This window comes from Pongo abelii, chromosome 13, assembly GCF_028885655.2.
Source record: "Pongo abelii isolate AG06213 chromosome 13, NHGRI_mPonAbe1-v2.0_pri, whole genome shotgun sequence".
Taxonomy (NCBI): domain Eukaryota; kingdom Metazoa; phylum Chordata; class Mammalia; order Primates; family Hominidae; genus Pongo; species Pongo abelii.
Genome location: NC_071998.2, coordinates 69,924,003 through 70,186,800, shown reverse-complemented (window position 1 = coordinate 70,186,800; position 262,798 = coordinate 69,924,003). Strand labels below are relative to the sequence as shown.

Genomic DNA, 262,798 nt, shown 5'->3' with positions numbered 1-262,798 from the left:
ATTTGGGAGGGGCCAGGAGCGAATGATATGATTTGGTTCTGTCACCACCCAAATCTCACCTTGAATTGTAATAATCACCATGTGTCGAGGGTGGGGCCAGGTGGAGATAATTGAATCATGGGGATGGTTTTCCCAATACGGTTCTCATGGTAGCAAATAAGTCTCATGAGATAGATGGTTTTATAAATGGAAGTTCCCTTGAACACACTTTCTTGCCTGACACCATGTAAGACATGACTTTGCTCCTCATTCACCTTCCACCATGATTGTGAGGCATCCCGAACCATGTGGAACTGTAAATCAATTAAACCTGTTTCCTTTATAAATTACCCAGCTTCGGGTATGTTTTTTATTAGCACTGTGAAAACAGACTAATTCAGTCACATATATAATGTTAATTTTTTTAAAGTAAAAAGAAGTGAAACTGATTTCAATATTTTAAATTTTAACCCAATATATCCAAAATATATCATTTCAACATATCATCAATGTAAACATTATTAGTGATATATTTTACATTCTTTTTTTCACAATAAGTCTCAAAATGTGTTTATTTTACATGTAAGACACATTATGGTTTAGATGCTAAGTTTTCATTAGAAATACTTGATGAGAGGCTGGATGCAGTGGACTCATGCCTAAACTCAGCATTTTGGCCAAAGTAGGAGGATCCCTGGAACTCAGGAATTCAAGACCATCTTGAGCAATGTAGTGAGACCTTATCTCTATTTAAAAAAAAATTTACCTGGGTGTGGTGTCATGTACCTGGAGTCCCAGCTACTTGGGAGGCTGAGGCAGGAGAATTGCTTGAGCCTGGGAGGCCAAGGCTGCAGTAAGCTATGGTCACACCTCTGCACTCCAGTTTGGGCAACAAAGTGAGACCCTGTGTCAAAAGAAAATTTTTTTTTTAAGAAGTACTTGATGAGGCTAGGTGCAGTGGTTCACACCTGTAATCCCAGCACTTTGGGAGGCTGAGGATAGAGGATACTTTGAGCCCAGGAGTTTGAGACCAGCCTGGGCAACAAAGTGAGAACTTGTCTTACAAAAAAATTTTTTTAAATTAGCCAGGCTTGGTGGCATACTCCTGTGGTCCCAGCTACACAGATGGCTGAGGCAGGAGAATTGCTTGAACCCAAGAGGTTGAGGCTGCAGTGAGCCAAGATCATGCCATTGCACTCCAGACTGGGCAACAGAGCAAGGCCCTGTATCAAAAAAAAATATTTAATGAGTACTTAGATTTCATAAAATTTACCATTGAAAATGTAGATTCACTTATCCAAGTTGTTGCAAACATACTTGAAATTTTGCAGTAACTAAATTGAGTTTTCCAATAACTGAATCGAACATTGGTTTTCTAATTATATTAAATTAAATTATAAATTCAGTCAAACTAGCCACATAAAAGTGCTCAAGAGCAACATGTGGCTGTGGGTACCATATTAGATAGCACGGGTGCAAACTTTGCAAACAGATAGGCTTGCCATTGAATCATATGGTCTTGGACATGTTAGTTGAATTGTCTTAGCCCCAATTTCCTAATTTACAATTTACAAATTTACTAATCCACAAAAAATATATATCCGCCATGAATTACTCTCTTCAGTATGTGAGGTAATGTATCAACCTTGCATAGCACAATAACTAACAAATTTTAGTAAGTCCTCAATAAATAGTGACTACTTTTTATTAATATTTTAAGAACAAAACTGAAACACCAGCAAAGCTAAAGAATTATACAATGAATGCCCGTACACTAATTTTCTAGCTTCTATAATTGTTAACGTTTGGTTATATTTGCCTTATTATTTATGTATCTAAATATCCATTCATCAGTTCTTCTTTCTTTTTAATGTATTTCAGAGTAAATTGCAGACATCAGTACACTTCACCTCTAAAACTCCAGCATGTATATCATTAGCTAAAGTTTAATATTTGGTTTTGGTTCTTTCTCTTCCCTTCTTCTTTCCTTCCTTCCTTTTGTTTATCCTTTCTTTTCTTTTCTTTTTTTCTTCCTTGTTTTCTTCTTTTCTTCTCCCCCTTTGCTTCCTTCCTTCCCTCCTTCATGTTTTCCTTATTTACTTTTAGATCAAATGTGTGTCTAGTGAAATGCAAATATATTAAATGAACCACTGGCTAAGTACTGCCAATGTGCGTATCTGTGTGAGCCAAATCTCTATCAAGGTATAGAACATGCCCATTATCTAGAAAGTTCCCTCACACACCTTCCTTGTTAATTCCAGCCCCACTGCACTGCCCCCCGCCCCCCGGCAATGATTGTCCCAGTTATCCTCCATAGATTAATTAAGCCTAATGTAGAGTTTCAAGTAAATGGAATCATACAATATGTAGCCTTTTGTGTAAGGCATCTTTCACTCAGCATTATGTTTTTGAGACTCATTCATGTTATATATTTACATCTTTTTACTACTGAGCAGTAATTGTGTCTATTTTTAATCAAGGGAACTGATGACCTGACCCCCCTGAACAGCTCATTCCATTCTTTCACAACAAAAAAAGTTCTTCATCCAGTCAACCCAACATGGATCTCCCTAAAACTTGCAGGTTTTGATGCTAGCTCAACTCCTTAGTATTAATGAAATAAAAGTACTTTTTTCATGTGACATCCTCTAAAATTTACATAGCGGTAAGAACTTCTTCTGAGCCTTCTATGAAAAAGACAACTATCTTCCTAATTCCTTTAGTTTTTCTGTACACAGTTGTGTTTTAGTTTCTTTCAGTTTCCTTATTCTCTCTATTCACTCTCTTAGCACAATTTGTAATTTATATTAATTGTTTTCTTGTTTATTAGATATCTTCCCCACTAGACTGTAAATTCCAAAGGAAAACACTGTGTCTATTTTATGCACCACTGTACACCCAGCACCTAGTACAGTGCCTGGCACTCAACAAATATTTGTTGAATGAATAAGTGAATATATGAAGGAAGGAAGAAACTCACCTGTGAGCATGTTTAATTTTTGTCAATATGTTAAGTGTGTCTGGAGCAGCAAGCAGATCTTCCAGGGGCCAAAGGCTGGAGTTTGTAGGAAACACTAATTGCCAAGAGATACACCTTAGGGAATGTACCAACCAAATGCACTGACTTCATTCTTGGCCAGAAGAAGAACCTTGAGTCGCTATCTCCATTGCTTTTTTACTGAGCTGCATGAATAGCCTGAACCAAAACCTGAAATTTCACTTAAAATCTAAAATCAATCATAATTATCTGGGCCCTTACTTTTATGTTCCATCCCCCTCAGATCTCCAGAATTAAGCAGACACTGTTCAAGAGGGTTTTGCCCACATGCCCAAAGTCCAAATGTATGAGATCATTTTCTAAAACATCGATTTGTTTTGCCCTTCTTATATTTTTCTTTCCCCTCTTCCAAGAACATAGTCAGACCTTTGTGTTCACTTTCTTGTTTGTGATCCATAAAAGCAGAAATTGTGTTTAGATAATTTGACTCTGGCTTGTTTTTCCAGAATCATAGGACTCCCGAAGGAATTATCCTAGGGATGGGGAGGAAGGAGGGATTTGAAGGTCGTAATGGAAGTAGAGATATTGCCCCCAGACTGGGAAGGGGTTGGGGTTGTCAGATTCCTCAAACAGTGTGACCCACACTCACCTCCCCCCTGCACCATAGAGGGTGGCAGGACCTCTGGAGGCTATGGATGTGGGGTCTGGGAGAATCTGGACTCCCACCACCAGGTTCTCAATAGCAACAATGACAGACAGAGTCCCAGCTTCACAAAAAAGCTGGAGAACTGCCCACCTTCAGTGAGTTACCTAGCTTGGGACCCAGGATTTCAGTGTTCAGTCTAATGTCCTGAGTGAAAGAGACTTCTCCTGATTTCAGTGTAAGCTTTCAGATTTCTTATATGGCCCTAGAGAAAGAGAAAGAGGAAGAGAATCCCATTCTTATGCCCTCTTCCATAATGACTGAAATGGGCATATTTTTGCCATTTGAGAGAGATGGAGACTCTGAGATTAATTTAATTTGATTTTTAAAAATAAAAAATTAATTAAGCACTTGAGATTGTGGAGTAAGATTTATAAGCACAAAGAGGAGAGAAGAGATGAATACAAGGGAGAAATAGAGCCACATCTGAAGGAAAAGAAAAGAAAAGAAGGGAAAATGAGGGAAGAAAGATGGTGGAATGTGGCAAGGATATGAATGGATGCTGCGTACCACAGAGCTAAATAATTATGAGCTAACAAACTGCCAAATAATGGCTATTCTATCCTTTTCTTGGACAAACACATATTCATAATGATAAAATGAAAAAAAATTTTAAAGCTATGGTTTTTGTATGACTGAAAGTCAACAAACTCTCAAATATGACTGGGTTTAATTACATTGTGTGTCTGGGTGTTTTCTTGATAGTCCAGTAGTGTTTGATAAGTAATAAAATAGGTGTCATTAATTCACAAATACAGTTCACAAAGTTGGTTTTTCTTGCCATTGTTTCAGCAGAACACTAATTATGTTGTAATCAACACTTTCACTTATTTTGTATTCTAGTGACAGCAATGCCAAAATCGATGCTTTTCTTAAAATTTTATTGTCCTAAGGTAGTTTTTTTATTACTAATTTCTATTTGGAGAACATTTACTCTGCTAACACAGTAGCAACTGGAGTTGTCAATAAAATTCCTTTGTATATCATGTTCAAACATTGTATTTGGATTGTCCGTCATAGATTATTTTTACCACAGACAATATTACCAAATATTTTCATTTTAATATATAGTCATATCACAATTTTCACCATCTCTTAAAGCAACATCTAGAGCCGTATACGAAAAATGACTACTTCTCACAAAATGTCTAGATGTGCAGCTATAAAGATGTAGGAGTAATTTGGATGATTTCATTTCAGAATATGCTCCTCAAACTCCATATGCTAGTGTTCTGAATGCCGCTCTAATTTGCAAATACCTGTGGAACCACGAAGAGAAGTAAGAAAGTAGATGCTCAGCACAACTGGGAAATGATACTCGATCACACGAGGCTCTATTGCATTCATGCTATCGGAGAAAAATGATTTGACAAGTTAATTAATTTGTCTTTTCTCTTACCTAAGCGCTTCTGCCACTCAAAATCTTTTCACAGACTCTAAAGTAGTGTTCATCTCTTATGTGAGTAGCAGCAGGACAGCCCATATGTCTTTAAGGCATTTGGATAGAGGACAAGGATAGAGAAGTATTTGCCTAGGGCCTGAATGGTGTTAGTCATGAGGGTGGGTATTTAGGGTCACACTGTCTCAGCACTGAACACTGGATCCCAAGTGACAGAGGTGCCCACATATTCTTTAATTAATCTGTGTCTCTATGTGATGTGTAAGGCTCTCTAAACTATGGGGCAAGGGCTGGGCTGCTTCTTGCCTGGTCTAGCTGAGTACTCAGAAGGAGAAGTGAGAAGGAAAGAGGGAAAGAGGAGAGAGAAAAAAGGAAAGTGGATGAGAAAGAACCTGAAGTTACCTCCCACACCTCCAAGAAATTAAAACCTCTAACCTTAATGATCTCATTTAAAAAAAAAAAAAAAAACTTCAGCACTGGTGCACCCATGAAACAGATTCAGCTTGCCTGCATTCAAAGAGTGTCTACAAATATACTTAAATATGTAAATATGAAATATATATTTACTGAAATTCTTTAATAAAATATATTGGTTAAATGTATCTATGTCCCCTTCTGTTTTTTTCTATTGCAAATGAGATCATTTTCTTCTTTCCAATTCCTTTTGCTTTACTCTTCTTAGACTGTCTCCACAGATGAGTTTGGGGGCAGCAGGTGTAGGATGGTAGGGACAATAAACATCATATTTCACATTATGGGTTGCCACATTTAGAATTTCAGGGAACAGTGGACATTTTTTGATAATTTTGGGTATCCATGTGGAATTGACCATTTGCAGAAGGGAGAAGGCAAAATAGGTCATTGAAAACAAACATCAACCATCTGAAATCTCCATCAATTCTTGAAAAAGACATTTCTAATGCACATACAGACAATCATGAAAATATATACTTAGACTAAAGACTATTTGAATGGGTAGTTTTTTTTAAAGAAAACTTACTTATTACACTTACTATTCATTTGTTTGTTTGTTCATGCATTTGTTGCCACAATCTGTTGAAAGTTTTATGAAAAACATGACCCTGTCTTTGGTTTATCTTTTGGGATCTGGTGCCTAGGTGTGTCCACCCAAGCAGAACCAGTGAAGCTCTTACAAGTTCTCCACTGAATGACATGGCAAGAGTTTTGATACTGCAGAACACATTGTGCGTGTGTGTGTCTCTGTGTGTGTGTGTGAGCAGTTGGTGAGGACTTTGTTTCCAAAATTGATAGAAGTCTAGCAATAATTGAGTATCACTCATTGCATTGACTTTAAAACATCCCTAAGATAGTGGCCCCAAACACATCAAGCCATCAAGATATTTTTTGTTTATTTAGACATTAAGCATAAGAAAAACAGCAGTGTATACCACTAAATTGAACCAGAGTCTGGGAAAGAAGAGAGGGAGAAACATAGACATCACTGTGAGAAATATGGCCAGATGAACGGCACAAACTCTTGCTCTCTAAATGCCCAAATGACAGCTGGATGACAACAATCCCCGGAGGAATGAATAAGGACTTTTTGCTTGCCCGGAAAATTGAAGGGCTTACAGGGCGCTGACAAATGGCTGATAATCCCCGCTGTAAAGCAGGCCTGGTGCTGAACTATCACATATAGACTCTCAACAGAACTGCCCGAGAGTGGCTGGCCACTGCTGCTCCCTCCCCTCCTCAGTAGAAGTTCAAGGACATAAGTGACACCCAGGCCACAGGACAAGGACTCATTTTCCCCCTTGGATAATCAGGCTTTGGTGCAATTCACAGGTGGGCTTTTCCTCATAGGAGGAGAAGGTGGAGTGGCTGATGATGGGCGGTGAAGGTCCAGTTGAGTAAACTGATCACACCACTTACTAGTTATGAACTCTGGGCCCACCACTTTGCTTCCCGGAGCCTCCATTTCCATGCATTTAAGCAGGGCTAGCACCACCTACATAATTGTGTTACTGTGGGCCTTTGATAAAATGTTGTAAAGGCATAACCTACTCAGCAGATAGTTATCACTTTCCTTTTTTTCTTTTCTTAAAATTTATTTTTCAAATTGACAAAAATTTTATCTATTTATAGTGTACAACATGTATTGTAGAATGATTAAATTGAGCTCATAATATACATATTGCCTCATACACTTATCTTTTTTTGTGGTGAGAACACTTAAAATCTGTTCTCTTAGCAATTTTCAAGTGTACAATATTGTTATTAACTATAGTCAGAATGTTGCATAATAGATCTCTTGAACTTCTCCTTTCTAATTGAAATTTTGTACCCTTTGGCCAACATCTCTCAATCCCAGTATCACCCCCAGGGCCTGGTAGCCATCATTCCACTATCTGCTTCTATGAGTTCAACTGTTTTATATTCCCTACAAGTGAGATCATGCAGTATTTGCCTTTCTGTGCCTGGATTATTTCATTTAGCATAATGTCCTCCAGGTTCATCCATGTTGTTGGAAATGACAGGATTTCCTTTTTTTTAGAGCTGAATAATACTATTCAGCTGAATAGCTGAATAGTATTATATAATATATAATAAATATATATAATATATAATATATATAATTTATTATATATGCCACATTTTCTTTATTCATTCATCATTCATGGGCACATAGATTGGTACCATTTCCTGATGATTGTGAATTACGTTGCAATGAATACAGGAGTGCCAATATGTCTTTGACATACTGATTTCATTTCCTTTGGATGGATACCCAGCAGTGGGATTCCTGAATCCTATGGTAGTTCTATTTTTATTTTTTTAAGGATTTTTTTTTTTTTAGAGACAAGATTTGGCTATGTTGTCCAGGCTGGTCTTGAACTTCGTAGGCTCAAGTGATCCTGCCACCTCAGCCTCCTAATCAGCTCAGACTAGAGGCACACACTACCACGTGTTATATTAAAAATTTTAAGGAAACTTTACACTGTTTTTCATAGTGGTTGTACTGTTAATTCTTTTCAAATATTATTTTCCTATCTGAATATGAATATCCCATGAGCCTTTCAAATTTTCCATAGGCTTATCATCTTATACAATGACTACCGCCATCAAAAAGAGAGGAAGAGGAAGAGAATGCTTGTCACTGGGGAGGATGCGTCATCGCGGAATAGCTATGGGCGTTACAGAACTCCCTAGGCCTTCCTGATAGAACCCTGAGCCACTTGCCAGCCCCCAAGTCCTGACCCAGGCATGAGGATTCCTGCTACAGGAACTATCCCAACTCCTCAAGGAGCACATTCAGAGAATGGCTATTTGCTGGGCCCCCTTCTTCTGTCACTACTTGCTGGCTCATGAGAGCTGAGCCGTCCTGTCAAATATACACTAGCTTCCTTCACACACATGCAAAAACTCCAATGGAAGCTCCGCCTCTATGGTATGAACCAGATTCCTTCTATTTATAAGCAGCAGCCCAACAGGCAGGCTTCGTTCTGTAACTTGCAGTTCTCAGCAAGCTGCACCAGAATAGAGATGTGTTCATACTTTCCAGTCACCCAGATTGCCACTTCAAAAAGAGAGTGATAGACAAATACGCTGCAACCCGTTTATAACATTTTCCCATGTTTAACTTCCAAATTGGAGAGTCTTAAGCACGGTTGCCAAAAGCAATTTTTTTTTTGAAATGCAATACTTTTTTTTTTGTCTTGGTCTCTTAGTAAATGGTAACTGAATCTTCCCCCCTACTGTTTCTTTTCAGAGGCCAAGAGTTTTTCACTCTCAGTCTGCAATACCCTGCCTGGGCTATCACCCAAATGGCTTTCACACTTAAAGTGAGAAAGAATTAAGTGCTTCTGCAATTGAAAAATGGTTCTGTCTGCCTTGGAGCCACAAAGCTCTCTTTACTGAACTATTGCTTTTAAGATTCCAAAGCTAAGTGTACCAATGAGCCTATGATGGTGCCAAGAAAGAAACTAGAGAATGAAGAAAATCCCATCAGTTCTCTGTCTGGAGCACATCTGGGTATATTCACCTAGTTTTTACTCCCAGATGTTTTGGAGGAGGGAATTTCACAGCTGTTCTCTGGTTTTCATACAGTGAGCCTAGTACAACCTCAAAGGTTGTCGTCTTGACACAATTTCCACACAATAACAGTCTAAATTGGTTGCGGACTACGTTTTCAAATTCAGTTGGTTAGAAGGAGATTTTTCACCTATGTTTCTAGTACAATACAATATTGAACTTACTCAAATGGCAGGAAAAAGCAAGTAAGCTATCTCCATCGATGATTATCCTCTTCAGAGGACTAAAGAAATCTCTTTACATCTCGAAAGTATGTATTATCCTGTTATCTGTATATGTTTTTACAAAGCAGGCTTGCCAAGGGGAAGACATATTTGAATTAATTTGCTTTAAACACCTTTAAGCACTTCACTAAACATTTACTTATTGTTATGCCCCTAAACAGAAGGGCAATCTTCCACCTTCTAGCTAGCATTTAAGGCCAGCCTTAGCTCTGTGAACAGTGGCCTAGCAAATCCTCTGGGAGTTTGCCAGTTTGTAAGAAGCTCTGTATTACAATGCTTATTATCATGTTTTCTTTTCTAAAATGGACTGTAGATGTTCAAGTCATCGTTTCCTTTAAGTGTTTTCTCTTACCGAACTTTGAAGCAAGGCTAACAGTGTTTTTCAAAAGCAATTTAAAAAATTCGACAGGGATCAGCAAGGACACTAAAAACCAATAAAAAGTATAGAGATCTGTATTTGAAAAAGAGAAAGGGACAGCCCTGAAAATCATAGAGCAGTCAGTTTAGTTTTCATACTTGGAAAATACTAGAACAAATCATCAAAAAATCAATTTGCAAACACCCATAAGATCACAGAATACTAGGTAATAATCAACATTGCTTTGTGAAGAACAGTCTTGTCAGAACCATCTAATTTCCTTCTAAAACAGAGTGACAGGCCTAGTAGATCAGAGGGATTAAATAGATGTAACAGAGCTTGAATTTTACAAAGCTCTTGATTCTCTCTTCCATGATATGCTCATCAACAGATGGCTTCAGACCAGAAGAAATTTGCTGTAAAGGTTTACTAAAAAGCAGAGCTCTCAGTGTTTCGGCATTAAATTGGCAGGTGGGGATTTGGATAGGAGGATATTTGGTGTGATACTACTTGGCACAGGAATGAGTGGCTCCTGGACACTTTAACATGCCCATCAGCCCCAAATAAAGTCTTAGCACATGCTATGTCCTCAATCAACACTCGTTCAATGAAAGAATGATTGATCAGATAGCAGCTGCTTGCTGAACTATCATGGCTCTAAAATGAATGGTGCGGTGGCTCACGCCTGTAATCCCACCACTTTGGGAGGCCAAGGCAGGTGGATCACTCAAGGTCAGGAGTTTGAGACCAACCTGGCCAGCATAGTGAAACCCTGTCTCTATTAAAAATACAAAAATTAGCCAGGCATGGTGGCGGACGCCTATAATTCCAGCTACTCAGGAGGCTGAGGCAGGAGAATCACTTGAATCCGGGAGGTGGAGGTGGCAATGAGCCAAGATTGCACCACTGCATTCCAGCCTGGGCAACAGAGGGAGGCTCTGTCTCCAAAAAATAAATAAATAAATAAATAAATAAATAAATAAATAAATAAAAAATAATAAAATAAAATAAAATGAATGGATAGACCAGCATTTTGTGGAGGAGTATTTGTCTTTCCTCTATGAAGAGCCAGCTCACTACAGGCACTGGAGACTCTATTGAGTATGGGATTTACATCGTTTGGGATAGGTTTAGTTACAGATTACTTTGACAGGTTTTACAAATATGCAGAAATGATGTGAAGTTCATATTGGAGAAAATCAAACAACTTAAACTCAAACTTTATAAAATGCAAAATGAATGTTATATGAAATGCTGGTTAAGTGAAAGGTATGCCGTATCTTTAAGACATCTTGGAGTGAAAATTTTGAGAAAGGTCAGGGGATACAAGGAGCCAGCACATCAAAGGCAGAATCTCAAAGGCTTGGCCACTTACCAGTTGTGTGACTTTGGAAAAGTTATTTAACTTTTCTCAGGCTTCTGTGTCCTTGTATGTACAACGGGCCTCCAAAGTCTTGTAGACTTGAAGTCAGAAATATATGAAATATATATATTTAGGTAACTAGTTAGATAGGTACCTCCCTCAGAGTCAGACATACTGGAGGCATATAATAAATATCAGATTCTTCACTTCCATTCACACCCACATGTGAATTGGGTGATATTTATTACATGCCTCCAGTATGCCAACTGAATTTGGCTAAATCTTCCTCAAGAAAGTGACCTATCAGTAGATTCAGTGACGCAGCTACCAAGTTCCTATCTTCTGCCATCATTCTGAAGTCACAGATGGCTCTCTGCTGTTCACCATGTTTCTCATCCCCCATCCCAGTTTCCATAATTTAAACACCATGCCGCATCTAGCTTATGGCTTATCATGTGAAAAAGCAAACTTTTCCTGTGGGTATCTAGGGGGTTGCCTGCCCAGTTGCTAGACCCATCCCCTCCTCCCAGATGCATGGCTATGCATTTTCTGGTATCTTCAACATCTGGGCCACAGTCATCTGCAGAGGGCACCTGAGACAATCTAGGCTAATCATCAGCATCACAATCGACTGTTCCATGGGTGGCCATCTGATCCTCCAGACTCGGCCTTCAGAGTCTCTTCATAGAATTGTTTTTGAACTAGAACTCAGAGAATTTAAGAGGAGTCAGCCTTTCCTTTGTTGATACAGTCCGTTAGACCAATGGTGATGTTTCCCACCATGAGGAAAAGGCAGTCTGTAGTAAATATAAAAGTGCTCAAAGAGCAGCAGATGAGCGTGAAGGGTATGGCCTGGAAACCTTGGAACCCCAATTCCAATTGTTCCTGAGGCCCAGCTGCATTCCTGCTCTTCTGTAGCTCAGTTCTTCAAATCTTTCAATTACCCTAGCCAATCAACTCTTTGTTTTTGTTTAAGCCTTTTCATGTTGGGTTTCTGTTATTTGTAATTATATTTAAAAAAAAAAAAGAATTCAATTAAAATCCTTTTTTTAAAAAAAATCTTTGAACATACCCTGAAATATTTAGAGTAAAATGATAGAAACTGCATTGAGTCAAAGCTTATGTGTATTAAGATGACTGAAACACATTTTCAAAAAGTCTTTCAGGCCAGGCAGTGGCTCTTGTCTGTAATCCCAGCACTTTGGGAGGTTGAGGCGGGTGGATCACTTGAGGCTGGGAGTTAGAGACCAGCCTGGCCAACATGGCGAAAGCCCATCTCCACTGGAAAAAAAAAATACAAAAATTAGGCAGGTGTGGTGGTGCACACCTGCAACCCTAGCTACTGGGGAGGCTTAGGCACACACAAGAATTGCTTGAACCCAGGAGGCGGAGGTTGCAGATTGCACCACTGCACTCCAGCCTGGGCAATAAGGTGTGATTCTGTTTAAAAAAAAAAAAAAAAAAAGGCTTTCAGGAAAGTTTTATCAATTTCAACTTTCGTTTACAATATATGAGAATTGAGAATGTCTGTTATCCACTCTTTCCTAACACTGGAATAAAAACAATTGTTGTGGCTAGTTTGATAGGTGAAAAATGCTATCTTGAATTTGTACTCATTCAGTTATAAATTCTAATAACATTTTTCATCTTTGTTGAATAGTCCAGTTGTGTCATTTGGTACACTTTACTATTAGTTTGTAAAAGCCACTTACACATAAAAATATTAAAACTTTGCTTGTCATATATGCCGCAAATATTTCATGCAGTTTTGTTATCTGCATGGTTGCTGTGCTCTTCTACATAACAGTCAGTCGAAGGTCAAATAAAGAACTATAATTCCCATACCTTTTTCCAGAAATATTACTACAGTTGCTTTTTTAGTGAATTCTCCAAACCAATAATACCCACTGATTCTTAAGTATCATTGAATTATTTGAATATAATCAGAACATAATCAACACTTTAAAGTTTTCTTAACTATTCAAAACCTTAGATTTTATTTAACTTTCCACCCTTCCAGGGAAAAATGTTGCAGTTATCCTTAAAGAGTTGACCATTTTTGCAAGGAGGAAAAGCTCAAGTACTATTAGCAGCTCTGCTCAATCTTGACATCTTGACATCTCTCCATCTTGTCAACTTTTATTCCTTCTTTCTGGCAGGTCAATTTCCCTGGTCCTTTCTTTTCTCTACTATAACTTAAGAAAGTCTTCTTCATATAGTTTACTCCTTAGATGTTAAAAAATCTAGCTGGGCACAGTGGCTCACATCTGTATTCCCAGCACATTGGGAGGCCAAAACAGGTGGATCAATTGAGCCCAAGAGTTCAAGACCACCCTGGGGAAAATGGCAAAATCCTGTCTCTACAAAAAATACAAAAATTAGCCAGGTGTAGTGGTGCACACCTGTAGTCCTAACTGCTTGGGAGGCTGAGATGAGAGGCTTGATTGAGCCCAGGAGGTCAAGGCTGCAGTGAGCTGAGATTGCACCAGTGCACTCCAGCTTTGATGACAGAGTGAGACCCTGTCTCAAAAAAAACCCAAAAAACAAAAAACGATTTAATCAATCCCAAGAAGTTACAGTTACAAGACTACTAAAGTAACAGAAAAAATAATCTAAAATTTCTGCATATGGCTAGAAATGATTTTAAGTGACCCTGAAAGTCATTGTCGGTTTAATAACAACTTGGAGGGAGATCAGAACCAGACATGTGACGAAAAGAGCTCTAGATGATGGATTTCTCTTTTAGTGTTGGGGAAGAAATGTCAACTAGACCTGAATTACAGGTAAGCTGTGTATTAGTTATCTATCGCTGTAAAACAAATTACCTCAACACTTAGTGGTTTAAAACAGCAAAAATTATCTCAGAATGTGAGTCAGAAATCCAGGAACAGTTTAGCCAGGTGGTTGTGTTTCAGGGTTTCCAAGAAACGTGCAGTGTGTGAGCTGGGGCTGGAGGCACCACTTCCAAGCTCGTTCACAGGGCAGTTGGCCAAGCCCAAGATCCTCATCACAAGAGACTCTCCCCAGGATGCTCACAACATGGCAGGTGGCTTCCCTAAAGTGAGTGATGGGAGGGGTAAGAGACAGCAAAGCCCAAACTGCAGTGTCTTTTATAATCTGGTATAACCTAATACGCCATCACTTTTGCCACATCCCGCTGGTGACACAGCTCAATCCTGGTACAATGGAGGAGGGCTGCACACAGAGGTGAGTCCCGAGGCGGGGTCTTTGGTAGCCATCTTTTTTTTTTTTTTTTTTTGAGACTGAGTTTCGCTCTTGTCGCACAGGCTGGAGTGCAGTAGCCTGATGGCAGCTCACTGCAACCTCCGCCTCCTGGGTTCAAGTGATTCTGCTGCCTCAGCCTCCCAAGTAGCTGGGATTACAGGCATGCACCACCATGCCCAGCTAATTTTTGTATTTTTAGTAGAGACGGGTTTTCGCCATGTTGGCCAGGCTGGCCTCAAACTCCTGCCCTCAGGTGATTCAGCCGCCTCGGCCTCCCAAAAAGTGCTAGGATTACAGGCGTGAGCCACCGCACCCGGCCTAGCAGCCATCTTATAGGCTGGTGACTACAGCCCGTGGCCCACTTATTTTAGCTCTGTTTTCTCTTCTCTTAGATACGCCTATCTTAATTCTCAGGATTCTGTCCAAGCCTTTCTTCCCGTCACTACATACTGTGAGGCCATCTCCTTCATCCCCACGGCAGTATTTCTATGGGGATACTGACAACTATCACCTCTGCCTAGACGTTCTTCTCATGGCTCCAGACTTAATTTTCACTTTCCTCCGAGACCTTTCATGTGTATGTCTCATGGTAAATGCCATTCCCCACACCTCACTTATCTCAGAGGATGACACTGCCAGCCATTCAGCTGCCCAAGCCAGACACCTGGACCTAATGCTTGACTTTAATACGGGTGGCCATACACATCTGATGGTTTGTGTATTTACTTAGACATTAAAATACGGTCTTTCTTAGAAAGCATTACAGTAAAAACAGAATTTGCCTTTTAAAAAAGTTTATCTGCCCCCAATCTGCATTGTAAAAAGTTGTGCAACTTTTCTAACCAACCTGTTTGATCATTATCACATTTTATATGACAACTTTTATACATATTAGTCAAGTAATAGTTCCAAGAACAAATATTCACTAAGAATTCAGTCTTAGCTTGAGAGGAATGAATCGAGGGAAGACCTCATGTTTATTACTGCCTCTGAGCCCGCCACTGGCATTGCATGCTGTTATGTTCAAAGCAAGGGTGGAGGGAGCAAGGGGTCAACTTTCCATTCTTATATCAATCATACCTCCCTGGACAGTGGAGGTTTCAGGGAAGATTTTTCAGGAACTACAGATGAATAGGATTATAGTTTTGCAATGTCCCGAAAAGATGATCTCACTTAAAACACATAGCTGCCCAATTCTCCTCTAGGGAGCCAATTATGCACTCATCTAAATAGCTATGAATCCTGCAGTGGCTCTGGCAGCCCTTGTTTTTCACAGGAAAGCAATTCAGACAGTAACTTAACTGGTCCAAGTTCTGTGATGAGATCTTAATTAAAACTCTACAGTCATCTCTCTGAATTCCCTAAGTTCTTGGCAATGGAGAGAGAGTCAGCCTTCTTTAATACATGTATGTGACACTGAGCCCTCAGGCCATAGAATCAGACTGCCCTCCGACTTGAGCACAGATTAATATGCCTTTGTGCACCCAGAATTGTGGCAATCAAGATTTCAAGCAACCTGTGTCCTTTGCCTTGAAGCCCATCAATCTATCCTGTGAACAGGGCCTCCTGTTATCTTAGTGTAATTTTAACATGACTGTAAACGATTGTTTAACCACCATGATTGGGCCTTTATGAGCTCGTGAATAAAAACACACAAAAGTAATCAAGGAAAAGCTTCCCTTGTGACCCATCTATCATACAAGAATGTTGTACATGTTACAAAGTATTGTTTTTAAGAAAAAAAAAAAAAAAGAAAGAAAAGGAAAGGAAAGAAACCAGGCCAGAACAAAATGCACCATGTTTCTAAAAAAAAAAAAAATATATATATATATATATATATATATATATATAAACACAAAGTTGTGTATGTTTTAAAAAGCTAACTACATTTTATTGAGGATTTTCACATCAATGTTCATCAGGGATATTGGCCTCAAATTTTCTTTTTTTTTGTTGTCTCTGCCAGGTTTTGGTATCAGGAAGATGCTGGCCTCATAAAATGAGTTAGGGAGGAGTCCCTCTTTTTCTATCGTTTGGAATAGTTTCAGAAGGAATGGTACCAGCTCCTCTTTGTATCTCTGGTAGAATTCAGCTGTGAATCCATCTTGTCCTAGCCTCAATTTCAGAACTTGTTATTGGTCTATTCAGGGATTCGACTTCTTCCTGGTTTGTCTTGGGAGGGTGTATGTGTCCAGGAGTTTATCCATTTCTTCTAGATTTTCTAGTTTATTTGCGTAGAGGTGTTTATAGTATTCTCTGATGGCAGTTTTTATTTCTGTGGGATCAGTGGTGACATCCCCTTTATCATTTTTTATTGTGTCTATTTGATTCTTCTCTCTTTTCTTCTTTATTAGTCTGGCTAGCGGTCTATCTATTTTGTTGATCTTTTCAAGAAACCAGCTCCTGGATTTATTACTTTTTTGAAGGGTTTTTTGTGTTTCTATCTCCTTCAGTTCTGCTCTGATCTTAGTTATTTCTTGTCTTCTGCTAGCTTTTGAATTTGTTTGCTCTTGCTTCTCTAGTTCTTTTAAGTGTGATGTTATGGTATCGATTTTAGATCTTTGCTGCTTTCTCCTGTGGGCATTTAGTGCTATAAATTTCCCTTCAAACACTGCTTTAGCTGTGTCCCCAAGATTCTGGTATGTTGTCTTTGTTCTCATTGGTTTTGAAGAACTTATTTATTTCTGCCTTAATTTCATTATTTACCCAGTAGTCATTCAGGAGCAGGTTGTTCAGTTTCCATGTAGTTGTGTGCTTTTGAGTGAGTTTCTTAATCCTGAGTTCTAATTTGATTGCACTGTGGTCTGAGAGACTGTTTATGATTTCTGTTCTTTTGCATTTGCCGAGGAGTGTTTTACTTCCAATTATGTGGTCAATTTTAGAATAAGTGTGATGTGGTGCTGAGAAGAATGTATATTCTGTTGATTTGGGGTGGAGAGTTCTGTAGATGTCTATTAGGTCTGCTTGGTCCAGAGCTGAGTTCAAGTCCTGAATATCATTGTTAATTTTCTGTCTCATGGATCTAAGTTTGGAGGAGAAAAAAAATAAAACATGGATTGAGACATCTCCAATCAGAAAATTTTAAAGATATTTTTGATGCTGCATATTTTTTGTTGATGTTTCCATTACCATTGAAATATACAGTTGCTGGGTGCAGTGGCTCATGCCTGTAATTCCAGCACTTTGGGAGGCCAAGGCAGGCATATCACCTGAGGTCAGGAGTTCGAGACCAGTCTGGCCAATGTGGCAAAACCTCGTCTCTACTAATAGTACAAAAATTAGCTGGCCGTGGTAGTGCCTGTCTGTAGTCCCAGCTACTTGGGAGGCTGAGGCAGGAGAATCGCTTGAACCCGGGAGTTGGAGGTTGCAGTGAGCCGAGATGGCACCACTGTACTCCAGCAGAGGCAAGAGAGAGAGACTGCATCTCAAATAATAAAAATAAAATAAAATAATATCTATATATCTACATACACACACGCACACAGCTTTTTTTTTTTTTTTTTTTTTTTGAGACAGAGTCTTGCTCTTGTTGCCCAGGCTGGAGTGCAATGGCGCAATCTTGGCTCACTGCAACCTCCATCTCCCGGGTTCAAGTGATTCTCCTGCCTCAGCACCGCAAGTAGCTGGGATTACAGACACCCGCCACCATTCCTGGCTAATTTTTTGTATTTTTAGTAGAGATGGGGTTTCACCATGTTGGCCAGGCTGGTCTTGAACTCTTGACCTCAGGTGATCCACCCACCTTGGCCTCCCAAAGTGATGGGATTACAGGCGTGAGCCACCGTGCCCAGCCAGCTTGCCAGCTTTTAACAATGCCTCTCATCTAAAGATTAGATGAGTCATATATAGCATCAAATTAAAAACCAAGTTTCGCAGGGCCAAGGACACACTGTCTGTGACAAAGCCCATGCCTTACTTTGTTTTTTTTTTTTTTAAAGAAGTATGGATTTTTTATTGGGTATAGTGAAAAAGTAATTTTCAGTGACTGATTAGAAAAGATGCAGAGAACATATGGAAGTAGTATGTGGGAGACAATACAAAACAGGGAACCAAAAGAATATTCTAGATAGTGTTGTCATCCCAGTCCCTGAGGATGAGAGCACATACTGACAGTGGACAGATGCTGAGACACCAGCTCTGGCATCAGAGCAAGCTTCTGTCATTGTCCCTTGATCAAGTCACTTAACCTCTGTGAATCTGATTCCTCATCTTCAAAATGAGAACAAAAACATAGATCCACAAACTCCTTTTCAATTCCAAAATAAAAAATTCAAAGGAAGCTAGAAGTTTTTTCATGATGCATTTGGGGACAAAGCCAACCTAAATGGAGTTGTATATGTTTATAGTCATTACCTACTCCACTGAACATGAACATTCAGACGCTTTGCCCCGGAAAGATGAATGTGCTTCATTATGGGGTGCTACTAAATGGGACATAATGTTTGGTGCACACACAATCTGCATTGCTCGGCTGGGCGCGGTGGCTCAGGCCTATAATCCCAGCACTTTGGGAGGCCAAGGTGGGCAGATCACTTGAGGCCAGGAGCTCAAGACCAGTCTGGCCAACACAGTGAAACCCTGTCTCTATTAAAAATAGAAAATATTAGCTGGGTGTGGTGGCAGGCGCCTGTAATCCCAGCTATTTGGGATTAAATGTAGAAGAGCGTTCAAGACATCTGAACATTTTTCAATCAAAAAGCTTGTTTCAGTTTTTCAAGGAGTAAATACCAATTTTCTAAAAAATTAACATGCAATTTTTCACTTCCTGAAAATGTTGGATGACAGAGGTAAATTATGATGCGACAATTGTCACTATGAAAATAAGAAAATTTTTTAACAACTTAAATAGATGAAACTTTGTAAGCTTGGACAACACCAGATTGCCTTATCTTATTCTCTCCTGCAGGTGTGTGGTCAGATTATAAATTTAATGAGTTCTAGAAACCTAGTGGTATGAAATATGAAAAAGACACCATAACGCTGTACTCTGTAATTTGTGCACAAGCAAATCTTTGGCAAGAAAAGTGCACATTCACACACACACACACACACACTGCAAATGCTGTGTGCTGAAGTTGGAAGAGCTGAGCTGGAAGTCTGGTTGCTAAGTCTCCTGCTCAAAGTCTATGCTGCATACAAAGCAGGATGTCTGCAAAGCACAAGCCAAGCACCTCACGCAGAGCCTCTCAAGGTAAATGCAAAGGTGACTCAAAAATGTGTAAGTCTACCCCTCAGGGATCGCAGTTAAATCCTTTCACTTTTTGTCAGCTTGAGTCACCACTAACCTTCTTATTAGGGGCACTTTATGCTTTGTTTTTAAGACCATCACTCAGGAACAAGTGTCTGCAAATCAAGGCCTTTGTTCTCAAAGTAACCTTTACAACCTTCTTGTGCCCAGGAGGCTGTTCTTGCCCATACTAAAACCTGGATGCCTACAGCTGCACAGGTGGTGGTGGGATAACCATCAGCATGGAAACCATAACTTTGAATTTCCTGACTCAGCCATAAAACCTGAAATCACATTTCATTAACACTGATTGCCTACTCAGAGGAGACATGAAAGGGGCTATGAATCTGACGGAGATTTAAGAGCAAGGTTTAACAGTTGATTTCTTCAATTACTCCAGAAACAAAGTCTTGTTTTCACGTATCTGGGAAGGACCAGCTGACTTCTGAGAAGGATGCTTTATTCTCGGCAGTAACAGGCTTCTTTGCATTTGGTACGTTATCCAAAGTTGACCCCTAACAGGTGTTTAAGTGAATAGGTATTTGTTTAAACTCAACTCTTCTAGGGCAAAGAGGCGTCCAACTGAAGTTCTTCAAACAATGGGAAGTCATCTTAAGGAACACTGCTTGCAGCACAGTGGTCCTGGAGTCTCACTCCTGCCCTTGTGGTGTATCCTGCTAGTTTCTCTCCCAGTCCCTGTGCTGCTGGGACGAGGAGGAAGGACACAAGCTTGGTCTGACAGTCTTCCTTCATGGAGCCCTCATGGTCACAATGCCTGCATTTCACCCTTGACTCAGTTCCCACCACTCATTCATTCTCCTGCAACTTCCCAGCCTCCTGGGAATAAAAAGTTCCCTAGCTCATCTCATACTTTCTGCCACATAAGATACAGCCAGGGTACCAAGTATGGTAGTTCCTCTTGGAAGAGGCGGGGGGGTGTCTAGTGAAGACTGAGTAATGGTCAACTGCTCCTTAAGTCTAGGGAGAAATGCAGGGCCATCCAGAAACACTAGGGCATGAGTTTCGTTAGACCCTACCTAAACAGAGTCCCAAAATTCTGCTGCCTAAATTTTCAAAAACTTAACTACTTCACAAGTACCTTTGTGTGTGTATTTTGCTAGACCCAAGTCAAATATGACATTTATGTGAGTTTAAATCTTCTTCCAAAATGACCTTCCCAATGTTCTCATCACCCTGCAGGGTAAAGTTAATGGGCTCCCTGCAGCAGTCAGATGCCAAGGGTCGCACATACAGGGGACATCTACTCACACGCAAGTGGGTATCTGCATTGTACCTACCACATTCAGTCCACAGTGGGAACACACAGCACATGAACAAAGAAGACAATTTGTGATTGATTTCAAGAGTTGTCAAAAGGTTCTGTGATGCTGAAACCAGAAGCCAGTTAATTTGTGTGAAACTGAGGGACAAAGAGCAATGAAGTGTCTTGAACCCTTCATTTCGTGTTCCAACCTGCCATGCTGGACAGACAGTACAGAATTCTGGACCACAAGTCAGGAGCCTTGAGCTTGTACCCCCAGGAGATAACGGATTTGGGTAAACACCTTTCTTCTCCGACCCTTGGTGCTCTTGTGTGTAAATTCAGGATTCTAGTGTCCACCCTGGCTAGGCCTGCAGTGAGATCAAATGGGACAACTTTCATGAAAACACTTGTGCTCATCATTTTCCTCTGGACTAAAGGCAACCCTGTGGGAACTCTCTGCAGGCCAAATATCTGAAGTCTTAGCTGAGAATTTTCTTTCCCTGAGGACAGGTAAACTAGAGTCTCCTGTGAATTCCTTTCTGGGACCCACAAGATTCTATCACAGGCTGCCAAAAATGCAAACTAAACTGCTTGTAAGGTAAGAGTTCTATCTTGATAGCATTACTCTTAAAATGTTCTAATACATGAGAGGTTTTCTAATATGCTCAGGTCATCAAAAATAAGCCATTTTCATTGTTAGTTCTGAATGTAAGTTTCAACCGAAAGGCAGATAAATGCAATTAGCTCAAAAGAACAGGGGTGGTTATGAGCTGCTGCCTCAGTGAGAAACTGTTGGGCGCAGGACCTTGGATCTTGTTGAATACCTCTTTGCAAGTTGCAGCAGCTAGGTGGTTTTGGATATGAGCATCCAAGAATATCAAATAAATAATTTTTTTGGCACTGACATCTTCATAATTTTGTAATTGCTTACTCAACGCTGGACACGGAACCTCAGAACAAATTTCCATAAAACTGTCAAAAATATCAATCAACAAATACCTTAAGTTGGACATTTTGCTTCTAGGACAGCACAACTGTAAAACTGTCCAGATTGAGGCATGTCTAGAAGTAGATGAGGTGACAGTTGAGGATATGTTCATAAGGCTAGCATGCACACAGCACCTCTATCCAGAATACTACTTCTGGCTGAAGAACATCAATTTCCCCTGCTTTTGGCTGCAGGAACCCAGAATTACATGGCTGTGTGTGATGGTTTGAAACCAAGTTTTTGGATATCCCAAGGCTGTGTAATTTCTAACCACTTGCGGGTATTCTGAGGCTGCAGCTAAGGTTCCAATATACACTGTTTTAGGACAAGGCTGGATCTCTTGCACCTCAGACTATGAAGCCATATTGCTAAAGAGTGGCCCAAAGCGAGGTGTGTATCCATAAATACCCTAAGGACTTAGGGTCTGTCACTCTCCATTTGACCCGCCAATCTTACGAAGGTCATGATGCCTTCTTTACTCTGGGTTTCCTTGTAGTGTCCTGAGAGTTCTGCTCTCTTCTCTCACTGAAACTAAGCTTTCCCTGATTCAGGGAGATTCCTATCTTTGTTGTTATTCAGACTCTGCAAGACTACATCTGAAGCAAAAACTATGGTAAATCTAAAAACCAAGTTTAAGCAATTACTTTTAACATTATAATTACAACATCAAGAACATCAAGACTGTGCACATCAAGCCAGGGCTGAGATTTATATATAGACATAAAAATTTAATTTGGTAATACATTAGCAATAAGAGGAAATAGATGCCCACTTGTCTAAAAAAGTTAAATCTATGCATTCATCTGTTTTTTATTCCATTCAACAGCCAATGTTTTGGATTTCTCTAAAGGTAACTAAAGGCATCACAGACTTCACCCATCAGATACCCAAAAGGAATTCCAACCCCTTGAGGCAGGCACATTCCACCTTCTAGAGGTGCACACTGTGCATGTGTCATACTTTTTGTGTCAAACCGATTTTACTCCAAAGCTCTCTCATCTTTTAAATATTTTTAATAAGGTTACACAAGAATTAATGGAGGAATACTTTAAAAGTGGGAAGAACTTACATTTCTATGCTCACTACCCTCCAAATCTGCCCTGAATTCAGCAAAGATTACTACTATATATATATGCTACTACTATATATAGCTGGGCACTAGAGGAGAAAGCTCACACAATCCCTGCTGTGGGGAAGGGGATGCAGTGTCTCATGTGGGGAGGGGATCCAGCTCTCGGAGGCCAGGTGATGCTGCAGTCCAGACCCTGGGATTGCCACTCTATGAGGGATCATCAGCTCTTCCTCTCCAAAGCCACCCAGAGCTCAGATGTCATTAGGACAATGTGTGGTCCACTGTGTCGGTCCACATGGACAACTCTGCTCTGTGCCTTACCGAGATAATCACCTCCCTCTTACTCCAGATGCCCCCAGTCTTCCAGTGTGTACAGATATACTCGATGCATTAGTACTTTCCTCAGACTTGCTTTTCCCTTAGGGTTTCTAAATCTTTGGACCATATAGGTACACAAGCTGTGAAAAACCTGAGATAATGGGCAGGTGGCTAATACTGTATGTATATATTATATATACATTATACATATATATATATAAAAAATATGTAATATAAGCCAGTACGGTGCTCTGTACGTAGCAGATATTGAAGATTATTCCTTCCCAGTCCAACATAAACTCCATCATCCTGCCTAGGGACACATCTTTGAAGATGATCACTTACCCCCATGTTTTTTATGGTTTTTAATTTTTCAGCCAGCCTTGAATGCCTTGTGTGTCATCATTTGATGTAACAACGCACATGGTATCACAATGCAAGTGCGGCTTCCAGTCCAATTGATGAATACTGTACTTAACTCAGCAACCGAAGTATCTCTTACAGATGATCCCTCCAGACCACTGTGGGGCTTCCAATCCTCCTACTTAGTAGAACCTTAAAATGTCAGATTTTTGAGTCCCAGCACTTTAGAATTCTTAATTTAAACTCCTCCTTATACTGAATCTTCATACACCCAACCAGTAGCAGCCCAAGAAGCCTGGTGTAAAGACCTCAGTGTGTTATGCTAGAAATGCTTCCCAAATCCAAATGGCTGGCAATGGTTTACATGGGCTAACTTAAAGGCTGTGTTCATGTGTCCAGTCCAATATGGTAGCCATTAGCCACATGTGGCTACTTGACACTTGCAATGTAGTTTGTGTGACTGGTAAATTAGATTTCTAGTTTTATTTAACTTTAATAAATATAAAGAGCCACAAATGCCTAGGGTAACCATATTGAACAGCATAGCTCTAAAGCATCAAGGGTTTGAGGGACATGATAACCTTTTGGTAGGCAGTATTTTTACAAATCAAAGAGGTACTCAATAAATATTTAGCACCAACTGGTCACTGTTAACTTCTATCACCTACCTTTTCTAGCTCCTCTCAAGTAAAGACAAAACCAAAACAAAAATAGCAACAATGAAAAAAACCCACATTACTTTAACAACAAAAAAAACCACTTTACTTTAACAACAATCTCCCTCGAAAAAACTAGGCATTTTTAATATATAGGAGTGGCACAGCCAAAGATAAAAAATGAACTAATGTCATCAAGACAAAGAATTAGAAAAATAAGCATACTAGAAGTTATTTATGTTTAATGCTTAAAAGTCTGAATGCACAAACAATCTACCATTATAGAAGTACTGGTGGTCAATACAATGCATTAGAACTATGTACAATGCACAGTTTAGTATCAAAATCTTTCTACACTGTAGAGTTTTACGAAACCGTTAATGACATCAAACACTAAGCACTTAAGACACCATTTTTTTTTCTGCTACCACATTAGGAACGTCAATGGACAGTCCATTTCAACTTGCAGCATCCATCCATTTCTAGTATGAAATTAAGTAATTTTCTACTTATACAATAAAGTATATCTACACGGTTCTTTTGATTTTGATCCATAGCAGCAAAGGCACTGTACATCAGCAGATCCACAGACTTAAAAGATTTTTAAAGCATTCAAACAAAAAATAATAAAAAAAGAAGTCACGTATTATAGTTTAACAGCAACAACAACAACATAAAAGATAACACAATGTTTCTGGCACAATGGCACAGCCTGTGTCCATTTCAGGGACATCCAACTAAGACATGGAAAGAACCGGAGGTAAAGAAAGCAAGTCCTCATCCCAGGAGAGAGTCCATTCTTTGTGTTTTTCAGAGGGAGGTCTCTGCAGACCCTCCTCTGCTGTCCTTGTTTTGTAAAAGACTTAACTTGCACAGCAGTGGGAGTCCTCCCCATAACTGTGCAGCTCCCAAAGAGCATGCCACAAAATAACCCATAATTTCTCATAACAACAAAACTGACTAAAGATATATATATCTCCTTTTGCAAAGAAACGTGGCAAAAATATCCAGAAGGGAGTAAGTTCTCTCTTTGAGGCCAAATTTAATTTGTTCATCTGCCTATAATACAACAAAAAAGGGAACTAAAAACATATTACAAAGACACTTGTCAACGAGTCAAAAAAAGAAAAAAAGTCCAATTACTTTTATCGAATATAATCTAAAGCTATAGATATATTGGTTAACGTTGTCTAAATAGATCCAAATGAGTATGAGTTGGCCTGTTGTGTTCTAATTGTTCAGCCAAATTTCCAAAAGTCTTTAAAAGATGTAGAAAACAAAAACAAAAAAACCTAATAACAACACAGCAACATATTGCTTCCATGTGTAATTATACATTTCACATCTCTATACAGTCATCAGTCTACACTTAGTGACATTTTAAATCAATTATTTTAAACCTTCCTTTCCCCTCCTTTGCCAAAAAAAGGGGGGGAGGGGTATCAAATACAACGCACCTTCATTATCAATGCAGGAGCAGACAGCTTTATTTAGTCAGTCATTGTTAGAAAGCCTTCTTTAAACAAAATAAATATATTACAGATATAATACATAATTAAAGATTCTGTTCACTGTTAAGTATGCTTATTCCATGTTCTTCCAAGTAGACAGCTGAAGATTTGGTATCACAGGTTTTTAATGACTATTCACAATTCAATAGCAAGTGGGAAGTGAGGTTAAGAAAGGGGATTAAACTCCACAACTGCAATGAGTATCTGAAATCCTTGGTTTTAGATGCGGGGATGGGGGGTGAACAAAAAGGATGACAGAGCAAAGTGCTACCAGGAGGAGGAGTCCAGTCTGCATGAAGATTTGTCTTTAATAAATAACTTCATAAACTGTGGCCTTCTTATCCCCAGAGCCAGTGACAATGTATTTGTCATCCACGGAGATGTCACAGCTAAGCACCGATGAGGATTCTTTGGACTAGGAAAGAAACATATAATCAAAAATGTTAAATACTGAAAGAAAATCCCATGAGTATGGAGGACTTAGAGCAAATGCAAATGTAATGTGCTCCTTGACCAAACAGAAGCCCAGTCAAGGAAAGGTCAAAGGTGGTCATGGACAGTATTGCTTTTTTTTTCTTTTAATGAGACAGGGTCTCCCTCAGTCACTCAGGCTGGAGTGCAGTGGAGTGACCATGGCTCACTGTAGCCTCGACCTTCTGAGCTCAAGCAATCCTTCCACCTCAGTCTCTGAGATGCTGGGACTACGACACTGGTGTGTCCCATCACACCTAATTTTTTAACTTTTTTTGTAGAGACAGGGACTCACTAAGTTGCCCAGGCTGGTCTCGAACTCCTGGGCTCAAGAGATCCTCTTGCCTTGGCCTCCCAAATTATGCCTGAGATTACAGGCATGAGCCACCACGTGGCACTTTCTTAAAATGGCAGAGGTGGATCGGATCCACCCTTGGCGACACCTCACCAGGTCAGTCAGGAGGCTTCTGTCCTGGGGACATCAGGTAGGCAGGCAAGCCAATGGTATGAGCACCTCTGCTGGCAAAGCAAGACCTTATTTCAAACCCTATTCTACCCATTAAGACGGGGTGTTATTGGTATGAAAAACCCTCAACTTCACACAGATGGCTTGGAGTCAGGTTGAGCTGTGGAAAACAGCACAGGTCACTTAACCTGTCTGCACCTCAGTTTCCTTACAATAGCAAACAGGTAGACATTTTACCTGTCTACCACCTCAGAGGGATGCAGCAGAGTTCAGTGAGATCAGATATGAGAAATGGCACTGAAAACACATTAAAAAAAAAAAAAAGAAGAATGTAAAAATATTCCCAGTAAAAAGCCTAATGTTCCCACTGTAAAAATGTAACACAAATTTGCGAGAGGGGAGAGGTTCAACAGTTAAAAAGAAAAACATACCACAGAATTTTGTATACCATATTCAACTGTAGTATGAAGGATTCAATGTTAATTTTTAACTAAACTGTGCTCATTTAAAATGAAAACAACACAGGATTTTAACCAGGACTCTGAATACTTTAAACACTTAAAGACATAGTACTTATGCTTACTATAAAAAATGTACTACTTTTTTTTTTAAAGCGCAGTTGGGACTATCTAACAAGTGATAATCCATGATATGAAAAATGCTGTATTAAATTCTAAGCTTCATGACTGCAACAATTGGCTTTTTTTGTCCTACTGATTATCTTGCATACTATTTTGGATTCGATGGAATTAATCTACTTTATGATAATACCACTTGGTCAAGAAAACTGCAAGTCTATTATATTGCTTCTAAAAAAGAACACTAGGAAATAACATCCTAAATATAGAAGGTTAATAAAGGCAAGTCTTTCACCTTGCCTATGAAATTCTCACATACTAGTAGGAGAGAGGAGGAGAGCGTGTGTGTGCACACATGCATATATGTGTACTATGTCTACAATTTGGTCCTTCTACAAATAATTTCACAAGCTATACAAAGTTCCACTGAGTCAATAGGAAAAATAAAAGTTTATAAAACTGATTTTTATCAAACTTTTCCATAACACTCTTCTTTGGAAAAAATAAAATAAAAAAACTGTTACTACTAACAAGAGTGTATTTAAGCAAAATGCTCAACTTTTAAAATTAAAAATTAAAAAAGACATACATGTACAAAATTCTCAGAAGACATAAAACCTCTACTCCAAAAAGGGATTGATGATGAAGCAACAGTGAGCACTGAATCAGGCACAGCACTGGCTCTGAGCTCAGAACACTGGGGACTATCTCCAGCTCCACAGCTTTGCTGTGACACTTAACCTCCCCTTGGACACAGTTTCCTTCTCTGTACAATGTGCATAATACTAGCTCTGACCTCCCAGGACACTTCTGCACATTATTAATCTGAGAGAATGCACAGAGTTTGATTAAACAAACATAAGTGGTAGTTAACAAGTACCATGTTACCTGGAATATACTGGCCCCATAAGGTGTTCTCCAGGCATTCAGAAGGTTGTCCTTTCCAGTGCTTACAAACCATTTGCCTATAGGTAAAGGGTTTTGAAAAAGGCAATGTTTGTGTTACTCTGTCAGACACCAAGATTTGCTTTATAGAACACCAAACTATTAACAGAAAACTCATCCATTTGTAAAAAATAACTTTCACTTCAAAAATAAAGCCTATCTTTCTGGATTTAATGAGTCACTAATCCTTAAGGTTAAAGTGGATTAATGCCAGAAAATTACATGGTGTTGGGGAAGCAGGCATGTATCAGGAAGTAATAGAATTCTGAAGAGGGGCATGGTAATGAACTCAAGGATTCGACTTGGAAATAAAAACACAAATGGACAAAAGGTGCTTGCTTACCACAATGGGCAAACTTGAGCGACAGCACACAGCTCTCATGAAGATGTAGTTGGTATTTGTCTGGCTTGGTGACATGCAAAACTTCCACATTGCTGTTCTCCATCCCCACTGCAAGCCACTCTCCAGTTGGGCAGTAGCCCAGAGAAAAGATCTAGAATTAAAACAGGTGACGGTGACAGCAGCCACAGTGGACACGCTTCTTTTATCTGGGAGGTACTATCTCTTCTGTAGATACTACTTAAATTATGAAGAAAATCAAGATAATTTGAATTGTACAGGGGAGAACCGAAGTCAAATGGGCGATTTCAAAGTAATAAGACCTCAAAGTGGTTAATCCAGAGTCAAAAGTGACATCATCACACGGTAAGTGAACTGCGTCTTCTTTCAGTAGGTGATATGTTTCATAAAACCGTATCTTTTTTGTTTTTTTTTTGAGACAGAGTCTTGCTCTGTCGCCAGGCTGCAGTGCAGTGGCAAAATCTCAGCTCAGTGAAACCACTGCCTCCCGCATTCAAGTGATTCTCCTGCCACAGCCTCCCAAGTAGCTGGGACTACAGGCACACGCCACCATGCCCAGCTAATTTTTGTACTGGGATTTCACCATGTTGGCCAGGATGGTCTCGATTCCCTGACCTGGTGATCCGCCCACCTCCGCCTAAAACTGTATCTTTAAAATGCCTCAGCCACAGATCATACCTGGGAGGTGAAGTCGTGCTGCTGCAGCTGCCGCCCCTCGCGCAGGTCCCAGGACCTGACCGTGTTGTCCAAACCACCTGTCCAGAGCTTGGTGCCATCATTAGAAATGTCAATACAGCTGGCTCCATCTGTGTGGCCCTGGAATTGCCTGAAAATGTCAAAATGGAGGGAAAGCCCTTGAAAAGTTAGCTTTTAGTTAAAATCAGTTTAGAATTCCTTGATGATTCAATTTCAGTGCAGGCCTTATTTGTAGATTTCATTTTGGTTTATTATGGTTTCTAATTATTCAAAGTAATAACAAAGCATATACAAAGAGATGCCACATGTCTTGTACTTTTTGCTTGGTTTTGAATACTTAGGAATTCTTCAAATTACTTTTTCATGAAAACATGACTGATGTTACTAATGGGAAAAAAATCTCTGAAATTAACAAAAGAAAACACGCCTACATGTATATGAACTAACTAAAGATATACTCTGAGACCTATTCTATCACTGTGCTATGAGGGAGAGAGAATTTAATTTTCCCTTTAAAGAAGGACTGGGGATGGCACAGGGAGCGACAGAACCAGTCCTGCCAGTGAGCAGCAATGTGTCTGTGGGTGGCTGTGCAAGACGGAAGGCGAGGCTCTCAACTAAGGCACCTGGAAAGACACTCAGTGTGAACTACTGGCCCAGGAATCACTCATGGCAAAATGTACCAAGGTCACCAGGAGAAAACAGGGTTAGAAGCAGCTTCTCATAAAAGCCTGCCTGATAAGCAATGAAAGCGATTATTTGTTTTGGAATCTATAGGTTTCAGTACTTTGAAATAACAGATAGTAAAGCCCTCTTCTTTTACACACCTGACTTGTAGCTACCTCTGGTTACAACCTTTTCACACCTGTAGCTGATCATTCTACTTGCTTGCTAATCTCTTAGGTATTGACACCTAGAAAATCATTTCAGAGCTTTTCCCATCTACCAACACCAATCTTTTATAATCTCATTTGTAAAGTTATATCTATCCAACCTCAAAGGTGGGACAACAGATAATCTAGACCATTTCAGAGTGAGTTGCACCCAATACAGTGCATAGGCCCATGGGAACTGCTAAATATCTGCTGAAGGAATGAACCTGTTAGATGTGTATGGCACTCAAGACAGTACCATACACTGTGAATCTTCTCAATGAGGCTCTATCAACAATAATTGTTTGTTAGCAAGCACAGATGGCAAATTACAGATGTCCAAGGAGCGCATGAGGTCATGGAAACTTTATATACATTAATTATGTCAAATTTGACCTCATTTTATTAAAACAAATTGGTGATGCTTTAGTATAAGTCAAGGAAGGAAAAAAGACCTCATTTTATGAAGTTCAAGTACTACAGAAAACAAGATTTTCACACTGATAATTTATTTTTAACATCTTAAAATGGACCTGTTCTGAACAATTTTTAGTAAGATAATTGTATCTCTTTACACACACACACACACACATACACACCCATACCTATATACACAGCACTTTGGCAAAATATGGTAAAATTGGCTCCTCCTCACAACCTGGTAACAGATCCTGCTAACCTACCTGACCAAGGTCTGGTTGTGCAGATCCCACACAGCGATGTTGCCATCGCTGCAGCATGAGAAGCAGACCTTGGAATCAGGGCTGATGGCCAGGGCATAGCAGGCAGGGGCCGAGGATGTCAGCTCTGCCTTGATGCGTGGGGTTGGAGCCGCCAGGTCCCAAATGGACAAAGTACTGGCTTCCCCTCCAACAATTAGGGTGCGACCATCAGGGAGCAATCTGCAGGAACGGATGTAGTTATCCCTGTTCTGTAGAGACAAAAACCATCAAGAGATTACTCATGAGGAAAGGAAAACAGCATTAACATGAGAGCAGAAATCCATAAAAGTATTGTGTTCCCTCCTGGTTTAATGAGCCATTTATACTTATGACAATGATAAAGTGGATTAATGCTAGATTACATGAAATTAGGGAAGTACTTAAACTTGATCTACAAAATGTAGTACTGAGATATTTAATCTTAATTAGCATCAAAATGCAAAGCTCTAGACCCACTCCCACCACCACCAAATTAACCAACTGCTTGCATCATTTGCACACACAGATACACACGTACACTAATGCAGGAGCTCTCACAGTCTTGGAGTATCCAAACTTGGAACCTTGGTAGACTCAGGCTCAGTTCTGCTGTTGAAAGGTCCTGCTACTGATGTCAAGAAAGTTTCAGGGGGTAGATCCCTGGCAGTCTGTTCCTTTTGCCTGGGCCTGCATTACGTGACTAAAGGGCATCATGCATTTGATGAAAGCTACACCAGAGGTAAGACTTGATCATGGAGTGTTAAGTTACAGAAAAAAAAAGTTCCTCCTAGTTCATGAGGTTACGGGAATCTTATGTATATTTAATTATATTCAACTGATGTAGCCTCATGCTATAGCAAAAATTCTACTAAACTGACATTTCCTAAGGAACTCAAGGACAAAGGCCAATGAAGCAGCTGAGGGGCTATCTAGTATTTGCCACATGAGGCAGTAAGTTACTCTTTACATGTGACAGATGATAATTAGGTGCACGCTCATAGTCACTGTATGGGCTCTTAGTTTGCTTAACCATCAGAGAGGAAAACAAGTGGTTTGACTTTCCCCATGGGAGGTAGAGTTAATGAAATCAGTATGGTGCACATGCCACACATGAAGAACTAGATCACTGTGTGTCTAGGAAGCAAAAGACACACCTCCAAGTGAAAGATCACAGTCCCCTGAAGAGCAACTACCCACCTGGGATCAATACTGTGTGGTGTTGCTCATACATACAGTTCTCTCATCAGCCCCTCCTGTTTTCTGAATGAAAGTCTAAGTCTTGTTCATCCATGTTCACTCACCAGACAGTCGAGCTGGGAGACAGGACTCTTATTGCCAGGGTGGCTGATGTCCCAGACCTTGACGCAGCCCTTCCCACCTGTGTACACGTGTCTCGTGGGGTTGCTGATGGTCACCGCACACACCACCTCCCCGTGGTTGAGAGTGTTGATCTGGCGAGCATGCCTGGGGATTCCGGGTCCGATGAGGGCGTCGGGGGGAAAAGGGACAGGCTGCATCTGACCGTCTGCGCTAACATGGAAGGAGTACGCTCTAAGGCAATGGAGAGGAAAAAAGAAAGAGGGGAATGTAAAAAATGTCACTTAACTGTTCAGTGTAATGAGATGAGAAATAAAATACCTTCAGTGCTGCTTGTGATTTACGAACAAATCAAATTTGCCCATACAGTGTAAAGAACATAATTTCCAGAATCATACAGCTAGGCTGCTACAGGGCCAGATCTCAGGCTGACTCTGTACAAGCTGCTGTGGGACATCAGTAGTTACTTAGAATCTCTAAACTGCAGTTCTAATCTCTAAAATGAAGAGAACACTACCTATACCTCACAGAATTAAATGAGATAACCAACGTCAAGTGCAGTAGCCACCTTTCAGGGATGCTCTATAAACTTGCATTGCCTTCTCCTTTGGATGAATCAGAGGCCTGTGATGAGATCTCGCCTATAGATCAATTCACTCCCGGCAAGGGACTTACTAAGGGAGATGAGTAGGCCAAAATCAGGAAGCTTTAAGGAGTTAAGAGCCTCTAGGCTTAGATGTTGAAATGACAGATGTGCCAAAAAAAAAAAAAAAAAAAAGATAAAGCCCTATTTTAAAATCTTGATCAGACTTGACAATCACAAATCCTAGTCAATCCAAATGGAATGAGAACCTAGAAAAGCGTCCTGACAGCCCCAAAGGCCCACCTGTGAGTTATCTCTTGGCAGTTCCATCTCCAGTTCATTTCCAGGGAAAGCCCTCAGGTGGTGAAAGCATTTGGTTCTAAAATGCAACTTAAGTAACAGCGTCTCCCCCAACAGACTCATTTTTATTTTTAGGGCACTGAAGTCAGGAAGGGACGAGTGAGGCTGTTGTGACGCATGTTAGGTTTCTGGAAGCAGAAGACGCCAGTGGCAGGCAGGAGGCAGCTGGGCCTATCTTGGGGACTATCATAGGCAACAGCCCATTTTGGAAAAGCTGCTACTCTACTTGGGCACGGAGCTTGGGAATCTGCTCTGCTTATGGAAAATAGTTTACAAAAGACATACCAAGGGAAAGCATTGTGGGTGCGCAAAGGACAGGAAGCTGGACCAAACTGCGGAAGTTGTAGAATTAAATTAAAACAGTTTATCGTTCCTTAATGCAAAAATTTACAGGCTGGCCATGTTCATCAAAATTCAGTCCATTATTGAATGGTCCTCAACTACCTGAATGCTCCCAGAAAAAATGAAGCATGCATTGTGGCTGTAGAAGATGAGGGCACCAGACAGTCGCGGGCTTTTACTTCCTCTGCAGACTACAGAGTGTTGTAGAAGAACATAGTATGTGAGACTTGCTGGAGGGGAAGGAGGTGGGAAGCTAGGAAGCCAATGGACAGAAGACGTTTCTTGCATCAAATCAACAGGACTTGGAGATACATTGGATGTGTGACCTGAGAGAGAGATGCTGAAGAGGACCCTAGGGCTAAGAACCTGGGTGACTAGGTAGACTGCATTGCCTAGTGAAGATGACAGGGAAGCATAACTCAAGGGTACACCTATGGGGAGGTGAAGGAATTGGTTTTCTTGAACTTCAGGGCAGAAATCCAAACAGCTGTGATTCAGGAGTGAGGTCAGGTTAGAAATCATCCATAAAGAAGTGATGGCTGAAACTAAGGGAACGGAAAGAAGAATCCCAGAGCAGATTATGCAGTGAAAAGCGCACCAGATACAGAATCCCAAAGAACGTGGACATTTAAGGAATCTCCGGCCAGAGTAGTTATGGAAGTAGATTATTAGCAGCGATAATAAAATAGAAAGGGGGAGAAGATGTTCAATCACATGACAGTTTACTACGATTCATTCACTTAACACATATTTCTTGAGTATCCAGTGTGCCAAGCATTATGGTAAGAATGGAATAAGAAAGAAATGCACATACCTTGTTCTCCTGAAATTACAGCCTGAGGGGCACATTCATTAGTGAGATATGCACATAAGTAACTATCAAAATGTCAGATGGTCAGTGCGGCGAACAATGCGTGGTAGTCTAGGAATTTGACAGAGTGAAAAGGACAGAGAAAATGGCAATGGGGCTGCAATATAAAGAATGGGTACGAATTGTCTGAAGACAGTATGATGATTAGGAATATGGCAAATTCAAAGGCCAGAGCAAGAAAGCGTGCTAATTATTCATTTATTCAGCAAATACTTCCTAAATGTCTCATATGTTCCAGTTACCATCAGGTGCTGGGGAATCAGGTGAACAATACCGACAAAGTCCCTATCCTTCCACTAGTCTACATCCTAGAGAGGAAAACAGGTAACAGATAAATATAAATAAGTAACCTCAGACGGTGGAAAATACCATTAAATATACACACACATTTTCAGAGAAAAGAGAGTAGGGGAGCACACAGTGGCAGTCAGGTGGCCCTCTCTGAAGAGGCAGCATATGCGCAGAGAGCTGAAGGAATGACACAGGCCTTACAAATAAGTAATGGGGAATATGCCAGGCAGAGGGAACAGCAAATGCAAAGACCTTGACCAGAACGAAGCAAGGAGACCAGAGTGCATTCGGTGGAGAGCATATAGGATATAAGAGTGAAGGGACAGGCAAGGCCAAACTAAAAAGGGCCATATAAGCTGTGATGAGTACAGATATGATTCTGGAGACTTGTGCAAAAAAAGTGACATGATTCAGTTAACGTCTTCAAATGATCTTCTGATTGCTGGGTGAAGAATGGAGTGTAGGTGGCAAAACGAAAGACAACTAGTCCGGGGACTACACAGTAATCTAGAGGAGAAGCAGTGGCTAAAGCCTGGGAGATAGTGGTAAGTTGGAAATAGAACGTGGAGCACTCTGGCTGACTGGAGCCACAGTAGGTTGTACTGGATGGGATACTTAGAATCTGGAGGTGACACAGGGGTGATGATAAGCTCTTCTTTGTGAACCTGTAAATACAGGTAACTGAAGGTGAGGAGGGCAGATGTTCACTAGAGATGAGGGGGTCCAAGACCACGATGAAGATACTGGGGGGTTGTCTTTGTAGATACCAGAGTCAACCAGGATTATGGCAGCCTCTGGGTAGTGGAAGACTCTCAGCCATGTATCAAGTCTTTAATACACTGGGGAAATACTCCCAACAAGGTGGAAGAGGGGGTAGTCCAATGGCACGAGCCTGAAAGGAGCAAGGTTTTCATCAACAGGTAGAAAAGTTCTGTTCATGGAGAGGCTGGAGAAGGGGTGGCAACCACAGCTGTTATTAACCCCACCGCTGGTGCTGAGGTCAGTGAATGAAATGGAAAGGTCACCCCGTATAGGGCTGCAAGTGAAGGGGTGACGTCAGGAGACGGCCAGATTTCAGTTCAGACAAGGAGAAGGTGGCAGTAACGCTCGTGAAAGGCTGAGGTTCTGAGGGATGATGACGGAGAAAAAGGCTAATTGATTTAGCAATTAGGAGGTCATGAAGACTAAATCTTAAAGGAAGAGAAAGAAAGATTATTCCAAGTTTAGATGGTGTTATACATTCTTAATGATAATTTATTAGAAAAGTCATCTCATTCTCTAGTCTAGAATCACTAAATGGTTATTAAAGAGCACTAAGATTTTAAATAGTTAAGAAACCAGGCACACAATTTCCTTCAAGGCCTTCAACAGGACAGCCTTCACCTCAACCGCACCCACTCTGTGAGCACCTACTATGTTCCTGGAAAGAGTCCTTTCAAAGAGTCCAAATGAATTCCAAGAGCCTGCTTTCATTAATGACATTAATGTGGCCCTCTGTTTGCTATTAGTATACATAGAAGGCACTCAGAACTGGAAATAATAAAGCTCTAGTACATACTTATTATCAGATTTTGATAAAATCTTTGACTGTAACTAGCAAATACTCCTGGAAGGTATGAGGGAAGTCAACATTGCTAGGAATCAGAGAAACCCAGGCGCAAAGGGCTATTCTGTTTCTAATTTAATGCACAATGTGTTAAGTACCTCCCATCCATATACTCTGACGCAAACGTCATGCTAAGAATACAAAACTAGGTAATGCACCTGGTCTTGCCCACAAGTGACTAACAATCTAGTTAGCACGATGAGAGAAAAGTACAGAAGTGACTACAATATCAGGTCACATTCTAATGGAAAGTATTCTGAAGTGTTTTGAAAAGGAAAGAGAGTTTATGTTGCGTGAGGGAGAGACATGGTAATAGAGATGGGTTTTTAAAGAATGAAAAGATACCATCAAGTAAAGAGAAAGATGGAAAAAATATTCCAGATAGCAAGAATAGCAGAGAACAAAAGTTCCAAAAGGATGAGGTAAAATGAGCTGGGAAATCCTTGAATTGGTTTGAATCCAGGAATTCATTCAATAATAACCACACAGTAGGTGGATGGAGGAACTGGCCAAGCATAGTCTGAAAAAACATACCAGATCTATATCTCTATATAATTAAATCAATGTAATGCTATAAAAGGGAAGGACCAGAATGCCAGCCTGAGACCTTCCCAGAATTGACTGAAGGGATTTTTGAGGGATAAAGGGAGTGTGCCATTACTGGGCAAAGCTATTCATAAAATAAACTTGGTAGCAAGGAGTAGGATGGACAGGAGGAATTAAAAACAATTAGTCCTGTTGGGCACGGTAGCTCAGGCCTGTAATCCCAGCACTTTGGGAGGCTGAGGGGGATGGATCACTTGAGGTCAGGAGTTTGGAGACCAGTCAGTGAAACCTCGTGTCTACTAAAAATACATAAAAATTAGCCAGGCGTGGTGGCGCATGTGCCTGTAATTCCAGCTACTTGGGAGGCTGAGGCATGTGAATCATTTGAACCCAGGAGGCAGAGGTTGCAGTGAGCTGAGATGGAGCCACTATACTCCAGCCTGGGTGACAGACCGAGACTCTCTCTCAAACAACAATGACAACAACAACAATTATTCCAACAATTTAAGTAAGAGGTACTGGGGGTCCTGAACCAGGCAAGGGCAAGGATGACAAGTTAGAAGGTACAATGGATATAAAATCCTGTAGGACTAAATTGATGAGATCTGAGGAGGAGCTAGAGTAACTGAGTTTCTGAGCTCAGGAAAAAAGAAACATGGTACTTGTAGTTACCAAAAAAAGGGCAAACTGGGAAGAGGACCTAATTTACAAAAGTGCTTTCTGAATATAATGAATTTGTGGTGCAAGTAACATACACTCAAGATCCCAACAAATAACTAGAAATACAGGGCTGGAAGGAGAGGGTGCAGGGAGTCAGAGAAATAGAGTGACCTGAACTCCTCTCAACACGAACACACACACCACAGGTTAAGCTGCTACGAGCAAAGAGTGGCTCTCCAACAAACATGGCAATGAGAATAAGAGACAGTTGAAGAAAATGCTAGGCTTGGACTCTCGGACGTAACTACACTTTGAAAAATCCAGACACATGCAATTTGCTTTTTTAAAAACATGTGCGTCAAACTTGTTATATATGGATTATCATCTTGACAAAGACCCAGCATATTTAAAGAAGGTCACTGGCTTTCCCACCTTCCCCTCATTCTCCTCTCTGAGGCCCAGTTCTGTTATGCTGTGCTCATCTCTCATGCGCACAGTACCTTCTCCACATTTCCAATGTGTCACAAGATGGGCTTCGACCTTGAGGTCACAATGAGAGGTCTGGTTATTGTATTTTACATTGACATACGACAGAAAATTAGGTTAAGTAGCATACAGACCAGTGAGTTAGCCAACAAATACTCGTTGAAGGTTTTTACTATGTATCAGGCATTATTCTCATTTGAAAATCTTGCTTTATAAAAATAAACCAATGCAAAAGAGTCAGATTTCTGAATTGTGAGCAGCCCATAATCCACTAACCTGAGATCTTTTATTTTTGCTGTGTTTACATGTCATATCTCATACAATTAGTACTGTGATTTTAATCAAATAGTTATACACTAGCCATAGAAGTCTCATTTGAGTAGCAGGTGAAGGAGAAAGGCCATTTCTGGCTTATGTTGAAATTAAACTATGCTGTTATTCCAACTACATATGAAGTAGAACCTCTGCTAATTCACCTGAACAGACTAGAGGACTCAATGTGAATTATACAATAAACACCATTTTATTAATTTGGAACATGCATTTAATTATAATTTCTGATAATATCTAGCAATTCATTGTGTGAAATAATTAGAACAGAGACGCATAACTTTTATAAGTCTTTCTGGAGAAAGGTAGTTACATTGTGGATATGTATGGTGGAGGAGGACTTTAGGTGATTTTTTATTTTATTTTCTAGCACACTTAAAAAAGTTTTGTCTTGAAAAATACGCACAAGACAACAATGCACAATTCAGTATCTTATGATCTGGAGAGCCACATAACTGTTATATTCATTTCTGCTATAAAAATCTGTAATAAAAGTATATTATCTCTATATGCATATAAGTGAGTGTAACTTTGTATGTCTTCATGCTCTGTTACATAAAGATACCCCAATGACCCATCTTCTTGGGTCACTTCTGCCCCTAAAACACAATGTATCTCCTACTACATAAGTAGCTGAAAAATGAATAATATGCTGGGACAAAGCTGAAAGGGAAATAATGCTGGGGTTGACTAAACAGCCACCATGTAACAAATGTGGCACTGAATGAACACACAACATATTATCTTACTTCCTATCTTCACATCCTTCTTGTCGAGGAGGGGCCATCCCTGATTCATGAATGAGCTGACTGAAGCTCACAAAGAAATTGTGCATGAAGCCACTCTTCTCAGTGGTTCAACTGGCAGAGTCTAAATTCAAACTTGGATCTGTCACACTCCCAAAACCATATTCTGTTGACTGTACCACATGCTTTTTGGTAGTGTCATTTTCCTGGTAAAGTGTCATTTGCCAACTGCAGTAGATGTGACTCTGTCACTCTCATAAACAAAAATTCTCAACAATCCTCCAATCCATTAACCCACCCTAAAGGATCTTAAACATTTAAACATTTTATAAAATCAAAAGTCAAAACTGATAAAAGGGAAGTCAGCTCAAGACTCAGAAGCACCATCTGAGTCAGAGCAGCTGTGATTCCACAGTGGTTTAACTGGTCCAAATCCCCTAGCCAAGGTGTTTCCTTAAAGACACTTACACCCCTTGCCCCTCAAAGCAGCAGCTGAGCCAAGAAGCATCATCTCATTTGCTCTAGTGGTTATGCTGTAGCTCTGGGTACAACTGTTGGTTACCTAAGAAGTAACCATAAAAAAGGGATAGTACTTCTTCCCTAAAGAAACCCTTCCACTTTCCCCACAAGTTCATATGGAACTTGTGGGTATCTGGGTCATTATTTGATTAATTGTATAACCTTGTTATTTAGCATTGCTTGAAATAGACCCAACTTTCACCTTCAAATACATCAGAGTTCTTGGTCAATAAGACTTCTTAGTCAGTCAACAACTATTTGCAAAACACACACAAGTACACAGAATTTTATGGTAATTGATATTTACACCTTCAACTCTTGAGGAACTCTAATTTGTCTTTTCTCCTCTATTAATCAGCCAAATATTTACCAAGCAACTTGGCTATGGAGCCAGCACTGTGTTTGATACAACAAGGAAGGTTAGGACAGAGTCTGTAGAGAAGTATTCATATGCTACAAAAGGAAGAACTGAGATTCGGATTCCTCAGATGGAAAGTAAAGAAAGGGTCTAGGTTAGGCAACACTGAAGGGATGTGGGGAGAAGAGGGCACGCAATTAACACCAGGGTGAAAACTAAGTGCCCGAGTGTGTGGGAGTGAATAAACAAGCAACGGGAGGTCCAAGAAGAAAGAGATCAGCACATATCCATTCCCTGAATAAATCCATACTGTGAGCACCACTATGAACCAGGTACCATTCTAGGCAGTGGGACTACTTCTATAACCGAATAGCAGAAAGTTCTGTTCTGTTTTCATGGAACTTATAGTCAAGAGGGAGAGGCAGATAATGGCTATAAATAAGCATTAAAAAGGTAGTAGAACAGGAAAGAATAGGGAGGAAGGGAAAGAGGGATAATAGGGTTGTCAGGGCAGAACGCTCTGACATAATGACATCTTAGATAACTAAATGAGACACTAAGCCACAGAAAGTTTTGCAGGAAGAAGGACAGTAAGAACAAAATACCTCAAGGCAGGCAAGCTACCAGGGAAGCCTCTGGGAGAAGGGGCCTTGAGCTGCTACTGAGGGTCAGATCTGGATAGTCCTGGAGACTGGGGAGGCAGCACATATACGGCATGTGTAGTGACAGAGGGGATGCCCACAGAAAGAGTGATGAGAATAAATGCACACACACAGGTGACTAACAAGGCAAGGAGGATCTGCGGGGGAGGCTTCCCAAAGGAGAGGCGAGAGAAAGCAGCCAGCTGGGATTTTAAAGAAAGAGCCAGTGCTACTTTATAGTAAAATCTTTGTTTCTGGGAAGATGAAGACAATTAGCAGAGACAACTGTGATTAGGTAGTAATAGAAAGGTGCATTAGATTAAAATAAAGTATTTGGAATGAGATCCGTTCAGAAAAGGCTAGAACAACTGGTGTGTTGTGTTTTGTCTTTCCTAACTCAAGGAATCTGTGAATACAGAGGCTCCAGATGCCCAGAGCACGGTATAAGAAGCCAACTGAGCAAGTCACCTTTTCTGAAAACAGAACTTAGCATAAGAGTGCCCTTATTTCCTTTCAGCCTTTGAAGTTTGGCATGTCTTTTCTCAACATATTCAAATTTTGAACATCCAGGTTTGCACATAATAATCAGACTTTTGGAACAAAGAATTGCCTTGAAATCTGCAACAGATATAGAGAAGACCTGACTACTGGTGATGTCTCTGCAATTTGCATTTACATATTAAAGCTCAAAATTTTACACTGCAAAACCCCACTTCATTACTTCTCTTCCTGTGCTAAGAGAAAATGAAAAATACCTTGCAAGGTAAAAAATACAAGTCATGGGAACTCCCCCAACACTGTCTAGTGGTACTCTAAGTCTACGGGGCCAGCAAGGGACCTGAGTTTGACACACAATGAGTACAGAGGCAAAAAGGTACTCACGGTTTTCCTCCTGGAATGCCTGTCAGGTTTGGAGGTATTGCTGGCACACGCATGTGATGGTGCGGATCAAATCCCACCTAGAATTTTTCCCAAGCAAACAACAAAAATAAGCACAGTTACATTTGACTTGTTTTATCCTTCTCAAAATCTATTCTAAAACCTGGGAGAATAGATCCTTTAAAAATAAGGTTTTAGAGATATATACAGAAGTATTTATTGGTGAAATGACAGACCAATGTTTAGGATTTAATGGTAACATACTTGGGGGTGGAACACAGATTAAAAAATTATACTAATGATTATTGAAGCTCATGGTAGAACCAAAGAGTCATTACATTCATTATACTATGTGATCTAATTCTGTAGGTTTGAAATTTCCAAAATTAGTATCATTTTGGAAAATTTAAAATTAGTATTCTTTTAAAAAGACATATAAAATAAAAAAGAAACGTCCTCACCTTACAAAAGAAAATGGAACTCAAGATTATAATCACATGTAGCTTAACTTATAAATACCCACAGATCTCTAAATACCTTAGATTATATAAATTACATTAAAAAATACATAGGCCAGGCATGGTGACTCATGCCTGTAATCCTAGCAATTTGGGAGGCTGTGGCAGGCAGATCACATGAGGCCAGGAGTTCGAGACCAGACTGAGCAACATGGTGAAACCCTGCCTCTACAGAAAATTTTAAAAATTAGCTGGGCATGGTGGCGCATGCTGTAGTCCGAGCTACTTGAGAGGCTGAGGTGGGAGGATAGCTTAAGCCTGGGAGGCGGAGGCTGCAGTGAGCCAAGATCATGCCACTGCACTCCAGCCTGGGTGACAGAGCGAGACCCTGTCTCAATCAATCAAGCAAGCAATCAAGCATGACAATCCTCCGTGTGCTAAAATATTATTTTGTGAAGCTCACAAACGCACCACTGGTGATCTCCCATAGGCAGCAGCAGCGGCGGCGGCGGCGGCAGCTGCGCTCATCTGAGGGGAGATGTTGTGGAGCCCAGCGTAGGCCGCTCCGGGGCTGGTCAGCTCTCCGTTCATTCCAGCATGGGGCACAATCCCAAATGGAGTTGGATATGGACAAGGTACTGCCATTGGGGTCCTTAGGCTTGAGGCTGCAAACCAAAATGGATGGAAGAAAAATGAAGAACACAGGAAACAACAGTGAAGACATTTGTAAACATGTTCACAAAATAGAATCTATGGTTCAAACAAGCTTATTTTAATATTCTCAAAAGTCATTCAAGCCTTCAGAGTTCACTCATTCACTTTGTTCTGTTGAACACTTACCATCTGCCAGACAAGGTTGGTCCCAGGTGCTCGGTTCAGGTTAAGTAACTTTGTTTAACAGCCATTCAATGCTGGTCATTAGCACTTTTAATGTACTGTACTCTTTAAATTGCTTTAAATTCTTAAAAACAAGCATAAAAATATAGAAAAAACCTTTTTCTTACTAACCCAAAGGGTCGACTCCTGGTGGTTTTCCAGGTACAGGCCTCAGTCCGGGAGTAGAGTTACTGCCTGGGGTGGGCGCATCAGTTCGTGGAGTAGGGGTATTGGACTTTGAAACGGGAGTAGTAGATTTTTCATTCTAACAAGATGAAATGACATGTACCAGCAATTAGAACATGGTTTTAACAATGACGTTAAACAGTAAAAAGGTAAAGAAAAGGAAAGGAGGAAAAGAAATGGAAGAGGTTCTTCAGCTTGGGCCTTGATTTTCTTTAATAGAAAAGTTAACAAAGAAACAAAAGAGTTCCTTGAGACAGCAGACCTAATATTTGGGAAGACATAAACTAAAGCTGAATTTAGAGGAGAGCAGTTCATTTCTAGGAAATTGGTCTGAGTCAGATGAGGCTCACAAACCAGGATGTCCTAACTGTGGCCACTTGCTGGTGACTTTGGTAAAGACTGGGGTAACTGTGGGCTCCTGGCAGATTGTTCATGTCACAAGAGGCTTCCTGGTGAACAGGTCACATTAGAAAACAGATCCAAGTTTGAATTGTCATAGAGACTAAGCAGAGAGCAGGTGCCATTAAAAGAAGGCCAGAAGGCCAAGAGAAAATAAAATTTAAAAAAAAAAAAACACCAACAATCTAGCCCGTCGCACTTATCCCCCCTAATTTGCAGACCAACTGAGGAATTTCCTTTCCTTTAGCTGTGAATTCCAGACGTTATTAGAAAATTGAATTTGTCTTTTTATTCTTTTTTAAAATGCTATGTTACAAGGAAATAACTGGTGAGGAAAAAAGACACACCACACAAAGTTGCAATTAAGTACACAGCCACAGAAGAATAGGGTGCAGGGAGATTATCCTGATGGGTGAGCAGTTCATTTTTGCATTTGTGATTTGTGATGTGAGTCAAGGTAGACTTTTGTAAATGACAGATTACTTTTTAGATAGGAAGGGAAAATTATTGCAGTCATATGTAGCTTGGTAATTCAAACAAAGCTAGCAACAAAATCACATTCAAGCCCCAAACTAAATTTACCATAAACCACAGGCGACAAAACCATCTCTGTAACCCCAATGTGCATTTTTCATCTTCACTAAGACGTGTTTCACTCAATTTCCCCATATCCCTCTTCTATCCTTGCAAAAAGAATCACAAAATAAACACTCATCACCAACAAGTTAGTAAACTTATTCTGCTCCACATACTTTTGCCAATTAAACTTAAATACCGAACATATATATACATTTGGAAATAAAAGTCCTATAAAAAATGTGAGAAATATAAAGATAAAACATCAAATTCAAATATCAAATTGGCAGAGGCCACACTCAGAGAGATGGTAAGGAGCTGCTTACAAGGCTAAGTTCTTTGGATTTGGAGGAGGGAGTACTGCTGGAAGATGCAATAGAGGCTGGACTAATCGGGGCATCTTTCTTGAGCAGGCGTGTCTTGTCCAGGCCATTCTCTCTGGGGGAATGTGCTGGGCTCCCTCGAGGAGAAGAGGGATCCTACAAAGGAACATCATGGATAGTAATGCAAACACAGCACATTTATAATGCTGGGGTTGTTGGGTGTGGACATTTCTAGCCAAAAGCATTTAATGCATGCTTAGAAGCACAAATGTGCTAGAACAGATAACAATACTCACTGAAACTACTAACGAAAATATTCAGTATTGAGGGCCCCAAAATTATAGTATTTATAGTACTTATTTAAAACCCAAAGAAAAATCAAAACCCCACCCATCTGCAAATTGCATGTCAATGAGACCTGCAGGCTGACCACAGAGATCTGGTGTGCCTTCACTGCAGTAGAGAATGACACTACTCTTAATAGAATAAGAACGAAAAAAAAAAAAAGATGATAAAATCAGTAGTATATAATTTTTTGTAAATAAAAAGTGGGTCCCTTTAGAAATCAAGAATATGTTTTGGGCCGGGTGCAGTGGCTCACACCTGTAATCCTAGCCCAGGAGTTTGAGCCCAGCCTAGGTAACATAATGAGACCCCATCTCCACAAAAAATTTAAATATGAGCCAAGCGTGGTGGCACGTGCCTGTAGTTCCAGCTACTTGGGAGGCTGAACAGGGAGAATCACTTTAGCGTAAGAGTTCAAGGCTGCAGTGAACTGTGGTCACAATACTGTACTCTAGCCAGGGCAAGAGAACAAGACCCTGCCTCAAAAAACAACAACAATAACAAAACGACAAACCTCAAGATATTTTGGATACTAATTGTTTGGGCAACTAGTCTTTGATATGGCTGGGCAAGAGCAAAAAATTAAAGTAGCCACAAACATACCTCATTGGAAACGTCAACCACCAAGTTGTCATCACTTTTCTCACCATCGCTGTCCTGCATTGACAAGTGAGAAGCATTATCTTCTCCCCTCACAAAACATACCACATTTACCCTAAGTAAGTCCAGACTAATTCCTCATATGTTATAAAGATGAGCTGTACCAAACAGTGTTAAATACTTGACAATGTCCTATTTTCTTTAATCCTCATGATGATGCTATGGAGGTGGGTAATATATTTTTCAGATTATGAGACTGATGCACTGCCCACTGCACCAAGAGGGTGACCTGACCACATTTTTCAGTTTACAAAATTGAAGCTGATGGTTGGCTTATTACTCTATAGAGTAGAGGCTGCAAACTGACAGGCCCAGGCTAAATCCGGCCTACAGACAGGCGTGGTCTGGTTTGTCGGTATTTTAAAAAACTGCATATTGGGAGGTAAAAATCCAGATTTCCAGCTTTTCATGAGGCCTGTAGCCCTGTAGGACACCAGCAGGGAAGCAGAGCAGGGGCCGCCTGCCTCCACACTGCTCCATCCAGCTTGCTCCCCCATCTCACTCCTGTGACCTGCCCAGCCACTAGAGGAAAATGAGCTTCATTCCAGGCTAGGGATGATCTTGGATGTCTCTCCATGTTTTATTCCACAACATTTGGTATATCCTTCAGCACATGAATCCATCTAGGCATTTAAACACATTTTTTATGATTTTATATTTTTTTCCTTAACAATTCCAGCTAACCACAGAAAATCCAACCACTCTGAAATAAATGGGGAAGCAAATACACCTATAGAAACAATAATATGGATCATCCAGGTCTTCTGTTAGCTGCCCAATGAATCATTCTATCCTCACATGCACCTGTACACACACAGGACTTCAGCTAGCCAATGGCTACAGAGCTATAAATACAATAAATGTTTTTTGTCTCCTAAAGGATGTTATCCTGTGTTCCTGTGTTGGCTGGTAATAGTCAAAGGGTAAAATGGCTGCAGATAAAAAGGCAAGCTGGCCTCCCCTAAAGCAAAGGTGAATGAACTTACGTAACGAGCTGCAATTTCCTTTTCTTCAGTTTTCTGTTTTTTGCTCTCCGAGGAGTAGTCTGTGGAGTTTCTGTGCTTCTCAGCACCTCGGAAACTGGCTGATGGGGATACCGAAGAGCTCTGGAATTAGAAGGAGAAGAAGCATGGTTGAGAAATTATCATCTATTTAGCCGAGTGATTTTCAAGTCACTTGAGACTTTCTTTTCTTTTTGTTCTTTAGTACATACTTGCAAAGCTGTTAAGAGGAGACAGGAGAGAGCGGAGGAGACAAAAGGAAGAAAACAGGGATATAAAGGGAAAGACAAGTAGCAAAAGACAAGGGGGAAAGATAATAGGAAAGAAAGACAAAGCGAGAAGAGGCAGAGATGGGACAGGAATTACCGTAAAAACAGAATGGGTTTGGTTTTACGGATATATTGTACTGTTGAAATGCCTTTAGAAAGTTGGAAAAGGGGCTGGGCATGGTGATTCACACCTGTAATCCCAGTACTTTGGAAGGCCAAGGCGGCGGGCAGATCACAAGCTTAGGAGGTCAAGACCATCCTGGCCAACATGGTGAAACCCCATCTCCACTAAAAAGACAAAACAAATTAGCTGGGCATGGTGGCATGCCTACAGTCCCAGCTACTCAGGAGGCTGAGGCAGGAGAATTGCTTGAACCCGGGAGGCAGATGCTGCAGTGAGCCAAGATGGCACCACTGCACTCCAGCCTGGGCGACACTGAGACTCTGTCTCAAAAAAAAGAAAGAAAGTTGGGAAAGGAAGCATATATGAGAAAAAAGGGAAGGAGAAAAAGCCAGGTGTTTTTTTTTTTTTTTTAAAAGTTTGCTGGCTAATGCGAAGCCAGCATTTCAAGCTTCTACAGAGAAACTATAAAGTAGAGCTTTTAAGAGATAATTAGTAAGTCAATAAAAAAAAAGGGGGGAGAAGTAATTTTGGGGGATTTGAGCAACCAAAGATGGCAGTCATGTGACACATAGGTCATATTTATGAAGTTTTGCTCAGCGCCATATATTAGGGCCTGGAAGATACAGAGTGGCAGGAAAAACACCACCTGCAAAAATGCATATTATTCCTTTCTCACTCCTATAGTTTTCATGAACCCACACCTTTCAATGTCTGGAAACCTAGGAATGCCGCTGGGGCCAGGGAATGGAGAAAGATGCTCCATGCCTCTTGGGACCACACTTAGGCTCAGCCTGTATGCTTCACCTCTGCTTTCAAGGAGCTCTCAACTGGAGAAGTCTCCTATACAGACAAGAGATGTGGGTGACAAGACCTGAAGCAGAGAATGACTCTATCTGCCATGAAGGTCAGGTGGTTATTGGGAACATTTAGATAATATGAGAGCTTAAAATCACGGATGAAGAAGTGAAAAAAGTGCCAATGAAAACTGGAACAATCTTAACAATTGCCTAGTGACTATGCTTCAGACGGACCAAAGAAAAGATCTAAATGCAGGCGAGGTGGGAGAGCAGGAGCTGGGCTGAGGGTTGCGCTATGCTGCTGAGTGGTGAATGGCAAAAACCTGAGTAACACAGTCCCTTGGCAGGGAACCAGGGCAGGGCTACCAAGTGTGAATGACCCTAACCCAGGGTAAGAAAGGGCTGATCTTGGAGAGTAGTAGAAAGAATATCTGAAAATCTCTATGGAAAAAAAGTTATAGGAAGAACAATCACCACTGGAACATCTCTGTCTGGCATGCAAATCAATTCAGAAAACTGGTCAGGAAAGCTCTTCCTCATTTATAAATTTATTTCATATAAGACTAACTCTTTGAACGGTTTTTTTTTTGCTTTATCTTTGTTGGTAATAACTGATGTTTATAAAAACATACAACATTTACGAGGGCCTTTTAATTAACTATGAGAGAAAGTGTGTTACCCAGAACTTTTGGGTCTATGTTCCATTTTATTTCCACTGAGCCATAATGTCACAATCTCTTTTGTGGCATTTCTGAACTTTCAAAGCACATTGTTAGAAGATTGACAGTCTTTCTTCATACCTGTGGTGATGGCAACTCTTTATTACAAGCTCCAAAGGTGTGCAGGTGGGAGTTTGGTGGGGGAGAGAAATGGGACCAGTGAGTGGGGTGCCCACTGGGAGGGGCTGGGGACCTCTAAATCCTTCCCTGCTGTGCCAGCCCCTCTTGAGGTTTTATATGAATACTCTATCCCTATCAAATATTCAGCCTTAAATTTAGTGGCAGAAAAGACTGCAGGCATTATTCAGTAAGGCTGAAGATTGACGCAAAACATTACGAGCCAAACGATTTTTTAAAGTGGACTACTTCTTGACTTTTGTGTATCTCTGCTGAGTTCCAAACCTCATTCCCAAGCCATGAGACTTGGGTCAACACTTCTGCTTTGCTTTCACACAACCCAATGCACTCAGCAGGTTTTCATGCCCACTGAAACCATGCATGCAATCATCATCTGTGGGTTACTATCTACCATACTTCACGCCTCAATCCCGTTTCTAGTTTTCCCCTCTCCAGTCTATACACCTCACTTCTGGAATTCATACTTCCCAAAGAGAGGTTCAGCCTGTTTTAACTCCTCTTTTAAAAGGACAGTTTCCTACTGTTCACAGGGGGAAAAAAATTCCTAATTTCTGAGTATGGCTGTTTTCCAAAGTCCTCACTCCACACCCCAATCCAGAGTCCTGGCCTTGTATCCTACATCAGCACTATGAGCCAGTGTTCCCCTGGGCTCTGTGTATTTTCGTTGCATCTGTAGCCTTTTTTCCTGGCTTACAGCAATGCCTATTTTCTCAAGATCTATCTTTTGAAATCCCCCACTATCCTTAAGAATCAGCTCTAATGTCACCTTTCAAAGCTTCCTCAGATGCTGTCAGGCGGAATTAATCATTCATTCCTCTTTGTTTCCTTAACATTTTGTTCCTACAATGAGTAAAGCACTCACAATAAATTTATTGCTGTGTTTACAAGGCCACTTCCCACTTCAGGCTGTGGGCTCCCTGAGGGTGGGGGCACCTAGCATCATGAGCAGAAGGGAACTGCCCAGAAATATTTCTCAACACAAATGGCTGAACATCCCCTCTGCACGCCTCAATCTCACTCCAAATCTCTTATGATACATTCCTTTTCTGAGCATCACTAGGATGAACAATTCCATGGGAGACCATTCACTAGAGTAAGATTTGTGTGGTGGTACCCTTGGAATCGGTAATATGGCAAGTCAGCCCCTTCCTCACCTTTGCTCCTTTACCTACCTTTAGATGCAAATCTGGCTAATTTGACATTTTACAAAAAGAAGAAAAATGGAGTATATATATCTTTTATTAACAATTCTGATTCTGCTATATTCTATTGAAAGTTATTTCCACATTGTTTAAGAGGAAAAATTTCTAAACAAAACAATTTCTTAAAAATACTAAAAGGTAATGCCTATTTAGATTTAGATTTTATGTTCATTTATTGGCTCATATGTACAACCAAATACTTCATATTTTTCTTAAGCTAGCTGTTTCCGGTTTTGCAGGCAGCGTTGTATTTTTGAATTTGACTGTAGAACAGAGTTACATGTTGGAGTTTCCTGGTAGAATGATAAAGTAGTTAATTATCACTAGCATTTAAAGGTTAAGCTGCACAATGGGCACTGGGGCAATCAGCAATGTTCTAATAACGTAATTACTCTGGAATCAAATTGGACTTGGCACAGACTCTCATCATGAATCTTGTAAGTCCACCATTCTGCCACAGGAATGCCACTTGGATCTTTGCTAGGCATGTGAATAAGAGGAATTAAATAAATACCAATAAAGTCATGCTTTTACTAGAAAAGCTTTTTATTATTTTTTATTTCTCTATTATTATTTTAAAAGCTCAATTTAGATATTTCTCAAGTTTACTACATAAGAAACTTACTGAAGCTGCATTGTGACCCTATAAATCTATACATTTAGAAGGATTAAACACAAGTCTTTCTCACTACCGTTTGAGTGTGTGTGTGTATGTGTTTGTGTATCTCAGCAAATCTGTTATGATTGGAGAGTCACAGTCACAAGCAATGGCTGATCCAGAGAAAGCAAAATACCCTGAATGTGAATATTTAGTAAAGCTCTGGATTTTAAAAGTAAACACTTATGCTGGGATATTTAAAAAGAACAGGGTAGATCTCTTTAAGAAAAAGAGCAGGAAAACAAAGAGAAACCAAGAAAAAAATACTAAAGGATTAAAAGACTTATTACATGGAAACCCCAATTGCTTTGGTAGCAAAAGGCAAGCTTTAAAAAGCTATAATCAGGTTCTAATTTCACTATGAGAAGATTCTAGTTCCTAGTTTAAAGACCACCCCAGACGTTACTAAGGCTGTTGACCAAGTCAGATGGAAAACTGACACCTCCAGCAACTTGAAAGGGATGGCCCCACCCCTCCACCTTTACTCCTCCTGCCACCTCAAGATCAAAGATGACAATGTATGAGAAAGACTTCTATAAAATAACTCCCCCCTCCAAAAGAAGATGCTGTTGTTATAATTAGCTAATTTTAATAACAGGGAGCACAGATTTTAATAGCAGGCAAGAGCATCTCTCTGGAGTCAGACTGCCTGGTGTGAGTCTAGAGTCTTCACTTAATAGCTGTGTAGCCGTAAGGGATGTTGCTTAGTCTCAGCCTCTCTTTAGTCTGGATTAACAACACACGGTTCTCAGCCCCACAGGGCTGCTCTAAGGACCAAGAAAAATAATCCACATAAAGTACAATGTGCAGTCCCAGGCACATAGCCTAGCCCCTCAACAGTGCAACTTAGTCCTCACTGTATAATGGACTCCAGTTGATTCTACTCACTTTAGAGATTGGGATGGTGACCTAGTGTGGATCTTCTATTTTAAACCTTATGTTAGGTCTTTTCTAGACATTTGTGTAGGACTTCCCCCAGCATAGATATTCTGATGCCCCATAATTATAGGGTTTTCATATGCTACCTATTCACCAAAACTTTTCTCCTTTCAACAATCACGATAAGGTTTTGGTTCAATACCGCACAGAGGCAAGACTGAAAATACCATCTCCACAATGGACTTTCTAATTTGATTTCAAATGCACACCATGCCAATTTTGCTTTCCATTCACATAGGTGCAGTGCTTAGACTTCCCTGCCCATAGAAGATAACGACCAGAAAGAACATGCTAAAGGTCGCATGGAAACCATGATCAAGCAGCCTAGAACTCATTCGTTATGGCTTGTTTGCTCATCAGCTATGGCCTTCAAAACTCCTATCCACATGGTACAAAAGGGTAAATCAGTTTTCAAACAGATAAATGGGATAATGAGGAGTCACAAGGCACCATTAAAATCTGTCAAGGGTAATTGCAAGTCCTGGTTTGCCCTTTCTACGCCTGTTGTCCAGACTTCCCTTCACTCTCAAAAACGGCCAAGTTTAGACGATAAATTATAGTTACTCTAACTATAGTTCAGTCACTATAGGAATTCTCAAACATTAATCAGAGTCAGGGACGATTCAAATTGAGTTTGTTTTTGGTGATGGGGACGGGGGTGGGGGCACAGAGACAGAAAGCTGAAGGCCCCTGTAGATCCTTTACTGATGCCATAACCAAAGTCCTCAATCGTATTTTCCTCTGCAACCCCTTAGAAAAGCAAAAGACCCATGTCAAAAATAAAAATGAACACTGGTGACTCTATAGTCATGAATCATCTAAAGAGTTGATCATGTTCACCAGACCACAAAGCACTGTATTTGTTTTTTTGGAACTACGTTGAGTAAGTTTGGAAAGTAATATCCTGAATAAACCTACGTACATCAAACTACCATTGTACCATAACCCAGCTAGTTCTGCTTGGATTTTATTGTACAGAATTACACAAAATGTTTATTTTCCCATTCATTGAGCTCTTTATAACTGATAAAACATTTTAACATATTATTATCTCATTTACAGGGAAACCACCAGGATATATATATAGAGGAAATAATCCTCAATTGGAAAAAAGTAAATATGAAACCTTTAAAATGAAAATTATTTGGTCAAAATGCACAAGTCTCACATACTAACACATAACACATGTAAATTTATGTAAATGAACTTAAAATTTATAGCATGCTGGTGGTAAAAAACTTGAATACAGTAGAGCTCTGACTGAGCCAGTCACTGGTGTCAGTTTACTGCTCATCACAGTAAGAGGTTTTTTTTTTTTTTTTAATAACCTGCTTGATTAAGGAAGTCATTAAAAGCACAATCTGTATAAAACTCTCACAGAACTTGCTTTTTTCAAATTAACATAAATCAAAACTCACCTTCAAAAATGACTGGGACTTTCTAAAGACCTGCCCTTGTTAAAAGAAGATTTAATATAATCTCCATATAAAGTAATGAGTCTATTCTTAACAAATGTTTCACCTTCTATAACATTTCATGAACAAAATATTCTTTAAAATTTTCTATTGTTTTTGTCTCTGCTTCTCTCCTGGTAAGAGAAACCTGGATCAAGGTAAATTTCTTTTGCAAGTAATCAAAATATTATCAAGCCAGAGGAACCAACAGTCAGAAGAATAACTGAGAAGAGAGGCAGTGTCTACAATGGTTATACCATAGGTATAAAAGTCAGACAGCCTTGGGTTCAAGACCAGGCTGTAACACTTGCTATGTGACCTTGGGAAAATTAATGAACCTCTTTAAGCTTCCATTTCTCCAGTAGGTAAGATGAGGGTGTTAGCAGCACTTCCTTGTAAGTTGCCATAAGGATAAAGAAGAATTCAACCTAGCATCTAGTACTAGTAAGCCCACATAGACAGCTATTCCCTTTCCGCAAATGTGGAAACAACTGCATATTTTTTGTCTGCTTATGGACTCATTCAACAAGTATTCAACCCATTAAGTACAGAAACACATGAAATGTCTTGAATAAAATATTAATACACACCTTGAAGAATGAAATATACACCTTGTTTTTCAGAAGGGCTCCTTGAGTCAAAATACTTAGGATACAAAAGTATCACATATTTTTTTCTTTATGTGTAGTAGAAAATACAGCACTTCAATATTCATTCATTCATGTTCTGTTTTCATGGCCTCAGCATTATGTATTGCTTGGTCAGTATAAAACGCTCTAATAATTTATAAGGTATCAATAAAATTGATTTTAAATTAGAACATTATCTTAATGTCCTCTCGGGGGTTTCTTCACTGTTGCTTCCTCTTCCTGGAATAAAGCTGTTGGCTCCACCCCAGAAATTTCATTAAACACAGTTACTTTAGCTGACAAACTGAGCTGCTGGGACATGATGCTTTGATGCTGAAGACACAGGGTTGATTCTGATGTAGGGAGCTTAGTTGCCCTCTCTTGAAACCTAGTCTGCATGTGGTGCAAGTGTTGGGCCACACAAGGAAGAAAGTAGATGAATGAGTTGAAACAAGTATAACCCCTCACCACTGATGGAGAGAAGAATCCAAGTACAAGCTGAATTAATCAAGTAATCCCTCTCCTGATCATTAGAGATGGCATGGTATTAACAGTCTATCAGAAATTGTGATAAAAATTGCCAAGTGCATACAACTTTGTATTGTTGTGTTCATCGTTTAAACTGCCTATCACCACAAAGTCATTTCACACTTTTCAATCCAATGGACCTCCTCAAAGTTTGCAAAGTCTACATTTCTGTGTCCATTTGTTCTCTAGCAAGAATTCTCTGCTCTCCTTAATACGAATTCTATAAATCTTGTATGCCAACTCTGTAAATTACAGTCACATGCACTGGCCACTTTCTTCTGGAATTATTTTTTTCAGTATATGACCTGTAAAACATATCCTAAACCACTCATTCACCTACTGCTTTATAACCAATGTTACTAAGTCTCACTGGCAAATCTCATGTGGTACATGAGTTTGACTGCACTAAAAACAAAAGTGGAGAGGGGTTGGCAAAAATCTCTTTCCTGGATGTTCACGGAAGGTGCACTGGCTTTATACCTATTCCTGTACTGTGCTCTGTTTTTGAATGAAAATATCAACACAATCATAACAGCTGCTTTGACAAAGCTGAAGTAGGGTAGCAGCTCAGAGAAATAAGTTACTAAGCTTTAGGACTTGGCAAGCTGTATCTTAATGGACCAGAATCTTCATTTTAGTAACTATTAACATTTATTAGAAAAGAAAGTCTTTTCATGTTGCTATTTTTTTCCCAGTAAACTGCTTTAATCTATTTGAAAGGCTAAAGTTTTTTTCCAAAGAGTGTTAACTCCACAGATTCTCATATATATTCTTAAGTATTCTGTATGCAAATATACTCTATACAATGTCTGAGGGTAATACAACAGGAACAAAGAAAGAAATGACAATATATCAATTTAAAGGAAGGCTGCCTAATAAGTTTTAAGGTCGCTAATCAGGAACTCCTGGTCTTCTTCATATTACCACAAAATGGCTAAACAGTTTTCAATTATCGCTTAACTGATTGGTCTTAAGGGCCTTCATTAAAATATTAAAGTTATTCTTTAGAATGGCGCTGACAGAAATATAATGCGAACCACTTACGTATTTTACACTTTTCGGATAGTCAGATTTTTTAAAATGTATAACAGTAAAATTAATTTTGGTCATCTATTTAATCCAATACTTCAAAAAATACCATGTCAATACACATATTAATATGAAAATTATGTGACATTTTACATTTTTTTTTAGTACTAACTGTTCAAAATCTGATGTGCATTTTATACTGACAACAGTACACTTCAATTTGGACTGGCCACATTGCTGCTGCTGAAAAGTCACATGTGGCTTGTGGTTACCATGTCAGACAACACAGGTCTAAAAGTTCTCAGAGTCACAACAGAAATCAACACCCATTAAGACAAACATCTCAAAAAAAAAAAAAAAAAAAGACAAACATCTCACACTTGATATAAGTAGCAGGTGTCATCTAGCTCCTGCCCACCTTCTCCAATCTGATCTGAAAATTTCCTTCTCAGAGCACCAGACCACCCAAACATTTTCATCCTTCAGAGCCTTTGTGCAGACTTCTGCCAAGAACTCTCTTTCCCAGCCCGAGTGGCCAGCATCTTTTCATCTTTTATGTTTCAGCTTAAATGTCACATCTTCAGAAAGGTCTTATCTGTAATGCTATCCAAGGTGCTCCCTCCGGCCGATCTCTAACACACTCCCTTGTGTGCTTCCTTCCCAGCACTGTGGCTGTGGCTACTCTTTTGATTATTTATCTCATCTGCTTGACTAGAAGTTCCATGAAGGCAAGGACCACGCCTGTTTGGATCACCACGAAAATCCAGTACTTTGGTGTTTTAATTGACAGCTGCTGAACAAATGAATGGGCACAAAACTTGGTTCTGGCTCATGTATGCTTCATGTTACCATATTATGTTCATTATATTAAGATAGGAGATTATGCATTCCTAAAGGTCATGCACTACTGTGTCTTATTTCTTTGCATCCTCAGTGCTTAATATAATGCCTGTAATATAAGAACAGTGGTGTGTGTGTGTGTGTGTGATATGCATGTGTAGGCACACCAAAAGAGGGAGGCAGCCTTCAAAAATAGTAATTTTGAAAGTAATAGGGTGACAAGATAATTTTCAGAACTATGTTGAAAAGACAGTTAAAGCTGGTGCCTTTTCACTGCTGCTCTCCTCACCAATCAAGGATGCAGGCCCCTCCCCTAAGGTCAGTGCCCAGTCCTGGCCTCTGGGTGGGCATGCAATGAATATTCATTGTTGGATAAATGTATGAAGGCCACCTTTTTAAAAATTGTAATAGAAATTAATCTTTCCTATAAGAGGGAAAGTTTTCAACAGGGTATCCCTTTCCTTGTCTCTCATCATACACTCCTCAGCTGTCTGTGACCACAGGGAAACAAATCTTACTTAAGTCTGACCATTGAAAAGACAGGATTTAAAGGAATCCTGCCTGACAGACAGAGGGAAGAATGCAGGCATCAGCAGTTTTTCTGTGTTGCTCATTTAGAGAATAGTGACCCTGGGGAGCTCCTTGAAATGTTTATCCCCCAAGGAGGTATGTGGTAAAAGGAAAAAGATCCTTAGTCCTCCCCCTTGCTTTTTTTTTTTCTGGTTAGTAAGTCACCACACACAGTTGATGAAAGAAAAAGCCAAATATAAGGCAGACAGATATAATACTTGTTTTTTAAGGAAGATGTTTACATTGGTTGATATTTAAGTCACAGATGACTACCTGGTGCTTTATGTAAATTTTTATTATGTAAAGCAACATAAAGCATTATTAGTATCAGTTGTGACTGATAGTAACTTCAGTATGCTGAGGAATGAAAACAAATGAGACATAGATACTTAAGAGATACAATTTCAGTTCATTCTACAGAAACAATTTTGAGCTTTCATATGACAACAAGATCTAAAGACGCAGGAGACTTTGAGAAAACATAAAAAACACGGGAAGAAAAGGTTGATTCACCAAGCACGTGCCAAAATTACTCTGGTCTAACCAGACAAGAGCACTCCACTAACCAGTGCTGAAATGTTGAAAGGTAAGTCAAGTTGTGATCTAATCTCTCACCCTCCCCCAGCAAAAGATCACAGGTCAGAGAGCTAAATTATAAGGGACTGATGAAAAATATCTTAGCCCCATTCTATTTGCCATTTCAGACAATTGTGAGTCCTGGTCTATCGCTCCTGCTTCTCTGACCTTTCCCTCTCCCTCTTCCTCCTTCCATTTGCTTCTCTCTTTTCCGTTCTCCACACTCCCCACTCCGCCCTTGCCCTGCCAGCAATACCTCTGTCAATACTCTGTCTTGCTGGTGGCACTGTGGGCTAAAGAGGTTGTTGACCCTTATTCTAACATGTCCTTTTAGGTTAATTACTTTTGTATACTCGGTGTACCCAGTGACATTTAATCACTACAGCGCTACTCAGTAAACAGAAATGAATGGAGCCAACTGCAATTTGGCATCAAGCTAAATGGTGCAGTAACAGCAGCATGCTGAAAATGGACTGCAAGAAAATACTCTCACTCACCACACAGAGAAATGAGGTGAATGCCATTTGATCAATCACTATTTTATTAAAAAGAAAGAATGCTAGCTCAGTGATGCGCTTTTGCTATTTAATACTAAATATGGCTCGAAGGACATGATGCACTTTTTAATGCAAGGACAATTCATAAGTGTTTGCTGAACAAATGAAGGAAGATTAAAATAACTCAAAGCAGAGGTACAACTTTTGTGGTCGAGTTTGTCTCTCTCTTTCCATGCATGCACACGTGTGAAATGTGTGCATGCATGTCCCACCGCAGGACAGCTCTCTGCTAACACAGCCAACAGTCTGCTATCTGGTAAGTCTTATGGTTTGTAAACTTCCAGGGTATAGTAATCGAAATGCAGAAGATCCCACAACCTAATGTGTACAAGCAAGTATCCAGGAGCATGGGATTAAACAAATGTCATGTCACAGACATTTGAGCCACTGACAACATTTCTAAAACAGATACCCACTGACCTTCCTCCACTGAGAATAGAGAGTAGATTGGAGAGGTTATTAGCAGCCTTGACAGGGCCAGCTAGATCACAGAGGTTAGGTGGGGGAGATTCTGCCTAAGGGTTTTCAATGCTAGCAGGTAGATGGAAACATGAGTCTTTATTCCTCTATCTGAAGAATAACAACGACTTCACAAGCAGAGATTCATGTTGTAATACCAGAAGAATCCTGCGACATAAGTTGAATAGCTATTCTGTGTTGGTAATGTTTTAGACATTGGAAACAACAGTGAAAAAGGCACCAGCTTTACAGCCAGCACTGAGATTAGAGAGTAGAGTCTAAAGGGAAGGGAGGGAATACACATGCTGAGGTTTCAATCCTCAGCTCCAACGTTTATCAACTGTGTGACTCCTAGCAAGTTAACCCCTTGGGGCTTTAATTGTCATACCTGTAAAATGGAGATAAGGATATTTCGCCTACAGGATTGTCACTGCTATAGTCTGAATGTCTCTGCCCCATCAAAAGTCATATGGTGAAACCTAACCCCTGAGGTGATGGTATTTGGAGGTCGTGCCTTTAAGAAGTGACTGGGTCAGGAGGGTAGAGCCTCAGGGAATAAGATTAGCACCCTTATAAAACAGGCCTAGAGAAGCTCCTCTGCCCCTTTCACCATGTAAGGATGGCGAGAAGGCATCATCTATGCATCAGGCACTCATCAAGCATCTAATAGAGGCGCCTTGTTTTTAGACTTCCCAGCCCCCAGAACTGTGAGAAATAAATTTCTATTTAAGCTACCCAGTTTATGGTAGTTTATCATAGCACCCGGAACAAACTAAGATAGTCATGACAATTAAATGAGATAACTACATGAAGTGGAGGCATACCTTCCCTCCTTTCATGTTTGTTTCTGGAATCTGTCCTAAAAGGCAATGGCCAAGTCTCTGCCAGCAAACCAATCTGGGTAGCAGGAGGCCTAGAGAGCTGCTGTGAATGTCTCCTCTAAGCCTTTGAAAGAGGGTAATGGACACTTTTTCAAGCCTCAGGACTCTGGGGAAAAGACACTCCACTTCTCCACAGTCAAAATTTCAGACAGCACATTCCAAATTCTGGGTATCTTCCTGCCCACTTGGAATGGTGTTCTCTTCAGAAGTCGTGCTCTTCCACCAACTTGCAGAATTCATGTCAAATGTGCCTTCTAGGGCACCCTTGAGTTACAATGCTAAGTGAAGACTAGGTTTGCATCCTTGACTTCACTGGAATTTGACAAATAACTCTAAAGTGCTCTAAAGTGAGTGGGGCCTCAAAACTAACATGGGGGAGGGGGGCATGCAGACACATAATCCCTTATCAATAACAAAGCATGAGTCCCCACTATTTGCCAGGTATTCTGCTGCGCCCTAAGGCACTAGAAATACAATTAAGAGGGCGAATGGGGACCTTGTTCTCACAGAGCACTGGTTTTAGTTAAGGGACATTAAAAATCAAGTAAAACAAGCTGCTAATAACATTAATAAAAAATAAAATAAATGCGAATGGCAATGCGTTACAAAGAACATAAGATGCTGAGACTGAGAATAACTAGCAGCCAGGTGGTCAGGAAAGGCTTCTGCAAAAAGATGACATTCTGGCTGACACCTGAAGCAAAAGCTGGAGCCAACCCTGCTGACAGCCAGAAGACTGTTCTAGAAAGGGAATAACACATGCATAGCTCTGAAGAAGAGGAAAGCTGGCAGTGGCACTGGAGCACACAGGAGGACTGGGTGCTGACGTGGAGGGAGCAGGTGGGAGAGCACAGAGGGGTGATGCTGGGAGAAAGGGGGTCCAGAGTGTGCAGGCCCAGCACACAGTGAGGTGTGTGTTTTATTCTAAGGGCCACTGGGGGGGACTGTTGAGATGACACACATATCCTAAAAATCATTCAGAGAGGAGGCTCGAATCACAGTAAGAATTTTTAAAGCCCCTGAGAACAGAAAAGATTACACTGCCTACCTCCATCCTTTGCAATTAAAAACAACACTAAGTGTACAATATAAACCTTCTGTGTATGCTAACATTAAATAGTAGAATTCTGGTTTCAAAATTCTGAATCAGATCATCAAAGCTGAGCTTTTACCACTTTTGGTGCCCCTACTTTACTCATGCTGTTGGTGTGGGCTAAAGTGGAACTGGCAGGTAACAGAGCCTTGGAGGGGAAACGGGGGGCCAGTAAGGAGCTGTTGCAGTGGTCCAGAGGGAAATGCTGGTGGTTTAGACCGGAGGGCTACTGGGGAAGGGGGAAGAAGATGAATCTGAGACGTTAGGGTATAAATGAGTGACTTGCTTCACACAAATGTGTGTTTCTATGTGAATACAAAATTAGAATGGAATCAAGTTTGTCAATATAATGATGCCATCTTCATGCATTTGCAATAAGATACAGGTTCTTAGTTTAAAAACGGCAGGAATCACCAGGCATGGTGGCTCATGCCTGTAATCTCATTGCTTTGGGAGGCTGAGGCAGGCGGACTGCTTGAGTCCAAGAGTTCAAGACCAGACTGGGCAGCATGGCGAAACCCTGTCTCTACAGAAAATACAAAAAAAAAAAAAGCCAGGAGTGGTGGCACATTCCTATAGTCCCAACTACACCTTGTGGGAGGGTTAAAGTGGGAAGATCTCGAGCCTGGGAGGCTGCAGTGAGCAGAGATGGTGCCACTGCACTCCAGCCTGAGTGAGAGTGAGATCCTGTCTAAAAATCTGAAAAAAGAAAAAAAAAAAAAGCAGGAGTCTTAGGTACCCTAAAAGAATATTCTTATCCTTAGGGGAATCAAGGGACTGCAAGATGCGTGTGAACAGCATCCTCCAGGGTTTATCAAAGAAGGTGAAAAACAACTAGGAACTTCATAACTACTGATCTAATCAACCAGAATTAAATTTCCACAAAGTGGTACCCAGTACTTAAGACAGATGTTAAAGAATAAATTCTGATCCTTACTCAAAAAACTTAGATAAAAGTTAAGCCATATTTATGTGACCAAGAGAAAACTGAATTGTAAGAGCATAATGAAGCATTAGTAAGAAATGACACTTCAGGTTTATGAAGAGGTGAAATTTACCCACTGACACTTCCTATGGGAGGGGTAGACCTGGAACTGCTTGGGAAGAATAAGCATTACTAGGACCCAAATCTGCACTGAGGCTATTTCAAGCATGTGTATGTGAGGTGGCTAGGCTTAGTCTAAGTCTGGAAAGAAAGAGGGGAAGAGTAAGGTATAGAGCAACAAGGACACCCAAAAGGAGTCTTAAAATCTGGGACGGGGTCATGGTTGGAATGAGACAAATCAGTAAGGAGTAAATAATTCAAAGGACCGGGCAGTGGTTCTAAGGTCTGGCAGGGGATCAGAATCACCTGTGGAGCTTTCAAAAAGCCCCATCTGGACCCCACCCCAGAATAATTAAATCAGACTCTCTCCAGAGAGGGTAGGCTTAAGTGAGTGGCCTGGATACAGGCAATCTTAAAAGCTCCCAGGTGATTCTAAAGTTGACAACCTCTGACCTAAGGCATATTCAGATAATCAACAAGCCACTGTGATTGCTATCAATTACCACTCCTAATCAACCAGACCTGCTTACCTATCAGCACAAGTCACCTTCATCCTTTCTGAGAGCACAATTAGCTCAGCAACAAATCCCAGACTTTCTCTTCCTACAGCCAATCACGTCAGGATGAACTACATTTCAAAACCACAGTTGGGAGAGAGAAAAAACGCAATCATAACCATGTCATAAGGTGAGGCAAGATGCTCTTTACACATTTCTGAATACTGAATGCAGTGCTTCCATGCTTGACTCTACAATGCTGACAAAGTGATGTATTTTGAGTGCCATAATTAAAACAATAATCTCAATAAAGTGGGTATTATGAGATAATTGCCCATCCTCATGTATTAAGCAAACTGTGGTAAAAGCCAAGGATACTCATCGCCAAGGTCAATTACAATAATTGCTTATTTGAATTACATTATTGCTATTGTAAACCCTGCCTGATTAAGAAAAAAAAACCAAAAAAACAAAAAAAAAACAATAAAAATTGATGTAACACATACCACAGGGAAATGACCTGAGAAGGAGTTCTTGTTCTACTACCGGTCATTTAAGAATTCTTATCAACTTTGCAAAGCCTCCACTTACATATGCCCTATGCCTTTAAACATACCCACACACATTTCCTTGGTTTTGCAGTCTGAATTCATCAAGGAAATATGCCTATCATAAATTAGAGAAGTGGCTTACAAGAGCAACATATGAAAACATATAGGAAAATGGAGTAGTGGGTCAAGCTAATAATAAAATTAGAGGGTAGATAAATGCATTACTCTGTGAGTTCATTCATTTTTCATCAATACATTACAGAAGAGGTCATCACTGCCTTTTGCAGAAACTGAGTCTCTCAGTTATGCTGGTTTATAGCTTGGGGGAAGATATGTTGTCCTCCACATGCCACTGTCAGCTTGTCTAGATTAACACGCAGGCAGCTCAAGTAACCAATGGTCAACCAGAAAAGCTCTGAAGATGAGATGGAAGAAAACAGAATTTTTGACCTTCCTTCAGCTAATTGGAATGTATTTGGCAATCTAAGAGTATAAAACTTCTTTTTAAGTTGTGATTAAACATTGAGGCTTTGATGTTTTATACGGTATTCTTCCCCACAATTAACTTCATTAGTGCAGTTAATTAGTGGGGAAGAATATCGTATAAACATCAAAGCCTCAGTGTTTAGTGTCACCATCAGTTCAGCTAAACAGTAATAAGGAAATAATTTCTTAAAACACATTTATGCATGCTCAGCACTTCTAAGTTTAAAGTGTATGGTAGGAACATATTAAAAAATATCCAAAGATGCTATCCATACTGCAATCCAACTGCACTGACAGCAACAAGACACCATTTAATGTAGTATAATTAAGTGCCCAAGAACGCCACATAAAGCAAAAGAATAGAGACATTTAATCAGTTATGAGGACTATTATAAATCTACCATTACTCTGAAATGAAGGAATGGCAGATAACCAAGGGAAACAGTCACAAAAACTATGTAACCTGAAGGCTAATTCTAATTAGGCATTAGATAGTGGGTTTTCAGTCTTTTGGGGGTTGAAGGGGAGAAGGCCAAGCTATAAAATAAGAACTGCAGATGGCAGGTCCTTATAAGCACTATTGGACAGCACCAAGTATACTGTGACCTTTCCTTTGGTACACAGTGTGCAGAGATGGTGAGACTATTAAAACGTGAAGACCAGCAAGGTGGGCCTTCTCAACGTGGAACAAGGGAAGGAAGTTCTCATCTTTAGGTGGGAGGGACCAGAGAAATCATCTAGCCCCTTGCTACTCAAAAAAGTGTGGTCCACTGTCCAACAGCATCTCCTGAGGGCTTGTTAGAAATGCAGAATCCCAGTCTCCCTGCCAGACCTACTGAATCGTGTGCTTTTAATGCTCATTAAAAGTTTGAGAAGCACTTGTCTACCTCAATCTCTTCACTTTGAACAGGAGGAAACTTAAATCCTAGGGGACGAAGTAACTCATGCAAGGTCACAAAGGGCTGATAGTTGAAGACAGGCCTCTGATTTTAAGGACTGCCTCTTATAGGAGGCTCAGCAAATTACACTTGTGTATTGTGAAAAGAAACCAGCCTGTACAAAGAGCAGTAAGGCAACATCAAGAAAAGAGGGCAAGGAAGGGGCCAAGGAATGACAAGGGACTTGCTTCATTAGGGTTGACAATTCTAGATTCAAATATATTTGACTGAGAACTCTATCAAACATGTAAGAAGTAAAAACTACTTAAGTTCTATAAAAATGAAAGACGAGGAAAAAAGAATATTACAATATTTTATTTTGTTTTGTTTTCTGAAAAGATTAGAGAAGGAAAAGCTCTGAGGTCTCCACTTGAGAGATATTTTTGAAGGGAGAGACAAGGAAGAAAATTTGGCACCCATGGGGCCGCCACATATGACCACACAGGATGTAGATGCTACAACTCCAGGAAACACCAGAACATCGTAGATTCATGTGAATTGCGCTTCTGCATAACTTGTACGTGGCCATGGCAACACTAACCCAAGCCCATGAGCAAGTGAGGAGCATGGTGAGCTCGTTGCATCACCCACAGCTGGATCCAAGGGCAATTAGGATTCGGGGGAGAAGAAGAATGTAGGCTACATAAATGCAAACTGAGGCAATACTGTCATTATTGTTAATCTATAATTAATGTGTGTCTTCCCAGTGAAATGTGAGCTGCAGAAATTTATTCAGGGTTTTCACCACGGTATCCCCAGAGCCTAAGTGCAGTGTCTGTACCTGACTAGATGATACCAAATGACAAAATTTTAAAAGCTTTTAACATGTACAGTTCTGGGGCTTATTAAACGTAGATGCTCACTGGATTTAGCATCATACAGCAAGTACTTCACTGATGATGAAACACAACTGACAGATAAACTTCGCTCTTGGGAGCCATTATTAGTTTCCTGGGGCTGCCACAACAAACCACCACAAACTAGGTGGCTTAAAGCAACAGACATTTATTTCTTGCGGTTCTGGAGCCTGCAAGTCTGAAATCAAGGCATTGGCAGGACCATGCTCCCTCCAAAGGCTCCAGGGAAGAATGCTTCTTTGCCTCTTCCAGCTTCTGGTGGTTGCTGGCAATCCTTGGCATTCCTCGGTTTGTGGCAGCACAACTCCAGTCTTTCCTCTTTGCTTTCTCATGGCCTTCCTTTCTGCGCCTCCTCTGTATCGTCAAACCTCTCTCTCCTTATAAGGACATGAGTCACTGGATGCAGGGCCAACTTTATTCCCGGATGACCTCATCTTAACTCGATGACATCTGCCAAGACCCTATTTCTAAATAAAGTCACAGTCACAGGTACCGGGGATCAGAATTTTATTACATCTTTTTGAGACACAATTCAACCCGGAAGAGAAACCAACATTACAGATGTTTCGATAATGTTTAGAAACCGGTTCGTCCAAAGCTTTTAAAAAAGTTTTAAAAAGATTAATATGCCTAAATAATGTGACTGATATATAAACTTTCTAAATTACAGTCATCCTTAGGTATCCACGGGGGTTTGGTTCCAGGACACTCCTCCCTCTCCCCTGCAGATACCAAAATCAGAGGGCACACAAGTCCCTGATATAAAATGATATAGTATCTGCATATAACCTAGACACATCCTCCTGTATATTTTAAATCATCTCTAGTTTATAATGCCTATTTATAGTATTGCTTATAATACCTCTTTATAATATCTAAATCATCTCTATTATTTATAATACAATGTAAATGCTGTATAAATGGTTGTTACACTATATTTTTTATTTGAACTTTTTATTGTATTTTTTTTTCCAAATACTTTCAATCTGTGGTTAGTTGAAGCTGAGGATGTGGAACCCAGGAATATAGAGGGCCATCTGTACTTAGGAGTCAATTTGTGAAATCAGTAATGTCCCAATTATGAAGTCACTTCTGATGTGAAAATACCTTTTGGGTAAGTAATAAGCAAACTCAAGACATTTTTAATACAAGCCAAAGTAGCTAAAAAACAAAAATCATGCACTCTTACATACTAATATTCTGCCAAGTAGTTAAGTGTGATAAGTGATGTTCAGACATATGACCTTCTGTTCAATCCAAATGAGTTATCTTTAGATATTTTGTGATGACTATCTTGTGATAATAAAATCCATGTTTTGTTTTGCTTTAGGAAAGGCTTGAATAATCCCCCTAGAGTAGTATTCTGGCGAACATTGTTAAATTATATAATTCACCAGGTTCAATTCTGTTGCTACAATCACTTTCAAAGAAGATGGTTATAATACATTATCATTACAGCTATACAATCCAAGCTGAATTTTCCTTGGCTGAATTCCTAACATTTTAATGCTGAAATTGATCTGTTTTAAAAACATCATGTGAGGGGTTTTTAAATACCATACATGCCCAAGCTCTTTATTTTAAATGCTTTAGAAATGAGCTTGCATAAACAGAAAAAAAAATCTGTTCTCTAATCTAGCATTAAGCATATTTTAAAGAACAACGGGCATGTTTTCAAACAAACTATTGCAGTATACAAATTACCCAGCAGGAATGAGGATAACAATGCTTCTTATATGGGTTTAGAACCCAGAGAAAGCTGACATTTCATCAAAGTCGTCTTGGAAACAATACTCTTTGTGTTATTTCAAACACAAGAGGTGTGTATTTGGGCGTGGGCTATTTCTTGTGAAGCAGTCAGATGGTAAGGCTGCCAAGGTTCTAGTGCAATGATGAGAAATGAGAAGGGAAGCACTGAAATTACCAAGCCGTTCGCATGCACATGGGCCCAACCATGACGCATGTGCCGGGCTGCAAGCCAGTCACCACTTGGGCAGACTTTCCTTTACCTCTAAAACTACTGTGTTAGACTGACTGCAATATCGGCTGCAATTTTTCACACCTCCCTGTATGCACATTTGGTAGGGCTCTGTCACTGATGCTAGACTCAGCCATATGACTTGCTTTGGCCAATGGCACAGTAGCACACATGATGCAAAGAGAGGCTCTCCTAGACTCTGCACTAGTGCCAAAAGAACAAGCCTTGGCTAGCCTGCTAGAGGGATACCACAGATACATGAGGGAGAGCCAGGTCAGTTGAGCTGAAGACGTTCTAGACCAGCAGTCCCCAATCTTTTTGGCACCAAGGAATGGTTTCATAGAAGACAATTTTTCCATGGATGGAGGTGGGGTGGCGGTAGTGGTTTGATTTTGGGATGAAACTGTTCCACTTCAGATCATCAGGCAATAGTTAAGATTCTCATAAGAAGTGTACAACCTAGATCCCTGCATTGCACAGTTCACAATAGAGTATGCATGCCTATGAGAATCTAATGCCACTGCTGATGTGACAGGAGGTGGAGCTCAGGTGGTAACGCTCACTCAGCCACCACTCACCTCCTGCTGTGCAGCCTGGGTTCTAACAGGACACAGGTCAGTACCGGTCTGTGGCCTGGGGTTTGGGGATCCCTGTTCTAGACCACCCAGCTGACTGTAGACATATAAGCAAATTCAAGCCCGGCTTAGAGAGAAAAGCTTCCACTGCAGCCAACACAGAGACTAATGAGATGTAGCAAATGCTTTCGATTTCATACCAGTATGTTTTGGAGAAAGTTCTTAGGTAGTAATTGCTAACTAATATAACCATTTAACTGAGGATATGCATTATAGGAATAAATACTCCTTCTCATTTTTAAGACATCCATATTAGAAATAGATGAAAATAATGTAAATTAAAAAGCAACCTCATTCCTTTTGGTTCTCAAGCTTTCTATGGAATTATGGTTTCTGATATCTTAAGAAATGAGTCAGTATATGTATAAATGATAAACTGTCGTCATAAGTTCATTAGAGCTTCACCAACACCATTTCTGCACGTTTCATCATTGTACATGCCCTCCACAAAACTTTATTTGGATAGTATTATTACTGCCATGTTAGTGATGAGCAAACAGAACTCCTGTGAGATTAGGTGACTGCTTAAGGTCACAAAGCTAGAGGAGTCAAGCTAGCATTAGAATGTAATATTTCTGACTCTAGGTCTCAACTGATTTTTACTAATCTCCTAATACAAAATACGGAGAATATTTCAAGATCAGTGAGATTACCCACACCTTATCAGTTCATGGATTAAAAGGCAAGATATAAAAAGCTGTATTCTGATGTAACTTACATAATTTAGAAAAAAATAGAATGGCTCACAGTATGATTCCTAAATTATACTGATATTCCAGAATTACATAATTTAGACATGGATCATTGTTGATTAAGGGACCAGAGTAATGGTGCCTTTGTAAAATCGGCATAGGTACCATGTAAACTCTTTAATTGGTTCTCTCCACATCTGAATATCAAAATAAGTTTCAACTTCATGTTTACGCTCAATTTAATTCTACCTAAGAGTTTCCTCCTGTGTACATTTCAAAAAGGGGATATAAACTATCTTTTAGGGTTCTCATTTCATGCAAAAAAGTAACTATGAGCCCTGTAAGAATGACCACAGAGTCAGCCGACTCTTGAAGACAAAGGAGAATAGGAATGGAGAAGGAAAGAATCAATCTTAAAAATAGAAGCAGTAAGGTTGGGAGTTAAACTCATGGTCTACATTAAAGGTCGGCAAATCTTTTTGTGTAAAGTGTTTGACAGCTTGACAACAATCGTTTTAGGCTCTGCAACCCACATAAGGTCTTGTATATTTTTTCTTTGCTTACTTGTTTATGCCCTGTCAAAAATGTAAAAGCTATTCTTCCCTCACAGGCCACACAAAAACAAACTGGGAAGCAGATTTGGCCTGTGGGCCATAGTTTACTCATCCCTTTGTCTATGTAAGAGCAAGAGAATGTAGTGTATTCCTACATTTTTTTATAACCTGAAGATTGTCACCACAACAATCATAACAAGTTTCTGGCTTCTCTTCTTAGGATGCTCTCAATAGGATCCAGGAGGTGAGATAATGGCTGTGGGCATAGTGTGATCTGCAACCCCAACCAAGAGTCATTTTACCAACCCTGAGGTGCTTGAGCATTTTCATTCTCATGATTTTAAATGCAGTGAAAAGGTTCTAAATTGTTACTTGATAACTTCAGTTATCAGGCAACTGAGTTTCATGGCTTAATTTATGCCTAGGACACTGGACAGGAAATTTCTGGCTGACTGGTTTGGAACACCTGCCTGAACATTCCTCCCTCCCTTCACTGATTTATTCAAGAGTGTGACAAATGACTACTACAATGCAGGCCCCTCACAGGAATGCAGGAAGGCTCAAAGCTGAAAAGGACAAGGTTTTTGACCCCTTTGCCTCTTTTCAATGAAAGAGTTAGAGATAAGGTAAGCACACAAGTTCTAAGGCTGGACTTGGAAAAGGCATGTCAGGAAATCCTTGAGGGCCAGATATGCTTTAGAATTCAGTATTTGGGGAATTTCCTAAAGGCAATATGACACATATACTCTAACAGGGGCTGGAATAACAGTTTATAATCAAACATTAATACACTTTTATATCACTTCAGGCCAGGTTCAGTTTTGTTACTGAATGAGATGCAAAAAAAACCTTTCAGTTTTCAGAGCTTTCTGGATTTCAGAATAGTGGATAAAAGACTGTGGGCCTGCCTGATCTTAAAAAGAGCCTGTATATTTTCTCTTTTAAAATAAACTTTTAACTTAAGAAACCCACAAAATAGGATGCTTCCAGATCCAAACTCCAACCAACTGCCAATGTGCTGAATCTGAGTGGCCCTCTTTATGGCACCACATCTTAACAATAAGAGGTTACCTGAGACACCAGTGAGGTAAGTTCAAACTAATCAAGATTTCACTCTTTTGGTAACATTTTCTTATGCTATCCAAGAGTCATTAAAAAAATATCAAATTATATATAACTATATTATATACCAAATTACACACACACACACACACACACACACACACACACACACTCTCTCTCTCTCTCTCTCTCTGTCTCCCTCTCTCCCTCTCTTCCTCCCTCCTCCCTCCCTCCCATTCTCTTTCTCTCCCTCCTTCCCTCCCTCCCTCCAGGAAGTAGTTAAGGAATCCTTGGAAAATACGTAGCATATTTTTCTTAAAAAGTTATCCACAGAATCACTGAACAGATCTATATCCATGTAGCTAGAAAAGTCAGTGTATCCTTAGAATAAGGACTTAGAATGTCTAGAATGTCCTTAATGTGGACATTCGATCTTCAATTCCTGAGAGAAATGTCTTAACACCCCGTAACATGAAAGCTAGAGATCTTTCGACTTTACTAGGTATGTATGCTGTCACTCGATAAGGAAAGAGCCTATATCCAATGGACCTTCGCTTCTGCTACAACAATGTATGTGAAGAGCTCTTTACCATATGAAGCAAGCTCTTTATCAAAATCTAACAAATATATAACAGCTATTTTTATTTGTACATCTAAACATAAAAAACAAAATAACATTACTGAGTTGGCTGATAGTGACTTCCTTTAACCACAGCAGATTAAGTATATCCAAGACTCACTCTACTTCATCAATACATAATTTCCCCCAGAATGAATCTTAATTTTTGGATGTATTCACGGACTTAGAGAACTCCTAGTCCAAATATTTTGGCGTTAAATACTAAGTATTAATAAAAATACAGGTGAAGGGACTTGTCTGAGGTCCTGCAGCTAGTAAGAGACACAACCAAAAAAGAGAATTTTAGACCAATATCCTTGATGAACATTGATGCAAAAATCCTCAATAAAATACTGGCAAACCGAATCCAGCAGCACATCAAAAAGCTTATCCATCATGATCAAGTGGGCTTCATCCCTGGGATGCAAGGCTGGTTCAACATACGCAAATCAATAAATGTAATCCAGCATATAAACAGAACCAAAGACAAAAACCACATGATTATCTCAACAGACGCAGAAAAGGCCTTTGACAAAATTCAACAACGCTTCATGCTAAAAACTCTCAATAAATTAGGTATTGATGGGATGTATCTCAAAATAATAAGAGCTATCTATGACAAACCCACAGCCAATATCATACCGAATGGGCAAAAACTGGAAGCATTCCCTTTGAAAACTGGCACAAGACAGGGATGCCCTCTCTCACCACTCCTATTCAACATAGTGTTGGAAGTTCTGGCCAGGGCAATTAGGCAGGAGACGGAAATAAAGGGTATTCAATTAGGAAAAGAGGAAGTCAAATTGTCCCTGTTTGCAGATGACATGATTGTATATCTAGAAAACCCCATCGTCTCAGCCCAAAATCTCCTTAAGCTGATAAGCAACTTCAGCAAAGTCTCAGGATACAAAATCAATGTGCAAAAATCACAAGCATTCTTATACACCAATAACAGGCAAACAGAGAGCCAAATCATGAGTGAACTCCCATTCACAATTGCTTCAAAGAGAATAAAATACCTAGGAATCCAACTTACAAGGGATGTGAAAGACCTCTTCAAGGAGAACTACAAACCACTGCTCAATGAAATAAAAGAGGATACAAACAAATGGAAGAACATTCCATGTTCATGGGTTGGAAGAATCAATATCGTGAAAATGGCCATACTGCCCAAGGTAATTTATAGATTCAATGCCATCCCCATCGAGCTACCAATAACTTTCTTCACAGAATTGGAAAAAACTACTTTAAAGTTCATACGGAACCAATAAAGAGCCCGCATCACCAAGTCAATCCTAAGCCAAAAGAACAAAGCTGGAGGCATCACGCTACCTGACTTCAAACTATACTACAAGCCTACAGTAACCAAAACAGCATGGTACTGGTATCAAAACAGAGATATAGACCAATGGAACAGAACAGAGCCCTCAGAAATAATGCCGCATATCTACAACTATCTGATCTTTGACAAACCTGAGAAAAACAAGCAATGGGGAAAGGATTCCCTATTTAATAAATGGTGCTGGGAAAACTGGCTAGCCATATGTAGAAAGCTGAAACTAGATTCCTTCCTTACACCTTATACAAAAATTAATTCAAGATGGATTAAAGACGTACATGTTAGACCTAAAACCATAAAAACCCTAGAAGAAAACCTAGGCAATACCATTCGGGACATAGGCATGGGCAAGGACTTCATGTCTAAAACACCAAAAGCAATGGCAACAAAAGCCAAAATTGACAAATGGGATCTAATTAAACTCAAGAGCTTCTGCACAGCAAAAGAAACTACCATCAGAGTGAACAGGCAACCTACAAAATGGGACAAAATTTTTGCAACCTACTCATCTGACAAAGGGCTAATATCCAGAATCTACAATGAACTCCAACAAATTTACAAGAAAAAAACAAACAACCCCATCAAAAAGTGGGAGAAGGACATGAACAGACACTTCTCAAAAGAAGACATTTATGCAGCCAAAAAACACATGAAAAAATGCTCACCATCACTGGCCATCAGAGAAATGCAAATCAAAACCACAGTGAGATACCATCTCACACCAGTTAGAATGGCAATCATTAAAAAGTCAGGAAACAACAGGTGCTGGAGAGGATGTGGAGAAACAGGAACACTTTTCCACTGTTGGTGGGACTGTAAACTAGTTCAACCATTGTGGAAGTCAGTGTGGCGATTCCTCAGGGATCTAGAACTAGAAATACCATTTGACCCAGCAATCCCACTACTGGGTATATACCCAAAGGACTATAAATCATGCTGCTATAAAGACACATGCACAGGTATGTTTACTGTGGCACTATTCACAATAGCAAAGACTTGGAACCAACCCAAATGTCCAACAACGATAGACTGGATTAAGAAAATGTGGCACATATACACCATGGAATACTATGCAGCCATAAAAAGTGATGAGTTCATGTCCTTTGTAGGGACATGGATGAAACTGGAAATCATCATTCTCAGCAAACTATTGCAAGGACAAAAAACCAAACACCGCATGTTCTCACTCATAGGTGGGAATTGAACAACGAGAACACATGGACACAGGAAGGGGAACATCACACTCTGGGGACTGTTGTGGGGTGGGGGGATGGGGGAGGGATAGCATTAGGAGATATACCTAATGCTAAATGACAAGTTAATGGGTGCAGTACACCAACATGGCACATGTATACATATGTAACAAACCTGCACATTGTGCACATGTACCCTAAAACTTACAGTATAATAATAATAAAAAATAAAATAAAATAAAGTACTTCCTTAAACAAGAGTACCATTGAAACCTAAAGCAGTGTTCAGGTGATTTTGATGAGAATTACTGACTGTGTATTGCTTTTTCTTAGATATAGTGGTAATCTTTATAAATAATAGTTATTACCAAGCAATTTTAAGAATTATTGATATAATACATTCATTGTTTTTCTCTGATTTAAAAAAAAAAAAAGAGATGAAGTTAGGATTAGGGAAAGGTCTGTATGTGGTTTCCAATTCAAGCTTGCAATGAAAGTCTGCTGATAAACAAGGACATTTACTCAAATACAATGTACATAGATTAACATCTACAAATTTTTTTGGCCTTACTGCATTAGGTTCATTATAAAGTCAGGATTATAACAAAAGAATGGTACTAATTATTGAACAGGCAGATTCACGTACATAACTTGATGAAGATCATTATCTGTGGACCTATGCATCTAGATGCTTGATGAGGCTATGCATGATTTTTTTCTGCCTCATTTAATATATTTACAGTTCACATATCTACCAATTTCTTTAACTCAGAGACTGCATACAGTATAAAAGTGTATTGAATTTGTTTAGCAATGACATCACTCACTAGTTGCTTTCTTAACAAGCTACTGAATTTGATATTCATCTTTATACATAAACAAGCATTCAAAATAGAAGACAGAAATTACGCCAGAAGTACTTGGTAAGGCTAACCTTTCAGTACTCTTCCTTCTAAAGTTCCATAGTTTGATAAATGTGTAGAATCTCTTACACCACCCACTTCTGATTCTATAAGTAAAAGAGCATCCACAAATTGACCACATTTTTATAGATGTGAAAACAATGACAAGCCTACAAAATTCACAAACAGAATAGTTGTGAAGATGCCACATCTTAAAACTTCTGGAATAGTATAAGCTCAATTAAGTTTGTTTCCACAAAAGAAAAAAAATTGAATCCATCTCAGATTATATACAATTCAAAACGCAGAATTGTTTTACAAAAAAAAAAAAAATGAAGAAACAACTGTAACAAGTTATCAGGACCCTTGATTACCAATTTAAAAAAATTTAAAAAGTTTCTACCGTGGCATCTTGTCTCTGCTGTTATCATAGTCCAATACTTTCAAGTAAGTAGAGTTAACATTTTGAAGAAAAAGGAAAGGAAATCTTAGAATGAGACAACATACATAAGGCACACAGCCCAATGCCTGGCCCATGACACATGCTCAGGATGCTCTAGCAGTCTGGTTATTATTACTTCTGTCATGGACACATCTTCAAAAGGACAGAAAATCATAAAGAGGCCACGAACTAAATTAATACTAGGCACTACAACTTTTAGCATGCAAATATTGTTTTTGAATTAGCCAAAATTACTATTTTGAATACATGATACATTTACTGAGAATTGAGTAAAATGCCAGGCACTCTGCAATTACACACACTGTCTCATTTAATCTTTTAATAACCCAATAAGATAGATATTATTTTTGCTGCTGTTACTATTAAAAAGAATCTAGTTGGGGAAAACTGAGTAACTTGCTAAGTCATCTATCTCTAGTCTGTGACTTGAGCCCAGATCTATCCTTCTGGATTTTATGCCATTATACCTTCCATAATACTATGTTTTATTCATGGCTAAAAGCATGGATGCATGGGAAATGCATGTTCAAACACATGAAATAAATTAAAATACTGAACACACCTTTGATTTACATGCCTGAGGCAGCTCCAACATTTCACTGAGAATATCTACATAGAATAACATTTAGCTCAAACTAATAATTTGAGGATTTTTAAAAATAATACAGCTCTGCTATTAAATATCAAATAAAATAAATCATAGGGTTCATCATACATCAGAAGAACCTAAGTGGTTATGCAGTGGAGGAAACTGAGGCTCAGAGAGAACAGACGTCATAGATAAGGCTAGACGATGGCCACGCCTCCCCTGAATTTAGTCCAGTGCTGTTTCTACCATATTTCTCATTGGCTTTTCTCTTTCCATATATTTTATTTAAAAAACAAAATACAATACCACTTGCGTATCCTACTTTTCTTTGTTTTCCTTTCCAGTATTCCATTCCTTTTTCCCTGCCGTCTCCTACTGACCCCCCAGAAAAGGACATCTTAGTACCTTAGTTGGGTGGCAGTCACAGAAGAAAACTTGATTCCAGTGCTATATCAAATTGTTGGGGCAGCCTAAGGAATTAAGTTGAGGGCTGCATATCATAGTGATTTATACTTTAAGAATACCAAATTGGGGCCCATGGCTTCACAAAGGCATTTTCTTATATTAATTTGTGAATCTACATGAAAACAATTAAGTTAGAGTATTGAGCCAAAATAGTTTCAGTGGTAACAAAAGCAATAATTTATTTACTCTATTTGTTGTGCCCTTTGCCAGAAAGGCCTTGGGGAGGCACAGTGACTAAACAATATCTAAACAAACATGGCTGGCAATTAACAGATCATCAAATACAGCAGTAGTATAAAACGAGTGTAAAGTCGTTATCCCTTATTGTCACTCTACCAGGGCAATCTAGCTTCAAGCATCTTGTGTAATGCCTGTTATCTAATCAGTTCAAAGTGGCCAGTACAGGTTGAGCAGCCCACACCTGAAAATCTGAAATCCAAAACTTTTGGAGCACCAAACTGACGCTCAAGGGAAATGCTCATTGCGCATTTAAAATTTCAGATTTTTTAGATTTTGGATGCTCAACCAGTGAGTATAATGCAAATATTCCCAAATCTGAAAAAAACCCAAATCTAAAACACTTCTAGTCCCAAGCATTTCGGATAAGGGATACTGAACTGATATAAGATTCTAAGACATTATCTCTCACCTCACTTTAGCTCCCTAATGTAAAGCTGAGGACTGTGTTTAAAAGAGAAGCAAAATGACCAACCACAGTGGCAGTGACAGTGCTTAGTGAATCAAAGAAGAATCTTGAAAATGATTAAGCCACCAGTCACAAATACTTAATGACTACACATTCTGGATTTTAAGGATATACTGATTTCAAGATTTTATGTTTGTTTTAAAGTGGTTGGTTAAATGAAGAATAAATGAAATTTAATTTCCATGTCTTAATTGTTTTCATGTAGATTCACAAGTTAATATAAGAAAATGCCTTTGTAAAGCCATGGGCCCCAATTTGGTATTCTTAAAGTATAAATCACTATGATATGCAGCCCTCAACTTAATTCCTTAGGCTGCCCCAACAATTTGATATAGCACTGGAATCAAGTTTTCTGTGACTGCCACCCAACTAAGGTACTAAGATGTCCTTTTCTGGAGGGTCAGGAGGAGACGGCAGGGAAAAAGGAATGGAATACTGGAAAGGAAAACAAAGAAAAGTAGGACACGCAAGTGGTCCCTACTTAATCCATGCTGTAAATCTCCAAAAGTCAGCTGATGGGAAACAAGAGACAAAACACTGCAAGTGTAAGTGCTTGTTCATCAATTAGGGAAGGGCAGAAAGGACAAAGAGATTTAAAAATTATAGACACTTAAGTTATAAAGTATTATCACTACATCTGGTTAGTGGTTATAAAAAAAACCAACCAAACAAAAACTACCCTTTTTTCTTCATGAAATAAAAATGACATCAAGCTAGAAAATCCAAATTGGGGGATTCTTTTACTGCAAGAATATTCCTATTAACCTCCAGCAAACTGATGAGGCTACAAGTTAAAATCTTTGTCAGATTTTTCGTCTGCATACATTTTAATTAATCAGATAGCAGATTCTGAGCTGGTAGAAGAGGAGGATACATCTGTTGGATATGAGAAATTTAACACAAAAACATGCACGGCACTGTGTGATGACATTCCAAAATGCTCCAAAGTGAAATGGCCTTGAACCACCATTTTGAAGGTCCACAAATTGAGAAGTATCAAAACATCCCGCTCCACTTGACAAATTTACACTCTAAGGACATATGACAGACAAGTCACATGAAAAGAACACATCACAACAGCACTATTACAAATACACATATACAAAATCGATACTTTGGATTTTTGCTGATCTGACAGGAAAAGGAGGAAGCTCCTATAATCTTAAGTATTTTCCTAAGTGGCAGGCCCCCTGCTGGGGCTCCTCCTATCTCTAATCTTTGCATTTTGCCTACATCAAGTAAGGTACATCCAGATGAGGGTTTAAAACTGACCCTAGAATAGAGATAATGAGCATGGGCTCTGAAGACTAACTGAATCCTAGTCAGCTCATCACTTATGTTCTGGGTGAACCACAGGCAACTTACTTAGTCTCACTGTGTCTCACTTTCCTCATCTGCAACACGGAGATAATAGCAAACTCCACCTTAATGGGCTGTTCTGATGACAGCAAAGAGTATATGCACCCACAGTGCTAATTATTATTCATGTCCAAGGTCATAAAGCTAGCAGGGGCAGAGCTGTCTCCAGAGCCCATGGCAATGGCTACAAAGCATATGGTTTTCACTCTATACTAAGCAGCCTTCTAGTGATTTTCCTTAAACATTGAGAAAAGCAATAAGCCACCTCTCAACTCTTTTATCTGGGAAGGGATCCCCACTGGGGAGAGAAACCTGAAGCCTGGGAGGACTAAAGAGGGCAAGGGTAATTACGAGGAAGAAGATCCCTGGGTTCTGAACCCAGGCACAGGTTGAGTCAGGAAACATTAAGCAGAATGGCCCTACAAAATCACCCCCCAGGAAGGCATGTAGAGGCATGACTGGAATCAACTGACCAGGGGTCGGGGCAAAAACCACTCACATGCAGCAATGGCCATCTACTCTATTTTGAGCCTGTGTTTTGTTTCATATTTACTGTATTTGATCAGGTTGTACCCTGTGGTTTTGGTGGCTGACAAGAAATAAAATGTAAATTATGCTACTACTTCAATAGTTTTTAGGGGGAAATTATTCTGTTAAATGCAAGAAAAACTTTTTAGGTATAAAAGTATAAGAAACTAAAATAAGCAAGGAGGAAACCAATCAGAAACCAGAATTTCATTTGGAGTAGTATCTTCCCACAAAAACAGATACTGTAAAATGCAACTATGCAGGAAATAATTTGAAAGGTAAACTACACTTTTAAAATCATACAGTTCCAAAGGTAAATAAACATTTTTGGAATCACTGCCAATTGCCTATATGAATTCCAAAAGGTAAGGAGCTCATGAAAGAAAAACTCCAAGACTAACTCACATTATTTTACCTTAATGGAACTGGGTTACATTCAATATTGTTTTAAATAAGTGGACCACCGGTTGGGGTCTAGAAATTGTTTGGTTAGACGGATATTTTTGTTATAATATTTGTTAGATTTAATTTGTACATCTCCCAAAACAAATGTTGTGACACTATAAAAAAATTTCAGAATCTTAGGCCAAACACAACTAGCTCTTTAAAAATTTCATTCCTTGCAGAATGAAAAGACTGTACAATTCTCTCTGATATTTATTCTGAATATTTCAGGGATGTATCCTCCACGTTCCTGAAAGCCAAAGGCACATAATTTATAGCAGGGTTTCTAAAACCGTGCCCTTTTCACTGGTTGCTGGCATTTAAAGCATGTTTTCACACATCTTGCAATGTTCTAAGACTATCCACATTGATTGGAATTACATTTTAAAAGCATTTTTAATTGAGTCCATGTGCTGAGAGTTTTCTATGCTCCACTTGCCCTCACTTGCACTTGTTCCTTTAACAGAACTCTAATTGTCGCTGTAGAAAGTTTCCACTTAATCTGGTGCTTCCTCTTAGGGTTTTCTGAGCTACAGAAACACATGCTCCTTTCTCTTATCTTTTAAGTAACATACATCTCTACAAAGAAACACAATTGATGCTAAGTTCTGATAACCAGAGAAATGTGAATCCCTCTTAATCAAATTCCAAACCTGAGCTAAGCAAGCAAAAGTGGCATCTCAGGTAGGTGATGAAGTAAAGAGTAACAAAGATTCAAGAATTCTCAAGCACAGCTGACCCCACAAAGGCTTCTTGGGCCTTTGGTGAAGATTTCACTTCTCTAAAAACAAAGGTCTGGCAGTTGGTAGGAATGAATTGCCTCAAATATGGCCTCATGTTTCCCAGGTCCTCTGTCTCACAAAAACAGGTCATGCAGGAAGCTAACTCTATATATCCAGAGGTAGAAAACATGTAGAAAAACAGATTCACTTGAAAGACATCTCCTAAACCTTTGCCAGACCCACCCTGGCTCGCGTGGGAAGCTGAAATCCTGTCTGCTCAGGGGCCCCTCACTGCCCGCCTGCAGTGGGAGGAAACTTGGCCATGTTGGCTGGTTATTCTGGATTCTCCTGTGGCACAACCACACTCTTCCCATGAAGGCAAACACCATCTTATGCCCAGTGTGTATCTTGCTTTCCAGGACTCTGGCCCCTTTGTCATTCTTATTAAGAAAATATGAAATCTGCTAGAGCCCTGTTGGTATGACTCTTTGAGCAACCTGAATTTCCATTCTGGGCACCCTCTCTCCCCAGGACAGGAGGGCTCCTTCACGTTGTAGCACTGGAAGACAACTATGTAGCAGGGCACTAATCACTGAAAAGGCATCCCCCCTCCCCCACCACCGCCTCTGCAAAAAAAAAAAAAAAAAAGGTGTTTTGTTTCAATGGCCTAAAAAGCATAGGCCATATAAAATCTTCCAGACGGACAATTTTTTTTTTAATGGAGAAACTGAGGCTAATCTTCACTGAAAACAAAGCAACCAGGGATCACAGTATGAGAGGCGTTCATGTCTTGAATAGGGGTGGGAGTAGAGTCCTTATCCTCCCCTGCTGAACCAGGTCTGCTGTTCCCCAGCACCCTGAATACTGCAATCACTCCCTTCCCTTCAGACGCACTTCTGTCAAAGTCCATACCAAGGCTGACTCACTGCCTTGTGAGACTCCTCAGTTAACTCAGTCTGAAGAAAAGAAGCTGCAAATAAATCAGTATTATAGTGCAGGGATGTGTGTTCTTTCCCCAAACAGCCAACCTTATTGACAGGGATTAGGTGTATGAGTAGTAAAATAACGAAAAGCAGCAAGAGTCTCTCCTGCTCGACAAGCATCTGTTGGGTATACTCCCTCTCCCCACACAATTAGAGGAACGCCAGAATTGTTATGGTTTACAACACTGGAGGGAGAAGTCCATTTTACAGATAATCTGACATGAAAATAAAAGAGGCTCTCTGCAAAAACGGTAAACTGTGAGATCACAGTCCTCGGGCCACTCATTCAGCTCGTCAGGGTAGTTATTAGCTTTTCCTACCAGTAGAAGCACACAACACTAGCATAGCAGGCGAATGTCTTTTAAAATCGGGATTTAGACTGACAGGAACCCAGAAGGTTCTCCCTCTTTGGTCTCCAATTTCATCCATTATGAGCAGCAAGTAGTTTTGCTGTAAAATACATAAAAGTCACATTCTCAGCCAAGGTTGAACTATCCCTAAACACAAAATCCCCAATGGAATTAAATATGTGCTAGGATCAGCTAAAGTTAATTCTCAACCATCTGCACGTACAAGATCCATTTTGTAGATTTTTTTTAGGCAAAATTTAATCTCAATAATTTCCCCATGGCCTGGCACACTTCTAGTTTGCTCCTTTCTGCTGTTAGTTTAGTGTTTGTTTGTGGAATGCAAGTTAATTTAAATATTAACCTTCCAAAGAATAAACAGAACCAGGTCATTTTCAAATTACTCATACTGTACACTAAGAAAACAAAAAAAATAAATAAAGACCTACTATATTGGGCAACTTTACCACTCCCATGTTACACAGATAGAGAAGAAGATTGCCAAAAATCACAAGGATGGTAAATAGCATAAGGCAGGATTTGAACCCAGACCACCTGGTTCCAGAGGATGAGTGTCTAGCTGGTATTGCTACACTGTTTCCTGCCTACTGGCTGTCTAGAGTTCACAGCATGTCACATGCACAGAAGTAGACAGGTCCCAACACATACCAGCTTCCCAACCTTAAGAAATGCAGTTTGAACAGAGTATGTAGAGTCACCTTGAGTCACCATTTACAAGGGTGATATTTTAGCTTTGAAAGCACAGCAAACATGAATACCTGCTTGAGCAGTGGGAAAGGAGGTGGGGGGGGAAAGACTGAGGCATATCTGTCTGTAAAACAGGTCTTTTCCAAAATATGCTTACCCTTGCATCTCTGGTCACTGCCTGAGGGTGCAGTGTACCAATCTTTTTGACGTGGCCTAAGTAAATTTCTCTTGAACTCATTCTTTTCATTTGTGAGCCTTTTGTTGTGCTTTTGCCCAGGGTATCATAATTTTGGAGTCATGCTGAGTCAAGTCGGTGTAGTCTCAGTCTTTCTTTCTTCTGGTTGTTAATGGTGATAAACTTCTTGCCTTATTGTCTTCTCAAGTTTTTTTTTCTTTCTTATTTAACTATTACTCATTTTACTCTTTAGATATCCCCTCTAAGGTGAGTCTTTTCAAGTTATCTACTTGCACGATTTCCCTACCTCCTCTCGAGTAATAAACCCTGGAAGAACTACCAACTGCTTAATCACATAGATGCATTTATCCCCATTCAGTGTCTGTCATTTCAGGGGTTTCTTCCTCATGAACTTCAGATCTAGGCCTTTACACTTGACCATCTAGTACTGAAACAAGCAAAATATCTTCTGAGAGCTGAAATGTGGGGAGCATTCATGTAACTTTTTTGAGTGGAGCACAGCCATGTAACGCATGCCCCCAGTTCTGAGAAAATCCTGACCTCTTCTCACTGATCACTGCTCTCTAGGATTAAGATGCTGCAAAGACTAAAACAATTGGCCATTCCCACTTTTAACAAACTCAGTAAATTCCTATTCTTTTCCTAGATTTGGTCACATGAAGTATTGGAACAAGCACAATTACACAAAGGTATAATCCATTCTTTTTGTCACCAGTAGCAGAGGGGAATCCAGTAAATGAGGTTGGAGAACAGAATGTTGAGAGGAAGCCTTAGCTTCTTCCTTGCTCAGACACTGGGTGAAATAATACCAACAAAACAAAGTCAGTGATGGTGCCCAGAGTGCCTCAGACCAAAACTGCAGACCAAACAAAAAGACATAGCTTAATTTTCCTGACCATTCAAATGTATTTTTAGTAACTCTTCAACTATCACTGAAACGCACTCTTCCAAAAGGCATTTTAATTGCCTAAATACAGTTTCTGTCTATTCTTGCCCATGTTTTTTAAACATTTTTCTGGTCTCACTACTTATTCCAAATCTTCTACTTGTCAGAGAAGGCATATTCTGTGACAATTTCCATCTATCAAACGGTGGTGAGTTTTGCTGGCTTTTAAACAATTGCCATAGACCTATTTAGACAAACTGTTCAGAGGGACCTATCTCTGAAGCCTAACCACCTCCACTGACCACGTGTGCGCTGAAAATGAACTCCTCAGCTTCTGAGTCAATACTCAAGGGGAACTTTCATTCGGAGACATTTTAAAGGAAGAAATATGCATACAATCCTAAGCCAGGAAGACTTTATATTTTGATTTGTGATAGGGAAAATACATGCACAAATGAAGCCTGGGGAAGCCTAAATGCAAAATGAAAAATAGAGCAGAAGGATGGCGGGCTTCTCCGACACTCAATCATTTTCAGTCACACTATGTTGTCCAGTAACCTGCATTGATAATTCCTCATGAATAAAATGCCAGCATTATCATCTGCAGCTACATTGTTGACATGCTTTTGCTATTTCACTAAAAATACCATTAATTTTCTGGCTTCACAACAGCTGAGCTACTCTCCATTTGAATATACAAAAGAGTATTTTGTTTAAAGCAAATTAAAAGCGTTCCAGTAGATGACTTCCATTTTGCTAGCTATACTATTTTAGCATATACTGTTCTTCTTAATCCTCCCCACCTCAACGTCATGCCTGTCATCTCCCCAGTCCAAAATACTTCTATTATTAAAATTTTGTTTTAAGTTGAGGAGGGGGAGTCTGGAAACTATTTCTGTTGTTAACATTCTTGGCCTGCAAGCCACCTGACTGGCATGGTAAAGAGCGTGGCTTTTTGAGGGTTACAAGATACGGTGATCTTCTTGATTCTCTCACCTCTGTGAGCCAAGGTACATAAGCAACAAAATTTTCCAGTTTGGTATCGGAAGGGTAAACTGCTAAACACACACACCGAATACAACTTCCATTTCCCATCTAGATACGTTCCGACATCCTCCACTTAAGTCAGAAAGAAAACCACTACTCCTGCCAAGCCCTCCTGGCATCTCACCACTTTATTTGTTCCCATTTGTATCTAATGCTTTTGTCAACAGTTCAACAAAAGTCAAAGCAAACAACCCACTGCAAACACTGGGGTAACAGCAACAAGCATGAATCCTTTACAATTATCCAGCCCAGCTGCTCACAGCTCGTCTGGGCTGCTTTCATTAACAACAATGTCAACAAAAGACTGAAACCCACCCAATAACTAGATGGGTCAATACCGCCACTGTATACCCTCTGTAGGAGGAAACGCTGTTCTCCTTTGTTGCTTCGGCAAACATGTAGAATAATTCAGTCAGATGGACAAGTGCTTGTCTGATCATTTGTTATGTGAATTATTCAACGACTTTTCACGTAAACTACTAAATAGGGCTCTCCAAATATTTCTGTGGCACTTCCAGCTGTCCAACTGCGGAAGTGCATAAAAGGAACAAAGGCAGATGAAAAGAGAAATCATGACCCGAGTTAGCTCCCAGTGATAATCTTTAGTTTAAGAATCTCGAATCTTCATGACTAATCCTTTTAGGCCTAACCCTTGCCTGGCATTTTCACTAGCCTCCAATCTTTACTATGTGGACCAGATTGAGGGTGGGGTCGTGTAGAAAATCCTGACTTCGAAGCTCCACACTATCTTTACCTTGCTCAGCTTTAAAAGGCACCCCTCCTCTCCACCTTCCTTTCACAAGCGCTTCCAATAGGTAGGATATGCATTTAGGATTCTTAATGGAGTATTTTAAAAACACAGACATCCGTAAACAGACTACAAAACACAGTGTCAAAGCAGCTGTTCCTAGAGATTATCTTTTATGTTTTATATATATATGTATGTGTGTATATATGTTATATTTTAGAATTCCCTGGATGAATTTTGACTAAAACTATTGACATTTATTTAACAAAGAATTATTTTAAGATAAAACAGTTCTAAGTTCCCTTTCTTTTCTCTTAAGTGTATAGCTTATGAAATCATGTACAAACCAAGCAGCCTAGCGAGAAGGAGGAGGGCCCGTGACTTGGGCCCTGGCCCTCAGTTGGCTGAGCCCCACCCTGTAAGACCAAGGGGACATGCCCACACACAGCCTTTGTCCGTGGCCTCTACACCATGAGCTGGGTACCCAGGACCCTGAAATTCCCTGCCCTAACACCCCAGGCCCACTTCCAGGGTTTACTCAGTCCTCTTCCTGAGGCCTCCCAGGGTTAGATCAAGCTGCTGGTTTGAGTGTGTCTAGATCTGGGCGCAGCTGTGGGGGTTCGACGAAGCTTTGAAGAACTAGGGTGTGTACAAGAAAATACGTGAGGGCTCACATGGTTAAAGCAATGAACTCCAAAGTGCCTGAGAACTTTAAATTCCAACCTGGTCTTTCAGGTTATCACTAAGGTATTTATTTATTGGATTTATAACTTTTAAATACTTCAGTATATGGTATGAGGGCCTCCATTTGGACTCTTTCACTGGCCCTGGGTAGGCCCAACAGGTAAGTATCAGGTACAGTTTTTGGTAGCCCAGTCTTAAAATGCTGAAGCCACTGCAATCACCAAATGTTTCTATGTAATGTTGTGTGTCTAAGAAAACAAGCAGCATTTTTTTCCCCTAAACATTTTCACTTTTATAGATACACATATCTACAACACTGATTAAAGTGCTGATTTTATTTCTATTACTGCTTTTAAAACACAGTAAGAGTAGAAAAAGTTAAAAATAAAATTCAAGAATTATGGCTATTTACCAGCCTAGTACATAGGAACATGACAGAGATTTTAAGAAACTGTTAAACACAGATGAAGGGGTGGGGCGCGATGGCTCACGCCTGTAATCCCAACACTTTAGGAGGCTGAGGTGGGTGGATCACTTGAGGTCAGAAGTTCGAAACCAGCCTGGCCGACGTGGTGAAACCACATCTTTACTAAAAAATACCAAAAAAAAAAAAATTATCCAGGTGTGTGGTGGCACATGCCTGTAATCCCAGTTACTTGGGAGGCTGAGGCAGGAGAATCGCTTGAACCCAGGAGGCAGAGATTGCAGTGAGCCGAGATCATGCCACTGCACTCCAGCAGCAGCTTGGGTGACAGAGGGAGACTCCATCTCAAAAAAAAAAAAAAAAAAAAAAAAACACACACACACACACAGATGAGGGAAACAGCAGAGATTCATACTCATTCCACCTCAATCCTGCTTCTCACTCTAGCCAGTTTACTCACTGCCACTTGTAATTGTGGAATTTCTACTTTTTAACACTAGTGTCTACAGATTTTTAGTTCTTGGCATAAAAAACTGTGCTTTCAAAAACCAAATAATAGTCCAAGACATAGAAACAAAATTTGAGAATTTTACTTCCTTCTAAAGGTCTCTAATAATCCGTGTTAACTGTTCTACTTCTGAAGCTGGCTTCAAGTAACAACTAGAAAGCTGGTAATTTTTAAAAATATTCTTGAAAGAAGAAAATATCATCAGAGCTAAATGGGAGCAGCAAAAAAACAAATAAAATTATTTGCTTATTTTTAAAACAGAAAAACCACCTGAAAAGCAAGTGAGGGTATTCAAATGCCAAAAAATCAGATGATAAATATTTTAGCTCTATAGTTCAATTGTTTTGCTGATTCCTACAAAACACTTTCTGAATTCGAGTAAAAGGCCCATATCCAGATTGGGAGTCGACAGAATGTTGCCACTGGCATTACCGTCAGTGTTTGCTAAAGGTTCATGTTTGCATGTATTTGCACATCAGCCCGGGCAGCTTCCTGGGAAGACTGCCTTCAGAGCTAGTCCTCCAATCATCATAAACTGGTTTTATATGCACATTTTAAAGAATTCAGGACTCACCAGAAGCTCTGAGAAATGAAGAGGAACGATCCATTAATATATTTTATTCTACTCGGAAGGCAGCATATCGCAGTTCCATATTTTAATAGGAAAATGATTTGAAGGAAGGGATTATATCTAATCTCTACTATGCACCCCCAATGCAGTACAGGCCTGTTTGCCCTCCAGCTGCTGAATCAATACCTACTGATTTAAATATTTTATTTAGACTGCAAGTTCATCTATCAATACCAACAGGTTTCAAAGTCAGGAACCATTAAAATACTTTTTAGTCAGTTGTCTAACAAAAAAAAAAATCAGAAAAATCTCTCAGCTACATACAGAGGTATAGCTATGCCTTTTTAATAATCAAAGGAAAACATACACAGAATTGACAAGGAGTTCTTCCCACCTAAAGACCTTTCAGTACTAATGCAATCGAACAAATCAAATGGACTATTATGTAGCAGAGACTTTTGTTTTAATACATTTGTTATAAAGGAAATTTTCACCCTAACAATTAACCAAATAGACTACATCCATCGTGAAACATTTCATATGTAATATTCTTCTTTCATTTCTCCCCAGGAAAGAGGGTTGACCCATAAGGAAGAATGGAGAGAGAGTAAAAAAGGGAGGCACAAAGAGAAAAAAGGAAGAAAAGAGAAGGGAATTGAAAATGACAAGGGTGAGCAAAACAGTTTACAAATGAACATCTGGTATTGACAGGAGGAACTGAACACAGTCTGTACAGTCATGCTGAAGTCTAGAAGGAGGATGGCAATTTGAAAAAAGGGAGGGAAGAAGTGGCAGCGGGAGGCAGGAGGAGGGAAAGAACAGAAGAGGTCAGGGGTCGGGGAGTAACTAACCAAAGTACTGTTCCTGGATGCTTACGTATTTAGTCATTATTTGCTCTATTCTCCCAAAGGCAAAAATGTCACCAGCTTAGTTTAAAATTTCCCTAAATAAGGTCAGACTAGGTTACTACCAGATTTTATCATCAAAACAGATTCCAGCCTACGCATCCAATTCAGGAGTCTCATTCAGAGCAGTGACAGTCCAATATGGTTTGGTTATAATCCCTGAGGCCGGGGCTGGGCCAAAGATGTGGAATAACTCAGCTTTCAAGTTCTGATAACTGTGGTACAAACACAAGTGATTATTTCAATTTTCTCTGCAGATTATTTTTTCAGGGCAACTCAATAAACCCAATAATGCCCACATTTACTAGAAAAATTTTTATTCATTTCCCCATGCACCAGAAAGTAAGCTAATAACACCCCGCTGAGAGTGCTGTCAGGCTAAATCCCTGCACTGCTGAATGCACTGCCGGGATAAATCTCCCTTCACTTTCCATTCCACTATCCACTTTAGGGCAAGGCCCTGGGGACTGCTCCAGATTACCCCTCTGCATGCAGTGTCACAGGCACAAGCCCGAGTGGTCCAATCAGTGCCAAGAAAAGAACAAACTAAAAAAGATTAATTCACAGATGTTCATGCATTTCACATACACTGTGCCCCATGGCCCGTTGCTAGGGCAACGGGAGACCACCAGTGCGCGCTTTATTGGCTTTATGAAGTGCGTCTCGGGGACTATAGTCCGAGAAACGCTGCATAATAATAGTGTGGCTTTTCTGAAGGCTTGTTTTGTGTTTATCCACATTTAACCTTCTGAGTATTATAAAGAGCACCCTTATGCATAGCTTTCAAGCACTCCTCCCTTCCCCCCAAAACTGCCACAACTTTCTATCTAGAAACATTAAATTGCATCTCTTAGGGGCCCATTTTGGGAAGACCTATGTTTATATTGCTCAACCAGTTCCGTGACCAAAAAAAAAAAAAAAAAAAAATCTACAACCATTTAAAGATCACTACTACATTAGTGCAGCTAATTATATCAATCACCCAAACTCGAATACATACATGCCTTGTTTTCTATGAAACCAGGGGAACCTTGCTTTTGAGTATCAGGAGTCAGCTTTAGCCAGAACGAATGTCAGAACCAGCAAGCCTCATCAGAGTCTGTCAGAGACGCAGCATCATCCAATATAACTCTCTGCAGCAGTGAGAAGGTTCTGTATCTCTGCTGTTTTAGCAGTTTCTACAGCTACGTGTGGCTACTAAGGACTCGATATGTGGCTAATATAACTGGGAAAATGGGTTTTAAAATTCTATTTCATTTTAACTTTAAATAGCTTCATGTGACTAGTGGCTACACCATATTGGACAGGGCAGCCTCAGAGGCTTACCAGACAACTATGTATGTTTTTAAAAGTTCCTAAAAAGCTGTCTCTTCAAGCTTTTAGTTTCTGCTTAATTCATAAAAATATAACTTCAAGTAAATGTACACAGAATGGTCTTCATGATTGCCGCTGCCGCTAGCTGTGCGAGTCCCAATCAGCCAGAGTCTTTGTGAAAAAGGCCGAGGGAACAAGGCTAACTTTCCCCTCCTTCTCCACCCCCACCCCCACCCAGGTTGGGAGGTTAAAATCACAAATGTCACGACTCTCAGAGCAGTAGCACAGATCAAGTGTTAATCTAAAGGGAAGGGGTGGGTGAGAGGGAGAACACAGGCTTGTGGGGGCGAGGGAGGATCTGGAATGAAGAGGAGAAAAATAAAGCCAGTGAATAGATCAATAGAAGCAACAGCTTACATTCAGATTCACAGGAGAAAGAACACACGGAGACAATCATTTCCTGGGAAAAGCTCAAGCCTAATGAGAATTTACTCTGCTCCTTTATGCGACAACCAGCCCTTTTGTGGCACGGGCTTCCTGACTGACAGGAACCCCGGGCCCCTTAATAGGATTTCCATATTATTTCCAACACCTGCCCAGAAGTTATTTGTTTACATTGAAGGAGGCAAGATTCTCAAATCAGACATCTGCTTCTAGTTCAGGCATATCTTAGGAAACCATCTAGAAAGCAGCTTTGTTACCATGGTGACATTTTTATTTTCCTCCTTTAGTTGGCTCAAAACATTAGCATTTCCAATTTTATTTTGTTGTTCAAAAGGCCAAATGTCGCTCACAAAAACAGAAGTTTAAAAAAAGATAAGTGAATAGAATTCTCAAAATTCTCCAGAATAATTAAAATGACCATAAGGAGCAATAAATAACAAGGAGATCTTATTATATAAGCCTACTGGCTTCTCTCTCTCACTGGGTGGCATCACTAACTTATTTACCTCCCCTCCCCCAGCCCTCTTCTCTTCTCAAATTTGAAGTCAGCAACTTGAAAAGTAGCAATTTAAAAAAGAAGATTCAAGAATCCTTCAGGATATGATACAATTAAATAATGAGTCCATTTCCATGAAAAAGAATTCCTCATGCTCACCCTTATCACCATATCTTGGAAAGTTCACTTACAACAAGAATACTTAAGACATTTTAACTTCCACCTCACTGCCTGCATTTCTGTAAAAGGGGAGGGAAAGTATAAGCTTTTCATGAACATTTAGTGGTTGCAGAGGGGATGGAATATTAAAGAGTGTGAAGGAAGAAAGGTGGACCGCACGTCAGCGGATTACATGTATGTGTGTGTTGTTCTCCAGTTTCTAGTGAAGGAAAACTAGAGGCAAAACTGAACCCAGGGGTTGGGAGGAGGAGGGTACTTAACCACCAATTGCAACTATCACAAATGAGCGGGAATTTCTTATGTTACAATACTAGTACTCTCAGCTTAAAATGTTTTTAAAGCAGTAAAATTTATTACACACAAAAATAATTGTGTGTAATAATTGGTTCTAAATAATGAATAATCTGATAAAGTTAAAGCAATGTGACTTATTTTATTCAATATTTAGATTCAAAGAAAAACAACTAAGTATTCAACGCTAACATTTCAAGTTTTGATTTGCCAAGTCTAAGCAGCATTACTGAGTTTTGAAATAACTGTATTCAATCTTCATTTAACAGCAACCTTATTTAAAAGCATCAAAAACTCCTTCGGAAAGTACTACTCAGCCCCTCAGCAAACTTCCTTTCTATTACTCTCTCATGAAGCCTGAATTCTCTTCAACCCTTTCACAAGGCAGTTGCCATGGTAGTAATCAGATATAACTCTCTAAGTCCAAAATTACAGCCCTTATTAAAGTGGTGGGTCCTACGTGTAGAAAGTCTTTTAACCCAGAAGATAGCTGAGCTACTTCAAATCACCACAGAACAAAATACATAAGTTGGACAGAGGAAAGTGTTGCAGAAATAATTCAAGAAAGAAGAACAAGAGTATTAAACTACCCCATGAGTGATTTTATAATTTTTCCAGAGTGGGGTTAGTGTTACTGAAAGAATACAAAAAAAAGATGGTGATTGATCCTTTGGAATAATTCCATTGGAAGAATTATCTACATTTTGAGAAACAAATGTTTTTGAAATTCAAGCGTCAACTATTAGAACTTAAATCTTAGGCCCCTCTAAATTTTTAAAAATGTTAACTATAAACGTTATAATATTTTTGCAAGAGATGAAATGCATCCTAATTAAGAAAATTAGAAATTAACTAAACATCAGTATGAAAATGTCTAATAACTAAGAGGGTTGGTTTATGGAGGGAAAGGAATAAACCATTTTGCCAAATCAGCTGGAGAAAGCCAACCTGCCAACCAGCCCGCCCCTGTTAATTAGTATTTGTTCTGCTTCAGCAATCGGCGGAGGAGGGTGCTGCAAAACAAGCATGTCTCCCCGAGTCACTCACATCATTAATCCATGTATGCTCACCACCTGAGGACCAGCTATGCCCTAAAGATATTTATTCATCTGTTTGACAAACAAACAATTACCACACATTTTTCTAGAATTAGGACACCTGTTACATTTCACACAGTTTACATGCCTAGAGGCAGGCATCAATTAATACTGAACAAATTACTGCATCACAGATTCATAGAACAAAACTTAATTGTTCCTTGATAACTGTAAATAGTAAAATACATGGTAGAAATAAATACCTAAAAGTCTTGTAAACAAATAATTAAAAAGCAATAGCAATGCTAAAACACTTAATTTCAAATTGCCATCTTATTTTGTTATTTTGGGAAATTGAAAGAGTTATAACGTTAAATGCTTGAAAGGCATACTTTATCACCCTACCACCCAACCCCTCAAATGATTTCCTCACTTCTAACCACTGTGTTTACTTGGCTAATGGTATGGCCAACTTTATTGCTGAAACATAACCTATGGTATAAGATTTTTATTTCAAAATTTGTTTCTAGGACAGGACTAAATAACACATAAGAAAATACCTACATTCCAAATACTTGGAAGAATGCCTTGAGTTACAGCCTTGAGATCCATGGAGGTTAAGTGACTTGTCCTTTGATATTCAGCTTACCTAGTGGTAGAGAGGATTGTTGCAGAACCTGGCATAGCCTTCCTACAGAATGGCTCATATTCTAAATGTTTCAGTGTGCTTCCTTGTGGTGTCAAGAATACTTCATGGTGAGTTACATCAGGAAAAGCCTTTTCCTTATGATGGGAGAATGGGACAGAATGACATCTAGGTTTGTCTGTATACATTGGTGATGAACAATGAAATGGATTTTACCAATAATCAAGGGAGTAAGATATCTAGAAATGTATGCTGACCATAAAAAGGTAGAGTTCTATTTCTATTCTTTAACCTTGAAACACAGGCTATGATGTTTTTGAAATACAAATCCACTGTCCAAATAAGTATTGCTCAAGATAGGCTTTTTAAAACATATTTTAAAATATGATTTAAAAAATATATTAAGTACTTCTATTTCCTTATTAGGTGGTATCCCTGATTCCCCACGCCCTAACTAAGTAAAGTTCTCTTCCCCTAAATTTTTAGCTTCTTGAGGGGAAGATTCTTAATCTGCTTTGTGGAATTGTATAAGAGGACAAATCGAAGATTAGTTTGAGAAGGAAATTATGAGTTAGGGAGCGGCAAAAAACAAAAATTTTTTTAATAAGAAAGATTTAAAGAGACCTAACAGAGATCACAACAAAATAAAATGAGTCCTATTCGAATCTCATTTCAAGTAAACCAATTATTTGAAATAATCAAGGAAGTTTGATTATAAGCCGGGTATTAGAAGATATCAAAGAATTATTTTACTAAGTGATTAAAGGCATTATGGTTATCTAAAAAAAAAGGACCCACTATTTAGATAATGTGTTCATTTTGCATATTGAAGTACACATGAGCAAAATGAGCATACAAATACTTCAGCAAAGAAAAAGTATAGATAGAAATATGGCTACATATTGATAGCTCTTGTACCTAGTTGCTGGGTGTATGAGGGGTTCTTTGTACTTTGTAGTATGTTTCAGATTTTTAATAACTTAGAATGAAACTGGGTTACCCAAAGAGCTTTCCTTTGAGGGCGGCGCTGGCTATGTGACCTTTGACAGGTCTTCACACTTCTAAACCTTTCCTCATGTATGAAATAAGGGTAAGCATAACACCTACCTTCACCGGCAAAATCTAACCTATGAGCTATACATGCAGTGGGGGCTGCTCAGAGGAGATCAGTAGGACTGAGTGGACACTGTGGACCCACCTTATTTTTTCCCTAGGTTACAGTGGATATGCTGAAGTGTTACAGCCCTTAATTAGACAACTTCTCTTCTCAGATTGCTGATTACTGAGGGGAAAATAGAAGATACCAAAAGTCCATGACTGTTTTGTTTGCTTAAACACTCTTTAGTGTTTTGTGGATTTCATTGATTTCCCCCTTTTTAATCTAGCTTTCTATTATTTTATGCCTTTGCCTTTTTACAATATATACTTCTAAAGTCTGGAGTAATACAAATTTATCCCGCCAAGTTATCTCCCAAACGGTAAAACTCCGACTTAAAGGGGTGTATGAAGTAATCATTCTGTTAATTCAGGCTAAAAACCCACATTCACCGGTAACACCCAATTAATGAGGCAAAAGTGCTTTCTTGGCCTGAATCATGCCCTTCAATTTGAACATAAAAACAACCTTATTCTAATTTTCCGCTGATAAACCTTTATTGTCAACAGAACAAATGGGGGATAGAAAAAAGCAATGTATGATGTTTTAGTCATCTATGACCCAAAATATAGATGCGGCAGAATAAAAATGCATTGCCTTAAACACAAATAATGAATGAATCATTATAAAAACCTTTAAACAAAATCAAGGAATTCGCACAGGAAAAAAACAGTGTATATACCCAGAGAAAAGCATTTAGCTAAAAAATAATTACATGTAAATTAAAAAAATAAAGTGCACCATCCATACTCATTATGCCAACAAAAATTACAAAAACTATAAAGTTCCATATTGGCGGACTGTGTGGAAACATATTCAAACACTGCATTTGGCATTTTAAATTAGTACAGAGTTTTAGGAGATCAATTTGGCACTGCACAAGTCATTAAAAATGATCATACCCTTTGATGATGTATCCAGCACTCTGGGCTTGAAGACATTCCAATGAAATAACAAAAATAAAAACAACACCACTCAGAGGGAAAAAATGTTTGTACTGGGTAAGCATAGGCACAGAGGAGAAAAAGTACTCGTGCTATATTTCACAGATAAAAAAGGCAAATCCCTCATAGATGTGACTTGAGAAGGCTACTGCACTCAGGATAAAACACAGGAGAACCAGGCAGATACATGAAAAGGACTTACAAAGTAATAAAGAATGCACAATAATAGCAACTTGGTTGAGGCCACGGAGCTAATCAGCATTTGGTGATAGTGAATTTTGCTACTTATATTTAAGCTGGTCTTGATTTTGGTGCCTATTTTTTGCTACCTGATATTGGAATTATGCACACATTTGGGACGGAGTGGGAAATAAGACAATTTCTGAACCTCAGATTCTTACCAAGTTTCAGGCAATTTTGGCCTTCACAGCTCTGAATCATTACCCTCATTTCAGTCACTCAGAAAGGAACTGGAGAGTGCTATGAGGAACCTAATGACTCAGGGCAGCTGACTCCTCTTAATGAACTGGAACCTCCATCAAGTGGGAAGCTCCTGGCAGCACGTGGGAATGTCCCCTCTGACACCATTTTAGAGCGCATCACTTTTACCCCTCAGCCCTCAATGAGAGGGGGTGGGCAATGGGAGATTCCATCACCCCAGAAAACATTTCCTTAGTGTCACTTATGCCTTTTCTAGGGATGAGAGAAATGGTTCTTGATACTACATAAGATGGTGAGAACACTCCCCCTTAGCCTACGTTGGATTCCTTTCAGAGAGATAAATTTGGGCTTTCTGCCCTACCATTAAGGGTGAGAGTGGATCACAGTCTGTGTTTCTTGTCATTTTCAGGCCTCAAATGTGGGACTTACTGTTGGGCACATGGAGTCACTGGACAGCCAAGTGACAAGCAAGGAAGGCTGCAGGTGCCATGGCTCCTGACTTCAACAGCCCTACAACACACACTGGTCTAGTTTCTCATCATCAAGGAAATTGATTCTTGGGCTCCTACAGTGCTTTCTCCTTTAGATCCATATTTACATTCTCCACCTTTGTTGAAAAACTTCAGATACAGGTCTGCAAATAACAGGCTTAGGAATGAACTTGGCTACAGGAGCTATAGAAAAAGAGATCAATAAAGCCAACGGTGTGCGATTTGGTGGCCACAGAACTTCCCAGAAGAGAAAGACAAAGGAAAAAAAAGGCCCAGCATGTTAACAAGTGAATTTTACTTGGCATCTAAAGGTAAAGTACCTAAATTACTTAAATCTTTACAGTAAGTTTAAATTTATAGTTTATAAGCTATTCTGAAATCTGCCCTGTTTAACAATCTGTAACGTCAAGAAAACATTTTTAAGTGTCTCTCACAATTAAACCCATCTACAACCTTGTATAAATCAAAATTTTGCTACCATATCAAAATGTTCCACTGGGGCTGTATAAGATTGCCCACATCCTCATTACATGCAACACTAATTACTACCAGCAGATTCAGAATTTTCTGCACATTAGCGGCTTTTAGAGGAGCTATAAAAAATTTCAGGCACCATTAATTTAAATTTGTATTGAAATTTCCTTTTGACAGATGGCCAAAAATTACTTATTATTTAGAGTACCAGAGCTGCCTGTTTGCACATTAGAAGAGGAAAGGGAAAAATTAAAAGCAAGAAGGAAATTTACGTCACGTTCATTACCTGTTAAATGTTAAGGAGCATTATCTTGCATAAATAAATTATTTCATACAAGCTTGACTCCAGCTGCAGGCAACTGGCACGCTCTGGCTGATAAAAACCATCTAGAGTCACACAGCAGACAATCATAAAAAGCCCCTCTTAACCAGGAACCACTTATGGGAGGACGATCGATGGAACAAGCAACTACAACTGCTTCTCTGAGCATCACAGAACACATTCAGAAAAATAAGCAAACTATCTCACCTTGTAGAACTATAGGACAGCCCCAGACCTGACATAATACAACTTCAAATTTGAGAATAGTACCCAGCCAAAACATCTATTTATAGATGCCATCCCATAATAAATCAAGGCAAAATCATCAGCCTTTCTTGTTTTCCCCTAGCTTCTAGCTATACAGATACTCATTTCCAGGCTCACCCTGAATGATTATAGATGATTTCAAAACACACCCTTATTCTTGCATGAGGGAATAAGAAAATGTAATTGACACAAAAGTGTACACTGAAGTATAAATATTTTCAGTCTTGTGGGAGTGGAGGCTTTTGTTTAGTTCACTGGACTGCCTAAAGGTATATATTTATAATAAGAAGGCAGGGAATGTTTACATTATGACCTCAGAATAACTAGACAGGCTTTCAAAGGCTGGTATCAGTTAATCCTAGTCACTGCATTTACTTACTACTTCCTAAGTATACATGTGTGAAAAACACTTAATATACTTTAAGAATGCTTTTTTAATCTAAGTACTGATATGCATATGATACAACAAAATACACAACTGCAAATGCATAATTAAATAAGTCAATGTATTCAGTTCTAATTGTAAATGTTGACATTTACATGGGAGTGCAGATGCCCTTTCAAATTACAAAGATTCTTGAAGGGTAAAACAGATAGGCTCAAGTTTTATTTTCCATTACTTAAGGGCTCTGAAAAAAAAAATTCCTTTTAATTGTAAAATGACAAGGAGTAAAACGGCATTCAAAGTGCTAGCACAGTGGTTCTGGGAGAAAATTTTAGCATTCATATAAATAGCTCCATTAAAAACTGCAAGATATAACTACCTATACTCCAAAACATTCAACTGTTGTAAAATATAAAGAAATAGATAGCATTTGTACCTCAGCCAATGGTTGAGAACTGTCCTTTCCTTCTAACCAATAAGTAACACAATGGCATATGTAATACAATTACGCATAATACAATGGTGTACGTATGTATGTATGTATGTATGTATGTATGTATGTATGTATGTATGTATTTTTGAGACAGTCTCACTCTGTCGCCAGGGTGGAGTACAGTGGCACGATCTCGGCTCACTGCAACCTCTGCCTCACAGATTCAAGCGATTCTCCTGCCTCAGACTCCTGAGTAGCTGGGACTACAGGCGCAAGCCACTATGCCCAGCTAATTTTTGTATTTTTAATATAGATGGGGTTTCACCATGTTGGCCAGGATGGTCTTGATCTCTTGACCTCACGATCTGCCTGCCTCGGCCTCCCAATATGCTGGGATTACAGGCGTGAGCCACCACGCCCGGCCTACAATGGTGTATTTATATTGTGTCTGGTTCATAAGTGATCACATTAATTGTCATGCTTTACTCATTTCCTGCCATGGCAGTCTATTTTTCTTGTTTGCTTACTAAATAAATTCAGGTATCCTTAGCACATCCCATTCTGGAGGTATAGAAGCATACCCAAATCATTAGACCCTAAATACTTTTCCTCTTTCCCTACAACTTGTCTATAAAGAGATACAAAAGGCAGATAAGACAGATGCAAAACCTAAAGAGAATTAACTTGTTATACCAGATACCAAAATGTTAATTTAAAAGAAAAGTTGGTGAAAAACACTTAAATTTAAAAGAGAAGATTATTTCTAGTGGTAAAAAAAAAAAAATGCGCCGTTCACTTAAACAAATATTTTGATAAAGAGTTTTGTAGGTTGGAGCTGTTTCCTCAAATATGAAACTAATATGTATTCCCTTACAAACCAATTTATTTAATTCATTTCATTGTTATCTTACAGCCAAAGCCTAAATGAAGAAAAGCAGTTATTTTTTTTCCCATGGCAAATAATAAAATGAGCAATGCAAGCCAGATCTTGCAATTCAACCTGGGTCAACAAATCTGATTCTGATAGAGAAATGGGACCTTTAAAAAAAAAAAAAAAAATCAACCACACACCTGAAAGTAATTTTAAAAAATGCAGTTAACCACTACTAACCAATGAAATCATTCTCTAAATCTCAAAGAATTCTTTACTAGATTCATTCAAATCATTTACAGCCCTTTTAAGCCATTCCTCAGTCTGTAAATTTTGAGTCCTACCTTGATGGAGTCTCTGTCTATATGCAAAACAGCAGCAACACAAGCAGATAAAGTGGTGGGAAGAAGAAAAGAAAAGTACTAGTTAGTTTACATAAAATCATACTGATTTATCAAACTTGATCTCTGCTAAATAATAAATTACACAGATGTCAACTGTGCTGTAAAACTAATTATTAATACTGCACAACCAAATTCATAAAGTACCAATCTACCTTTGACACAATTTCAGAAGAACCAAAGCTGGACATTCTTATTATCTGTGCTCCTTGTAGACTTTTTCAAAGTATTTACAATCATGCATCAACTCTGTACCATAGCATTAAGATAACTGGATGACAAATTACAGTGTTTCTAATATCAGAGATGGACATTTATGCATATGTGATAAAAATCACTGACTTAATATTATAATTCATAGTAAGGATGCTGAAACAGGGATATGAGCTTTTAATTATGAACCACACCCTTCAAGCCAATGAACCATCCTTGTGCTAAGTAAATTCCCAGAAAGGAATGCTGGGAGACTTTTTCATCTGCATTTCTGTCATTAACTAATAAAAATTATCAGTAAACACCACAGAAAAACAACAGTCACATCAAAATGTTTCTGCACCATCATCTACCTTAGTGGAAGAAGGAAATCAACCTAGAAGGAGCACAACTGGCCTTTAAATCAATTAATTGCATAAACAATTATGTTGGTCTTCTAGGAAGAAATTAGTTAATTTCATGCTTCTAAACAGACTGGGTGAGAGAGATAGTTAAACCAACAGATTTCATTAATTTGGTCTGTACCTTCTTAATTACTAAGACTACTGAAATTGTTTTCTTACCTGTGAGATTTTTACTGCTCTATATAGGCTCATTTGTTTATAAATAATAATTGATTTGGTCAAATACCAAGTGAGCATTTATCAGCAAGACATTCCCCAAAATAAATTCAGTCAAAATTAACTATTAATGCAACATGCTACTTCAAACAGAGCATCATGGGATTTCATTACTGATTTAGACCTGGGGAACATAGAAGGTAGCAAGAAATCAAAGGCAATAACCAGAAACAGGTCCCTCTGCCTCTAGGGAGTACGTTAGCTCTTGCCAACCACTGGAATATTGTTTGGCAACTGACTACTTGCAGTAATTAATTTACCTTCCAGTGGAAATCCTCTGTCTAGTCACTGGTAAAACTAAGTTCAGAGAGAATAAACAATAGCATCCAGAACCTACCCTTAGCAGCAGGTAGGTCATCTCAGATTGGCATCCCAAGAGAGTCACTCACCTCTTTGGTGATCATTATCATGGTGCTTCTTCTCATCTTTAATTGGAAGATGGGACTGACCTCCTAGAGCACTGGAGAGGGCTAGAAGCCCAGCACTGCTACCGATGGGTGGAATGGCAGGGGGCTGGAGCCCTGAAGGGTGTGGAGTCAGAGGTACGGGGAGACCATGTCCATGTGATAAATGCTGGGCCTGGAGTTGTTGCTGCTGTGAAAAATTAAACACAGATATTGAATTTGCCCCCTATATCCAACCCCTGCCCCAAGAGAAACAGAAAGGCATAAATAGGCAGTAAAAAAGCCAACACTGGCTGGGCGCAGTGGCTCACGCCTGTAATCCCAGCACTTTGGGAGGCCGAGGTAGGCGGATCATGAGGTCAGGAGATTGAGACCATCCTGGCTAACGCGGTGAAATCCCGTCTCTACTAAAAATACAAAAAAATTAGCCGAGCGTGGTGGCGGGTGCCTGTAGTCCCAGCTACTGGGGAGGCTGAGGCAGGAGAATGGCATGAACCCGGGAGGTGGAGCTTGCAGTGAGCCGAGTTCATGCCACTGCACTCCAGCCTGGGCAACAGAGCAAGACTCCATCTCAAAAAAAAAAAAAAAAAAAGAAAAAAGCCAACACCTATGTAATATTTATCATTAACATACATATATTTTTAAAAGGGGGAAGGAGCAAAGGAGCTGTGTAGTCAATAAATGCTACCTTTCTTTTACTTGGAGGTTTTGCACATGCAATATAAATAATTTAATTTTTAAGTGGTGAAATTACATAAGTAACTTTCAATAGTTGATATGCAAACATATTTCTTTACCAAACCTCATAAAAGGCTTTTTTTATCTCAAAAAAATAAAATAAGGCCTCACTATCATACATTTCTAAACATAACATATACGTGAGTAACTGTTAAAGCAGTTATGTTGAACAAAAAAAGCTGAAAATTGAGAAAATTAGTGTTAAACAGTTCTCCCAGAACCACTGCACAGCATGCAGGGAGAGTTAATTTGAAAGAGAAAACCTGAATTAACAACCCAGAAAAGGAAACTGGTTGCAGCCACCGTTTTAAGCCCTTTAAGTGTCCTCAGCGGTACTTGAGCAAATTACTAAAGAAAATCTAATGTAGCAAGGCTTGGGTCCTCCTGTAGGCTTGCTCAATAATGCTGAAATAATTGGGCACTCTGTGCACGTTTAGTGATGCTCGAATGAAAAGCTAGAGGCCTGCCCTTGTACTCTTCTCTAGCGGCCGACTCTGTGTTGTGACAGGTTTATTTGAGTGGGACTGTGATGCATGCACCAGTAACTTCGCTGACAAGAGTTTAAAGTCATTTTTACCAGCACACTGGCAACACATAGAGAAAGCCCTCAAGAGGCTGGAATGGGTGTGCTTGACCTCAGCCGAGGCTGCATCAAACTCTGCTACAGGAACCGCGGTGGGCAAGCCTTGTTGCCTCTTCTGAGTGGGAAGTGGGGGAGAGGAGGAGTTGGTGGTGAAGGAAGGACATTAAATGTATTACTCAGTAGGAATCCCTTCAACTCAAACCCTGCTTAACAATATTGTATGACAACAAGTATTGAGTAATTCTCAGGTTAAATTTTGTAGTGACTGAATTTTAGTTTTCGCCTTTAAAGAAATCACATTCCAGGCCTAACCTATGATAGCCAAATAGTCCCTTCTATAATTTTCTTTCCAAGCAAAATTTCACAAAATATCTAGAGATAGGGACAGGGACAGAGAGAGAGAGAGAGATAGAGAGATCGATCATTCCACCAAGAAAAATCTCAAAATGCTTTTATTAATACCTCAGAGAAAAAAAGTGGACCTTTTTTCCTCCTCTCCAAATTAGGTTTATTTTCTTCCACTCCTACATGTCTTCCTATGTTTGACTACAAAAGTCCAAGTACAGTATTAATTAGTTCTTTTCTCTTACTGACTTGCACCTATGTTCTGGCTACATGCACTTAAAATATAGTCAACAGAATAAAGTATGAACACTTTGAAAGGCAAGTTTACAAGCAGAAAATGGAAAATGGGGGCCACATCCAGATACTCCACCAACCAATCCCCACCCACACTCCAAGTCCTGCCGAAGCTTTTCTTAACTGGGTAGTTTTGAGATAAGGTGATTCTCTTCATTTAAGTGGCCAAAATCATGTTCATAATTCTTTACATACTGTTATTCAGTGGGGATCAAAAAGTATGCGCACAAAATTATATTTCCTAACAGTGCAGAAAATAACGTCTATGAAGAAAACAAAATAGGGACTTGAAGTAAATATATGGCAATATGTTTCAAAAACAGAAATAGCTCCAATTCTTTCTCCTCTAAATTCCCCTAATACTCCATGTGTATGTTTTGGACACACAGCCACTTTCTACCTCAGATCAGAGGTGAATGAGCAGGCATTTATTAAGATCCTGCATGCTCGTCTTTCTTACCTCCCTTCTTAGACTCTAAGCTCTATAAGTCTACATCTCACAAATCCTGGCTAACTGCAGACCCTGAAATATTCACACATTATCTTGATAGTTTTAAAAATGTATCTATTACATTAGACAAAAAAAAAAAAAAAAAAAAAAAACAAGCCTGGTGCAGTGGCTCATGCCTGTAATCCCAACACTTGGGGAAGCTGAGGCGGTCAGATCACTTGAGCCCAGGAGTTTGAGACCAGCCTGGGCAACATGGCAAAATCCTGTGTCTACTAAAAATACAAAAATGAGCTGGGCATGGTGGCACACACCTGTAGTCCCAGCTACTCAGGAGGCTGAGGTGGGAGAATCACCTGAGCCAGGGAGGTCATGGCTGCAGTGAGCCATGATTGCGCTACTGCATCCCAGCCTGTGTGACAGAGTGAAACCCTGTCTCAAAAAACAAAAAACAAAAAAAAAAGCCCTCAGCCAAAACCCAATACCTTTAATGATCCAGGTATGTCACTTTTATTCTTTTTCTCCTACAGGATAAAAAAAGCATCGACTCATCGTTCCATCGGACCAGAACTTTTCAAAGGCAGAAATCATAGTTATACATGACATTCACAGTAAGGCTTCCTGAGGTCCTTGTTTGGTTTTAGTCTATCTCAGAACAGTTCTAAAATGACCTTCTTCTCTTCCTCCTTTATGCTTATCTTAGAGAAGGGTCCTTCTCCTTTCAAAGGCCAGCCTCTCCACCTGCACATCATGTTTTCTTCCATTCTTTTTCACTGCTCCTTCAACTCTCCAACTCTCCCTCATCTTCAGTTGTTTCATCACTGATTTTGTCCAACATTTTGTTAAAGATGAACTGCCCATCTAAAGTCAAAAGAACCTGAGGCAGTACTTTTTCAGGGGAACAGAAATCCCACTATATTTTAATCACTTTTTGTGTCCTCCACTGCCCCCTACACACAGTCCTGCACAAAACTGGCACTTGATGTTTGTTAAATTTAACTACAATACCCTTCTTTTGCCCTCTTCAGCTACTGCCTTGTTGTATGTGTGTGTGTACGTATGTATGCATGTATGTATGTATGTACGTATGTCCGTCCCTGTCTTCGCACATCCAAACTTCTTCAAACACTGAGGTAAATCTGCTGCCTCCACTTCAACAAGCCCCTCCTCTATACACACACACTTACTCCTTAGACCTGACCATCTGGACTGCAGGCCCACCATTCTCATAAAACTGAGGACCACTCACACGTGACTGAGCATTTCTCAGTTTTCTTTTTCTGATGTATCTGCAGTCCTAGACAGCATATCCTCCACCTGCTTCAAGAACACTGAAATCATCACGATGGCCAGCCTTTCTTTGGCTCTCTGAATGCAGCAGTTGTATGTCCTTCTTGGCTTTTTCTCCTTTTGCTCCTTTGCTCCTCTCTGGCCTCACTCATCTTTATCCACCTTTGACCCACAATTGTCTTCCAAACTTTGACACCCCCATTCTAACTTTTTGTCAAACAATTGTACTTGGCAGTCCAGCATTACCTGGAAATGAAAATGTGTGACACAAAACCCAACCTCTACTGGCTCAAGTTACTGGTCATCAACAATTTGTTATCCTTCTTTGCTATCCTATATTGATAACTGCCAAGTCCTGAAGATTCTCAAATAATCCCTTGTTTCTACTTGTCATGATACTCACCAGACTCATCACCTCACATGCTGATTATTTTAAGTCTCTATTAGCTCATTTTAGTTACAATGAACCCATACTGCTTTCTCCACCTGTGGTTTTTTTCCCTAAATTCATATCCTTCTGCACCTTTTAGAACAACCTCCACATTACTTACCTAAGTTGTACTCCTGTCTCAGCTCAGCTTATGTTTCACCTGTTTCCTACAGCCTTCTCCAAGCAATCTAAGTGTCCAACATGTTATAGGGCTCCCTGTATTATTCACTGGCATATACTGCCTCATAAAGGCATTGTTATTCATCTTTTTATAGATAAGAAGACCCTGACTTGCCAGAGAGTGTGAGACTTTGGAGAGAAGAGACCAGTCTCAGGCCTCTTAGTACCCCTGGCACCTAGCTCAGTTCCCTAAACGTAGCGAGAACTCAATACAAAACTCTGATACTACTGAAAATAAAATACTCCTTTGATAGTTACTCTCTGGTTCCAAAAGCAACAGATCCCTTTTATCTAAAAACAAGAGTTCCGATTTCTTAGCATTCAAGACTTTCCATAAACTAGCATCAGCCTAACTCCACCCTACTGTGCAACACCATTCAGGGAACTCTCTGCCCGTAACACTAGTCTATTTAGGGAGACATCTAAACTCCTAGGGCTCAGCTTTACTACTAATCAACACACACCCACAGAGTACTCTCTCATCTGTCTCTATATGTATAAATTCTACCCATCCTTCTAAGCTAAACTCCTGCTTACTTTCTCGGTGAAGACATTCCTCATCACCCTGGCTCAAAGTAATCTCCACCACTGTCTCTCAATTCTGACACCACTTAAGCTCAATACCATTATGATACTTAACAATCCAAGACAAAAAAAGACTTTTTAAATACATATATATGTGCTACATGTGTGTGTGCACAAGTTTGCGTATGCCATACCTTTTAATTAGAGCTATTTAAAAAATATTTCCCACAGTGCCTAGATATTTCTCACACTTAGTAGGTATGCAAACAGATTACCAACTAATATCAGCACGATTTTATACACTGATGAATTTTGACTCTATTTTCTTCCAGATGTTTCAATCTTTTGAATTTAAAGTTAAACTAGAAGAAATAAAAAAGCTGCTTGTACTATAAGCCTATTCTGGACATCTTAAGCAGCAATAATCTAAAATGAGTAAAACTGATATTTTTAGTGATCGAACATACAGAACTTGGAGCCCTCATATGAAAAGTGTATTTATTTTTATTGTCGGTCTTTTAATTTTTAAATTCCTAATTATGAATTATAAATGGGCTTAAATATAACTACCACTAAACTTTTCCTGAACTAATTAATGAACTCAAACTATGGTCGTATGTCTCTATATATTCAAAGCTTTTAATGAGTTAAGCTTCTACTACATATAGAGTTCCCATATATTCTTTACCTACCTTTCACTAATGTTAACATTTTATATAACCATAAAATTTATCAAAACTAAGAAATTAACATTAGTTCATTGCTATTCACCAAACTAGAGACTTTATACAGATTTCTGTAGTTGTTCCACTAATGTCATTTTTCTGTCCCAGAATCCAAACCAGCATACAATGTTGCATTTAGAGAGGCTTTTTCATTTGTTATTATACCAAAATTATAAAGTCGTTTCAAAGATTTTATGAATGGTAACAACCAACCTACAGGCATACTGCTTAATAGTATATGCCTTGATCTTAAGAATAAATGAGAGGCAGCTACCATAAATTCATGTTTATCAGTCACCGTTTTATAAATATACAAAATATCAAACAGAAAAATTATACTCAGGCATCCTGTAGAAGGGAGCAATTTTTATCAAGTGTTTTAAAAATATTAAACTATAAGATAAAATGAAATTAAGTCACCAAAAGGCATATGACAAAAATGTAAGATAGAGATATTAAAATATTACAGTAGGCTTTAAGATGTATACATTAATAAATGAGACCCCTTTCTGTACTTAGTGGTCATTTTTAAGCTTCTTTAGAAATTTTCACCTTAGGAACTAGCCTAGAACTAGAGTAGCAGGTATTTTATAACTGATAAGGGTTAGTCAATAAAACACATTGGAAAACATCTTTAAATAAAAGTAGTAAGTCACCAATGGCTAAGTAGAACTTCACCTTTGTCTCTACTAAAATAAATGGCCTTAATTTATCAAATGTCAAGAATTCATTAAAAATATATTTCTATTAAGTCATCTTATCAACAGAGGAATTCAGGATTCCCTGGAAAAGGAGTACGGTTTCTCTGGATATTAGTCAAGTAGCTGAGAGTACCATAATCTAATGGATTGCCCTACAATAAAGTGAAAGCTTGCTTATGTTTCCCAACAGGGTTAAGTGAAAACTGTCCTCTGCCCTAGCTGGGTTAATTACAGAGCAATTAACCTGCAAAGATATTCTACTTTATCTTACAGTCCCACTAAGAAACATAAAACTCCTTGCTTTTTAAAGACCAAAAGGAAGGGAAATGTATATTAAGAGTATACGGTATAACACAGATTTGTTACTGATGTAATTTAAGATACATTATAAACTAGCAGGTTAAAAAAAAAATATATATATATATATATATAGGCTTTAGAAGAAAAACAAAACAAATATCAAGCCAAAGAATTAAAGAGGGCATAGAGTATTAACATAAACGTACATTACATAACCACCACTGAGGAAGACCTACTGAGAAAAATATGTATCATGGCAAAATTCTTCTCGCTATCCTTCCTAGGCCTTTATTATCTTTGGGTGCCTTACTTAAAATTAATAATAAATAAAAACCTCTCTTATCTCAAACCACAATACAAAATAAACTTCTTCTTCCTGTTTCCTTGATGGGCCACTCAAGACAATAAACATTAAAATGGAGTGAACTTTAAACTTAAGTAAGTACTCCATTAAGATAATTAATTTAATTCTGAAAAATAGCAATGATGTCTGAAAATACACAGCCATGAAGTGGCAGACACAGCCTCAATGCTGTTAATAGGTTTTTACTGGATTCTCTGTAACAAAGATTTCCCTGCAGTTTCAAGTTTGGAACAAAGGGCAGAAAAGGACCACTGGAGAATAGAATTCACAAGAAATGTCTTCTGAAATGTTGTCTTTCTGTCAGCAAAAAGAGGAGTTATTTTTAATCAAAGGCCCCCAACTGCTTGATGACAAGGGACTGACAAGTCATTGACCAAGCAGGAACTAGCAAGGACAGAGCTGCAGTCACCGACATCCCTAGGAATTCTGGGCATTTCCAACTGAAGGCCAGGCAGCAGTTTCCTTGTTCACCCCTACTCCAACTCTACTACGCTATCAACAGCAGAAAAATTCTCAAAAAACATGCACCTTCCTTAGAAACAACAACATCTCAGTAGCAATGAGCACACTTTGTGCTCATATTTTGGTTTCTAAAAAAAAGTGCAAGTGCAAGGTGAACCTGCTATATCTTGTGCCAGAAATCAAGAAAGCTATCTAGACTAACAGATATTGTGTCAAAAGGACAATGAGCCAAATTGAAGGGATCCCCACTGGCAAAACTTGAGACAATCTCAGCATCATTAAGAATAATGACTTTATAGGTTATAACACATTTTCAAAAAACATTTTCAGGAATGGATTTTTTGGTACCCCAAGAAAATAGGTGAAGATGTGGGGCACTCTGGGGCCAAGGACTAGAGACAGAGAATGACTCTCAGGCCAGTGCCAGCTCCTAAGTTCAGGGCTGGCTGTCTCCCAAGCCCACAACCATACTACTCATCCACCAGGAGCTAGCCAAGCTGTGAGCTGCTCGCTCTGAGCATGTGTGCCTCAATCCAACCAGGAGACACTGTTCCACTCTAGGAGAGAAGGGAAGACTCAGCAGACCTTGAAAGGAGCCAAAAAGGAAGAGGCAACAGACTCTGAAATAGAGCAGCAAGCACAGGAAAGGGCCCAGGACAGGGCTGGTAGCCATACTCCTTGGCTTGTGAAGACACTATTTACTACGGACAGTTGTTCTGCTGGCCTCGCTCCTGTCTGTAAGTCGGGCTAGGTGTGAGAAAGCACAGTCTGGCTGACATTTGGGAAGCATCACAATGAAGTGGCCTCGGAGCCACTGGAATCCTTATCATCTGTTTGAACAAGTCATTTAACATTTCTGATGCTCCGTTTCTTCATGTAAAAAGTGAGAACAGTTAGTTACAAAATCTACCTCCCAAGGTTACTGGAAGAATTGTATGACATGATACATATAAAACCCTTAGCACAGCGTATTAGTCCGTTCTCATGCTGCTAATAAAGACATATCCAAGACTGGGTAATTTATAAAGGAAAGAGGTTTGATTGACTCACAGTTAAGCATGGCTGGGGAGGCCTCAGGAAGCTTAAAATCATGGTGGAAGGGGAAGCAAACATGCCCTTCTTCACATGGCAGCAGGAAGGAGAAGCATGAGAGCCAAGTGAAGGGGGAAGCCCCTCATAAAACCATCAGATCTTGTGAGAACTTACTATCACAAGAATAGCATGGGGAAAATTGCCCCTGATTAAATTACCTCCCATGAGATCCCTCCCACCACATATGGGGACTGTAGGAACTATAATTCAACATGAGATTTGGGTGGGGACACAGCCAAACCATATCACACAGTGTTTGGCAAATAATAAACACTCAATAAATGGTGACTGCTAGTATTAAGGAAAGGTACCAGAAGCCCACGTTTTCATATGCACAGAGAGTGAGGGAGCAAGGAGAGGAGAAAACAGGAAAAGCTCTTCTTTACAGAATATTAATTTGAAAGGAAAGAAATAACTTAAAATTTACAGTTTTACCACGTCAAATGTATTAACTAATGCAGGACAGACTCAACCATCGATATTACAACCACTGGGTAAAAAGTTGCAGGGAAACAGGTTATTCATAGTGCCCACGTATCACCCCACGGATCACCTAGCTTCACCAGTAATATGATACAACTGGAAATACACATCACCTAGTTAGTATTCCTACTAAAAACACTTAACCTAAATCTAAACTTAAGAAAACAATCAGAAACAATCAGACAAATGTAGACTGTGGAAGATTCCAGAAAACTGGCCTAGAATCTTCAAAATGCCAATATCTTAAAAAGCAAAATGCTTTGGGACACTGTGATTTAAAGAAGAGTAAAAAGACATGACAGCAAAGACAATTTCTGAATTGAATCCTGGATTGAAGAAAAAAGTGCTATTCAGGACATTTTGTGGACAATTGGAGAAACATGATTATGAGCTGTAACACTGGTATAGGAATGTGTTAATGGTATTAGGCTTATACAGGAAGATGTCCTTGTTCATAGAAGAAGCACACTGAAATATTACGGGGTGAAACAGCATGACTGCCTTTTACTTTCAATTAGTTCAGCACATTCCAAAAAGTGCACATGTATTTGTATGAGTATATAAACAGAGACAGAAAACAAAAGTGACAATATGTTAACCGGTAAATCTAGGTGATGAGTATACAATGTTTGCTCTACTATTCATTCAATTTCCCTGTAGTTGTAGAGGCTGGGAAAATAAGATGTGCCTTTCTTACCTTACTTTAACAAATGTCTCTAGAAAAAGCTAAAGGTTAAGTGAATATATGGAAAGAAGCAAGAATAAAAAGAACAAAGGAAGAAACTTTTCAAGCTAAGCTTATCTGTAACTCATTCCTGATGACTTACAACATGAGATTTACTATAGGGAGAAGACATGCATTTAGAGCAATCCAAGTAAGATTATCACTGAAAGGATAAGTTTCTCAAGCTAAACAAACCACAGATCTCTGTAGTCCTCCAAATCTCCGGACTGGTCTTAAGGGGATGGCAAGTAACAACCAAAGCAAGCAAATCATGAGATCTTTGCCAGCGGCTCCATTGTCCTAACTTGTAGTTTAACTCATGAAGTAATAATGGCAAGAAAAGAAGGAGAAAACTACAAAAACCCTGATTTATTAACTTTCCCATTAGTGATCCCGTTAGCGTATTTTATGAATTGGCCAAAAGTTTACTAGTAACTGTACTTCTAAGAAAATTAATAATGGAAATACAATTTCCCAGAAGCTTGTTAAAGCTACTTAAAGAAAATTTTTATAGTCTTTAACATCTTACTGATACCAATGGTTCTATTTTGTGAGTTTTAGTCTTTAAAGTCACCAAGCTAAGGCAATGTACTCAGAAAAGCTTTCTTTAGTACTTCAGAGTACTTTAAAAAAAAGTAAAGCTGAGCCAGGCACAGTGGCATGTATGTGCCTGTAGTCCCAGCTACTTGGGAGGCTGAGGCAGGAGGATCACTTGAGCCCAGGCATCTGAGGCTGTGGTGCACTATGATTATATCTATGAATAGCCACTATACTCCAACCTGGGCAACACAGTCAGACACCATCTCTAATTTCTTCTTCTTCTTCTTTTTTTTTTTTTTAAAGTAAAGCAGCATTTAAAAAGCCTATCTGCTTTAGGTTGTTCAGTAATCCTGCATTTGATCTTAGAACGTTAGAGGTGGAATGAACCTCAGATGTCATCTAGGAGACTTGCTTTCCAAAATTTTGACCACAATTTCTGTGCATGTGTCTATGTGCATATGTGTGTGTCTATATAAAATATACATGTAAATTAACAAAGTTTACCAAACACTACTATGTGCAACATACTCTAATATTTTCTAGTCTTCAATACCTTTTTTAATTAAAAAAAAAAGTCCACTATGCCCACTAAATGGACTTCACTGTACACTCATGAATCTCTTGAGTTGCAATTTGAAGAACACTAAACCAGGCCAACACTCACATGTGTGATCTCCTAGGTGAGAGAGTCAGTGGGAGATGGTATTAGCATCAAGAAATGGAGCACAAGCCCCTACCATTTAGTCCAGTGATGTACCTGCTGCCCGATTAGGACCCTTTCTCAACTAGGGTGGAAGGGGTAAGCAATCATTCATTCATAAAAATAAATGGAGGCAGCTCCTCTGGGGAAATAACCTTTGAACTGGGACCTGCAGGATGCAAATGACAGCACACTGCAGACAGCTGGGAATCAGAAGCAAGAGAAAAGCAGTTGAGAGGACTCAGAACAAAACAGACGCTTGCTGTGACCAGTGAAGTAAAAGGAAGCCTAGTGAGAATCCAGTGAGCAATGGGTCGGGTAGAATACAAGTATATTCTGGAATCAGGCTGTGCACACTAAGGGTTTTTGACTTTTATTTAAGAATAATTAGAGCTCTAGGCTATGGTGGGTTTGGGGGTTTGGTTTTGTTTTTTAAGCTGAACTTTTAGTTGCTCTTTAACTGGTATAAATCTGGATCATAATCACTTTTTGGTTACATGTGTTACAAATAACTTCTCCTAGTTTCTGGCTTGTCTTCTCATTTTCTTTAAAGTATCTTTTGATGAACAGATGTTTTTCATTCCAAGTGAGCAATAAATACGTCAATCTTTTCTCATGAGTTGGGCTTTCTGTGACCCTTTTAAGAAATCCTACTCCAAGTAAAAAAAAAAAAGATTCTTCCTGTTTTTTTAAGTTTTAAAGTTCTTTTTATGATTCTAGGATTGACTTCTGCATATGGTGACATATATGTATCCGATTCTTTTCCACAAGAATAACCAGGCAGCCCCCCAGTAATATTTACTAGCTTCCATCTTTCTCCCCACTGATCTGCTTGTCCATTCTGACATATACAAGTGAATCTATTTCTTAGTATTTTATCTATTTCACTGGCCTACATAAAGAAGACCAACAAGTATTTTAAGCTTGAGTGTGTAAACCAGCTTAAACTGGCCTTTATAAAGACTAGTAAGTATTTTAAGCTAGAATATTAAAAAATAATAATTTTCTGAATCTGAGAGTGGCAAGAATGAAGGGCAGGAGACCGGCTAGTAGGTAATGCAGGGGGTTCAAACAAGAAAATAATGAATGATAACTTCAGTTAGGGTTGTGGCAGTACAGGTTGCAAAGAACAGAAGGAGTTGAGTGTTACTTTGAAGACAGAACTGGAAAGACCTGGTTATGGAAGACGACAGAGTGAGACTAAGTGGAGGAATTCAGGATACCCTGGAAATTTGGAACATAAGTAACTAGGTAGATAGTTGTACCATTTACTCAGATGGGGCAGAAGAGAGAAGGAATGGCCATATGAATAGAATTTTGTCTTATAGCTTTTTTCAGATTAGAAACTTATATGTTAAATGAAGATAAGCAGAGTGAAAAAAAATTAAAAGCCACACATAATCCTACCAGCCAAAGAAAACTAGTAATAACATGGTGGGCCTATCCAGTATTTTTTGAATTCATGTTAGCATTTTTAACAAAAGTAACTCAAACTATCTTGTGATTTAACCTGTTTCTTCGTTTCCTGTTTACCATGTATTAAGAACATTTTTCCACATCCTTAATACACCTTGACTACATCATTTCTAACAGCTACATGGTATGCCATTGTACAGATACCTGAGTTCACTTAAGTAGTTCCCCAGTGTTGGGTGTTCAGGTTGTTCCCAATATTTTGATATACATAAGTCATGACATTAACATAGAAATATATATGTATCTATATATAGTCATACACCACTTAACAATAGGGATATTCTGAGAAATGAATCTTTAGGCAATTTCATTACTGTGCAATTATAGAGTATATTTATCGAGATGGTATAACCTACTACACACATAAGCTATGCAATATGGCCTATTAATCCTAGGCTACAAACCTGAACAGCATGTTACTGCACTGAATATTGTAGGCAATTGTGTCAAAATGGTATTTGTGTATCTAAACACAGAAGAGGTATAGTAAAAATACAGTTTTATAAAAGATAAAAAATGGTACACCTGTATAAAGCACTTACCACAAATGAAACTGGCAAGACTGGAATTTGCTCTGAATGAGTCAGTGGTGAGTAAATGTGAAGGCCTAGGACATTAATGAACACCATTACAGACTTTATAATTAATCTACACTGCTACAAAAAATTTATTTAAAAAGTAATTTGCGTGATGTTATGACAGCTACAATGTCACTAGGCAATAAAGTATTTTCAGCTCCATTATAACCTTATGGGACCATTGTCATATATGTGGTCTGTCCTTGACTGAAACATCATAATATGGCATGTAACCATATATTTGAGTTAAGATAGTTCCTCTGCAAGGTACAGAATACCCAAAAATGGCCTGAATTTTTTTTAAAATAATTTTTATTTCTCACACTGCAAGTCCAGGGATGGATGGATGACCTAACATTATCAGGGCTCTGGGTACCTGATTCATGTGGCATCCCTCAAATCCCATCCCCTCCCATCACAAGATGGCTGCCACAGCTCCACACATTACCTCATGCCTTCACATAACCATACTAAAATGCAGAAGGAAGGATAATTCTCTCTCCATGGGTTTCTGTTAAGAAGAAAACCACATCTTTTTATATCTCACTGACCTGGATAGGGTCACTTGCCCACAGTTCTTCTGTAAGGAAGCCTGGAAAGAGCTCCTGGAATGCTTTAGCCTTGATAGCAGAGGATAGCCTCTGCCTGCAAGGGAGAACCAACAAACAACAAAGTCTGCCTCGACATCTATCTTTGCTCAGAGGCCATTCTGAAGCTATTAGCTGAAAGAAACCCAAGAACAACCTCTGAGCTTTCAATCCAAGTAGATCTCAACTTAAACTGTTTTTTCCTCTCAACTGTTTCTTCTCCCAGATATTAATTTGTGCAGAGCTGTGTCTACAAATTGCTTTGAGTCAACCCAGAAACACTCTAGGGAAATAAAGAAAAAAAGCAACATTACTGCCACTTTGCTTCGGGACCATAGTGGCACTGCCCTTGATCGTCACAGAAAACAATCTGAGCAAAGATAAACTCTCACCATTTTTATGAATCTATCAAGAAAAAAAAAAAAAAGCATGAGAATCACAAGGGTCAGACTAGCTATGGAGCTGCCTTAAAAAGGATTCAGGAATGTACCATTTTGAGTTTTTCTTAAGAGGTTGGGGTCAAAGGCACAGTTAGCTCTAACTATTTAGTCAAAACCATTTTTTTAAGTTTACAATATTACTCTATCTCATGAAATAATTGTTATTCACAAGTCAGGCAGACAAGGTTTTCTCAAGATAGAGAAATAGAAGCAGAGAAGTATAGAGCTTATCACAAAGCAATGAAGTAATTTCAAAGATAGGACTCCCCACAACATAATGGCAATCCCTGTAAGTTCTAACTTGTTTATATCTCCTGACTAGCCACTGGCCTGGTGGGGGCCCCTTTGTGGTCTTCACCACCAGTCATGTCCCCTGCCTCGCCTACTGCTGCCTGCAACTAGAGTACCAACAATAGTTCTTAATCAAGAACCCCTCCTACAAAAGTAAACTCCTGATTTCCAAGTTTCTGAACAACCATCCTAGAATGTGTCCCCACGCTGCCACGGGCAAATACTTTTTGTCTACATGCACCCCACATGATATTTTGCTATTTCACACCAGGATTTTGCACAATCCTATTCTACCAAGGCATGGATTCAAACTTGTTTGTGTCACAGGACCCTCTGTGAACACTCTTCTCCAAAAACTATCCATACTCCTTTCCTACCAACCCCAAACACACACACACACACACACACACACACACAGGCAATTCTGCAAGCAATTCAGGCATTTAATTGACAGCCCAACGCCCAAGCATGAAATTCCAGAAGATCCAAAGACATTGGGTTAAAACACCTGCCTTAACAGCTGTGTTTATAACAACTTTCAGTTCTTGCTCACAAGAGTAAGATACAACAGACAGGAAGCAACATCATATGAGTCAAGAGTATTCAACTGATCTGTGGAACTAATATAATTCAGACAATTTAGACTAACCACTTAGTATGTGCACCCAGCATACCCAGTTTCCATTTTCCTTCCAACACTGAGCTCTGGCTGGACAATCCTATCAGTGGATCTCAAGAAAAAGAGATTATTGATGCCAGTGTGAAAGAAAGAACAGAGTCAAGAGAACAAATAAGAGACAAGTGTATCATAATGGTTAAATGTGTGAGTTCTGAAGTCAGCTGGAGTTTGGATCCCAGTTCTGCCACTCCTCTTTGTGTGGCCTTCAGAAAATGACTTACCTCTTCAAAGCCCTTGGTTTCATTATTTGTAAAGCTGGAACAGTATTACCTTCCACATGAGGTTGATGTGAAGATTAAACAAAGTAATGCATGTAAATGCTTAACACAGAGCGAATACTCAATTACGTCTACTATATTTAGTTACCTTTTTCAGGAAAACAATACAAGCCTAGGGAGGTGATAAACCCAGAAAAATAACTATGACACAAAAGGACCCCAAGTTTTAAAATAAAAATTCCATTAACATCAAAACAAACAGGCTTACACAATCATTCAACATTAGACTAGACAGCACTTTAATGGCTATCAGCTCCAGCCTTGCATTCTACAGGTGAAAAAACCTAAATGAAATTCCTAATATCATACTATAAGTGAAACCCAGAACTGTATATTTTCTACCAGTCCCTGCACTTCCTTCCCTATCTTGGCTCAAAATTGTAGGGAGAATATCCAAATGAGAAAATATCCCAGAGCACAGTATTTAACAAACATCTATGGAAAATTATTATGAACAAATTACTGCAAATTTATTGAACAAATAGTTACTGAATATTTATCATACAAATACGTATTGAAACTTATGAGATACCTATCGTTCTAGGCTTCACGGCTACAAAAGTGAATGAGATTTCACTAGCTAGTCAAGGGAAAGTGATGCATAACAAATCAATGGTAAGTGCAATGACAACAATAAAACAGGTTAATGGGACAGAGAATGAATTAGAAGCAAAGAGTAAAAAGAGTGCCAGCCAAGAAAGTCCTTCCTCAGGAAATAACATCTGAGCTGACACTCTGAAAAGAGGCATAAGGAAGACCACTCTAGGATCCAGAGGATGGGCTATCCAGAGGACAGAGGAGCTGGTGCACAAACCCTCAGTCAAGAACACACTTGGAGTGACCCAGGACAGAAGAAAGGGGCCAAAGTGGCTTAAGGACAGCTGAATGAAGAACATGAGTGGTATGTGACAGCAGAAAGGCCAGTGAAAGAGGGGTCAGCTCACGAAGAATCTTGTAGGCCAAGGTTAGAAATTCAGACTTTTTTCTAAATAAAAGGGGCAGCCATCAGGTTTTCCTGGATTTTTCATTTGCTTGTTTTTTAAATTTTTTAGAAATGAAATCCTGCTGTTGCCCAGGCTGGTCTTGAACTCTTGAGCTCAAGTGATCCTGTAGCCTCCCGAGTAGCTGAGACTATATATATAGACGGCACCACCACACTCACTGTGGCTTTAGGCAGAGGACCAATAGATCCTATTTCTATTTTATAAGAAGGTCACTGGCTGCTGTGTGTAGAATGAAAGAAAGACAAATGCAGAAACACGGTAGCCTATCAGGAAGAGGCTGGAAGAGTCTAGCTAAAGGTGTTACTTGGACCAGGAGGAGATGGAAAAATGCACTCAACCTTGAGAGAAATGTTAGGAGGTAGAGTAGACAACATTTCTGATGAGAGAAAGTGTTTATATTGAGCTTAGACCCTTTCCCTTCATCCATCAGCCAGTCTTTAGTATACTGATGATAAAGACCTGAAGTGCTGAGGAGTACTGCAAAGGGCAAGGAAGAACAGGAAGAACAAGTGCAAAACGGAATGGAGAACATCAATAATGAAAGCTATAGTCATCAACACAGTATAGCACTGGCAAAAGAGACGGCAACAGTTGATTGGAGCAGTCAGAAATAGACTCATACGTATATGGTTAATTGATTTTCAACAATGGTGCAAAGACAAATCAATGGAGAAAGGATAGCCTTTTCAACAAATAGTGCTAGAAAAACTGAATCCATGTCCATCTGGAAAAAAAAAAAAAACACCTCAACTTAATGCATATATCTTATCATAAACAAAAATTAAACTGAATCATAGGCCTAAATGTAAAACTTCTACAAGAAACCCCAGAATAACATGTTTGTGGTCTTTGGTTAGGTAAAGATTACTTACAGACAACACCAAAAGTAAGTCCATAAAGGAAAAAAAAAGCCTAAGTTTAACTTTGACAATGTTAAACTATAAATTGGGAGAATTACAAAATACACAAAAAAAATCCAGAAAATTAAAGAACTCTTAAAACTCAATAATAAAATAAAACTGACTCATGAAAAAAAAAAGAGGCAAAGATTTGAACAGATATTGTATCAGAAAAGATACAGAGATAGCAAAAAAGACACTTAACATCATTAATTGTTATGAAAATGCATAAAAAACACAGTAAGTACTATTATGTACCTATTAGGATGGCTAAAAGAACCTCCCAAAAACCTGTAATTCCAAGTGCAGACAAAGATGTAGAGGAAAGGTTTTCTCACATGTAATATATTAGTGAAACTGCAAAATAGTAGAATCACTCTGAAAACCAGTATGTCAATTACTTGGAAAGTTTAACGTGCATTTACCATGTAACTCAGCAATCCCACTTCTAGGTAATCACCCAAAAGATATAACTTACATTCACTTACTTAAAATATCCAAGTAAGAATGTTTCTCGCGGCTTTATTCACCCAACTGTCCTTTAAGGAGTGAACAGACAAACTGGTATATCCATACAATAGAATATCACTCTGCAATACACAGGCACTAACTACTGATACGAGCAACCACATGGACAAATCACAAATGCCTTATGCTAAGTAAAAGAAGAAACCTCGGAAGGCTATATGATATATAATTCCATTTACATGACATTGTCAAAAAGGCTCACTTTGGAAGAAGACACGTTTTCAGTGGTTGGCGGGGGCTGGGATAGAAAAAAATGACTACAAAGAGTAACAAGGGACTGGGGTGGAGGGAACTATCCTGTATCTTGATTGTGGTGGCAGTTACACAACGGTATTCGGTTGTCAAAACTCAAAGACCTACACACTGGAAAGGGTAAATTTTACTTTTTGCAGACTACATCTCATTAAATCTGATGTAACAGAGAATATCAATAATGAATTTCTAAATTCCTAATCCAAATATCTGAAAATATATCTGCAAATATAAAAAAATACAAATCTGTAAATGTATGCAGCTTCATTCTTATGTTTTTTTATTAACTGTTTCTCTTTACTCTGTTATCCATGGAAACTAGCTTTATTGAAATTAAAATGTGTTAATTAAAAGTTGATTATTTATAGTACAATGTAATACCAGCAAGCTGACAGCTACCAAAATTTTAATAGAATGATTTAAATGTAACTTGAGGATCATTTCAGAATATATTTCAGAAGACAATTTAAAATATCACTCAAAATGAAAATAAAATATGCCCCTTTAATAGGATATTGGTGAAAGTACTCAAATATTTACTGAATGAATGAATGGACATAATCATTAAATAACTCTTGCTATTCACTAAAGAGTTCTAACCTTTTCACAAAGGTTTTAAGGACAACACCTAAGACCACAAATGCATTTTGGGGTAGAAGGATTCCCAAACTGGTTCCTTAGGGAGCTTTGAGAACAGGCAACAAAAGTCCTTAAAAACCTCACCTAAGTGCTTGACAGTTAACCACTGTCATTAACCCTTTAGTTGCCTGTTTGGTGTGAGACTGCCTCTCATAGCCCATGCTTCTTCCTTCCCTCTCAGCTTCGAGGGGCACAAAGCAGTCTGACACCACAAGGAAAAAGGTCTCTAACTATATGGAAGTTGGTGATGCTGCTTGTGAAAACACTGCTGGCAGGAAATCATCAGTGAATTACAAAAGTAGACACAAAACCAAAACAAAACAACCTATAAAATGGGGTAACACTCTGGAACTGCAAGCTTGCAGGTTGCCTTATTCTCTGTTTTAGTCTGTTTTTCTATATAACCATTCCTCAGACCTCTGCATAAGCTCAGCCTGCCGAGCTCTGTGGATCTGGGAGAACTACTTTCTTCTCAGTGGAAGCCAATGCTCATATCCCTTCCTCAGATACATCTACCCAGACACATTCTGCAACTCTTATACTTTGAACTCAACTCTACAGCGATGGAAGTGCATTCACTGGGGGAGAGGAAAGGATGGCTCAGCTCCAAACAGAAAGAAAAATTGTAGCGTTGCTGGCTAGTCCCAGTTTTGGAGGTGAGAGGATTGATAGACTGGCTTCTAGAAATTTCTTCCAGAGAAGCTTTGTCATAGAAAATAACGGAGAGCACATCACAAGCATAAATCAGAAATCCTATTCCTTACCTAGTGGTTTTTGGGCATCTCTGAAGTGCAGGCAGAGTTTTTAAATTACTTAAATATATGACAGTCTTTGTTAGGAAAGAAGGGAAATTACTGCCTCTTAGAGTCTCATCAAACCGTAGTAGAAAGATTAGATTATGAATACATCATTCAATAATGTAGTCCCCTGCTCCATGGCAAATGAACCAGTTCAGAAAAGAAAAAGAGTGAGGGGCAGGCATACCCACAGAAGATAAAGAAGAAAGAATGTGATGTAAAACTGCTTTGGTTTTCCTGCCATGTGTCTGATGAATGCAGGTGAGTAAAGCCCTCCAAGTTAGTGCATCTTCAAGCCAGCCCCTTCCCCCATTGTGCAAGCTGTGTGTGTACACGACACAGACAGTGGCCAGCATATTTTATAAAGCCTTTAAGCTCCAGGCACACTATTCAGTAAAGACAGTAACAAAGCTGAAATAACAATCTCTGATAAATCTATTTTATAGCTCATTTTTAATTTCATTCTGTATTACATACATCTAGAAAATACCAATAGTAATCAGCTGCAAGAAGAACAAGATAGAGAAGCTCACCTGTAAGTTTACTGAAAAATATTTATTTAAAAAATAACACAAAAGCTGAGTTGTACAGTTGAGCTGTTAAATATGTTTTATGCACAGAACTCACATCAGAAAACGAGCCCTGACTCTAGTACATGACTACAATCACCTACCTACACTGTAAAGCCCCCTTAAGTAGCTTGAGGCCTATGAAATCAAATCCTAAGTGTCTGCCGGGAAAGTGGAGGGAGAGGGCTTGGCTGCAGGTAATTTTGAAATGATCACAGAACAGGAGTAGGGGCCTATGAATAGTGAACCACGGAAGGGGAAAAACTCAAAATAAACATGTATTATCTAGCCTATCACTACTGTGGGCAACTGAAGCTCCATCCTACTGGAACCTTTTGTGGAGTAGCATAGAAGGCATCTTACAGGTGTCTCCCCCAGAGAATGCGGGGAGCATTCCACTAACTGTTTCCCTGTGGGATTCAGGGTTACCCAATGCAGCTGTAATTCCTGCACTTTCCAGGCTGTGCTTGTGTAAGTGAAGGGTGGATTCCCCACAAAGGTTTCCCACAAAGCACTGGGGGAAAGCAAGCACTTTGCACTATGGCTGACTGGAGGTGCTGTCAAGCTGTGGGACACATGTTGTAGTGGCAAGGGCTAGAGAGAAAGGAACTGAGGGGTACACGGTGGGCCCAGGAAGAATATTTTTGTAAAAAAACGTAAATTTTTAAATTTAATTTCAAGTTGTGTGTTACTGGAGGCCATGTATCCACAGGGGTATATTTCCTACACCTGCAATGTAAGGGAGGGAAACACACACACACACATTTTTATATATACCCACATATTTATATCTTTCCCTTTCTGCCTAATGGCTAAACTGTTTAAAAAGAATACAAGGAAAATGACCACGGTGGCTTATCCAAATGCCTTTGAAAGTTAAAATGGCAGTTTTGAAATCTATAACGGAAAAGAAGAGACACACATTTTTAAACAGTCATACTGCAAGACCCTCTTACCACGTTTTCAATGTAGACTACACACACACACACATTTAAGGTTCAATCATATGACAAGGACAAGGAAACAAAATACTAAGGGGGGGACCCCAAAGGTATTGTCTTTCTTTTTTTAAACTAACTCAAACACATAGGATGGTAAAGGCAAAGTCATTTAAATCATTTCCTTAGTAATACAAGTAATATTTAAATAGATTTAATAGTGCTGCTCCAAACCAATGAATTATGGGTTTAAAACCTATTAAAATGTAATGTTTTTTTCCTGAGCTGAGAGGAAAGAGATTTAAATCCACTGAATTTTAATATTTCAGCTTGAGCTGCAGGAGGTAGAGAAAGTCCAAATGAACTATTCCATCAGCACCATTCAAGCATGAACATTTTAATCAGTTTTACTTCCTTGGAGTTCTCTAACACAGTTTACGCTGTCATTCTGAAAGCACTTAACACAGAGAGTGTGAAAAACCACCAAGGCTTGTTATTGCCTTCACAATTGATGGCAAATAATTTTGCAGACTTCCTATCATTAAAATGTCACTGCTAAAAATTGAGGTTCAGCATTTCTTGTGCTAAACTGCAATTCCTACAACACCATGGCATACCTGTTTCCTAAGGGTTTATCGGGGGTGGGGGTGTGCTTTTTTCCAAAAGCATACATTTCTATCATTTTTTTTCCTCAGAATTAGGTTTAAAAAGTGGGTTGGGGGTTTCCAAAGGAACCACATTGTCTATTTTTATAAGCCAAACATTTTCTTTTCCACTATTCACACTGACTAAACTTTTTTTCTTAATGGTAGTTTCTTTGGTGAAATTCTTATGAGGTTCCAAGTCAGCCTCCTTTATTAAGCATAACCACATTCACACAGCATGTACTGATTATATAGTGTAATGGATTTAAAAAGCATTTTAAGATAGTCAGATGACTCGATTTAATAATACAGGAAATGAAAACATCATTTCTAATTAGATCATATTACTGATTTAAAACTACAATTTGTGTGTTGTTCCAACAGTGTACTCTCGCAGAGATTCTAATTTAAAAACACAGTGGCTTGCAGGACACATGACAAAATCAAACTAGATCCATAACATTCCCCTAGCCCAAATGAGGGAACTTGGGGAAGGTCTGAAGGAAATGTGTAATACCACCAATTCAAAACAAAACACAAAATATCAACAATGGGAAACCAACACAGGAATTTTCCTGGTTTTCTTCCTTATAAATAAAAGATAAATGATGTTTAACTTATTTCAATCTATCAACAGTTTTAAACTGAACATGACCTGTGAAAGAAATCATTATAACTGTGTTTCATTCCATTAAACACAACTAGCTTATTGTCAAGAGAACAGCCGCCTCTCCAGGTTTCGGGCTCACTTCAGCATTTTGCATTTAAACTGCATGGATCACTGGTTTGGCTCATTTACCAATGAAGGTAGAATAATATTGCAGAGTTAAAAAGGTGCTTCATCAGATTTCATTAAATCTGGGAACACTTGCTCTTGTCTGGATGGTGTGCATACATATAAAATAGACACATATGTAGTGATAAATAAATGAGGGTCTGCAGGGGCTTACATGGGTCTTTGCCTCTCAAAGGAAAACTGTCATTCCTTCAGTGCAGAAAATCACTGCTGACTACATTCTAAAAACCAAGTAACAAAAATCTAAAAACTGACCCCTAGTTGTTTTTGGTAGCATGTCAAAATACCACCAACTCACCCAGCCATCTATGCTCAAGGGACAGAGAACAAACAGCAAGTGCCTTTAAAATACTATGATGTTACAACTCCAAAAACTACTGGATGCAAGCACTACCATGGCTAAAAAGACAAAGAGAACCTCAGCGGCAAAAATTCGTCAAGTGAGTTTGTAACTGAGCTCTTTCCTTCTCACTTGGTTTGTGGTTCTCTAAAACTGTTGGGTTTGTTTTCCTATTTCTGCAATCTATTTTCCGGAATAGTCAGATTATGTGATTTCTGACTCCATTTTCTGCTCAGATACCAAGAGTTTGGAACGCTCATCAGATCCAACTATATCCAACTATATCCAAGTATATGCCGCGCTGATAGCACGTAACGCTTTGACAGCATGCACTGCTGAGTTAGTTCTTTAAGTTTTTAGGTCACAAAAGTTTTTAGGTCACATAATTAAGTTAGCTTTATTTTAGTAATTAAATACATATAAACACAATATGTCAGTAACTTGGCTGCAGTCTAATAAATCCTCATTTCCCCAAGAAAAGGCAATCTGCCATTCCATTCCAAATAAAGTATATAAAAATGAATAAATATAAAACAATATTAAAAATATTCTTGATGTGAAGTGAAGGGAACTTGTTATGATTTTATATCTTCCCTCATATTAAGCAACATCCAACACATAAACAAAGTGTTTTTTATTTAGCTTAATCTCTCCACTGTACAGTCATTAAAAGACTCAAAAAAAGGAAAAAAAAAAAAATAATAATCCATTCTGTTTTCCTAGAAAAGGCTGCCAATCACACATAAGGCAGGAGGGCTATCTGTATTTCAGCCATTCATACAAACAGTAAACACTGAGCTAAAAATGACCTAGCAACCTCTCCTATCAGGGATCACTCTGCACATTCTCTCCATGGTGAACAGCAGAGACAGTAGAGAAATGTAGGTTCTATCCCTTCTGACCCCTGGAAGATTTGGGTAACAAAAATATCCACAGTGAATACAACACCTGCACTTGTGCACACACTTCAATGGAGTGCAGCTGGTTTATACATACATATATATATATATACACATATACACTTAACTTTAAAATTAAACTTTTCTCAACTTTTTAAAATTTAATATACTGCTGTTTCCTGGAGTTTTTGGAAACGAAAACCAATTGTGAAATGTATTCGTCTCTACTATCCGTCCCTTCCCCTGCCCATCACAGAAATGTATGACAAATATTATTCATGATTCTACATGGCTTCTTCTGATTCAGCCTCTTCTTTCCAAGGGGCACTTTGGAGGAAATAAAGGTCACTCTTTTCCATTCATTACATCTGCTAATTTCCTACCAGTTTTTTTTTTTTTTTTTTTTTTTGGTCAGAGGGACACAAAATAGAGCTCCAAATAGTCCATTAAAAAACAACCTACAATCAGACTATTGCGCCCTCAACATCAACAGTGATCCCAGAGTTCTGATTTCCTTGTTAAAAGACAGAGGAATAATTGAAGCAATATCTTCACTTCAGATTGATTATCAGGCGACCCTTATCCACATCTTCACTCAGCAATTTGAATTTTAATGAAAGTAAATGAAATAATTAGCATTTCAAAGTGTGTTTGATACACTGACAGAAAAAAAAAAAGACTTTTGTGTATAATCTATATACACAAAAGAAAGTACTTGGGAGGGGACAGAAAGAGGAAAGTTCAGTTGTAGTGTCTTCATTAGAATAACCCAAGGAACTGCTTGTACAATCTGCATAGAGAGATGAATATTATGCTCTTTACAGCTGTGATTTCTTGCCTTTATTATTATTTCTAAGTTTCAGCACATTATTTTATTGCCTGTTGCATTAATCTGAGAAAAAAAAATACATATATAAGCAGAGTTGAAGTGACTGCCCAAACCCATGAATTCCAGCACGAGTTCTATGCAACATTAATGCCACTATTGCCAGGAAGGATTTTCTAAATGGGCCACTGATTTTTTCTAAAATAAAGTGTAGTTCATCTATTATTTCTTCTTCAAATGGACACTAACCCATAAGAGCCACTCATGACAGGGGAAGGAAGAATAAGTAGAACGGGAGATGTGAAAATGTACATCTCATTAAAAATGATAGTAAGATACTCTACATGATTATTCGAGGAAAGAAAAAAGAAACCAGGTCATTTTAACGTCAGGGCAATCTATATCTCTTTTCTTTTGGCCTAGGTTAGCAACACAAGCTGATTGCAAAGAAAAGAAATATGAAAAAGAGCTATCCAGTATCCTTAGAGGAGAGTTTTCATGAACACATCCACTTAAATTGGTGAGAATGTGATCCAAAGTTTCTGAGGCAGCCATCAAATTTCACAGGAGATTGAAGGCAAAGTGCTTAATTTCATTTTGTAGTCATCTATTGCTTTTTGCCCCTTTGGCGGAACAAAATGTAAAAAGAGAGAGCGAGAGAGCTGATGACAAACACTAAGATCAGAGCTAAAATGGAAAGGCCACGTACCCCAATGATGGCGTTCAGTTCTGCCATGGTCACCTGCTTGGCCCGTTCCACAGCCTGCACCACTTGTTGCTGGTGCTATAAATGAAGATCAGAAACAGAATACAATTATTTGTTTTCTACTCAGTCAAGAACAGCTTTTCCTAACATGTCCTCTAACTTCAGTTACATGCAAAACAGCATTTGGGGGATCTCCAGGTTTCCAATACAAGCCTGAGGTGACGGATGACTAGATGTCTAGGGTACACCTGGGTCTACAAAGTTGAGGAGTCACTGGGCATCCAACTGCAGGTACCATCTCTGTGACCCCATGAAGAATGCTCCTTTACAATAGCTTAAATTTCACTTAAAAGTTATGGTACACTTGGACCACACATCTGCTATTAGTACTAACAAACAAAACAGAACCCATCCCACTTGCTTTCTTTGTACTCAATCCCTTTTCTCTTTGCTATCTACATTAAAATTTTTAAAAATTATTTCCTGGAAGTAATTATTTTTAAATTTTCTCCTGATAACGGTTAGCGAAGACACCAGAAGGACATACAGAATGCAACATACATATTTCTTCTGGAAATGTGCAAATTGTTGGTGTTTTAACCTCTATCATGAATGGCTGCATATTTAAAAGAGATCAAAAACATAGAACTCAAGTTTAAGAACTTCAGGTATTTCTTTTAAATCCAACAGAAAAACTAAAGCCCACAAAAGTGTACGATAATTTTTTTCTTAGAAAAACTAGGATGGACAGTGCAGGAAAATCCCTCCATCCACAACTCAGTTCCAGTGAGAATAAGTAAGAACTGATGTTAGTAATTTTTGTAACAGAAAAAGTAGCATGGAAGTCTCTGTATGGGGGCACTCATATATATCTAGACACAGAAGTGCTTATAAGAATTACCCCCTCCAAATATTATCTAAATATTATTTCCCATTAAAACTTTTGACCACTCTAGTATCTACAGTCAATTTTGGTTTAAAATCAGTCTTACTGGGTTTCTTTCAACTTGGTTTAGTGAATGAAGAACCAAAGGAACTGCGCTGTGAAACAAGTACTCCTCTGTACACCTGAAAAGTCTTATTTTGGTTAATCTCAGTTGAGAAATTTAGCTAACTTTCTTCACTTATTTGAGATGAGTATGAAGCTCAACTACCATCCTGCTTAATACATACAAAGAGCTATCAGTTCAATGTGGAATTCCCCGTGAACCACCTGGTCCCCATTCCAAAATCCTCAAATATACAGTTACTGAGATTAACTAGGGTGACCATTATTTCCACCTCTGAGCTGTGTAAGGGGAGTGGGGAGGCCAGGTGGAAAAGGAAACGACTTTAATTATTTACAATGTGATGTTTTCACTCTTGGTTTCCTAATAGAAATGTGTATTTTGTGTCTATGACTAATGGGAAGAAAAATCTCAAATAATAGACCATTGAATCTTAAGCTTTTAATAGACTGATTATTAAACTATATACTTTTTAATTTTTTTTAAATTGTATGCATTCCATTTTCAAAGCAGGAGCTTAAGAAGCAATTCCAAAATATATATATATAAATATATATTTATATATTTTATATAAATATAAAAGTCTATTTATAGATATGTCCATTCCATTCTTTTACTCCTTATAATATTTGCTAACATGGAAGAAAAAAATTTCTTTCTCTGAAGCAAGTAAAAATCTTAAGGGATTTTGAAAATATTAGAAGGAATAGAAGGGCACAGTCAATAAAATGGCCAACAATTGTCATTTCAGGTTCCCCTAAAGCCAACCTGACCATGTATGTATATTGAGCACTTACTATGTGCCAAACACAGAGCTCATGTTCACATTTAAGACAATTTGATTCTCTAGATGGTGAGAAATGGCAGTACTTGGAAAACAAAAAAAAAAGTAGGATAGAAACGTTTATGGGATTTTCCACCTTTTACTTTCCTATACTCAACAATGATATCGGTTAGTGTAGACACCGGAAGGATATACAGAATGCAACAAACATGTTTCTTCTGGAAATGTGCAAATTGCTCGTGTCTTAACTCCTGTCATGAAGGGCTGCATATTTAAAAGAGATCAAAAACGTAGAACTCAAGTTTAAGAACTTCAGGTATTTCTTTTAAATCTTAAAAGAAATAGATTTAAAAAAAACTTAAAACTTCGGAGCTGAAACAAAGGACCACACTTAGTCACATCCAACACAGGTATCATTCATTCTACTCATGCATTCATTCATTCAACAAAAGTTTTAAAGCTCTTACTCTACCAATTCTCCCTATTATTGAAATATTATCTGCAAGTATTCAAAGAATAGTTTCCATGAGTCAGAGATATGGAAAATACATCTACTTAGTGCCATTCTACCATGAAGACTGTTCAACACTTGCTTCATGAACTAGATTCCAATTGCTAAAATGGGCAAAGATGCCTTAGGCAGCAGAGGAAATCTTTCCGCACTGGCATTAAAATCAAGTGCATTTTTTCAGAAAACCAGAAACACATACCAGTGAGCCATAACTCTGACAGCCTAAAGAAACTCCTGCTATAAAGCTAAAATGACAATGGAAGTCATGATTCAGCTTCTCCTTTTTGATGGCAATGGCCGTGGGCTGATACAGTATCTGAACTTTACCTGCAGTTCAGAATTCTACTTCCCTATTTCTGCTTACAACCCATGAATCATTCACTGTTTAAGGACCTTTTGAATAGAAGCTCCCTAAGGCAAACAATGCCTCCTCCCCTGTGTGCTCTGAAAGCACCAGAAACACCCTAATATATTAGCTAACTCAGCCACACCATGTAACATTACACCACAGCCTGAGGAAGCACCCACCAGGGAAGGTGAGGAAATTAAAATCCAAACAGGAAGAAGGGTCAAAAGATTACATACAAAAGAGAAAAATGAACATGCAAGGAAGCCCAAAGTACTCCAGTAAACTGACCCAGGAGGCTTTTTTTCTTTTTTTTTTTTTTTTTTTTCTATTCTCGGGTTTTAACAAGTAAGCTCTCACTCAGAAAATACAGCAAGTTTTTCACATCTTCTTAGAACTATGAGGGCTTTCCCATTATGTCTGCCTTGTCTTCCACTTTCCCTCCCCTCTCCAATCTGTCCTCTCTTCCCACTCCACCCACATCTCATTTCCTCTTCTACTTCCTGCTTGTTCCCTCAGCCACCATGCCAGCACTAGCACCAGAGTGGTGGGTCCAGCCAACCTGCAGAGAGCAACAGTGTTGTCATTCTTACTGCTCTCCAGCTGTTCACTCAGATACAAGTGTCCTGTTTGAATGTGCCACCAGTACCACCAAATGAAATGCCACTAAGAACATATTAGTAAGCCAAGGGTAAGAGAGGGGACCTCTAACTAGGATTTTGAAGAGACAAAACAAATGCCCGATTATTTATTCTTTAAAATGCTGTACTTTACAATTTTAAAAAAATTCTAAAAAAAAAAAAAAAAAAACCCTTAGATTGTGGTGATGGTTATATGACTCTGTAAAGTTACTGAAAAGTATAGAACCATACACTTAAAATTAGGGAATTTTATGGTGTGTAAATTATACCTCAGTAAAAATAATTTTTTTTTTAAAAAAACAGTGATTTAAGCAATACAAACATGGGTGCAGGGGAAAGGGCCAGTAAAATGAAATTCTGTACATTAAATCACTTGCCTTACTTCCATCATCATAAAATTATTTTTGGCATTTGTTCAGAAAAAGTACTAATATATTTTTTTCTATAAGAAACTAAAATACTACAAGCTCATAAGTCCAACAAAGCCTGCTAAAAAGCAGACCTTTAACAAACCAGTAATATGTGTATAGTAGGTGTTTAATGTATATTTCTCAGAAGGTATTATGATGAGAATACCTGTCATGCCAATGTTTTAGGGCACAGCAACAGATGCAGTACTTTTAATAAAAAATAGTAATAAAAAGCTACAGTACACCTCAGAATTAAAAAAAAAAAAAAAAAAAGAACTCCCCTAAGGAATAAATGAGACAAAAAGACAAAATGCTGATTACTGTCAATGTTTAGTATGGGTACCTGTAGGTTCAGTATATTCTCCCTCTACTTTTAAAGTATGCCTCAAAATTTTATAAATTAAAATTTTAAAAAAACATTAAAAAAGTACTCCCTGTATTGACTGGGGTAGTAAAAGGGTATAAGGGTAGAGATAGATATAAAATGAAACAAAATAAACTAGGATTCTCATAATGAACAATATTAATTAAAGTCTCCAACATGTGGAGAGGTGAAAGTAAGACCAATGGCCCTGCTTCTCACGTGATGAACTCATATACAGAGCACATCTTAGAGGAATACAGGATATAAAACATAGAGAAGTTTTAGGAGGAAATGGCCAGCACACTTCCCGCGGCATCTGGGAAGCCTTTGTTTTCATCCATTCATTTGAATATTTATTAAGCACCTACTATGGCACCAGGCACTGTGGTAGGGAGATACTGAGGTTAGAGTAAGGAAAAAGAACCATAGTCTTTGATCTCATAGAATTTAAACTCTATCAAGGAAAACAGTCAGTGAATTAATGCTCAAAAGGCTCTATAATTACAACTGGAGGATAATTTCCATAAGAAAAATTACAGGATGCTATGCAATCATTTATCAGGGAAATATCTTAATCTAATATTGGGGCTAGGGGAAGATTCCCTTAGGAAGCTGACCTGACAACTGAGACCTGAAGGATTTCCAGGAATTCTGTAGATGAAGAATGAGGATAAAAGAATTCCAGGCAAAGGGAAGAGAACTGGGTAGGGGCCTTATAGGAAGAGCAAGAATGTCTGTGTGGCTGGAAGAGGGAGAGCAGGTAGGGGACACAGCTGCAGACAAGCAGAATAGAATTTCATAGGGCCTTCTTGGGTATGATAAGACACATAAGCAAAAACTCTTTAAAAAGTGGAAAGGGTGTGCACACGAAGAAAAATAAAGGAAAATGGATGAAGACATGAGTGTAGCATGGGAATGCTTTAAAGAACCAAGTATTAGTGGGAAATGAATTCTGGCAAGACAGGAGGCGGCCAAACAGCAAAGGGCTTTGCATGACATGCAAAAAAGTTGGACTTTATCCTGGTAGGAAATGAGATGTTATTAAAAAATTTTAAGCAGCTGTGTGCTATCAGTTCTGCATTTGAGTAAGATGGGAAAAGTAAAGAAGGTGGATAGCAGAGAGGTAAACCAGATTGAAGGGTGAACAGTTAGAGGGCTGCAATATTCTAGGGTGAAAGATACTTAGGCTCGAACTTGGACCAAATGCCCTTTTGGCTAATAGAAGCCATTAGCCACATGTACTTAAGAAGCCACTCATAGAAATTCAGAATTGGAAAAGGCCTTTAGAGATCATGAGACCCAGATGCCAGAGTATCCCAGGCACTATTAACAATCAACCAACCAACCAACCAACAAAAGACTCTCCCTATCACCAAAAGCATGCAAATTTCTAAACACTGCCTGGGCTGAGCAGATTGGGATGGTGGAACTACAGTACCAACCACAGCCCAAAGGCCACTACTCTATCCAATGAATCAATCTCCTCTGTCACACCCTAACCAGTCTCTCCTTGATCACCTCCTGTGAAAGGGAATTCACTACCTCATGGACAAGCTTTTTCCATTTTGGGATAATGAGCCTTAATACTAAGTTGAAATCTACCCTGCCATAAATTCTTCCCCACTGGACCCAGTTTTATCTTTAAATTCTTCTCCATTGACTGACACTCCAAGTATATGAAAATGCATAATACATGTTCTCAATTTTATCTCTTCTAGGTTAACCATCCTAAGGTCATTCAACAATTTCTCTGTGTCATGGGCTCTAGCCCACTCATCCACCCTCTGGCTAGTCTCCTTGTAGTGCACAATGTGTCTAGAACACAATACTCCAGGTATGGCCAAGCAGATCAAATTCAAGTGAAAATGTCACTCCATGTCTGCTAAGTCAGGCTAAAAAACCCCACTAAAAGCCTTTTTCAGCACCTCTATTAAATTTGCTAGTACAAATCAACTTTAAATTTAACCCAATCTCCCCAAATCAGCCTTTCCTATACAGTATTCAAAGAAACATTAATCTGATACAGTTTGCATATTTGTCCCAACTCAAATCTCACATTGAATTGTAATTCCCAATGCTGGAGGTGGGGCCTGGTGGGAGGTGTCTGGGTCATGGGGGTGAATCCCTCATGGCCTGATATTGTCTTCGCAACAGAGAGTGAGTTCTCACAATATCTGGCCCTTAAAAAGTGTATGACACCTCCCTCCTCAATCTCCCTCTCCTTTTCTGCTTTCACCACTTCGCCTTCCATCATGAGTAAAAAAAGCCTCGTGAGTCCTCCCCAGAAGCCAAGTAATGTTGGTGCCATGCTTGTGCAGCCTACAGAACCATGAGCCAATAAAGCCTTTTCTTTATAAATTACCCAGTCTCAGGTATTTCTTTATAGCAATGCAAGAACAGCCCAACACAGTCACCCAATAAATTAGATATTACTTACACACATACATACGCGTACACAAACACAGGTTTAATTTGGCAAATACCTGGTAAACTGCAGATTATCTCAGCACCACAAAGCTTAGAGAGGGTAAATAAGTATACCTGGCTTCCCAAACAATTTTAGCTGTGGAACATGGGATTAAAGCTCTTAGGAGCACATTACTGACTGCCTACCTGGCCTTACCTTCTCCACTCTCACTTACATGGGGACAGGGCATTCTTCACGGATAGGTAAGCTCTACAAATTCACTGCTGTCCAACAGAACTTTGGGCAATGTTGGAAATGTTCTGTATCTGTGCTAATAATACGACAGCCACTAGCCACATATGGGTGGATACTAAGCACTTGAAATGTAGCTAGAGTAACTAAGAAACTGAACTTTTAATTTTATTCAACTTTACATAGCTACTACTGTATTGGACAATGCAGCTCTACTCAAGGTACCTTCAAACTTAGCTCCACTAATAATAATCTAATCACTACCTAACTAAAAGTCAAATAAATGAGTCAGTTCTCAAACACTCATTAATTTGTTGAGACATACAGATAAAGGTTGGCATTGCTGCCTTTGGATGGAGACCCACATTTAAACCACAGGAAAAAAAGTTCTCCCTCCTGAGAATCATCTTTCACTTCTTGAGGTCAAACAGGCCATGATGCCACCAGATGAATCTCACCAAGCAGCCAATTGTCACCAAAATACATGGTCAGGTACAGCAAGCCAATCAGTCAACCACGGAATATGGGACAGAATTAAGCTCTCTGATGGCTCATTCAGTATTATGAGAAAATATATATTTTTTAAATGAAAAGTTACCCATGCCCACAACCTAATGTGAAAATCAGAAAACTGGGCCAAATCCCCAGAAGCCCCAATCCATGTCTATTATTCATTTTAGGACATTCTTCCGATATACGGCACTGTCATAACATATTACCAAGACCGACAAAATGGCTCCAACTGGGAAGCAGACGTGCCCTGTGCAGACTGTTGGCACTTAACACGAGCACTCTCTGAAGATGGTCTTAGGGATGTCACTGCATGCTTGCCAGGGGATCTCTGTGATTTTAACCATGCTCTCCTGTATCAAACCTGTTATCACAAGCCATTGATTCCTCACAAAGTTAACAAGCAATAAGACAAGTTAACCTGGCACGATTGTAAGGCGGTAACACTTCCACCAGTGCATATAACCACTGTATTTTCTTCATTTCCTCCCGAAGGCACAATATGACTGATCACATTTTTCAACTTTCATTTCACAATTATTCTATACATGCAAAACGTGGCTCCAAGTAATTCAGTACCACATTAACCGAGGTGCCCAAGTAAACAGTATCTAAGATATACCCATATATCACAATGTAGTAGAAAGGGTTTGTTTTCCATTAAATTACATGGACCAAGTTTATGGCATGTCCAAAACAGGAGTTTATGTATCGTTTGATATGACTAGCTTTTCTAGCCTATTGGATTTGTAATTCAAATAAACTCATATTATCACTATTATGTAATTGACTATTATTTTCTACCAAATAAATGCAATGGAGAGTGCCCAAATACTACTTGGTACTACGTGTTAGAAAAGCTAACAGGGCAATACAAGCCAAGTTTTAAGTTAAAATTAAATTTGCACCAGAAAGCATTCAGGTTGGTATGGAAGTTCCCTTTTCCCCAGGTAAAATAAGTATAAAAATGGAAGGTTTCCATTTTTAGGTCCTAATTTCCCTTTTATATTCTAAATATTCTAATGATCAGAGAACTATTGTTAAATATTGTAAAAAGAATAACGTCTTCTTTATTTCATTTGTTAAACCAGTATTTTCTTAAAATAACTGATGCAAGGGAAAAACAGCTCCGTTCATGTGCAAGCGCAGGCCCCCAGGTGTGCTCCTCATCACTGCTGTGAGGACTAGCCTGCAGGGATCCTCCATCAGCCTCTGAGCAGCTCGGCTTCTGTTTCGACTCAAAAAACAACCACTACCACCAAAAAAAACAGTCACGGAATTACAGGAGTGCAGAAGGAGGAAAATGTCCATTCTCCTTGGCACCCAGTGACTAGAAACAAGTCTGCTAATAACAAGGTTAAAAATGAATGCCATTTCTCTAAAGGTAACAATGACCACGAGTTTAATAAATGAGAATTAGGAAGCCACTGGTCATAAGAAACACAAATATAGACAGTCCACAGAGGCCATACTATTCATGTAGGTTCTTTTCCATCCCCTATGAATGTATGAATGATAAATACCTGATGGGTGACTCTTCTCAACATTTGAATGGTAAGGAAGAGACTTCTATAACAAGAACTATGCATTATTTTATATCTTATGTAACTGAAAAACATGAGATGTACTAATTACATAGTCAAAGCTAGAGTTTGTTACGTAAAGATAAACCATTAGCAGTAACAATAGCCATAATTTTTATTTTGTGCATAGTATTATGTCTGGAAGGAAGTGGCAGTTGTCCCCCAATATCCCTTCTCTTACACTGGTGTTTTAGGGGGGCATAATGGTCACTCAGCTAAGACTACATTTCCATATCTCCCTTACAACTATCTGTGGGCAGGTAACTAAATGCTGGCCACTGCAAAGAGGGCAACCTTAAAAGGAAATAACTTGCCCATTCCTTTCTCTTTCCTGCCAGCTGACACTGGGGCAAGACACAATGGTGCTAGGATGATGAACGTCAATATAAAAGGAACCAAATTCACAATATCGTGGAGTCACCAAATTAGCTATAGATGGCTTCGCTGTCAACTGTTACTATTACATGAGAGAGAAACAAGCTTTTTTTTTTTTCTCTTGAAAAAACCACTGTTCCTTTGATCTCTGTTAAAGCAGCCAAACATTCAGTGAGGTCCTTTTACACTGTCACGAATCCTCATATAACAATCCTACAATACAGGTATCCCATTATACCGATAAGCAAACTGCAGCCCAGAAAAGTTAAGTATTTTGCTCCACATTTTAAAGAAAGCAAGTGGCTGAGCCAAGATTTAGTCCTGGGTCTGGCTGACCTCCAGCTTTTATTACATTGCCTCTTGCCTAACGTGGCTCTTCCAATGAATGTGCTCCTTGTTACTGAAGCGACAAGTTTCTGAAAAATACAACTGTACCCTGGAGAATGATTTTCAACTATAACCTAATAAACTTTTCACCTACTGACCTACTGCTTTTCAAGAGTTTGAGGTTCTCAAAGATCTTAGGAACACCTTGTGGATCGCTGTGAAACATACCCTATCTTAAAAGTGATCCTTATAGGGAAACAAGAGTACAAAAAACACAACTATCCTCCAACAGGTCCTCAACTAAGTGCACAATATTTCCTGCTTAATCTAATTGGTTAAGACAAATACCTACTGGTTTACTTAAAAAAAAAAAAAAATTCCCTTCCTCCTGAAAGATAATCTGTGTGGAACTAAATGTCCATCATTGGAATCAGCTACTGGAGCTGCAAGGCCTAGCTAACTCTGCAGGAAGACTGCCAGCCAGTTCGTTTTGAAATATTACCTTGAACTCTTCCCAGTTTTTACTAAGTCATTCCTTTCCAAATGTCTTAGGACCCCAAATAACCTGAAATAGAATCTATTTCCCTGGAAGTAAAATAGAAAAAGAGCGGGTGGGGAAACGGCACTCCCTATGCCAAGTCTGTTACATTTTGATACATATACTACACATTGTAAAGGTGGGCTTACTCTCCTTATTCTACAGGAATACTAAGGCTTAGAGAGATCAACTTTGCAATGCGAAGCTAGTGAAGAGGGAGAGTTAGCCCAATTCTAAATTAGCAGAAATGCTGTCCCTTACTGTCAGGGTGTAACAGTGATGCAGAGTTTTAGGTCCACCTTAGGCTCTCTACATAGATATGTTCCTGGAATTGGGGGGTGGAGGAGGAGTTGTTACTGGGACACTGGAAGCAATACAATATTTATTGGTAATCCTCAGTTTTACTAAGGACCCACTGAGGTCTAAGGGTCTATAAGCCATATCCCAAAATTGCCAATGGAAACAAAAACACAGATTTTTAGCTAGTTCAAGGCCCTGGGTTCACTTTTAATTTTCATTTTTTCTTCTATAAGGACATTAGAGAGGAAGATAATCAATTCACATTCTTCCCAAATGCAATGATTAGAAAAGGGAAGGAGGGCTGGTTCTAGGTCCTCCCAAGAGGAGACAGAGCTCCACTGCTGCTACTGTAGTTAATCCCACTAGTCAATGGCAGTAGGTGCTTATTGTGTGCTAAGCTACCTGGGTATAGTCCCAAGTAATCTTCACAGACATTGGATGTGTTTCACGCTATGATTAACTTCATCATACAGATGAGGAAACTGAGGCTTAGAGAGGCACATCACTGGCTAAAGGTCACCCAGCTTAGCCCGGTTAGAGTAAACCACACGATTTGTAATAGGGAGGCCAGGACCCAGATCCAACTGTCATCATCCTGGCATCTCTTGTTTATGGAACTGCCAACTCAGAGATGATATTTATAGTTCTTCCCCTGCAAATGAGACCGAAATAGGGAAAGAAAAGAGCTTCCCGTTTACCACCTTGAGATTGCTTTTTGAAGAATAAATTTGAGTCTTATCCATTCCTAAAAGCTAAAAAGTGAAGTGAGAGAAAAGAACAGCTTGGGACAGATGAGGGTTCACAAGGTTTTTCTAAATTCTGATATTGAGAATCCTGTGAAACTCTATGAACTCCAAGTGATGGGTACTCACTTTTAATGACAAGAGTTGGCAATATCTTTGTCAAATGCCTGTTAACGCTGGAAGTAGTTGTACGTGAGTGCAACAGCACATCACTAAAGTATATATTGGCTTTAATATTTTTAAATGTTTTAGTAAACTCTAATAGGAAAATATTTTTCTGTAATTTTTATATACAGACACACTTCAAGTACTTCTGAACACAATCATACAACTCATTTCTAAAAAGAAAAAGTCTTGAAGTTAAAGCTAAATTTAATAGTTATCATTCAGTACTATATAATTTTTTTAAGTTTAAAAAAATGTGGTAAACCAGACGCAAGCAATATTAAGCAGGTATATTAATCAACACATGGGGGCTAAATTAAAAAGAGACTTCATCTAACAGTATGTAAATATACCCCTTGTTCCTGTCAAACTCCAAAAAGCCTGACTTTTTGTTGCTCACAATCACTCCAGCCAATGTTCTGTTAGCTTATGCACTACTCTTCAGGAATTGTTTTGCTTTTTTCTAAATACGATCATTTAATTTTTAAATAAAAACATTTTAAAATAAATTCTAATGCAGCAGCTGCCGTTTTGGCAGCGAGACTGTCACACAGAGAGCCGGTGTTAAAAGATCAGATTAAGAGCCTTCAGTCCTGGCACAGAGTGATGCTCACAGCCATGCAAGAGTGATTTTCCATGCCTCTGCAGAGACAGGAAATAGAATTCATCTTCCTCTAATAACCTGCTCCTCCCCTCCCTCCAGATTATGGTCCATCTGGCTTCAGGGCAGAAGCAAGGAGTCCAATGCTCACAGAATGCACAGAAGAAGAAACAAGGTGGACGATGTTCAGATAAAAAACATCAGAGATGCCCTGATTTGAAGGAAACAAACATGTTTGTGTCTCATACAATAAAAGATACACACATACCTTAGGAAACTAGAAAAAGATGAGTAAATTAAATCTAAAGTAAGCAAAAGAAAATATATACACAGAACTAGCATTTAGAAAACCATGGCATAGAGCACGGGTGTCCAGTCTTTTGGCTTCCCTGGGCCACACTGGAAGAAGAAATCACACACACATCCCATTTTATGTGGGCTACACATAAAATACACTAACGATAACTGATGAGCTTAAAAAAAATTGCAAAGAAAAATCTCATAATGTTTTAAGAAAGTTTACAAATTTGTGTTGGGCCACATTCAAAGCTATCCTGGGCCACATGTGGCCCACAGGCCATGGGGTTGCACAAGCTTGGCATAAATCATTATACCTGAGTCAAGGATTTCAACCAAGAAATGTCAAAGTATTTGGGAAATAAATAGTTAAGTGGTATGACAACAGTTAAGTATGACACCTTTCTTCCCAGACTAGAGCAAATGAGTTGTCAATATCTCCCCATGGCTCTCACCTACAGGTACAACTTCCTTAGACAATTAATTTCAGTCCAGTCTTGCTCAGCACCACCACCATTATACATTCTGTTCCCACTGGGCCTGCTCACACAAACAACATAATTCATGTGGGAAAACAACTCATTGGCAAATCAGCTTCATCAACATCCCCAAGACAACCTTCTACTTCTGAACACAACCCACAGATCCTGCAGAAATGTGATGAGACCAAAGCCGTACCAGTGATCATATACAGGGGTCTGTGCCTACAGAGGCCCAAAGTCTAATACCACCCCAGGGATAATTCGAAATTTTTCCTGTCACCTTAGAACATGACACCCCAGCCTGGTTACAGCTCTGTGGGTCACACATTCTTCCCATTCTCCATCTCCACAAAGCAGAGCTGCTTAAAGTAAAAAATACACACTAGTCTGGATCAGGCAGGGGGCAGTCAGGCTTCCAAAAGAAATGCAAATACACCCCTTGACTCTCATTCACCAAGCCATCTAATCTAGTCATAAGCAAATCCTAAGTAAAAACAGGCAAATGGGGACATGACTGGTGGTAGGTTTTGTGGTCACAGCTAAAGGAAGAGGAAAGACAACATATCCTTTGTTTATTAAGACCCAAAAGAGCGTGTGAATTCAGAGCGTCAACAAGATTTGTGAATATAAGTGCCCCCTCCCCAGTATATACCTATGAAGGGTACCCATAGTTACTCAAGTCTAACCCAGTTGAGACCAAAGAAAAAAATCATATATAGCAATCTGCATATCTATAATACACATGCATGCTCAAATACTGGCCACATAACATCGGCACATGCCTGCTGGCAAGCAGGTGAATGAACCTCTCTCCTGAAAAGCAGTGACACAACACACTTATAGAACAATTGAAAGGGTAGGAAGAAAAGTGCCTCTGTGCCTTCTCAGCCCACAGCACAAAGTATTGCAGCTACAAGACATGCAGATATTTCATTAGCTCCTTCCTTCTTAGAGTGGATCTTACCTGAGCAAATGAAGGCATTCAGTAATCCAGAAGCAAAAAATTATCTTTTTCCAGTATTCTCACTTCAACTTTGTAACTACCAAAAGTAAGCAGGGAGAGAAAAAAAGCCACAAGGAAGCCAACAAGCACTAGAAATGCATCGCTTTATTCCAACCTGTGCCTGTTTGCTGAAGGCATGCACTTCCCCTGGAGGTGAGCAAGAGAACTAGTGAGCCGCATGCCAGGCCTTAGCAAGGTGCTAAGCCTACCATCACCAAAGCCTAATTTTGAGAAAAGTGGCACTCAGAGAAACTAGTTCATTGAGTTCATCTTGCAGGTCTTTTCCCAAAAGCACAATAATATAAAGACTTAATCAGGTAACAAGAAGTAAAAGTTTAAAAGTAGCTAGCCAAAAGCTTCATTAGTTTGTTTACTACATAAAGTCTTTCCATTTGATATGTCTTCTGCCAATTCTTAATGCCCAATGACAATAGTACAGAGTAAGCTCCTGTTTTCCTGGCAATTTTTCAATCTACCCTATTAGGTATCATTATGACAAACAAGCATAATTCTGAGCAACACTACAAAGATAGCAAAATATTTTAACAACTGAATTTTGCTTAGCCCAACTAGAAAATATTCCATTACATAAACACATTTAAATTATATCCCACAGAAAGTTACTAAGGTATACAAGTTGGAGTGAGAACACTGTTTCTTACAAATGAAAATAAAATACAAACACCAAGAGACTGGCAAGGCCAGAGAGTCAGTTCTACAATCCCTTTTCTGCAAAACCACTAAAATGGCAACTTCTAGTCCAGTGCCTAAAATCAACTACCTTACCTCTTGGGACAGGAAAGGAATGACTTGCGCACAGATAGCATTCAGCCTCTTGACAATCTCTGCCTGCAAAAAATAAGGGAAAGGAAAGCAATAAAGAGAACAGTCAGCTGGTTACAGATTCCCAAAATATTAACAGGATGATATTAAAACATACTTTATAATTTGGCTGGCATATTTCCTAAGGAAGAGGAAAACTATCTCATCAGTAAGCCCATTAAAAGGAAGCAGTGACAACAGTGCCACATTAACAGCACAATTTATTAATCAGCATTCATCTTAAAAAGTTAACCTTCAAGCATCAGGGTAATATAAAATGGAATTTAATTTCCATGACTGGAAATCAGTTTTCAACAGCCTTCACCAAGACCCTTGCTCATACTAATGTTTTTCATAAAACCTGCAGTCTTCTAAGTCTTAAGAATTTAGATAAGTAAAGATACATTCTTTCCTACATCTCAACTCCATTGATTAGCAAATCACTGGATTTCTGTATTTGTGGCCTTTGCTTTAAAAACATTGGTGCTGTGATTTTAAACTCAAGACCCTAAACTTCTGGAACAGCAACACCCAAACAACCCAAAAAAGTTGGCTAATTCAGATTCTTATAAATTCTTGGAGAACAAAATGTTTTCTTCAACCATAAAAATTTCCAAATGTGTCCTACCAAGGTTTTCAGTGCGCAGAGGTTGAGATATGCTAAAATCTTATTACACTTAGCAGAAAGCAATCTGTATGTGTCTGGAAACTATCCTTGGGAACTTTTTTTTTTTTTTTTTTACTGTGGATATGCAAAAGTCCCAACAATGTCAAAGAACAGTCTATTCTCTAATAATTTTTATAGTACAGACATTTTAAACCAATAAGATGCTACAGTAAGTTAAAAGAAAAACCACCACTACATGTTTTCTTTAAAAAGTTATCCACAGCTTTACCAATGTTTATCTTAATTTGTATTTTTCAGATGGTGCCTTGTATATTTTGTGATGTATAAATGCACAGTTTTTTTTAACACACATACATACAAAATAGTTTATATTTTAATGATGGAATGGAGGAAAGAGAGCTAAGAAGAATTGAAAGGCAGAAAATGTAAAGCAATTACTATCCCTAAGACATTCTTAAATTCCATCCAGGGTCAGTTCCTCATTTTATGAGAGGCCCAAAATGCCTTTTCTTGCCAAGTCATTACCAGAATGACAGTGACACTCTACTTGTGCAATCTAGGCTTCCTTCTTTCATCAGCAACCCTTCTAACTGTGTAGCTATGCAATCTTTTAAATGCCAGCACCTTAAAAACTTTACCAGCCAAAAGAAAACACAAATTTACCATGAAGTTTCAAACCTAAGCTTTCCATTCCAGCCTGCATTCCTAACAGGATGGACAAAAACCCAGCACCAATAAGCGGCAGTGAATAAGGACCCAATTGTGCTGACCTGATTTAATTTACTGCACTGGCCCCATGGAGCATTTAGCTATCCTTTAAGAATGCTTAAGCCACCATGAAGAGCTGCAATGGGAATCACCAAACCACTCTCCACCTGGACGAACATACCACAGTGGTTATGGGGTGAAATTCCAGGGTGAGCTAAGAAAACAGGGTAGCATTCACCAGGCTGAAAGTATGGCGTCTCAAAGGCATTTGGTTGTTAAGCTTTTTGCAGGGAGTGGTGGAGGGGGAGAGAATAAAAGATAATGAGACACTTTGGGGCAGACCAAACTGATGATTCTAATGCTTAGAACCATCTGCCAAGCATATTTTCCTCATTATGTTGTTTACATAAATAAAATAGTCCCTTGCTAGGAGGGCTGAAAAATGTGTGGGCACATAAGAAAACTGAGTTCTTTAGTTTCCCTACATAATCTAGGCAATAAAAACTACTCTAAGGAAACTTATTCATCTGGTGAAATAAAATTTTGGACCTAGGCTGTATTAAGTCTGAGCAACTATTTTTTTTAAAAAATTCTACATTTTCTTAAAAATAAATGTAAAAAGGAGGAGAGCCTTTTTACTCAATCACGTAGGTTAACACACACACAACAGAAACGGGAGGGCAGAAACCTTCCAAACTTTCGTTAAAGATCTCCTTTTGTTTAAAAGACTTCTTAATTTCTTTTAAGTTGTCATGCCAATGGATTTTCATGGTCAGGCTAATTGGCGGGGGCGGGGGGGGGTGTGTGTGTGTGATTTCATAAAATTAAGCAGGTCATTCTTCACTTTGAAAGCTAAAGTTGCCTCGGAAACACTGCTGCTCCCATGGTCATCTAATTTTGCCTCTTTTGTCCCACAGGACCCAGCTTTAGGGAGGCATCATTTATTTACAGGCCTTTCCACTGGGCTTCAGCGATCAGCCAATAACACTGTGGACACACACTTATAATGGCCTATGTTTTGAAACTGAGTCTAATATAATGGCGTGGGGCCCAAACTCCTTTTCCAGCACAGCCATTAAAGGATGTAGGTTATTGCTGTTGTCACCATTGATATTTGTCATTGTAATGTAATTAGGGCCCTAAAATGATGCATTACAGCCCTTGGCACAGCTTCTATTAAAATCTTTTCTTCTGCTCACTGAACTGCGACCTGCTTTCTGATGAATAACAGACAGACAGCTTTAGGGTAAGGAGCAGATTCATCAAAGAAGTATTTTTCAGCTTTGGGGAAAGAAGGAAAAAAAGGCAACCTAGGAGGAAAAGCAACAGGGGAGGAAAAGCCACAACACACATTTGAATTTCATCTGATCACTTGAAATTCTGATTGCATCTGATGAATCTTGCTTAGACAATATATTCCCAGTCTTTGAATCACATGGTTAATCAGGGCTCTAATCTGCTATCCATCAGGCTACGCCAGTACTGTTAGCTTCCAATCAAATTTATAGGTGATGTGGGTCATGCACCCCTGAGCAAGTACATTCACAGATAGCCCATACAGGCAGGGATTCTGAAATATTGCTGTTAGGGTTACTAGATATTATAATGGTATTTGATGCTTTATGGACACTGCTAAACTATTGCCTTTAGATGCCCATGATATTCTAAAATAGCATTAACAGCCCCAATAAAAGGACAATTGTTCATGTCAAAATGTAACAAAAAGATCATACTGGCAGCCACACTTTGTCAAACACATTAACAATTTTTGACAATTCCATTCTATCTTCCCTATCAAGACACTCATTTAAAAAAAACAATAAAAGTTGCAGATGTATTTTCCTACCTTCAACTCACTACCATTCTATTTCCTCTCTCTCAAAATTACCCACCTTTACACCATTCTCCAACAAAAAAATAAATAAAATAAAAATGATCACCATCCCCTGCTAAAGAAAACCTAGGTTTGGATAAAATATCTCAGAAAAACGTAAAGACAAAAAAGGCATTCTATGAAAATCCCTTGGCTACGCACTCAACACATGACATGTGACTGTCAACAGGCTAACTCTACAGTACTGATGGACAGTGGCCTAGGAGCATGACCAGGTAGTAACGAAACAGGAAAACACAGAAAAGAATCTTTTATCCTGTATTTCTTCATACTCCAACACTCAAGAATCACTGGAAAATTTATCGTCTATCTTACATCATGGGAAAGTGATGTCATGTGTTGAAAAGAAAGCTGTAACTCAATCACTAGGTTAAAAAGTAACAAATACTAACACACACAATACCAAATACATATTTCCTTTATCACATAACAAATTTTACTAATCATTTAAAGGACAAAAAGTTAACCCTATACTTGAATTTAACTACATTCCCTGAAATAGACCTGATACAATAAAAATCTGATTTTTATTTAGATCATTTCAGCCTATATGATTTCCTTAAAAAGACACAAATTTTATTTTAAAAACATAATAAACTTGGGTGAAAGTACCAATAGCTTTATTTTAGTAATCAAACGGATATATCAAAAGCAATTGTTGATTTTAAAAACTGTTTCATGGGTTTGTCTCTCATCAAAATAGGAACAACATTACTACATATGCATTGTTGAAATAAAACAGAATAACCAAGCGTTATTAGGAAACCATTTCAGCAGCTAACTTAAAGCAATTACAGTTTTAGGAAACATTCCTGAAGAATAACTTTTTACCATTAGTTTTCTGTACAGCAGTTTCTTGCCAAAATCTTTTTAAAGATGAATCTATTTATTTTACTGAATGTTTATCAAGAACATACATTCATCCACTTTAATATCAACATTTTTTTAAAAGGTGACAAAGAAGTCCTACTTACCCTGCCTGAAATACTTTTTGGAATAAACATAAATAAATCTTGCAACCTTATCACTTCACTTCACCACTAGAGAACAAAGACTGCAATTCTTTAAAATTTCAATCAGAAAATATCTTGATTTGTTCCAAATTTTCTAAGGAAACTGTACAACTTCTGAAACTGATCTTGCCTGACCCTAGATTAAAAAGTCAGAGGACTAATGAGAAATTCTAACTTAAAATCCAGACTAAATGTAAGGAAAAATTTTCAAGTAGTACTATTTCTCTAAACTGACAACTCCATTTTTACCTTATCAAAAATCAATTTTGCAAAAGTGTTAATAACATGTATGTAACACATAAAACTAATCTTAGCTATTAACTCCTATTCAACATAGTGTTGGAAGTTCTGGCCAGGGCAAACAGGCAAGAGAAAGAAATAAAGGGTGTTCAATTAGGTGAAGTCAAATTGTCTCTGTTTGCAGATGACGTGATTGTATATTTAGAAAACCCAATCGTCTCAGCCCAAAATCTCCTTAAGCTGATAAGCAACTTCAGCAAAGTCTCAGAATTGGAAAAAACTACTTTAAAGTTCATATGGAACCAAAAAAGGAGCCTGCATTGCCAAGACAATCCTAAGCAAAAAGAACAAAGCTGGAGGCACCACGCTACCTGATTTCAAACTATACTACAAGGCTACAGTAACCAAAACAGCATGGTACTGGTAACAAAACAGAGATATAGATCAATGGAACAGAACAGAGCCCTCAGAAATAACACCACACACCTATAACCACCCATCCGACCTTTGACAAACCTGACAAAAACAAGAAATGGGGAAAGGATTCCCTATTTAATAAATTGTGCTGGGAAAACTGGCTAGCCATATGTAGAAAGCTGAAACTGGATCCCTTCCTTACACCTTACATAAAAATTAACTCAAGATGGATGAAAGACTTAAGTGTAAGACCTAACACCATAAAAACTTCAGAAGAAAACCTAGGCAATACCATTCAGAACACTGGCATGGGCAAAGACTTCATGACTAAAACACCAAAAGCAATGGCAATGGAAGCCAAAATTGACAAAATGGGATCTAATTATACTAAAGAGCTTCTACACGGCAAAAGAAACTACCATCAGAGTGAACAGGCAACCTACAGAATGGGAGAAAATTTTTGCAATCTACCCATCTGACAAAAGGCTAATATCCAGAATCTACAAAGAACTTAAATTTACAAGAAAAAAACAAACAACCCCATCAAAAAGTGGGCAAAGGATACGAACAGACACTTTGCAAAAGAAGACATTTATGCAGTCAACAGACGTATGAAAAAATGCTCATCACTGGTCATCAGAGAAATGCAAATCAAAACCACAATGAGATACCATCTCACACCAGTTAGAGTGGCGATCATTAAAAAGTCAGGAAACAACAGATGCTGGAGACTATGTGGAGAAATAGGAAGGCTTTTACACTGTGTGGGAGTGTAAATTAGTTCAACCATTGTGGAAGACAGTGTGGCAAGTCCTCAAGGATCTAGAACTAGAAATACCATTTGACCCAGTGATCCCATTACTGGGTATATACCCAAAGGATTATAAATCATGCTACTATAAAGACACATGAACACATATGTTTACTGCAGCACTATTCACAGTAGCAAAGACTTGGAAGCAATCCAAATGTCCATCAATGATAGACTGGATTAAGAAAATGTGGTACATATACACCATGGAATACTATGCAGCCATAAAAAAGGATGAGTTCATGTCCTTTGCGGAGACGTGGTTGAAGCTGGAAATCATCATTCTAAGTAAACTATCACAAGGACAGAAAACCAGACACCGCATGTTCTCACTCATAGGTGGGAACTGAACAACGAGAACACATGGACACAGGGCAGGGAACATTACACATCAGGGCCTGTCGGGGAGTGGGGGAGACATTTACATTACATTAATGTAAATGTAAATGACGAGTTGATGGTTGCAGCAAACCACATGGCACATATATACCTATGTAACAAACCTGCACGTTGTGCACATGTACCCTAGAAGTTAAAAAGTATTTTTTTTTAAAAAAACAACAACACTAATCTTAGGTATTTAAAAAAAAAAAAAAAAGCCTGACTGGAATAAAGCTTAAAGATTTAGACCAAAGGTATTGCCGGTATAGCTAGCAAGTTGGTAAACCACATGCCTAAGCTTTATTTCAGTTCAAGTGCTCATTTTGTTTAAAAAAAAAAAAAAAGAAAAAACTACTACTCCTTAATAAAGCAATAAAACAAAGTTGATAACATTATAAGAATCGAATTAACAGGCCATCTATCAGTTTCCTAAAGGACTGATTAAAACTAAGACTTGCTGTTTTTAAAAGCTCTGCCCATCCTACTTACTACAGTGAGAAAAGGATACTGTCTATAACAGAGTAGTCAATTTGTATCATCTTAAACAATGTGAAAGTGTCAATATTGAACCTCTTTTCACAACCCCCATACCTCCCTTTTCACTGCTTCCCCCAGGGAGTTTAACCAAAGCAATGATTCTACTAATGATGATACCACAAGCAATGTCAATTTGGTTTGTGTTTTGAACTCATATTTATGCTATTTTACTGCATGTTAAGTGTGCTTTAAAGCACCCAATGTGCGGCTCAGTTAACTGGATATTCTCAAGTGTCCCATTTATTTGTCCTAACAAGATACATGGGGCTACTGTTTGTGGTGCTCATGTGGGAATAAGCAGAACAAAGTCCTTCTTGAAGAGAATCACGGTATACCCACATTTCATGGGACTATTCCAATCTATCCCCAGAGCTCAGGCTATATTTTACTGAAGCATTTTTACAATGGTTAAAGAAAAAAAGAGCACCCTCTTTTTCCTCCTACCATGTGAGCTCTCTAGAGGTATACCTTTAAGAGAAATTCTAGATAGGTGCCTATTCGCCTACATGCATATTCTGGGCTCTAGTTATTGTGTTTAAATACTGCTCCAATGTTAACAGTGATCGAGAGAGACAAATTATCAAGGTTGAGAATGAGGATCATTGTGCCAGACATCCAATTACTTGTACAAGGTCAAATCATTTCAGTTCTCAAGTCTGAAAAACACTGTAACCAATGTTACCACGGTTATACTCAGTTCCACCAGAGGGGAGAGGCAGGGAAAACAGAAAGGAAGGATGGGACGGAAAAGAGGGATGTCAGTGGGAGTAGGGAAAGAAAATTACTTTCTCTAGAGAGCTTACCTTCAGCCTGCACAGAACAAGGTGGAACCGGTCAGAGAACCTGATTACTCTGATTACTAAGACATCCAAGTTCTACGAATAGCTCTTTCCTTAGCCAGTGTGTCAGAGCAAGCCTTGCCAGCTGCCTGCTTTACATTTTATTTCTCTTCTCTCTCCCTCCCCTCCTCCTCTTCTTCCTCCTCCTCCTTCTCTCTCTCACACACCTTCCTCTTTCCTACTGACATAAATAAATGTACGGTTGTCTTTGAATGCTGATTTACAATTAAGCTTTTTCATACTTAGCCACAGTAGAGGGAAGAAAATACTCCTTGTGCCCAGAGTAAACGGAGATTATTCATCTTGATTTTTCCCAACATATATGTATGATCAAAATGATGTGAGAAATACCTAAAGATAAAGGAATTTTGGATATAGGAATAAAACAAAACAAAACAGACTAATCGTCCTTACTCAGGTCTCATCAAGGATGCCTATCTTCAGGGAAACAAGCCACCTTTTATACAGAGAGCCATGCTCTATTTTTTGGTTTTTCCTCTCAGGCGAGGCTAAAGCTTCCTTGTCTGTTTACTTCTTTTCTCTGTTTTTCAGGAAATCTCCATCTATCCTGCATTTCTCAGTATTTGCTTTCCTCTTCTTCCAATTCTAGCATATGGCCTCTAGTGGTTTCTTCTCCCTTCTCCCAATTATATAAAATTCCAATTCTTTGAAGCTGTCACTACCAAAACATCCTTACAATCCCTTTGACTGTTTTCTCACCATGAGTAGCCGCTCTTATCAAAACCCAAGTTTTGGCCTTTTCCTGTTTACTGAGATACTGCTCTGCCATTACACTTCCACCACACTTCCAGGTGCAGGCACAGACAGCAAGTGAATAAATGGGCCCTGGCCTGGCTAGAGCAGAAGGCATAGCAAGGAACGAGGAGACAGTCCCTCTTCCTAGCATTTGCACTTGCTGTTCCCTCTACCTGGAACCACCTTCCCCATATCTTCCCATGGCTCATCTCCACCCATCATTTAAGTCTCAGCCCAAAGGACACTCCCTCTGATGCTTTCACTTACCATCCTCAATTACTCGTCCTCCTCCCACTCTCTGGCCATTATAGTTTTGTCTTCTCATGACAGCATTTGTAATCATCTGAAATTATCCCATATATATTTTTGTTTACATGGACTAGACTAGTGCTTCTCAAACTGTAATGCACACACTAATCACCCGGAAATGTTAAAATCCAAATTGGAAAAGGGCCTCAGAGTCTATACTTCCAACAAATTTTAAGGTGATGCTGAAAATGCTGGTCCACAGACCAGACCCCTAGTAGTAAGGTTCTAGAGAATGTAGGCTCCATGGCAGATAGCTTTCTCTTATAGCCCCAGTGGCTGGTATGTCAAAGACACTCAATATGCTTTTGTTGAATAAATAGAAGAAACTACAGTTTAGGTGGTTAGAATCTCATGAATTCTTTTGCAGGCATGCTAAAATTGTTTGGGAATACAGGCATACACAAGAGATACTGTGGGTTCAGTTCCAGACCACAACAATAAAGTGAATGTTACAATAAAGCGAGTCACACAAATTTTTTGGTTTCCCAGTGCATGTGTGTACTACAATATAGTACAAACATAAAAGTTATGTTAAGTGTGAAGTAGCATTATGTCTTAAAAAAAACATATATAGTACACCATAATTTAAAAATACTTTATTGCTACAAAATATTAACCATCATCTGAGCTTTCAGTGAGCCATGATCTTTTTGCTGACAGAGGGTTTTGGCTCAATACTGATGACTAATCAGGGTGGTGGTTGCTGAAAGTTGGAGGGCTATAACATTTTCTCAAAAACAGACAATAATTAAGCTTGTTATCACTGGCTGTCTTTTCCTTCCCAAAGAACTTCTCTGTAGTATGTGATGCTGTTTGACAGCATTTTACTCACAGAATTTCTTTGAAATTTCAGGAGTCAATCTTCTCAAACTCTGCCACTGCTTTATCAACTAAGTTGATGTAATATTCAAATTCTTTGTGGTCATTTCAACAGTGTTCACAGCATCTTCATCAGAAGTATATTCCATCTCAAGAAACTACTTTCTATGCTCATCCATAAGCAGCAACTCCTCATCCATTCAAGTTTTATCATGAGATTGCATCAATTCAGTCACATCTTCAAGGTCCACCCCCAAAGACAATCCTCAGGGTCTTCTTGAACCCCTCCAAAGGCATCCATGAGGGTTGGAATCAACTTCTTCCAAATTCTTATTAATGTTGGTATTTTGACCTCCTCCCATGAACCACAAATGTTCTTAATGGCATCTAGAATGGCTAATCCTTTCCAGAAGGTTTTCAATGTACCTTGCTCAGATTCACCAGAAGAATCATTATCTATGGCAGCTACAGCCTTACAAAATGTATTTCTCAAATAGTAAATCTTAAAAGTTGAAATTACTCCTTGACCCATGGGCTACAGAATTATTAGCAGGCATGAAAACACTATCTCTTTGTACATCTCCATCAGAGCTCTTGGGTGACTAGGTACACCATTAATAGGCAGTAATATTTTGAAAGAAATCTTTTTTTCTGAGCAGTAGGTCTCAACAATGGGACTAAAATATTCAGTAAACCATGCTATTAACAGCTGTGCTGTCACCTAGGCTTTGTAGTTCCATTTATAGAACACAGGCAGGGTAGATTTAGCATAATTCTTAAAGGCCCTAGGATTTTTGGAATGATAAATGAGCACTGGCTTCAAGTTAAAGCCACCAGCTGCATTAGTCACATAACAAGGGAGTCTGTCTGTCCTTTGAAGATTTGAAGCCAGTCACTGACATCTCTTCTCTAGCTATGAAAGTCCTAGATGGCATCTTCTTCCAATAGAAGGCTGTCTTATCCACACTGCAAATCTGTTGTTTGGTGTAGCCGCCTTCATCAATGATCTTAGCTAGATCTTCTAGATAACTTGCTGCAGATTCCACATCAGTACTTGCTGCTTCACTTTGCATTTTCACTATGGAGATGGTTTCTTTCATTAAACCTAATGAACCAACCTCTGCTAGCTTCAAACCTTTCTTCTGCAGCTTTCTCATCTCTCTCAGCCTTCATAGAATTGAAGAGAGTGAGGGGTTTTGCTCTGGATTAGGCTTTGGCTTAAGGGAATATTATGGCTGGTTTGAGCTTCCATCCAGACCACTACAACTATCCCTATGTCAGCAATAAGGCTGTTTCATTTTCTTACCACTGGAGTAGCACTTTTAATTTCCTTTAACTTCTTTTTATGTGCATTTATAACTTGGCTGTTGGGCACAACACACCTAGCTTTTGGCTCATTGGCTTTTGACATGCCTTCCGCTCTAAGGTTAATCATTTCTAGATTTTGATTTACAGTGAGAGATGTGAGATTCTTCCTCTCATTTGAACATTTACAGGCCCTCCCGTGTAGGGTTATTAATTGGCCTAATTTCAATACTGTTGTCTCAGAGAACAGGGACACCTGAGGAGGGGGAAAGAAGGGGGAATAGCATGAAGCAGTCAGAACACACACATTAATTAAGTTTGCTGTCTGATGGGGGCACAGTTCACGGCACTCTATTACAATAGTAACATCAAAGATCACTAACCACAAACCACGTAACAGATAAAGTAATAATGAGAAAGTCTGAAATATTGTGAGAGTTACCAAAATGTGACACAGAGACATGAAGTGAGCACAGGCTGTTGGAAGAACAGCTCCACTCAGGGTTGCTACAGCTTTCAATTTGTGAAAAACAGTCTCTGTGAAGCACAATAAAGCGAGGCCCAATAAAACAAGGTATGCCTGTAGCTAAAGCACATTAATATATCAACCATAAAGGAATATCTATCCAGAAAACTTGCTTAAATTTTGATATGGTTTATTTAGCTTCCCATCACACATCTTTTCTGGCATTTAGGATACCATGCTATTCAAAAGAGTAATAAATTATCATAGTGTGCAACAAAAGGAAATGCAAATTCATTCTGGACAATTCCTGATGGGTGAATAAATGATTAAAGCTTCCTATCTGAAACCTTGGCAAAATATGTGTTTTAAAGATTATTTTAAAATATAATAAAGGAAATGCAGCTCAACCTCCTTCTTGAGATTATTTATAGCAGATTGCTGATCACCTGACCCACTGGACTGATGGATTTGTTAGACAGCACCCTAGGAGAGCACCTTGTATACAGCGTTCATGAGAAATCTCTACGTTATCTCGAGTGAACCAACTTGATGATTTTAATAGCCCAAGGAAAGGGCCTACTCATGCAACGGCATCACTAGGTTCACAGGAAGTAAAAGGTCAGTTCCTGATAATTCAAGGTGTGGTGGTGGAGCTCAGGAATTATACACACTACAATGTGTAGACGAGTTCGTACTTATTAACCCTGCTCGAAACAACACAGTTAGAGCCAGGCTTGGGGAGCCATGGGCACAGCTGCAGCATGAGGACCCCTAGAGAGAACAGGCTATTCGAATCCCTTCTGAACAAGGTCCAAGAGTTGCTGCAGCATCACGTGTTGAGCAGCAGGCAACCGAACTTGGGATTCCACATACGGATTCTTATACACAAACTGCCTCCCCACTGTCCCTGACAAACCTGTCTGAATACTCTCACACTGTAGGAGAGTTTTAATTATTAGGAAGTTTTTACTGAAATTAATTCCTTGCCTGTTTTTGTGTGTTTTTGTTGTTGGGAGTGGTGTACTGCACACAAAGTCCACTACCATTCACTGATTCATCACTCAAGTTCCTTCAATGGCTGGGGGAAGCCACCTGAGACAGGCTGAGGAATTAGAAAAAAGAAGTCCCCAACCACAGACTGAAAACTCTCTATAATCAGAAAAATAATAGCATTTTCCCTATAATCAGGCTCACATCTACTTTTGTTTGTTTTCTTCTTTTTTAATACTTGACTAGGCAGGTTGAGAAAATTAAAGGTAAAGGAAGCTATTGTGTTTCTATATTCCTAGTTACTTTTAAAATGTACTTCAGGTTGCTTTTAAATTAAATTCTGTAGGCAATTTAAAATATTTAAACAAATGCACCTCAGAAAAAGCCTAAACCACGAATGCATTACTGCCCATGTATTTTTGCCCATTCAACAAATACTTATTAAATATTTACTTACTATTTGTCAGGACTATTGTAGGTGCTGAATGAAGACAGACGGGTGAACAAGACAAGTAAATCCCTGCTGTCATGGAGCTCACATCATAGGTGGAGGGAGACAGAAGCAAGCATACCAGTATATAAAGAGGAATTTCAGATACTGAGAAGTGCTATGAAGACAAAATTGGGGGTGTAAGAGAGAGCCCTGGGGCAGGAAGTGGGTCTGGTTTGGATGACATGATCAGGGAAGGACAAAAAAAGAAGTGACTCAAAAGTTGAGATGTGGCTAAAAACAACATTTTCTATACCACATGTTGCTGATGTTATTAACAAGTATTATATACATAAAGGTGTCCCCGATCAGATGACCTCACACACTATGAAGAAAGTTAAACAGTTTTCTTTACTGTTGGGTATCTTAGAGCCTTTCATTTGATAGTGTTCGTTGTACATCTTTGGAAAGGAGCACATTAAAAGCAATTACTACTCAAGCTTCTTTGACTTTGGGACCCTTTCTCCTCAAAATTCGGAGACGAGATGATATTCCATCGGAAACACTGAGCTTGTCAGTAGTTTCCAGCCCTGGCCTTACATCAGCATTACTAGTGGACCTTTCACAAACACCCACACCCAGATCTCACTCCAGACCAATTAACTCACAATCTCCAAAGACAGGACCCTGGCTTCAGTTTTTAAAGCTCCCCAGGTGATTCTAATGTGCAGGCAGGATTGAAAACCATTAAGCTAGAGCACAGGATGCATGCAATAAAAAATAGAGTGGAAAATAAGGACAGAAGAGGTTCACTGGGGTCAGACTATGGAAGGTCTTGAATGCCACACTAAGGGGTTTGAACTTTATTTAGAAGGCAGTAAGGGCCCATCAAGGTCAATTCCTAGGAAAGTTATGATAAGTACCAGACAGGTCAAGACACCACAGCGCATTTCTGTCCTCCACCCTCCTCTTGGCACTGATTATATTTAATGTTGTGGACGGAAAGAAGAGATTTATAACCACAAAACATACCACAAAAGGAAAGATGGAGGATGAAAGATAATTTCAGAATAGGAACAAAATGAATTTCCAAAGCACCTCAGACTTAGGAAATTCAACAAGATGTTTTCAGTTACTGGCTCCTACTCTAAACTAGAAGCTCTGGTAGAAACAGTAGTTCTGAATGCAGAACTGATCTGAACTCTTGAGGTGTTTATAATCTGGCGGGGGGGGAGATCAAATATAAATAAACACAATAACAAACGCCATGTGTTAAGTGCCCTAGCTACTACACAGAGGAGCCCTGGAAATCTAAGAGTGAGGAGGGGAAGAAAACCCTTCTGGCTTTGGGGAGAGAGTAATGTGAGCCATATTAATTTCATAACTTTCGATTATTATCTGCTACTCTGCCATATACTGCATTATAGTCTGAAAAAAACAGTACAGGAACAAGATAGGACTTACAGAGTCCATAATCTAGCAAATGAGACAGACATTGAAACAAATATAGAATGCAGGGTATTTTTAAATGCTTTTTAGAGGACTATTTCCCTGAGTAACTGAGGGCAAAATGAGTCTGACACACAAAGGAGAAGGGGGCACAGAAAAGGGTAAGACCATTCCCAACAAAGCCTGCCATACCAGCATGGGACACTGACGTTCAAAGAAAAAAGTGAAAGGGTAGTATCAGCACAAGGTGAAGGTGGAGAAGCAGATCCAAAAGAACCTAGTGGACCAGAATTATCACTATCCAGGACATACCAGTTAGGAGCCTATTGCATTACTCATAGTGAGTCTTTTTTTTTTGAGACGGAGTCTCACTCTGTCACCCAGGCTGGGGTGCAGTGGCACGATCTCAGCTCACAGCAACCTCTGCCTCCTGGGTTCAAGCAATTCTCTTGCCTCAGCCTCCCGAGCAGCTGAGATTACAGGTGCATGCCACCACGCCTGGGTAAGTTTTTTGTTTTTTGTTTTTTGTTTTTTTTTTTAAGTAGAGACAGGGTTTCACCGTGTTAGCCAGGATAGTCTCAATCTCCTGACCTCGTGATCCGCCTGCCTCAGCCTCCCAAAATGCCGGGATTACAGGCGTGAGCCACCACGCCAGGCCAGTGAGTCCTTTTAAATATGGTCGCCAAGGGTGTTTGCTTTGTGCCAGATATTTCACTTAATGTTCAGAACAATTTTAAGAGGATTACTCTCGTCCCCATTTTACAGATAAAGCCAAAGAATCATAAAGTGGTTAATTTACCATGATCATATAGCTGGAGAAAAGTAAACAAATGCAAGAGTAACTGGGAGTTGATACCAGAAGACCTCATGTTTGACTGGGTGTGGCTAATGAATAAGAGGGAAGGACAATAATCAGCTGCCTCTATGGGTTTCTGGCTTGAGAAATTGGGTGGATGGTGGTGGCATTTCCTCAGATAGGAATCACTAAGCAGGCTTGTGGGGGACTATGTCATTTTGGGACCTGTTGAGTTTAAGTATCTATGAGACATTGAAGGCAAATGAGGACATACGATGGTCTCAGAGGAAGGGTCTGGGCTAGTAGAAAAAAAAACCCTGAGATTCAGCTACTCAAAGTGAATAAAATTACCTAAATAAAAGGGCAAAGTAAGCAGAGAAGAGGACAGAGCCATATTGGAAATACTGGTAGGATTTTCCAAGGTCAGAGAAGGGCCCCTAAAAAATGACCTAACACCAAAAGGTAGATATAGAAGTAGATCGGGAAGTCCAGCAAGCCCAGATAAGGGAATAGAGAAGGCAAAGGCTGCAGACAAAAAGCCTGGAGACCACCATAGCCTCTAGTATGACAACAAGGTCTGATGGTCAGTGATGGTGACCGTGGTGAGAGCAAGGAAAGGAGGCAGGCTGCACATGGAGAACTAGCAGACTATGTGGCTTCACTAGATTAGACAACCAGGGGAGTACGGAATCAATGATTCCAGTGCGTAAAACCTGGACGATATGGTGCTTCCTACCATTCATTAAAATAGGGAAATCACAGGCTTGTGTCAAGATTTGTTTAGGGGACAATTATGGAAAGGCATGGGAAGAATTCAGAATCAAGTGACAAAACATTCTGAAAAGAACACCAAATATTACGAACTATACAGCTGTGCAGTCCCAAATCCTAGTGTGACTCTAATTTCTAGACTAGCTAAACCGTGACTTTAATAAGCAAACTCCAAAATGATTCTGAACTCCATTTCTATAATCATGAAATGGGAAGAATGGCTGCCCCATATCTGGTTGAGAGAAATATTTATGAGGGTAGGCTTACGAATAAAATCCCTTAAGGGAAGTAGTTCTGTTTTAAGACAGAATTGAAATTAGTGCTACAAATTGAGTGGCTGTATGGTTTGGTATCGATTCAAGCTTAGGGCTCTTTCTGTCTCTCAATTAAGAAAGCATCCCTCACTAATTTATACTACACAGGGGAAGGGCTGCAAGGACCATGAGGTGGCTAGGGAACAGATCTAAAGTGGGATGGGGATGCCAGACTCACTGGCACAGTGGCAGAAGACAAGTGCCACCTCACTGAATGGAAGGAGTGAGCTCACAGGCCTAGCCCCAGAAAATCTGCTATTTTTCTACTTTTCTTGCACTTTGACCCAGAAAAGACATTCTCAGTATTTATGTTTTGCTACTGGTGAAGGATCTCCCTTCCTCTTTTCTTGGTGAACAGATACTTGCCCTACATGCAGTGAATTTTATATATAGTAGTAAAGTATAAAGAATATCATCAGGCAGGGGGAGGGGAGGCAGGCTTAATTTTAAAGCTTCTCAGACAATAACATGGTCCTGAAATTTAAGACTACAGAATAAAAATTCTTTGTGACTTACAGAGGTATGTTCTCTTCGATTAAGCAGACAGTAAAAGGCCGGGCGCAGTGGCTCACACCTGTAATCCCAGCATTTGGGGAGGCCGAGGCGGGCGGATCACGAGGTCAGGAGATCGAGACCATCCTGGCTAACACGGTGAAACCCCGCCTCTACTAAAAATACAAAAAATTAGCCGGGCGTGGTGGTGGGCGCCTGTAGTCCCAGCTACTCGGGAGGCTGAGGCAGGAGAATGGCGTGAACCCGGGAGGCAGAGCTTGCAGTGAGCTGAGATCACGCCACTGCACTCCAGCCTGGGTGACAGTAAGACTCCATCTCAAAAAAAAAAAAAAAAAAAAAAAGTAGATGGCAAAAAATGAAAAACAAAAATTCTCTCAGAGAATTTAGAAGCACTCAGTAGAATTTAAACAAGTTTTGCATTAACCAAAGCACAAACTGCAGTGCTTCTTATAGCTTCTATAAGAAGCTACTATTTGTGAACCTGTGTTAACTGCCTTGGACTTAACTATGCTACATACGTCCATACCACCTTGAATTTGATTCTTACCTTTAATCTAACTTGCCTTTAAATTTACTTTTTTATTTTTTAGGCTATATTTTATGAACTTCTACTTCGGTCTATTCTTAAATTATAAAATAACCTGATACAACTTTTGACCGATTAAGTATTCTAAAGCAGAAAGTAGCTAGTTCCCACATTGTTACCGATCAGCAAAAAGATAATGGTTAACTACGTTTAGTTCAATGGAGGTTTTTGTTTTGTTTTTTAAAGATAAAGACATTCTCTATGAAGAAAAACAGTGAGTTAATTTTTGCACAAGTAACAAGTACCTTATCTCATTCACCCATCTTTAAGAAATAGTTCACAGACCTGCACCAGTCCATGGACCACTCTCTGAGTGTCACTGCTCCGAAGCTACATTCCACGATCGCAAACTACAATTTCTTATTGCCTTAGACTTTAGGTGATAGGTATGTTCCTCCAAGGTAACCAAATTCTCCAACACAGCCCTAAGAAATGGAGCATTCCTTAATCTCTTCCCTGGTTTACTTACAGAACCCAAGTGTCTACAGTTGCAAAAACTACTTAAGGGTGGGTGAAGGCTTAGAATATCAGTTCTTCAGACAGTACCATTCAGGGGTCTTTCCACTGGGTCATGATGCCTGCCAATGTGAGGCTGAGCTGCAGCAAACAAAAACAAAGAACCACAAACTATAAATAGTATTTTCTTATTTCTAAAAACAATTGCCAAATGATATGGTTAAAGTATAGAGTTAAAAAATGTTACAGCTTAAGTATGTTTGAGCTTTGAGTAAGTTGCAGTATTGCTCCCTTAAACTTATGCTTAATAAATTTTCTGCAGAGAGTGTACATGCATGAGAAAAAAATTAAAACAAAATGCACTTCATGATTCTTTTTGCCCATTTACCCCAAAATACAAGAGGTCAATATGGGGAGGGTACCTGTTGAAGAGAGGAAAGGTGACAATACAAAAGCGTAAGTATCTGTTGGAGTGGAGTGAACGAAGAAGAAAGAAATGAAAACCCTCTTCTCTACAGCAAATATAACAACCCACCAGCCACCAGCTAGAGCTGTCAGGCTGTCTAAAGCAAGGTACTATTAAAATGACTTCAATATGAGGAATTGTTTCAAAGATGCATGAATCTCCCAAAAAAAATACAAAAAAAGACAAAAACAAAAACAAAAACAAAGATGCATGAGTCTGGATGGAGCTTAAGCAAAGAGAGGTTGTGCAGATAATAAGATAATACACTATCAGTCTTAACATACTAAATGTGAGATCTCACTCAAGCAGCACACAGACTTCCATGAACTATATAAACTATACCATGGAGATATAATGTAGAAATGGAAGCCATTTTGGAGATGTTTTGGCTCCTTGCTACTCAAAATGTGGTCAGTGGACCAGCAGTATCAGTATCACTTGATCTTTTTGTTAGAAATGGAGAGTATCATGCACCAACCCAGACCTACAGAAACAGAATCTGATTTCAGTGATTTGTAGGCACATTGAAGTTTAAGCAGCACTGCTCTAGTTCGCTGGTCCTCAACCTTGCTGTACATCAAAATCACCTCTGTAGCTTTTAGAAAAATACTGATGTCTAAGGCCCAGATCAGGGGCCTGGGAACCAACCTGTTATAAAAAGTAAAAATCCAGTCTTAGACCCTTGTTTTATGGATGAGGAACTGAGACTCAGAAAAGTTAAATAATTTACCAATGTCACAGGAAGTTACTGGCTGAATTAGGACTAGATTTTTAAAAATATTTAGGATCGTATTGCCCATAAGGAGTTGAAGAAACTGTAAAGTTACCAATAAGTCAATAATAATTTTAAAGATCTGAGGTTTCATTGTATCATTAATTTTTTGTGGTATGTATTTTATGTATCACCCTTTGAACCTTGACTAGAAAAGTATTTTTTCATGAGGGTGACATGATCTCCATCAGACACAGCATATATGATGGAGACACAGGGATGCCTCTGCCTGGTCAGCAGTTAAGGCACAGCTGTAGGAACATGAGTGAGTTTCTTTCTTTTGCTTTCTAAAATTCATTGAATATTGTTTAATTTTCTTTAATATTATGTTTTTAGCAAAAATACAAAGTACTTCAAAACCATCTTTTAAAGGCCTCAATCTAACTTAGACTGAAAAGTCCAAGAACAAGGACAATCACCGTGTTCTGACTGTTTAGAGTTTTCAAGAGTGTAGAACTGATCATTAGCACACCAAGAAAGAAACTTTTGCCACAAGTGCTGACCCTTTTGCTTGCTGATGATTATGTCATTAGATTCAAATTGCCTATAAATTAGTACTAGATACATGGGTGTGTGGTAGGAGGTGTGGGTGGAATGAAGGAAATTAAAAGCTGCGGTCAGACTTGAAAAAAACATCCCATAAAGCAACGTATGTTTCTGACAGTTGAAACAGACTGCATGACAGACAGCAAAACCACATTTCGGTTTTCATTTTTTTTTTTTGGAATGGATCTGTGGCTTTATGCCACCAAGCAATATTTTGGTTTACCAAAAATGTACTCTATGGCCTTTTTAATTTCATCTTAACTTTCCTTACTATCACTGCTGTTCTCATTCAACCAAGGCAGCTTAAGACAAGTGTCTAAAAGGGGTAAAGGTTGAAAATACAGAATATGCCTCACATTAGGGAGAAAAAAGAAGAAAATTAACCACACGCAAATAATTCACATTGACTAAAGCATCTATTGTAATTTCAGTGTTTAGCTCATCAGGGACATAATGAACAATGGGAATAATTATTTCTTTTGAAACACAGTAGTTGCCCAAGACAATTATTGACTCAGCCTTATGTCTACATGAAATTTCTCAACTTAAAAAGGATACACAATCACTGATATCCAGAGTTGTTGGCCAAGTCATACAAGAAATAAAAAATAGAAGGAAGAATGACTGCAACAAAGAGTTTCAATGATAGACGAATAATTTTGAGGATTCTGTACCTACTTCTAATGTTAAAAATCCTTTACAAACGAAAAAGTTAAAAATCAATTGAATTTACAAATTCCACTATGTCTATATAAAGGTAATGGCAGTAACTGAGCAAAATGACAGAAACCATCTCTGGCTGGGCACAGTGGCTCACCCCTGTGATCCCAGCACTTTGGAAGGATGAGGTGGGCATGTGGCTTGAGCTCAGAAGTTTGAGATTAGCCTGGGCAACATGGCGAAACACAGTCTGTACCAAAAAATACAAAAATTAGATGGGTGTGGTGATGAGCACCTTTAGTCCCAGCTATTCAGGAGGCTGAGGTGGGAGGATCACTCGAGCCCAGGAGGCCGATGCTGCAGTGAGCCATGATCATGCCACTGCACTCCAGCCTGGGCATCAGAGCGAGACCTTGCCTCCAAAAAAAAAAAAAAAAAGAGAAGAAGAAGAAAGAAGGAAGAAGAAAAAGAAGAAGAAGAAGAAACTCTCTTCTACAAAGGTCAAATAGTTCCTAAAACACATGCCCACAAAAGCCTGCCTGGCAAAGTCCACTGTGGTATACAGAAGATACGGAAAGAATCCTTGAGGTTCTTGGAAGGATTATAAATTTGGCAGGAGAGATGAAAGTAAGGTGATGAACGAAAGCAAAAGAAGCAACAAACTCATTCATTCCCTCCTCCTTTTCCTTCTTTCACTCCCTCCTTCCTAGGTACCACACCTGGCAGCATTATCAACACCAAGTTCTCCCCTTCTAAAGTATCTTTTTCTATCAATGAAAGGTATCATGACTCTGTTCCTCTGCAGACATCAATGTCTTAGGGCCTTTCCTCCTATGCATTTCCATACTCCTCATCCAATGAAATGTCAAGTCATAGGGATTCCTCCTTTCCAGTTCTACTTCCCTAGTTCAGATTTCACCTCCTCCACCCTGTCCCTCTCCAGTCACGCCCCTCTCCACTCATGAGAACATTTGTTCTCAGGACTCATGCTAGCTGCTGAGCAAATTGGCAAAACTGATATGGTCCCTTGACCAACTACTGATTAATCTTCCCTTTGATTTCTTTTTATAGCCCAAGCACTACCACCAGCATTCAAGGCCTTCTATAATGCATCCCAAACCTATGTTCCCAATTATTCTCTCCTCTACCACTCAATAAATCTGGAAACACTCAACACAGCCTGAATATGCACAGCAGTTTCCAGTCCCTGCAGCTTCCACTTGGAATACTACCCTTTCCTTTCATCCTGCCTAAGTGCTCCCCATCCTCTGAGGTCTCACTAAACTGTGCCCACCTTCTCTGTAACAGCATCCTTAATCACTCAAGGAGCCAGAAAGACCCCCTTCTCTTCCACCTATGTCACAACTGTGTATCCACTGCACTGCTTTATATTTTTTACAGTGGTCCAAATGAAGTAAAAAGACTAGATTCTCCATGGAGGCAAGCCTCCTACCTTTCTTAACCTGCTAGCCCTCAAAGCAACCTGCACATAGTATGAGGTTAATTAACATTAGCTGGATGAAAGATGAGCCTTTGCATTCCTTCTGAGGTGACCAGGACTACTGGCTCTTAACCAAGTAATCCTCCCAATGAAAGAATAAAACAATCTCATGAAGATTAAGTTATTTTTTCATGTTTAAGTATTTAGGTTATGATCTTCTTAACCTTTATAATAAATCCAGTTCCAGGTATTTCAATTTGAGAAGCTAAATATTTCAGTTTAGAAAGTTAATTTGCACGGTGAGCCTCAAACGGAAAGAAAGTGGCAAAAAAGCATGATTCAAAATGTAAAATCAAGTATCTAAGAAAGTGGGATTTGTAAATCTAATCTGGGAAGAAGGCATAAATACCACCTCACAAGTGTGCATCCTAAACTGATGCAAAATAACCTGAAAATTATTGCTTAGATTATAAGAAAACCCTCCTATCAGCTCTGCTTACAAGTAAAGCAGGTCTTTACTATGAGCCTCCTAGGCTAGCCATATGGAGCCTTTGGAAATGAGCTCCCATATTACAAAAGGAAGGTTTTTGTACATAATGTACTTTGCCTGCCACAGCCTCTCCTAAATCTGACACCTCTGAAATATAAGGAGAAAAATTACAAGCAGCCTCTCCTAAATCTGACACCTCTGAAATGTAAAGAGAAAACTTATAAGCAAGTAGGGGTGCCAAAGTTTACCTCCCCATTCCCAGAACCTAGAGAAGAGTGGAAGCTTAAGAAGCACACATTGGAATTTTGGGGACACAATTTCTCCATTAAGAAGCCCAAACAAGTGTTTTGTCTTCCCCTAGCTCACCCAAAAAATGTTCAAGCAAACAAGCAGCTACAGAACTGCTACTGTTTTTTTACTAGCTACTTTAGGTTGACTATATTTTTGGGGGGTTAACCAAGGTAGACATACTTAGAGGTAAAACCACATTCCAAACAGTTCTCTGTCCCCCCCAAAATCAAAAGCCTTTAAAACAGTCACCCACATTCATAGCGCAGCATAGTGGAATTTGTTGGGGGAAAAGAAGTCCAAGTAAAACAGGTTCACTGATCAGCGCCCACACATTCAAAAATAAAAACGAACCCATGTTGTGGACTCAGGTTACTTAAAAAACTCAAGGTTCCATTTCGTGTATTACAGTGTGATCAGGACATGACAAAGACAAATATAATGTACTTTGCCCTAAAGAGAAAGAGCAGAAGAGCTATTTTGCAGTAAGATCTGCCCTAATCCCTCAGTTGGGTAGAATCAGGCCAGAAACGTCATGTTGAATTCTCAGGCGGCCCGGTCTATCATATACATCTTGGTACCAACGAGACTGGTGTCCCAGGAGAATGGTTAAAATGACTGAGAATGCCCAGCATGGACAAAGGAAGGCTAATAAAGGGCAACACTTCTGAAAAACCTAGACAAGGAGTAAGACTAATTCTAGTGACTTCGATGGGGAGACAGGACTAACGGGCCTCACATAAAGAAATTTCTGCCAATCCAATACCTCCACTGAAAATGTCTTCTGCCTTGCACAGTAGTAGCACCACAAAGATCTGGATGTTTTCAGTGGAAATCAAGCTGATTTCCAATGAGAAGCTGAACTTAAGTGTGAAAAGTCCCTCCCATCAAGAAGGTTTATCACGGTCCCTTCTTCAGGAAAAGGAAGATTACAAAGGATCATGTAATATCTCTGTTCAGAACTTAACTGCCACCAACCCCACTCTGCTTATCATCATGGGAAAGGGAGGAAAAAACCTGAAAAGGTTAAGTATGTTTGAAGGATTCTCTCAAATTGACTTAACTAGAGAAGCCAGACAATGCTCATACTTGGCCTTTCTCTACTCAAAGAGGTCATTATGCCCCAAACCTATAACTCCTCAGGCCATAAAAAGGCAACAGAATTTAATAATATTTTCTTCTCTCTGGAGCAGAGTTTCTGAGTGTTGGCACTACTGAGATTCTAGGCCAGCTAAGTCTTTGTTGTAGAGGGCTGTCCTGTACATGCAGATGTTCAGCAGCATCCCAGACTCTACCCACTAGATGCCAGTAGCACCTCCAAGTTGTGACAACCGCAAATATCATCACATTGCCAGACATCCTCTGAGGAAAGGAACTGCTCCAGTTTGCAACCACTGCTCTAGCACAGTACCTCCCTAACTGTTTTGTTTGGGTTCCAGTTTCCTCATTGAACCAGTAAGGGCTATGGATTCTGCCCCCACAAAAAAGGTACACAATTATGCATATAAATTCCAGAACCATATAGAACCTTTCAAACCCAGCCAAGAACCTCCATCTCTCCTCCACCCCAGGCAGGCACTCAAAAGTTTACAGTTCCCTGAACATTCCTGTGTGACACGTGGTTATAAAAGAAGGTGCCATGCCTGTTTTAGAAATCTCACAGTCAGAGGTACAAAAATATCTAGAGGCCTGTGGTTATCCAGCCAGGGACAAACAGTAGAATCTGTGATAAAAGATGAACCAATGAATGAGTCCACTAATCTAGTGTGTAATTTGCAAAACAAAAATAAAACAAAATTCCCAAATGATACCAGCTATTATTTTTAACATTTAAGCTCACTGTGTACAGAACACAGAAGCAAATGATTTCTTTTTTCATTTAGAAAACAAGGATAGGCCGGGTGCGGTGGCTCACACCTGTAATCCCAGCACTTTGGGAGGCTGAGGTGGGCGGGATCACGAGGCCAACAGATCAAGCCCATCCTAGCCAACATGGTGAAACCCTGTCTCTACTAAAAATACAAAAAAGTTAGCTAGGAGTGGTGGTGTGGGCCTGTAATCCCAGCTACTCAGGAGACTGAGGCAGGAGAATCACTTGAACCCAGGAAGCGGAGGTTACAGTGAGCCGAGATCGCGCCACCGCACTCCAGCCTGGCAAGAGGGCGAGACTCTGCCTCAAAACACACACGCAGACACACACACACACACACACAAAGGATAAACAAACAAAGAAGTTTACCATAGTCACTTATGAGACATTTATTGCCAGTGGTTCAGAACCAGAATGTAGGCTCTCAAGCCAGAATGCCTGGCCTTGACACCCCTACTCTGTAACCTACCAGCTATATAACCCCCTGGGCAAATTTCTCAGCTTCTCTTTACCTTAGTTTCCTCATACACAATAAGGATAATCAGATCCCTTCCTCAAAAGATTACAAATTAAACAAATTAATACATCTGAAGAATTTAGTGCTTTACCTGGTATCCAGTGGGCACTCGATAAATTTTAACTGCTCTTATTATCACTAACACTTGCCCAAGATATACATATGAAAAATCTGTTAACTATATGTAGTTACTGATGTGCTCTTAGCCTATAGAAGGACCAGGAAGATGCAGCTACAACTGTGAAAAAAGCAACACAGCAGACGGTTCTGGGTTGTGAAACACTGGCAATATTAGGATTGTCTTAGCTGTCCACACAATAGCCTAACATTGCTCAAAGTGAGATTCTACAAAAATACAAACACAAAAAACAAAAAAAAAACCTGGCTGTATTTCCTCTTATAAAAATTATCTTAAAACTTAACTTACTAAAATGGCATGCCTATAGTACCAAGCAATGAAAGTAGGGATGAATTTTATTTTTAAGCTGGTCATTTAAACATCATATGATGTTAAGAGTTGAAAGATATCTTAGAAATAAATCATCTGACAAAGTATGAATCCAATTCTAAATTTTAAAAATGCCAATCAGCAGCTCAAGGACCTGTAGTAGACTGAGATAAGAACTCCCACTCTCTGATTGCCTATCCAGGCCTTTTTTGCTCATCATAAAGCCAGGCTCTCCCTAAGCGCTCAGAAACAAAGACAGCTTATATAAAGGTGGCTGATACTCAGAATATGGGATGCTACATGAAATGCAATAAAATGAAAAAATTAAACCATTCCTTTAGCTGTTTCATCATTCATTCATTCATTTCTTCTGCTATATTCCAGGCATTGTTTTAGGTGCTAGTGGTACAGCAGTGAACAAAACATATTCTTCTGTATACAAAAATATAGTCAGAATGAATAAGGTATAGTGTTTGATAGCATAACAGAGTGACTACAGTCAACAATAATTTATTGTACATTTAAAAGTAACTAAAAGAGTATAACTAGAAAGTTTCTAACCCACACAAAAAAAGGGAAATGCTTGAGTTGATGGATAGTCCATTTACCCGAATGTGATTATTATGTGCTGTATGCTGGTATCAAAATACTTCATTTACCCCATAAATACATACACCTACTATGTACTCATAAAAATTAAAAATAAAAAAATTTTTTAAAACCAAAACCACATTCTTCCTTTTTGGAACTACACTTTAATGAAGGAACCTGTGATCTCTACTGTGTCTTTGATTTATAAACTCCAAAAGGCCAAGATTAAACATTTCTCCCTTCTTCTATTTATGATTAAGTCATTTATTTACAATGAATTTATCTTCCCTAAGGAAAGGATCCCTGATGGGACAAAGCAAGAAAGTCCTGAGGATTTGAGATGTCAAGCTCACTGTAAGTCACAGTTTACAGACACGCTTTACCTCAAGCTAGAGAAATTGACACGTACATTAGATTCTGGAAGAGTAACCCCCGGAGCTCATTACGCAACATGTAATAAACTGCTACATAGCCCCTTTGCACAACTTTGGAAGAAAATTATTGGATCACTTTATAATTCATACAATTTCAGAAGTCACACAATTAAGTTTTCTTTTTTTTTTTTTTTTTTTGGTGACAGAGTCTTGCTCTGACGCCAGGCTGGAGTGCAGTGGCGCGATCTCGGCTCACCCCAACTTCTGACTCCCTGGTTCAAGTGATTCTCCTGCCTCAGCCCCCCGAGTAGCTGGGATTACAGTCACGCGCCACCATGCCCAGTTAATTTTTAGTAGAGACAGTGTTTCACCATGTTGGCCAGGACAGTCTCGATCTCCTGACCTCATGATCCACCCACCTCAGCCTCCCAAAGTGCTGGGATTACAGGCGTGAGCCACATGCCCAGCCTAAGTATTCTGATATATGCCAAAGGAAAAGTACAAAAACTAATCACTTTAAAGACATACTGATATATTTTATGTTATATATACTTTTATATTACATGTTTTATGAAAATTTCTCTACTTCTGTGTCAACATTACTTTAGCCTGAACGCCGGCCATAAGAGAATCAACGAATTGTAAACCACCTACTAATTAAGTGAAGAACTTTGTCATCTAACATCTGCGTCTCACTGTGTTCATCCACAGGATGGGGGGGAATGCTTTATTATTGGGGTTTACATGAAAAAAAAGGATGAGAAAGTACCTTATAAAAATAAAGTATTAATATTATATAAATATACATTTCTACTCCTAGGCACATTAGGTAATTGTGGATTTTAAAAATTCTGAAAATAAGTGCTAAAAGAGACTTTCTAAGACTGAAAAAAAAAAAACCATTTCAATTTCTGTTCACTGGGTCACAGCAACAAACCAAACCAAAACGGTCATTTTAACCAAAAGAGCTAAAAGAGATCCGGGCGTTCACTTACACCCTAAGTTAAAGATGAGAAAAGCGTGGCCCTTAAAGGTACGGTACTCAGCAATATCACAAAGCTGGTTACTAGCAAGGCCAGAACTAGAATCTGAGGCTCTGGAATCAGTCAAGCATTTGGGGGGAGGTAGTAAGTATGCTGATGGTGGAGTATTCCAAACATATCAACTGGAATAAGGCAGAAGTATCTATCATATCAGCGTTCTGACCTTGAGTCAAACCCAAGATCTATTTTACCGGCCAGCTGATTTCAAGCAACCTATTTAAGCTCTCTGTGTCTCAGCCCCAACATATGTAAAATAGAAATACTACTACTACTATAATCTCATAAGATTGTTGTAGGAATAAGTGAAATATTATCGACACGATAAGCAATCTAAAATTGCTTACTGTTATGATTACTATTCTTTCAACAACGTTATACTATCTCTACTAATAAAAAAAATTAAGACATTTTCAAAATTCCTTGTCCCTTGAAAAGAACTAAAAGCTTGCATTTTTTACTGATTTGCAGGGAAGTTAGCTAAACGCACAATATAGTCAAGATCGATATTGCTCCACATTCATTCAAACCACAGGTACACAGACCTATTAATAGTAAAAGAATTCTTCAGATAAACACTGACTAGTGATACAGTGACATTCAAGCTGAATTTTAAATTCTGTTTGGAATGATTCATGCTTTCATCTTTTAAAAGGCAGACTCAACATACTAAAATACATACATTCTACTTTAGCTATACTAACTTGTTCCTGAAAGGCACAGCAAGTTTGGTTGCTTTTGCTTCCTCTTTCCAAGTGTCACTTTTCTACAAACTAGTAGACAACACAGACCTAAGTATGCCTGAGATTCAGTATTTGTTATCTATCTTGCAAGCTAATATACCCTTAAAAATATTAAATCACACATATTCTTGGCTAGCTCTAACTGCTATTCTCTCATTCACCAAATATTTTATTGCGCACCAGCATCTACTATGCGATAGGCACAGTGCTCAACACCGGGTACACAGCAGTAAACAATAAAAGCTCCTGTTTTCATGGAGCTTACAATCTAGCACAAGAGAGAGACAGGCAATAAACAGGTAAGTATCTAATATAGTGTGTTTGCATGGTACAGTTCAGGAATGCCAGATAGCCAGTTTTATGAAGCACTTTTCTAAAAGTGGACCTTGGCTTTATATTTCAATATTGCTGATCCTAGACTCCCTTTGAGCAGGGCAAAGGCAATGAGAGGGTAGAGGGGAGGGGAGGGAGGAGCTGTCCTCAAACACAAACACAGATCAGATCTCTCACTAGAGATGACAGTGTAACACTCTCGGACTGCCAGTAGCATCACTATGCTCCTCATGTTGCAGAAAGCCAAACACATCATGGAAACAAGCACGTTATTTGCTGTTTGGAAACAGCATGGTCAGTGAAGGGAGCCCTGGAAGGGAAGTCAAGAAACCTACTATTTCCTCTTCTGCCAGTGACTCTCACTATGCAACCTCAGGCGCATTCGCTGACCTGCGTGAACTCTGGTATCTCCACCCCCGTGCTGATCCTCCCTGACTGTGACACTGGGCTAGTCTCTTAAGCCCTTAAGCCTCAGTGTCATCTGTTAAAGGAGGCCAGTAGAATGACACTGCTTGGCAAACTGTTGGGTACTCCACTGACAGAAGCTATTTAAATAAATACATGGATCCAAGCTTGCTACCTGCTTCACAGAACATAAGGAACCTTAAAGAGAACATATAAAATGCCTTAAGCTCTCTGTAAAGAACGGGTGTTACAGAGTACTAGTGCTTATAATTTCTACTATGACTATTCTTTCCAGTTATATTTTCTTGTAGTTTCAAATTCAATAACCAAAATCATCCACAGACCTTCAGAAACAGAATACATAGTTCGAAAATAAAGAGAGAACCCGAATTACAATAATAATAATAATGAGTTAAATAAGCCTGCTAAGAAATCAAAAAGCCAATATCCCTCCTCCTCCTTCCCCAACCTCTCACTTTGCCTAGGTTGCTGCAAGCAACAGGGCCCTGCAGAGATCGCAAGCACACCACAGCCAGCCCGGGTTGGGGATAGAGTATTGCCTTGCACCGGGAGAGAAGTTATCCTTTCATTCCGTGAAACGCAGAAGCTGCCTCCAACATACAATTCTTGAAATGTGTGTGGGCAAATCCTCAAAAGAGATGACAATGCGATCCACTCACCAGAGGACAGAGTACCTAAGGGGTATCCCAGAGTATTTCTCTTCTGTTTATTTGATGAACCAGCTAAGAAAATCCACACCCTGCCCATGTGTCACCCTTGGATGGAATAAGGGTTACACATGCAGCTCTCCAGGGATAAGTTTTGGCTCAATGATATAGAAATAGCAACAGCCTGGCATAAATGCTGGGTAAGTTCCAATGAAAACAGAGAGGGTATATAGATTTGTGGTGATGAATGCCAGCTAAATCCCTCTTCATAGATAGAAAACAACTACCACTGAGAGCTATTACTAAGGCAAAGACAAAACAGCTCTAGCTCTCACTTCTGACTAAAACTTCTGAGGCCCTTCCTCTTTAGAGTAATAATTTCATAAACTGTTTGCAGTATACTTTCTTTGAACAAGTCCTAAGCCTTGCAAACTGTCATTATCAGTGTAAATACTCCGTTGCCCATGCCTAAATGTGCTGCCCCCCTGCTTCTCTCCAACAGCCCAGCTTACAAAACTGGTAATAACTTAGCTAGTATAGGACCACTGAATCTACCACCATTGCTGGAACGCTGGAGTCGTTTTAAGAGGGTGTGTAGAGGGATCAAGAAAGTGCCTTCTAGAACTCACATCCCTGTCCCTCTTTTCTCTAGCCACCAAATACATTATTGCTGTCCAGAAGTGGTAAACCAAACCATCAAATCACATCAAAGGCAAAAAAAAAAAAAAAAAAAAAAAAAAAAAAAAAGCCACATTAAAAACAAACACAAATAACTTATAAATGCATTTTTTAAACATTTAATTCCCAACTGGTTTCCTCTACCTACTTACAACACAAGAAAAAAAAGAAGAAATAAAAAAGATGTATTCTAGGAAAGCAAAGATTAAATGAAGAATGTGAAGAACAATGGGCTGGTGCCTGTACTGTCTCCTTCACCAGTGCTGCAACAGCACCTAGAGATGTAGCTCATTAGTCCGGTCCATCATTCCTACACAGCTCAAAGTGATATATACCTAGATACAAAGAACTTTGCCCATCAAAATAATAAATAAAAATAAATAATATCCAGCAGGGATTAAGGGTCAGTAAAAAGGAACTATCCTTTTGTTTGAATGCTGCGAAGAAATTCTTTTAACAGTAAAAGCAAAACATCTGCCTTCGTTTAAAACTGAGTTGTGTGATTTCCTGCATCTACGAACCTCTTTCTAAACTACAAAGAGGCTACAAAACATCACATTTTCCCCTCCCAGCTTCCCCCTTCAAAAGCCCACAAGATAGTGATTAACAAACAGCCCCTTGTCTGTAGGCACTCTCATAAGCCACAGGAAAAGATAAAAGTTAAAGAGAAGAACAAGTTTGTAAACAAATGAGAAATAGGTTGCCTAGGGAGGAAGCAAATTCCATCTTGATAAGCAAGCAGCTCTCCTAGCCCATATGTGAGATTCCGAGTGAAAGCAACCTCACCCTCTCACCCACTGACAGCAGTCTGGAGGCAGAGAGCAGGCTGAGCCAGCCATGGACTCTAGGCAGTTGCAGAGAATCCCCCAACTCAAGAGGTTCTGCATATGAGCCTAAAGTTCAGGGACTCTCTATTCCAGGAATGAACTAGGGCCTGAATCTCTAACCCATGGCAAATCCATCTCCCAGGAGATATCCTCCCATGTAAACTTATTTGAAGTCCTGAATCCACCAACTATTAGCTGTATCACCTTGTGCAGAGCTGACCCTGTTTAATCAACTTTTGATTGGATATAATCCCTGTCTTAGGATCATTATGAGAACTAACGATAAGAATTTTGGCAGTGTGCCCAGACCAGTGGTAAGCACAAGCCAGATATATAATAAATGTTTACTTCTATTGAAAGGAAATTCCAATTTCACTCAAGAATCACTGCCTTAGGTGAAAAATCCAGATATCCTCCTATGATATCTCTAGAAAGACAAAAGAATCCATCATGGGAGAAGGAAAAAGGGAACTCCCCACAGTATTCGGAAAACACACACCCTAAAACATACACACACCCTAACAGGTTAAATTTCATCCTCCAGATCTGCTTCCCGTGCAGGTGCTGTGATAAGTAAGAGGACAGGTCACTGGGTCCTGCCCAAGGTGCTTCCACTTACTTATCAACTGCCCTAATACTAGACCTTCTGAAGGGTTTTGGGAAAAAATCTAATTTAAAACCTACACTCATTTAGATTTACTAAACAGGAGTAAATGAAGTTGGCCTCCTATTTTAAAATGCCCAAATGAGAGGTAAAGGGGAAAAAACACCACCAATACCCTTCACTCCGTTAACATTAATTGTGGAATATTATCAGCGTGTAAATAATCTTAGATTAGAAAAGGTGGCTTTAAACCTTAATGAAAACCAAAAACACAAGAACCCTTCCCACCCCCACACACATAATCTTGTAATTGTATCTGAAGTTTATGCAGGCATCAAAATTTCACTTGTCATCTTTGAGATTTTATAATCTAGTAGTATCTACCCACTATTCAGGCCCTCTAGATTGTTATTGCCTAATATTTATGAAGCAAGATAAAGTTTTGTCAGCAAAATCTTCATTTATTAGTTACTTTCAGCTAGAACACCCCATCTTCAATGATAGTTCACTCTCATTATTATACAAGAGTTCAATTATACCTATCTCTGAAAAAAAAAAAGGCACTGGGTAAGAATATAACAGACACATTTGTGCCTCCATACTAAAACACCTACTCCTCCATCTACTCTAAATCTAAGAGTACACAATAAGACAGAAGATGTGCAGAAAACTGGCAAGGTTCAAAAAAAAAGTTATCATAAGGGAAATGTTGTCTAAAACGAACTTTCAACAAACTCCACAGCAAGCAGTGTCCCCAAATAAATTTACTGCACCCTAGATTCAAGTACACTCAAGGCTAGAACGTCATGCCAGTCATATATTACTTCAATCTCAATAAATCTCTTCTTACTCTCCAAATCCTAGCTGCTTTCTAAAATAGTTCACTAAAAAACACCAACCTAATTAACAACAGCTTCCTCTGCAACAGTGGCCTTGATTTCACTTATTTACACATTAACTGCAGCCTGCTTTTGGCCAATCCAGTCTATTCTCTGTACCATGCCGAGCCTTTTATCTGCCCTGGACAGCATTTTCTCCAGCAGATGAAGTAGATGCCGATTGATTTGCTGTCGAGCATGGTAAATTAATAGCAACAAATTGCTGAGGGCCCGTCTCGCTGCTCCACCATGCTTCGGCAGTTTTGCTTTATTTGCTCCATGATGGGCAGCAGTCGGCCTCTTCAAGTCAATTTCTTCTTAACAACCTGCAATACTTTTCAATGGTGAAAATAGAGCTGTTCCTTGTAAGTCAGAAATCAATATCTTATTGCCCTTAGAAAATGCTAAACAAGCAGTATTGGCAATCCACTTGGTACTAGAGGGTATCAGATATAATGCAAATCCATACTGCTCCCCTCCTTGTAGTTATTACAGTTTGCTAAAAGGTTCCTAATGTCATTTATCATCATTTACCATCGACCAAAGAGGCTATGATTATGATATCCTATCAGTTGGCAAGGCCCTTTCATTTCTATTCAATTAATATTTTAGCAGCACTCAAATGGTTGTGGCCCAAGTCTCGTAATAAAATTTACATGGCTTTAAGTGAAACAGGAGTTTTCTTGCTTTGATTAAATATATATATATACACACACACACAGACACACAAATACACACACATATAAAAATACACACATAAAACATACATAAATGCATAGTACTTACTTTTAGATTCTATGTGTTTTAGATTTCTAAAATTTCCTGATGATTACTAAAATTCAAATGAAGAGGCTTTCATTTATTGTAGAATACTAACTATAAGGAAGTCATAGATGTTCTCATTCTCCCCTTTTCAAAAGATGGTATGTTCATCTCCATTTATAGTTCCTATAGGTTAAATTCACATACCTACTGTTCCTAATCTGTATCTAACACTCACTTTTTAGAACGGTAACCACTGCTGTCAAAGTCCATCAGTGAGGACTTCTTTAATGACAGCATTACAGGTGAAAGATGGGAACAAGCAGCATTTAGTAATGCTATCAACTCCATGCATCACCCCACTGTGCCATTTAGAAGCCATCAACCCATTTAGAAGCCACACTGTATTTACAAAGAACAATCAGCAAAAAAACTTAACAACTAAACCCTGGGTCAGCTGTCTCATACAAAACAAAAAACAAAAACCACACACTTAGGGAAATCCTTAGGGAATAAGGGCCTATGTTCTTTCATTTTTAAAAATTCCATTTTGAAGATGTCACACTAAAACATGTGCCATTTCTAACCATGTCCTATTTGTCATCTTCACTTTTATGCTAGAACTTGAGACAATGGCACAGCATTAATTCCCATTATAGCCTAGAATACTTCATCCTAACTTTTTTTTTTTTGCTTCATCTGCTTAGCTCTATCAATCCTAAAGATTACCAGAAATTTAGATTCATATTTTATGTTCCAATTCCATGTCATGTCACCAAGTTCCCCTTTAAAAAAAAAAAAAATCCACTAATTCTACCAGACTAATGCTATTTACTCAGTTACCAAAATTTAAATTAATTATGTTCTCAAACATAATTGTTAAAAATTGGCAACATTATGCAGGCTTAATTAAGATTAAATCCAATTTACTAAATGTACTTTAATTGGTACTAATTACATTAGCTTTCATTTCAGAATGACAAATTCCCCATAGGTTTCATTTTATAGTTCTCTATCAGAATCAACACAGGGTGACTGATGATGAGCACCACATAGAAAGGGGAGGAGGGAGAATACCAACCTCCACCCTGTTTGTCTTTGCTTCATACTTTTATCTTTTTATCAGTTTGCTAAGTCACAGAGTCATGACTCCATCACAATCATCATTTTCTGTTCCAATGAAAAATTTCTCTAAAAATAAATATTCTGTGGCTAGCAGCAGCCAAGAAGAACAGGAACGTTAACCAAAAAATACACAAAGGTTTCAAATATCAGGGCCACCAATTACTAGGGTACTTCCAAGGGCTCCCGGGACTCCTATTCTTGAACCCTTTGAGACACAAATCTAATAAGTGAATAAACCTAACCCGATCTTGAGAACTAGGCCCAATTATGCCGCAGGGCAACTTCCCTGCATTATTGCTGCTTTCCATTACAAGGGTATCCAGCGAGTACATCTGGAAGACAGGCTAAGAGGAACTAAGGCTGTCTGCCTAGGAAAACAAATAAAGACAGATATGCCTCTATGCTTAAGGGGGAGAAAGAAAGAAAATATAATAAGTAGGTGGTTTGCAGGGCTGTCTGTATTTCATAATGTGATAAACTGCCCTCAGGATTCTTGATATGATTGAATTTAAAAGGAAAAGAAAAAAAGGGAAAATGTACTGTTCTCAATTTTAAATGGATGGCATTTGAGGCCAGCTGGACAAGAAGATGACAGAATTATAGTGGTATAAAATGTGTAAAATTAAGGGATCTCACATACCCCCTCGAAAAAGAAATACATACAGCCAAATACAAGCTATGTGCCTCTTAGAAATGTAGATGGTACAAGGAGACCTGGAAACTAAGTGGTTAGGGTAAACAAGATACAGAAGGAGAAATAAAGGGACTAAATTAATCATCTGGTCCAATCTTTAAAAAGACTCTAATTAATTTTGGGGAGTGGGGTGCAGACAAAAAAAGAGACATACACAAGATCCAGACCTCAAAGGAAATGTAATGAGATAATTAACAAACAATATCTCTCATGTAATTTATTCCTGTAAGGTAGAACTAAGTCCATCCACAAGATTGAACGGATTTTGTTTAAGCAGAAGATATTTACATTACTAATCTAAACAGAAATGACAAAGATGCCAAAATAAGAATTTAATTTCAACAGGCCATTCAAACTATACTATAATGCCAATATTGACATAACCAAATAGCGTACAAAGTAAAACAGTATCTGAAATTAAAAGTCCTCAATGTAAGCAACGTCTCATTTTTTTTCCAACTTTTTGTTTTCAAATACTATTCATCAGATTGCCTTTATTGTCTAACAGCCATCTTTTAAAGATCTACTATCTGGGATGTTCTGAGCATGTAGAAAATAACTATACCCAAAAAGGAATCCATAAATACTGAAGGCCTAATAGTATGTGCTCATTTCATATTTTCTCAACTTAGAAAGTAATGACATCCACCTTGACCATAAATAGGAAATGAAAAGCAGTAAGTTTTCTCTTGTCTTTTTCCCAGCAGGCAAACACATAACACACCTATCCTGAAATGGCTGATGAGACCTGAAGTGCTTCCACTAGGAGATCACTAAAAAATAAATGCTTCCTAGAGGAATTACTATTGCCAAACAATATTTTTTATATATATATGTATGTATATATATTTGTGTGTGTATATATATAGATATATACATCTACCCGCTATTATTCTTCTGTCTAGGAAATTTAAGCCAAACCATTTTATTCAGTCTCCTGCACAAAAAGAAGACTGTTTGAGTCGTATCTCTCAGTGCTTTCTGACTAATCATTTTTTTTTTTTTTGCTACTGAACTAATTGCTAGATTTCAAGACCCAATGTTGAACCTTATCACATCCTCCTATCAGGCTCATTTACTCTGTAAAAATTTTGGAAGTAACGGTTATAGTTCTTGGTAAGACCCAACTAAGTAGCCTCAGAGGACCAGTACAAGGATTTTACATCAATTTCTTTTGTAGCTCCACAGATTTCATTTTCATCCTCCCAGCTCACCCTCTATCCATTCTTTCACATCAAGCCAACGAAGGCGCCACACAATTTAATTTTACTTTTTAATATTTTCCAAGAAAAGCTCTTTCACAAGTTTGCAATGCCCAAAATACATAAAGCAACTCTTTCAGAAGAATAACAAGAGAATTTTAAAATTTAGCATCCTGCTTTTGAAAGTGTACAGAGTTTAATATGTATTCAGACTTTTTAAAATAACATTTTTAAATTATAAAAATTAGAATAATATGAAAGAAAGCTGGGGAGCCACATATGAAAAAGCAGCATTTTCTTCACTACCCAGTCTTTTAAATTCAGGTAGCCACAACGGCTTGCAGAATAAAACTGCAAAACATACAATTTTCTTTTCATAGTGTACCAGTATTACTGTCATTTAAAATGGTTATAAAAAAATAACTTACCTGCTTGTGCATTTCTATATTCAACCCATAGGACATTTCATAATACTGTCAAAGAAGGAAAAGCAATTAAATGCGTGACTTTCATCAAACAATCTCCCTAGTTTGTTCAAAATGCCCCAGGTAACTCTGAAACAAACATAAAAGCCTCACCTAAACCAGTATCTTCATATAACCTATTCCAATAAATCAAGAGCCCATCACTGTCTTTAACCACCTTAAGACACAAATTCTAAGAGAAAACACACAAAACTAAGAAAAATTAAATTCAAACACAGCATTCTTAACATCTCCAGTTGTCTTTATACATCCCAAGCAGATGCATCAAAAAAGTCTGATGAAAATTTGGTATCCTACGGACTCTTAATTCCTAGGCACAGCAGGCAAGTTAACAGCAAAGAATGCCTTACACAAACGCTGATGTTTTGAAAGGAAGGTTGGAAAAGGTGATGCTACTTAAGAGTTTGATTTCTGATTTGTTAGTGTACTGCTCATATTCACACATTCAAAGCAAAAAAGGTAGATAGAAAAATAAATGAGTGGGTTATTCTGGAACTTTCTTGGACAATCATAAAAATATGCTTCATAATACTTCTGTAAAAGCAGATCTGGTTTTCTGAACGTGTAGTATAACTGGCATAGAAATTCTGGCAGAACAAATCAGTTATACAGGAGACTACAACATTCCTCAAACCAATATAACACTATAGAAATTGAAAACATACAAATATTAATGTAATAGTAACATAAAGAGTGAGAAAAAAATTTGAAAAATGGTCTGCTGTCTTTCCTTATCCATTACACCTTTTCAAAGAATAAAACATTATTTTTTAATAATGTCTTTAATAATAAGACATTAAAATGTTAACAGCATACGGAAAAACTGGCAAAAATTGTTTGGAGCAAGAGCAATAAAACAACAAAGAAAGCCACTAACACAAAAACATTTTTGCTTGTGACAAAACAAACAAGGTTTTGTTTTTATTTTTTTTTCGATCTGTAAAAACAAAGCACAGAAAATTATATAACATGTGGCTGAACTTTCTGAAAATTCCAATCAAAGCCAGTTGTCAAAGGCAAGTTATAACATCCTAGAATTACAGGTTGCTAATAGACATATTCCCACAACTTCAACTGCACTGGCAGGGTGACTGTGATCTATCTTGCAGCCTCCAGCAATTTAAACGTATTCTTGTTTTTGGTATTCCAAACTAATAGGCACTTTGAATCTGTGACATGGTTTTCTTACCATGACATAATGCCGCTGCATCTCTGTCTTCTCACTGGCGAGTTTCTCACATTCCAGCTTCAGACTGTTCAAGACATAAGATACTCTAAGTACAATGATCTTAACTTACATCCTTCAACTCTTAAACACATATTCTAAATCTCACCTACAAACAATTAAATCAACAATCTTAAATAACTACCCCCATCATTATGGAAAGGGAAGGGGAAAGGGGTGATTGGAACCAGTCTGGACTTGCCCCTTCAATAAGGATCATATATGTGGTTTTTTGTTTTTAGGATTTTTTTTTAATTAAGTTTTAAGGAAACAAATCCTCTAATCAGTTTAATTCAGGAACTTCCTCCAGAATTGAATATTCACTTAATAAAACAAACACGAAAATAAACCTCAATAATGACTGCACATACAAGCACAAATAAGTCCTCCAAAATGTCACAACTGAGTTTCTTTAATGTTCTACAAAGAGATTAATGAAAATATGAATCAAGCATGTCTTATGAATGATGTCTTGTTTTTTTCCCTCCAAAACACACAGACAAGTTGAATACCAACACCCAGGGGCAAAGTGTCAATCGGGTTCAGTGGCTTGTTTTGGTTCTTGCATTTATGAAGTAAGAATTAGGCATCATTAAAAAGCCAGCTAAAGAAAAATGCCTCAAAGGCACCCTAAGTCTAAAAATCGTCTATTAAGATAAAAACATTTTTTTTTTTAGAATAAAAGTAATGAAATCGCTCACTCCGACTTCCCTGGGCTCTCAGCTCTTCAGTGGAATGGCAGAAAGAAGTGAGAAGGAATCAAGTCCAGAGTAATAAAGAATCAAGGATGTCAAAAGGCCCCAGAATCTTCCCAACCTTTCATTCTCCCGGCCCCAATAAATCAATATCGAAAGTTTGGCCTCAGCGTTTTCCAGTTCTCCCCAGTTTCGATTGTTCTGCCTTCTTTTTATTTACGGTAGAAGAAATGTTTAATTTATTTACACCTGCCTAAGGAAGGAGGCCTTGATTTGCCCTTTCTGCCCACCGAGAAAAAAAAAATAATACCTTTGTGACGCCCCCACAAAAAAGGAGGAGGGTAAGTGTTTGTGTGTATTTGTCGGGGAGACAAGAGCTAAGCAAACAGAAGGATCAGCTAAAGTCAATATCGTTACCTGTGGTATTGAGCCTGTAAAAACTGAAACTCTTCCTTAATCCGATCACAGGATTCGGAAATTGTAAATTTAAAGGGTTGAGCAGGCTGATGCGGTGCCTGAAGAACAACAATAAAATATTTAATTAGCCCACATCACAGGCGAAGCAGCGAGACGGAGAAAACACACCACGCGGCGTTAGCGGGGGGTGAGGGGGTCATCGCGCACGCAGGCAAAGAGAGATTAAAACTCTCCTCCCGCAACCCTCCTCGCGCCCAACAGCCCAGGCAGAGGCTGGTTTCGAGGTAGTCCTGGGGCCCCGTATACTCCCGCTCGCAGGCCCCCGCGCCACGGACCCCGAGGGTTCGAGTCCCGTCTCCCCTCCCCGGCCAAAGACGGGCACCCAGGGACCCGCGCGCCGCGCCCACTCCCTCCTCACCCGGAATCGAAACTGGCCCGTCGGGGGGACCCGCGCCATGGCGTCGGGCTGCGGTCAGGCCAGGGGAGGAGGGGAACGGCCGCCACCCTCTCGGCTCGTTCGTTCGCTCGCTCGCTCGCCCCGGGGGCCCGCGACGCGAAGGGCCGGCGCCCCGCACTTCCGAACCGCAGCCAGCCCAGCAGCGCCGCTGCCGAGGGCGCCCTCCCCGCCCGGGCGCGGAGTCGCGCCTCCTTCATCGCTCGCCACCCCCGCTAGAGGAGTCGCGGCGCGGGTACCGCAAACGCCTCGGCGCGGCTTCCAGGGGCTTCAAAGACAACAATAAGAAAATGGCTACAACTCAGTTGCCTCTCCGCACCCCCTCCGAGGGCCACCGCGCCGGGGGGTGGGGGTGATGGCGGGCGGGCTGCTCCCGGCGCGGGGCGCCGATTTCGGGCGGCTCTCCACGCCCCTCCAGCCAAAAGACACAACTCGGTGCGCAGGGGGCGACGCGGGGAATCCCCCAGCACCCGGCGAGCCCGCGCCCCGCCGCCCGCACTCACCGGGTGTCTGGTCTGCGGGTACATCTTGCTCAGGTCGCGAATCATCCAAGCCGATTTAGTTGGCTGCGCTCGGCAGAGGCGCGCGGCTCATTGGCTTTAATGGCCCCGAAGAGGAGGCGGCCGCGGCAGCGGAGGCGGCCGGCTCGGTCTGAGGGGCGGCTCGGGCGGTCCCGGCCCCCGCCGGGTCTCGCGTGACACGGGCGGGAGGAAAGCGCGGCGGCGGCTGGGTGCCGGCTGCCGGGCCGCTCCGCATTCCCCGCGGGCGTCACTGGCCCGCCGCGGGCATTGTCCGGCGCGCGTCTCCCAAGGCAACGCTCCGACGTTCGCTCCGCCGAGGCGCACCCGCCGAGCCCGGCGCCGCGGCCGCCGCTCACCCGGCCGGGAAAGTGCGAGCTCCGCGCCCCACCGCCCGCCGGCAGCGCCTCTCGCTCGCTCTGCGTCCCACTCCAAACTTTTTTTATTTGTCTTTTAATTGGTTGTTATTCCTCCGAATGAATGATCTTTCTTCTTCCCTAAAAGCAAACACAAACTCCTTTGGTTCGGCAGAGGTCTCGGCGGTGCTTTTTGGTTTCTCTGGAGATTTTTTTCACTTCACAGCAACGATCTTTTAAAAGGCACCTTTTAGCTTCTTTTACCACATCTCATTTCCTTATTTTTCTTCCTTCCTGTTTTCTTGTCTTTTTTTTAACCCCAAATTGAAGGGGATTATAAAAATAAAAGAGTGAAACGCTTGCGGCTTTTTTTTTAATTCTCTCTCCTTTCAAACTCTGCGAACACCACCTCAAAATAATATACAAGTGTGTGAGAAAGGGGGAAGAAAGCAGCCAACAACCCAAACACCCGCTCAGAACAGCTCTAACAACACGCTCTGTGTAGGTGACTTCTTTGACCAAATTTAGCAGCAGCTAATCATTAACATTCTGATACATATTCACAATCTTCCGCGGGGCGGCCGCGCAGCATCCCGGGAGATGTAGTCCGCCCCGGGCGACCCTGCCTGAGAATACGGCCAGATTGACTACAATCACCGGCCCGCCACGCGAGCGCTCTGGCGAGCTCTCCAAGCGCCCCGCCCACCCCCGTTGCGGTAGGCGTCTCCACCAACCAATCAGAGGTGGTTGAACATTAATCGCCGTTCTGTGTTAGTGCCCATCATTTCACTGCTGACAAATGGCAAGCCAGAGGGGAGGAGCCAACGCAGCTGAAACCCACGTGGGGGCCGGGCGTCGCCTGTAGCTCCGACCAATTAACGAAGAGAAATGAGGTTAGCGGAGGCGGGGCGGAGATGGCCCGCCCAAGGCGGAGCTTCGCTTTGGCTGACGTTCCTTAGCGCGAGCGTTCGAACCGGGGAAACATTTGTTCAGCTGTCAATCAAAGTAACGTGGGGCTGGGAGAATCGGCGGCTGCTGCTGTTGCTGCTGCCCTGGCTGCATCTTCAGAATTAGGTGGTGGTGGTGGTGGTGGTGGTGGAGGCGGCAAAATAAAGAGGGTGGAGGGGGCGGTGAGCCTGGGGGCTGGTCAAAAGATCTCCTTCCGAGTCTCGTCCTCCCGCCCACCCGTCTCCCAACCCAGACACCTTCGGCCCCTCGCTCCGCAGCCGCGCCAGGAATGCGGACTAATTAGGGTCCAATGTCTCCTTAAAGAGACAAGCTCGGCCTTGTGTAACGCGCCGAAACCCCTGTTGAGACAAGAGGGGGAGGATCACGCTGATCCTACTTCGTTCGGTTCACATCAATTTTACGCGCCGCTGGAGCCGGCATAATTTTCCGTGTGAATGCGGATTCGGTCCCGTTCTTGTTTAGAGCCAGAAATGGAGTCGCGAGATGCTGGCTGGGGCCGGGGCCGCGGGGTGGGCGGGGAGCTCGTCCCTCCAAGCCCCGCGGGGGCTGTGATTGCCATTTAGTTCCGAAACAGGCCTCCCTCCCTCCACCCCCGGAGGCACTCGGAGAGAAAGCGCATCCCGAGTCGGGGGGATGCTCCATCGGGGGTCGCGGGGCAGTAACCGTGGGGTCTCCGGGTGGGGCTGAAGATCCGGGAATCAGAGACGCTGGATCTCCAAAGAAACTTTGCCGACTGGGCCACGTGAACCCCGCAGACGGTCGGTACTGAACAGAGCAGGCCGACGGGGCACGGGTAGAAAACGCCCCTGCGCGCCCTGGGACGTTCCTTCCCCCAGATCAGTACCAAGACTGCGCCTCTTTTTCCCGCTCTTTGGAGAAGCGAGTCAAGTTTATCCCCGTTAAAACAGAGCAGGGTGCAACGCGAGCCCGAGAGATGACGGAAAGGTGGGGGTGGCCCCAGGGGCAGATGCTGGAGGAGGAGAGAAAGGGGCAGCCATGGCTGAGGAGGGGCACCCCTAGGGAGGGGCCTGGGAAATGGAGGCGGCCCCCGTCAGTGCACCCTTCCATCCTTAGTCCGTGTCCAGCTGGAGGCAGCGCCCCAGTTCAAGGGGAGGCCGCTGAGGCTCGCAGTCTTTCCTAGCGAGCGTCTAATCTTGGGGACAGGGAAAAAATTCGGAAAAAGTCAAGAAGAGTGTTGGCTAATGTAACAGGCTGGGTTTTAGACGTTTATTTCTAGGCGTGCTTGCCTACTGTAACTTGACCTGTTGGCTGAGACGGTGCCGCGCCGGTTCGGCGTTAGTGGAAAACTATTCTTCTTAATGATATCCCTTTCCTCAGTGGACGACTCAGTGACTTAATGTCCAACCTAGCACGTTCTGTGAACCTCCTTTCGTTCTGGCCACTAGTGAGCTGGTGCAAAGGAAGGCTGTGGTGGTCTTCACCTGCCTTTCATGCTAAAAACCAGGAGCCAAAGTTCGCAGAATGTTTCAATTCGGCAAATATTTTCGCCTCCATCCCCAAAATAAGAGGACAGAGAACTCCTTTTGACAGTTTTCTGAACCTCTGCTGTTCCATACCTAGCCGCATGTGACTGTTAAGCACTTGAAATGTGTCCAATTCAAAATGAGATGTGCTGTAAGTACACATATATGTGGGATTTTGAAAAAATTAATGTGAAAAAACTGCAGCTCGATAATTTATAATTATGTCAAAATTGTGATATTTTGAATAACTCAGTTCAAAATATTAGTAAAATTAATTTTGTCTGTTTCTATTTATTTGTTGTATTGATCGGGGTCTTCCTGTGTTGCCTAGGCTGGCCTCAAACTCTGAAGCTCAAGCTATCCTCCTGCCTGAGCCTCCAGTGTTGTTGGGACTGCAGGCACACACTTTTTTTTTGTTTTGTTTTGAGACAGAGTTTCGCTCTTGTTGCCCAGGCTGGAGTGCAATGGCGCGATCTTGGCCCACCGCAACCTCCGCCTCCTGGGTTCAAGCGATTCTCCTGCCTCAGCCTCCCGAGTAGCTGAGATTACAGGCATGTGCCACCACACCCAGCTAATTTTTTGTATTTTTAGTAGAGACGGGATTTCTCCATGTTGGTCAGGCTGGTCTTGAACTCCTGACCTCAGGTGATCCGCCCGCCTCGGCCTCCCAAAGTGCTTGGATTACAGGCATGAGCCACCGTGCCCAGCCTTTTTTTACTTTTTTAACTTTGTTCCTAGAAGATTTTAAATTATGAGGCTTACATATTTCCATTAGACAGCCCTGCTCTGAAACCTTCCCAAGAATCAAAAGTGAGAAGACTTTAGTGATACAATTTGCACATGACGACAGCAAAGTTTCTAAGAACACCAGCAACAACCATGTTTTATTCTAAGGTTGGTTAGTTGCTTGCTCCCACTAGAGCTTTTCAATGGTTTGTGAAATCACCCACAGTGCCTCTGTAGGAAGTTCCATGTTCTCTATTTTAGCCAGAATGTTAGCAAGTTCCATGAGAACAGGGACCTGGTTGTGTTCACAGTTGCACTCCAAACGTCCCAAATTATGTCTGCCATCACCGTCTGGTAGTTGGTGCTCAGTAAATATTTGTTGATGGCATTAATGAATGAATACCACATTGCATCCTTATAGGAAGTTTCCACATCATTTGGGTCATATTTATTGAAATTCTGTGCAGTTTTCTCTCAGGACAGGAAACGAGAATTCTAAGAATAGAACCCGAAGAGCTATTGAAAGGGTCAGTGGACAAAGAGGAAACTTTGCTCTGTTAGGAAATATCAAATCGCTTATAGCAGGGATCTTTCCCCTAATCTCTCTCGACGGTTTGTGTCAACAGAAAAGTGGCTAGAGAAATCAAGATGTTTCTTTATTTTTTAAGTTGTGTATTAAAATATAGCCCTTGGATGTGTTTCACCATCCAAGTTGGCCATGTGGCAGAGCTATATAACTCACCTCAATGTCTCAGAAAGATGCCAAATGCAGCAACTGGCGGCCCAGCCCTAGCGCTAACACAGCCTGTAAGTGGGGCTCATGGCCACTTTTTCTCCTTTTCTCTGCTGTGCTTCCCTCATTGCACTTCTCACTAACTGTTGAGCCAAGCTATGATGTTATCTGGGGGCCTGTCTTATCCCTACCACAGAGTGGGGGGCAGGTGGGGGGTTCCAGAGTTTTCATGTGGAAGGCACTTGGCAGCAACTTTCTTGTTAAAAGCTAGGCCTGAAAGCTCCAATCTTGAAGTGACATATGCCAAGCATGCTTTTCACTTAGGTTAGATGTAAATCATGTATTTATTACTTCACCAAATATTTATTAAACCTACTATATGCCAGAATATGGGGATTTCACAATAAAAGTGGCTATTATTAATATGTCGCCTCTTAGCTCCAAATTCATCCTCATTGCCTGCCTAGTGAAACTGAATCTGAGCCCTTTAAATATTTTCCAGCTGTTACAAAAGCTAGGTCAATAGAAGGCGCTGGAGAGACATTGCAGGAGGAAAGGGTTTGGTTTCCTGGTTCCTGGCTCTGGTTGCATACTGGTCAGGTTCCTACAGCACAGGCAGCAAGCAGCAGCACCCAGCAGCCAGCAGCTTCCTCCAGAAGCCCCTTAGGTGGCTTTGGAGCAAGTGCCTCTAATGAGTCACCTCCCTCAGCAGCTTTCCTTGGAACCCCAGAGAATGGATTTCCAACGAGTTCTGGAATGTGGATTTCTAGCAAGTCTCAGAAGGCAGAATTCTAGTAGGGCTCTCCTGCTATTCAGAAAGTTACAACTGTGCCCTCTCCAGCAAAGTCTGGATCTCAGCCAGCCCTAAGAGTGTGTCTGGGTCTTGGAGGAGCTCTTTTTGAGATGCTGTATCTCAGCCCTAAGGTTAGTAAGCAGCTGTTCCTTATATATCTCTATTTCTGTATTATTTAGAGTTCTCTTTACCTCTTACCAATCTCCCTTTGCTCCAATTCCCTGTTATAGGTAATAATTTTTTATATTGAGCTTTCCTTGTTGAAATTACTGTTTTTCTCTCTTGATCGGATCCCGATTGATACAGTAAACAACATAAGCAAAGGGTCTTTCTTGCTGGTGCTTACATTCTGATGGGGGGAGATAGACAAACAGTTGCATAATATGAAGGAGTGACAGGAGTAGTAGAACTAGTTCAGATGGGAGTTCATAGAAGCCTTCTTGGAGGAGGTGACATTTAAGCAGAAGCCTGAATGCCTAGAAAGTCAGCCAAAGCAAAAATCACTGAGAAGCAAATTTCAGGTGGATTCAAAAGCCTCATTTGAGGAAGTGTTGGTGAATGTGAGCATTTTTTAAAGACTGGTACATGCTAGAGACAGAGTAATATAAGATTAGGTCATGGCTACATCACTGGGTTCTGGTCACATTGAACTTCTTATGCCTGATAAAAGCTTTCATTTTCTACTCTGATTATAATAGCCACTGTGGAGGGAGAAAGGCTCGTAAGCAGGGAGTGACAAGATCATTACAAATATCAACTTGGTATAAGGTGCCCACATTCACACTTGACCTAAGATTAAGAAAGTACCCTTTGTCATATTAAAGAATTATCAATTGTTTTTAATTGGGGGCAGCTGATAAAGAGTACAGAAGCACATACGCTGCCCTTCCCACACACGCATCCTTTGGTACTGCCACTACCTCACCCCCGCTAATGAGTGATGGGTCCATTTTAATTTGGAAAGAGGATGCCTATGCAAGTCTGAATATCAAGCTCTGAATTGAATATATAGCTAGAACAGCAATAATCATAGAGAATCAAGGACATGCCCATCCATTTCTAGATCTGCAATTGACTTGCTCAGAAACCATCCTCCCATCTATGTTAAGATAGAGAGAACTGGACAGAAAACTCATTATTGAAAAAGATTCAGGACATCAATGCTAAAGAGAGTGACAAATTTCTTAACTGGTCTGGTTAGGCAGAGCTTTGTTGCCAGCTGCCTCGATGTTTAGTGGTGAAGACTGCCAAGCCATCTTTGTGTTGGGATGTCCCTTCTTATCTTGATGGATAAAAGGAATGTAGGTACCCGTTGCCTTTTTGTGGGGAGGGAACTTGGCTTGGGAGTGGAGTGGACAAATTTGCATAGGTACTAAGGAGGCTTCTGGGACAAAATAACTGTCCTTATTGAAATGCTACATTATTTGAATGCTTTGAGATTATCCGTAATTAAGTCTGCAGGCAAGAAGGAGCACTGAAGCTTTCTCTTCCCTCCCAGAGATTATGGTGCAGACACAGTGGTGTATGTGGGAGGGGCTATCTAGAACTCACCTGAAAGTCAACAGGAGAATGGACCAGTGACCCAAATTCACTAGCTGCAATACAGAGGCAGGAAGTATGGATCTTTCTCATTCGGAAATAACTATTGAAGATACGAATCTCCTTTTGGCTTAGACATCCTGGCATTAATGGGGTGCTTCAGGATAAATGGCTGAGTGTGTGAGGAAGATAAGTCTGCATAGGACTTTTATAGTCACACCTTATGTCAACAATAGAGCTGAGGGAGACCCTAGACTTCTTGCTAGTCTGAACAGTTGTCTTGAATAGTTAAAAAGAGCTGTGAACTTATTTATACTCTATAACAGAGATCATCTCTAAGAAATACATTACTAAAAATGACTCCCTTACTTGAGGAAAGCTCACATTGTCTTTAATTTTCTAGAATCTAGAAGGGATCTTTAACAGCTGCTTCTGTTTCATTCCCCTGCCTTTAAGCAAACAAGATATTATTATCCCCACTTAAAAGATTAATCAACTGAGGCTCAGAAATAAGTTACTTGCCCAAGGTTATATGGCTTGTAAGTACTGAAGCAGAGATCAGAACTCTTGTCTCCTTCCTCCTGATTTAATACCTTGCATAAACCTGAATTCCACAAATGAGTATTCAATTAAAGTATGTAATTTGAGCACTATCCAACTCACCTGCCTGGTTTACTCCTTTTCAAGCAGATGTTTTATTGCAAAAATAGGGGCAGAGGGTGAATCAGGGAGATGACTGTGTTGCAGCTGCCACTGTGCAAAGGCTGAAACTGAGAATTACCATGGCTGCAGGAAGCACGGCTCACCCTCTTCAGCCTCCGACCTCAGAGTGTCTGAAGTCTCAGTAAGGAAGTTCCAAAGAGATGCACAGTGCCGAAGCCCTAGTCCTTTTACTTTCAACTAACAGCAGGGTTCACACCTATGCAGCTGCTCTTGCCGTGCCTTTCCACAGGCTCCCACTCTTGCTAACTATCACAACAGCCTATGGGGCAGACATTACAGGAGAAAATCTGCGCATTTCCTTTCTGAAATGAGTGTTGCGGGAATAGGGTAGGTGTAGGAAAGTGTAACTAAACATCTTACTGCTTTGTACAAGAAAATAATTCATAAGAGTCTAGTATTATTTTTATTTATTTATTTTTTGAGATGGGGGTCTCACTCTGTTTGCTCAGGCTGGAGTCCAGTGGCGCGATCTCAGCTCACCGCAACCTCCACCTCCCTGGCTCAAGCGATTTTCCCATCTCAGCCTCCCAGATAGCTGGGACTGCAGGTGCAGGCCACCACACCTGGCTAATTTTTTGTATTTTTGGTAGAGATGAGATTTCACCATGTTGCCCATGCTGGTCTCTAACTCCTGAGCTCAAGCCATCTAACCACCTCAGCCTCCCAAAGCTCTGGGATTACAGACGTGAGCCACCACGCTTGGCTGGAAAGTCCAGTATTATTTTCATTAGAACTGGGGGTCAATTATCACGGTCTACCATGATCTGGCTAACTTTGGGTAACCCCTTTAACCTTTCTGGCTAACTTTGGGTAACCCTTTTAACCTTTCTGGTCTCGTCTATGTTGCGTTTTATCCTTAAGGGAGGTAAGTATGATCTCTAAACCCCTTTCCCCTAAATGCAAACATTTGCTGCTCTAAAAAGTGTTTTATTTTATCATCTCAGAGTTGGTCATATGGAATGGATTTTGAATTAGGATCATCTGCTATGGTTGATTATATTTTCCTTACCCCTTTTTAATACTTCTGAAAAAATTATCTCCTGCAATGAAGATTATTTGGGGGAAAGTGGCTGCAGACACATTTGTTGAAAATTGATTCGTTGTCTCATAAAATGATCTAAACTGTAAGGAACTATATTCTTAATGCTACTACGTGGGCTCCTACTGCTATAATTCAATTCAGGACTTGTCCTCAATATTATGTAGCCTGGAACAATTCTGGTAAATCACATGGCTTCCTTTAATAGCAATCCTTGTAAAATAGTGTGAGTGAGCCATCATTCACAGTGTAATATCTAGTCCAGTGCACTACTACTTTTCAAAAAGACAATGATATTCTGAGAAATTTTCATTCATGGGGACACCCTCTGCTTCTGCTCCTTGCTTTTATATAGAACAAAATTTGAATGCTTTTATTATAGGTTTTTATTAAATATGTCTGCAAGAGAGACCATTCGATACCTTATTTTTGTATGAACCCCGAGTGTTTACATAGTGTTGTTACATATTATTACCTCTGGTACTATGTAAAGGTACCAGCAGAGAAGCAAGATAGGTATTATAATCCCCATTTTACAGACTAGGAAACTAGGTTCACAGAAACCAATGGCCTCTTGAAGATTATACAAGTAGTAAAGCAAACAAGTTGGGAATCAAACTTGACTTTTCAAATTCCACTTTTTTTCTATTCTACTAGAGCTGCCTTTTTTTTTTTTTTTTTTTTTTTTTTTTTTAAAGACAAAGTCTCCCTTTGTCACCCAGGCTGGCATGCAATGGTGGGATCTCGGCTGCAACCTCTGCCTCCCAGGTTCAAGCAATTCTCATGTCTCAGCCACCTGAGTAGCTGGAATTACAGGCGTGACCACCAGGCCTGGCTAACTTTTATATCTTTGGTAGAGACGGGGTTTTGCTATGTTGACCAGGCTGGTCTAGAACTCCTATGGTTGATTATATTTTCCTTACTCCTTTTTAATACTTCCTTACCATAACCCCAAGTGATCCACCTGCCTCAGCCTCCCAAAGTGCTGGGATTACAGGTGAGAGCCACGGCGCCCAGCCTAGAGCTGCCTTTTAATACCTTACAATGATTATCATGCTTTGTGCTTTACAAAGTGCTTCCACGTGCCTTTTCCTTCCTTCCAAAACCTTGTTGAATGGGGAGAGCAGGTGGTGGTGTGAGCATCTTAAAAATGTGAAAACTGTAACTCGGAGAAAAGTGACTGTCCTGGCTCAGAGTTGGTGTGTATGTATCAATACGGGCACACACCAACTCTACAATCTAAGTGTATATGTATAGAAAGGTGTTATCAGTATAACCCACATGTCAGGAAATGGATGCCCTCATCTCCAGCCTCTGCTGGATTCCTTGTTTTTATAGCTTTAGACAAGAATGACTCACTATCAACCCAAGTATAATAAGAAGTTCAACATCCTTCTCAGTAGCTCCAGGGATTGCTGTGGGAGTATCTCTGTTTCTCCGTCATTTCTTGTTTCTGATGAAAGCTTGATCTCCCTTTTATGCCCCCTGCTCATCTGTCCATTTTCCACACCACACTACCCTTTGGGACATCCTGTACTCTTCTGAAGTACCGTGACCCAAGCCATGTGTGAATGCCTTTACTGAAGTTTTGGGGGATGGAGGGAGTTAATGAGTCAGACGGGCACACACTGAAAGTGGAATATCAACCATCCCCATCCCTTGGTTATCTCTGCCCCTTTGAAATGCTTAGTAGCAGAGGCCACTCAGTCACCGTGCAGTCTAGCAATTCTCCTTCCCTCATCTACTCTCACCTCATAGAAAATCTATGATTAGCATGATTGGCATACTTTCCCCCAGTACAGCTGCTACTGTGTAGTGTTTTTATAGCTTAGGGTAGATTTCTGAATCTGACTAATTTTTGCAACGTCTATATGAAAGAGAGAAATGCAAAAATAACTCTCCATTCCCAATTTGTAATCCAGACTGAGGCACCTTTTATAATTTTTCCAGTGAGAAATTAAAGAGAAATTACAGTTTTTAAAAGGAAAGTCATTCTGAAAGTAATCTTATAATCTCCAGGAATGACTTTCATCAAGGACTTAAAAGCAATAAAGAACTTTTTCCTTTATAAGGTTAAGAAATTTGGTCCTTATGCTTTCTTGAAAGGAAACAGTTTATTTTTAAATCCTTAGAGGAACTTATATTCTTTGAAATTTTTAACATGTGATTAATCATTTGGAAAATTATTTATTATGATTGCAATTTTCATATATAAATATATTTTCATAAGACATTGAAAATGTGAACGAATTGTCAGATATTTATTGCAAATTAAATTTGGAAACATTTTTATAACATCTACATTGCTGGCCAGCAATCCTTCTCTAACAACTTGCTCTGAAAACAGTAAACATGTGAATCATGTTGTAAAAATTAGATTCAGAGATCTCCTCTAACCTATAAAAACTATAATAATGGCCAGGCGCGGTGGCTTACACCTGTAATCCCAGCACTTTGGGAGGCCGAGGCAGGCAGATCACGAGGTCAGGAGGTGGAGACCATCCTGGCTAACATGGTGAAACCCCGTCTTTACTAAAAATACAAACAATTAGCCGGGCGTGGTGGTGGGCTCCTGTAGTCCCAGCTACTCGGGAGGCTGAGGCAGGAGAATGGCGTGAACCCGGGAGGCAGAGCTTGCAGTGTGCCGAGATCGCGCCACTGCACTCCAGCCTGGGTGACAGAGGGAGACTCTATCTCAAAAAAAACAAAAAACAAAAAAACTGTAATAACAACTGTACGGGGCAAAAAGTATGGTTAACTGTACATTTTCTATCAGTTCTAGAGCAGGATGTTTAAAATACCCGAACACAACCGCATTTAACACTTAGCTTTTGAAAATTTGAGAGAACTTTAGATTTTTGATGAATGAGCGATGTTAGTCACATACATTTTTGAATTATTTATGCAATGCTTAGGAAAATGTATAATCAAAGTTGCATCAAAGTAAGTTTAATTAAATTTTTGTTATCTGTAAAGCTACTGCATACACAACTAGAACTTTACTAATTATTAAAACCAAATATATACAAAGTCATAGCTTAGGGAGGAAGAATTGGCAAATAGAGTACTAACTAGTAATTCAACTGAATATTTAAATATATAAAGGGATGTATAATTTTGTTTTTGATATTATAAATATAAAGACTTAGAGTGCTGGAAAGGCTCTAATATGAATCTTGCCTCACTAAGCTCTCTTATATCCTGGAAAGGACTTATATTTATTCCACAGCTAGGTTCCCTAATCAACCCCATTGGTAGCTAACATTTATTGAGTGTGCCACACATCCTCATATAAATGATTGAATACAATCCCGTAATCTCCATCTCATCTTCTTTTTGAAGGTTAATCCATGGAGCCTCAGGTTCCCTAACTTGTCTAAGTTCAGCCAACCAGCAAATTCAAACCCAGGACTTTTTTTTCCTCCGGAAGGGTTTGTTTTGTTTGCTGTTTTCCAAACTGCCTTCACATCAGAAAGAAATAAGATATTTAGATACATAATTTTGATGTGAAATGTGTTTTGCTTTCTTTATTTTGTTTTCAGGGAATAATTTGTGGTTAATAATATATTTTATATATCTATGTTGCGAGATCTTTAGAAGAATTTTGATGTGAATTAGTAAGTCAAAATGGTTGCTAAATTTATATTTCCTCCATTGAACAAGGTTAAATTCTAATTCATTTGGAATTGTTTTCATGTTCTGATCAATAATCAAATGACCCATTCTTTAAGACCACCTTTTTACTTTTAATTCTCAGCAGAGAAATAATCACTAAAATTAGTGTTTAAAATATAGAACTAGGAAACATACTTAAATAACTATCCAAAGCCTGTAGTTACCATGATACCCTGGGAACTTAGAAATAGTTTAAGTTTCAGGCATGGTAACACGCAAAAAAAATTCAGTCATAAAGGAAGTTATCTTGACTAGCAGACACATACACACACACAGACAGCCCTGTGTGTGTCAGCAATTGATTTCATAGATAATTTCCTGTCCACTGATGACTGCCCCCAAATCTTTCTTTAAGAGCAAGGGAAAACTGAGAGTACTTAATAATATAGCTTAATTAGCTGTATTTCTTATATTTACACTAATAATGTTCTGATATACTTGTTTTGATAAGATTAGAAAACAAGCAAAGCTAGAACAAGGCACTGTATTGTTTGAGAAGATCTTTGATACATTTTAGCTTCACTGTTCCATAAAGATTCTTTTTTCTCAGTAGGGTTCACTTGAGATAGTCTAATATAAAAAAGAATATAATATTCATAACTTGTTTTTGCTAACAAACTTAGATTTATGAGAGACAAACATCAGAGATATCAAAATTTCATGTCAGAGTTGAGAACAGAAATAAGCCGAATTCAACTGTTTGTTTTCTGAAGCCCTGCTGAATACATTGTCTGGATTGTACCACAGAATGCTGAAAGCAAAACACGGGTGGGTCTATCAAACAATCCCTGACTCTGTTTATAACAACTGAAGCTGTGCCTTTCATATCGGAGTCCCATCAAAAAGGGCAGGGGGGAGGAAGAGATAAGCTCATCAGTGAAATAGTATCCTTTAACAACAACCAGTCACTTCCTGCAATCAAAACCATGCTAGCATGTGGCTTGTTCAAATAAAAATTACTGGACTGGAGCCAAACAAGGAAAAAGTAATTGATAATGTGGTTTTTCAGAAACCATCCATCCATCAAATGTGTCAGTCCTTCATAATACTTTATTTCCCTTCTGAACAAAGATCTTTAAAATTCATTGTGTGCACTTAAAAACAAAGTGTCCTTGTGCTGGTTTATAAAGATTCTCTTTTAGTTTGGGTTTGTTTTGTTATTTGATTACATTCCCTCCCATCCTGCATTTTTTTTCTCCCAGATAGTTGCTGGAAATTTCTGCCATTCTTAAACAAAGCATCTTTGTGCTGTATCAGCTTGCATTTTCCTTGGATTGTGTTTGGATGATGCCTTTTCACTGACTTCAGCACTGGAGTATTGTAGCCATAGCCTTAGTAAGTAGAGTGTAACAAACAGATTCACTAGCCCTTTTTGTGTGTTGCATCCTATTAATCACTGGTGAGAAACATTTCTTGGAGTAAGGCACAGGGCCTATTACAAATAGAAGAAAAAACGGATGAGGAAATATTGGATCATACTTGCAACTAGAGAAAGCCATTAATAGTCATCATAAAAAGAAATGTCCCCCTTCTAGTAATTCCTCCAATACATATGACAATCTTATAACTAAAACTTTTTATTTATTATAGGATTCTAAAGATCAGCTTGCAAAACTGATAGTATGTTAGCTCACCAGCAGTTTCCAAAAGCAACATCTATAAAGTAAATTTCAGCAACATTCACTCATTTCTCCTCTTTATGACTTCCATATTAAAGCTGGGCTTACTAGAGATTTGATGCTACACACACACACACACACACACACACAAATTTTGCCCAGATATGGGCAAGATCTTGTCCATATCTTGCCCATATCTTGCCCAGATATGGGCAAGATCACACCTCAAAATGCATAAAGAGATAATACTTGCCCAAAAATTATATTTTAAATTATAGTTCTATGATTAAAACACTGAAAATATGAGAAATAGTGAAGAAGAAATCCCATGTGATTGAGACTTTTCTCACTTCTTTCAGCTACCTATTTTATAAGTCAACACAATCATATTATGATTTGTTTTGAATACTTCTAGTGCTGTCAACTATTGACCTGCCAAATACTTTAGAATTGTAGTTAGATTTCGTCCTCAGTGTCTTGGCACATGCTACCAAGGAGCCAGGCCCTTAGGAGACAATTATTCCTGGGCAGGCAGCTAAATCCTGGCCAGAGAAGCCACTCATGTTACCTCACCAGGCATCTCAGGAAAGTTTCTTTTTAAAGAATGCCAGAAAGAAAAAGTTTCAGTAACAGCACAAAACCTCTATATTACGACAAGTCCTGCTTCTGAAATTTCTCTTTTGGCCTGCCCCAAATTAATACTAAAAAAGTTACATTCATACCAAGATAATAATAACAATTTTTATGTGTACCTTTTTTTGCCTATGAGATGTTACTACTAGAATACCAAAAAGAAACAAATGTTCACTCCTCATCCAAAGATTGCAACACAAAGAAATACAAAGTATATAAGGCTTCAGGGTTATTTTTGGTGGGACAGATATTATTCATTTGGAAATAGCAAAGATGTCAAGTACTAAGTCATCATTCCTGGTGAGTTCCTTGAAAACAAGACCTAATTTAGCTTTTTTGTGTGTGAGAAATTACAAGAAAGTCAATGATACAAATTATATTTTCAAAGGTACTCACAAAAAACTTGAAGAACAAATATAAATATTTTCATCCTTTGTTTTTCAGCTAGAATTTGCTTTACGTCAAATTTGTCCATTGTTTCACAGTAGGTCTTGTGAGAAGATAAAAATGAAACAGAATAACTTTTTTTTTGTAATATTTTAATGTGCTTTGACTTTGTTTTGTATTTTCTTAAACTGAACTTTTCCCTATTCTGCCAGAGACATCTGAAAAACATGCCTCAGAGAATTTTAGGATTGTTATAGATATGGTTCAAAATGAAAAAAGAGAGCTAATATTCAATTTTTGATATTCAAAAGGGGATTATGTCACAAGTCAATGTAGTCTTGAAAGCCAGGCTTTGTCAAAACAGAAAGAACTTTCCAGAATAATCATATCGTGACATCAAGAGCTAGGCATGAGGCCAGGAGTGGTGGCTCATGCTTGTAATCCCAGCACTTTGGGAGGCTGAGGCGGGTGGATCACCTTAGGTCAGGAGTTCGAGACCAGCGTGGCCAACATGGTGAAACCCCGTCTCTACTAAAAATACAAAAAATTAGCCAGGTGTCGGGGTGAGTGCCTGTGATCCCAGCTAATCCGGAGGCTGAGATAGAAGAATTGCTTGAACCCAGGAGGCAGAGGTTACAGTGAGCCCAGGTCACACCATTGCACTCCAGCCTGGGCAACAAAAGCGAAACTCCATCTCAAAAAAAATAGAGCTAGGCATGGGTCACTAGATAATGATTTCTTCCATGGAGAGGAGAAGCTAGGCAGTGAAGCTTGCTACCCTGGGATAGCAGGAGGATATAATGACAGGAAATGAAAAACCCCAGACTTATTCCTCTTGGTCTGAGGGTTGTGGGAGGAGAGGAAGGATAGTAGTGATTAAGCTACCATCTTTTCTCTTGGGGCCAATGTTCCTTGGGTAGACATGTATATCAGACACATAAATCATTTAACTGATTTAATAAATATCTTTTCACGCTTTTCCATATCTGAAATCAGGATGCATCAGGATGTGTCACAGCTTTCTGGACATTATTATTAGGTTATTATTATGTTATATTATTATTAGTAGGAGTAGCACATAGAACAATGGTACATCTTAACACCAATGGCATCTTAGAGCCAACGAAATGTGTTAGGTTGAGGAGAAAGGGGAAGAGAGTGGCGTCTGTGCTCCTTTCCATCTAGGACTCTGTCCTCACAGACTGCTCTCAGCAACCAGGAAGGCCATATGAAAGTAAACCCACATGTCACCCAAGGTAGAAAGTGGACCTCCTCCACCATTATCTGCTTCTCCATAGCATGAATGAACTCTAGAATATCCAAGGAGGGTCTGGAAAGCTCAAGGAGAGTTAGGTAAGAACCTTCTAGGAGGAGGGCAGTCACTGTGTTAGGGGCAGCAATTGAGGACTGCCTGGCAGAGTGGCTGGGCCTGGATCTACTGGGAGTCCTGCACCAGCAAGGGCGAACATGGGACTATGTCACCAGGGAGGTGACCAGCTCTAGATCAAGCTGAAAAAGAAAACTGGCCATGACCTACACTAGTCCCAGGCTCTAGGACCAGGTCCCAGCAGAACATTCTGGAAAGAGAGCAACCTTGTGTGGTCATTAGTTTCCCAGCTCATGGGTCTTCTGCAGTAGACCTCACGAGAATCCAGGGTGGACTCTGCTGTTCTGAGGACCCTGTCTCCCCACTACTACACAGAGCCACCCAAACCCCGCCTCTTCAAATGGATGCAGGGGATGTCTTGGGGAAGAATGTGGAGCAAACTCACAAATCTGAAAGACTGAGCATTTCTTCCAAAATAAGCTGAGTGTTAGGTAGAAAAACTGCCAAAATTAATGAAGAAGATGAAATTTCCTGGGGTGTTAAAATAAGTTTACCTATTTCTTTTTTCTTGCTGCCCAGTTAGGTGTTTATCAACTAATAGAAAAATGAAAGAAACTGTAGTTTCTATCAATATCTGATTAGTAATATAAGTGAATGTGTAATGAAGACACTGCCCTCGAGAAGTCTAGAATCTAAAGTGATAACATGAGAACATACATAAATATAAGTTACCTTTAACATAAATGTTTATGAAAAATAGACCAATTATCTATGTCTATGAGAGAGAGAGCAATTATGCGTAAATAGCAAATTGTGATTCTATGATCTGTATTGTAATAGTAACGGTGTTTTATTGGAACCAAAGGATACTGTCATTATTAGGATGATTACTTGTGTAGTAGGAGTGTGCCAGGTGAACAGAGTAGATGTCACCAAGTGGATGGACCATTGTGTCATAATGACATAAAGCACATTGGAACATCCCTTTTAATTCAAATGAATCCCCTCTTTATAAAGCTGGGCTTATTGACTAAAGACCATTATTATGTAAAGAATGAATGAGAGGAAGCCATAAAACATGCTCTTTCGCCCCTTTTGTGTTTATAGCTACCCAGAAATGAACATCAATATTTAACTGTCTGGATTATTTTAGGCTTGTAAAAAACCAATTAGCTATGACTGGGTCCCAGTGTTTGGAGCCTTCGTGGAGCACAGTATGGGAGTGTTTAGTTCTTGTGGTCAGAAGCAGAGAGCTTGGAGAAAGGTTAGAGTGGCAAGGGTCATTGCTGGGTTAGTGGGGTCTCGTGGGATGTTGTATCCTGAAGGGGCAAGCCGGGGCCAGGTTAGTATGCAGCAGCCCTTGTAAGGCAGTCAGAGAAGGATTCAGCAGGATTGTTGGCAGCACACAGAACCTTGGCCGCAAGAGCTGCATGCTTGAAAATACATCACAGACTTGAGCCTTTCATTCTAGGCAGTTTAGGACCACCCCTGCCTTCGGGTAGAAACCTCCAGGCTTGTAAGACCTTAGTCAGCTAGAGTAATTCTGATTCCTCTGAATAAATAAGTCCTCCTCTCCAATCAAAGCTTACATGTTTTTGTATGAAAATAAACCCCCATCCTGAGACTTAACAGGTCTTCTGTAGGGACATCTATGTTTGGCCTGGGGCGGAGAGATCGGAGTGTGGGGGCCTGGACTTACGCTCATTAGGAAGTTCTCCTGTTTCCTTAGTGGTCCAGAGTCCCATGGTCTCTGTCTTAGTCCATTTTATGTTGCTATAAAAGAATACCCAAGACAGGGTTCTCTATAAAGAAAAGGAGTTATATCATTCATGGTTTTGCTGGCTGAATAGTTCAAGGGCATGACCCTGGCTTCTGACGAGGTCTTTCATGCTATGTCACAACGTGGCAGAGAAGGTCAAAGGGGAAGTAGACACATGGGAAGAGGGGGATATCTGAGCGGCATCCTGGTTTTACAACAATCCACTCTCATAAGAACTAATCCAGTCTCCTGAGAGTGAGAACTCACGTACATGCTACAGCAAGAATAGCACCAAGCCTGTCATAACGGATCCATCCCAACCCGTACACCTCTTAGCAGGTGCCACCTCCCAAAACCACTACTTTGGGGATCAAATTTAAGCATGAGTTTTTGTGGAGACAAACCATATCCAAGTCATAGTAGTCTCTGATGCTCAGAGGGCCAGACTTATTGTCTATTTTTTATTAATTCTTTTTTCTCTCAGACATCAATACTTGTCTACCCAATATCTATTTATCCATATCTTCCTTACTTATGGAATCTCATATCTATTTGTGGCAAGAAAGGAACTAGCCCCAGGCAAGATAAGTGATTTCCCAAACTTCACAGGAGCTGGAGGTCATCAAAGAGGAATAAGTGAAAGTTTTCTGGGTGATGGTTTCTGGGAGATAATTTACCTCTCTCATCAGAGGACAGACTTAGCTGGCATGGCCTTACCTGCCTTAAACTCAGACACATTGTGTGGACCTGCATTGGAGTCCCCATGTGACTAATTAGAGCACAGAGGCCAGAGGCTAGTTATAGTCCACACTTGCATTTATTCAGCAATTACTTATTGAGCACCCACTACATTTCAGGCCCAATGTACAAAATACAGACACAGAGTTCATGTTATTACTGCTATCTATGATTGCATTCCTGAAGGCTTCTGAGTGTAACAGAAGTCACTGCTGGTTTAAGCAATAAATACATTAAAATATAAATACAAGAAGGAAGGGGGGGATTCATAGAAGATACTGGATCTGAAGAGTTTCACTGTGAGACTGAAAAATGTGATTTGAGAAACAGATGGAAGACAAGGAAGCCAGGCACCAGGAGGCACAGCATGCTCACTCCCAGGAATGGTTAGGTCAGAATCAGAACACCACCACCATTGCAGCCTTCAAGCAGCGCTGTGACCACACGTGCTGCTGCCGCTGCTGACTTTTGCCCGTATTCAAGAGCCAGTATCTTTGGAGATAGCATCAAATTCTGCTGAGCTTTCTCACATGTCTATACACTAGCAATTTCAGAAAATGAGTGGAAGCTTTCCTTTTCAGAAAAGGAAAATGATGCCTCCACTGTTGCCCTATTTTTTTTGTGGGTGGGGATGATGAGACCACCATTATGCCAAGGCCACAGTGTTGTGCCAAATGCCTGTAGACTCCAAAGGGATGTTACCAGGTTCAAGAGGTCAAAGAAGAGACCCAGAGCCAGCAAACAAGACATGGGGTTTTATTGGGGGCTTACAAGAGTGGGAGAGAGTCCAGTGGTGATGGGCTGGACAGGAGAACCACAACCACTTGCAAAAGGTGTGCAGTTTATATAGCATTTTCACTTAACATCCTCTCCTCTAACCTCCACTTGGCAACCATTATTTAAACTGAAACAAAAGGCCTCAATCCCCTGTATGGCCTGCATTCTATAGGATAGGGCTCAGATGTTCCTCATAGATAAAGAATGGATCTCTAGGTTGACTACTCCCAGATTCCTTAGCTTGGGACTCTGAACATACATTTCAGGTGCTTCTCCCATACAAGGTCCTTCTTAGGGGATGCTCAAGTCAAGTTGTCCCTGTCAGGTGTGTCTACCACTAGGCACACTCACAGTTGTAGGCAACCCCAAAGGAGATTGGAGCAACCTCAAGGGACATTGAGAGATCATTCCCCTAAAGGAAGAAGGCTCAATGATAAGGAGCCAAGTAATTTTTTTAAAAAGTCCATGATGGCAAAAATTATTTACATAGAACATTAGAGTTTTCAAGGTGGAAAGCAATAGAAATAACTTTTGTACAGTATTTTAACATTTTCAAAGTGCATCTGATCTTCACAGGACTGAGATGCAGGCAAAGCAAGTATTATATCTGAGCCTCAAAAACTCAGAATCATTTTTATAGGATATAAAGTGTTCAGTTATTGTCTGACATTTTATTTAAGAGGAAAAAGATGTGTAACTTAAGTATGCAACAGTTGCAACTGGGGATGCCTTGTAACTTTTGGAGTACAAACAAAATCTGTGGACAATGTTTATTTATGTAAACAAGTGAACTAGTCTTCTGAAAAGTGAAGGTATTCTACTGAGAAGTTAAGGTAATTAGTTTTCATATTAGACTCTTCCCAAATTTTATCTCAAATACTTATCAAATTATGAAATTCTTATTTTTAAAAGAAAAATCCATGTAACAGACCTTATCTTAAGCCTAATTGTTATAAAATAAGGGTAGAAAACATGACGTATATCTCATTACTCTCCTATCTCTTGACCTTAGCAGACATAACTAATTAATCACTGCATTCTTTCCCACAGAATCCAGACCGCCTCAGAATCCCTCTCAATGCAGCACTGTACGAAGCCCCTACCAATCAATCAGAGTTGGCAATTCCAGAGCAGTGTTTAATATAAAGTGGTAGTGGTTAAGGATTTGTTTTGTTTGTCCAGAAAGTTGATGTTCTGGGTACAGCACCCTTCTTCTGGAAACAGTCTACCAAGCTTATGGGCTCAAATCCTGGCAGACTTGACACTATTGGTTAAACTGTCATCTATGGTTTCTTGGAGTTCAAACCACATGTCCATCAAGGCTGAAGTTTTAAAGAATGTGGTAGAAAAAATATCATGATAGTGAAGTGTGGGGACTTCCTCTTAGGGCATTCAGTATGGTGCTGCAAGAGGAAGCCACACTTTGCCCTTGCTGAATGCAGACTGGCAGGGGAGAGAAATAGCTTTGTTAAGCAAATCCATTTCTGTCCTTCAGGAGCAGTATTATATTGTTGAATGTCTGGTATTCATGCACTGGCAAATTGTAAAAGTGCATTTCTCAGCTCAAACTGAAGTGGAATACTGGGAAAATCCAGGCAAATTAGGAAGTCTGATCTCAAAGCCCTCCCAAGCATTATCCTGGAGTTTAAAGAAAGGTTCATTTTGCCTTCCCTCTCTATCCATTCTCCCAACCACAAGACGGAGGCAGAGATATGATTCTTTAAACTCCTAAGCAGATACAAGCTAGGAGAAAAAAGCGAGGATGACGTTTAGTTCAAATATCAGGCCAGACCACATTCCTGGTGCTGGTGACTAGGTGGCTGTGATGTTACAGAAGAAATCCCAAACCTGAATACTGGAGTCAATGATTGCTTAAGCCCCAAGGAAATCCTTAGGCCTTTGGGATTTCCTGCACCAACTGTAGGTGAACTGGATGGATGAATTTTTCAAACTTTCCAAAGCCTCTTTCCCTTCCCTGAGGGTTGTTGCAGAAAAATATTGAGGAGGAAAATCACCCAGCTGGCAGAACCTGAGCTACCAGCTTGGCCACTTAAAGAATTCAATTTATTGCCAGGGCAACAATTCAACACACAGATGCCAATGAGACCCACTAAAGCTATCATTTATCTTATTATCCCTGTCCAGCAGGATAATTTTTGTGTTTTTTTCTGTGAAGCTGGAATTATCTTCCTACCAAGGCCATGCATGCAGTGCCTAGTGGTGACTCCCAAAGGAAATTGGAGCCCTTGGGGGCAAGGATCAATAGTATGGATCAAAGCCAGGTAGCATTGCCCCCTCATGTAGCTCTTGTTTTCCCCATGTCTAAGTGGGAAGTTTTGATTGGTGAGATCCTAATTTTCTGCCATCATTAAATACTAGTGTCAGAATAGTCACATTTGTACCTAGTGGACTGGAAGAGACATAATCCCATGATACTGGATATTAAGCAATTGGCATTTAGGTGGGCTGCTTGTATCTGTGGTTATATGTAGGATTATTGCATTTTGTAAACTGTTAGCTATATTGGTTATCTATTTCCACAAAAATTCTGCTAACATGCAGCCACAAAATTTAGTAGCCGAAAACAACAACAATTTATTTAGCTCATGAGTTTGTGGCTCGGTTGGGTAGTTCTTCTAGTCTTGGCTAGGCTTGGCTGATCTTGGCTTACTCATGCATCTGTGACTTAGCTGGTGGTTTGGCTGATGGTTGGCTGTTCTAGAATGGACTCACCTAAAACAATCTGGCTCTGCATACAGGGTCTTCCCTTCATCAGATTAGCCTAGGACTGTTCTAATGTTGGTGGCAGAGTTTTAAAAGAGTAGAAGTACATAGGGCCCTTTGAAGTCTAGGCTCAGAACTAGCCCCCTGTCACTTCTGTCTCACTTTATTGGCCATAGCAAGTCACAAGGCCAGTGCAGATTCAAGGAAGAGGGTAATAGACTCCACCTCTTAATGGAAGTTGCTGCAATCACCCACAGAGGCATGTGGGAAATTATTTAAATGGTAAGAAGAGAGTATTGAGAGAGCTAGGTGGCCATGAAATGGACAGTGGTGGAGATTTATCTCTAAGATCAGCCCAACACTCTTTTCCAAGCCACACTCACCTTTTCTACTCTAAGAAAGGCTTATTTTAACTACAAGACTCACTTGAATGGAAGCTGACAACTTCCCGTAGACTTTGCTTCCTTGGCCATAGTGATTGCCAGAGATAGGTGCTTGAATCAAACTAGGTTAATCAGAGTACCCCATATCTTGCTTTAATGCTTGGTCTAGGAGTCGACAAGGCCTAATTCAGGCCATTCAAAATGCTTCTATAGGTGGGAAATAGACCTCCTGCTTCAAAACTTCCTCTCAATGTGTTTGCAATTCTCTCTATTAGCAATTGATCATTTGGGTTAGGAAGGTATATGAATAGAAAGGAGCCACACATTTTGACACCTCTATATATGGTCTGAAAATTCTGATATAGGTGTGATTTGGGAAATAGACCTCCTGCTTCAAAACTTCCTCTCAATATGTTTGCAATTCTCTCTATTAGCAATTGATCATTTGGGTTAGGAAGGTATATGAATAGGAAGGAGCCACACTTTTTTTTTAAATTATTATTATACTTTAAGTTTTAGGGTACATGTGCACAATGTGCAGGTTTGTTACATATGTATACATATGCCATGTTGCTGTGCTGCACCCATTAACTCGTCATTTAGTATTAGGTATATCTCCTAATGCTATCCCTCCCCCCTCCCCCAGCCCCACAACAGTCCCCAATGTGTGATGTTCCCCTTCCTGTGTCCATGTGTTCTCATTGTTCAATTCCCACCTATGAGTGAGAACATGCGGTGTTTGGTTTTTTGTCCTTGCGATAGTTTGCTGAGAATGATGGTTTCCAGCTTCATCCATGTCCCTACAAAGGACACGAACTCATCATTTTTCATGGCTGCATACTATTCCATGGTGTATATGTGCCACATTTTCTTAATCCAGTCTATCATTGTTGGACATTTGGGTTCGTTCCAAGTCTTTGCTATAGTGAATAGTGCTGCAATATACATACGTGTGCATGTGTCTTTATAGCAGCATGATTTATAGTCCTTTGGGTATATACCCAGTAATGGGATGGCTGGGCCAAATGATATTTCCAGTTCTAGATCCCTGAGGAATTGCCATACCAACTTCCACTATGGTTGAACTAGTTTACGTCCCACCAACAGTGTAAAAGTGTTCCTATTTCTCCACATCCTCTCCAGCACCTGTTGTTTCCTGACTTTTTAATGATTGCCATTCTAACTGGTGTGAGATGGTATCTCATTGTGGTTTTGATTTGCATTTCTCTGATGTCCAGTGATGATGAGCATTTTTTCATGTGTTTTTTGGCTGCATAAATGTCTTCTTTTGAGAAGTGTCTGTTCATATCCTTTGCCACTTGTTGATGGGGTTGTTTGTTTTTTTCTTGTAAATTTGTTTGAGTTCATTGTAGATTCTGGATATTAGCCCTTTGTCAGATGAGTAGGTTGCAAAAATTTTCTCCCATTCTGTAGGTTGCCTGTTCACTCTGATGGTGGTTTCTTTTGCTGTGCAGAAGCTCTTGAGTTTAATTAGATCCCATTTGTCAATTTTGCCTTTTGTTGCCATTGCTTTTGGTGTTTTAGACATGAAGTCCTTGCCCATGCCTATGTCCTGAATGGTATTGCCTAGGTTTTCTTCTAGGGTTTTTATGGTTTTAGGTCTAACATTTAAGTCTTTAATCCATCTTGAATTAATTTTTGTATAAAGTATAAGGAAGGAATCTAGTTTCAGCTTTCTACATATGGCTAGCCAGTTTTCCCAGCACCATTTATTAAACTGGGAATCTTTCCCCATGGCTTGTTTTTGTCACGTTTGTCAAAGATCAGATAGTTGTAGATATGCGGCATTATTTCTGAGGGCTCTGTTCTGTTCCATTGGTCTATATCTCTGTTTTGGTACCAGTACCATGCTGTTTTGGTTACTGTAGCCTTGTAGTATAGTTTGAAGTCAGGTAGCATGATGCCTCCAGCTTTATTCTTTTTGCTTAGGATTGACTTGGCCATGCGGGCTCTTTTTTGGTTCCACATGAACTTTAAAGTAGTTTTTTCCAATTCTGTGAATAAAATCATTGGTAGCTTGATGGGGATGGCATTGAATCTATAAATTACCTTGGGCAGTATGGCCATTTTCACGATATTGATTCTTCCTACCCATGAGCATGGAATGTTCTTCCATTTGTTTGTATCCTCTTTTATTTCATTGAGCAGTGGTTTGTAGTTCTCCTTGAAGAGGTCTTTCACATCCCTTGTAAGTTGGATTCCTAGGTATTTTATTCTCTTTGAAGCAATTGTGAATGGGAGTTCACTCATGATTTGGCTCTCTGTTTGCCTGTTATTGGTGTATAAGAATGCTTGTGATTTTTGCACATTGATTTTGTATCCTGAGACTTTGCTGAAGTTGCTTATCAGCTTAAGGAGACTTTGGGCTGAGACAATGGGGTTTTCTAGATATACAATCATGTCGTCTGCAAACACGGACAATTTGACTTCCTCTTTTCCTAATTGAATGCCCTTTATTTCCTTCTCTTGCCTAATTGCCCTGGCCAGAACTTCCAACACTATGTTGAATAGGAGTGGTGAGAGAGGGCATCCTTGTCTTGTGCCAGTTTTCAAAGGGAATGCTTCCAGTTTTTGCCCATTTGGTATGATATTGGCTGTGGGTTTGTCATAGATAGCTCTTATTATTTTGAGATACGTCCCATCAATACCTAATTTATTGAGAGTTTTTAGCATGAAGCGTTGTTGAATTTTGTCAAAGGCCTTTTCTGCATCTATTGAGATAATCATGTGGTTTTTGTCTTTGGTTCTGTTTATATGCTGGATTACATTTATTGATTTGCATATATTGAACCAGCCTTGCATCCCAGAGATGAAGCCCCCTTGATCATGGTGGATAAGCTTTTTGATGTGCTGCTGGATTCGGTTTGCCAGTATTTTATTGAGGATTTTTGCATCAATGTTCATCAAGGATATTGGTCTAAAATTCTCTTTTTTGGTTGTGTCTCTGCCAGGCTTTGGTATCAGGATGATGCTGGCTTCATAAAATGAGTTAGGGAGGATTCCCTTTTTTTCTATTGATTGGAATAGTTTCAGAAGGAATGGTACCAGTTCCTCCTTGTACCTCTGGTAGAATTCGGCTGTGAATCCATCTGGTCCTGGACTTTTTTTGGTTGGTAAGCTATTAATTATTGCCTCAATTTCAGAGGCTGTTATTGGTCTATTCAGAGATTCAACTTCTTCCTGGTTTAGTCTTGGGAGAGTGTATGTGTCGAGGAATTTATCCATTTCTTCTAGGTTTTCTAGTTTATTTGTGTAGAGGTGTTTATAGTGTTCTCTGATGGTAGTTTGTATTTCTGTGCGATCGGTGGTGATATCCCCTTTGTCATTTTTTATTGCATCTATTTGATTCTTCTCTCTTTTCTTCTTTATTAGTCTTGCTAGTGGTCTATCAATTTTGTTGATCTTTTCAAAAAACCAACTCCTGGATTCATTGATTTTTTGAAGGGTTTTTTGTGTCTCTATCTCCTTCAGTTCTGCTCTGATCTTAGTTATTTCTTGCCTTCTGCTAGCTTTTGAATGTGTTTGCTCTTGCTTCTCTAGTTCTTTTAAGTGTGATGTTAGGGTGTCAATTTTAGATCTTTCCTGCTTTCTCTTGTGGGAATTTAGTGCTATAAATTTCCCTCTACACACTGCTTTGAATGTGTCCCAGAGATTCTAGTATGTTGTGTCTTTGTTCTCGTTGGTTTCAAAGAACAACTTTATTTCTGCCTTCATTTCGTTATGTACCCAGTAGTCATTCAGGAGCAGGTTGTTCAGTTTCCATGTAGTTGAGTGGTTTTGAGTAAGTTTCTTAATCCTGAGTTCTAGTTTGATTGCACTGTGGTCTGAGAGACAGTTTGTTATAATTTCTGTTCTTTTACATTTGCTGAGGAGTGCTTTACTTCCAACTATGTGGTCAATTTTGGAACAGGTGTGATGTGGTGCTGAAAAGAATGTATATTCTGTTGATTTGGGGTGGAGAGTTCTGTAGATGTCTATTAGGTCCGCTTGGTGCAGAGCTGAGTTCAATTCCTGGATATCCTTGTTAACTTTCTGTCTCGTTGATCTGTCTAATGTTGACAGTGGGGTGTTAAAGCCTCCCATTATTATTGAGTGGGAGTCTAAGTCTCTTTGTAGGTCACTAAGGACTTGCTTTATGAATCTGGGTTCTCCTGTATTGGGTGCATATATATTTAGGATAGTTAGTTCTTCTTGTTGAATTGATCCCTTTACCATTATGTAATGGCCTTCTTTGTCTCTTTTGATCTTTGTTGGTTTAAAGTCTGTTTTATCAGAGACTAGGATTGCAACCCCTGCCTTTTTTTGTTTTCCATTTGCTTGGTAGATCTTCCTCCATCCCTTTATTTTGAGCCTATGTGTGTCTCTGCATGTGAGATGGGTTTCCTGAATACAGCACACTGATGGGTCTTGACTCTTTATCCAATTTGCCAGTCTGTGCCTTTTAATTGGAGCATTTAGCCCATTTACATTTAAGATTAGTATTGTTATGTGTGAATTTGATCCTGTCATTATGATGTTAGCTGGTTATTTTGCTTGTTAGTTGATGCAGTTTCTTCCTAGCCTTGATGGTCTTTACAATTTGGCATGTTTTTGCAGTGGCTGGTACCAGTTGTTCCTTTCCATGTTTAGTACTTCCTTCAGGAGCTCTTTTAAGGCAGGCCTGGTGGTGACAAAATCTCTCAGCATTTCCTTGTCTGTAAAGTATTTTATTTCTCCTTCACTTATGAAGCTTAGTTTGGCTGGATATGAAATTCTGGGTTGAAAATTCTTTTCTTTCAGAATGTTGAATATTGGCCCCCACTCTCTTCTGGCTTGTAGAGTTTCTGCTGAGAGATCAGCTGTTAGTCTGATGGACTTCCATTTGTGGGTAACCCGACCTTTCTCTCTGGCTGCCCTTAACATTGTTTCCTTCATTTCAACTTTGGTGAATCTGACAATTATGTGTCTTGGAGTTGCTCTTCTCGAGGAGTATCTTTGTGGTGTTCTCTGTATTTCCTGAATTTGAATGTTCACCTGCCTTGCTAGATTGGGGAAGTTCTCCTGGATAATATCCTGTAGAGTGTTTTCCAACTTGGTTCCATTCTTCCCGTCACTTTCAGGTCCACCAATCAGATGTAAATTTGGTCTTTTCACATAGTCCCATATTTCCTGGAGGCTTTGTTCGTTTCTTTTTATTCTTTTTTCTCTAAACTTCTCTTCACGCTTCATTTCGTTCATTTCATCTTCCATCGCTGATACCCTTTCTTCCAGTTGATCACATCGGTTACTGAGGCTTGTGCATTCATCACTTAGTTCTCGTGCCATGGTTTTCAGCTCCATCAGGTCCTTTAAGGACTTCTCTGCATTGGTTATTCTAGTTATCCATTCATCTAATTTTTTTTCAAAGTTTTTAACTTCTTTGCCATTGGTTCGAACTTCCTCCTTTAGCTTGGAGTAGTTTGATCTTCTGAAGCCTTCCTCTCTCAACTCGTCAAAGTCAGTCTCCATCCAGCTTTGTTTCATTGTTGGTGAGGAGCTGCATTCCTTTGGAGGAGGAGAGGTGCTCTGATTTTTAGAGTTTCTAGTTTTTCTGCTCTGTTTTTTCCCCATCTTTGTGGTTTTATCTACCTTTGGTCTTTGATGATGGTGACATACAGATGGGTTTTTGGTGAGGAGCCACACATTTTGACACCTGCATATATGGTCTGAAAAGCCTTCTGACTCAGACCTTGCAAACCTGTTGTCACCTTTCAACACTCAGCTCATCCACATTTTGAAGTTTTTTTCTCTTCCTTTTCTGCCACCTCTAAATTAGCGGGCTTTTCCTCTTTGTGCTCCTAAACTATTTTTGACACATTCCTAGGGTACAACTCATATATCATATTATATGCTCACAGCTCTATTTTCATCTCCCTAGTTAAATTGTGATTCTTTCCTTTGGGCTATACATTAAAAAAATATTGTTTACTTTTGTATTCTTGGAGCATAGTATTGCATGGCTTTTAATAAAAACACAAGTATTCTAAAGGTTAGTCTATTAAAACTTTAAGCCATTAATACCTTAGCTTGAATTCATTGATAAACATTATTTAAGAACATACTTGTGCAACCATCAGTAGTTCTAAATCTTGGCTGCACAGTGAAATCACCTGGGGAGCTTTTTAAACAAATTGATGCTGGAGCCTCACCCCAGACCAATTAAATCAAAACTTCTGGGATTGGGGCCTAGGCATCAATATTTTTAATAGATTTTCAAATGGTTCAAATATGCAGCCAAGATTAAGAACTACTGCTGTATATGCGGTTTCTGTCCTTTACGAAGAACTACAGCTGAAGAAAGATGCCATCTAGTTGGGAGGAAAGCTTCAGGAAAGTGGTGACTTTTAAATTAAATCTTAATGGGTGGGTAGAATTTCAGTAGGGAAACATAAGGGGAGAAAACAAATGTATAACCATGGGAGAAGCAGCTATGTATAGAAGATGGGATATTCAGGTAAGCTACAGTGTAGGGGTGTCCTGAGAAATAGCATTTACTGGGTATCTACTCTGTGCTAAGCATTTTACACACATTTCTCAATTAATCATCATCATTACTTTCTGAAAAAAATAACTATTTTGTGGATGAAAACACTGAGGCATAGGTAATTTAAAAACTTGCTTAAGGTTGTATAACTAGCTGGTGATGGATCTGGGACTTAAGCCCAAGTCTAGGCTGGTCTCCAAACCAATGCATGGAGCTGGAAGGTGGGTTGCACCTGCTGGCAGCTACCTTGGTTTCCTGCCTCTGTATTCTCCAACTGAAGCTATCAAAGGCTCATAGGAGCAGGCTCAGGACCATCTGACTTCTTGAGTAAATATCAACAGGGTTACTGCATTTGGCAGTGGGCTGAATTCCCCCTGCAGGCGGGGCTTTGTATGGGTTGCTCTCCAGAGTGAGCTCTGGTGGCCCAACCACATGGCTGGCTGCCTGCCTGCCTCCACCCAGGTTCAAGCACCAAAGGACCAAGGGAAACTTACCTCTCCCTTGAGCTGCAGGATCCCGACTCCTTTTGATGACCCAGATTTACCAGAATTATGTCCCTGAAATATTTGCTCTATGTCTCCAATCTTCCATATTTATTTTACTCCTTATTTTAGAAATGACCACGGGGCACTATTCCCAGACACCACAAATGCCCTCTTCCAAGGAGGCCACAGCACCCTGACCACTTCCCATCCAAGTCCTATTTTTTCTTCCTTCCAACTGGCCTCATGCTGCTAAGCCACATGCCTGAGCCAGCCAAGTTAAGGGAGAGGCCAGATTGTGCCTGTCAAGCTAAGCACTGAAGATTTATTGCTAAATGTTCTTTAACAGGAGAGTGCTAGATCAAGAGGGAGACCAATAGGGAGATTTTTCTAGGAGAATTGGAAAGTGAGACTAACTGTAGTTCAGAAATATATTATTTAGAACTCTCTTACTGCATGTGACAGAAAATGCAATTCAAACTCATTTAAGCAAGGGAAGGAGGAACTGGCTGATATGACTGAAAGTTCAGTACTCATATCTTCAGGCAAAGTTTGATCCAGGGGCTCAAACAATGTTATCAGGAATCATTTACTTTCTCTGTCTTGCATTCATGGGCTTCCTTCTTGACTTCTGTGTGGGTGCTCTAAATCTCTAAGATTATTTCATTGTTAGCACTAGTCATCCCAGCAAAAAAGACAATTTTATTAGCGCACCTTCCCAGGATTCAGAATGAACTATGTTTGAATTAACTTGGGCTTCTGCCTATTTCTAAACCAATCAGTGTGCCCAAAAAGATGGAATTTTGATGGTAGGGCAGGACTGGCTCATGTGCCCACTCTGAAAAAGCGATATGGCTAAGGAAATTCAGGGCTTAGGTTGCCTAAGCATGGATCACAAGATCCATCTCAAGCCACATGTTCTGAAATTCGGAGTGGGGCTAACTTCCCAAAGCAAATTTGAAGTATTGTACCTGGAAAAGAAGAAAATAAATATCAAAAAGGCAAAAACAACAGATGACCACTACAGAAAGCTATTTTGGAAATCCAGGCCTTGCCCAAATAAAGTCTCTTTTAACATGTGGCAAAGAAAAGGAATGTAACAGGGTTGTCTTCATCAGCCTACAATTCTCACATCTGTACCAGCACAGACTGGTGCATGGCCGCCAGACAAATCAGACCAGTGAGGAGCCAGTTAATTCTTTCTCATCTCTCTGCTAAATATGGGTTAAGCTATGGGGCAGTCCAAGCTTTAGGAAATTTATAGCAACTTCTCAGCATTCATGTTAATAGATATCATGAATAATTGAATCCCACTGGTAAATTCAATGTCATTTTATATAAACATTTTACTTTTGTCACCAACCTTTTTGTCAAAGCTGTTAACAAGTCATTGAATTAACTTATTGAAGGGTTCCGTTTCTACATAGTATGGACTATCATCTGATAAACAGAAAAGCAGGCCCTGCAGTCTAGAGGTGGAGAAGCATCAAGCCTGAGTAATCTACAATTGGCTATTTATCTTTTGATATTCCAAAGTTGAGTAAGAATTATTATTTATTTCTTTATAATTTTTTAATGTTTTAAGCATTGATGTTAAGTAATATAGATAACCCCCAGGTTTGGTTGATTGGCGTGTTTTATGAAAATCAGCTTGACATGTTAGTCATAGCAGTTTCACACTGACAGATGCTATGTGGTCAGATGCACACTTCCATCATATTTCTTAGAATTTCATTGAACAAAACTGACATGGGATAAATGTAAGGCCTCTGGCATACAAAACTATTAGAGCTTCATATGTAGGACTTTAATATAGATTCGACAAAGTGATCCAACTTAGCTCCCAAGTGTTCACGACACTCATTTAAGAAAAGAAAGGGTAGCTGTCAGTTCAGATGGAAAGTCACAGAGAACATTTGTGAATGGCAGGAGACAACAACTAGACTGAAATCAGCTTAGAACTTTCCAAGTCCTCCATCTCCCCTCAGTTCATGCCCTCTCTGATGTCTTTTCTCTTGTTCTTTCTCCATCTTTGGCAGTTTTGTATATCATTTAATTAGCTATTAAGGAAAAGTTTTAAAGATCATCAATCAACTTTCTCAATATTAAAATAAAAGATATAATATACTGTTTTCAGAAAGGCAATGGACTGCTTAAAATTGAGGGCTCTGTAGTCTGACAGCCTCCAAAAGCCCCAGTCATTTCTGGTGATATGATTTGAAGAAGTTGATGGACTTCCTTTAGCCTTAGTTTTTTACCCGTATGTTAAAAGGAGACAATAATATTACCTACCTCTTAGGTACTTTAGCTTATATAGTAAGCATTCAATAAGTGATAGCTGTCATCATCATCATCAACACCACCAACACTATCATCAACAATTTATACTTCTAGAAAAAAATATCCTTTTTTGAGAAATGTAGAAGTCAAGAGAGTCTCCATGAGGGCATAGGATGATTTATTAATTATATATATGATATACAAAATATGCTACAAAAAGATGTGATCAGCAGAGTTTTTTTAACTTTAAGCAAAATAAGAACTTTAAGTTCTAGGATACATGTGCAGAACATGCAGGTTTGTTACATAGGTATACTTGTGCCGTGGTGGTTTGCTGCACCTATCAACCTGTCATGCATTAGGTATTTGTCCTAATGCTTTCCCTCCCCTTGCCCCCATCCCCCGACAGGCCCTGGCACATGATGTTCCCCTCCCTGTGTCCATGTGTTCTCATTGTTCAACTCCCACTTATGATTGAGAACATGCGGTGTTTGGTTTTCTGTTCCTGTGTTAGTTTGCTGAGAATGATGGCTTCCAGCTTCATCCATGTCCTTGCAAAGGACATGAACTCATCTCTTTTTATGGCTGCATAGTATTCCATGGTGTATATGCGCCATATTTTCTTTATCCAATCTATCATTGGTGGGCATTTGGGTTGGTTCCAAGTCTTTGCTATTGTAAATAGTGCTGCAATAAACATACGTGTGCATGTGTCTTTATAGTAGAATGATTTATAATCTTTTGGGTTTTTTACCAGTAATGGGATCGCTGGGTCAAATGGTATTTCTGGTTCTAGATCTTCGAGGAAGCGCCACACTGTCTTCCACAATGGTTGAGCTAATTTCCACTCCCACCAACAGTGTAAAAGCGTTCCTATTTTTCCACAGCTTTGCCAGCATCTGTTGTATCCTGACTTTTTAATAATCTCCATTCTAACTGGTGTGAGATGAAATTTCATTGTAGTTTTGATTTGCATTTCTCTAATGACCAGTGATGATAAGCGTTTTTGATATGTTTGTAGGCCGTATAAATGTCTTCTTTTGAGAAGTATCTGTTCATATCCTGCACCTGCTTTTTGATGAGGTTGTTTGTTTTTTCTTGTAAATTTGTTTAAGCTTCTTGTAGATTCTGGATATTAGATTTTTGTCAGATGGGTAGATTGCAAAAATTTTCTTCCTTTCTGCAGGAGAGGTTTTTAGAAACAGGTCTGATAAGATTCTTCTTGTTTTAAGATCCATTAGCTCTTGCTATTAATGCAAAGGAATGTGCAGGATGTCTTGGAACATTTTATTTCAGCCGAGCAAACACAGCATGGGCACTCTTGCACATAAGGAGAAATAAACATGTTTATGCAATGCTCCAGATTTTCAGAAGTGCCTTTAGTCACATTTTTCTTCATTAGCATTAGCCTGCAGCCCTTAGCACGAGCCCTGTGTGAACCCATGTGTAAACACACAGATCCCCTTCCTGTACTCCTCTATAACCCCTTGTTCTGCTTATTGTCCACACATCTCTCCATATCCACATGCCTCTTTTCTCTATCTCTGCCCCTGGAGGGCTGACCTGCACCAACCAGCTACCTTATTCTTTGGCTTCATTGGGATTTATGATTAGGATGCATCAATACTGTGAGGTTGGGGTATCTATTCCTTAGGCTCATGCTGTCAGCATGCTGTCTGTTAGCTATTTCCCTCCTTAAGGTAGCCTTTCCATTAAGGAATGCAACCCAGCTTCCATTGACTGTTCCATCCTTTTCCCTTTGGTTCCAAGAGTGATAATAGTTCCCTGTTTGTGAGCCCTGCACTGCCCCCAGCCCCGGAACTGCCTGATTCCTTGCTGATTTCCCTAAATCCTTGCCCACACATTTGTGAAGAGTCTGTTAAACTCCCCTCAGCAGTTTACTTTGGGTGTGCTGTTTTCTGCTGGGTTTCTTATCTGTTCCTTACATATAGCTTAGTCTTATACACTACAGACAGAAAATTGACAGAAAATTCTGATAGATAAACATTTCTTCCACTTCAACACATTAAAAAACACCAATGAAACAAAAGTATCTTTTCTAAGTCTTATTGCCATAATTAGTAACTGTTTTTCTACTTATTTTAAATAACATACACCAATAGCACAAATGCAGTATTAACAGAAATCTATGTGAAAGGGAAATTTACTCATGATTTTATGACCCCACACACTAAACTTCTTTTATTTTTTTAGGTTGTGTACTTATAGAAAAGATACATTTTCTTTTATTTTTATTTAACATAATGTTATATCATGAATTTTCCCCAGATGCTTGTAATTTTAAATGTTTTTTATTATTCCATTGAGAACATACAGTGTACCTTTGACATTTTTCTTCTCGTGTATCATGAAGGTTGCAAATTATTTTTATTTAGGGATTGTTATGAAATTTTATATAGAGCCAAATATGTTTCTTTGGAAAGATGTTCAAAGAATTCATTATTGGATTCAGATCTCATAACTGGAAACAAATTCACACATATCATAGTCTTTAATTAGCACATGCCAAACTTTCTCTCTTTTTACTGTTGGAAGTAACTTCGTTGATATTATGTTTGTATGCTCCTGGAAGTGGATCTCCTTATAACCTTTTTACCTGATCTCACACGCCTTTAGATTTTGTTGAAACAATTCTACTACACAATTATAAGTGCAAAGTGGGGAAAAGGATTTCTGAAACATAGGCCAAAAAAGTTCAAATGTGAACTGAGAGAAAACAAAAGAAAAAAAGGGTTTTTTGGAGAGAATAAGTTTTAGTAACTTTTAGTATAGAGCACTGTATTAGTCTGTTTTCACGCTGCTAATAAAGACATACTTGAGCCTGGGTAATTTATAAAGAAAAAGAGGTTTAATGGACTTACAGTTTCACATGGCTAGGGAGGCCTCACAATCATGGCAGAAGGCGAAAGAGCAAAGGCATGTCTTACATGGCAGCAGGCAATAGAGTGTGTACAGGGGAACTGACCTTTATAAAACCATCAGATCTTGTGAGATTTATTGGCTATCATGAGAACAGCAGGGGGTAAAAACCCACCCCCATGATTCAATTACTTTCCACTGAGTCCTTCCTATGAGACGTGGGGATTATGGGAGCTACAATTCAAGATGAGATTTGGGTGGGGACACAGTCAAACCATATCAAGCACATATCAAGGGCATAAAAATATGGCCAGATTAATTCCCTCTGCTGGGTTGACTCACAAGCTATTTGTGTCTTTGTAGAAGACCTGTCTCTATGCAAACTTCTAAGTTGGGACGAGGCTTCACAATGGTGCAGAATCCCAAACTGATTCTCATACATTTTTCTACTAAGTAAACATATTCCTGAATTTATCAGGAATAAACAAATTTTCTACTAAGTAAACATATTCTGAATTTCTGAGAAATTCTGAAATCACCCCCAAGTTGTCTAAAATGAAGCAACAAATTGGGACCATGTTTCTTTAAATATATAATTAAAACTTATTTGCAGCTAGGTGTGGTAGCTTATACTTGTAATCTCAGCACTTTGGAAAGCTGAGATAGGAGGATCACTTGTGCTCAGGAGTTCAAGACAAGCTTGGGTAGTGAGACTGCATCTCTACAAACAATTTAAGATATTAGCCAGGAATAGTGGTGTGTGCTATAGTTTCAGTTACTTGGGAGGCTGAGGTGGGAAGATTGTTTGAGCCCAAGAGTTGGAGCCTGAAGTGAGCTATGATTGTTCCACTGCACTCCAGCCTGAGCAATAGAGACCCCATTTCTAAAAAAAAAAGCAAAACCAAACTTATTTGTAATAACATATTCTTATCAATTAGTTTGCTACGTCTTAAAACAATAATCACAAATGTAACTATTATTTTTTAGATTCTATATTGTCTAGAGTATTGCTACTCAAGGAATGGTCTGTAGACCAGCAGCATTGACGTCACCTGAGAACTCTATAGAAATGCAAAATATCAGGTCCTACACAGATTTCTAAATCAAAATATGCATTTTAACTAGATTCCCAGGTGATCTGTTTGCACATTAAAATTTAAGAAGCATTGAATGTATTCATATTTATGTAATAAATGTGTTTCCTACTTATTTTCAGACATTTGGATCATAGATGCATAAAGCGATTTTAGAAATGATCTAACCCTGCATTTCCCCCTGTGTATTCCATGGACAATCATTGCATAGAATGTCAGTAGGGGTTATGCTGAAAAAGTGCAGGAAATGCTACTGGTTAAATAATGCAAACAGTTTTCTTATTACTGGTTTCTCAGAATCTTTAATAAGCTAATGTGCATTGTGACTCTCCAGGGAAGGGGGATGAGATATAAAACAGTGAATGTATTGCAAAACATGTAAACATAGGACATTATTTTCACCAGATATCTTACAGGACTAGTGTACCTATCTTAGTCTGTTTGGGCTGCTACAACACAACACCTTAGACTGGGTCACTTATAAGTCATAGAAATTTATTTCTCACAGTTCTGGAGGTTGGAAAGTCCAAGAACAAGGCATCAGCAGATTTGGTGTCTGGTTAGGGACCTCTGCTTCCAAGAGGCAACTTATTGCTGTGTCCTCACATGGCAGAAGGATGGAAGGACAAAAGGGCAAAAAGGATCAAACAGGATCCCTTAAGTTCTTTTATAAGGGCACTAATTTCATTCAAGAGAGTGTAACCCTCATGACTTAATTACCTTCTAAAGTCCTCACCTTTTAATACCATTGCACTGGGGATTAAGTTTCAATGTATGAGTTTTGAAGGCACACATACATTTTAACCATAGCAGTACCCTTTGATACATTTTGAAAAATATTCAGTTAATATGAATATCTAACAGACTCATATTTTTAAATTTCATCTTATTATTTGACAAATATAAGGTAATCTACTCTAACTTCTTGTCGATTTTTAATAGGAATGTGACTGCTGCTGCACTGGTTATAAAAATAGACCCAAACTGTAATGTGTTACTCATATGAGTTCAGGGGTTTTCTAGGGTGAGAAAGTAAGCGGGTGTCAAGTACTATGAATGTCTGGGATCTTATCCTACTTGCAAGCCTATTACAAGTTATCCCATAATAGTTTCATGGAAGTTGGCAGAAGACATGAAATTCTTGGGTCAGAGACAAATGACTATTACTCATGCCATAGCAAGCAACATAAGCTTCATGTTTATGTCAGTTCCCCCAAGTCTCCCAAGTCCCACAGGAGCAATATGGATTGTCCCTGGTGAGTGCTGCTCATGGAGAGAGCTTATGCCAAAGCTAAGGATGCTGGAGCTTAGAGAACCCACAACTTTTTAAATTAGCTGGAAGCATAGCTGCCTTTTGCCCCATAGGGAGATATCATCTTTATTATATGGTACAGCAAACAAATCTGTCCTTTGCTTCCAAGGGAGACCCTATCTATCTTTCAAGGTTGTTCACTACACAAACTTTCTTGAAAAGACAGCCCAGAACAAAGGGATTCAATGCCTTTTTTTAATAGCCTTGAGTCAAGAATTGCAGGGATTGAGTGCTTTTGCTCATAGGGTGTGCAAAACAACAGCAACAACAACAAAACAAAAAAACCTGAGAGACCCATGGAGAATTGTATCCCAAATTTTCTGGGGGTGAGAAAGGGAGTAGGTGTTCTACTGCATGAAGTTATTCAGTAATTCAGACTGATAGTGAGTCTACCATGTTCAACATGTGGCTTCTAAAGTCACTCTGGCTGTGTGTGTTGAGGTGGGGGTGGAGTTCATCATTCCTGACAGTTGGAAGGGCAAGAGTTTGGCAGTGCATACATGTGAGGTTTTATGAGCCAGGTTTGGAAGTGGTGCATACCACTTGCTAACACTCTATTCCCTAGAACATGGCCACATGGCCACACCTCATTGCACAGGAGAAGGGGAAATGTAGCTTAGCTCTGTGCACAGGAGGAAGGGGAGAACAGGTTTTGAAGGCCACTCTACAGTCTCTACAACATTGCCAATTTTGGGTGACTTAGCTATTAGTTTCCCTGTCTTCATCTCAGGTAAAAAGGCGTAAACGTACACATAAATGCCTTGGGGTGGGGCTTTATATCTCACCGTGTCACAGAATTTCAGGACTAGAAGGGCCCTTAGAATCATTAGTTCCAGCCATCTTTCCCTCCTTTCACCTCCAGTCATTTTAGAGGGCAAGAAGAAACGGAAACTCAGAGAAGTTAAATGGCATAGCTTCATAGCTTACTAAACACAGCTGGTTAGTCAGCTGAGTTGAGATTTTCAGATCTCTGTTCCACTATATTTTGACCTAGATCAAACTTGCAAGCTCACAGGACCATTTTGTATTTTAAATTATCATTCCCCAACTACCTGTTTTTTATTTTGGGATTTTTTTTTTTTTTTCGAGATAGGGTCTCATTTTGTCACCCAGGCTGGAGTGCAGTGGCAGAAACACGGTTCACTGCAGTCTTGACCTCCCAGGCTCAAGCGATTCTCTTGCCCCCCAAGTAGCTGGGCCTACAGGCATGTACCACCATACCCAGCTAATTTTTTTTTATTTTTGTAGAGACACGGTTTCACCATGTTACCCAGGTAGTCTCAAACTCCTGGGCTCAAGTGATCCATGCATCAGGGCTTCCCACCGTGCTGAGATTACAAGCGTGAGCCACTGCTCTGGGCCTATATTTGAAAGTTTGAGTGTCGAGATTTCTTAAATCTTCAAAAATCTATGTATATTGTTTATTCATTTAGGATTTATTGAACCCTATTATGGCAGGAACTATTCTAGTTGCCGGGAATACAGCTGTGGATGGGCAAGGCAAGGTCCCTGTTCTTATGGAGCTAGCACTGAGGTGAGATTCCGGAATATTTAGAATATGATTGACTTTTCAACATGAGAGACATAATGGCTAGTTTATGATATAAATGGTTACGTATGAATTCCAAAAACTTATACTTATTGTCAGCTTAAGTCAGATAGCATAGACCTTAATAGCTTTTAAGTTTCTTTACAACTGGTTTATAGCAAGATTCCCTTTGTATTTAATATAACTAACCTTTCAAAATAAGCCCTATGCATTACTTCTATAACAAATGAGTTATTATTATTATTTTATTGTTGCCTCTAGGTTAACAGGTTTTATTATGTTAAAGACAACTTTATTTCAAGTCTCAAAACAGATTGGAACATTTTTAACAGAAATCTCATTCGCATGTTTTGATTTATCAAAGCATTTTATGTTTACTTAAAAAAATTCTTTCTGTTCCCTAGAGAAGTCCGTAATGTACTCAGTACAAATTGAACATCAGAAATATAATGTAGTCAAATGACAGAATAAAATTCAAGAGAATCTGCTGAAGCTTTGCTCTTTAAAAGAAAAATCTGTATTTCTGTGTTATATTGTGTGTATATATTATGGAAATATCTGAAAGATACACAGCACCCATGCACAAAAATATTGTTTATGAACAAGTATATACAATGCAGTTTATTGAAAAAGAGTTCAATTTAAAGTAATAGTGCATGAAATAAGCATAGTGTGGCATGTTGCAAAGTGGTCTGAATCGCAACTCTCAAGAATCAGGATCTAATCTTGACGGTGCTTAAAAAATTACACAATATAAATATTTGCGTAGCATTTTATGGCATAAAAAGCTTTTTTTTTTTTCATTTAACAATAGCTAGCATTACTGAGCACTTGCCATGTACCAGACATGGTGATGTTATTAATTCCTACAAAACCTCTATGAGGTAAGTGTCTACTCCCTCTTCAGCACTCCACTCCCCAACCCCACCATCCCTGACCCTCCCGAGGAAATCAGGACTCCCCTCCTCCCAAGCAGTGATACTGAACAGTGCCACTGTCTGCCACCCGTACATGGTTCCCTCCTTCCAGGACTCAGTTCTGGTATAGAGTGCTGACTAGTTGGTGGATAGTGAAGGCCAACTAGGTACACAGCCATATTATTAATTATTATTATTATTATTTACATTAAAACTTTTTTTTTTTTTGAGATGGAATCTCACTCTGTCACCCAGGCTGGAGTGCAGTGGTGCAATCTCGGCTCACTGCAACCTCCGCCTCCCGGGTTCAAGCAATTCTCCTGCCTCAGCCTCCCGAGTAGCTATGATTACAGACGCATGCCACCAAGCCCAGCTAATTTTTTGTATTTTTAGTAGAGACGGGGTTAGCCAGGATGGTCTCACTGCGTTAAACCACCGCGTTAGCCAGGATGGTCTCAATCTCCTGACCTCGTGATCCGCCTGCTTCAGCCTCCCAAAGTGCTGGGATTACAGGTGTGAGCCACCACACCCGGCCTAAAACATTTTTTTAAATGAAGGAGTCTTGCTATGTTGTCCAGTCTGATCTAGAACTCGGGGGCTCAAGCAATCCTCCCACCTCAGCCTCCCCAGGAGCTGGGACTACACAGACGCACCATCATGTCTGGCTCTTTTTGAAAATTTCCATGTCTCATCAGGGTCAACAGGAGAATTAAGCAGGCCCAGAGTTCCCCCAAAGTTCTCAGGCATTCATCCTTAAGTTACATATTTTACAGACCTCCCCAAATCCCGTTTTTATTACCTCTTTTGACTTCACCCAGGTGCAAGCCCAGAGGCAGTCTATACCCCAACTCAACTGGCTGGTCCTCAGTGCTGCCTGCTTCCGTGCCCAACTTAGAACTACACATCTACTGCCTCTTGGTAACATGTCATTATGAGGTAGGGAGTGGGTTTTAGTTCTTGGTCACACTATTATTATTAGAGACACAGAATCTCACTCTGTTGCCCAGGCTAGAGTGCTTTGGCGAGATCACAGCTCACTGCAGCCTCAACTTCCTGGGCCCAAGTGTTCCTCCTGCCTCAGCCCCCCAAGTAGCTGGGACTACAGGTGAGCCACCACACCTGGCTAATTTTTTTTTTTTTTTTTTTTTTTTTGGTAGAGATGGGCTTTCACTATGTTGCCCAGGCTGGTCTTGAACTCCTGGGCTCAAGTGATTCGCCTCAGCCTCCCAAAGTGCTGGGATTTCAGCCACCACCTTGGTCACATCATTGACAACAGTGCAGCCTTTCCTGGGAGGTAACCCCAATTCTATTTTGTTTATATTTTTTGTTTGTTTACAAGTGCTTGCAAAATGTTTTCATTTTCTTGATCTAAATTGTGCAAAGATTGAAGTATTTACCTCCCATTGTATCTTCACTTTCCTTTTTCTCCCATCTGTAATGTTGACTGGATGCTAGCCTGATATTCTTCACTTCTGTCCACTTACTTCTCAATTACCATTGAACCTCTTTTTCTGTTATTTTTTTTGCCTTTGGTAAGTGCGATCATACTACATTGATTCTAAGATGCATGTTTTTCACATTTTAATGTCTCTGAAATCAGCTTGCATTTCACAGTGGTTGACATCTTACAATAAATTCTAGGAATTAAAAAAGTTGTTAGTAGAACATAAAATAATTGTGCATTTTAAACAGCCCAGGGCTTTTTGGATTTGATGGAATAAAGCTAATGCAATCATAACAAAGTCTGCAGTTTAAAGAGGCCAGTTGACTTGCCCAAGATCATGCACTGGGACAAGGTGAAGCTGAACAGGACTCATCCTCAAGCAGGCTGACTTCAGAGCCCTTGCTTTGTGCTCTGTACTGTAGTGGGAGAAAGCGACATTCGGAGAGGCAAGGGCACTGTGCTGCCATGTGACAGCATCAGAATTTGAATCCAGAGCCCTTTCTCACTACTATATTTAGTTCTGTGACCTCAAGGATACAGGAATTTGGTCTAAAAAATCTCTAAGGTTTCTGATTTGAAAGAAAGCCAGTTTTATTTTTTAATGCATTAATATTTTAAAAATACATTTTCTAGTACAGATAATGTACACAGCACAATTTAAAAATTTAAAAATTTAAACTTAAAAAATAAATTAAATGTAAATTAAAAATTTAAAAAGTAGCAAAGGAAAATAAGAAAAAGTGATTTTTCCACCTTGTGCCCCAGCCACTCACTCCTACTCCCTAGAGATAAACACTGCTACAACTCTTTCGTGCACATTCTAGAGGCATTCTATGAATATAAAGCAAATATGTACATATGGCATTTTAAAGTTATCAGCCATATGTTCACACTGGTATCTCTAAGCTCAATCAGTCCCATAACATGTCTCATTCTAGTTTTCTCCCACTCCAAATTCCCATGTGCGTAAACAATCTCTTGGGCCATTGTCCTTCTCTTTTTGGGATGTCCCTGGCGTCTTGCTTGGCTCTGGCACCCCATGCTAACCTGCTGCCCCCTCTGCTCCTTCCCCATGTGAATGCCCTTCCCATCCACACTGGGCTCAGACACAGTGTTGGCAGATAAAATATAGGACATCCAATTAAATTTGAATTTCAAATAAATGGTAATTATTTTATATAGGTATGTCTCAAATATTGCATGGGATATACTTATACTAAAAATTACTCACTGTTTATCTGAAATTCGAATTTAACAGGGCTTCCTGTATTTTTATTTGCTAAATCCGGCAACCTTACATGCTGGGCCAGCCATCACCACCATACCTTAGCACAGAACCCTCTTCATCTTACTGGAGTTTTAACATGTGAAACTGAGCAGCCCTCCTCCCCACTGTGTCTTGCTCGGCCCTGACGAATAGCTTTTGGGCTGAATTGTTAGGGAAGGGATTGAAAGGACAGGGAAAGGGAAAAGGAGAAAGTGGGAAGGGTAAGAAGGAAAGAAGGAAGGAGACAAGAAGAAAAGTGAGAGGAAGAGGAAGAATGCATTACATTTTTAAAATCTAGATTTATGAAAATGCAGTTTTTTACTTATCTAAACTGTATACAGTGTAATGACTTTAAAACCCCACAGAGCCAGGCAGATCGCTTGAGATCAGGAGTTTGAGAACAGCTGGGGCAAGATGATGAAACCTCACCTCTACAAAAAATACAAAAATTCACCATGCGTGATGGCTCATGCCTGTAGTCCCAGCTACTTGGGGGACTGAGGCAGGAGGATTGCATAGGTCTGGGAGGTGGAAGCTGCAGTGAACAAATGATCTCACCACTGTACTCCAGCCTGGGTGACCCAGTGAGACCCTGTCTAAAAATAAATAATAATAATAAATTAATTAAACCCCACATGGACAAAAATGCCACCTAAAGTCAAGGAATATGAAATTATAACAAGCCTAACTCAGTGAATACTAAGTTACTAAGTCCATAGAAACTATACTGGTGAGGTAAGTTTGCAAATTTGGGAGGATTATGAAGGTCTGTTTTAGGCAAAATTTTTAATTGATGTTTACTACCTCCTTACTCAGAAAAACAAACTAACAAAAAAAAAAACCCTGAAAAACAACAGTCTCTTATGTAGAAAAAAAATCTTGGGAGAACTAGCCTTCTTTTGATTATTGCAATGTGGGAACATACGCAGTATAAATAACATAGAAAGACTTTAAAGGCTCCTCATGCAAACCTTGCCCACTTTGTAAGTTGAATGTTCCCTTTCAGAAAGGAGCAAAAATGAAACATTGGGTTTAAATGATTCCTTTGGTCAAAAGCAGCATCTTGGCTTTTTACATACTTATTACCTATAGATAAAACAATTAATTTCAAAGCACAGGTATATTCAAAGTAAATGCTATTCCTGGGTGATTTTGTTTTTGTTTTTTAATTTTTTGGTTTTGTTTGTTTTCTTTTTGTTCTAGCCCGAAGTGGACAAAAGCAAGTGAAGGCATTCAAACAAATCATTCAAAGTCGGAAACAGGGTTTGATGGGACATCTATAGCATGTAGAAACATTTATGAAAAATGGGGAAAGGCCTGCAGGGAGCACGGTGGGCCGATTCCTTATAAAATCACTTGGAAGTGCTGGGGGTAAGTGATGTAAGCATCAGGGAGGCTGGAACTCTCTTGAAAAGGCATACAAGGCAAGATGCATGTGGACAGATCACACGCTTCCAGGCATTATCTTGCATGTAGAAAAGTGGGATGCTCATTTTGTGCCTCCCTCAGAGGAGATATTATCTGAGCACATGCAAGTATCTGGATATCACCTTCTGGGCCACAGTGAGGAACTCAAGGAGTTGAAATGGTTTCTGGAGAAAAAGAAATGCTCAGAGGTACAAAATTTTCCTTTAAACTCCACCCTCATATTTCTGTGCTGTGGGTACTTTGGACCCTGATGGAAAGGAAATAGCTGGGAGCTTCCTCTGCCCTGTCTTCTGTCTCAAGACATCTGTGGAGGAAAGAGGAGTGTGAGGTAAAAAAGTGTGGACTTTCAAGCCCAACAGAATCTGACTTCCAAGTTTTGTTTCCTACTTACTAGTTGACCTAGGGCAGAGGGCAGGTTACTTAATTCTTTTTTTTTTTGTTTTATTTTCTTTTTTTGAGATGGAATCTAGCTCTGTTTCCTGGGCTGGAGTGCAGTGGCACGCGATCTCGGCTCACTGCAAGCTCCGCCTCCTGGGTTCACGCCATTCTCCTGCCTCAGCCTCCCCAGTAGCTGGGACTACAGGTGCCCACCACCATGCCTGGCTAATTTTTTGTATTTTTAGTAGAGACGGGGTTTCACCGTGTTAGCCAGGATGGTCTCGATCTCCTGACCTCGTGATCTGCCTGCCTCGGCCTCCCAAAGTGCTGGGATTACAGGCGTGAGCCACCACACCTGGCCACTTAATTCTTCAATAAGTATTTCTTCTTCTGTTAATACCACCCTGCTATGTTATTGAGGTGTTCAAGAGAGAAAATAAGACAGTGTTTCTGAAAGTGTGGTTCCTGGGCCAGCAGCATCAGCCTATCAAGGGACCTTGTTAGAAACGCAAATTATTGGCCCCACTTTAAACCTATAGAATCAGAATCACTGAGTCTGTGGTTTAATGAGCCCTCCGGATGATTCCAGTGCATTCTAAAATTTGAGTTGGGGACTCCTGTAAAAGGAAAAGCCAGTGGCATAGAGCTGATGAACAAAAATGGTAACTGCCCTTTTTTTTTTTTTTTTGAGACAGAGTTTCACTCTGTTGCCAGGCTGGAGTACAGTGGCACGATCTTGGCTCACTGCAACCTCCACCTTCCAGGTTCAAGAGATTCTCCTGCCTCAGCCTCTTGAGTAGCTGGGACTACAGCCACGTGCCACCACACCCATCTAATTTTTGTATTTTTAGTAGAGACAGAGTTTCACCACGTTGGCCAGGCCAGGATGGTCTCCATCTCTTGACCTCATGATCCACCCGCCTTGGCCTCTCAAAGTGCTGGGATTGCAGGTGTGAGCTACAGCGCCCAGCCGGTAACTGCCCTTCTAAGCATGATCCTTCTTCATTTGCTGTCTTCCCCTATTTATATGACTTTCCCTCTATTTTTTATTATTAGAATATATTAGTGTTGTCTTCTATCTTCTGTTATAAAGAGAGAGGGGCTGAGAGCAGACCTTGGGGAGAGGCTGGGCTGCCACAATTAGACTCATGCCTCAGGGACCCCGACACTCACTTCATGATGCTTTATAAGTCTCCAGGATTCCTGTGAAATACCACCCTCACTGGACTCATGCACAAACCCACTAACTTCTGGAAACTCCAAAGGAGAGGAGAAGACAATGCATAGTGAAATTTTTCTTTGTCTGGCAAGCCCCATTTGGATTTGTGACATTTTCTTTCTCTCCAATCTATCCTCCTCACTGCAGTCAGATCGTTTCCTAAATAAAAAAATCTGATCCTGTCATTACTGAAATACTCTGTAACCTCCCTAAGATTTTGTCCATAATACTAGGTAAAACTCCTTACCGTAACATGTAAAGCCCTTCTCAATCTGGTCTTGAAAGACCTCTTCGGCCTTGTTTTACTTGTCTCTGTTTACTGCTGGTATAACAGAATACCACAGATTAGGTAATTTATACAAATGAAACTTTATTTGGCTCATGGTACTGGAGGCTGGGAAGTCCAAGAGCATGGTGCTGACATCTGGTGAGGGACTTCATGCCGCATTATCCCATGGCAGAGAGCAAGCAAGCATGTGGGACAGAAGGAAGTGGGGCCAAACTTACCCTTTTATCAAGAACCCACTCCCTCAATAACTAACCAACTCCCAAGATAACAGCATTACTCCATTCATGAGGATGTAGCCCTCTTGGCCTAATCACCTCTTAAAGGCTTCACCTCTTAATACTGTTATAATGGCCACTAAGTCTCTAACACATGAACTTTGTGGGGAACAAACTCAAACCACGACAAGCCTCATTGCCCATTTCCTGCCATCTTTCCTCTTCCCATTCCCAACACACATGGGTACACATGCACATGCATGACTTGTCCTTGTGAGAAAGCAAGTGGTGAGCAAAACACCACTGGTGGATGTTGCCCTTGAGCTAGTCATGAGGAAAACAGAGGAAGTATTCCAGGCCAGAGGAACAGAGATGTGAAACAGCATGGGGAACTATGATGTGGCATTATGGGGAGTTTTTTTTTCCTGAAAGTGAAATTTATGAGGTAAGGTGTAAAGACAGGTGGTGCTGGAAAAGAAGGCTCAGGTCAGGCCTGGGAAAGTCTTTAGTGATGTGCTAACCAAGGTGCCCAGCAAAAACCAAACAGCATACTTATATGCAAGTTTCAACACATTGCAGATTGTCTAGCAGTTACATTAGATTCTTTTTGTTCAGGTCTTGAATAAAAGTAGGGATATTATCTTTGTCAAATAGCTGAAGAAACTGAGACTCAGAAGGTAAATCATAGACTCATGGGATGCTTCCACTATCAAATGCTGAGGATATGATCCACAGCATCCTATTCTCAGCCATCACTATGCTCCCGATCACGACACAATTCTGAAGCCAGGGCTTTCCCTGGCCCTATAAAAACTAGCAATTCACTTCAAACCTGGACTGCAGCTCTAGATCTGACTCAAACCCTTTTCATGGAGGTCCTCAATTTAGATGAATTACTTTTTTAACTTGGTATCTTATACTTGGTATCTTAATTGTTTGTTATTATTTATTCCTTAACAACACTGGCTAGGAATATTCTGAGATTTGGGCAATTAGTTTTTCTGTAGACCCCCTTGATAAATTCTTGGTGGAGAGCCTCCTCTGTCTGCATAGCTAGTATCAATATCCACAAAGACCCTTTATGCAATTTGTCAGCTCTGTAAGTGTCAATTTCGTAGAATGGGTGTCTTTAGTGGCCTCCACTTAGGTTTGAAAAAATTTTAACAAATGCCTTTACTTCTGAATTCTTTCCTGAAAAATATGTGGCAAAAGAATCTTGAAAATAATATTTTGTTCTTTAAGAGTTGGGCTATTGTTCCCTCTCTTTCAGGAACTGGTTTACAAAACTTATATCCAAGAAAGCACAGTGAAACCTTAAAGTGTAGAAAAAACCCCAGAGGAATCAGTGTGTCAAACTGCAAACTAGACTTATTTGAAGTCACCATAACAATGACAAAATTAATATATTAATAGCAACCCTAAGGCTGATAAGTTATTTTAGTAAAGTGTCTAAAATTTTGAAGGATTGCTTTTCCCTGTTGGAAAAATGATTATATACACCTTAGGGAGAAAAAGGTCTATTAATTGCCTCCATTTGAACATTATCAATATTAAGACATACATTAAATTAGAAAAAGTTTTAAATTAATTAACTTCAGCCTGCTAAATTCTCAAACTTTTACATCCTTTGAAGGCAAAGGTTATGGTTATATTCCTTGACATTATACAGAGCTGTCTCTACAGTAGTGAATCTAAAAATAATTGTTGAATCAATGAATGAAACATTATTAAATCAGATCAATCAACCTAAAAATAATGTTCATAAACATGTCATTGTGTTTCATTGTGCACTATGTATTTTGGAACATTGTTTCCATTTAAAATTGGTTAAAATAATTTGTACTTCTAGATATTTATTTTTCAAATAAAGTAGCAATTGTGCAAAATAGCATAATTCCAGAAATAGTCATTGCAGCATAGCTTGCAATAGTGTAAGACTGAAAGCAATCTAAAGTCCATCAATAGAGAACCAGTTATTTCTGTACAATGGAATACTATGCAACCATTACAAAATATTAGCATCCCTGTATATCTGATTGGTTTATACGGCTAAAGTAATTTTATTCCTCTTGGCCTGTGATTGATCTAAGAGTGGGCATGTGACTCAGCTCTTGCCAGTGAAGTGTAATGGGAGGGCTAGCAAGGAGGGCCTTTCTTTCCTGAACAATAATGCAAACTTGATTGAGGAGGGGGCCTCTTAATCACCTCTCTCCATCCATGTAGATAATGCCTAAAGGTACAACAGGCTTTTACAATTGCAAGCAAGAAGATAAAAGCCAACTTTCAAGAATGGTAGCATGAGAAAACAAGATCCAGTTCCCTGATTCATCCCTGAACTGCTGACTCAACGCCAGCAACCATGGACTTCAGGGATTCTGTTGTAAGAGAAGAATAAAATGCCTATTTGTTTGAATCTCTGTAAGTCAGGCTTTCTGTTATCTGCACCTTGATTAAAGAACTCTGTTCCATAGTCTCAATCTCTACTAAGAAAAGATCATTGCTAGTATTATATCCTTCACTGCAAGACAGGAACTGCAGAATTTAAGGAAATAGGTAAGGAATCTCTTTTAAAAGACAAGTAAATGAAAGTATAGAGCAGTATCTACATGTTATTTTTGTATTAACAAGTGATTAAATAATATATTCATATTTTCTTGTATCTGCATAAAGAAACACCTTAAAGGACACACACATACACACACACACACACACACACACACCCCCACACACACACCCCCCTAAATAACTAAGGAGCATGGCAGGGGAAACAGGATGAATTGGGAATAAAATTCCCTAATTGTGTGGGAATTAGGAATAAAAAGTAAACAGGAAATGGAGAAGTAAACTCATTACAAAAGATTGAAATTTGTGCTTACAGAAAATACTTTTTTGATAAAACTACATTTTAGTTCTTTTTATGCTATTTACTGACTCAGTGATTTTGGTCAAATCACCTAAATTCTCAGGGTCTAATTTTCTTACCTATGAGATGAGAAGTCATTAGTTTTCTAATTAGACCTTTTTCATTTCGAAAGCTATACAACTCTATGATGTATCACTCAATTATGTCATCCTATACAATCTTAAATAGTTACATTTAATAACCTGAATTATTCAAGTTAAATAATTCCAATCTGAAGTTCTTATCTGGACAACTTTATAATGAGTTGTTGGTGGTGCATTTGGAGACAGCCTGGGAATGGGTCACATTAAACATTGTTGACTGTTTCCATTACGAAATGTTAAAACTATTCATACCACTTAATACTTCAACCTTGATACTTCAACCCTTGTCTGCCATTTCTGATTTCTTTTACTCTGCTTGACTTTTTCTTTTCTCCATAGCAGTTGTGTCTTCTAACATCCCCAATAATTAACCTATTAATTATGCATTATGTAAGTGACCTCTCTCACCACACTACAAACTTCATGAGGGTGGGGAATCTTTGCTTTGTGCATATCAAGTACTTGGCACAGAGTAAGCGCTCAACAAATATTTGCTGAATGAGTGAATGAATGAAGTCATGGTAGCGCACCAGATCCGTTTGAATGTCTAAGCAAGCTTTTACCACCGTGTGGGAAGAGCAGTCTGAAAGATAGCAAATCATCAGTTTTCACATTTGGATGGTTGAATGGTTTGTTAGGAAAATACACAGAATCATAGTTTATGTTTTCCTGGCTCATCTTTTATAACAGAAACTTACGAAGTAAAAGTAGGCATCTTAAGGACTCAATACAAGAAAGCAAATCTAGATATTTATTAAAAATAGAGTAGCCTGTCATTAAATTAGTGTTAACCCAAGCATGCTTGGGTGCCCAGACTGTGTAGACCTGAGAATAGGCCACTTTCAGGCTTTTACTTCTAGGTTTCAGAACTGAAGAGCTCTCACTCTTAAACAGAGAAACTCAGTCCTTCTGGTTTTTTTGGGGTCTCAGTTCAGGTTTCTAAGAAAGGTGTCCTAGTTTGAAATGTACACCCCAGCTTTGCTGCTCCCCTGCCTGTCTCGGCTGCAGCTCTTTCTCAGCTTGTCCTTCTTGGTGGCTGAGTGCTGGACTGCTCTGATGCCTGCTGGCTCTCGATGTCCCCTCTGGCTGCCCAGGCAGTTGTGCTGACCTTCTCTACCTTGAACGTGATTGAGGTGACTGCTTTCCCCACTGTGATCCGGGTAGTGCCTTCTCCCTCTTACATCCCCCGTTCAGTGGCAATGAGACAGGGAGAGGGCCACTCAGCAGAGTTGCTGGTATCTTCGGTTGTCTTTCTTTCAGATTTGCAATTTAGTTTTCATCTTCCCAGGGCATAGAAACACTTTCTCTAGGTTAGTGTGGATTCTGGTAATGTCTGCTCTGTATCATGAACCACTGCTCTTGCTCCCTTCAAGCAGTTACCAAGGTTGCCCTTGCTTATGAATTTCTCTCTTCTCTAACACACAGGCTTCTTGGTTGCCATCTATAACGTTGCTTCCATAGTCCCCCTATATATGTCAGGCATACATGTCTGTATATCTGAAGTAAAACAGTGGACAGGATTAAAATTATTTTCCATTCAACTTCTATGTTCTGTGAAAATTCAGGGAATATAGTTGATGTGTGTTAGTAGAGGGGCCAGGAAGGAGAAGGACAACTCCCAATTCAACATGTTACTGCGAGGGAGACATATTGACCTGGGTTTGGAGCTTGATTCTATCTTTTGTTCATTCCGTGACCTTTGGCAATTTACCTGATCTCTCTGCAACTCATTTTTTTTTCCACTTCCAAAGTGTGCATAATGATAATACTTACCTCGTGGAGTTATTTAATGATTAAGTATGCTAAGGGTATGCGGGGCACTTACAACAGGACCTAAATAGGCTCTCAAATGTTGGTACATATAATCATTAACATAGTCATTCTAATTCCCTCTTCCTTCTTCTTTATAATCATCCTCACAATCAGCACCATCACTACCACTACTATCGTCATCATCTCATCATCACCATTTTGAATCTAGCTGGGACTTCTGTAACACTTCTGGGATTTCTACCAAAACTTACTTTTTTTCATCATCCCAATATAGCAAACACAGCATTTAGTTTCTTTTGGGGGAAAAGTTTATAACTTTTGTGATAGTTAATATTAGGTGTCAACTTGACTGGGTTGAGGGATGCCTAGATGGCTGGTGAAGTATTGTTTCTGGGTGTGTCCGTGAGGGTGTTGCCAGAGGAGACTGACATGGAGTCCTTGGACCGGGGGAGGAAGACCCACCCTAAACTTTGAGTGCACACCATCCAATTGGCTGCCATCATGGCACGAACAAAGCAGGCTGAAGAAGGGGATAAGCAGCTTGTTGTGTCTTCTCTGGCTAGCTCTCTCTTCCCATGGCCTGCCGGAGGCTTGCTTCCTCTCTTGCCCTTGGACATCAGACTCCAGGTTTTTCAGCCTTTGGACTCTGGGACTTGGACCAGTGGCCACCTGGGGGATCTCAGTCCTTCAGCCACAGACTAAGGGCTGCACTGTTGGCTTCCCCGGTTTTGAGGCTTTTGGACTTGGACTGAGCCAGGCTACTAGCTTCTCTGTTTCCCTAGCTTGCAGATGGCCCGTCATGGGACTTTGCCTTGTAATAGTTTGAGTCAATTCTCTCTAATAAACTTCTCTTTACATATATATCCTATTGGTTCTGTCCCTCTGGAGAACCCTGACTAATATACTTCCTAAAACTCAATTGTTAATTGATTTAAAATTTTAAAACTTAAAAGAATGTAACACAGAGAATTGCTAATTATAGCTTATCACTCTAATATTGAGACCAAGATTTTCTTTCTAAAAGATATCCTACCTAGAAGATAGTCTTAAACTTTAATCCTGAAAGTCAATATCTAGAATTAAAGAAAATCACACAGAAAACATGAAATTTATTGTATTACAAAACTCCTATCCTGGAAAGAAACACCTCTAATGATACCTGTCTTCCCTGCCTACCATCCAAGGCCCCATGCTTTATGTCCAAACAGTAGGGGGAGAAAAAGTGAATTTTCAGGCACAATTCCTCAAATTAAAATACTAGGTATTGTCTATGAATTTAAAAAATCTCTCTGTTTTTCTGCATGGGAGAGATATGATACGTGGTTATATTGAGAACATTTATAAAACTTTAGACAGAATTATTTGGAAGGTGGTCTCACTGAGAAATATTCGAAAAGGTACAATCTGCCAAAATAATTCTCTGAGAAACTGGAAATCAATAAATTGAAATAGAGAAAAGTGAACATAAATTTGGAACCCGAATTTTGAGATTTAACTTCTGGGAGACAGAACTAGGTGAAATAGACAACTATTTTTCCTTGTTATATTTTGATAGTTCAATGTAACCTTGAATTATTTTTTGTAGACTCTGGGCCGTTGCTTCTTGTATTTGTGTGTGTATGTGTACACACACATATTTGTTATTTTAAAAAAGAGGGCTTCCTGCTTTTTATTGAGTGGTACTGAAAATTAAGCTTTTTTCTTTTTTATTTTGAAATGATTTTAAATTTATAGAAAAGATGCAGAAGCAATACAAAGATCTCTCAATCTTGATAGTACTCCTCAATCAAGTTCCCAAATATTCTTTTAGTGCATTTGTTTTACCATTCTCTCTGTCTCTCTTTCTCTCTATACACACAAACAACACACAATATACATAATATGTGCATATTACTATACACTTTTCTGAAGCATTGGAGAGTAAGTTTCAGACATGATATCTTATTACTTTCAATGTGTATTTCCTAAAAACAAGGACACTCTCCTATGTAATCACAATCAAATCTTTAAAATAAGGGAATTTACAATGATAAAATATTACCATCTAATCCATAGACCCCACTCAAATTTTGCCAATTATAATAACATTCTTTATGAAGTCCAGCAGTTGTCATGTTTCTTCAGTTTTCTTCAATATAGAAAAGTTCCTCAGTCTTTTTTTTTTTTTTTTTTTTTTGAGACAGAGTCTCACTCTGTCGCCCAGGCTGGAGTGCAGTGGCATGATCTTGGCTCACTGCAAGCTCGCTTCCCGGGTTCACGCCATTCTCCTGCCTCAGTCTCCCAAGTAGCTGGGACTACAGGTGCCCACCACCACGCCTGGCTAATTTTTTTGTATTTTTAGTAGAGATGGGGTTTCACCGTGTTAGCCAGGATAGTCTTGATTTCCTGACCTTGTGATCCGCCCACCTCGGCCTCCCAAAGTGCTGAGATTATAGGCATGAGCCACGGCACCCGGCACTTCAGACTTTCCTTGTCTTTATTACCTTGGTATTCTTAGAGAATATAAGTCAATTATTTTGCAGAATGTTCCAGAATTTAGTTTCATCTCATGTTTTCTTGTGATTTATACATTGTATGAGGAAGTACCATGAATTGATGTTGTGTTCTTAGTACATCATTTCTGCAGGTACGTAATGTCCGTTGTCTCATTCTTGGTGCTGTTTAAGTCTTATTGCTTTGTTTAGATGGTATTTTCTAGGTTTAGAATATTTAATATATGTTTTGTGCATATTAAGTAATGAATAATTAAGTAATTTGTGGGGAATAGTTTGAGACTATAAATATCTTCCTTCTCGTTGAGCTTTCACCCACTAGTTTTACCATCCTTTGATGACTCTTGCCTACATAAATTATTTCTATAATGGGTGGTAAATTGTGATTTTGTATAATCTATCATTCCTTTTAAATGTATATCATTCTACTATAAGGTAGAGATATCTGTCCATCTATCTACCTATCCATCTATTCATCCATTCATCCATCCATATATATCATTTATCTTATCTATCTGCCTACCATGTATACCAGTATTGGCTCAGAATCTTCTTTCACTCAATGAGTTACACTCCAATATTATAATTACAATGCTTGATGATCAAGTTGTCCCAGGCTTTGCTAATAAAAGCCCTTTCAAGCTGGCTTTTTTGTCCTTTTGACTTGTCCTCACAATTCTTTGAATGTGCTTTTACTTTCTGGCCCAAGATGTTCCAGGCTCATTTTGTTGTTTCCCTGCCCTAGTCCTTGATTCAGTCACTTACCGAGGACCTTTGGTTTTTCCTCAGTAGTGAATGCTACTTTGAAATCAACACCTGAGTACCTGGATATTTATTTCTATCAGGGTGTCATTGCATCTAGGCCCTTTTTGCAGATAGAGCCAGAAAAGATGTGCATGTATACACACACCCACTCATGCACACCTACAGCTCTATTTCTGTTTATGTATATTTAAAAACCATGATTCTACACTGACACTTCCAATTCCAATTCAGTACTGCAGGTTTAATTGCAGCATTCATCTTTCTATATTTGTAATTTCTTCTCCAAAGGTGAGAAACCTGCTTGCCATTATCATCGATTTATTCATTTATTTGTTCAACACCCCTAAGTAGTCAATATTTTGATTTCACAGGCTTCTTCATCAGCCCTAACCCTGCCAACCACTCCTGCCTCACTGAATGTGCCAACGGATTGCTCAGCTCCAACCAAGGAAAAGAAGAAGGAAGTTGGATATTTTATACCCTCTACATTGTCCATTAGCAACAAAACCTAGAGCTAGGATGGAGAAAGAAAACGCCAAAATGCTGATGAAAAATGTTCAGATGTATCACATATTAAGCATACGTGATCTCAAATATTTTGCCTGATTTATGCTATGCATGCTATTTTCCATGTTGTATAGGCTCTGGTGCTAGTCTACATTTATAGAAATCTCCATCAGCTGTACAAATGGCAATTTAAATACATTTAACTATGTGCTAATAATCTCATAATAGAATTTATCATGTATGATTGGCAGAAGAAATTATTTGGGGCAAAAGCTATGATTGTATTGTTGTAAGTTATTATGAATGCTGGGCAGTGTAGGACATGGCACTTGCTACCACCTCCCAGAAATGTGTAAGGGCTGTTCTTTCTTCTTCAATGTAAGCAAAGCTATTTATATCATAAAGCTGAAACTTGAAATTCCACCCTTGCCTATTCTTTTTCCTCAGAAAGATGTCTTTCTTTCTAAGCATATATTGCACTTAAGGATAGGAGGTGTCTCCTTTGGACATCTATGTGCTAAATATGCGTTGTAAATTACTTTTGTTTGTTTCTCTTAATAACCAGGGGTGAAGTTCTCAACAGTATCTGCTGAGGATGGTACAAGATTTAAGAAGAAAACATATTTTTACGTCTTTCCCTTTCCATTTCTTTCTTTTTTTTTTTTTTCTTTTCTTTTCCTTTTTTTTTTTTTTTTTTTTTTTTTTGAGCCAAAGTCTTGTTCTGTCACCCAGGCTGGAGTGCAGTGGCGCTATCTCAATTCACTGCAAGCTCCGCCTCCCGGGTTCACGCCATTCTCCTGCCTCAGCCTCCCGAGTAGCTGGGACTACAGGCGCCCGCCAGGACGCCGGCTAATTTTTTTGTATTTTTAGTAGAGACGGAGTTTCGCCGTGTTAGCCAGGATGGTCTTGATCTCCTGACCTCATGATCCGCCGCCTCGGCCTCCCAAAGTGCTGGGATTACAGGCGTGAGCCACCGCGCCCAGCCTCCATTTCTTCATTTTAGAGTGATACTATCGGAAATAAAGATGAAACATAGAAACTTTGGTGAATAATTAAGATCATACACACAAGCATATATATCCATGAAGTAAAATATTTTCTGCAGACCTCCCCTCACCTTTCCAAATCATAGTCATAAAATACTGAAAATCTTAAGAATGTTAAAATGATATGATGACCAGAGGCCTGGAAGTAAATGGCCACTTTATGGAAGACATTACATAATTCTGTTGACAAAATTCATATTTATATGTTCATAGTCTTTGATGACTGAATAATTACATAGAAGGAGTTTCATCTTACAGTGTAGTGTTGTCTTTTTAACTATTATTAACAATCTATTTCAAGGAAATATATGAATGATTCCACATCCTCACATTCATTGAATACTATTTTTCTTTTTTGTAGTCAAATCTTTTCAAACAAACTGAGTCCTCAGAACAGGAATGACAATTATCGTGAGTTTGTTATTCTAATGCTTGACTTTTCTTTTTTCTTTTTTTTTTTTTTTTAGTTCTGAAAACCCATTGACTTTCTGAATTGAAAAACCTAGCTCCGGAGAATGTATCACTGAACTTAAATAAATTTGTGTAAATAATTATAAACATAATGGTAAAGTTTGGCCATTGTCTATTATAATACCTACAAACCATTATTTTTTGTTCAATACTCGGGCATGTAGGGCAATGCGTATTGTAGAACTTTGTTAATAGAGAATCTTTCTGGAATAGATTGATAAGTATCCAAGAAGCACTTGGACAGCTTTAAACAAAAATGGCTCCAGATTATAGATGGATTACTTGATGGCATCTATACTGCAATGGATCAGTCTAGAAATGTTCCATTAGTCAATTAAAAAGGAGACTTTGGATTCAGTAAGGCACTATTACAGATTGATGGAAGGTGATTAGATAGGAATATCACCAATAGCTTTTACTTAAAAAGATCGTATTTTATTTTGCTTTTTTTTAAAAAAAAATTATTTATTTTGAGACCGGGTCTCATTCTGTCACCCAGGCTGCAGTGCACTGGGGCTATCACAGCTCCCTGAAGCCTTGGCTTCCCAGGCTAAAGCGATCCTCCTACCTCAGCCTCCAGAGTAGCTGGGACCACAGGCGTGTGCCTTCATGTCTGGCTAATTTTTGTATTTTTGATAGAGACAGGGTTTCACCATGTTGCCCAGGCTGGTCTCAAACTCCTGAGCTCAAGTGATCACACACCTCTGCCTCCCAAAGTGCTGGGATTACAAGCATGAGGCACCATGCCTGGCCTTTATTTTGCTTTCTTTACTTACAACAATAATCCAATATATTAGTGTATATACTATAGTGTACAGCACTTTCATATATATTACTTCATATAAATCTGCTTGAGCATATTTACAATGGGAAAAGTAGTCTAGAAGCTTCAAAAAGTTAAATTCAAATGGAAGGATTCACAAAGTAATATGATAATTTCTGCTTGCAAAATATGATGGAAAAACTGTTACTTAGGGTACAGCACATCAAGACTATAAGAATATCCACAATAATCTTCCAATTTAGTATATTCTGCTATTTTCAATCTTTTCTTTTTTTAGTGGGCTTTTTTTGTTGTTCTTGACTTATTGGTGGTGTGGGGGGGGCACTAGTTTCATTTCAGATAAAATGTAAAATATATATGATTTTATAAGACAAAATGGATAATTTTTCTTTGGAATGACAGAAGAATGAACTTAAGTTTTTAAAAAATAAATGTTGAAGAAACTTTTCCTTCATAATGATCTCTTATCATTGGGAGTCTTATGACTTCTAGTTTTACTGATGAGAGTAAAAATATGATGGAGGTTCTGCACTTACAATGCCCAGAGAGCAGTCCAAGGTATGGAGGGTTGAATATTTTATGGCGTTAGGTTCAGGATTGATCATCTTGGACAGTGGCTGAGTAGTCCTGGTGCAGAATAATTGGGTAGAGAGACCTGCAGGCAACATTTCAAGGAAAAGATTCCAGAAGTTTAAATTGAGGAGTTGGTTCTATTTTTATTTCACTTACGAATGCCTGATTTCCTATCCCCTGTGCTATAAACAAGGGGCTGCAAAGTTTTCCAATTAAAACGGAAAACACTCAATCTGGGTCTATGTGGCACCGCATAACTGGACCAGAACTTTCCTCCTCATGGAGCCCTGCCCCTGCTCAGTCAAATACTCAGAATGTTTTGTCCGTAACCTGCTACACATTGGGATTTTTGGAATATTGGAGATGTTTGACTGAATGTTTTAGTTTTCAGACAGATGTTTTCAATTTATGTCCAAGGTTGGAGGGTTAGCAGGGATCATTTTTTGTATATCACCTTAGGTATCGTTCAGTTTGTTTAGTGATAATATTCTTTTTACCTGTTCTTAATTTTACTAGCAAAACCAGTAGTTCCCAGAATTTTAAATCTCAGAACACCTTTATATTTCTAAAATTTTTTGAGAACTCAAAAGAACTTTGGTTTATGGGGCTTTATCTATCAATTTTTTCATATTGAAAATTAAAACTTGGAAATTTTTAAGGTATTTGTTAAATTACTGTAAAATAGCAATAATAAATCCATGACATGTTAACATAAATAACACTTTTTTTTTTTTTTTTTGAGATGGAGTTTCTCTCTTGTTGCCCAGGCTGGAATGCAATGGTACGATTTTGGCTCACTGCAACCTCCGCCTCCAGGGTTCAAGGGATTCTCTGGCCTCATCCTCTCGAGTAGCTGGGGTTACAGGCACACGCCACCACACCTGGCTAATTTAGTATTTTTAGTAAAGACAGGGTTTCTTCATGTTGGTCAGGCTGGTCTCGAATTCCTGACCTCAGGTGATCCGCCTGCCTCGGCCTCCCAAAGTGCTGGGATTACAGGCGTGCGCCACCGTGTGAGGCCAAATAACACATTTTTATCAACATAGCTATATTGTCTAAAACAAAAATATTGAGTGAGAAAATGGCACTGTTAAACATATTTTTGCAAATCTCATTAATGTTTGGTTTAATAAAGGACAGCTTATTCACTCAATCTAATGTGACATCACATGCCACGTAGCTTCTGGAAATCACCATACCTTCATAAGATAATGAGAGTAAATCAGGCAAGATAATATTATGATCTTAGTGTTAGAGTTTTGACCTCACAGCTCCTCCGAAAGAGTTTTGGAACCCCTGCTGGTCTCTGGAGAATGCTTTGAGAACTGCTGAGATAAACCAACCTGAGAAAAATTATGCTCTGGTTAAGTACCCTGGTTCAGAACATATAAAGGTAAGAGTTTTGACTGGCTCCTTAATAGTAACCACCTAATATGATTTTGATGTGTGCCCCATCAAATCTCATGGTGATTTGTATTTCCATTGTTGGAGGTGGGGCCTGGTGGAGGGTGATTGGATCATGGGGGTGGATTTCTCACAATGGTTTAGCACCATCCCCCTTAGTGCTGTCGTCACAATAGTGAGTGAGTTCTCATGAGATCTGGTCCCTTAAACACGCGTGGTGCCTCCCTTGCCCCTCTCTTGCTTCTGGCTTCTGCTGTGTAAGATGACTGCTCCCTTTTTGCCTTCTGCCATGATTGGAAGCTTCCTGGCCCCCCACTCCACCAAAAGCAGAAGCTGCTATGCTTCCTGTATAACCTGAAGAATGATGAGCCAATTAAACCTCGTTTCTTTATAAATTACACAGTCTCAGGTACTTCTTTACAGCAATGAGAGAATGGCCTAATACACCACCTCAGAGAGGCTACCTTGAAAGTTCTCTCTGTAATAAGTGTTCCCCATTCTCTATGTTCTGAAGTTTAATGCTGTGTTTTTTCCCTTTGTGGAACTTATTTCAAGTTATAATTTTAAAATTCACACCTTTTATTCTTATTATGTTAACTTGATTCTCTCCCTCCCCAGACAGACTATAAACTTGAGTGTTTCTGCCTCATCCATTGACTATATGTAGCATTGTGCCTAGCAAAAACCATACGCAACATCAAAAATATACAAAAAAAAATCAACTTATAGTTGAATTACTGAACATTTTAACCCTGAATTCGGAAAGCATAAAGATGTTGGTTATCTATATTCAGTAGTTATTTGCTGACTTAATTCGTGAATAAATTAGTTATATTATTGCTTTTCTCACTTATCTTTTGGTTCTTTTTTTTTTTTTTTTTGAGAATCTTACTCTGTCACCCAGGCTGGAGTGCAGTGGTGCAATCTCAGCTCACTGCAAACTCTGCCTCCCAGATTGAAGCAATTCTCCTGCCTCAGCCTCCTGAGTAGCTGGGATTACAGGCGCCCACCACCATGCCTGGCTAATTTTTGTATTTTTAGTAGAGACAGGGTTTCACCACGTTGGCCAGGCTGGTCTCGAACTCGTGACCTCAGGTGATCTGCCTGCCTCAGCCTCCCAAAGTGCTGGGATCACAGGCATGAGCCACTGCACCCAGCCTGGTCCTTAGTTCTTACACTGAGATGACAATGAACATAGAAGACTTGTAGTAAATACATTTTCATAAATTCATTCATTTCAAACAAACATTGTTTTAGAGTGCCTCTTATATACTGGTCAAGTTTGTAGGATAAAAAGATGAGTATGACATAGTAGCCATCCTCTGTGATATCTCTGTATAATAAGGCACACTAAAAAAAAGACAATACCTAAATAGAAAAAGTAGGTCCTGGCAGGAGAAAAGCAGGTCCTGTCTCTAAAATGAGTGAAAGCTTGATATATTCAAGGAACTATAAGTAAGTCAGTACATATGAACCGTATAGATTGCAAGAGGACCTGGCTCTGTAGTGCAATGGATAGTGCATTGGACTTCTAGATTGCAAGAGGGAGCTAGGAAGCAGAGTAAGGTATGAGGCTTGAGAGATCTATAGATCCCAGGACCCACAGGTCTTGGGTTCTGTATTAAATTGTTTGGAATTTACCCTGAAGGCAAATCGTTACATGGATTCATCATACCTATCTACAACAGAAAGCTGTGGGCTCAGAGACATGTCCACAAAGCTCTGAGCCACTGCCTCCATTCTACCACTTGCTATGAAGATCCAGGGCCCAGGAGAACTCAAAAAACTCAAAACTCTTGGCTAAATTTTGCTCATGGATGTCTAAGCCTTATCATCGTATAAGAGACACAGCACTGAATATCAATATCCTGGTGGAAAGAGGTTATTGGCCCCTTTACAAAACATCTGCAGAAAGCCACATGATGCCACTAATTCAGAAGCAGGTACCAATTATTTTGCCAACATATATTTTTTTAGTAACATAGAGGCAAAATGTCCAAACAGAATCTTTGCAAATTAAACCCAGCAGAATGTATAAAGAATAATGGAAAGCAAGTTAGCATTGTCCAGGAATGCAAGATTTGTTTAACATTCGAAAAGTCAATGAATGTAATTCATTTCATTTATAGAATAAAGAAGAAAATGCATGATTATATCAATAGGTGTACTAATAATATTTTATAAAAGATAACACTTATTCATAACACAATTCTTAGTATATCTAATAATGTATATATTCAAAAATATATAAAAAATCCTTAAGGTTGAATTGTTGAAAGTTTTTATCCTGAATTTGGAAAGGCATAATGATATCAGTTTCATCACTTTTACTCAACATTTTACTGGAGGTCCTAGTCAGCAAGAAAAATAAAAGGTATAAATATTGAAAGGAGAGGGGAAAAACCATATTATTTACAGATGATGAGATTGTGTACATTGAAAACATGGAAACTATGTATAAACACAGAGCAATATCAAAGAAATTATTATGCTTTTATATATTAGCAACAAATTATCATGTACAAAAACTGAAAAATACACAGGTATAATAGTATGAAAAATACACAGGTATAATAGTATAAAAAATAAAATACACAGGGATAAATTTAACAAAGTATGTGTAAAATTTCTGCACGGAAAACTAAAAAAAGACTAATGAGATAAAATACCTAAATAAATGAAGACTCATACTATTTTTAAGAATTAGGAGACTAATTATTGTTTAAGATGTCACTTCTCTCTAAATTTATCTACAGGTTCAATAAAATTACAATAAAAAGTTCAGATTTGCCAATAGCAAAGATAATCTTGAAGAAGAGAAAGAATGTTGGAGATTTTATGTAAGCATTTATTGAGACTATATTAATTAAAATAGTATTGATGCCAAGATGGACAAATAGATGAAGAGAAAAAAGAGCCCAATGACAGATTCACAAAAACAACTATTCACAAAAAATGTGCCACGGTAGTGCAATGTAAAACGAGGTACATTTTAGAAATAGTGCTAGATTAATTTTATATCCCAACTTAAAAAAATCTTGGCCCCTAATTTATACCATACACAAAAAATCAATTCCAGAAACATCTTAGAACTAAATGAGAAAATTAAAACCATACGGCTTCTTAGAAGAGTTTTTTTTAACCTTCAGTTAGGCAGTTTTTTTTTTCTTTTTTCTTTTTCAAGTCTAGGAGTGCTGCTAATAGCCATAAAAGGAAAGATTGATAAATTGGAATGAATTAAAATTCAGAAGATGATACCATTCAGATAACAAAAAGACTAGTGAGAGAATGGAAGAAATTTGCCATGTATCTCCAACAAAGAATTCCTGTGATTTTGTGTATCTATACATGTATCTTATCCGTTAATCTATGTCTTCTGTGTATCAATAAGAAATGAATAGCCAACAAGAAAATGGCCAATAATTTTAACAACCATTTTATGAAAAAGAATATTCAAGTGACCAATAAGCATATGAAAAGGTGTTCAACAGCATTAGGTATCTGGGAAATGCAAATAGAATCAAATAGAGTTACTACTATACATCCACAAGAATAATTAAAACAAATTCAAACCCCAAGTCCCCAGAATATAGCAAGTGCTTGACGGTCATAGAGTAACTGGGAATTCTCATCCACTTTGGGAGACGGTTTGGCAATACCTTCTAAAAACTAACAATATACTTATCCCGTAATGCAATAATTTCCCTCCTAGATATACAGTCATGCATCACTTAACAACGGGGAAATGTTCTGAGAAATGCATTGTTCGGCAATTTCATCACTGGTACAGCCTACTACAAACCTAGGCTACATGGTCTAGCCTATTGCTCTTGAGCTACAAACCTGAATAGCATGTTACTGTACTGAATACCACAGGCAGTTGTAACAAAAAGGTAAGTATTTGTATATCTAAACATAGAAAAGCTATAGTAAAAATACTGTATTATAATCTTTTTTTTTTTTTTTTTTTTTTTTTTTTTTTTTTTTTTTTGAGACGGAGTCTTGCTCTGTCACCCAGGCTAGAGTGCAGTGGCATGATCTCAGTTCACTGCAACCTCCACCTCCTGGGTTCATGCCATTCTCCCACCTCAGCCTCCTGAGTAGCTGGGATTACAGGCACCCGCCACCACACCTGGCTAATTTTTTTCTATTTTTAGTAGAGACAGGATTTCACTGTGTTAAGCAGGATGGTCTCGATCTCCTGACCTCGTGATCCACCCATCTCGGCCTCCCAAAGTGCTGGGATTACAGGCGTGAGCCACCGGGCCCAGCCAAAATACTGTATTATAATCTTATGGGACCGCTGTCACATATGTAGTCTGTCACAGACTGAAATGTCATTATGTGGAGCATGATTGTATATCCAACAGAAATGTTAAGTATGTGCCCTGAAATGTGTACAAAAATGTTTATAACACCATTATTCACCTTAGTCTCAAACTGATGAAAATCCAAAAGTCCATTACAAAGTGAATGGATTAATTCTGAAATTACAATACAATGGAATACTACATAGCAATGAGAATAGTAACAACAACATGGACAAATCTTACAGGTAAAAGATTGAGTGAAGAAGACACAGATCAGTCTATAGTATATGAAATCTACATGATGTAATACATTTATAATAAGTAAAAAGACAGGTAAACTGATCTTTGGTAATCAATTTGAGAGCTCCTTTGATGTGGGGTGGGGATAGGGTAAGTAATGATTAGAAGTGGGGTTGGCTGGTAATTATTTATATCTGGGCTGTGTGGTGGTTGTGTTTCTTTTGTAAAATTCATGAAAATAGATATTTTAAATTTGTACACTTTATGGTATGCATAATAAAATAAATTTAAAAATAGAAGAGTAAAACAATACAAATCTTCTGTTTTATACCTAGAATACAGGCATATATTTAAGACTTCCTCCTATACTACTGATCTGTTATATTACTCTGTCTCAGAAATACTTTTATTAAATATCTACGTTTAATGTAATGGATTCTTGATTCTCTTATGACAGGGCAGCCAGTGTAGAAGAAGAGTACATTGCAGTGCTTGGCTGTGTCTGTGAATGGGAACAGACCACTTTCCTCAATTTGAAAGCTTTATCAATGAGTTTGATGACTCTCTTGAGTCTCTAATTCTGCTGTTGCTTTGTGTTCAGCTGAACAATTCTTTCTCATAATAGCTGATAAAAAGTGTGATAGTAAACATGGCAGAAGTGGAGCAATAGTGCAAGTAAGACTAGCAAGTGTGATTTTAAAATTCAAGAGTGATGGTGGCTTGAGGTGCTCTCAAGGGAAAAGCTTGCAGGAGGGGAAGCAGAGGCTAAAGATCAGGTCACAACTGGGATAGGCAGAAGACAGGCAGACATCCCTGCAGACAGGGAGAAGGACTACAGTGGGGTGGCTGATATCCAGGAGAAATAATGTCCCATGACTTGTGATGATTTCAAGGGAGTTCAAGTGAATGGAGAATCCATTCAAATATTTATTGAGTGTCTGCTCTTGAACAGAGACTATTTCAGGCACTGTTAATGATTGAACATATGCCATATATTCAATACATCGGAACCACATCTTCACACCCTATGGTGCTGATTCATTTATCATTCCCATTTCCAACAATGCATCTCCTGTGCTAATGAGAGTATAATTATATCTTTAAAAAAGCATACTTTTTATTTTGAACATAATCTATTACATAATCTATTACTGACTCGTACAGAAGGCCTGGTGAGGGAACAAGGGAATCTTGATTTGTCCACGTTCATATCCAGTTCCTCTACCAGCAACGATCTGCATTTGTAAGTAATTTAGATGATTAATAGTGACCATGAGTTATAGTAAAATGCACCAGCTTATGTGTGACTTGTACTAATGCCAACTAAATGTAAGATTTGCCTGTATAGCATAGCATGAGTTAATCAATAATTCTGTGTTAAATGGCCAGCTTTAGAATCTAGTCTGCTTGAGGTTTTTGCATTTTAAGTGGTAGATTTAATTTGTACATATCCTGAAATTATAAGTGTCATTCTCACATGATGCATTTAGCAAAGTATGTATTCTTATGCATGGAACGTACATTTTAGAATGATGGAATGACTCCTTCAAGCACATACATGCACACACAACACTGACTGATACGATAATTATATTGTGGCAATCCCGTGCACATTGCATACTGTGAAATAGTTTCATTATGCCTGAAGATCCAAAGATTTTACAAGTAAAATATAGGCTACAGTTGGTTTCTTTTTCATTACAATATAAAATAAGTGTGTGTGCAAGCAATGTGTAGAAGTGACTCCCAACGAAGCGTCAGAAACTAGCAATATAAAGCGACGACCATAGGCTGGACTTGTAGTCAGAGCTGAATATGGAGCTGGATTCGGTTATTTATTAGCTGGGTGGTCTTGGCAATTTACCTAACCTTACTCAGTTAAGCTCAGAAAGAAGCCTCAGTTTCCTTCTATGTAAGATGAGGAATGCAATAGTACTCATCTCTTCGGGTTATCGTGAAACTTACATGAGATGAAGTATACAAAATTCCAGCCTCACCCTAAGCATTAAAAAAAAGGACTATTGATTTTTAGGAGAAGCTTCTATACCAACCAGATTAATTCTAATACTCTCTGCTGATTATAAGCGTCTCTCGTTATTCAAGGTCCAGTTATGATGAAATCCTTCTGAAAAACTGCAGGACATTTTTACATTTCCTAGAGAGGTTGGAAGCTCCCGCTACAACATCCCCACTCCTAGCCTGTATTATCTTGGGTGTCTCTGTGAGGTTTAAATGAAAAGATGACATTTTGTGCCATGATACAATTTAATCACCAAGCAAACTGATAAAATAGATTCAAGGGGATAGAGTCATTAAGAATGAATGACTGGGCTGGGCACGGTGGCTCATGCCTGTAATCCCAGAACTTTGGGAGGCCGAGGCAGGTGGATCACCTGAGGTCAGGAGTTCGAGAACAGCCTGGCCAACATGGCAAAACCCTGTCTCTGCTAAAAATACAAAAGTTAGCCGGGCGTGGTGGCACGTGCCTATAATCCCAGCTTCTGAGGAAGCTGAGGCAGGAGAATTGCTTGAACCTGGTTGGTGGAGGTTGCATTGAGCCGAGATCGTGCCATTGCACTCCAGCCTGGGCAACAGAGTGAGACACTGTCTCGAATAAATAAATAATAAAAGAATGAATGATTGTTAGCCAAAATCCATTTTCCATCTGTGTCTTTGGTAGCCAAGCCTTGAACTTCTCACGAGCCAGTTTCATGTATGCTTTAAAATTTAACAATCTATTTCTGATTCAGGGTCCATAGTTGAGCATATGCGCTAAATTTAGTTAATTTTTTTTCTAGGGCCTAATTGTATACTTCTGAGACTCCACTCCATCCTATGCTCTTTCATTCATTTTGCATGTCTCATTTGAATTATTGTATCAAAGATGAATATTCCAATCCTAAGTGAAAGGGGGAATAGAATTCTGTCTCCTACTAAGGGCGAAGAGAAGTCACAACTGGAGAAAGCAAGCAGAGACACAAAGAAGTAAAATGAATTTCCCTAAATTTATGTAAATACTTGTTTCTATATACTGTCTGTTCAATCTTTGCAGCCTAATTCCTCCTCTTTCTACTACAGGAATTCAGACAAGGCTTTCTCTTCAAAGGTGAAGATTACTCTTCATTAAAGAGTCCTTAGAGCTTCTTGGTAGTTGGTTAAAATCTGGAAACATTACAGTAATCTCTCATCCAATCAAGAAAGGGAGGGAGCAATTCAATCACTCATTTCTGGCTTCTCTGAGAGTATCTCTATGCCAGCAAAAGTACCATAGCTAGGAACATCGTTACTGTGCTTTCCTTCCCTCAAGTTTCCACTTCCTTCTGGTGAAATAACCAATATATTAAGCCACTCCATCACTAATACCACTGGTACCATGGGAAAAAATGATACAGTTATTGGCAACACTTGTTTGCTCACTACTGTTTAGCTGGTTAGAAAGTGGAGAAAACAAGAGGAGACAAGCAAATTATGTTTGAAATAAAACTGACTTTTATCAAGCCAAGGTTTGTCAAGTTTGGTGTATTCTTTCTTTTGCTCTTACTCACCCCAAGTTTTCTTTGCAGTCTGAAGATTGCCATTTGAAATGCTCTTTGAGAGACGTAAAGTCAACCCTGGATCCAAAGTAGCTTTGATATTTGTCAGGAAAATGCTGGAGTTCTATACACTGCAGTTTCTACAGAGCATGAAGAACTCCAACTTCAGACAACCTGCAAAAAAAGTCAGAGAGCAATTAAATGTAAAAATAAATTCCTTTGATAAAACAAAAAGAATTAGTGTCTTTCTCTAGGGCTTGTCTAGAAGATTTTCCAACCTTTCTTCCATAAGAAATATGTAGGCATTAAATTTATTTATTATTTCAAACAGAACATTTATATGTCAATTGAAAGAAATATGTATAGGGTGAAGTTGACTTTAATATCTTATTGAGCAATGTGACAAGAATTTGAAAATGTATAAACTAACCACGGGATGACCTTTCAAAACTGAAATGCATAGGTGTAGATGACATTTTCTCATTCAATTACTTATTTTGAAATCTAAATTAAAGCACACACAACACCAAATTAAATATCTCCTCCCTAGAGTGAGTATCTCAATCATTTACAACTAAGCAACTTAAACATCCAGTAATCAACAAACATTAATATGTAAATACTTTGTTTTAATAAGCCATAAACATTAATAAGCAAATGGCTGAAATTACTCCTGCTGAAATGATTCATCTGCAACCCAAAATATCGAATAAGGGCTGCAGAGAAATAAAACTGTTAAATTTGATTCTGAAAACATTCATGTGAGTTTGCATAAATCCTCTTTATTTTCCAGTGGATTTTTTTCAAGATTTTTTTTTCCTCCCCCTGCTAGAAGCCTTATGAAACTGAAATGTCAAGTGAGGGTTGCTTTATATCATGTTCTGTCAATCAAAGGAAGGGAGGCTTTACGCATCTGTTGCTAGTATATTGGCACTTTTTGAAGAGTGTTTCGGTGGGAGCGAGAATAAATAAAGATCCTTCAGGCACTTTCTCATTTATGGATGAGGAATCAAAGCCGTCTGAAACTTCATTTTCAGCCTGATACCCTGAAGATTGTTGGCTGATAATTCTGGATGGAACAGCTTATCTTGGAGGATTAGGGAGAACATGGCCTTCCTATTACTTCTGGCTTCGGCCTATTCAGCTGGGTAGACTTTGTCACACAGTATCTGGGCCTTTACATATGTCACTAATCTTATCTATATCTTTTCAGCTCCTTCTGTTGGAGCTGTGGTTTCCCGTGCCTAACCCTCCCATTTCTTCATTACACCAGATGTATAGGCATTAGCCTTTCCTAACAGCCTTTCTGCACCATGTCATTCGGTAATGGTGAGTTTTGCAGACGTGCAGCTTTCATGAGCAGCTTGGGTAAGATTTTATCCCAAATCTTGAGACTCTTACATCAGTTACATTGAAAAGCTCTCTGTAGTCTTGAAACAAACTCATTTTTCATTTTTATGAAATCCGCTTAACAAAATGAAATAATCTCCACAGCACATTATCTTGGCAACCACTAAAGATAACATGCACATCTCCCTTGCATGCCTATGGGCACATGCGAGGTTGCCACTTCTCTCCCTCAGGTACGAGACAGTTGTTCACCTATGGAGCAAATATTAAACCCCTAGTGTATGTAAGACACACTAGGGAGGGAAGAGGCCAGAGACATGATTTTAAAACTGACTCTGTCCTCAAGATGTCTACAGTCTAGTGGGGGAAATGTGAACTCACATAAATAACTACGATGTGAGGTTAAAAAAAAAATGGTGCACACCCAGGAGAGGCACATTGAGTGCTTGGATAGTTCATAAGGGGCACATAAGCAAGAGGAAGAATCTGAGAATGCTGGGTGAAGGAGGTGGCATTTGAAAACAACAAAGGTTTGAATAGCTGTGATGGGGATCGGGAATCTTCTAGTTTCTGTTTCCCAGTTATTTTCAGAATAAAGGATATACTTTTAAAAGTGGTAAGAGAGTTAGCAACTAAAGCCAGAAGAGATCTGTATAGTCTGTACCTTTCCCCCATCAAATATCCATTTTCCACTTTACTCTCATATTAACCTCACATTTAGCTGAGCACTCTTCTCTCCTGAATAAAGACCACATTTGTCAGCCACCCTTGCAGCTGTGTGCGACCATATATCTGTATTCTGGTCAGTGAGACACAAGTAGAGGAAATCATTTTTAACGTGAGGGATGATCTTTTCTTCTTCTCTTCTACCCTTTTGGTTTATGGAATATAGATATGAGGGCTGGATCTCCAGCAGCGATTTGGAGTGTGAAGGCCACACCCTAGGAATGGTAGAGTGAGAAGCTGGAAAAAGCCTGGTTCTGTCTTGTTTTAGAAATGATTTTTTTTTTTTTTTTGGTCTCTGGTACTCATAGCCAAGCTACCCTAATCAATACTCACTACTAAAATCTTAGCTTTTTGATCACCTATTATACAGTGATACCCAATAAAGTTTCTAGTTTCCCCTTGTAGCATTACAATGACATGATGCATCATCCACAAAATATTTTTTGAGTTCCTGCAATGTTCAGGGCATTTTTCCAGGCAAAAAGAACAGAAACTATGAAATGTAGATTTTACTCAGAGGGTTAAAACATGCTTGCTAATAGGTCTATATGTAGTCACTGAGAGTATAGAGGGAGGAATATTCCTCATAATATCATAGATATTGAGAGGAGACAGCAGGCACAACTGCAGTGGGATTGCCAGATAAAACATAGGATACCCAGTTAAAGCCAAATTTCAGAATTAAAAAGTAAATACTTTTTTGTATCACTGGATCCCAAATGTTTCATGGGACACACATATATTTCAAAAATTATTTGCTGTTTATCTGAAATTCAAATCCCAAGTTCAAATTCCAAATTTTAATTATCCTAAACTTTGCATGGGATATACTTATGCTAAAAAATTATTTATCAATTTTCTGAAATTCAGATTTAACCAGGAAACAGTATTTTTATTTGCTAAATCAGACAACCATCAACTGTGAGCCTCTGGGATATCTTCCAGAGAAGGTCAGAACTAAGCTGTAAAATGAAGGAATCAATTGAAAGACAGGGATAGGACCATCTTTTGCAAAGCATGGTTCATGGCCATGTACCAGACCTCAGGCTAGGGCACCAGATAAACATGACCCATTCTCTTACAGTGTCAATTTTACTCAAAGAAAAAAATGTGTAAAATAATATTATACTGAACATTGAGTGGAATACAAAATGTGCATGTATTTTAACATAAAGCAGGGTTTCTCAATTTCAGCACTTGACATTATGGGCTGGGTAATTCTTTGCTGCGGGGAAGTGTCCTGTGCATTGCCCAATGTTTAGCAGCATTCCTGGCCTCAACCCCCAGATGCACAATTCCAGTTGTAACAACCAAAAATGTCTCCAGACACTGCCAAATGTCCCCTGTAGTTGGGTGGAAAAGTCATGGTTGGTTGAAAACTACAAATATAAGGCAAGATACTTCTAAAAATATTTTGCGATTGTGATGAACCATTTTGGGCTTTGTCCCTAGAGTGTCAACCATATGTGTTTATTCTCCTCATCACTGAGGTCCTTTTGTGGACAACTGTGAGATATAACCAAAGAAATAAGCACCTCAGTGCCAATTTAAGCAAGAACGTTACTTTTCTTTCTGATTTATTAGTTTCTTTTTCTCTAACTTTCCAGATTTTAAACTTAAGGCAAGCACAATTCATCTACCAAAGCCCCTAGACCTAGCACATGACAGGCAGTCCATCCATGTGAACTGAATTAGGGAATAAAAGTTTTCAGTTTGTTTAGAGAATTCCAGGGATGGGTGAACAAGGTGGGGAGTAGGGTTTAGGGGGAGTGGGAGGGGAGCAGAAGTAGGGAGGATGGCCTTTAAAATGACCTCAGGTCAATTTCTAGGTGAGGGCAACACAATCAATATTAGCAATATGTAGGATTGATTTCAAGAGCAGAAGTTTAACTTGAATGCAATCTTGCAGATAGTTTTCCCCAGATGCTTTAACATTTGTTGTTTGGAGTTATTGACCATTGTCTGCACTTCCTATTTTCACTTGAAAATTTCTAGTCTCTCCCCACTTAGTCAGAAGCAATATTTCCTCTAAACTGTGTGGTTGTACCAGTCTTCAATTACCACCGCCTAAGGCCTCTATTTGTAATCAGCCACCCACTCTGCTTTTCTGGCAAGAAAAGCACACCTGAAATGAAAATAAGCCTCTAGGCAAGTACAGCATACTGATAAGAAAACAGCCAGAGCTTTTGACTCTGGGGCTGCACAACCAATTTCTCCATGGTGACAGGAGAATCCAAGAGAAGGATGACACTTCTAAGAAGCATGAAGATCCAAGTGGAAGCAACTTGAATGGTATAAAAAGATAAGACTGTGTGCGTCTGTGTGCATGTTTTGGTGAGTGTGTGTGTACACCCGTATGTGTTTGTGTGTGTGTGTGCATGCATGTGTGTGTGTAGGCCTGTTCTCATGCACATTAAAAAAGAACAATGCAGTAACTAGATTTTTTTTCTTAGACCTAGTTTGTTTAAGAGCTGTTCCCATAAAGATCATGAACATAGAGAATGGATTTTGCAGGCATAAGATGTTATGCCTGAAAACAGTTCTTCCTGCTTAAATGGTTCTCTCTCTTAACTTTTATCTGCTTCTTTCTTTCTCAAGTCCATTCTTTTGGTGTCTATTCTTTCTGTCCATGCTTGCTTTCAGTCCATTCTTTGGTCATCTTCTCTCTCTCTCTCTTTCTCTACCCACCCTCCCCCTTTTCTCTCTGAAAGGATGTTCCTGTGGCCCAGGCCACTGTGGTATCACGCCCCTTACTTCTTTCGGTCTTAAGTTCTTCAGTGGCTATGATACTGAGGGCTGGTTCTCCTCAAGTATAGGGAGGATCAAACAATAACTTCTAAGAACCACTAAAATGAGGAAAGACAGATACCCAGCTCTCTTTACATCCCAGGCCCATAGTAACATTCTCACAATTTTTCTAAATACAGCTCCCCAAGCAACAAGTACAATTCACTTGGAGTTGGCATTCTAGATAAAACTCGTTTGTCATCCATGTCTAGAGTCATGGGAGATGGTAGGAGCGGGAAGAGCAGAAGAAGTAACCAGGAATGTGAGGGGTGACTGAAACAGGGGCATTAGGCCTGAGGCTAAGACGGTAAAGTGCTTAGGAAACTCTGGCTATGAAGGAAGCAGACCTCAGAAATATGTCTGTAAAGGAGCATGTGACTCTTGGTATGAATTGCACTGTGAATGTACATTGTCTTTGTATGTGATGGAGAAAAGCTATAAAAAGTGTTAGGTTAGGTAATATACATTGACATGGTTACAGATAATGGTAAACTCATAAAGAAAAATACACATTGTAAAATCTCTGCTTTCCTACATAAAATTAATAATAATTATATCCATGTAAATAAACTATTTACTGTCTTTATCTTTTTACCATGCAGTGTGACAAATCATAAGCATATTATTAATGATTTCACAGGTTGACTTTTGTTGTATATTTTATTTCATGACATCGAACTCACAATATATTATCTCAAAAATTAGACACAAAGGCATTCATATTTCTCTTGATTTTTCTAGTAACAAAGCTTTGCTTACCTTAATCACTAGGGTGTTGCCATCTGCTCAGAGTGCCTGGCTACCAGTTTACAAGTTAGACGAGACTATAACACATTCTTACATTTTTCTCCTAAAACAAAAGAACAGAAGATGAAACATCTAATTTTATGTAGTTGACAATCTAGCTCCCACTTGTTACTGATGAAATACCCATGCTATGAGTCTGTCTTTTCATTTTTAGTGAAATTTTTTTGAATGCATTCAGATTTTTTTTTCTTAGCCGTTTTGTAGTGGAATACTGATAACTTTTCTTCTTCTTCTTTTTTTGGCTAATTCACTGTGACGCAAAAAGACTGAATCCAGTCTTTTCCATTCCACTGAGAATATAACAATAGTAGGAGGCATGAGCAAGGATCAGGCATTGCTCCCAGGAAGACTCCAGTTTTTCCCACAGGGAAAATAAAGTCACACGTGCTTCAATTCATGAACATTCATCTTTCTTATTCCATTTCTTCTTCTTTCTCTCTAATTCAGGCACTCTTTTTTTTTTTTTTCTGGAAGATTTATTTATTTAGCTCTGCCTCCAAGCCTTAACATTTCAATTTGTCAAGTATTCTCAATGCCAAAAGAATTGCAAACATATGCCAGATAGAGAGCACCCTAATAAATAAGATATAGGCCTGGCCATCAGCAATTTTTTTGTCCATTTATAAAATAGAAGCATTAATTAATAATTCCATATTACGTGGTAAGATAGATCTTGTGGGAATCCAAAAATTTCATCCTACATCAGCTTGATTTCTAGCTCAATTTCCCATAAAAATTTCTTCTTCCATTAAAGCAGGTCCTGTCAGTGGCCTACCCAACACCCATTGCTTGACTTCTTCCTTGCTAATGGAATCCTAATTTTGTTTGGCCCAATGTGATAAATGATGATTGACGTAAGCCAACCATGAGAAATTTATTTTCCTTTGCAATGCAAAGATATGGTCACCTGGCCCAACTACTCCCAAAGGAGTAGTCTCTGGTGGGGCTTCTGGGAAAGCATTTGCTTCCTGAAAAAAAAGATTGATATAGGGGGAGAGCTCATGGGTGAACAATCTTACCCTTCTTTTATGCCGGGGATGCTATTGTGAGGACATGATGCTTGAAGCTGTGGCAGCAATCATTGGACAGTGCAGCATTAAGCATAAATACAGAAAGCCAAATGCTGAGAATGGAGACACAGAAGGATGAAAAGAGTCTGGATCACTGAGGACATTGTTAAACTTCTGAATGGACTGTCAAATTTCTACATTCAGATTTCTTGTTAACCATACTATACATGCCCTTATCATCATAGCTGATGTTAATCAGCTTTCTTGGTTCCCTGCAGCCCTAAGCACTCCAAACCTATAGTCTTCTTGCTAATGAACTTTAGTGACATTGTATTGCCTATCAAATGTTACCCAAATGAGTCAACAACATATCATTTTTCATTGCCCCATAGCAGGAATCTTGAACTATGTCCATGTGGGCCCAATCTGACTCACTGCCTGTTTATGGAGGCCCTGTGAGTTAAAGATAGTTTTTACATTTTTAAATGAAATAAAAATCAAAAGAAGTTTAATGTTTTATGATACATGAAAAAAGATATGAAATCCAAATGTCAGTGTCCATAAATAAAGTTTTATTGGAATCTAGCCTTGCTCATTTATTTACATACTGTCTATGGCTGCTTTCATGCAGAGTTGAGTGTTTGAGACAGAACATATGGGCTGTAAAGCCTGAAATATTTACCCGTTGGCCCTTTACAGAAAAAGTTTACCAACCCCAGCTCTACCACATGAATTCCAATTCAAGTTGGTGTAACGTCAACTGTATTTTAGGTATGACATTCTGTCTTAGTTTTGTGTTGCTAAAACAGAATACATGAGACTAGGTAATGTATAAGAAGAAGAGGTTTCTTTAGCTCACAGTTCTGCAGACTGGGAAGTTCAAAGGGCATGGGAATAGCATCTGCTTACCTTCTGGTGAAGACCTCATGCCGCTTCCACTCATGGCAGAAAGCCAAGGGGGAGTAGACAAGTGCAAAGAGATCATATGGTGAGGGAGGAAGCAAGAGAGAGAAACTGAGGAAGCCAGATTCTTTTTAACAACCAATCCATTCCAGTGAGAGCAAGAACTCATTCACCCCAGTGGAGGGCATTAGTCAATTCATTAGGGATCTACTTCCTGGCTCAAACACCTCCCACTAGGCCCCATCCCCGAACGCTGCCACCTTAAAGATCAAATTTCAGTATGAGTTTTGGCAGGGTCAAACCACATCCAAACTATAACACAATCTCTCTTTCCTGGATGCTCTTGACCCTGTGGCTTCCTTCACTCAATTATCCTTTCTGTATTCTCCCTGAAACATCCATACTTGTTCATTTCTAAATTGGGTGTATAAAACATTTTCACAAATACTAGTTTATTTGATTCTTACAAAAAATTCTGTGAGAAGGCAGAGCAGAGATGATTATTATCATTATTTTACAGGGAGGAAATGAATGGTAGGATGCAGCCCAAGGACTTGGGATCTATTATAGCTTGATCTCAGTCAAATGTTCTAAACTCTACCAGTAGCTATGTGACTTTGGATAAGTCACTTAGTTTTTCTTAGCCTTAGGCATTGTTCTGTCAAATGTGGCTATAATACTCGACACATCCTGCCTTAAACCATAATATGGCTGGCACAAGTTTTCAGAAGTAGAAAGAGCTAAGGTTAGAGTTGAAATCCAGTTGATAATCTCAATCTATGTGCAAATTTACAGTTGGGTCTGAGAAACATAGCATTAGGAAGATAAACATCTGTTCAAAGATAAATAGGAAAATATCTTGGAATCTCTGTTTCTTAGACTGGAACGGATAAAGCAGTTAGGAAGCTCCTTATTTGCTTGGGAAAAAAGTGTCTTAAAACAAGAGCAAGAGAGAGAAGAGAGAATACAGTGTTGGCTTTTAATCAAAATATATATGCCTCAGATAAATCAATCAGTGGTCTTTCGTTAGCGGGTTTCAAAATGGAATGCATGCAAGACCCTGCAAAGCTTTCAACATTCCTTCTTATGGGTTATTTTCGTTCAAATATAGCAAAATAAAAGAGCTGACTTTCTCACTGAACTCCTTGGTCCCGAAGCCTCCTTTTTTCTTGCCCAAACTACTTCTCTGTCAGCTGCTGGCTCTCTTCTAACTCCCACAGCATATTTTGAAATTGCATATTTCAACCACCTATACGTGCTAACTGAAGCTGAGTAATGAGTGTCTGGAAGGTTTGCACAAGGTTATTAAAAGTTTCTTAATCTGCCACCAACTTCTTTTTTAATATTGTTTGTAGATTTCCTAAAGCACAGGAATAAATTCCCTTGACCCTCTTACTCATTAACTTGGAGAGTATGGCAGAAAATCAAAGGTACAAGCCTCTTAGGGTGTTTGTTCCCTTTTAATAACCTCAGGGCTGTAGCCCTGAGAAGGTAAGGCTATCACTGCTGCTGATCAAAAGACAAGAAAAGGCAACTACAGGAACAGATACATCATTATGCTACTAGTGGTTTTAAAACTATTGCCTTTCAATTCATTTTAAAAATAGTATATTTTAGTTAGGGGACATTTTAATAAAAATAATATAGAGAAAATGGCAGCTTTCGAATGTCTTAATACAAGGGACTTTGTGTTGACTATCTAATGGGGGTGACAAGGGACTAATCTTGAAGCAGTGTGCATGCAGTAGTACAAAGTCTTTACTTAGACGTTTCTATTATATGAAGAAAAGAGGAAGAAGTGAATTTTAAGGCACAAGAATAGAATTTGTTTCTAGATTCTACTACCTGTGTGCTTTGAGTAGTTGGACAAGTCATTTTATTTGAGATTCAAATTTCTCATTTGTAAATTGAAAAAATAACACCATAAGGAAAAGTAGTATACATTTGTTTTGAATGCCTAATGTGCTTTAAAATATTTCATCTTTTCAATAAGGTTTTGAACAGTTATTCCCATTTTATAGATGAAGAAAATAAAACTTAAGGTTTAGCTATTGTGCCCAGGGTTATATGGCCAATAAATGTTAGTGTTCAAAAGGAAACTCCCAAGCCTGTAAAACAGGACTTCGGTGAGAGTCAAGAGAAATAATTTAAAGTGTACTTTTCCAAATCGAAATTGCCAAGCTGTAGACCCTTTTTATGAAGCACCCTCCAGAGGATTTTGCCTACAAGGCTAAAAGAAAAGGTGGTTTTAAAAGTATCTTCTAAACACATTCATATTTTGGGGATTGAGGGGAGGAAGGTCTGTGTGTTCTTTAAATGTGTGAGTAATAAAGAATAAATAGAACATGTCCTTTTGGTTTGTTTGGTTTTCAAATCATCCCAGCACAATTTGCAGTAAAAACTGCTTTCATTTTTAAGTGATCAAAGCAGTGCATGATCCAATCAGGTCAACAACTGCAACAAGCCAGAACAATGCAAACATGCCTAAGCTCACTGTTTACTAAAGATGTCCACAGAAGATAATAATGTGCATGTCTCAGGATATTTAAAGAAAAATAAATACATACAGAGGAAACTGGTTTGAAGATGACTCTGAGGCAGGCCAGTATCTAAAACGTGCAATTGGCATGTAATGTCATCGTTGTTTTAATCGTAATTGGGAGGAGTAGTTGAAATGAATTTTATCTTTTTTTCCTCCCCTTCTCTGGAATTTCTCTTCCTTTCCCCCAAAGGGCAGTTTACAGTTGAGGAACCTAATTTTCTCTGAGTCATAGAGGCCTTTTGTGGTCCTTGGAGGAAACTCCTGCATATTCACAAAATGTTCTGGCTGCTCACGTGTCCACTGGGTGTCGGCAGGACAACAGGACCCAGCCAAGTGGATAAGCAGGCCACCAAGAGCTCAGCTCTAAGCATTTTGTTTCTTAGTCACACCAAAGCTGGTGGTTGCTGCCCCAGAACCAGGATAATGGCTGCAGTGTGCACGCTTGCCAAGTCCAAACAATGCTGCCCTGTGAAGAACAAAAAAAAATTAACTTTCGTGAGGGTGTATTATTCAGAGTTTTTAATCAAGCTCTTTTCAACCTGTTGTATTTTTGTATTATCCGATGTCCCTTTCAGAAACATTTTATTTCACAGAGGCCCTATGATGGCAGAAGGTTAAGATATAAAAAGGCATTAGTGATTGCTTAGAGCCGATGGATGTGAAGGGCCGGTAGAATGCCTAGCACATAGTAGGCCCTCAGTCAATGGCTACCATTATCGTTACACTCTACTACAGCCTCTTCTATTTGCCATGGGGAAACTGAACCTCAGAGAGGTAAGCGATCGATGAAGGTTAGACCAATAATTACAAGAACCATCTGGGTTGGCATCTTTTACATGGGCGTCACATCTCCTGATACATATTTTTACCTGTATTTACAGGTAAATATTTTAAACATTGTTCCCTGCAGATGCCATAAAGGAATCACTTTATGACTGAATGTCCTGGGAAAGATGAGTAAGGATGCCTGCCATTGATTTCCATCAGACTGCTGTGAAACTTTGCAAAGGAACTCACTAGTGAGTACTCTTGAGAAGTAAAAGAGAACAATGATTAAGGCCACAGGGTCTGCAGTCTGATCTAATTTTCAGAACTGACACCATCTTCTAACTTCATAACCTCTGGTAAGTTGTCAAATCTCTCTCTGTTTCAGATTCCTCCTCTATAAAGTAGAGAATTTAGACTGCATTAGAGGGTTGGTGGGAGAAATACTTGCGACAATATAGAGTGCACACAGCATAAGAGGACAAAAGCAGTAAAATGCTAATTAGTGGTATGGGCTTTTAAAATTGGTTTTGATGTTATTTTAGTCATTATTGTAGAATAGCGTTTGGTGGGTCTTTCCAAGAGTCTGATCAGGTACAATGCCAAAATCACATCTTTGTATGCTGTTTCACCCATGACCCTGTTTGTGGCATCGTCATACCCGTGGCTGTCAGAATATTCATTGACAAATAGAAAATGTTTTCAAATGCAACCAAAGCATATGAACAAGTGAAATCAAGAGGGGAAATGAAGAGTATATAATTTGGGAAGACAATGAGCACTGTATAAATATCTAGAATTGGGGGAATTATTTTATTTAGGGTCAGATTGAGATGGTGAGTCTACAGTTGATGTCTCTATTACTCAAGACTCTATCTGATGTAATTTTTTTTAAAGGATGATGGTAGTGAAATTCACTGGCTCATGTGACTGAGAAATCCAAGATTTTGGCATGATTTAATCTCAGTCCTGATACCATTAGAATCTGAACTCTTTCTCTTCATCTCTTGGTTTGTAAAAAATTCTGAATGTTGATTTCTATTTCATGCATCCTGTTTATGGCAGCTCAGGCTATCATACTCATAGCCCAAGTCCTGCAGAAATAAAAAGTGTCCCTCTCCAGTTTTTTTCTAGCAAAATTCTAGTATTGGTTTGGTTCTGATCTGGGCTTTGGTCCACTGCTGATCTATTCATGGAGGCCCGGAAGAGTCAAGGCTGTCATGGGGAGTTTCTCTATCTCATGCCTACCCATGAAGCCAGGTATGGAGTTGGCTCACATATACCAAGAGTATAAGAACATGATTCCCTAAGGAAAATGTAGGTTTCATTGTGAAAAGATGTATTCTGGAGAAAAAGACTATGTTCACTTTAAGTTGGGGACAGGTATACTAGTAGGCATGTCCCAAAAGGGTACCATGTATATATATTTTGTTTTTATTCATGGTCGTTCTTACATTTTTAAATTAATTAGCTCTTCAGTTTCCCTGACTCTATAGGACCTCAATCTACCCAACTATCAGACCTTCAGCATTCACTGCTGTGACAATTTTAGCTGTTCATTAGCAGAGCTGGTGTGAAGAAGGAAGAGCCTTAGGTAGTCAGTACACCCAGCTGACCATTAGGCATTTGCATCTCATGTTATCATTATTAGATATAATTTGGGAGCTTGAGGAAGACCCCCAAATAGTACCCTTTCCTGCCTACATCCAGAATGAACTGAGAGAGAGAGATGCAGGACTTAAGCAAAGAGAGATTAAAAATGTCCTTTTTAAACTTTTTAAACTAATAGGGCATAGGGAGCTCAGATGTATGAGCTTGCTATCACTCCCCTGAATTGAACTTACACCCTCAAACTGCAGGTCCTCCCTGTAAACTTACCCCATGGAATACGGCAAACAGATGGCAATGTGATGCAGGCAGGCAAATGTCAAAGATAAAAAGAAAGGACAAGAGACTGGTATAAAAGTCCTTAATACTACTAAGCTTAATTTTATTCTAGTTCTCTAGGTCAGGATTTTTAACACTCAGCAGTATTGACATTTGAGGTCAGATTATTCTTTGTTGTGGGGGCTGTCCTGTGTATTGCAAGACGTATAGGAGCATCCCTGGCCTCTACTCATTAGATGCTGATAGCCCCCCTCCTATCCCCCAGTGCTGACAAGTGTTTCCAGACATTGCCAAGCCAAAATCTCCCCTGATTGAGAACCACTGTCATACAGTAAAAGGGAGAGGCCAAAAGTGTGTTATTCTGTTAGAGTTTTCCACATAGAAGGTAACATCAGGGGTGGGAATAGCATAAAGTAACTTTCATGAAATGAGTAAAAAACCCCAAACGAACCCACTTTATTTCTTTGTGGAAAATTAATTGCCCTCCCTAAAAGGCCAACTCTTGGTTCTGATATGAATGTGAAGAAATGTAAGAAAACATTCAGGAAATATTTCTGGAGTACATGCCAGCAATCTTATAGTTCTCAGGGCTGTATTGGAAAGGAAGGTGGGAAGAAGGAAGAAAGGAAGGAAAGAAAGGACAAAAAACAAAAACAAAGAAAAGAGAGAAGGAAAGAAAGAAGAAGGGAAGGAAAGAAAGAAAGAGGGAGGAAGGGAAGGAAGAGGGAAGAGGAAAGGAAGGAGACAAAGAAAGGAAGGAAGGAAGATGGAAGGAAGGAAGGAACAAAGAAAGAAAGAAAGAGAAAGACAGAAAAGGAAAAATATAGAAATAATGGGCTCTTTGCAATTTGTATGAGGTATCCAAAATACTCAAATGTACAGAAGCAGAAAATAGAATGGTAGTTGCCGCTGACAAGAGCAGAGGAAATGAGGAGTGGTTGTTCAATGTAACTTTATGTTACAGTTACACAAGATGAAGAAGTTCTGGAGATCCGCTGTACAAAATAGTGCCTATAATTGACAATATGGTGTTGTGCACTTAAGAATTTGTTGAGGATAGATCTCATATTACGTGTTTTTACCTCTCCTCCCATCCCCACACACAAGGAAACTTTTGGTGGTGATGGATATGTTTATTACCTTGGTTGTGTTGATATGATCATATGTATTTACATATATTCAAACTCATCAAATTACATACATTAAAAACATGCAGTTTTTTGTATGTCGATTATACCTTAATAAAGCTGTAAAAAATAAAGAATGAGCTGGGTGTGGTGGCTTATGCCTGTAATCCCAGCACTTCGGGAGGCCGAGGCAGGTGGATCATGAGGTCAGGAGTTCAAGACCAGCCTGGCCAACATAGTGAAACCCCGTCTCTACTAAAAATACAAAAAATTAGCTGGGCATGGTGGTGTGTGCCTGTAATTCCAGCTACTCAGGAGGCTGAGGCAGGAGAATCACTTGAACCCAGGAGGCAGAGGTTGCAGTGAGCCGAGATCGGGCCATTGCATTCCAGGCCAGGAGACAGTGCGAGACTCCATCTCAAAAAAATAAAAATAAAAAAATATAAATAAGTCAAAAGAATAATGGGCTATTGGACAGTAACTATGAGTTTTGGGAAAATAAATGAGTGTAATATCTATTTGGCAGTGACTTAAGTAAATAATGTAGATAAGACCATCATAAACCTGATGTGGAAACAAGGAAATTAGATCCATGAAACTGTTCAGAAAAATTTGCTGGTCACTGCCAAAATCATTACTTGAGCAAGATCTAAACTTCAAAGTTTAAAATAATACTGTAGTTAAATTGTCACAAAGTTATGTCCAAGAAATGTATGCCTCTCAATAGGAATGCTTATACTAATATTTCTGAAGTCACAAATTTGGGGATTCCAAAGGTCTGTACCCCTTATGAATGTTAAGTGTCTACTCTAATTACATATAATTATCACTGCGCTTTCATTAATTTATTGTTTAGGTCTGCTGCACTGCTTTCATTTCTCCCTCACCTTTATTTATGTTGCTTTTTAATCAGGGTTCAAAGTATTTCACAAGGTCATGTTGATTAAAACCTAATAAAAAAAAAGTCTAGGATAAAAGAAATGCTATGTAGTGCCCATTGTCAATAATACGTATATTTTAAATCAGCAAATTACTCTGAAGTCTGCTGCTTCTGGCAACTTCTAAAGAATCTGGAAACCTTGGTAAGGGGAAAGACTTTTGTTCTTCCAGGAAAAACATCGGTGTTATCTTCAGGCCTTTTCTCTTTAATCCACAAACCCCTAATGCTCCATTCCATTCTCTGCGCCACTGTTTAGGATGAGTACTGTGGAGTTGGTAAAAATAATAATACCTTATATTTTCAGTGAGATACTAACTTTTCGAAGTGCGTTTATATCTCTTTGAGCTTCTAGGCACCCAAGAAGGGGCTTATCATCATTATTTTCTTTATGAGGTAATGGAATCCCAGAGAGGTCTAAGATTTGCCAGAGAGGTCATATATGTAGCAAGGGGCTGGTAGTTCCCAAGGCCCACTGCTCCCATCATGCCTTGAATAAGTGTATTCAAGTATCTCAACGAGTTATGGTCAGCCATATTGACGTTCCATGGCGAGCCTGGATCATCTGTGGTTTTAAGCATTGGCTAAGTGCTCCATGGTGAGGAGGTAATGGGTGAAAGGGGGGCTATCTTAAGATAACTGATCTAAAGGAAACATTTTGTGGGTATGCATTCATGCATGTAATCATTCCTTTATGCAGTAAACATTTACTGAGCATACACCATGTGTCAGCTCCTTTCTAGGTATCTCAAAAACACACTACCACAATCTTCAGCCTGTTTATGATTTGTAAAAAATAATCTTAGCCTATAATCTGAGTATACAATAGTCAGATGTATGTAGTCTACTTTTAAACTCATAGAGTCCATAAATCTTACAGGGCGTATACATCTGGAGACTAACAGTGTGTGTGCCTAGTACAGTGTGGAAATACATTGCTGATCGACCTTGGTTTGTTTCTCATTCATACTCAAATCCCAGAGCAGTAGTGATTGTCCATAATACCATATTCACTTTTGGAAATGATATTTGCCAGAAGGATGTTGAAGGAAGGAAGCAAATTTGGTGATACGTATCAAAGACCTTAATATTTGGAATGATATTTGCCAGAAGGATGTTGAAGGAAGGAAGCAAATTTGGTGATATGTATCAAAGACCTTAACAATATACAAACATTTTCACTTTTTTTTTTAACTTCTGAGAAATTATTCCCAGAATATAATTCTAAATAGAAAAGTCTTTTTATATATGATGTTAAATTCTTTATTATTTATTATACTGAAAAATTTCTTATAACCTAGCTATTAAACAATAGGAAATGGTCATATCATTGTTTTCCAAAGTGTGCTGTGGTGAACACTATGTTGTATAATGCTCATGGTGAAAATGGCTCCATGTTTAATTAAGTTTGAGAAAAGAACACACTAAGAAAGCTTCTCTCCTGGAGCTTCACAGTACATAACAGTGTAGAGGAGTTGTTATAAAGTAACATCATTAACTTTTTTCAGGTAGGTGTGTTCCAATCTTTTGGACTCCAGTTTTGGAAGTAATGTATATTAATATTTTTTGGATTTAGTGCTTGGTTACATAAATTATAATCCACTCAGAAATAATATGCAGTCATTAAATTTTATTTTTGAAACATATAATGACATAAGAATGATCCAAATATAATGTTATGCAGAATGGGTAAAACAAAAAATTTGTATATATATATTTGAATAATTGCAGTTATGTAAAAATGAGAGGTAAAAAGAGAAGGAACAAAAAGGTGAAAGGCTGACATCAACAGTTGTATGGTCATCGTGGGTTATGTTATGAACACATTTTGTTCTCATTTTCTCTATTTTCCACATTTTTAGTAATATAATTTTATTATTTTATTTTATTTTTGTCTTAGGAATAAAAGAAAAAAAAATAAAACTATAATAAATACCTTGAGGCTGGGCACAGTGGCACATGCTTGTAATCACAGTACTTTGGGAGGCCAAGGCAGGAGGATCACTTGAGACCAGGAGTTTGAGACCACCATAGGCAACATAGCAAGAGTTTGTCTCTACCAATAAATAAATAAATAAAATAAAATAAAATAAAATAAATTATCAAGGTGTGATGGCATGCACCTGTTGTCCTGGCTACTCTGGAGACGAGGCAAGAAGATCGCTTTAGCTTGGGAGTTTGAGGCTGCAGTGAACTATGATTGAGCCACTGCATTCCAACCTTAGCTATAGAGCAGACCCTGTATCTAATACAATTTTGTGATGTCAATACACTTCAATATGTGTGGATAATAAACAAATCAGCAGACTAAAAACTTAAATACCCATACAGGTAGGATACATTGATTTTGCTTATTCCTGATTGAAGATTAGCTGATTTCAACATACGAAATTTAGGAATTATGTATACATAAAGCATAGTTGACAGGCTATAAATTGAGCTGAGTAGTGTTTTATTCACTCCCATCTAAGGGGCTATGCTCTTCAGTGTTTACTTAATTTTCTTTTCTCTTTACTCTGCCTCCTTCTCATCTTTATCCATCTCTTCTTCCCACTTCTTTCCAAATCAACAAGCATGTGGTACCAAATGCCCACACTGTGGTATTCGATTAGGATCCACTTGACTGTACTTATCCAGTTCCTTGGAAATGTGCAGCCTTTGTTTTAACTTTCCACATGCTTAGTACTTATAATAGAAAGAGACAGGAACCAAGATGTTTGCTTTTTCTAGTGAGAGAAAATAAAACAAGAAGACAATCCAAAGGAAGCCATAGTGAGATCATCAGTAGATAAACATTTCACAAGAGAAATGATAACCACTATTATGAGAAGCAAATGCAGCTTTTTTTTTCTTGGCCATAGAACTTTAAAACAGTCTCTGAAAACATCCCGTTATCCCTCAGCTAGCAGACACACATCTTCCAATATTTGACAAATACCATCTTGAATCTTTCTTAGTGCAGGTGGTGCTAACTATGTCATGCTGTTACTCTCTTCTCAGTTAAAGTCACATTTCTTTTTCAAATTCCTTCTGCACAGGAGAAGAAAACCTTAGCAGATGGATTAGGGTAAAGGAAATGGTACATAATGAATCACATTTGAAACCCCAGCATGCAGATCAATATGTAAGTATATATAGTCCTCCTTCTCGTCGTCTGCGTTCAGTGAATTTGAGTGTTTCAGAGACTCAAGAGGCCAGACTCTTGCTTTGTGCTGAGAAAGCTTCTCTCTGCAGCTGTGCCTCTCTTCAGAATGACTTCTTTTCCCTGCTGCCACTATGCCAGGAATGCACAAGAACCTCCCAGCTTAAGTCTTCTGAGCGCTTATAGATATCAAGGCCAGAATTCTCATCTTCTGGAACTCTAGGGAAAATTTCCAGTGAAGCATTATTTCCCCCTTTTCATAAATATGACAGTGGATGAATTAAAGTGACTTGGCCAAAGTCACAGAACATGTCAGATGAAAGCTAAACTCCAAAATGGAAATTGCTCATTCAACTAAATTGAATTACACCAAAGTATATTGCTAAGTTTGTTTTCTCCTAAAGGTTTACAGCACACAATCACTGCTTTTTTCCCCCCAGCAACCTCAAGTAAACAAGCTATAAACGTTCCTTTATAAAATAGCATGGAAGGTCAAATCTTCAGGCATCTCGGCCCCTATGTTCCTAGCTTCCTGTTATCTGGCTAGAATTTTGGAATCCTGGATCTAATACTAGACAAGATTGTCACTACCAAACCTATGTGAGGTCTAACCGTGCATTTTAGTGTTCACACGACAAAGGTGGGAACAGCTGCTTAATGGGTCAATTTGTAGAATCCTACAGCTTTTAAAGTCAGTTAGTGGACTAGAATTTTCATGCACCTACTGTTTGCACAATACTTTATTCTTAGTCCAACTGAGGAGGAAATGTATACACTTATGAGGAAAAACGCGTGCTGTAGTGCATTTTTAGTAAGAGAGAATAAAAACAAAAAGTCAACAATTGACAAAATTTGTGATTAGCTGAATTCAGTTCTTTTGTTTTTAGGTTTTACAGTTAAATGAATTCTGTTACCCTCTGTACTTGCTTTTGCTTTTGCGTAACAATTTTAACTGCTTGAAGAGTTTTGCTACCT

The 262,798-nt window shown here is 39.2% G+C and overlaps 1 protein-coding gene and 1 long non-coding RNA gene across 11 annotated transcripts; one reads left to right on the top strand and one right to left on the bottom strand.

Moving 5' to 3' along the window:
• Positions 1 to 24,412: 24,412 nt before the first annotated feature.
• On the bottom strand, positions 24,413 to 177,500 carry LOC100462498 (transducin-like enhancer protein 4). Of its 8 annotated transcripts, XM_054520085.2 has the most exons (21): positions 177,261 to 177,500; positions 176,304 to 176,401; positions 175,156 to 175,219; positions 173,910 to 173,954; positions 137,596 to 137,658; positions 123,167 to 123,241; positions 98,059 to 98,260; positions 96,780 to 96,796; positions 46,136 to 46,255; positions 45,093 to 45,146; positions 44,148 to 44,300; positions 43,828 to 43,923; positions 42,793 to 42,925; positions 42,256 to 42,449; positions 41,330 to 41,406; positions 32,093 to 32,342; positions 30,774 to 31,021; positions 29,201 to 29,348; positions 28,505 to 28,655; positions 28,105 to 28,181; positions 24,413 to 26,116 (listed from the first exon to the last, which is right to left on the bottom strand). In XM_054520085.2, exons 1-21 carry the CDS (start codon positions 177,303 to 177,305, stop codon positions 26,009 to 26,011), a joined length of 2,418 nt encoding a protein of 805 aa, XP_054376060.1. In that variant the 5' UTR covers positions 177,306 to 177,500; the 3' UTR covers positions 24,413 to 26,008. The 8 variants fall into 8 exon arrangements, with proteins under 8 accessions (XP_054376060.1, XP_024108032.1, XP_024108033.1 ...); XM_024252264.3 differs by lacking the exon at positions 43,828 to 43,923 and having other exon boundaries at positions 98,059 to 98,263; XM_024252265.3 differs by lacking the exon at positions 43,828 to 43,923.
• A 40,197-nt stretch (positions 177,501 to 217,697) lies between these two features.
• On the top strand, positions 217,698 to 232,935 carry LOC103891478 (uncharacterized). 3 transcript variants are annotated; one of them, XR_008509744.2, is made up of 5 exons: positions 217,698 to 217,990; positions 220,611 to 220,778; positions 222,065 to 222,186; positions 225,160 to 225,316; positions 231,344 to 232,935. It is a non-coding gene; the product is annotated as an uncharacterized LOC103891478 (long non-coding RNA). The 3 variants fall into 3 exon arrangements; XR_008509745.2 differs by lacking the exons at positions 225,160 to 225,316; positions 231,344 to 232,935 and adding an exon at positions 222,405 to 222,623 and having other exon boundaries at positions 217,808 to 217,990; XR_008509743.2 differs by lacking the exons at positions 222,065 to 222,186; positions 225,160 to 225,316 and having other exon boundaries at positions 217,810 to 217,990.
• The last annotated feature ends 29,863 nt before the right edge of the window (positions 232,936 to 262,798 follow it).

Excerpts from the sequence above, each read along its gene's own strand:
- LOC100462498 (XM_054520085.2), bottom strand. The coding sequence starts at position 177,305 with ATGATTCGCGACCTGAGCAAGATGTACCCGCAGACCAGACACCCG. Across the intron at positions 98,261-123,166 it reads AACTGAACGCCATCATTGGG|CAACAACTCCAGGCCCAGCA; the intron begins GTACGTGGCCTT and ends TTTTCACAGCAG. Across the intron at positions 44,301-45,092 it reads TGGTTGACGTTTCCAATGAG|GATCCCTCTTCTCCTCGAGG; the intron begins GTATGTTTGTGG and ends GTTCCTTTGTAG.